Source organism: Equus przewalskii, chromosome 8 (genome assembly GCF_037783145.1).
Source record: "Equus przewalskii isolate Varuska chromosome 8, EquPr2, whole genome shotgun sequence".
Taxonomy (NCBI): domain Eukaryota; kingdom Metazoa; phylum Chordata; class Mammalia; order Perissodactyla; family Equidae; genus Equus; species Equus przewalskii.
The window spans coordinates 56,645,197-56,933,554 of record NC_091838.1 but is presented as its reverse complement, the minus strand read 5'-3'; the positions used below and the strand labels follow the sequence as shown (position 1 = coordinate 56,933,554).

Below are 288,358 nucleotides of genomic sequence, written 5' to 3'. Positions count from 1 at the left end.
AGATTAAGATGGTGTCAGGATCCTAATATGATTTTCCTTAATTCCAGAGGATATAAATGGTTATGATTTTAGTTTCTTCCCAGTGAGGGTAAGTGCATATTCACCTATTCAGGCATTCTTCACAAACTTAGAAAATGTGTCTGTCATGCCCCCAGGGGAAATCTCATTAAAAGTTCGTGGACAAAAAGGTAGACAATATATTGAACATTCCTTCTGGTAATTGCTCTTATTTTAGATTATCTGGTAGCTTATATTTAAATATAGATTTCTGCTATGAATTTAACGTATGCAATTGCATCTTACAAAAGGAATGGAAATACCATTGTGATAACACAGCTCAGTGTTACATATCCAGTAACAGTAATTTCTCTTCTACAGTTCAAAGTTATCAGGGTATTTCTTGTTATATTTGTATTCAAGCTAATAAACTGTTTGCATTTGCTCGCTTAACCATTATCTCTTAATAACTGAAAGGGACACTTTTAATAAAAAAATTAACAAATCATTTGCTTTTCAAATTTTTTTTTAGTATTTATTGTGTCACATTAAAACACACAGTGCATTTTATTCCAAAAGAAACAATTTGACATAATTAAGAAACTTATTTTATTATCACTATAATAAATATAATAAAAAGATATTTTCACCTTAAACAATAATTTATTTAGTTTCATATATGTGCCAGGCATGATAGTATGTTCATCTCTCAGATTATACAAAATTAAATTTGTAAAGAAATTCGGTTATTTAGTCTTTATAATCATCTTCACTTAAGATGAAGAAACTCAGATTTAGCCTAGTTTGAGTGACGAATCCTTGGCTAAGGCAGGATATAGGTACGATTTATTCTTGCTCTCTTTTTGTTTTTCTCTGATTGTCTTGTTTTTACCCTTTCTAAATGTTGACTTTATCATTAGTTTGGTATCAAGATGATTGGAGGTATGCCAGACAACCGATACAATGTGCAAAAATGGGGAAAAAATGTCCAAGTTATTCAGTGGAGTGAAGAAATTTCACCAGATTACTCCCAGGTGATAGTGCCTCATGTCTGATTAGCAAACTGAGATTAGAAGCACATTCTCCAACCACTCACCAGCATAGGCTTGTGAGCACCCTGATACGCTTGAACTAATCAGAATTTATAAGTGGAACTGTGAGCAGAGTCAGCCTACTGAGTCACCTAAATGGTGCAGAGATTCTGTTAGGAAGAAAGAACCAAGGAATTTATATTTTAAGTAAACCACTAACAGTGTCTGCGACATTTGTCTTCTGGAGTGAGAAAATGGCTAAAGAGATTGAGATATGTATTCGGAAAAAAAAGATGTGAGAACATTTGTTTGTTAGTTGAGTGTGTGCATTCGCTGAAAACAAATATGCAAGCAAAATAGGCAAAATAGAAATCTGAATAAAATATAAGATGCTACTCATTAAAAACAACTATAAATGAGAACATGAATTACATACACTTAGACACATATTTTGTTTTAATTTTCTATTACGAAAAAGGAGAGGATATTTTTTATTATGTTTTAATTTCTCTGTGGACACAAGGACTTTAGTTGATAATTCAAGGGAAGTTTTACTATTAAGCCATTGAAGGAGCAGAAAGTTTCAGACATTTTACTGTTGTTTATGTTGTTTACTTAGGCTGTGAAGTCTCTTGTACCCTTTGTGCAACTTAGGTAAGCTTGATTAGGAAAAGAAGAATAAATCCAAATGAGAGATAGAGCTCTATGTGTCCTTGTAGCACAGTGCAATTAACACCAAAGTAAAATACGTATTCATTGCTGATTTTTGAGATAAGCTTCAGTGATGAAAGTTCACAGTAGAGGGCAGTTGAATTAGTCATTCAATTTAAGCCAGGCTGTGTGGCGGTAACCAATAAATCTCGAAATCACAGTGTTGTAGGGCAAGAAAGGTTGATTTCTTATTCACAGAAAATCTGTTATAGGTGAGAGGAGTGACTCAAATAAAGTGAGTTAGGTCTCCACACTCTACCCTTCCTATGATGCCACCATGTCAACATGTGAAACTCAGAAGGTGGAGATGAAAGAAGAGGTGAAATGGCTTTTAATTGCCTCAGCTGGATACATATCACCTCAATCCAACCCAACTGAAAAAATTCTGTGCTATAAAAGAGAATATATGGATAGTCAATGTTAATAACTCTGTGACAGAAGCTTTGGCTGGATGAGTGGGTGTTGGGTTTAAAAGGTTAAAGAAGGAAGACAGGAGGTAAGAGGTAGTATTAGATTTTATAAATGTACCCTGATATTTATATCTTATCTCTTGAGTAATTATTCTTCCATACTCTGGCTGCATGACTTACTTTGACCAATGGAATGATATGAGAAGAGAAGATTCACTCCTGAATAAGAGCATCAAGACCCAGTGAGTAGTATTTCCTATAATCTCTTTTGCCCCTGCCTTGATGACTGAACATGCTCCAGATAGAGTCTGCTTAATCAACACTACAGGGGACAAGTAAGGCCAATCGAGCCTTTGGGCTTTCTTTTTATGGCTTCAGGTTTTTCATCATTTTCTCAGCAACCTCAGAGGCACTCTTTTCCTTCATTGCTCAAAGAACGCTAACTCATATGAAATTCCAGAGGTGATACCTAAGGGCCACAAGGCTGACACCCACAACTTCTGAGGAGGAAAGCTGAACTGAGGGAGCTATTAGAGACTCCAATTTGTTCCAGCTCCTACCGAAGCTGAGGATCTTAGAGATTACCAGAGGATTCTGGGCAACGCCTGTGCTAAAGAGCGCTTGGTTCATTTATGGACTCGCTGTGTGAGAGGAGGCTGATCACTTCACATCCCTGAGGTTCAGTTTCTTCAGCCGTCAGATAGAGAAAATAATAGTATCTAATTCAAAGATTTTTTTGTTAGACTATACCTTAATTATGCTATTTAAATTGGCACCTCAGCAAAGTTAAATGTTCTTGACATAGAACTAACTATATATGTTGTCAAGGAAAACAATTATTTGATGAGTTTAACATTTAAAATATAGGTTGATTAGAAATACCACTTACATATTTCTAGGATGAATGTCTTAAAAATATCTTTATAATACAAGGATTACCAAGGTGACCTAGATTTCTATAACTGGATGCCACTTTCCTAATATATATATCCTTTTTTAAAAAATGTCCTTCTTTTCCCGTTTTTTCCCTTTTTAATCTAAAATTTTTCTTTTTTTTTGAGGAAGATTAGCCCTGAGCTAACATCTGCCACCAATTCTCCTCTTTTTGCTGAGGAAAAGTGGCCCTGAGCTAACATCTGTGCTCATCTTCCTCTACTTTATATGTAGGACGCCTGCCACAGCATGGTTTGATAAGCAGTGCACATGTCCTCACCTGGGATCCGAACTGGCAAACCCTGGGCCGCCGAAGTGGAACATGTGAACTTAACCACTGAGCCACTGGGCTAGCCCCAAAGATTTTCTTTTCTTACCTTCAAAGCAACAATGTGGGAAGAGGGAAAAAAGTTCAAACACTGACAATTTTTTGGTAAGGGGTCTGTGTGCATACGTGCATTCAGACATGTAAGAGTTTAGTACTTGACTGTGTTGGTGGTTTTAGATGTATATTTCTGTCTATATTTACCAATTACAAGACATAACATGTGACTTGAACAAGTTTAAAAACCCCTTCAAAATACATAATGTTAGAGTATTGAAGTAAAGAAAGAAAAACTAATTCAATTCCCTGTTGTGCCTTCAAAGCTCATTTATACATAGAACAGATTGGAGATTGATTTTTTAGACCCAGGGTAAAGGAATCACAAGACATATTTTCACAAGGGCAACTAAACCAGTTGAAGTTTATAGCATAATAAAATAGAAATTACTGAGTGTTTTGGGGGCAGCAAATGGCAGTGATCTCACTATGCTACCACAGAGGTTTGAATGTTAGAGGAATCTTGGTGTGTAAGCTACAATTGATAACGGCAAAATACCCAGTGGAGACATGAAAGAACAAAAATGATGCTTTGAGGACCAACAATGATTCAGAAGACTCTCTAGATAGTAGGCCCAGAGTAGTCATTTGTTTTGAATTATATTTCTTACACCAGTCAGAGAAAAAAATCACTTATTTGAAAAGCTAATCACAAATATATTTGTTAGAAATTAAAAAAAAAATCACTGGTCAGCAAGCTTCATCAAGAGTGCTGTCTTTTAAAAGTATTCATTTTAAATTTTAAAGAAAATAAAATAAGACCATTCTGTTCAAGATTTTTCATAAGCTAAATTTGAAATCCAATTAGTAGTGTTTTAAAAAGATGAGTCAATTTCAAAAGTAGATTCTCATTCTATTTTCTTCCAAAAAGCTTTGAGTAGTTCTGAAGTATATTCAAATTAATTTTTAAAAAAACAATCTTTATTACATAGTTGTAAATGAACCTTAATATCTAATGGAAACTATATACATATAACATGACAGTAATAGATATCTTAGACATATAGAGTGGCATTTTAGAAATCTTAAATTACACTAAAATTGTCCTAAATTTTTAAACTCATGTGAATCATTTTCCCTTGCATTTTTGTTCTCAAAGTGTGTATTTGCTAGCTAAGTAACATAGATTCAAATCCTGAGTAGCAATTGTGTTTCATAGGAAATAACTACAAGTTTTAATTGAGTTGGGACTGACTATTATTGGCTAAATCAGACGGTATATCCATTCAAACCTTTTCAGTGTAGCTTAAAACATAAGTTCATGTATTTGACTATTCAAATAAACAGACCAGACAACTCAGATATTTGACAATTTTGTGGAAGCCGTTTCTGATTTAAAAAAAGAAACAAACAAAAATCATAAAGATAATTGTGGATAAGGGTACCAAACCTTTTTTACAGAAAACAGATGATATGGCCACATTTTCAGAGGAAAGTTGGTTTGAGCATTATTCCTTCCTAAACTAAACAATATTTATTCATTGGTTAGTTAGTGGCTGTAAACTAACAATTTAAAATTTCCTTGGAGGTTGACTGCAAAGCAGATTGTGTGTTTATATAATAGAAAATAGCAGTTGCAGAGTCCACAAACAGATATTAATCATGTAAACCGACCATAAATATCCAAAAGGATCTTCCTATAGTAGGATACAAAGGCAGGAAAACAGTAGTTTTAGGAATAGACAATTCAATCAAAGGCATCATGTGCCTAAAGAAAATACAATTTTATAGCTGGCACCTTTCTTTTTTTTTCTCATCAAGAAAGCATTGAAGGTTTTATCTTTTAGAGACAGCTGGGATTCAAGTCAGTATATCTTAACTCAAAAATCAGTTATGGCTGTACATTACCGCTAATTCATTGTCCAGGCTTTTCCTAGCCACAATCCATATTTCTTAGTGTTATAATGCTTTATATTATAGTATAAGTTAATATTGTGTATAAAACAGAATAAAACATTTTAAACACTATCTTGGAACTATTTTCTTGTTAAACTTCAGTTTTGTTTGACTAAAGTAAATATGTTTAGTTCATAAATGCAAGCATCCATCAAAATTGTACTAAACTGTTACCAAAAATAAAGGATTAATATACTTATGCATTGAAATTTTTAACTTTCTAAACTGTCATATTTGTGGAATTTTTTTTTCTTTTTCTAATAGCACAATAGTCACTCCATGCATTCTTCAATTAAATAAACAAATCAGCTAATTAAAATTCCTTTATATTTTCTTGTTTACTCGTTCACCCCTTACAAAATGTCATTACCCATATAATACTATTAAGATACACTGCTGAGCTTTATTACTGAGAAAATCAAATCTATCATTAAGCCATAGAATGAAAATATTAATTAAAATTTAAAAAGCCATATAATCAAATATAGCTAGAAGAATTGAAAGGTGCTACCAGAAAAAAAAATAGAAAGGAAAAGAAAGTGCTAAAAAATATGGATTTTTTCACATGCTCACATATTTTGCAGGAGCAAACCTGTCTTCTTCTTCAGCTTAGCCGAATAGTGCTGACAGAATATCCCACAAAGCCTCATAGTTAGGAATCACAGACAGTGGTAGATGGATTGGGGATTTAGAGGGCAAGGGAGATGCTCTAAGTGAAAGCAGCCATTTATCAGCCTCTGACAATCCTGAGTCTGCAGGAAACACCAGGGAGGTGGGCAGAGAGCAAATGACTCTAAAACAAGGAGTGGAAAACTGAAAGTTTATCTTCTGATTTTTTGGCTAGTTCGTTGAGGAAGGAGAAAAATTCCTGTTAAGATTTTTTAAATATTGGATAAATTGTATACTATATACTCGGACTTCACTCTAACGTATTCAAGGTTATAAAACAAATTCTTATTGAATTTCATATACAATTTCACGTAGTTTTTCTTTAATGAAGTGTGTTTCACCTCTAAAAGTCATTCAGTAATATTATTGGCTTTAATTACAAATAATCTTATGTGACTTAGCCTATCTCAAATGCCCTCATAATTGGAAAATATGCATCAAATTTATGTGAAGGGAAAATAGGCAAACATTTGAATCTACTTAACATTATTCAACTAACATAACTGACTGACAATATTTGCTAATGTAGATCCGCTCTAATACATTTTAACATAATCCAACAGTTTCCAAAGTCAGGCTACAAATTCCTGCCAAATATATGATTCTTTACCATGAAAATATTGCTTCAATGTTGACCTATATGTGTTAAATACTAACTAATTTTGGAGATGTCCCATAATTCACACATGCCCATGTTTTGCACATATAATTGCACTGCAGGTTCTTTAAAGATATAAGCATATTTTGTTCCTAGATATCACATGGTAAGAATTCAGAACTATCAATTTCAGCAAGTCCAGATTTTTTTTAATATTCTAGTTTTACTACTAATACCACTACCATCACCACTGTCAACTACTACTTACTATTACTCCTACTACTAGTGCTACTCATGCAACATTCAATGATGAAATGTGTCACATCCACCACATATTTTTAGGGCTGCAATATATTTTTCTTTCTTTATTTCATGATGTAGAGGTATGTCTACTGTTTTTCCACTGAGCTCCACTGTGATTGGTACCTAGTAGTCATTTAACACCTATGTGTTTACAACACAATGCTTTGGCTAAAGCTTCAAGAAAAATGTTACCTTTCAGTTAAAACTTTCATCCTTGAAATATTTTTGATGTCGATTTTTAATTGTGGGATTATATTCCTGGGATATGATGTGCGGATATCCTTTGAAGACTGTGTAGAATATTCTTCCTAAAAGAACGTATTTTTTTAAATAGATAAATGAGATACTGTCAACCGATGATTGTTAAAAAAAAGAATCAGTGTAGGTTTCTTTGAACCAAGCATTTAAATGTATGTATATTACTCTCAATAGAGTTTTATCACTGTTCTTTATATATATATGAATAGTGTGTATATATATATATATATGAATATACATATAATACTATTCTTTTTCTACAGATAGACAAATACAGATATGAATGAGTTATTTTTCCCAAATATTTAAGGTAAAATATTTATTTGTTCTTTTTTTTTTCTGAGGAAAATTCTCTCTGAGTTGACATCTGTTGCCAATCTTCCTCTTTTTTTCACTTGAGGATGATTAGCCCTGAGCTAACATCCTATTTGTTCTTTTTAATTTGGCATTTTGCTGTTAATTTTTACTTATATTGTTTTTATGTACAGAAACTTGGCCTGAACAATTCTGCGTTTTGACTTCATGATGGTTTTCTTTGTGGACAAACATATGAACAGTTTTGAAAAGTTGCCATAACAACTGGCAACGAATGTTCATTTTATATTTGTAAGATTCCCTTCATGAATAAATATGACACATATATTCAAATATGTTAATTATCTTTAAATTCATATAAGCTTATTTATACTTACACTGAGGAAGGTATTTAAGTTTCATTATATGTATATTTTTACTTTTTCCATGATTTGTAGACAAAAACATTTTTGTTTTTATACTAAAATCTTATATTACTTGATACGGAAATATTAATCATAGATTTTTACCTATGATTCATATAAAATTTACATTGTTACTTTTATAATTTTTCATTTAATTATTGTTATAATGATTATCCTGGCTTTTTAATTTTCTTATTATCTCATTATTATATCCTTGTACATTCTTCGATTTTTCTGGGTCATTTAGACTTAGATTAATCTTTCTTAAAACATTCTAACTGAAAGTTTTCTGTTAATTTAATACAAAATTTCCAAAAAAGAAAATTAATGCTATGTGGAAAATTTGTCTTAATTCATTTGTTAAAATAAATATGAGGATCTTCTCAGATAATACAAGATACACTTTGAGAAGGAATTAAAAGACAACCTGATGATGAGAGAAGCTTTACCATTAATAGACATAGATATTCATGCTGTGGAGCACAAATAAGGTCAATCCTGACAAGTAAATGATGTCTGGCTTTCTCTTCTACATTCCAACTCTTGTCACATTTTCCATTGTCCCACCTTGAATTACAGCAAGAGATGATAGCCTCTGCACTCCTGATGCCTCAGGAGTTAAGACATACCAAGCTTTCCCATCGCTGTAATCAATTCTAGCTCTTTTAGGAGCTTTGAGCTTCACAAACAATGCCTGCTAAACAAAGAATTGACAGACCAAGTAATCTTCAATAGGTGTCTACCATGAAAGGCCTTCCTCCTCTATCATGTCAATCCTTAAACCAGTGGACGTAAAAATTACTGTCCTTGCTTCACATCTGCCTTAGCTGGATCAGAAAGACTTTACTTTGGTATGTATTTCAAAAACAAAATAAAGCACACTTTGTTTCATTCCTCATAAGACAGTATGTTGCCTAGGACCTCATTAAATCAATTTACCTGTTTGTTCCCACTCCCTGACATACCCATGCCTCTCCTCTAGAAGAACAGCATGTCTAAGCTGAGCAGTAAGAGAATGAAAGAGCTGAAAGTCTGCTAAACTTGGCCTGCATGCCCATAAAGGTGAATCTCTGCTGTATTTCAGACAAAAATCACTAGTCTTCTTCAAATTGGATCATTTCTCTATCTTCTTTTGTCTCCAGTGACCTGACATTTTTGGAGAATACAGGCTATTCATTTTGTAGAAGCACCTCTATTTGGGATTATCTGATGCTTCTGTTCTAATCATGTTTTCTTAAATTATATATTTGTTTATTTGGCATCCATTCATCACAGACCAAATTATATTAACTGCATTTTCTTAATTTTTGTATTCTTGATGCTCTGGCATTTGTGGCCTCACTGACTAGGGAGAGACTGCCCCTCACAGGGCTACCCAATTGTTAGATATCAAAGGGCTTGCCTGGGAGCACCCCTATCACATGCAAACTAACCAATCCTGAGCCCACAGCACCAACAATCTTCTTCTCAAACTCACACACCCAGCCAACATTGCCCATGCCCTAAATCATCCAGGGCCGGGTGCTAGGCAACTAGAGACCAGTCCCATGGCCCAAAGCTTGCTGGAATTACTCAGACTAGCCACTCCTAAATTCTTTACTCTACTCTGCTGTATTTTTCTTGGGAAACCACATTAAAGGCTCTGGCCTGGGTGTTCCTCTCGCTCCTGCTTCTGTCTGCTAACCAATATGCTCTCCCTGTGGCCCTGCATGGTGAGGCATGCTCCTCCTCTCAGAAAGTCAATAATAAAAATCTTTCAATGGCATTGTCCTTCCTGTGTCATCAGTCAGTCACCTCCATAAATTAAAACCCCTCGGGCACAAATGAGACAGCTTCCTTATAAATAGATTCAGATTATGCATTTTGAGCAGGAATTGCATAGAGGTGAGGTTTCCTTCTCAGAATGCCCCATCAGGAAGCACATGATATCTACCCCTCTAATTATTTGTGACATTAATTTGACTACTCGGTTAAGATGGTGTCTGCCAGGTTTTTCAAATATAATGTTATTATTTTCTCTTTAAAATTAATAAGCATCTTGTGTGGAGTAAATGTGAAATGCACATATTCTCTTTCCTATCAGCTCTCACCCACCAGGTTTACCATTCATCAATGACTTTTGCCTGAAACAATTATTACTGTGATGATCACCCATGGTGATCAAGTATGCTTCTTCATCTAGTCTAACTACGGAGATCGATTTTACTCTGCAACGTCTGGCAACGTATGGCTACATATATAAATCTTTCCTCTGTCCCACATGGATGATATTAATTCTTTTTATTTATGCAATCATAATTTTAATTTACAACTTCAGCACAGGTCATATTAATTGGACTTAATTGCCTAAGCATTTTAAATTTTCACATGTTGGATTATGATCTTGACCTGAACACATTTTTCTTTCCTTAAGCAAATATCTGATATAATTTATAGTAGGTAATAATAGTGGTTTCAAAATATATGCAAATTCTTTGATACTCCTGCCTTCAAGAGTTCTAGTCAATAACATGTGAATCGAAGTTATGTGAGCCATTTTTTTTTTGAGGTTATGATAGTTTACAACAATGTGAAATTTCAGTTGTACATTTTTATTTGTCAGTCACCATATAGGTGAGCCCCTTCACCCCTTGTGCCCCCCTAACCCCCTTCCCCCTGGTAACCATGTGTTTGTCCATGTGTTTTTGTATCTCCCACCCATGAGTGAAATCATACAGTGTTTGTCTTTGTCTGTCTGTGTGAGCCATTTTTAATACTGATTCATAAACACTTGCCAGGTACAATCCTCTACGTTTTTTCTCCTTCTACTGGTTTGTTGTACATGATAACAGTGACCTTGGAATTCAAGTCTGGAAAATGGCAGAGCCAGACATTTGAAGAATCTCGTGTTCCTAAATCATCGCTTAAGGTAAGTTGCCCACCAAATAGGAGTAACAGTGGTGGATTTTATGTAAGTGGGATAAAAATTTCTCATGTCTGTTTCAACCATTGTACATTTTAATTATTGTTTTTTGTTACAGCAATGGATAGCATCTTATTGGATATACTTCATTTACTTCAACTGGGAATGGACTATTACTTCAAATATGTGACAGTTGAAAAGGGTCCATATTGGACAATATAAGGGATAACACAGATAAAATATTTTATATTTAGTTAAGCAAAATGGTGTTTTGGGGGAAGTTTTTCATATTAGGTTGCACTGAGATAGGGCTTGTGTTCCAAAAGAGGTGAAAAGTTAGAAAAGGACAAGGCAGCGATAAAGATTCAGACTGCACATTATTTGTGACTTACAAGAGGACTATTCTACTGTGTATAAAAATATGTCTTGAATTTCTACTTTTGACTAAAGTGACAGACAAGTTAGTTACAAAGTATCTGTCTGAATGAAAACAAACTAGAGAAAACTATACTATTCAGTATATCTAGTTAAATGCCAACCTATTGATGTGCCAAATTGCATCTGAAAGCTAATACTCAAACTAAAACTTTTGCCAGGCATATTTTAGTGGAGATTACCAGAGAATGCAATAGTAGTTGAGTTTAGCAGTACTGGCTTCTTGAAAACAGATCCGAAATGGTAAGATCTCAGCATGTGTTCAGATAATGTGATAAACAGAATCATGTTGACAAATTTGGAGAAATCAACTGATTAGTCATGTCATATTTTTTAAGATACATAAATTCATTATTACTCTGGCAGTAAGATAAATAGGAAATATAGGCTCTTTCTCTCAGGAGCATTTCTATGGTTTTGTGAAAAGTGAAACAAAACAGTCATTTATGTCTAAGAAATGTCTTTGAAATGGAGCCAGGAAGCCATTAAGGAAATGGATTTTATGTATGTCCTCCCTCATTAGGCAGAGCATAAACTTTTGTGTGTGTGTGAGGAAGATTGGCCCTGAGCTAACATCTGTTCCCAATCTTCCTCTTTTTGCTTGAGGAAGACTTGCTGAACTAACATCTGTGCCACACTTCCTCTATTTTATGTGGGATGCCACCACAGCATGGCTCAATGAGCAGTGCTAGGTCCATGCTAGGGATCTGAACTGGCGGACCCCAGGCCACTGAAGCGGAGCATGCGAGCTTAACCAATATGCCACTGGGCAGGCCCCAGAACATAAATTTTGAAACTGAGTCAAGACACAAATATTCTGAGACTGCTGCACAAAACCTGCAACTCATCACTGTAACAAACTTTTACTTCCATTTAACTACAGTTTTAACAATATTTTATGTTTATGCTTTTATGTTTGTATCTTATGTTTATATTTTTATATTTAGACAAGATTAGCTTTCTGCCCCGACTTCAATTAACATTCTTTGTAATGCAAATCTCCCTCTTCTGTCTTTCAAAGCCCTGGCCTCTTACTCTCTAGCAGGACAATATTTGGGTTGCTACCCAAATCTGTGTGCTCAGAATTGCAATTCTTTGATCCCAAAATAAATATTTCTCTGCCTCTCATTGTGGCTGTTTATTTTTAAGTTAACAGTTGGAATATTCATGTCCCCCTAAAAGTCGTATACTGAAATCCTAGTGCACCATGTAACTGTATTAGGAGGTGGGGCCTTTGGGAGATGATTAGGACATGAGGGTGGAGCCTTCATGAATGAGATCAGTGCTTTTAAAAAAGAAGCTGCAGGGGCCAGCCCCAGCAGTCTAGTGGTTAAGTTCAATGTGCTTGGCTTGGGCAGCCAGAGTTCAATTCCCAGACATGGACCTACACTTCTCTGTTAGCAGCCAGGCTGTGCTGGCAGCCCACATACTAAAATATGGAGGAATATTGGCATTGATTTTAGCTCAGGGTGAATCTTCCTCAGCCAAAAAGAAAGTAGAGGCTCCAGAGAGACCCTTAGCCCCTTCTACCATGTGCTGACACAGTAGGAAGGCACCAGCTATGATCAAGGAAGAGCGTCCTCACCAAAACACTACCTTGCTGATGCCTTGATCTTGGACCTCTCAGACTCTGGAACCGTGAGAAATAAATTTTGTTGTTTATAAGCTACCAAATCTATGATTTTTTTTTTTGTTATAGCTGCCACTATAGACTAAGACATGCATGACACCATAATAAGCTTGTGTCTTGAAAAATAGACCTCAATAAATCAATAAAAGGAATGAACAAATGAGTGAATGAATCACTAACATTTACATAAATAGGATTGGAGAGGAAGGTAGTGATCTTGAAATCAATGGTTAGTGCTGTGGTAGGCAGCCTCAAAAATGGGCCCCAATGATCCCTGCATTTTGGTATTCACATCCTTGTGTAATCCACTCCTCTTGAATGTAGGCTGGGCATATCAACTCACTCCAATAAAGTAAAGTTATGAGATGTCATTTCTGAAATTAGGTTACAGAAAAATTGTAGCTTATGACTTGGGCCTCTCTCTTGTTTTCTTACTTGCTTACTCTGCAGAGAGTCAGTCAGCATGTGAGCTGAACTATGGAGAGGCCCATCTGGCAAGGAATTGATGTCTCCAGTCAACAATCAATGGGGACCTGAGGCCTGACAACATCCATACATGTGAGTTTGGGAGGAGATATTCCCAAAGTTGGGCTTTGATATGGCCAACATCTTGACTGAAGCCTTGTGAGAGATCCTGAGCCAATGATATCTGGGTTCTTGACCTTTAGAAAATGTAAAATGATAAATGTTTGTTGTATTAAGCCTCTAAATCTTCTTGTAATTTGTTCCACAGCATTAGTTAACTACTATAAATAACTTCCTCATTTTTATCCAGAGGTAACTCCATGTTTTTGAGGGCCTGATGACCAGGACGTGAAAGCCTGGACCTCACAGACATTTAAAGTTATCACTTTATCCATTATTGTGAATATTATAAAAGTATAATTTTCTTCATTTATATAAATATGTTAGAAGGATTGCTATCAAAGTATAGTACAAAACTTTGCTCTATTAAATAACTAAGCATCACTTAAAAACTCAGTCTTGGGGTTGGCCTGGTGGTGCAGCGGTTAAGTTTGCACATTCTGCTTCCATGGCCCAGGGTTCCCTAGTTTGGATCCTGGGTGCAAACCTACACACTGCTTGTCAAGCCATGCTGTGGCAGGGGTCTCACATAAAATAGAGGAAGTTGGGCATGGATGTTAGCTCAGGGCCAGTCTTCCTCAGCAAAAAGAGGAGGATTGGCGGCAGATGTTAGCTCAGGGCTAATCTTCCTCAAAAAAGACGCCAGAAAAACTCAATCTTATCAGGTTCTGATTAAGTTCATCTGAGGTAGTTTCCAAAAATCTAGATACTATAAAATATTTTACAATGATTATGGTGTAGAGCCAGGTTTAAAATACAATGCTAAATTAACGTTTTATATTATTGTAATGCACATAACACATGAAAACATTATAATATACTCACTGGAACATAACTACTATAAAGTGAAATGCAATATATGATGGTTTGTTAATATAGCTTTTCATATAAAACAAAGAATATAAAAAGTGTAGTCAGTTATCTTCAATATAATGCCTAAGTTTGTAGCAAAACAATGTTTGTCTACCAATCGATAAAGTAATATAAACTGAACATCTGTCAGCTTCTTTATTTGATCCCAGAAAATCCCTCTCTCCCCCCAAAAATCCTTGTGTTAGGTATTTTATATTAAATTGGGATTTGGAGAAATAAATTTCACTCCAGGTTCTGTAGACAGAAAATGGCAAAAGTATGATTTGTATTTGGGCACATCTAACCCCAAACGTACATCCTGGGAACTATAGAGTGCTGTGCTTAGTGGTGTTAGGTACATAATAGAACTATAAGTATCACGAAGTGAGGCAACTCAGATTTCTATTGTTTTGATTGTGTCTTGAGGCAGAACTTACTGGGTGGATCTATTATGAATCAAATTTATATTCACCTGGAGAGCTACTGGACTTCCCCTTCTCAGGAAATCAGATTGTTCCTTACCTTAAGGTTATCTATCATTTCAAAATAAGGAAGAGAGGGCAAGAGGAAAATGCAATGCTCAAACGAGAACTTGAAATACTTTAGACAATTATTATTTGCTCATTTATCCACATATTTGGGGAGCATGCATTCTGTGATGACAATGAAATAATATGGCAGCAATGAAAATGTGCCACTCAGATCACCTGCTGTGGGAAAGGATGTTGAGAAAAGGCCCCAGTTACTGTGTTCTGAATTTACCATCATGTTAGTGCTAAAGCCACACTCCACACAGGCTGCTGGAAGCTAACCACTGAGAGCAGCAGGATACATTAATGCAGACCCATACATACAAAATAGAAGTTCCCTTTGATGGGAGACTTTGGCTCCCGGACTCTTCGTTAGCCTGGTTGAATCTTTTTTAGGTCTGCAGTTTGCCTGCCTTCCTAAGCAGCCCTTCTTCTCTCCCACTCTTCTCCACAGAGGTAATATATGCACTATGGTCTGAAGGCTCCTCTCACCTCCTTTGGCTTCCTCCATTTCTTTAGTCAGAGAAATTTTACTCAATAAATCTTTTGTCCTTCTAATCCAGCTTGGTCGTCTGCTTCTCAGAAGATCCTAACTAATGCAAGTGATGCCAAAAATGTCCTGGTGGAGGGGAGTGCCAAAGAAGTGCAATGCTTCAGGCATTTGAAAGATGTGTGGGGGACTACATCAATGCAGGCAGTGGAGTTAGCTTGTTTCTGTTAAACTGCACCAATACCCTGCTGAGGGACAATAAGAAACCTAAATAGCAGTTAAAGATTTAGTGCGAGCCCCACAGGGGCTCTTTTGTAGTTTACCAAGAGGCTATTTTTCTCCTGCAGTTGAAAAGCAAATGCAACTAATCAACAGGCTGAAGATCTGATAGAGTTAACATTTCAGAAACATTTAAATGTTTGGCCAAGGCAAGTCTGTTACAGTAAGATCATGACCTGGGTTTGGACAACCCGAGATCTTCTAAGCATGGGATAGAGAACATTTGGATAGATACTCCGGAGGATGTTGACTCCGAGCTTGTAGATGTGGCCTACCCTTCCCTAATAGGACACAAAACGCCTGCTGTGGTGGAAGATGCAGAAGCCATCCTTCCCCTGTAGGCAACAAGTGCCATATCGAGGAATTTTCCCCACCTCTTCTGGCTGCCAGAACAATAAGTAGGGTCAAATTTCAGCATATAAAAGACCTGCCAAGGGAGGAAAAAGGCTAGACACTGAAGATGTTGCAAGAATTAGATAGCAAATACTGAAAGGACCAGAGAAATGCCCTGGGGTTAAATTTTGAGGATGCTTGATCAAGGAGGCCAGAATGTAAGACTGGCTAAGCAAGAATGTGTTGATTTGGCGTTCTCTTGGGCTACTGAATTTAACAGCCTTGCAAGGATCCCAGCCAGGCAGTAGAGCAAATTCACTGCTAGCATGGCTTATTAAAGATTGGAAAAATAAATGACCACTGCTTAGTAAAGTGAGGATGACTGGGTTACTCCAACAGCCAGTTAAGAAGGAATAAAAAGGCCAAGAGAAGCGGGCAAGCAGAAATGCATATTTTAGGAAAGACTAGAAGACTTACCAGAGGATTACTATCTCAGTTCCACTGAGGGTCCAGAGGACACTTCAGTCACCAAGGCTCTCAGGAAAAGTGTAAGTGAGAGGGACACCAGCATCACTGACAGCAGAAGAGTCTGGCCTCATTAATACCCAAGGGAGTGTTGTCCCTCCAAAGACACGCCAGAGGATAGTGCTCACCTAGCATAAGCCAGGAGAAAGCAATTACCATAACAAAGCCTAGGTGGCTTCTCATGCTGAGCATAGGTTAAGGAGGGGTAAAATTGACAGCAGCAACAAAAAACTGCTTAATATATGCAAACAAAAAAGAAGAAAAATGTGAAAGAATAGAAGAGCAGGATGAAGAGGGAAATTTCTCCAATAAAAAGTCACAATCCCTTATTTAGTTAGACCTAAACCAATTTTCAGACCTAGAGCCCGTTGACTAAAGAGGTGCCCAGATCTCTAGAAGAAAGAACCTGCAACGATATGGCAAGTATATACCATGATGATTCTTCCCCAAAGGGGACCTATGGCCATTTACCTGAGTGACTGTGAACTGGAGAGTGGGAAAAGCCCAGACATTTTGAAGACTCTTAGTTGTAGAGACTGTGTTGACATTGATACCTGGAAACATGAAGCATCATAATAACTCTCCTTCTTAGGGTGGGACCTTACAGCGTTCCAGTAATAAGTAGAAACCTGGCTAAAATACAGTTTAAAGTAGGCACAACGGTTCTAAAGACCTGCCCAGTGGTCATTCCCCTGGTCCATGTGTGTATAATTAGAATAGATTCACTTGGCATTTGGAATGGCCTGGTATGAGGTTGTCTGGCTTGTGGAATAAGCCCAGTGGCAACCTCTGAAACTGCCCCTCACTCAAGCCAAGGTAACATATAAAAAGTAGTATTCCCTCCCCAGCAGGATGATAGATTAGTGTCATCATCAGAGATATAAACACCTAAAACACGTAGCGGTCTTGATTTCGACTGTATCTTGATTTAATTAACTAGTCTGACCCTTCTAGAAACTGAATGGAACCTGTATAATGATTATAGACTACTGCAACCTTGCAAATTGTATCTCAGTCACAGCTACACGGCTGAGTATGTTATCTTTGTTAGAGCAGATTAGTAAGACCTCATATATACATGATATGCAGCCATTAGTTTGGCAAATGTATTCTTCTCCATCTCAGTGAGAAAAAGAGTATAAGAAACAGCTTGCATGTGAGATAGTCGACAATATTCATTTACATTTTGCATCAGGGCTATGTTAATGTTCCCACTCTCTGCGTTATATACTCCAAAGAGATCTGGACCACCTGGACATCCTCCAGAACATCATACTGATCCATTACATCAATGACATCAAGCTGATTGGACAGCATGAACAAGAGGTGACTGTACACTAAAGATGTTTAAACACATGCTCTTTGGATGGCGGCACATATAGCCTGTGAAGACCTATGGACCATGGAAGATTCACGAATCTAAACCTTTTCAGTATAGGAACACTGCTCTGGTCCATGCCTAGGTGACACAATATTTAGCTTTGTGCAGGGCCAGGTTTAGGATTAAACTCTACAGAAGATTCAGACAGTGACTCAAGTAACCTTGCCACCTGGGACATATATTCCGGCCGATCCCATGGTTTGGAGGTTTCAGTGGTAGGAAAAGATGCAATATGGAGCTTATGGCAAGTCCTAGATGTGGAATTCAAATGCAGACCCCTTGGATTCTGGAACAAGGCCATTCCACCCACAAAAGAATATTACACTATTTGTAAAATAGCTCTTGTCAAGATACTGAGCTCTTCCGGAAGAGATTAAACCTTTGACCATGGGAGATCAAGTGTTATTGTTTCTGAAACTACTTGTTTTGAGTTGGGTTCTGCTAATCTGCTAAATCAAAGTAGAATGAGCTCAGAAACAGTCTATCATGTCATGAAAATGGTACATTGAGCCCAAGCAGAACCAGAAGGCACAAATTAGCTTCATGAGTATATAGCCCAGAAAACTCTGTCATCCCTCACAATTGCAGCAGTGTCCCTCCCCCAGTTCACATCTACAGCTGTTGGGGTGTGTATGGAGGCTGAAGGAGGAAGAAATTGCCTGAGCTTGGATTATGCTTGGTTCACACAGTACTTCTGTAGAAGCTGAAAAATCACCAGTAATTTCATTATAGCTACATTCAGAACTTTTCTTAAAAGAGAATGGAGAGGAAAAATCTGAATGAGAAGAGCTATGAATAGTTCATTTGGTCATTCATGTTATTTGAAAAGAAGTTGGCCCAAAGCAAGAATATAGAGATTCTTAGGTATTGACTAGTGCCCTGGGGTTTTGGTCAGGAGTTCGTAAAGAAAAAGTCTTGAAGATCAGACAAAAGGAGGCCTTGGTAGAAAGAACCACAGGGATGGAGGGATGACAACAACAACAATGACAATGAAGTGTTAGGATTATTGTATCACACATTAATACTCACCAGGCAGCAATTACCAATGAAGAAGCACTGAACAATCCAGTCCATATGGAAATGAGTTAGTCAGTTGATATTATTCACTTCATTATTAGCCACTCTCGAACGGGCATGATGAACATATAAAGTGAGAGGCCACAGTGGCAGTGACAGAGGCTATGTATATGTCCAATAGCATAGATTCTCACTTTCCAAAGCCAGTTTTGGTACTGCTGCCTCTGAATGTCCAAATTCACAGCAGAGACAGTAAGGGAATGGGCCTATGAACTTGGGATATACCAGCTGTATCACATACCCATATATCCAGAAATAGCTTCACAGAATGCTGGAGTTTCTTTCTAAAAGTACACCTGGAATTCCATCTCAGAGGCAACACTCTGAAAGCATAAGGTACTATTCTTCCAGATGCAATATATGCATTAAACTAGAGACTTGCATATGATTCTGTGATCCTAATAGAAAGAATAGCTGAGCCTGGGAAAAAAAGGGTCTTTCTTACCATCGCTCCAAATGACCCGCTGGGATTTGTGGGGTTTCTGTCCCCTCAGGGCTCTGTGGATTTGGAAGTCCTAGCCCTTAAAGAAGGCATTCAGTCACCTGAATATTTAGCAAGGTTTCTACTGAACTTCAAGGTGTAGCTGCTGCTGGGCCCCCTTTGGAATTCTCATGTATATGAAAGAGAAGAGGAGTCTCCATCCTAACAGGTATAACTGACTGATCAGCAGGATATGAGAGACCTTTTTAAATACTAGGGCAGAAATATATGTGAGACCCAGGTTAACTAAACAAACATACTTCTTTGTCCTGTTAAAACTATGAATGGACATGTGCACCAATTCTAGACTAAGAAGGTCATAATAAACAATGGTTTAATGATCTAAGAATGAGGCTCGAGTCACACCATCAGTTAAGCCACCAATATTTGCAAGTTAATAATTAAAAGTGAGAGGAACTTAAAAACGGAAGAGAGAATGAGTACTACTGTCAACTCTGAAATCAAGTGCAGTGACAGGGTATATAGTTCTTCCCACTCACTTTTCTCTGCGGAGTTTTCTCTCAGGGAGAGAGGCCCACAAGAATCATGGAGGAGCTGCTCTCCAAATCCATGTGCAGAAACAGACCAGTGCACAAGTTATGGACAATGGTAGGAATAAAATACATTCTTCACATCTGCTCATGAAATGTCATTGACTGCTGGTCCCAGCTGCTGCTGCTCTCTGAATCTAACCATGCATTTGCACTAGGCCAAATATCCCAGGGGCTGGCCCCAGCCAGTGACTGAATGCAGCAAAGATACGGGTGCAGGTCCATTTCTGCAAGATGCGGGACTTTTCTGATGGGTTGTTTTGGCTCAAAGACTCCCCAGTGACCTGACAGAAACTTTCTTATAACCACACTGCAGTCTGACACTCTTCCTACCAATCTTCCAGTCTTGTCTCTCCTACACAGTGGGCCAAAGCTGCATTGCAGTCTGAATCTCTTCCAGCCTCCCCTGCTCACCCCAACAGTCCCTACAAGTATTTCTCCAAATAAATTTTCCCCTTGTCTAACCCTGTCTTGGCATCTGCTTCCCCAAGAACCCAAACTACACAGATGAAAGTCTTGCTCTAAAGATATCACAATTATTGTCATAATTTCCATCCTGTTCTCCTATAGAGTGCTAGTCATTGGGGGAAGTACTTTAATTTATCAAATAGGGAATATTGCATTGTGACTTTTTTCTGCTTTCTTCTTTGCCTTAATGTAAACTGCTGTTTTGTTAAGAACGGGTGTATGATGGTAGAAAACAATTTGTTTCTTGGTTGTATTTCTGAAATTGCTTTTAGTATATTGAGTTGCTGTTTACTTGATCTGAATGCCATTGACTATCATCATTTAAACTTTAAAGTATTGAATTAAATATCACGTGCTTGTATTAACCTCAAGGTCACAAGCCTATTATATTTAAATCAACACAATTTGTTTGACATAATCCAAATATTATCAGAGAAAAGTATTATTACCCCAGAAGATGAGAAAACAAAATGGTGTGTTGCGTGTGGATGAGTGTGTACCAGATTTTAGCATTATTCTCCAAAATATGGCATCTTAAAATATATTCTCTCGGTGTTTTATGTCTATGCATTATTCAACACTCTTTGGATTGAAGGTAATATTTTTGTTACTTGAATTGGCTTAAATAAAATTGACAGAATAAAAGACAAAAGCTGTCAAATCAAAAAGTTTAGCAATGCAATTGGACTCATTAATATTTGTAATCATGGGCTTAGATGCTTCTAGATATTTCTGTCTCCCTTCTCTTTAATTCTCTGAATAGTTGGTGCATTTTTTTCCTCACTTAATATTGTCTTTAATCTTATACTGCCAAAATCTTGAGATGTATATTTTAATATTTCTACCACTTAAGAGTTTTGAAGAATTGAGGTCTTTTTTTTTTTTTATACTCACAGTTGTGATTTCTTGTAGTGAAAGGATGCAGATTAACATCAGCCAAGGGGAAAAGTGCATAAGGAAAAGCCCAGAAGAAGTTCAAAACGTTGAGTTTCTCTCCCCATGGAGTCAGGATGCTTTATTCTCCTGGTCCCAACATGTCACAGTACATACAGAGTATTGCCAACCAAGAAAGTTCTCTTCAGCCTCAGTGTTCAGAGTTGGGGCTTCATTATGTAGATTTGATTGATTGCCCACATTATTTTTTTTGTAGCTCTTAAAAGCAATAATTACTTACAGTATTTTTTTATTAATTTACTTTTTTATTGCTGTAACATTGCTTTATAACATTATACAACTTTCAGGTGTACATCATAACATATTTACCACCCAAAGACTAATTACAGTCCATCTCAACACACATGTGCCTAATCACCCCTTTTGCCCTCCTCCCTCCCTCCCATCCCCCGCCCCGGGTAACCACCAATCCAATCTCTGTTGCTATGTGTTTGTCAGTCATTGTTTTTATCTTCTACTTATGAGTGAGATCATATGGTATTTGACTTTCTCCCTCTGACTAATTTCACTCAGCATGATACCCTCAAGGACGATCTATGTTGTCACAAATGGCTGGATTTCGTCATTTCTTATGGCTGAGTAGTAGTCCATCCTGTGTATATACCACATCTTCTTTATCCATTTGTCCCTTGATGGGCACCTAGGTTGCTTCCAAGTCTTGGCTATTGTGTATAATGCTGCAATGAACATAGTGGTGCATATATCTTTACGCATTGGTGTTTTCAAGTTCTTTGGAGAAATGCCCAGCAGTGGAACAGCGGGATCATATGGTAGATCTGTTCTTAATTTTCTGAGGATACTCCATACTGTTTTCCATAGTGGCTGCACCAGTTTGCACTCCCACCAGCAGTGTACAAGGGTTTCCTTCTCTCCACATCCTTTCCAGCGCTTGTTGTTTCCTGTCTAATTAATTATACCCATTCTGACAGGAGTGAGGTGATGGCTCATTGTAGTTTTGATTTGCATTTCCCTGATAGTTAATGATGTTGAACATGAATAATTAAGTTTGAACAGCTGGGGAAATGTGCTCTGATTTTTTTATCTTCTATTAGGCTCCTCTCCTGGACCAAGAACTTGCAGCTAAAGGTACTATAGCAAAATACGAAAGGTTTTTCTAGAACCACACAGTTAAAGTAAAGATAGGAGTAGTACCCAGTAGAAAGGACTATTCCAAGAAAAAAGGAAGAGGCTATTTGTAAACAAAAAAGAAAAAAAGCAGAGAAAATATCGCCTGCTATATTCTGAAATTTATGTCATTATTCCAGAGTTTTTGATGCAATATATAGATGTTAGATCATGACCTGTAGGATCAGTAGGATAAACTAGATTGGGAAAATATAGTGAAAATTAACTGTTAATTATGAGAGCAAGTTCAGGGATGGTTTAATCGAGAAAGTTTGTACTCAACAGCAATTTGTAAAAATGTTTAGTTGAGTATTTTGTTGTAAAGAAGGGCAGAATAATAATATAATTATGAGCCAGGCTCATTAGTCATTCCATTATAAGTCATAAATAATTTTAAGTTGCAAAATATTGATCAAATACAGTTTAGAAGCTTCCATTGATGAAGATCTAAGCACAGAAAGATCATACACAATTTTAATAACTTGACGTCCCAACAGATTGATCACATCTTTCTCTACTATTCTGAACATTGTTTATGTCATTTCACTCATCACATCATGCTGAAGTTATTTTGCTTACATATTTGCCTCAGCTGCTTGACAGTGAGCTTTTTGAAATTAGCGACACTTTTTTAGTTTATGTCTATATCCTTTGTATTCTCTCAAATGCCTAATATAATATGCATTGTGTAAAAATTTATTTTTTTAATAAAAAAAGAAATAAACCAAAACAGAGATTTATTATCAGACATTCAGGATTCATCATTGTGAAAAGAATGGAATTTGAAAACAGGGAACACAATCTATCTAAAGGTTTTTAGGTCCTAGACAAGAGAAATTTACAGAGAAAGGCAAAGAAGGAAAACGCTTATTGGAAGCATTGCTTACAGAGAACAAGTTCAGATCCGCTCAATACTGAGTCATTGAACTACTGACCACAACTAAGGTCAAGTGTGATTCAGGGCCTAAAGCATGCTTAAGCATTTAGGTGAAAGTCAAGAGGGTGCAACTTCAAAGCTGACAGATAGCAGATATACAAGAGCTGAAACTATTTCCTATTTGTACTAGCAAATATGAATTTCCTGCACTATAAGAAAACCAGATTATATATTGTGATGATAGAATAGCTAAATTGTGTTTTCTAAACTGTTTAAGACACAATCTTGGGGCCAGCCCCATGGGCCAGTGGTTAAGTTTGCATGCTCTGCATTGGCCACCCAGGGTTTTGCTGGTTCAGATCCCGGGCATGGACATGGACATGGCACCGCTCATCAAGCCATTCTGAGGCGGCATCCCACATAGCACAACCAGAAGGACCCACAACTAAAATACACAACTATGTACTGGGGGCCTTTGGGGAGAAGAAGGAAAAACAAAAATAAAAATAAAATCTTAAAAAAAAGACATAGTATCAGGTATAAATGTGTTTTAAATATAAAACAAGGAAATCATAGACTAGTAGGAAGCACTGATATAGATAGAATAGCTCAGTTTTTAAAATGTGTGCTTTTTAAATACAAATAAAATCAAATAATAGGTAGGACAAAAACAATTGGCAAGTCTTTAGATGATTTTCACTTTTCCTATACTTGGTGCCAATAGAGATAACTAGAGGATTAAAATGTCTTTAATAACTTGGGTTAAAATCAACTATCGAAAACAATATGAAATGCAGAACAATATAAGAGGGAGGTGAGTTTTTCACCTGAAATATAAAAAGAAAATGTAAGAAAGAAATAATGACAATGGTACACTGAAGCATAAAGCGATAATTATGTTTCACTTTTTTAATACTAGGCATAATTCTATGATAAATGATGATGAAAAAATCTTCTAGGGATATAGTGTTTATCCTCACGGGATACGGAAGTCTTAAGGCATCAGGTATTAGTCCTGTATTAGTCAGTAAATTACTTCTTTCTAGACACTAAATGGCAGCCTCCTGCTCAGGAAGAATTAATTTAGTGTGTTATGTCTTTAGAACACACAAGCTAATGTCAAATCATGAAATAATTATCACATAATTAGTTTTATTAATAATAGTAATATATTCATATTATACTCCACAATCAGCAAAATTCTTTCAATAAGTCACTCAGTAAAAATAAGTTAAATACTTTGGAAGCTATTAATTTTGTCAGGCTACTAACTGCCATTTATCATACTGAAGTTGCAATTTACTAGGTGGCAGAAGTGACCTAAATGAGACATATTCAGCTCTGCAATTCAAAATTATTAAGATTTTGTGGCCTCTGAAACTCACCAGAGAAATACTCTTTTTTTTTTTTTTATTGAGTTAATGATAGGGTACAATCTTGTGAAATTTCAGTTGTACATTAATGTTTGTCATTTGTGTTGTAGGTGCACCACTTCACCCTTTGTGCCCACCCCCCACCCCACCTTTCCCCTGGTAGCCACTAATCTGTTCTCTTAGTCCACATTTTTAAATTCCTCATATGAGTGGAGTCATACACAGATTATCTTTCTCTCGCTGGCTTATTTCACTTAACATAATTCCCTCAAGGTCCATCCATGTCATTGCAAATGAAATGATTTTGTTCTGTTTTGCTGCTGAGTAGTATTCCATTGTATATATGTACCACATCTTCTTTATCCATTCATCTGTTGATGGGCACTTAGGTTGCTTCCACGTCTTGGCTATTGTAAATATTGCTGCAATGAACATTGGGGTGCATAGGACTTTTGGGATTGCTGACTTCAAGCTCTTTGGATAGATACCCAGTAGTGGGATGGCTGGATCATATGGTAGTTCTATTTTTAGTTTTTTGAGGAATCTCCATACTGTTTTCCATAGTGGCTGCACCAGTTTGCATTCCCACCAGCAGTGTATGAGGGTTCCTTTTTCTCCGCAACCTCTCCAACATTTGTTGCTATTAGTTTTAGATATTTTTGTCATTCTAACGGGTGTAAGGTGATATCTTAGTGTAGTTTTGATTTGCATTTCCCTGATGATCAGCGATGATGAGCATCTTTTCATGTGCCTATTGGCCATCCGTATATCTTCTTTGGAGAAACGTCTGTTCATGTCTCCAGCCCATTTTTTGATCTGGTTGTTTGATTTTTTGTGGTTGAGTTGTGAGAGTTCTTTATATATTATAGATATTAAGCCTTTGTCAGATATATGACTTGCAAATATTTTTTCCCAGTTAGTGGGTTGTTTTTTTGTTTCTATCCTGTTTTCATTTGCCTTGAAGAAGCTCTTTAGTCTGATGAAGTCCCATTTGTTTATTCTTTCTATTGTTTCCCTTCTCTGAGAAGACATGGTGTCTGAAAAGATCCTTTTAATACTGATGTCAAAGAGTGTACTGCCTACGTTTTCTTCTAGAAGCCTTATGGTTTCAGGTCTCACCTTTAGGTCTTTAATCCATTTTGAGTTATTTTGGTGAATGGTGAAAAAGAATGGTCAATTTTCATTCATTTACATATGGCTTTCCAGTTTTCCCAGCACCATTTGTTGAAAAGACTTTCTTTTCTCCATTGTATGCCCTCAGCTCCTTTGTCGAAGATAAGCTGTCCATAGATGTGTGGTTTTATTTCTGGGCTTTCAATTCTGTTCCATTGATCTGTACACCTGTTTTTGTACCAGTACCATGCTGTTTTGATTACTGTAGCTTTGTAGTATGTTTTGAAGTCAGGGATTGTGATGCCTCCCGTTTTGTTCTTTTTTCTCAGGACTGCTTTAGCAATTCGGGGTCTTTTGTTGTCCCATATGAATTTTAGGATTCTTTGTTCTCATTCTGTAAAGAATGTCATTGGGATTCTGATTGGGATAGCTTTGAATCTGTAGATTGCTTTAGGTAGAATGGACATTTTAACTATGTTTATTCTTCCAATCCATGTACATAGAATGTCTTTCTATCTCCTTATGTCGTCATCCAATTCTCTCAGAAAGGACTTGTAATTTTCATTATATAGGTCCTTCACTTCCTTAGTTAAATTTACCCTGAGGTACTTTATTCTTTTTGTTGCAATTGTGAATGGTATTGAGTTCTTGAGTTCTTTTTCTGTTAGATCGTTATTAGAATATAGAAATGCTACTGATTCATGCAAATTGATTTTGTACCCTGCAACTTTGCTGTAGTTATTGATTACTTCTAAGAGTTTTCCAATGGATTCTTTAGGGTTTTCTATATGTAAGATCATGTCCTCTGCAAACAGCGAGAGTTTCACTTCTTCCCTCCCTATTTGGATTCCTTTTATTCCTTTTTCTTGCCTGATTACTCTGGCCAGGACCTCCAGTACTATGTTAAATAAGAGTGGTGATAGAGGGCATCTTTGTCTCATTCCTGTTTTCATGGGGATGGCGCTCAGTTTTTGCCCATTGAGTATGATGTTGGCTGTGGGTTTGTCATATATGGCCTTTATTTTGTTGAGGTAGTTCCCTTCTATGCCCATTTTGTTCAGAGTTTTTATCATAAATGGCTGTTGAATCTTGTCAAATGCTTTCTCTGCATCTATTGAGATAATCATGTGGTTTTTATTCCTCAGTTTGTTGATGTGGTGTATCACATTGATTGATTTACGGATGTTGAACCATCCCTGTGTCCCTGGTATGAATCCCACTTGATCATTATGTATGATCCTTTTGATGAATTGTTGAATTCTGGTGGCCAAAATTTTGTTTAGAATGTTTGCATCTATGTTCATCAGTGATATTGGCCTGTAGTTCTCTTTTTTCATGGTGTCCTTGTCAGGCTTTGGTATCAGCGTGATGTTGGCCTCATAGAATGTGTTACGAAGTGTTCCATCCTCCCTAATTTTTTGGAATAGCTTGAAAAGGATAGATATTAAATCCTCTCTGTAAGTTTGGTACAATTCCCCAGGAAAGCCATCTGGTCCTGGGGTTTTATTCTTTGGGATGTTTTTGATTGCTGTTTCAATCTCTTTCCTTGTGATTGGTCTGTTCAAATTGTCTGCCTCTTTTTGAGTGAGCTTTGGGAGATTGTAGGAGTCCAAGAATTTATCCATTTCCTCTAGGTTATCCATTCTGTTGGCATATAGTTTTTCATAGTATTCTCTTATAATCCGTTGTATTTCTGCAGAGTCTGTTATTTCTCCTCTTTCATTTCTGATTTTGTTTATTTGAGCTTTCTCCCTTTTTTTCTTTGTAAGTCTGGCTAGGGGTTTGTCAATTTTATTTATCTTCTCAAAGAATTAGCTCTTTGTTTCGTTGATCCTTTCTACTGCCTTTTTCATTTCAATAGTATTTATTTCTGCTCTGATTTTTATTATTTCTCTCCTTCTGCTGACTTTGGGCTTTATTTGCTCTTTTTTCTCTAGTTCAGTTAGGTGTAGTTTAAGATTGCTTACTTGGGATTTTTCTTGTTTGTTAAGATGTGCCTGCATTGCGATGAATTTTCCTCTTAATACAGCTTTTGCTGTATCCCATATGAGTTGGTATGTCATGTTATCATTTTCATTTGTTTCCAGGTATTTTTTGATTTCTTTTTTAATTTATTCAATGATCCATTGCTTGTTCACTAGTGTATTGTTTAGTCTCCACATCTTTGTGCCTTTCTCAGCTTTTTTCTTGTAATTAATTTCTAGCCTTATAGCATTATGAACGGAGAAGATGCTTGTTATTATTTCAATTTTTTTTAATTTGTAGAGGCTTGCCTTGTTTCCCAACATATGGTCTATCCTTGGGAATGTTCCATGTGCACTCGAGAAGAATGTGTATTCTGCTGTTTTAGGGTGAAGTGATCTATATATGTCTATTAAGTCTAATTGTTTTAGTTTTTCATTTAGCTCCACTATTTCCTTGTTGATTTTCTGTCTGGATGATCTGTCCATTGATGTGAGTGGGGTGTTGAGGTCCCCTACTATTATTGTGTTGTCTTTAACATCTTCCTTTAGGTCTGTTAATAGTTGTTTTATGAATCTTGATGCTCCTATGTTGGGTGCATAGATATTTATAAGCATTATTTCTTCTTGATGAAATGTCCCTTTGATCATTATATATTGTCCCTCTGTGTCTCTCTTGACCTGTCTTATTTTGAAATCCGCTTTGTCTGATATAAGAATTTCAACACCTGCCTTCTTCTGCTTGCTATTAGCTTGAAGTATTGTCCTCCACCCCTCACTCTGAGCCTGTGTTTGTCTTTGGGGCTGAGGTGTGTTTCCTGGAGGCAACAAATTGTTGGATCTTGTTCTTTAATCCATTTTGCCACTCTGTGTCTTTTTATTGGAGAGTTCAATCCATTTACATTGAGAGTGATTATTGATGCACGTGGACTTAATGCTGTCAATCTGTCGCTCATTATCTTGTTTTCCTGCATTTCTTTTCCTGTGTGCTTTAGCCTACCCATTTAATACTGCAATTTCTTATGCTGGGTTTCTTAGATTTTTCCTTATTTATGTTTTGCTGCTCTGTTCTGTTTTTTAGTGTAGTGGCTACCCTGAAGTTTGTATTTAGAATCTCGTGTATAATATAGTCTATTCTCTGGTGGTCTCTTACTTACTTTTCCTAGACTGATTTAGACGCTTTGCTCTTCCCCTCCTAAATAATTATTTTCATTTCTTATTCCAACTCGTGTTATGAATTTGTAGTTAGAGTGATAAGATCATCTTTGCTTTGGTAGTTTCCTTACCCTTACCCTAATGCTATAGTTGAATTTTGCTATCCTGTTCTGGTTCTATCCATCTGTCTCCCTACTCTGTGGTTTGTGACCCCTTTCTCCCTTTTTTCTTTTTTCAGGTATGAGAGCCTTCTTGAGGATTTCTTGTAGTGGAGGACTTTTAGTTACTAATTCCCTTAACTTTTGTTTGTCTGCAAAAGATTTAATTTCTCCCTCATATCTGAAGGATATTCTTGCTGGATAGAGTATTCTTGGCTGAAGAGTTTTATCTTTTAAAGCTTTGAATATGTTACTCCATTCTCTCCTAGCTTGTAAGGTTTCTGTAGAGAAATCTGCTGAAAGTCTGATAGGAGTACCTTTGTAGATTATTCTCTTCTGTCTTGCTACCCTGAGTATTCTTTGTCTGTCTTTCATTTTTGTCATTTGTCCTACTATGTGCCTTGCAGTAGGTCTTTTCACATTGACAAATCTAGGAGATCTGAAAACTTCCTCTACACACATTTCTCCATCAATCCCTAGATTTGGGAAGTTCTCTTCTATAATTTCATTAAGCACACTTTCTGCTCCATTTTCCTTTTCCACGTTCTTGGGAATTCCCATGATCCTTAAATTCTTTCTCCTCATTGAATCCACTATCGCTCAGAGATTTTCCTGATTTTTTTAAATTCTTAGTTCTCTTTCTTCCTCTGTCTGGAGCCATTCAGCCTGTCTATCTTCAATTATGTTAATTTGCTCTTCTACGGTGTCTACATGGGCATTCCGGGAATCCATATTCTGTTTTATCTGGTCCATTGTGTTTTTTATCTCTAGTAATTCTGTTTGATTCTTCTTTATAATTTCACTCTCGTTTGTGAAGTAACTCCAGAACTCATTGGCTTGTTTCTCTATCTTTCTCTCTACCTCATTGAGTTTTTTGATTATAGCTGCTCTGAACTCATTTTCACTTAGTTCACCTAATTCCAAGTCCTCAGGACTTAATTCTATGTTTTTATTGTTTTCCCTCTGGTCTGGGGCTTTTATAAATTGCTGGATAGCAGAGGAGTGTTATTTTTTGCAAGGTGGTAGACTTTGGTTGCAGTTACAGCCTGTCGCCACTAGATGGTGGTCGAGAGCCATGTGTTCTGAGCTCTCCGCCTTCGGGAAAGATGGCAGCCCCCAGTGCGCTTTGCCAGGAGGGAGGGGCTGCTTTTCTCGTGCACCAATCTGGATTCGGATCAGTTCTGTTCTCTGGTCTCCCGGGACCCTGGGTTTATGGGGTCCCTGCACACGGAAGCTTTCCCCCATCAGCAGGTTTCCACTGTACCAGTGGCGAGAGTCCTGGATAATCCCCCAGTCGCACGGCCCCTCCCCTGCTTCTTCCCGTACCCCCGACAGCGATCCCGGTCTCTACGGGAGGGAGTAAAGTTCTCTCCTTCCCCATCCCAGCTCCTCCGAGGCCAGTAGCAAGGTCTCCGTCCTCTATCTTCTTGGTACTGTATGTCTCTCACGTGTTGGCCTTAGATTCATTATCTGAAATTCAGTTTTTCTAATCCTTTGTGGTAGTTTGGAGGGGAGAGAGTCCCGGGTCAGCTCACCCTGCCATTTTGCTCCGCCCCTTCTCCAGAGAAATACTCTTAAAATATTTAAGGAAAATACATTTCTTTGGATTGTTATACCTATTATCATACTATTGTGACCAAGACTATGCACCATTCACTTCTGGGTGCTGAGCACAGGCTCCATTGGGTGGCTTCTAATGACACATTCAAAGAAATATTCAGAACTATGCCAGTGACAAAATTAATACAGGAGAAACTTCTAAGTACAAAAGCATATTTTCTTTTTCTTTTTCTTTTTGCTGAGGAAGATTCACTCTGAGTTCACGTCTGTGCCAATCTTCCTCTACTTTTTAGTATGTGGGCCACCAGCACAGCATGGTTACTAACAGAGCGGTGCAGCTCCATGCCCAGGAATCAAATTCAGTCTGCCAAAGTGGAGCACACTGAACTTAACCACTAGGCCACCGGGGGCCAGCCCTCAATACAGTATTTCTGAATGTTGAAATTAATGAACATAGGTTCTTAAGCACTACAGTACAAACAATGGACATTTTGATTGATTGCAAATAATTATTTGTTATGAAAATATAGTGATAGAGTAAAATATGTTCACAATATAATATATAAATTTGTAAGATTGAAAATGATTTAAATTTCAATAAACATTTTTGTCAACTGACAAATGCATGTTAAGACAATGGAGAGGTTATAATTTGGAAAATTAGTAGAAAATGATATTTTTAAGTAATAATATAACAAATATGTAAAGGATTGATTATGAAAATCTGAAATATGTTTAGTGAATTTTTTGGAAACCTTCTTAGCATCAACATTTCCACATCTTTGGAAATAATAGATTTATTCTGCCTTTCTGACAATAAAAGCTTTGCTTATTTTCGAAACCAAACTATCTCTGCATTACTCAAATGCTATGGCCAATACTATTACCCGATGACCAATTGGGAATAAAAGGATTTGCAGCGGTGTGAAATCCACATTTCCTTCCCTTAACTCACCTGGGGAGAAATGGTCTGGTCAAATCTCTTTCTAAACATGCTAATTGGATCCCTTGATGGCATTTATTAACAGACGTTTACTGCTATGGAATGCTTTTAGCAAGATATACCTGATCTGTCGAGGTTACTTATGGCAAACACACCTGGAATTTATGGATTTGTGGGATATGGTACTCTGGAAAATGTTAGATATGTAATTATCAGTGTAAAAACTTAGTATTTCTTGATTTTGCCGGTTATAAATTTACTGCCTCTCAGCTACAAATTCACCTTTATTAGACTGCTCTGTGAAAATGGATCTGGGTCCCCTTAAACATTTATGTTTCCTATGCCAGTGGGCGTAAAGTTTTGTCAGAAGAGCACACTGCCAGAGAAAAGAGAGTTTTGTTTCCTATTTCTGATGTTCTAGCTTTACCTGTTCCTGTAGTGTTCTCAGCTTCTCTACAGCATAACTCTCCCAGCACGTGGCAGGCAGCAATATCTGGCAGCCAGCAGCTTCCTTTGACACCTTCCAGCATCTGAAAGTTTCGTAGAAGAGTGACTCTTTCCCAGTGCCCAGCTCATGCGATGCATGGCAGCCAGCAGCATTCAGCAGACAACCGATTCCTCCAGCATTTCTGGACCATCGGCTTTTGCATAATACTTGGTTGCTGCAGTGAACAGTGGCAAGCAGAACCCCACAGTCAAGCTTTGCCCAGTACCAAGTACCAAGGTGGGTCTCTGGCAGGTTCCAGAGGGCATATTTCCAGCAAGTTCTGCTGGCATGGCATCACAGAACTTCTGTCATCCAGTGAGCCATGGCTATGCCTTCTCCAATAGAGTTGGGATCTCATCTCTGCGAGATGCAGGTTCTTCCTTGGGTAATCTATCTCAGCCACAGGGTTAGTGATTGCTCCTTAAATCTGTTATTTCTACATCTTGCTTTCGCTTTACTTTTTTACTAGCCAATACCTCCATAATCTAATCACTTCTTATGGTTCATGATTCTTAATATTAAACTTACCTTGTTCAAACAACCACATGGCTTCGTCTCCTAATTGGACCCAGAATAATACAATGATCTAAAAAGCTCCCTTTGTGAAAGTGATACTCTGATTACGTCGTGTAGAAGCTTACATGTTAAATTTGGACCAGTGTGTATCTTAACATGACCAGGATCTGAGGAGACAGATTGGTGGTCTCAGACTCTTCCATGGTCTGCCTGTGTTTTGCAATTACCCATAATTTTTTATCTATTGGTTGAGTTTGATTCTGAGTAAGATAACTGATTTTTGTGAATTTGATTTTACAATCCACCCATTTGTGTTATCTATACTATAAAGAAAGGACAAATTATTGTAAAAATTACATTGCTAATTACTATAAATAAGACAAAAGAACAAACACTATCACAATATATTACAAAAGTATTAATGCAAGAGTACTGGTATGTTCCAAATAAAATATATTTTATGGCTTAAACAAAGGAAAAGATAAATTTACAGTATTTAGATAGATATTTTGTGATATGAATATATTATATCTTCACTTAGCTTTAGAAGATCCTTAAAGTTTGGATGCTGGATAATGTACTAACATCTATTCCCCATTCAGGAACTCATACAAATATACTATCGAAAAACATGCTATTTTATTATAAACTTGGTCCTTTCAGCACTCTTCGACCAATGAAAGTGAAGACAGGCAAACTAACAATTGCATAAGGAAGAATTAATAGTTAAATGTGATTAATCATAGTATTTAAGAAAAAGTAAGAAATAAGACACAAGCTTAAAATAAGAAATGTGTATTCTGAAATCTTCCCTTATTTTTTCACCCACAATTAGGAGTAGTAAAAACTTACTAATTATCTTGGGAAGAGTCAATGAAATAATTAATGTAAAAATGCTCAATAATTTATTATTCATTTATTATGACAACTCGTCTACAGTAACAACCAACTCTAAAATGATGATGTCTTAAGAAAACAAAGGTTTAGTTATTGTTCATACTACACGTCTATTATCAGGCAACTCTCTCACTTCTTACTCTAGGGACTTAGGCTGAAAGAGCAGTCACCAGACTAAATATTGGCATTCTCCTTGGCAGAAAAAGAGAAATCTCTGGACAATATTATCTGCCTGCTTAAATGCCAAAATTCAGAAGTGGGACTTGTTATGTTCACTAACAATTCATTGAATATAACTAGTTATGTATCCCCATTGCTGAAAGGAAGCCAGAAAGTATAATATCATCATCGTCCTGAAACAGAGAAGCAGAACTACTTATAAAATCAGAGTAATAAATACTGTAGTCCACCCTCTGGTGACAAATCATTTGGTTAGAGTTTGAACCCAAAATGAAATAAACTAACTGTTTTCTGTTTTCACTGAGAGGTACCTCAAGTCCAAGATCTCTGCACGATGTGCAGGAACCTCTATTTCAGGGAGAGTTGATCCAGACATTTATAAAATAAAAAGACAAGTTACCTCCCCTCTAAACACCCAATATACCACAGTAAACACTCCCATTTGAAAAGAAAAGGAAGAGTGGAAGACAGGAAGTCACTGGTTTACAGCAAACTGATATCCTGCTGGGCAGTTATTATGAAGGCCCCCTGCATGGCTCCTGGTGGATGAGGGGCCCACATGATTTTCCTCCATGGCCCTCATCTCTGCCTTCTAAGATTCTTTTTTCTCTTCTCCATTTTACTTGGCTAAATTTGAAGTGGGCATTGGAGAATATGTCAGTTTTGGGGGCTGAGCAGTTTTCTCATATCCTTTGCCAAGAGTTATATCCACAGTTCATTCTGAGAACACTTTTTAGATTCACTATATTTCTATGCCTTTTTTTTTTGCTCCCATGAATGTCTCTTTTGAATTAGTTGCTGATAATGTAAGCATATCAATCTTTGGTGGATAAAGTGCACAGTTATCTTTTCTCTGAGCCAGTTTATCCAATTTTAAGTTTATAGTTGGCATAGCAACTTTTAAAAGTATAGGTTATTTTCACTATAAAATATATAAGAAAATATGGTAAGTAATTTGAAGTTTCTCTATGGAGAATAAATTCTGTTCTCAATTTTTTGGTCATCTCAATAAAAGTTTATCAAACAGTTTAAGAAAAGATTGTGAGCAGTCTCAACCATGAGACATTATATTTGTTCTTATTCTCCTCCGTACCTCATTCTTTCTAACTATAAATCCTCACCCAGAATATTACTTTTGATATTTTATTGTAGATTTTATGAAAGCTCTCCATAATAATTGGTCAGCTCTGTGATATAAATGCCATTATCAATATAATGCAAAGTGATTGGAAGCCAGGAAATAGTTTCTGACAAAACATGTGTAACTCCTAATTATTGGTTAGTGGTGATTCATACCCAATTGAGTAGAAATTAAATAAATATACCATTTTTAAGTGCAAAATAATTATTCTCACTTGAATTCATTATATAAAACTTAATTTTATAATTTATATTACAATGGCTCTAAGGCTCTGATGAAATTTTTCATCAAGATAAATACACCCTGGAAGGTTATCTGTTACTGAGAGAGAAGAGGTTATGTGAGGGCACTGATGATCCATTCTCTACTAAGAGATGCCGATGCTGCTAAGGCCTTGAGCTAGTTAACCATTGTAGAGACGACACTTAACCAGAGCTTACCATTATTACAGGTCCCCCAAATATAAACACAAATATATATGATAAGTATATCTATGTGAGTATATATACACACACACACGTGCAAAGACAAAGAGAGAGATTTCTGATAGAATTACTGTAGTCTGTATTATAATCCCAAATTTCTATTTTATCTTATAAACTAGTAAGATAGACTGTATGATTTGCCCCATTCAGTTTTTGTTCACTTTCAAATTTGCACTCAAACCCTGTCTTTGCTTCAGCTTCTAATAATACCTCTTTGCAAGACTAAAGAAGTAGAGCCAGGTCTATCTTTCTATACCAGTTGCATGGGAGAAGCAATCCAAATAAAATACTTCAGTACAAGAGAACAAGCCACAGAGAATAATTATTTAAAGGGGGCAATCCCTGTTGAACAGCTTTGGTTTGTCCTCTTTAAGAAAATGTTCCAAAATGATGATGATAATAATAATAATAGAGGAAAAAATAATTGCATTGCTTAATTTTGGATTACATTAAAATTTTTCTTTGATAAAATATATACTTGAGGCAGCCAGCCTGGTGGCATAGTGGTTAAGTTCGCACACTCCACTTCTGCAGCCTGGGGTTTGCAGGCTCAGATCCTTGGTGTGGACCTACACACTGCTCATCAAGCCATGTTGTGGCAGCATCCCACATACAAAATAGAGGAAGACTGGCACAGATGTTAGCTCAGGGACAATCTTCCTCAAGCGAAAAGAAAAGAGGAAGATTGGCAACAGATGCTAGCTCAGGGCCAGTCTTCCTCAGCAAAAACAATACATATGTATACTTGCTTTCAAATTATAACATTACAATACTGATAAACTCAAAATAAATATAGAGTTCTTGGTAATCTCCTGTTAAGTAATATCTACTCATGGGAATATTCAAATGTTTCTCTGCATATTCATCATTTTCACTTGAATATCTTATAGGAAACTCAAACACTGCATGTCTCAATTAAAACTCTTCATTCTGTTTTCCAACTTCACTTAGTCAAATAAACTAAGGTTTCCCATATTTATAAATGTCACCAGTGTTCACCTAATCACTGAAGGAGAAAACCTGGGAGTAAAAATTCAAAGTTTCTCTGATTCCCTTGAAATTTTGAGGTGGGAGAGCAGGTGAAGTGAGAATAGAAGGCTAGAGACTTTCAACGACTTTTTCCCTTTTTATAAGTCTCTGAAAACTCTTGGTAAATTGTAGGGAATTAACGTTCCCCAAAGCATGTACCCCTACTCTACCTTGCGTTTATTCAGTTGTATAATTGGAGAGGGTTCAGAGACCAGACAGTGAAGACAAATTGCCTGCAAACCAGAGAAAAACCCAAAATAACCTCTAGAAAAGGAAGCTCTCTGTTAAATCGATAGTATCCAGGCTTTTCTGAGTGAGACGAGGTATCTGAATTGGGACATGCCTGTCTCCAGGCGGATCAGCACAAATGTAGACACACAAAACAACAACAAAATGAAGCATAGCAGATACTGGAGAGTTGTATAGGAGTAAGAAATTGTACCCCAAGAAGAAAAGAAAGGAGGGAGGGGAGGAAGGAAGGAGGGAAAGGAGGAAAGAAGGAGGGAAGGAAGGAGGAAAGGAAGAAAGGGAGGAAGAAATGGAGGAAGGAAGGAAAGGACAGTTTTTTAAAATGGTACAAATTCATAGAGAGTGTCCTGAACTTATTTAGCTGAGCAAGAGGAATTGAATAGTGCAAAGATTTTGCCAGGTCAGAGTTGAAAGGACTCACCAGACTTTACAGAGCACACTCATTATGGCTGCTATTTAAGGCAAAGGATATGGGCAGCAAAAGAAAGGGAATGCAGGTGAGCATTGTAGGTCTGTGAGACAGCCCAGGTGCACACTCCTCATGGGGTTTTATTTGTACTCATGTACTGCTCTGTGTCTCTGGTTTGAACCATCAAGATCTGTGCAAAAAATCATGTAAACAAGTCAGGCTTATTAAATTGGCTAAGCCAGTTGCCCACCATTGTTAAATGCACTTACCCTGAGGGTCCTCCAAGGAGTTTCAGACTTTAAGAGAACATCAGAAATCCCCTGTCCTTATTTTGATCCAGGGCTGAAGACAGAGCTTTTCCAGTCCAACTGCAAATCAACTCTATTTCTCCAAATAACTGGGTAAATGTTTGTTTTCTTTTTAATATTAAGTGACTGAATATTCGTATTGGACATAAATTAAATGAGATACTTTGTTTGAATATGTGTGTACATACTGATCCTTTTTTTTGGCCAGTTTGGAAATTGCCTAGTAAAGATCTGTGAATTAAACCTCCAATGATTTATGCATTATCAACTGAATTAACATTGATATGAAGGAATTTCAAATTTCAACAAAAAAAAGTTAATTTCAAAAGTTGTCCTTGCAGTAAATGCTAGTTAATGGCAATATTTTTTAGACACTTAAAAAGGGCAATGCATTCTTCTTTTTCTTTCTTTTTAATTGGGAGATTTCTTCTGGAAATGTGTGTGTGTGTGTGTAGAGAGAGAGAGAGAGAATGTGTGTGTGTGTGTCTAGCAATGATTGATATACATTTGGAAATTTTCATTATAGCATTCAAATTTTTAAAATTTTATTATTTTTAAATAAACTGTTTTTTAGAGCAGTTTTAGGTTCACAGAAAAATTGAGTGGAAAATACAGAGAATTCCCCCACGTCTTCTCATGCCTTCATAGCTCATTTCTTTTTAGCACTGTATGATATTCCGCTGTCTGGATGTACCACAGTTTATTTATCCATTCACTACTGAAGGGCCTATTGGTTGCTTCCAAGTTTGGCAATGAAGAATAAAGCTGTTATGAACATTTTTTTCAGGATTTTGTGTGGACATAAGTTTTCAACTCATTTGGGTAAATACCAGAGTGTGATTCCTGGATTGTATGGTAAGAGTATGTTTAATTTTCGAAGGAATTGCCAAACTGTCTTCCAGTACTGTTTTGTTCCCCACCAGCAATGAATTGGGATCATTATGGCTTTTTTTCCTTTCAGTTACAGCTGGAGCTATTAGGAACCTCAGTGACAACATCCTCCTAATAATAGCTTAAAATAACATGTTCACATGTAGCTGGAAATCTTTTCTCTTCTCTTTTCTTTTCCTTCCTTTCTCCTTCCTTCCATGGACATTGTGGTGGCCGCAATTTGGGGTATAAACTAACCTTATCCATTGAAAATGTCAAAGTATGGGATTGAAAATGTAGAAAGGAGGATACCATACCTTAATGTACCCCTCACATCATCCAGAGGCTGCTGTTTTGAACTGCTTGAATAATTTCCTTCTTGAATTGCACAGAAGTTGGTATCTTAAATTTGCTTCCTGAGATTCATATTCTCAATTAAAACAGTTTTTAACAGAGACAGAGTTAATGTGGGAGAAATTCCTAGAGGAGTGACTGAGAAAAACTTTGAGTAGCTAATTTCTTGCTCTGTTTATGATACATTATGTAGTTTGGACAAATTGCCTGATCATAGTATTTTTCTTTAGAAAACCAGTTAAAATCCATAAAAACTCAAGTAGAGAATTAATAAAATTTAAAAAGATTGAGTCAATGGTAGAAAGAGTTAAATTCTCAGAATCCATCATATCCAGGTCAAAAACCTTGCCAGACTATCAATTTGGACAGTAAAAAGTTCTGGGAAAGGAGCCAAGACAGATAGCACCAATAGAAAGAACTGTAAATCTTAAGAATGAAGTTCTCTCTGCTCTAAAGGACCACTTATCCTTTTCTTTTTAAGTTTAAGAATATTTAAGAATATTATAAACTCTGAGGTGGATGGTAGGGACTTCTCAAAGGTAAGGGCAACAAGCCTTAATCTTTCTCTCTAGATTCACTAAAATATCAGAACTGTCTGCAAGGACCCTAAACTGTAGGCCAGAGTCCAGGTATTCTGCATAAGTTTAAAAAAGAAATGGTGGGATTACACTAAAAAAGAAACTCATTTTTAGAGGGAATAGGAGCATAAATCTGAATTTGCTAGCTTGAGGCAAATGAGAATGTTTTCATGTTTCCCTGGCTGTGTTTTGGAATTAATTTATGCAGCTGTTGCAAAAAGACCATTCTTGACTACAGTACATACAGTACAGGACACTGATAACTGAGTATCCTAAATGGGACCTTTCAGAGACTAATTCTCACCAGAATAGTAAAAAAGAAAGCGAGACTGAATGCTAGTGTTAGTGAGTAAAATTACAATTATAATCCAGAATTTGGAGGAACAAGGAGTGACCTAAACCACTACTTATGATTTACTTGTCTAGATGGCACCAGGAAATAACCTCCGGGTATTAAAAAACTAAATGAAGACAAGCCATCTGTATGGGTTCTGGTACCCATATTTCCAACGTAGTGGGGGGTTTCCCCACACCAGCAATTCTCCAAGACACAAAATGGGTATCCAAGAATTCAACTCAGTTATGATACTGCCTACTCAGAGATAGCATCAGATCTCACAGTTTAAGGGCTCAGCACAAGACTGCCTCCATTGCCATTTGAAACGTTAGTTGCAAGCCCAGTTCATCACCTGTGCTTCTTATCAACTGGCTATAAATTGCAGGTTCCAACCATTCCCTCTTAGGGTTTGACTAATCTGCTAGAGTGGCTCACAGAACTCAGAGAAGCACTTACTTATGTTTACTAGTTCATGAAAGGATATGATAAAGGATACAGATGAACAGCCATTTGAAGAGATTCATAGGGCAAGTTATGGGAGGGTCCTGAGTGCAGGAGCTTCTGTCCCTGTGTAGTTTGGGTGCATCACTCTCCCCATGTGTGTGTGTTCACCAACCTGGAAGTTCTCCCAACTCTGTACTTTTGCTATTTTCTGGAGGCTTCATCACGTAGGTATGATCAATTTTTAACTCCATTTCCAGCTCCTCTCCCCTCTCAGGAGGATGGGGAGGTCGAACTGAAAATGCTACGCTTCTAATCATGGCTTGGTCTTTCTGGTGACCAGTCCTCATCCAAGAGTCATCCAGGAGCCCACCCAGAGTCACCTCAATAGAACAAAAGATGCTCCTAGTGCTATTACCACTGAGGAAGATACAAGGGTTTTAGGAAGGCCTGTGTCAGGGACAGGATCAAACACAAATATCAGAGCATTAGCATCTCCTAGTATTCTCATGATTTAGGAAATTACAAGGGTTTCAGAAGCTCTGTGCCAGGAACTGGGGACAAAGATCAATATATATCTATTTTCTTTTATCTCACATATCTATCGATAGCAGGATATTTACTACAACATTTATTTTGAAAAATATCTCTACATTTCAATTTCTTTGATCTGAGAAATGCATTAACTTCAAAACAAGTATATGTTGACTACCAACAATTGTTTCACATTGTTTTGAAAAGGCAAAAAATTCATATTTCCTGTTTTGTTACCAGAATGTCTAAATCTATCAACAGTTGCATAATCTTAAAAATCAGAATATAAACAAGCAGATTTTGAAGTTGGGTTCTCTAGGAAATAGAATCTGAGACAGACATGTATGTCCAGGAGATTAATTGACAAGTGCTTTTTGGATGAACATTGTGGAGGGTGAAAAAAGCAGAGTTGGCAGAACAAGAATTTGAACCGAGATTCAGTTACAACAACTGTCTCAGCTAATCAAACTGAGAGCTCTGGGATGGGGATGACCCTGCAGATTTGCCCCATATTGAAGGAAGGGAAGTTGGCATTTAAATCCATTGAATTGACCAGTCACTGGATGATGACTTCTTGGTTAAGAGGGATAACTTTGGGCAAGAATACTTTCTTCAAATGAGAATGATTCCAGAGGGGGCTTAGTTGATAACTGTCAGCTGCCAACACTCCGAACACCTGAGGAATAAATATTTTTTCTAGTAGCAAGGTAACTCTAGGAAGCCCCAACAGCATCCAAAACAGACCCTCTCCTCATGTCTCTTGGAACCACTTGTATAATATGTTAGGGAAGTATACCCTCCATAATTATGGTCAGCTGCTGTTTCTGGAGTATTTGCAAGTTGATGTTTAGTGGGATGAACTAGTTCTCACTGCTATGCCTGGTCAGTATCACACTCCTACAGTTGTATTCCTGTAAATGCTATTGATGGTATCTTTAGTCTACTGTAAAGTCTAGATTCCTCTCATGTTTGGCTCAAACTTCTACTCTTTCAGGGATTTACCTGATGGCCTGACTAATAAACTCATCCCTGAGTGATCTGAGTTCCTGGTCATCAAGCACTTCTTAGATCCTGGTTACCAACTTTTCCACTTACTGACAAAATTGGTCAAGGGAGAGATGCACATGTGGGTCACTGGAGAGTCTCACTGTGTAATATTAGTCCTATCATGTCCTGATGATCAATGTTAATTACCCCTGGGGGAAAGTGACTCCTTTTCTTGCCTATTGTTCTCTTGGAATGGGGAGTCTGAAATGACCAAGTGGTAAGTACAATTTTAAAGTTCAGTTGGACTCTTGTTCCCTAAAGGAAGCATTTTCCTCCTGGGAGCTAAGGCTTCTAAACAGAGCCCACAGTTGTATGGCTGGGAGGGCCAAATTCCCCAAATGTGTCAAGAAATGCTGATAAATGAGGCCATTCATACTTATGTATCTTGGGATTGCACACTCATGTTTTCTACTTATTAGAGGCACAGAACCTCCTAATTGTCACTGATTTAATGTACACAGTATCCTGGCAGATGTTTCCCAGGCTCACAGGATATCATATCCAAATGGCACTTCAGCTGTACCTTCAAAAGCCCATCCTTTTGCCTAAGCCCAGTATCTTCTGAGTGCCAATTGGTACAACAGGTGATAGAACTCTTAGATCGTAAGTCATGCGTGGCAATTTTTTTAGTATAAAATGGGTCCCTTAATCCAATTCAGTATTATTTAGACTGTTGGTGAAGCAAATACTCTGTAACTCTTACTGGTTCAGCCAAGAACCTGAGTGAAGAAAAGATGCTATGGTCTGAATGTTTATGTCCTCCCAAAATTCATATGTTGAAATCCTAATAGGTAATGTGATGGTATTAGGAGATAAGGATTTGGGCAGGTACTTAGGTCATGAGGGTGGAGCCCTCATGAATGCAATTAGTGTTTTTATAAAAGAGATCCCCAAAAGATCCCTTGTCCCTTCCACCTTGTGAAGACACAGCAAGAAGGTGCCATCTAAGAACCAGGAAGTGGGACCCTGCCAGCCACCACAAAGAATCTGTTGGCACCATGATCTTGGACTTCCCAGCCTCCAGAAATGTAAGAAATAAACTTCTGTTTTTGTAAGGCCACCCAATCTGTGGTATTGTTACAGCAGCCTGACAGACTAAGACAAAAGGGAATCACATAGGTGCTGATTGTGGTCAGTGTGAATTGTTACCCCTTTTGGGGTTGAAGAAGTCCAATGTAATCTCTTTGCCACAATGAAGTGGCTGGTTAATACGTTTAAAGGCCAGTGACACATCGAGAGTTCATCATTGTTCCTTGTTGGTGGCGGGTTGGATAGATGGCATTTACAGTAGCTAAATCACTCTTGACACTTCATGTTCTCCATTATAATTCCATTCACATGACTCCTTGTCTTGATCTTCTAATACATCTCATTTTAGGCCTGGACCAACCAGTCAAGTCAAACAATTCATCTCGTTTGCATGCACATATGCGTGTGTGTGCGTGTATATATGTACATATATTACATACTTTCCTTGGGCTTCTGTTTCTTTGCAGAATAGAGGTCCAGACGCAATTAAAATATTGCCCATCAGGAAGATTTCCCCTCTTCACTGCCTTTCAAGGTCACCTCAAGCAAGGCTGTAGTATACCCAAAATATATTTTCAGCTTGCACTGACATACCAAGCCAATCTACATGCCATACTAAGCCAACCAATGTGTGAAACAAGTAAGGTCTTTTTCCTTCTTCATCTTCTGGTCATACTGGAACCCCCAAAAGGACACAAGTGTGAGCTGATGGAGGCACTGGTATATCACGGTAGAAGACATAGGGTCTGGCTACCTACTCGCATTGTTTACTCGCATCCTCCAATCTTGTTTGTGAACTGGATTTGCCACATTTACCTTACCATGAAATGCTGCCTGGCCCACCCAATATTATTACTTAAAGGGTGTAACAGAGTTTAGTTCATGATTGGCAGTTGTGGCCACATGGTTATTTGATGTTCCTTGGTCAGGCATTTCATCTCTACCACGTCTACTTCATCTCTACCAGGTGTATAATTTTCCTTTGCAGATGGCATGTTTTTTATCAGTAGACTAGGGAACCACCTTGTGATTCTCCTATTGGGACTTGCTATAGACTTGACACCATGTCTTCCTGTAATTCTAATACTTCTAACACACAGGATCTGCTGGACTGTATAGCAAAAAATAGCATGGACTTGCATTGCACACTGACCTTCTGCAGCACTCTTTTCTGTTCAGGTCACCACTCAGAGCTGGAGGGATTTTGGGTCATCTGGTATTTGGGTTAAAACAGTATTATCAATTGTGCACCACGGTAATTCTAGAACCTAAAGAGGTCTACCAAAGTTCTTTGCTTACTTTTCTTGTTATAGAAGGTGTAAGATGTAATAATTCATCTATTACTTTGGGGGAGTCATCTGGATACATCCATATCCAAAACCACTGGAAGCCTCATATTCTTACTGATGTGGAATGCTCCTGAATCTTTTTAAGCTTTACTCCCCACCCTCTGAAGTGCATGTGTCTTACCAACACTTTCAACCTTCTGGTCACTTGTTCTTTGGAAGAATTAACACAATGTCATGAATATAGGAGATCAATGTCCGTGAAATGGCCATATCTCTTCATAGCGTTTTATAGCAGAGGGAAGGAGAGTGGGGCAAGACCAGAAACGTAGATCGCCTAGGATCCCATCTATATGCAAACTGTTTCTGTGTCAGTTCAGTTCTGCTGAGAAGCAGATACCACAACATAATTATACAATGAATAGATTTATTGGGCAGGAAAATGTGGGCAGAGCCTTCATATCATGATACAGGTATTATTATAACTGCAAAAGCAAAAGAGGAAGAAAGGAGGATTGGGTAGGAAGAGTCTGTACTGCAATGAAGTTCTGAGAAATTCTTGGCCAGTTAGATGGAAACTCCCAGATGAAAGAATGCCCATTAGTAGAGTACCACATTGGGCTGGAATGACACAACTCCAGTCCCCTGTCACACTCACTCCTTGTCTGTGAGCAGACCTGGGAGAGTTCAGCCTTGTCATGAGCATTGCCCGGGGTCCAACCGTGTGGCAGCTAGAGAGTATCTACCAACCATGCTGCTCACAATAGGTTCTCTTCAAAGTAAACACAAACAACAAGATACACAATACCCCAAAATAAAGGGACACAAGGAAGCTTTGGGAGGTGTTGGATATGTCTATTCCCTTGATTGTGATGATGGTCATGTGTGTTTGCCTGTGTCCAAATTCATCTAACTGTACACCTTAAATATGTGCAGTTCTTAGCACATGAATTATACCTCAATAAAGCTTTTCTTTTTATAACAGTAAGTACATCTGAGTGGCACAACTCTATGGTTGACAAAGTCTACCCTTGATAAGTTTTTAATATATATTTATTGATTTCCTTCCTAAAAAACATGCAGTTTCTGGATGAGAGATCAGAATTATTTACAGCAATAGCACTATATTTCCCCTTACCCCAATCTCCCTGGGGCAATGCAATGAGGGCAGTTGTCAGCTGCACATATAGGGCACTGTACTACTGATGAGGAGCCCTGATGTGACAAATCTGGGAGCTTACAGAGGAATTGCTGCACAGCTGCCAGCCTCCTCTGCTGAGACAGGGAGAAACCTCATTTCCCTAATGTAAGCAAATCTCTGAGAGAGGTCCCCAGGTTTTTACAACCCTTTGGAATATAAACTAATGGCTTGGGGTTTTATCCTTCTTTGAAATGTAAACACATAGCTCAGAAGAGATAAACCTATAAATCTCTCAGAAGTATTTTACTCTTAGGGTTACTACTGAACCATCCTTTAGCCTAGATTGCCTGTATTTTTTTGTTCTGAAAGCCCTGAACATTCAGAAGCATGAAAATATCTTCTCTACAATTGCATAGTTCCATGTGCTGCACAAATACACTTCTCCACATATATATGGGAAACAGATCCTCTACGGCTCTCATGGGCCTCACTTTCTCAGTTGAAATTTAGAAGAAGGAGGTTAGGGATATGCAAGCCCAGCTCTGCAGTCGTTTTCGGAGCCACAACTGGTTTCCATCATCTTCCTTCTTGTTATTTATTCTAAATTCTCACTCTTAGTTATCACCTCTGTGGGTTTTGGTGATTTGTATAGTGATGGTACTCAAACCCTCATTCCTGAGTGATCTGAGCTCATTGTAACCATTCTCTTCTTAGGCTAGGAACGCTGTTCATGTACATTCACAATTACAATTAGGCAACAAAAATACTAAAGGATGCTGAAGTGGAGCACCAGGGTTACATATTTATTCCTTCCTGTCCCCACCATATAAAAGCATCCCTACCTCTTTCTGCTGGTCAGAAGTAATCACTCTTGCTGCAACAATGACTTCTTTTCTCAATGTCTCTGGATACAAAAAATCTAAATACTCAGGGAGCAGCCCAAAACTTGTAGTTCAGTGGGATGCTTGCTACATCATGGGAGAGTGCTCTTATATAGTAGATGTGGGGGAGCAGGATTTGCCACCCAAAAATGTGTCTCTTTGGCTTGATTATTTCTAAGAACAAAAGACTCAGAAAGAAACTTTGACCTTCTCCCCAACCGCCTAAAAGAACCTAAGATAGAAGGCCTGTTTCAGGAAGGAGCTAATACCATAGATAACTGTAGTGTGATAAACTAGGTGTGGTAGACAGGGAGGAACATAGCAAGGCCCATTTGATCAAAGTCCTCCCAACATCCCATTGTCTTTGCAAGGTATGGCAAACATTTGTTTACCAAACATTTACATTGCCATCTCCATGTGAATTGCCTTCCGCCCCTTTGAAGTCCCAAAGTGCTACCTCCAACATCCTCTTTTTGTCTTTAGCTGAAGATAGTATGTAAGGTGGTGGCTTCAGCCATTGTGGTGAGTTACTCAGTTTTCCTTGGTTTCTCCCATGTATATATGTTATTAAATTTGTTTGATTTTCTCCTGTTATTCTGTGTTGTATCAATTTAATTCTTAGACAAGCCAGAAGAACCCAGAGGGTAGAGGAATATTTCTTCCTCCCCTACACAGATAATTCTCCTTAATCCAGTCTTGTATGTCACCACCCTTGATTCAGCATCTTCAGGATCCAATTATATACCTATTCTCCTATCTCCTGGCAGTACTCGTTGATTAAATTCTGCAATTCATTCATGGTATATTCTGTTCCTTTTTTTACTACTGTAAGCAGGAGGGGAATGGCGGAGGGCTGGACCCCAGGGCTCAGGGAGCTGAAGAAAGGGTTCACAGAGCCAATGGCAAGGCAGACATACTCTTTAATCACTTTGGCCAACAGACCCTGGGAGTGAAGTGCAACAGCTCCCCTTGTGGCTGCTTTTATATGACCACTAGACAAAAGTGGCAAACAGCCAGACAATGTTTACATTATTCAGGTTACATAAGATGTTTATATACATGGTCAGCACATGCGCTGCCTGCAGTGGACATGCTGAGTCACAACTGCCTGGAAGCTGCTCTGGTCTGATTGTCCACAGTACCTCCATCCCCCTTCACTCTACCCCCATTAGACTTCTGCAGTGAGCGGAGCCTGAAGGAGCTAAAGCCATACAGCCCAGTACCTTGGACCCACATTTTACAACAACAGTACAGAGAACAGCAAAGAACCGCTAAGAGACAGGTTATACCTCCTAATGTGGCGAGAGTCGACCGGCACGAGAAAGACAACTTAGACCACCATTTTTTCAGGGGATCTCTTGTCACTGTCTGGATCCATGAGATTTCCTTGGCCTGTTGCAAGGCATGTGATATGTTCCTTGCATTATCTGGTATAAACGTGCAACATTGCACCTCAATAACTGCACAGGTCCCCTCCTGTGCTGCAGTAAGAATGTCTAAGGCCATGCGGTTCTGCAACACAACCTTCCGGGTCTGGTCTACCGCATCAGTTAAGAGAGACAGGGCTCGGGTAGTATGATTGAGGGCTCGGGTGGTATACTCTGCTAAGGCAGTAACCTGCCACTCCACAGCAATAGTCTCCACGGATGGACTAAGAACAGTCAGGGGGTAAAACCACCAGGGCGTTTGTTTCTCCCGATGATAGCAGCCTTTGACCCTCTCCCAATTGCTAGGGAGCACATCCAAGGTGCTCCGAACAGTAGCCGGGAGGTAGGGCCACCCCCAGGTACAGCGCCCTGTCCAGTTGGCCGGGAGATAAGGCCATCCATAATGACCACAGACCCAGAGACTGCCCGCGGGCACTCTGTCAATGGGGACTGTCCCCACATACGGACGGGCATTCCACCAATATTTGGGCCGGGTCACTCGCTGGATCTTCTGACACAGTTCCTCGGGTACCCACCCTGCTATCGCATTCCCCTTCTGTTGCTCTATGCACAGGGGCACAGATGTGCGAAGCACAACAGCCTCCCCAGGTAACCACCCATAGCCATCCCAGAGGCTCGGGGTCACCCAAGGCCATGTATGTCCACGTTGTCGATGAAACTGCTGGTCCACCTGGCGCCTTCTTTGGTCCCACTGAGCATTGGCGGGTCCCCAGGAACGCAGCCAGTTCCAGTTCCCTTCTGAAGCAGGGTGGATGTGCCATGGCAAGCCTTCTGCTGCACTGCTAGGCAGTTCTGTGCACACCCAGCAGTTAGACACATTGGCCACCTCAGCATAGGTGTGAGCCCAGTCCACAACATTATTCGCCACACTCCATCTATGGGCGAAGGGACAAAGCAGTGATAGAAACTAGGTGAGGAAATCACATCCTTCAGGCAGAATGCAGGCTAGCCGCTTATCTTGAGACAAGAGGGTGACTGCCAACGGGGGCCTTCCCAGCCATTGATACCACACCTTTTCTGCCTGCAGAGGTGCTGCAAGCGCTGGCTCCACGTGGAGCAGTACAGGGGATCTCATTATTGGCCACATAGAGATCACATATGTCCCCTTTAGGATAGAACTGGCATTAGTCTGTAGCAGCCTGACAGTCACCCAAGGGATCCAAGTACTAGTCACCGACGGGGTGACATGTAAGTCTTGTTGTACTCCAAGGCCCCAGGGCACTAAAAGTGCCAACCACCTGCAGTGAGGAGCTTTTATCTTCCAAGGCCATTCCCATTCTTGTACCTCCCCCACATTGAGGCATGTTGGGGCTGGCAAAAGAATGTTTCCATTTCGGCCACAGTCAGGCTTTAGTAACTCATCAGTAGTTACTACTTGCAGCTGTAAGGGGGCTGCAGTGCCATGCAGCAAAGCCTCCACTGGGGCTGGTCCTCCCTTCTGAGGCTTTTCATTTAATGCCATCAGTACCTGCCACAAGTGAGTTGCCCAGCCTCGCAACCAGGGAGGCTGTACGGTTGTACATACACCCTGCTTTAAAAGCCCATTATACCTTTATATTACCCCGGCAGCAGCCAGGTTGTAAGGAATATGGAAAAGCCATTGAATGTCCATGGGACTGACCCCTGTTGGACTTCTTGTCCTGTGAAGTGTGTCCCCCTGTTGCTCTCCATGACCAAGGCCCATCATAAAGGGCACAGAGTACCTGCAGAGCCTGAATTGTCCACGTCTGATCTGCAGCAGCACAGGGCCATGCAAAGAGTAAACCAGTGGCTGTATCAACAACCGTAAAAGCATGCACAGCGCCTTTAGTCTTTGGTAATGGTCCAATGTAGTCCATCTGCCACTGGACCAAGGGCACACGCCCTCTAGCTACTTGCTGCTGTGTGGACACTAGTTTCCTTCTATTAGGAAAGGCCTGGGCACATACTGTGCATTCTTGACATGCTGTCATTATTTCGCCCCATGTGAGGGGTAGCCCCCAGCGCTTACCCACCATTCCCATGGTCTTGCTCCCTGCATGATTTAGGCATCAATGCAGCCAGTGTGCCACGTCTGCAGACGGGGCCCTTTCTAGCCACCTCACATGGGCCAGAGCATCAGCCTCATAATTCCCAGGAGCAGTCAGAGGCATGCGGCTGGGAACATGATACATTGTCACCTCTTTTTCATGGCCCAAGGCCCACAGTTCCTGCCACATGGCCCCTCCCAACATGGGGTGGTTTTCGGCCAACCACTGCTGAGTCTGCCACATGGATAACCACAGGGTTAATCCCCAGTACACGGCCCAGCTGTCTGTAGAAATAGCTAAGGGCCCTGGTTCACAGGCAACAACCATCCAAACAGCCCACAGCTCTGCCCACTGGCTGCTTCGGCCGGTACCAATATCAAACCAAATAGTGTCAGTGGTTGGCTGCACAGCTATGGCTGTCTACGTGGCAGCTTGAGCTCTATTAGGGACATCAGTATACTAAGCATCCTCCAGGATAGGGGGCTTCCCCTCAGCATAGGGCGTAGGCTCTATCTCTAGAGGAACTGTTGGAATCTGTTACCCTCACAGTGAGGAACTCAAATGGCCCTAACACCTGCCGTAACTTCAAACTCAGGGGGCTGCAGCTCACTGAGCTCCTTTGTTCCGCATAGGCTCCCAACTTTGACGAGGTTGGGGTCTGGGCCGTGCCAGACCGTGGATGGGTAACCCATGACTGGAGCCATCCCTGAATAGGGTATGTGGTTCTCAGCTGGACAAGGGCCATTCAAGTGATAGCCTCACATGCTATCAGGGCGGCATAGGCGGCTGCCAACTGTTTCTCCACTAGTGAATAGCGTATCTCCACTCCTTTCCACAGTTGGGACCAGAACCCCACAAGGGTTCATACCCCACTGTGCCACTGCCACAAGCCCCAACCAAAACCCTCTTGGGTAACATGGATGTCCAATTCCTATGGCTGTCCTGGATCAGCCACCTGTAAAGCTTGTGCCTGCTGCACAGCACGCTTGGCGGCTTTGAACACTTGGTCTGCAGTGTCTGTCCAGTTCCACAGGGCTCCCTTCTTTACCAAGCCATATAGGGGTCTCACCACCTGGGCTAAATGAGGGATAAACACTCGCCAGTACCCCAACAGGCCCAGAAATGTTTGCAGTTGAGCTACAGTTGTTGGCAGGGGGTATGCCTGTATTTTGTCAATGACTGCCTCAGGTATCACTCTTGTCTTACCCGACCAGACAACCCTCAAGAATTTGACAGATAAGCCAGGTCCCTGGACTTTGGCATCGTTGGCTGCCCAACCACATGATGTCAGACGCTTCTGCAGGGAATTAGCAGCCTGCTCTAGATCTGCAAGAGAGTCAGAGGTTAACATAACATCATTAATGTAGTGAAATACAAGCACTGTATCACTATGAGCCCAAGCAGCCAAGTCCTGGGTGATAAACCCATGACAAATAGTGGGGCTGCGTGGGTATCCTTGGGACAAAATACAAAAAGTCCATTGTCTGCCATCCCAAGTGAAGGCTAACTGATCTTGACTCTCAGCAGGAATGCCAATGGAAAAAAAGGCATTAGCAAGGTCCACAACATAGTGGTATCGTCCCAGCCAGACTGTCAGTTGATATATCATATCACGCACTGAGGACACAGCAGCATGCAATGGAGGAGTCACTTTATTTTAATTCCCAGTAGTCTACAGTCATAGCCCCAAGCCATCAGGCTTCCTTGCGGGCCAAACAGGGGAATTATAAGGGCAGTGGGTGGATCGCACGACCCCAACGACTTCCAACTTTGCAACAGTCTGTGTGATCTCCTCATGTCCACCCATACACCCAGGAGGTGATAATATTGGGTGGTCACCACACGCCATGGCACTGGCAACACTGTGGCAGGTGATGTGTATTTCCCCAGACAACAGCCTTAACCACACGCATCCGCAGGCAGCACTCCCCCATGGTCGTCTGCAGGCGCAGTCATTGCAAGATGTCCACCCCCAGAACATACTCGGGATGGGAGACACATACACTGTGTACACTCTGGGCGGCAAATGGCCAATGCCAAAGGACAGACATGCTAGTTTCACTTTCACAGTATGACCTCCATAGCTGTCAACATATGCTGGCTTCCCCGGAAACTTATCCACGTTGCCGTAAATCAAACTGCAATCAGCTCCAGTATCTACCAATGCCAGTACACGGTGTACATTGGTGGGGGACCACTAAATCACAAGTTCCACATGTGGCCTGCGGCCCTCCTGGGATCCCCCAAGCCGGACTCCTTGGCCTTCCCCCTAGTCAAAGAGCTACACACACGGGCTCCTCACCTGAGGGCTGCATAAAGTCCTGAAGACTTACCTGGCAACTCTTGCCAGGATTTTTCCCTGTCTTGCCAGAATTTCTTAACTGTCTTTTGGAACTGCTACTCAGACTTCAACTGGCACCACCAGGACAGTGTTCAGCTGCCGGCCTATTTTCGCCTGATCCAGGCCTGCAGCTAGCAGATTTACTTACATCTGGATGCAGGGGACTCGCTTGGGCCCCTTCTCCGCCAAGCGTGCTCTCGGCTTGGGCGCCACCAGCCGTGCGACACGCATGTTTTTCTCCTTCCGTCAGCCTTCTACATCGCCCAAAGTGGCCATCACAGTGGTCACTTCAGGTATCTGGCGCCTCACATAGGGTGCCAAAACGGCCACCAAGGACCCAAAAGCATTAGACCTGGCCAAGTTAAGAACTGAGTCCTCCATCCCAGACGTAAAGTGCTCGTCATCGGCCCTGGGTATGAAGGTTAAAAATGGCCTGCCGCATTCCCAACTCGCGGATAACTTGCACCAGTTCCGCATATCTGCCATTGGCTTAGAGCCTCCAGGAGCTCCCCGGCGTTATGCCACACAGTCCGGGTGGCAGCCGTCACCCACACTGTAAAGAAGTGATTTCCCCTGCCCTTGACCCAGCCGGCGGCTATTCTGCAGCTGCTGCCGAAGGGCGGGGTGCAGTGTGATTGCGGCCAGTTTATCCATCTCGTCAGGGACACAGATTATACTATTATACTATCTGCCCCCTTATTCCACAGCCTCAGGAGCCAGGCCGGTATGGGCTCACCCGGCCGCTGCCTGTATTGTTGACACAAGTCCTGCAGTTCCGGCGCGTTTAGAGACTGTACGTCGTGAACTCTGTCACATTTGGGGCTCCTTGGGCAACATTGCCTGGACCTAGGGCTGCTTACGCTTTACCTTTGAGTGGATTACTGGCTGAGCATGGAGAGGGCGTGAGTCCTCCACGTCCCCGTCCTCAGCATCCTCGGGCTCGCGGCAAGGCGCCATTTCCATCTCCTGTTTTAACTGCCTCACTCGCGCCTCCAGGGCATTCTCCTTGGCTTGGAGTTTCCGTATGCGAGCTGTATCCCCGCAGGACAGAATCCATGTTGCAACGGTAAGGCTATCAAACACAGCCAGCCTGCCTGGCCCACGGGGAGCTGGGCCTTCTCAGGCACCTGTTCTCCTAGGTTAAGCAGAGCTGTCTCAGTGCTGACCGGGGTACCATCCACGGACTCCCACCCTTCCACAGGGGCCCAGTTCAACAGGACCTCTGCCACTGGGAACCACATACAAGTGGGTGGACACACGTCCGTTGCATCAGCCTCAGGAGCTGTAGGTCCACCCATCTCGGAATCCTGCCGACTATGCCAAGCGTAAGCAAGAGGGGAATGGCCAGCTGAGGGCTGGGCCACAGGCTCCGGGAGCTGAAGGGTGCATGGAGCCAATGGAAAGGCAGACATACTCTTTAATCACTTTGGCCGACAGACCATGGGAGAGGAGTGAAACAGCTCCCCTTGTGGCTGTTTTTATATGACCACTAGACAAAAGTGGCAAACAGCCAGACAATGTTTACATTATTCAGTTTACATAAGATGTTTACATACATGGTCAGCACATGCGCTGCCTGCTGTGGACATGCTGAGTCACAACTGCCCAGAAGCTGCTCCGGTGTAATTATCCAAAGTGCCTCCATATTTTCCCTTCAACTACACTTCGCTTTTTCCACATCAGATAGTGTTATGAATTAATACTTGTGGTGGGCTAAATAATGGCCCTGCAAAGATATCAAGTAATTCCTGAAACTTGTAAATGTTACCTTATGAGGAAAAAGGTCTTTGAGATGAGATTAATGTAAGGATCGAGATGGGAAGATTATTCTGGATTATCAGGGTGGGCACTACATACAATCACATGCATCCTTACATGAGTGAGGAGGAGGGAGACGACATACGCAGGAGAGAGAGCAAGGTGAAGACGGAGGCAGAGATTGGAGTGTTAAGACCACAAACCAAGGAATGCTGTTAGCCCTCAGAGGCTGGAAGAAGCTTGGATTGGATTCTTCTCTAGAGTCCCCTGAGAGAGCACATCTCTGACAACACTTGACTTTGACCAGATAATACTGATTTTGGACTTTGAAGAACAAATGTGTGTTTTTACAAGGACCATCGTTGTGGTAATTAGTTACAGCAGCCATAGGAAAGCAGTAAAATAATAATGATTAAAATTGTGGCCAGAAGAGGATATGGAGTTAATGATGAGGGGAGCACGTTTCCTACAAGGAAGAGACTTCTGTTTTTTCTGCAACCAGGAGTTCTTTTGCTTTGACAGAGACACAGAGGGACAATTTTGCAAATGCAAAGGTTCCATGAGAATCTGAGATTTGAAGACTTCTGGGTGCACACACAGAGATAACGCCACAGAAGTCTCAAAGTCCCAAACCTTCCTATCATAGCCCTGACCTTAGTGTAACATATTGCTGGGATTGAGAATACAACCTTCTCTGCAGCTCTGCTTCTGTCATAATTGAGTCTTAGCCCTGATCCTATGTATTTTCTATGTTCCAGCTGCAGGAAATTAGAGTCCTACATGCTGCCAAGGAGGCCATCTGGCTTTCACACTTAGGTTTTATTTGGAGATTAATCATCCTCAGCCTTTCTAAGGCATCACTTAAACTCAGTAGCATCTACTGGATTTCATAAAGCTATTCTTACTAATTCCTGTGTAACACTTAAAATCCTGAGCCATTGAACTTTCCAGTATATTCCTTTCCACTAGTCTTTTATCTCAGTTCAACAGCAATGGAATTTTAATAATTATACCACTCCCACAAGACATGAGCTATTAGTGATCCAACTACCATTAATAATGGGGTCTTCACTGCCAACCAGCCAACAAGCAGCCCAACTCCAAACTCTCATTTTTGATTCAGCTACTTTGGATGAGTCCTAGCTTGGACTGTCTATGGTCAGGTTCTCTGGGAAGCTGACTCTGAGACAGAAATTTACATAGAGGATTTTTTTTTTGAGGGGGGGCTACTCTCAGGATCTACCTCTATGTTTTTTTGTTTGTTTTTCAGACCACGTAACAGAATTAACCTAGCTTCTTTTCACCTGCTCTCCTGCCCCATTCTCTATGGCTCCCCTCTCTGAAGAAATCCCTCTTCCCCCACCAGAGGACCTGTCCCTGGTGGAAAGGCTGCTGGGAAGTTTAGTCCAAGGCCCTAATGGGCCTCCTCTGAGTCCTCTTCCAGCTGCCAGGTTAGCTCAAACCTTATAAATGTAGGATTTATAATGGTTGCAAGGTCTCTTCCATTTGGTTCTGCAATTAGTCCTTACCCAGGACACTCTGTAAAACTGAGAACCCTGGGCTGTTCACTCCTTCTGCTCCCTCTCTGCCCTCCCTCACAGCATGATGTGGTAATGGGATTGTGACTATACCATCATAGGCCGTTCAGTTCATTCAGCTGCTCACTTGGTGGGGGAGGAGGGAGAAGAGAAGAGTGCAGTGGTCACAGCCAGACCACTTTCCCTAGGGCAGAGAGGCAGGAAGGAAACAGGCAATAGGCATACGGGGAGACGATGTTGAGGGCACTGTATTTCCCCTTCACAAGGACAAAACCACCTTTTCTTAAGTCTCCATCACAACCACCACCTGCCACCTCAGCCACACTTTTAAATCCTTTTTAAAAGAAAGTGAATTAGATTAGAAGGTGAAGAGGCTGGGAAACAGCTAGACGGTTTCTGGCTCTTATGTAAATTTGAGTCAAAGCTGGCATCAGAGATAGTTTAGAGAGACTGACAAAATGTTGGGAAAAGAAATTTTAAGCAATGTCTTTATGTTGTGATCTCTTTGTAGGACAGAGCTTTAGATTTCTTTCTTGATTGGAAAGTAATAGCTATGCAAGTAAAAAGTGTCACTATTACACTTAGCAACAAATCCCCTGACAGACATCTGGTTTCTCTAAATATTCGGTGTCCCACTTAAGTCTGAGTAGGTAAATAGCTAGAAAGTGGAGCTGGCGGTGGGGATCTTCCTCCCTGAGCCAGGGAAGGGAGGAGGCAGGAGCAACTAGGTTTATAAACTGGGGTAGGAATGGCATTGGTCTGTTTCAGGAAAGGGATTTTTGTCCCGCACTAAGTTTGTTTTAATGGGCTTCAAAATTCTGTGAAAGACTTTTGGTTAAGTTGTTATTTAAAAAGCACTGATTTTAAAAACTAATGGCTTAAAATTGACACACACACAAAACAAATAGTCTACAAAATATTGTCCTTTCTTTTCGAAGGTTTTACTAAGTACTGGAAATTAATCAGTCTGTTACTATTAACCCAAATGGCCAATTGAGAGAGATCCTTCTGAGACCATTTTTTCTACCACTGATTAAGACTGGGGTGGCAGGTGTTATGGATAATATTCATTTCACCTTCTGAGTTTTCTGGGCAGATCTGGTGACTTGCCAGCTCCAGCAGCCTTCTTGCCCACTGTTTTGATGATACCCACAACAACTGTCTACCTTATATCACAAATAGCAAAACAACCCAAAGCAGGATAGAGAAGCTCTGAACATACACAGGCTTTCCAGTAACCATATCAGTAATGGCAGCATCACCAGAGTTTCAAGAACTTGGACCTATCATCCACGTTCTTACCAGAATAGTGAACAATCTTCTCCTTCACTTCAGCAAACTTGCAAGCAATGTGAGCTGTGTGACAATCAGCACAGGTGGATAGAGAGCACTGATTTGGCCTAGATGACTGAGGATAATCATCTAAGCAGTGAAGCCAGCTGCTTCCATCGGTGGGTCATTTTCGCTGTCACTAGCCATGTTGCCATGATGAATATCTTAGACGCATTGTTAACAGTGAAGCCCATATTGTCCCCAGGAAGAGCTTCATCAGAGCTTTATGGTGCATTTCAACAGACTTTACTTCAGCTGTATCATTGGCTAGAGCAAAGGTGACCATCAGGCCAGGGTTAAGAATACCAATCTCCACTGGACCCACAGAAACAGTACCAACACCACCAACTTTCAAAATATCCTGGAAAAGCAGATGCAAAGGCTTGTCATTTGGATGAGTTGGTGGCAAGAGTTAGGCAGAGTGAGGCTGAACTGAGATCCAGTGACAGCAAAGGCTTTACTTGATGCTTTTAAGTCTAAAGCTAATTGTCCTGCAGAGTTGCCCTACATTGAGAGAAGGATACAGGCATTTACACTCTTGTATTGACCAGTCATTAGATATAGGATGCCCAGGGAAGGTATATGACCCTGTGCAAGATCTATCTTCACAGAGTGATTATTCTTAGGGAAGGAGTCAGCTGACCACTCTCAGCCACCAATACTCCCAACATGAGGGTGGGGAGAGGAGTATTTTATTTCTGAAAGAGGTAGAGATGATATCTAAACAATATACTAGAGTATTCACTATAGTTGCCTAGATAAATATTAAAATCATGATGTTAATTATAATCACACATATGGCATTCAAACTAAACATCCACATACATCTTGATAACAATTTACAAAAGCAATTTGATTGATACATGATAGTATACCAAGAATATTAAAGTTCAAATGAAAATCCCCTTTGACCAAGTAGAAGACTGTGTGTGGATAAAACAACTCAAAAGCTAAATTACAAAGGGGAGAAGCAATGCTCAAAGGCCTAGGGAAGTAATGAATATTTTTATGAAGGTGAACATGGGAAATATAAAAACCATATAATCATTTGAAATTAAGATATATTACATTTTTTAATAAAGTTTTAAATGTTTTGATGTTTTCTAATAAAGTATAAAATATTTTGATCAAAATATTGTTCTTCCTCTCTATCAGATTAATTTTATGCATATATTTTTATTGTTATATGTTTAAGTTTTGTTTCAAGCATAAAGAAAATCAAATTATTTTTAATGGTTCTTTTAAAAAGCAAATGTACTTAACTCCCTTATCATTTCATTTTCCTGAAAGTTTATCCTTTTGATGGTTGTATCTTTCATTCAATGAATAGCCACATATTTTGAATCTGAAGTATAAGATTGTACCCGATGAATACTGTAACTCAAACTATGACAAATCCAGCAGCTGCCTGATATCATAATGTTATTATTGTCTTCCAAGCAGGGTGTGTCTTATATAGTGTCCCACCATAATCTCTTAGGTCTCTTTCTCTTGTTCAAACAAATCATATATTTTAATTGACATATTTGTTTGAATGATCAATGTTTACAACTTTTTCCACGGAGGATGTATTTTACTGAATCAACCTATAAAGACTAGGAATTCCATTAGTATTGTATCTGTAAAATACCTTTGATCTATTGAATCTCCCCAGAAAGTGAAAAAAAAAATAGACGTCCTAAAATTAATTTGGAGATTATATTTCTGTTAATTAAACTCACTAAGGTTACTCTTCACGCTTCTGTGAGAGTTAAAGCCAAAAATGCTATGGGGACCTTAATTCATACTCTTCCATGTTGACTGAAGGACAAAATTGCTGACCAGAAGAAGTTTACAGCATTTGTACAATGGTCAGGGACAAAATAGACTGGAGTAAACTGAAATCTACCTCACTTGTAAATTATCTTATTCTAGATTAAATTAAATTGATCAATCTTATTCTGGCAAAATATAACAATTGAAAACATTAGATGGGCTAGAGAGTTGGAAACAAACCCCCAAACAAAGCCAGATATATTGCATAAACTTGTGACTAATTAGAAACTTTGAATGGTGGATTCTTAGGTGATGGATAAAAACACTTAGAAACTGACAACCTGGGTCTTTGTCATTATTGGAATGAGCCTATTTCCAGGCTTTTAATTTGTTGGATAAACAGCCCATTAAATGAGTAATAAAGTATAACCTCTGCTTCTATCCTCTGAAAGAGGTTGTAGAGAATTGGTATAGTTTCTTCTTTAAATGTTTGGTGGAATTCACAAGTGAATCATCTGTGTAAATTGCTTTGGAAGATCATTAATTATTGCTTCAATTTCTTTAATCAATATAGACCTATTCGTATTGTCTATTTCTTCATGTGTGAGTTTTGGCAGTTCGTGTCTTTCAAGGAATTGGTCTATTTTATCTAGGTTATCAAATTTGTGGGCATAGATTTGTTCATAGTATTCCTCTATTATCTTTTAAATTTTTATGGGATCTGTAGTGATGTCCCCTTTTTCATTTCTGATATGAGTAATTTCTGTCCTCCCTTTTTTCTTGGTTAGCCTGGTAGAAGTTTATCAATTTTATTGATCTGTTTAAAAAAACACCTTTTAGTTATTTTCATATACTTGAAAATATTTTTTAATATCTCTTGAGATTTCCTTTTTACTCATGTGTTATTTAGAAGTGTGCTATTTAATCTTCATTGATTTGGGGATTTTCTACTTATATTTCTGTTATTGACTTCTAGTTTAATTCCATTGTGGTCTGAGAGCAGACATTGTATGATTTCTATTCTTTTAAATTTGTTAAAGTGTGTTTTATGGCTCAGAATATGGTCTATCTTGTTGAATGTCTATGTGAAATTGAGAACAATGTGTATTCAGTTTTTGTTGAATGAACTAAACTACAGATGTCAATTATATTCAGCTGATTGATGATATTGTTGAATTCAATTATGCCTTTACTGATATCCTGCCTGCTGGATCTTTCCATTTCTGATAGAATGATACTGAAGTCTCAAATTATGCTAGTGGACTCTTCTATTTGTCCTTGCAGTTCTATCAGTTTTTGCCTCATGTAGTTTGCTGCTGTATTGTTAGGCATATCTATGTAAACGATTGTTATGTCTTTCCAGAAAAATGACACCTTTATCATTATGTAATACCCTTCTTTATCCCTGATAACTTTTCTTACTTTGACGTTTGCTCTGTCTGAAATTAACGTAGCTAATCCTGCTTTTGACTAAAGTTAACATGGTATATTTTTCTCCAAACATTTACTTTTAATCTATTTATATCTTCATATTTAAAATGGATTTCTTGCAGATAACATATAGTTGTGTTGTTTTTTGATCCACTATGACAACCTCTTCTTTTAATTGCTGCATTTAGATATTGGCATTCAAAATGATTTTTGATATAGTTCCATAAATACCATATTACTGGTTTTTGTCCTTACAGTTTGTTCCTATTTTTGTCTTCCACTCTTTTTTGGCCTTTTGTAGTTTTAATTGAACATTTCATATAATTCCTTTTTCTTTCCTTAAGCATTTCATATAATTGTATTTTATTTCCTTTCTTAGTAAATCAGTAACACTACTTTTTAAACTTTTTTAGTGGTTACTCTAGAGTTTGCTATATTTACAATTAATCCATGTCCACTTACAAATGGTAAGATGGTAACAGTTTCACAGGTAGTGTGAAATCATTATAATAACAAAATAATCTTAATTACTCATTCCTTTCTCTTATATCACTACTGTCATTCATTTCATTTATATATAAGTGCACATAATCATATATATGTGTGTGTATATGTATATATACACATAAGGTATATACATAAGCATACAAAACCAAATATCTTATTATTTGACAAACTGTTATCTGGCAGATCAATTAAGAATAAGAAAAATAAGTTTTTATATTACCTTCATTTATTTATTCTTCAATAAGCTTCTTTTATTTAGATCCGAGTTGCTGACCTATATTATTTTCCTTCTCTCTAAAAACTTATTTTAACATTTCTTACAAGGTAGGTACTAGCAGCAGATTCTCTTGCTCTTTATTTGTCTGAAAAAGCCTTTATTTCTCCTTCACTTTTGAAGGATAATTTCAGTGGGTACAGAATTTTAGGTTGCTGGTTTTTTTCTTTCTCAGCATTTTAAATATTTCACTTCACTCTCTTCTTGCTGCATTGCTTCTGAGGAGAAGTTGGATGTAATTCTTATTTTTGTTCCCCTACATGTGAGGTACCTTTTTCCTTGGCTTCTTTCAGGAGTTTTTCTTTATCTTTGATCTTTGTAGTTTGAAAATGATGTGGCTAGTTGTAGGATTTTTGGCATTTATCCTGCTTGAGCTTCCTGGATCTGTGGTTTGGTGTCTGACATTAATTTTGGGTAATTATCTGTCATTATTGTTTGAAATATTTTTTTCTGTTTCTTTCTTTCTTTTCCTTCTGGTATTCCCATTATCTGTATGTTACACCTTTTGTAGTTATTACACAGTCCTTGGATATTCTGTAATTTTTTTTTCCATCTGTGTTCTCTTTGCTTTCCTGTTTGGGAAGTTTCAAGATAACCTCAAGCTCAGAGCTTCTTCCCTCAGCCATGTCCAGTCTACTAATAATTCCTCAAAGGCATTTTTCATTTCTGTTACAATTTTTCTTATCTCTATTATTTCTCTTTGGTTCATTTTTAGTATTTCCAACTCTCTGCTTACATTACCCATCTGTTCTTGCATGCTGACTACTTTATCAATTATAGTTGTTAGTATTTTAATCATAATGGTTTTAAATTCCTGATCTAATAATCCTAACATCCCTGCCATGTCTGGTTCTGACGCTTGCTCTGCCTCTTCAAATTCTCTTTTTTGCCTTTTATTATGCCTTTTAATTTTTCTTGATAACCAGACATGATGTATTGGGTAAAAGGAACTGCTGTAAATAGGCCTTTATTAATGCAGTGGAGAGGTATGGGGAGAGGGCAAGCATTCTAAAATCCTATGATTATGTCTCAGTCTTTTAGTGAGACTATGCTTCTGGAAAGTGAACTTCATAGTTGTTTCTCAGTTTTTTTCTCCCCCTTAGGTGGGACTGGGTAGTTAGAATCAGGTAGAGTTGAGTATTTTCCTTCTCCCAAGTGGAAGGCTAGAGCTGACTGGAATTGTGTATTTTCCTCCCCTATATCAGTCATATCCTGGTAATACCCCAGTACATTAGGCTCTTGTTAACTGGTTTCTCCTGAGTACAAGCCAGGGGTTGTTAAGAAGAACATAGCGCTCTGGCATATTTAAAAGTGATTCCTTTTGCCCCTCCCTCTACTAGAAGCATGAGGAAATGTTTTTTTTTTCTCTGATATTTATTGTGAAAACCTAGTTGATCTCCTGGAATTAAAATTCACAAGAGCAAGGGCTCCCCTTTGTGACTGTCTCCCTGGAGATTTTAATGTTCACTCTCGTCCACAGTGAACATCTAGCAATTTGTCACAGTTCAGGTTTTCCTGTCTAAGCACTGGTTCCCAGAGTGGTTTCCTCTCAGGAGTTTCTTCTCTGGAAACCAAGACTTCCTATATTTGCCTGTGTGTCTCCATTATTTGGGGCAGTTTACCTTGTGTCCTCTTCTCTCTAAGGGATCCAAGAAGAGTTGTTCATTTTCAGTCTGTTCAGCTTTTTATTTGTTGTTAAGACTTAGTGGAGATTTCTAAGCTCTTTACATGTGGAACTGGTGGAAGTGGCTCTTGTTTTTGTATCCATCCAGCCACTCTATTCCTTTTGTTTGGTGAGTTTCATCCACTCATATTAAGATAATTATCAATAGGTTAGAACTTCCTATTGCCATTTTGTCAATTGTTTCTGTTTGTCTTGCCATTCGTTTGTCCATCTCTTCTTCTCCTGCTTTCTTCCTGTTTCTTTTTATGTTGTGTAACCATTATAAAATTTTTATCTGTTAACTTTTATATTAGGATTTAAAGTAATTTACACATCACCTTTACCATATTATCTTACTCTGTACATGTCTATATATTTAGCTTCACCTGTTAGATTAATGCTTTTATATGCTTTTGTGTTAACGTGTTTTCATTTCAATTTGAAGAAGTCTCTTAAGTATTTCTTGAAAGGCAGGAATGGTGATGGTGTACTCCCTGAGTTTTTGTTTGGGAAAGATTTTATGTCTTCATTTTTTTTCAGGTGTACATCATCATATTTCGATTTCTGTATACACTACATCATGTTCACCACCAAAAGTCTAGTTTCCATCCATCACCATACAAATGTCTCCCTTTACCCCTTTCAACCCCTTACCCTCTGGTAACCACCAATTTGTGCTCTGTATCTATGTTTGTTTGTTTTCTGTTCCACATTTGAATGAAATCATATGATATTTGTTGTTCTCTATCTGACTTATTTCACTTAGCATAATACCCTCAAGGTCCATCCACGTTGTCACAAATGGCAAAATTTCATCCTTTTTTATGGCTAAGTAGATCCTCTACTCATTTTTTAACTAGGTTGTTTGTTTACTTGTTGTTGAGTTGTATGTGTCCTTTATATATTTTGGATATTAACCCCTCATCAGATGTACCATATGCAAATATTTTCTCCCAATCAGGAGGTTGTCTTTTTGTTTTGTTGATGGTTTCCTTCACCGTGCAGAAGCTTTTTTGATGTAGTCCCATTTCTTTATTTTTTCTTCTGTTTCCCTTGCTTTAGGAGACATGATATTCAAAACAATACAGCTAAGACTGATGTCAAAGAGTGTACTGCCTATGTTTTCTTCCAGTTTTATGGTTTCAGGTCTTACATTTAAGTTTTTAATCCACTTTGAGTTAATTTTTGTGTTCGGTGCAAGATAATGATCAGCTTTCATTCTTTTGCATGTGGTTGTGCAGTTTTCCCAACACCATTTATTGAAGAGACTTTCCTTTCTCCATTGTATGTTCTTGGCACCTTGTCAAAAATTAGCTCTCCACAGATGTGTTTATTTTGGGGTTCTGAATTTCTTTTCCATCGATTTGTGTGTCTGTTTTTGTGCCAATACCATCCTGTTTTGATTACTATAGCTTTGTAGGATAATTTGAAATCAGGTAGTATGATTCCTCCAGTTTTGTTATTTTTTTCTCAGGATTGCTCTGTCTATTTGGAGTCTTATGTTGTTTCATATAAATTTTAGGATTCTTATATTTTTATTAAAAAATGTCATTGAGATTTGGATAGTGACTGCATTGGCTCTGTAGATTGCTTTAGATAATGTGTACATTTTAACTATGTTTATTCTTCCAATCCATGAGCATGGAATATCTTTCCATTCCTTTATGTCTTCTTCAATTTCTTTCAACAATGTCTTATAGTTATCAGTGTATAGGTCTTTCACCTCCTTGGTTAAATTTATTCATAGGTATTTTATTCTATTTCTTGCAATTGTAAATGGGATTGTTTTCTTGATTTCACTTTCTACTAGTTCATCATTCATGTGTAGAAATGCAACTGTTTTTGTACGTTGATTTTGTTCCTTGCAATTTTACTGTATTTGTTTATTATCTCTAATAGTTTCTTGGTGGGTCCTTTAGGGTTTCCTATATATAAAATCATGTCATCCACAATAGTGACAGCTTACTTCTTTCTTTCCAATTTGCATAACTTTTCTTTCTTCTTCTTGTGTAATTGCTCTGGCTAAAACTTCCAACACTATGTTGAATAGGAGTAGTGAGAGTGGGCATCCTTGTCTTGTTCCTGTTCTTAGTAGGATAGCTTTCAGGTTTTAATAGAGTATGATGTTAGCTGGGGGTTTATCATATATGGCCTTTATTATTTTGAGGTAGTTCTATGCTCATTTTGACTTTTTATCATAAATCGATGTTGAATCTTCTCAAATGCTTTCTCTGCAACTATTGAGATGATCATATGATTTTTATCTTTTATTTTGTTAATGTGGTGTATCACATTGATTGATTTGCAAATGTTGAACCACCCTTTCATCCATGGCATAAATTCCACATGATCATGGTGTATGATCCTATTTATGTATTGTTGTATTGATTTGCTAATATTTGTTGAGGATGTTTGCATCAATGTTCATCAGTGATATTGGCCTGTAGTTTTCCTTTCTTGTGTTGTCCTTTTCTGATTTTGGTATCAAGGTAATGCTGGCCTCATAAAATGAGTTGGAGAGTGTTCCATTCCTCTTCAATTTTTTGGAAGAATTTAGGAAGGATTGATATTAAGTTTCTTTGAATGTTTGGTACTATTCAACAGAGAAGGCATCTGGTCCTGGACTTTTGTTTTGAGGAAGCTTTTTGATTACTGTTTCAATGTCTTGTTAATGGCCTATTCAGATCCTCTATTTCTTCTTGATTCAGTTTTGAAAGGTTATACGATTGTAAGTATCTATTTTTCTAGGTTATCCAATTTTTTGGCATATAGCTTTTCATGGTATTCTCTTATAATCCTTTGTATTTCTGTGGTATCCATTGTAGTTTCTCCACTTCTGCTTCTAATTTTATTTATTTGAGGCTTATTTTTCTCTTACTGAGTCTAGATAAAGCTTTGTCAATTTTGGTTATCTTTTCAAAAATCCAGCTCTTAGTGTTATTGATCTTTTCTATTGTCATTTTAGTCTTCATTTTATTGCTGCACTGATTTTTATTCTTTCCTTGCTTCTACTGACTTTGGACTCTATTTTTTCCTCTTTTTCTAGTTTCTTTACATGTAATGTTAGATTGTTTGAGATTCTTCTTGTTTCTTGATGTATGCCTATACTGCTATAAACTTCCTTCATAGTACCAGTTTTGCTGCACCCCATAGATTTTGGTATGTTGTGCATTAATTTTCATTTGTCTTCAGGTATTTTTTGATTTCTCTGTTGATCCAATAGTTGGTCTGTAGCATGTTATTTAATCTCCACATATTTGTGACTTTTCCAGCTTTCTTTTTACAGTTAATTTCTAGTTCTATACCATTGTGGTTGGAGAAGATGCTTGATAGGATTTCAACCTTTGTAAATTTATTTAGACTTGTTTTGTTTCCTCATATATGGTCTGTCCTTGAGAATATTCCATAAGCACTTGAGAAGAATGTGTATTCTGCTGCTTTTGGGTGGAATTTCTATATTTATCTATTAAGTCCGTGTGATCTAATGTTTCATTTAAGGTCACTGTTTCCTTGTTGACTCTCTGTCTGAATGATCTAGCCATTGATGTAAGTGGAGTATTAAATTCCCTACTATTATTGTGTTGCTGTCAATTTCTCCTTTTAGGTCCATTAATAATTTCTTTATATATTTTGGTTCTCCTATGTTAGATGCATATACATTAATAAATGTCATGCCTTCTTGATGGATTCTCCCCCTTATCATTATATAATATCTATCTTTATCTCCTGTTATCTTTTTTGGATGAAGTCTTTTTTGTTTGATATAAGTATGGCTGCACCCATTTTCTTTTGGTTACCATTTGCTTAGAGTATCATCTTCCATTTCTTCACTTTGAACTTATGTTTGTCTTTAGAGCTGAGATGGGTCTCTTGGAGGAAGTGCATTGTTGTGTCTTATTTTTTAATCCATCCAGCTACTCCATGTCTTTTGATTGGTGGATTCAATCCATTTACATTTAGGGTGATTATTGATATATGAGAGCTTAATACTTCCAATTTATCTTCTGTTTTCTGGTTGTTATATATTTCCATTGTTTCTTTTTCTTTATTTTTCTGTCTGCCATTTCAGTTTGGTGGTTTTCCGTGATGTTTTTCTCAGTTTCCTTTTTTTTTGTTTCATGTCTCTGCTCTGAATTTTTGTTTTGTGGTTACCATGAGGTTTGCATAAAAGGTCTCATAGATAAGATAGTCCTTTTTCCGCTCATAGCATCTTATCTTCATTTGCCTATACAGGGTCCATCCTTTCCTCTTTGCCTTCTATGTTTCTGTTGTCCAAATAATCCATTTTAATGTGGTGAGTTTATTACTAAATTGAAGTGGTTATAGTTATTTTTAATGCTTCCTTTCCCTTTAAACTTTATGTTATAATTTTTTACCAACCTATTCTGATGGACAGCTGAAATTTTCTGATTTTATCTGTCTATTTACCACCTTGTTCAAAGTGTTTCACCTTTGCCTTTTCACTTTAGGTAGGAGAGCTCCTTTCAACATTTCTTTTAAGGAAGATCAATTTTTGATAAACTCCATCAGCTTTTGTTTGTCTGGGAAAGCCTTTATTTCTCCTTTGTATCTGAAGGATAACTTCACTGGATAGAATATTCATGGATGTCAGTTTTTATTCTTCAATGAATATATCATTCCACTCTCTCTTGGCCTATAGAGCTTCTAGTGAGAAATCTGCTGATAACATAATGGGGATTCCTTTGTAGGTTATTGGTTTTTTACCCTGACTGCCTTTAATAATCTTTCTTTGTCATTGACTTTGGACAGTTTCATTGTCATGTGTTTGGAGAACGTCTTTTTGCATTGAGATAATTAGGTGTTCTATGAGCTTTGTGGATTTGTATATCCGGTTTCCTCCTCAAGTTTGGGAAGTTCTCAGCTATTATTTCTTTAAATAAGCTCTCTGCTCTCTTCTCTCTCTCTTCTCCTTCTAGGATACACATTATCCTAATGTTGCTCTTTTTATGGAGTCAAATATTTCTTGCACAATTTCTACATTTTTAAAAAGTCTCAGTTCTCTCTCCAATTCTAACTGCATTATTTCTAGGTTTCTATCTTTGAGCTCACTAATTCTCTCTTGCATAATGTCTGCTCTATTTCCAAAGCTTTCTAATGCATTCTTCATCTCATTTATTGAGTTCATCAGCTCTAAATTTCTGTGTGTGTTTTTTTTTAAGAGCTTCAATCTCTTTGGTAAAGTATTCCTTCTGTTCATTAATTTTATTCCTGAGCTCACTGAACTACCTTTTTGAGTTTTCTTGTAACTCATTGAGTTTCTTCACGACAGCTATTTTGAATTCTTTATTAGTTAGATCACAGTCTTCCTTACCTTTGTGTTTGGTTCCTGGGGAATTGTTATTTCTTTTTTATAATGCTATTTTACCATGGCCTTTGTTGTATTTGATGAGTCACTCCTCTGTTGGTGCATTTGTCATAGCAAACATTTTCTTATCTAGGCATAGCTTTGTTTGTTTGATTCTAACTATTCAATTGGTTGCACATAAGAGACCTTTCTTCTGTTTTTCAGTAGGTGGTGCTATAGCACTAGTTTTTGGGTTCTTTTACCTGAGCTGGCTCTGGCTATATTTGAGGATTGGAATGTTCTACCCTCCACCACTTCTATTAGGGGCATCACCAGTACTCTTATCATTGCTGCCTGCACTCCAAGGGTCACTGTTGCTGGTGTTGCTTTGGTCACTGGCTTTGCCACCAGAGGTACAGGGATAGCTGATGCCTCTGCCATGTTTGGGATCATCTGGGTTGGAAGATCCACTGCTGTGGCAAGGGAGATGGAAAGGGAACCTGGTTCATTGGGCATTGCCTCCACTGTTTCTCATTTCCTTGTGGCTGCAGGCACCACTCTGGTTGGGATGCCAGAGTACTGTGCACGCCTCCACTGCTGCTACCAAGCTCTGAGCCATAGGGAGGAGGCCTGAGATCATGGGACTCTGCCTCACCTGTTGCCTGTTTCCTTGTGATCACAGGCATTGCTGCAATTGGGAGTCACATGTGCATCTCCACTGCTGCTACCAGGCTCTGAGCTGTGGCCAGGGTCCCAGGATCATGGGGCTCCAGTTCCCCTGTTGCTCTGCTCCCTGAGCCATAGGTGCTGCTGTGGCTGGGAGGTCACAGTCCTATACCTGCCTCAGCTGCTGTTCATCAGGTCTTGGGGGCTGGAAGTGGCTAGCTCAGCTGCTGCAGCTGAGAGGCCAGGATTTTGGGTACTGACTCCACTGTCTCCCTGGTTCACCTCCTCCAATCCACCCACTTTCATAGGTACCAATGTGTGGATCTCTCTTGCATCCTGGTGTGTTGGGAATGTAACTTTTGTTGGGTTATGGACGTTTTATTCACTGTAGACTGAAGGGCAGAGACCAAGGGGTTTTGTCTTACACCATCAAGATGATGACATCACTTGTCTCCTTCCTTTGTAAGAGGTAATTTTCCTAGGTATATATTTCTTGTTTGGTAGTTGTTTTCTTTCATTACTTTCAGTATATCATTCCATTCTCTCCTCGCCTGCAAGGTTTTACTGAGAATTATAGTCTTATGGGAGTTCCCTTATATATGACAAATCACTTTTCTCTTGCTACATTCAAAATCCTCTCTTTGTGCTTGATTTTTAACAATTTGATTATAAATGTGTCTTTAGTGTAGGCTTCTTTGTGTTGAAAGTATGTGACTATGCTCCATATCATGGAGAGAGAGGGCTAGGGTATGTGGGGGAATGGTGGATGAGTTTGTAACTCTTTTACCTCAAGCTTACTTGGGATAGTTACTTCCATACAGATGACGACAGTTTTAAATGTGTTTATAGCAATTGGACACCCTTAGACCTGGTGCCTACCATACATCTGAAAATTAAATTGAACCGGATGGAGGGAATTGTCTCGGAGGCAAATACATTTTCTCTGATGGTAGGAGTCATTGCAAGATGGACACATTTTTATTTACCTGAACTTCAAGAGTTTATTGTTACAACACTATATATGTTAAAGAAATTTCACTTTATCTAACATTTCTAGGTGTCATACATTTTCCATTTTGCTGGAAATTGAAGTTTTATGCTATTTTATCAACATGCTTGCAACTAATCTCTAGCTTAAGCCACATCAAATTAGTGTATATTTAATATAGCTTACCATCTTTTAACCAAATTTTACAAAATAATTATTTAATGTGATGCACCCTCCCCTTTATTGTTGGTATATTTATCTTAGAAAACAGGAAAAAGATTTAGAAAAGCAGAGAAAAATAAAAACAATAGACATTGAAGTTTCCAAAGCTTGAGAAATCTTGTACAATGATTTATTCAGATGCTTAATTGATAACTCCTGATTTCTTGCTGATATGCTACCCAGAGAACTGGAACTATTTACCAAAAAATTTGAACAGTGAAAAACTGTGTCCACAAAATTTATTTTATTGGTTTATTTTATAATTATTCATTTATCAGAAAAAATTTTCTCAGTAACAAAGGATCTGTAGATAAGGAATTACAGCCATTAAGTAATAGACTCTTCTTTTAAACTTAAATTGTGGAGATTAATTCCTTTCTTGCCATTACCTGTTTAGTTTTTGACCTAGACAAATGCTACTTGCATTAACGTTTTAAAAGAAAAAATAATTATTGATTCAGTTAAATATTTGCTTTGTCCTTGAATGCTTATACAGAATAATGTAGTTTGTAATAACAGTTAAATATCAGATGTATATTATAATTGAACCATTTCGATTAATATAAAGATACATAAATTTGTAAATGATAACAACAGTGATGTTTAACCCAATAATCTTTAATAGCTCATTTATTTTTGATGCATTTTGTTATATGAATTAAAAATTGTTGTACTAAAAAAATTGCCTTTGGAAACAAGAATTCATCAGCTTTTATTAGAAGCCCTTGGATAATAAGTAATTTTTCAGATGGTATATGTTTCCTTCATTTTATAGTTTGTTAAGGCAATTCCCTCAGAAGATACTAAAACATTTTAGGAAATAATGTGAAAATAGTGAAAGTACATCTAATGCTTTTATTGTAACCTAAAGCTATTCTCTCAATATATAAGTTGTCATTATTCTTTAGTGTTCTGTGATCAGAGGAGAAAAGTGACTAAAGAATAAAGCCTCTATATTGCTTCATAATCTCTAGTTGCCATTGACATACACTGATAAAAAAGGATCAGCCTAACCTGAAATGAACTTAATGTTATAAGAAATTATATCTCTTTATTCCCAACAGTTTATCATAAAAATAGACAGATCTTCACTTCCAAGAATTTCCATTCTCAAAGTTATTCAAAGGACATTTTGTATAGGTAACCTTTAAAGTCACATTTGTATTAATCTTACTTGGAAATAATTGTATTAACATTATCAATTGAATACCAATCAAGGCACCTTTTTTCTCAAAGCTGAGCATAATTTTATTTTTATAGCTAAAAAAACTAATTTAAGAATCTGTTTAACTGCTTAACATAAAGAAATCCTCAAACAGTATGTCTATTTACAAAAAATTTCCTTTTTTGTTTTCTTAATGATGTCTTTTTTTTTGTTGAGGAAGATTGGCCCTGAGCTAACATGTGCAATCTTCCTCCATTTTATATGTGGGTCATCACCACAGCATGGCTGACGAGTGGTGTAGGTCCATGCCTGGGATCCAAACCCACAAACCTGGCCTGCCAAAGTGGAGCACACTGAACTGAACCACTAGGCCACGGGACTGGCCCATTAATGAATTCTTGTGATGAACAGAAGTTTTAAATTCTGATGAAACCCAAATTATCTTTTTTTTTTTTTTTGCTTTATGGTTGTTCTTTTGACCTCGCTAAGAAACATTTCCTACCAACAGCTACGATAATCATCATTTTTTAAAGTTTTAGGACTTCACAGTTTTTATGTTTAAGAATATTTCAATTTATTATTCTTTTCCAACATGATTTGGTTGTTTAAAGACCTTTGCACTTACATATAAAATTTGGAATCTTTGGAATCAGCTTGTTAATTTGCAAGCCTGGTGGGATTTTGATCAGGATAGAGTTGCAACTACCCATCATTTATGGAGAATTGGCATCATAATGAGAGAGTCTTCTAATCCATGACTACAATATGTCTCTACATTTTTAAAGCCTTTTTTCTCAGCAAAGTGTGATAGTTTTCAGTGTAGTGGTCTGTCACTTCATCAATAAAAGGTATTCCAAAATAGTTGATGTTTTAAAAATGTTAATGTAAACAGGATTTTTAATAAAATATCATTTTTCAATTTTTTTCTAATTTGCTAGCTCATAGAAACAAAATTGGTATTTTATTCTTAGACTTTGATAAATTCATTTTTTAGATTTCTTTAGGACTTTCTAAACACAGACATATGATCTGCATGTAAAAGAGTTTTACTTCTTCTTTCTCTATCTTTATGCTTTTTATTTCATTTGTTTAGATTATTCCACTATTTATGCCCTCCAGTGCAACAACGAATAGGAATGTTAAGATAAAACACTCTTGGGGGCATCCGCATTGCTAAGTGGTTAAGTTCACACGCTCCACTTTGTTGGTCCGGTGTTTCTCCTGTTCGGATCCTGGGCACCTACCTAGCACCACTCATCAAGACATGCTGAGGTGGCATCCCACACAGCATAGCCAGAAAGACCTAAAACTAGAATATACAGCTACATACTAGGGGTCGTTGGAGAGGAGAAGGAAAAATACATTGGCAACAGATCTTAGTTCATGTGCCAATCTTTAAAAAAAAAAGTCTTAGATCCCAAATTAGAAAAAAACCATTGAATATTTCAACATCAAGAATATTAACTGTAGATAGTTTGTACACAATCTATACTAATTTTATAAAGTTAACTTCTACTCCTATTTTATGAAAGATTCTTTTAATTAAAATTAGTTTTCGGGGGCCGGCCCCATGGCAGAGTGGTTAAGTTCGCACACTCTGCTTCAGTGGCCAGGGATTTTGCTGGTTCAGATTCTGGGTGTGGACATGGCACCATTCATCAGGTCATGCTGAGGCTGCATCCCACATAGCACAACCAGAGGCACTCACAACTAGAATATACAACTATGTACTGGGGGGCTTTGGAGAGAAGCAGAAACAAAAAGGGAAACTGGCAACAGACATTAGCTCAGGTGCCAATCTTAAAAAAAAAATAGTTTTGGATTTTATTAATGCTTTTCCTGTATATTTTGAGATGATTAAGTTTTAATATCCTTTTCCCTGATAATGCGAAATATTACATTGCTTGGTTCAAGACATTAAAACAACCTTCAATAATTGGGATAAAATAATGCCAAAGTTTGTTAAACATTTTATGTTTCATAATTTGATTTGCTAATATTTTATTAAGAAATTAGGTTTTTATGTTCATGAATTATTTAAATTGAATAAATAAAATAAATTGGGAAGTGTTCCATTGTCCTCTATTATCTGAAAGAATTAGTGTAAGACTGTTATGACTTCATTATTAAATGTTTGATAAAACTTACCGATTAAGCCACCTGGGACTTTTGACTTCTTGGCAGAAAATTTTTAAATTGCAATTTGAAAAAAAAATAGATGTAGCTCTCTTCAGAGTTTCTAATTCTTCATGTGTCAACTTTGATAAACTGTATTTTGAGATTTATGTTCATTTTATCATGTTGTTACATTTATGAACATAGTGTTTTCTTCATATTGACTTACTAGGCATTTAAGGTCTATATGATGTTTAATGGTGTCTCCTGCTACACTTCTAATATTGGTAGTTTATATTTTCTTTCATTTTTTTATCTTTATCAGTCCTATCGAAGATTTATCAATATAACTAATATTTCCATCAGTAAGCTTGTCAAATTTATTTTTCCTACTTTGTTGATTTCTACTTCATTTTTAGTATTTCCTTCCTTCTGCTCTCTGTTTATAAAATTTAGCATGGATTTATAGCTTCTTGATGTGCTATATTACATAATTAATATACAATTGTTTGTTCAAGTATTATATTTTTATTTTTTGAATTTGCATTTTTTAATAGTTTCTGTTTCCTGCAGTTTCATTATTCAATCAATAAGATGATATTGTTCTTTATGTCCTTATTCAGTTTATAATAGCAGCATCAAAGTCCTTGTCAACTAATTCCAACATCTGGGTCAACTCTCATGTATTCCTATTTACTGCAGTTTATCCTCTAGTTTATGGTCCATATTTATACTTTATATCTATATATGTACATCTATATACAGGGAGAGAGGTATATAGAGCTATTCATACTGGATATAGATATATATATATAGACAGAGAGATGTACATGAATATATATATGGAGATATATATGTATATAGAGATATACATGTATATGAAGATAGATACATACCTACATATATACATATACAGAAAGATAGATACATGTACCTATAGGTATATGTATACATATCCATTTACATATGAATCTGCCTAACAGATACAAGAGCATCCACCAGTCATTTAATTGCCTACCAGAACAATTTTTGATTGAAAAATCAAAAACCTTTGCTGGAAAATAAAATTATTGAGACTCTTTACAATGTATCATTTGCCAAACCTAGAATGCAATAGTAAATTAGTAGGCTTCCAAAGAAGCCTTTGTAGTTGTTCTGGCAGGCAATTAAACTGCTGATAGATACTCTTGAACTTATCAAGCAGATGTGCTTTTTTAAGGATAGGTTTATTTTAGTTTTGCCTTTAGTTCTAGTTCATGTACCTTAGTAGAGAATTGTCCTTATTCCCAAGTGTGACCTTTGTAGGGTTCACTGAATAATCTAAATGCTCAGTGAGGTCACTTCACACAGGCTGGGGTTTAACTTTAACATTTCCAGAAATGCATAATCTCTGATATTTGTGTTTATCCATAGCAAGCACTTGCTGCTAGGCTTCACAGAAGCCTTCATGAAAGTGCAGCCAAGATCTTGGCCAATGATTCGAGGAGAAGCCCTTCATGGATTTCCGTGTTCCTTCCTCTATGCAACTTTACCTTTTCCAATAGCCTGCCCTACAAATTCCAGCCACCTAAGTATGTCTGACCTTCCATTTTCTGCATCTCAGATCAGCTTTGGATCCATTTCCTTGATTAGAAATACGTTCAAGGGATGAAATTAGGGTAAATGTGGAATTCACACCATGGTTCCAACTTCTCTCACTCTGCTGTTTATTGTTCAATGCCAGAAAATAATTGCCATATGTATGTGCCCAGTGTTTCCACTGTTTAAGGTGGGAGTTTACTCCACTTTAGCTACAGGTAGAAGAACAATTATATTTTTAACGCTACATGAAAACAACAGAAAATAGATTTTGTTAATTTAGAAAAGTTACCCAACCAAGCCTCTACCTAAAAATGAAAGAAACTTATTTCACACACACACATACACAAAATCCATAGAAAAGGTCTAATATGACCTAAAATTATCTTTAGAAACCAGAGAATTAGAAACACTACTAAAGATGGTATATTCACACTAAAAATTCACTAGAAACCAAAGCTTAATGTACTTTTTCAACATAATTAAAAGACGTTAATACATTTATACAAGATATGAAAATACATGTGAAAATTGAGGCATTATCTAAAATGAGGTAGCAGAACCAAAGAAAGAAAATAAAAAAATCATTATGAAAGTAAGATTAAACAAATAAGAACCTGAGTGCATTAAAGCAACGATAATACTTTAAGAAACAAAAAGATAAAAAAGAAAAATTTTAAAGTCAAACATAAAAAAGTGATATAAATTATTCAAGAGGAAGTAATGAATATTAAATATAGACAAGGAAACTCCCAATTAATATGAATTCCTGAAGGAGATAACAAGCAAGAGAGCAGAACATATACTGAAATTTATTATTGAGGAAAATTTTATTGATTTAAAATAAATGAAAACTACATCATGACCTAGAATTATCAACACACATTCTAACAAAACTACTAGACTTTAAGACAAAGAATAAGTCCTTTGGGCATCTAGAGAGAAAAAGAGCACATGGAGTATAAGGAAAAAGTGTTGTAGTGTTTGACAGCATCAATTTATGACAGAAGAATATATCGAGAAAAGTATATTTAAAATTCTCAAGGAAAAAATATTACCTTGTACTTAAACCATTGCTGGTCAGATGAATCTTTAAGTTCTAAGGGTTCATAACTCTTCCTTCTGTAAGGAAGAGAACAGATGAGTCAAACGATGCCTTTCACTTGTAATAAGCATTCTTTAGAGGTAATGATACTATAAAGAGTAAGCTTCTCTTCTGAAGTAGTTGCCTTAGGAGACAAGTGCCAGAGAAGAGCACAATTGCTCATGATTAAAGGCCTGGTAATAGGATAAGACAGTTGTAATATTCAAACTTCATCTTTGAATAGTATTTTGTGAATTAAATGGACATGAGAGCTTCCCCAAAATGAATAAACTATTTAATTAGAAGCCTAAATTGCAGATGACAGCGACTGAAAAGTCAATTCCATCAGAAGCAACAAATGCTTAACCACAAAGACAATACTGTCTGTGGACCAAGGATGGAAGCCTAGAAGGGTATGGAGTTGTTTTCAGTTCTTTCTCTTTGGTCCACTGCTGGTCATCATGGCAAGCGAAGAGAGATTGGAGAATCATACATAAGTATTCCACTGTTTCAGTAAAATAAAATTAGAGAAATAAATCACATCATATTTTTATTTGCCAGAACAAGTCACTTTGCCTTGAAGTTTCTTCCAGGGGACTGGGGAATGAGGAAGGAGTTGATGGAACATTTGGTGAGTACGATAGCGACACAATTAAATATTATTTCCATTATACAGATGAGGAAATTGAAGCTGGAAGTATTGAAGCCACTTATTAAGGTGACATAGCTATTGAGTGGTATAGAAAAAAATCCACTTCAAGGAATCTGGCCCAAGAACTCACTTGCTAAAACACTATGCTATGGCATCTCTCTTCATTCCACAGACTATACTACTGAATCCATGTTGAGTTATATTAACAGATACTATTTTGGTTTTATGCAGCATAATTGTGCTTTCTAGTTGTAGTATTCCTTTAAGAAGGTCTTATGTTATCTACATTTCCAAATACAAACCACATATGGCTGCCCTGACACAGCTGTCCTATTCTTAGGCTTAGACAACAACTGCAATGGACTTCTCATATAATTCAGCTTTGAACTCAATGCTAAGAGGGGAAGCAAAGCATCACAGGTCTTCTGACTGCCTCAATTCCTTGGCAGTTCACTGTGAAGCTTGCCATTGTCCTGTTTCCTGAGAAATAGTGAGAATACATATACTAAAGCTCAACGTGAAGGAACCAACTGGTTTACATGCTATTAAGGCCTGTAAGTGGTACACATATTTACAGAAAATTCCACTGAATCAAATTAACAACAATTTAATTAGCTTGGCAGGTTACTCATTTAGTGGAAAGATATGATCTATCTCAACAACACTAAAGCTATTCTGCATTTGTAACACTGACAATTATAAGGAACACCACAACCAGCTGCAGAAAATGTGACTCTGAGTATAATTGTCACTATTAGAATTTCCTGACATTTCACTCTGTCAATCCTTAAACTCTTGAGCAAGAGGGAAGACTAACAAGGTTAGGTAGAATAATTTATATATAGCTTTCCTGTGTAGTCTGTACATTTGAAATGCATGCACATAGTTTTAACAAGATGTGTGTGTGTGTTTAAGCAAAGGGCCAGCGGTGTTGACATCACTTCTGTAAAGTAAATAATATAGAGAGAAGACCTTAAGTTACGATACCAGCTAAAATTAAATAGACACAAACATACTGAGGGAAGGATTATTTTATACATACTATAAATAAGGACTTTTAGACTTAAAGAGTGAATAATTAGTTCTTGACCACACAGCTACTAAGTGACTAAATGAATATTTGAACCCAGCTTATTTCTAAAGCCTGCATACTTAACATTGTGTGATTTTTCATTTTGAAAAAGACAACAATAAATGCTACAACAGCTGACTGAGTGCAAGCCAAAATGCGTACCTCATAAATAAAAGTCAATATTCAGTGCATTAGTTTCTTACAGTGCCCACAACAAAATACCACAAACTAAGTGGTTTAAAATAACAGAAATCTATTCTCTCACAGTTCTAGAATCTAGAAGTCTGATATCAAGGTGTTGGCAGAGTTGCTTCTTTATGAGGACTCTGAAGGAGAATCTGTTCTTTGCTTTTCTGCTAGCACCCGGTGACAGACAGAAATCCTTGGTGTCCCTTGGTTTGTAGATACATCACACTAACCTCTGGCTCTGTCTTTACATGACTTTCTCCCTGTCTCTGTCTTCTTAAGGACTTAAGTCATATTGGATAAAGGGCCCAGCCTATTCCAGTATGACCAAATCTGAAATTAACTAATTCTTTCTTCGATGATGCTTTTCCAGATAAAGTCACATTTTGAGGTACTGGGAGTCAGGAGACTTCAAGATACTTTTTGAGGGACACATTTCAACCCAGAATATCCACTACAGACTGAGTTGCTGTATGATAATTAACATATCTTCAGCATGTCTTATCAGTGACACAGGGAGAAACCACACACCCCTCCTCATCTTCCGTCCAACTGAGAACTTAAATTCAACCTATGGGTTCATTAAATAGGGTAAGATTTAAAAACTTTTTCTTATGAAAAAAATTCAAAAGAAAGGGTAAGATCTAGTAAATAATTAAGGTATTTCTAACAGCTGTAATTTTAACTTTTAAACATCTAACCAGAGGATGATTGGAGTCAAATGGAGTCACTGCTTTACACTAGCCATTCACTGTTATGAATTGATAGTCATTACTACCTGATACTAGGGATCACTAGAGCTAACTTACTTTATTCATTACATATATTGTACATATACAATCTATTGTATATGTAATTATACAATAGATTGTATATGTAATTATATTTTGTATATATGTAATGTACATATATATAATGTATATATATGTCAAGATCATCATAGAATAACTGTAGCATATTAATCTGACCTGTTCCTAGAAAATATTGCCATACATAATGTTGATGATTAGAAAGAGGCTAAGGTTCAAACAGGTATGAGTGTTGTGTTAAACATAAAATTTATGAGTTTTGAAATATATTTTTACTTGCTGAACACATTAAGGATCCCAATAAAGTAGTAATGTTTTGTTCAGACAATTATATCAAAAGCTCTTGGAGAGCAGAGGCCAATTTTATATTTCTTTGATATGCTTCATGTCATTTTATGTTATAAGAAGGGAGCTAATTTACCACTTTGCATATATTTTTTCTTCATATTTATGGTTATATTTTGATAAAATATTTTTGGTTCATGAAATCAGTGTTTTCTTATGCATGTATGTTTTTATTTTATACAGCATTAAATATATGCCCTAGATATGAAAAGAAATAAAATAAAAACATATTAGATTTCCTACCTCATATCTGTAGTTAATGGCAAACCACAATTTGGACCAGGTTTTCCTAAATACAAATCCATGGTTAATTTTGCCAAAACTTTCCCATATAAAGATAAGTAAAACTAAAATTGAAAATATTATTAAATCAAAACATCAAAAGAACAATTTCAGGACATTATCAAGAAAACTTCCACATAGGAAACACCACCTTATTGACTGACTGAATTTTACTTGGTGATTTGAATGCACTGAGAATGTTTATAGAGACATCTACTAATTGTGATAGTTAAGAAGGTATCCCATGTGTTTTTAAACGCTCCAGATGAAATTATTACCATTGCAATTGATTTTAAAAACTTAACAGTTTCAATCTTCTAACTCCCATAGTGAACACATACTTTACTGAGTTTATTGCCTTTATGGATTAAGTGACATTGTAAAAAAAAAAAAAAGGTCTGAGACATTACACAATAAAATAGTCATTATTTTAGTTGTAAATAAACATATCTCAGAGTTAATTAATGTCTGAAATGGCAGTGAGAAATTCATATTAAAAACACTGCTAGAAATGAGGTAAATATTATGACAATACTAGCTTAATGAACTGGACAAATGAAGTAGCTGTACAAATGAAAAATATAACAGAGCACTATAACTATACTGACCAGGTGTGGAAAATAAATGGTACCAGAAGCAATATAGATACTGCATATGTCTTCTGAACAATGAGTCCAGTGATGTCCTATGACAACTGAAAGACACTGCAGACTAAACTAATTCTGTCTGCAGAGCTGAGCGAGGAGGAAGCACATTTTAGCAATAATTCAGATAGATTCCAAAGTTAGGAGTAAAGGTGTGCAGACATTAGTTTTTGAGGTTACAAATTAAAGGGCAGTGATTATGCAGTTTTATGCTGAATGTTTACCGCTCACCATTATACTTATGCATAATAATTAATGTTTAAAATTAATGTTATTTTATCAAAGAATAGCTTATTATAATTACATGCGTCAGCCCACATTGTTGAAGGTTAAATTCATTTGTATATTAGTGAAAATGCTTAACAGCATTGAATTAATCAAAACTTTATTTATTTTCCTCTCACCTAAAAGAGGTCTGGAGGTAAGAAATCCAGAGTTGGGCATTTTTATACAGTTCTCTATACAATACTCCACCACCCTTACATGTGGTTTCTATCCCCGAGTCAATTAACGTTTCCCTTTGACTTCTTGAATGCCAATCAGGACAATACGGGCCAGCATGAAAAGGAAAGAGAGAAGGGCATGCCCTTTCCTCATGAATTAGCTCGCTGAGGTAGCACTGGCAATCTCACCCAACACTTGGCATTTATAATTCACTAGCCAGGAATTAACAATGTAGCAAAAAATGTGCTGCAATTGAAATTTGAAAACATATTCCTTTTTTTTTCCTCCCAGGGAATATTGTACCCAGATTTTTAAAAAAGTGGTTTGTATTTCTAAAGAAAAAGGATAGCATAGATGCTGTAATCTCTGCCAGAGAGCCCGAATATGAAATGGCCCACTTTTAAACCAAACAGTTGTAGAAGTATTAAACTCAGTCTTCAGCTTTTCAATTATGTAGACAGGGTGAATTAAGCCCATAAAAGTTAAATCACTTTCCCAAAGCCACATCAATACTTAATGAAACTACAAGAGTAAGAATCTTGATCTCCTGGCCACAGTTCATGACTGCTTTGAACATAATGTGTCACCTTCAAATTCAGTTGTTTCTAACCAAAGAACATCTTAAACAAACAAAAAAGTGACCTTTAAAGCTTTTTATTTACTTTTTTGGGTAATTTTTTAAAGGCAGTGTAACACGTGGATATGAGTACCAAATCATGTGTTAATTTCAATAAGTTATCACAAAACGAAAAAATCTATAACCACTGGCCAATTAAAAAAAAATTACTAGAACTCTAGATGCCCCTGACCTGCCACCTGTGAATCAGTAGTTCCTCCCTCTACCCAAGGTTAAGTACAAGCCTGACTTTTAACACTATAAATTAATTTTGCCTGACTTTGCATTTTACATTTATGGAATCATATATTTGTATGTATTAGGTTTGTGAAATTTATCCTTTTATGTAGCAGTAACTGGTTCATTTTCATTTTTTTACAATCATTTTGTACAGATTACTTAATATTCTATTGATGATGCACATTTGACTCATTTCAGTGTTCTGAATACTGCCTCTGTGAATATTCTTGTACGTGGGTTTTGGAGCATGCATATAGGCATCCCAATTTACTATCTAGCCTAAGAGAAGAATTGCTGGGTTATATTCTATGTGTGTACTCAATTTTGATAAACTCTCCAAAGCGTCTGCACCAATTTCACTTCCACCATTAGCAACTGAGAGTTCTGCTGTGCTCCATATTCTTACCAAGACACAGTACTGTTTTTATAAATAAATCAATAGCTCTTCATAGTTATGCCGCGTCACAGAGAGGGGCCCCAGTCTTTCTATTCCTACATTGATATTCTTGGGTGATGGAAGCACTTTCTAACACAGAACAGCAGCAGAGCGAACAGCAGCACCCCAGCAGCTGGAGGAATAAGTCATTTAGTGGTGAAGGAGCATATGCCTGATGTTCACCAACATTACGCTAGTCCAGGTCACATTACGCAGTGATGGTAGTTTTAGAAATAGAGTAATTAAATGGTTAAAATACTGGAGCTATTTAAAGGTGAATTTCAACAACAATACTGACTTGATGAGGTGTTCTAATATCCTACTAAAAAGAACTATGGACATTACCATAGCTGTTCCATTAGCTTTTTGGAAGAATGTATGTTGTTTTTAACGTATCTTGATTTTGGTCTTTTAAATTTTAATTCAAAATCAAGTCACAGTTTCAATAATTAGAAATAACTTTATCTTAAAAAGTGATTCAGGCCATTGTTAATCTAAAATCAATTAGGCGTAACACTCCTTAAATCTTTGAAAAGGAGCTAGTTATTACTGTTATTGCCCTGAGCTGTGGTTAGAAACATGCTTTATATATGACTTTATTTGAGTAAGATGTCTTTTCCAAAGCTTACAAACACAGTACTACTAAACCCATTCTAAGATATGCTATGTGGTGGTAGAAAAGTTATCATTTATCACACTATATTTTAACTAAATATTTTCATTGTTAATACATCTTTCTATCCATCCTAAATATGTATTTATTTTTTGAGCATATAGATTGAATATATATCATACCAGTAATTTTGTTTTAAAATTATTTTAATCCTAAGATGCCAAAAACAACTTTAAAAGAAAAAAACCAACATTCACCAAGGTAGTAAGTTCTTCAAATATTAATATTGTTATTATCAGAATCACAAAAATGGGGGAAACTTTACAAATGCAAAAACAGACTACTAGATATAAGAAAATACAATTTCTTAATATTTCATAGAAAATTAACAGATGGAGAAAACAGGTAAGGGGGTAGCCTTTGTTGGTTATCTCTTTTTTTTTAAAGATTGCCACTTCAGCTAACAACTGTTGCCAATCTTTTTTTTTTTCCATGCTTTTTCTCCCCAAATCCCCCCCAGTACATAGTTGTATATTTTAGTTGTGGATCCTTCTAGTTGTGGCATATGGGATGCTGCCTCAGTGTGGCCTGACGAGTTGTGCCATGTCTGCACCCAGGATCCGAACCCGCGAAACCCTGGGCTGCCAAAGCAGGGTGCTTGAACTTAACCACTCGGACCACTCAGCCACGGGGCCAGACCCCCCCCCCGCCTTTTTTTTTTTTGAGGAAGATAGATTAGCCCTGAGAACATCCGCCGCCAATCTTCCTCTTTTTGCTGAGGAAGATTGGCCCTGAGCTAATATCTGTGCCTATCTTCCTCCACTTTATATGTGGGACGCCAGCCACACCGTGGCTTGATAAGAGGTGCATAGGCCCCCACCCAAGATCTGGGCCTGTGAATGCCAAGTCTCCAAAGCGGAACTCGTGAACTTAATCTCTATGCCACAGGGGCGGCCACAGGTTATCTTTTTATGGAAGATATATTGACCTATACAAGTGGAATCCCACAAAGTAATACAAAATGTGCATAGTAAAGTCATATAAAAATAGTCCTTTTCCCACAACTCCCACCTATAAATACTTTATCCATCATTCGTGGATCATGTCGAATACGAACTTTTAAGAAATCATACCTGAATCATTCAACCGGATTTTTCATTCTTTCCTCACTATGTCTCTTGTGTTGTTACATTATATGTTTTCACATTCACTTTGGAAGATTTCTTACTACAGGTAAAAATTCATGGGTTTAGAACATTTAGCTTTGGTTTCTTAAATCCAGGGATTCTTGAACATTGTCTTGCATTTAATTGGGGTATAATATTTCTTTTAATAAATATTGATTTCTGTCTCTGAGCAATTATAATACAATTTTAATTGTTTTAAATTATCAACCTAACTTAAAATTGGGAGTTACAATGAACATAGATGTGCCTCAGTGATTGTGATCATATCCTATATTATCCACAAAGATAAGAAAATATATATTTTCACTATTTGCATAGATAATCTACGGAAATGCGTCAGTCTGCTCCCTCTTTAAGTGTGTGTATGTGTGTGTATTATTTCTCCCCAAATTTCATATGAAATTTGATGGAACAAAAAGACTTCAGCAATGTTTATACATTGTGGCTCAGCCATAAAACAGGAATTTAGATTATCACATAACTTGGTACATCGCCTTCATGAGTTCATATGTGTGTGTGTGCACGCGTATGTGTGTGTGTGCATGGGCACATGTGTGTGTGAAGATTCATTCTCATTTTATAAATGAAGAAACAAGTCCCAAGGGCCTTAAGTGACTTATAGAAAATGACAGAAATAGTGGATGAAGAAGGGCATTTGCACTCAGGCAGTCTTTGTATTTATATTATCGCTTCTATTGTTTTTCTTTTAATTCCTTTCTATTACCACTAAATAGTTTGGTTTTTTTTCATTTCCTATTTTTATTCATTATGATAGCTACATGAATTATTTTTTATGCTTGTAATCTTATTTCAAGTTGTTAAATACAATCTTATTTATTGATAATATACATTTAAATATTTACTTATCATCAGTAATAAAAGTTAATAAGTGTATATTTCCAACATATTTTAGAGATTATCTAGCCTAAAACCTGAGCCATTATTATTTATTTCATATTTCGTTGCAACATTGGACATTATAATGACCATGAGTCATTATTGGCAAATGGTTGTAAAACTTTTGCATCAAACAAAATTTCAATCATTTTCTTTTAACTCGTTAGAAACATTTTGAAAGACTGTATTTAGATGTATATTTTATATGTTTAGTATAAAGATTTCCAGGTAAAGTAGAAGAATTGGTGTATAGTTTTTAATTAATTGTGTGCTTTACATTTTACTTTAATATACTTTGGAACTCTTTTTATATACAAAACTGCTTTCATGGTGCTCTTTAACAAAATCATGTAATGATTAATTAGAAGAATGAGAATATACATACTCATCAGAGCTGGCCCTTCTGGGCTGAGTCAGCCCATAGGAAAAGAAGTTCATATGAGCTGCTGAACTTGGGAGGTTCCCACTTTGTGTCTGGGATTTTCCTCAACCAGGAGCAATTCTCATTCTTATACCTTCACTTAGAAGTTCCCTGACTCACTGGCCCTATTATGCATAAATCACTCAGGACATCCTTTATTGGAGGACAGGCATTTTGAGTTCAGTCCAGCACGGCCCGACGGGCACAGCTCTCTCTGAGACTATGGGAGGGAGCCTGGGGATCTTGTGCGCTCCACTCCTTCCCTGCTTGTAAGCCCTTCTCGACACACCCCCTCCAAAAAAGGTATATTTTATACAATCTATGTGCCCTTGTGACCTAATAAATCATGATTAAATAAATGACTGGGGAACAAATAAATCTTTTTTTTGAGTAATTATTTTAAAATATATTTAAAAAGAGAAAGAAACATCTAGCATATTTGAGGAATCAGTTTTATTTTTTTCCTTATATTTTCTCCAATGAGAAATTTGCAATGTCTGAAAAACATACCTTTTTGAAAGAGCAATACTATATGAAATAAAATACAGGCCCAACTTGAGGTAATCTCTCTGAAGCCCAATAACTGTTTTAAGGAACTCTTCAGGCAAAAACAGAAAATCTCATTAATATCACTAGCTTATTTGGAAAGAAGACAAAAGGGTTCTAAAATGTAATGGCTACAATTCTTCAGAAGCACCCGTCTGGAAAGACTCTAATATTCATGCTAATATAATTCTGTTTTTAAGCACATTGTGGTCTGTGTTTTTGTGTGTGTAGCTTAGAATTACTGTTATGATAATGTAGCATGGAAATATGAAACTATTTTTAATTTAACAAGTTAAAATTTGAGTTAGAATTTATATAATTTCAGGTTCTTTCCATTTATAAGTGAAAATACAATTTTATTCATTCTCCCAGTTTGAATGGTTTTCTACATGAATTTTAAAAAACAAAAAATATATGTCTGTTGTGAAGTTTTCAGTTTTACCTCAGAAACAGTGGTCATTAATTTTTCAGAAATAAAATACTCAAATGATTAAATTAATAATTATTATAATTGTACTAATGAAGGTTATGCCTTAAGCTGCGAATTAATTTGCTGAGTGTAGCAGTCGCACCATATCAGTGAATTAAAAACTCAACAAACCTGTTTTCAATTTTCTGCCTGTTTTTCAAACCTTCTCTGCAGCCAGTGGAGAAAGCTTCCCGTCTGTGAAGGGGTTGCTCCTTTTAGTCCATGACGCAGCAGCCCAGCATCATCTGTGAGTGCTTTCAGAGGTGCAGACTCGGAGAAGCCTCCCCAGAACTACCCAGAGTCTGGATTTTGCCTTGAACCCCATGTTGATCAATTTCCAATTGAAGTTTGAGAACCCTTGCTGCAGGCCTATAATTCTTGAAGTTGGTTGGCTGTATTTAGAATCACCTGGGCAGACAGTAAAACTACCGATACCTGGATCCCATCTCTAGTTATTCTGATTTAATTAATAAGGGTTTCACTGGACATTCAGGCTTTAAAGTTTCCCCAGGCTATTCCAATGTAGTGCCAAGTTTGAAAACTTACTTAGGCTCTTTAAGAATAATTTTATCTCATGTAATTCTAAAGACAATCCTGCAAGCAAGACATTATTGTCTCCTTCTCACAGATGAAAAGGGAGAGCACAGAGAACTGAAGACTTCATATAGCAGAGCTAGTATTTAAATTACACTCACCATTCTGGGTGACAAATAAAAATGGCAAGCAATAGGATATATTGGAGAATATGAGGAAGCCATTTGGTGTAAACCTAATTAGGCCTGACCTTGTCTTTCCAAAAGGGCCTGACCAAGGCCATTGAGCATGCATTGTACATCTGCTTTAGATATTCCTTATGGCAAGAGCAAAGGCTCTTGAGATAAAGGTGCAACTTCCCTCCCCCTCCCAACATTGGCATTCCCTTAAGGATTAAGCATCTTTCCTTAGGCTAGGAACTGATTGCTGCACTCACCTGTGACCACCCAGCTCCAGACAATAGGCTTGCCTCCTGCTACGCCCTCTGAGATAGCAGACGCACTACCTGCTGTGTCTATCAAGCGCTGTGCCAACAAGGCAATATTGTGACTATTGTGGGAGGGACATTTCAATCATATGTGAAATATCCTGTTTGGGGGTATATAACCACTCTGTATACCTCACTTCTTTGGTGCCCTTTCTTCCTTTAGGAAGAAAGGCCCTGGGCCATGGTCCTCAGATTTTAGCTCAGAAAAAACTCACCCAAATTTTCATTTATAGATTGGTTATGGATTATTTTCATGGACATAGGGAAGATCTCGTCAAGACGGCCGAGTAGGCAGACTTTGAACTCATCTCCTCCCAGGAACACAACCAGGATACAACAGTTTTTGGAAAAATTACCCTGGATTGAGAACTGAAAACTGGATAAAAAGAACCCCCACAGCAAGGGAAAGTCCTTACTAAGGCAGAAGAGGTCGAGGTTCCTGCTGGAGAGGAAAAAAGCCACCTTTGAGAGCTTCTCAGCTGACCAGGTGGGAGTCACCTAAGGTACACAGCCCTCACCAGAGGAGTGAGGTCCAGAGTTGGGGCGATATTGCTGTAAGCGTACTTCAGTCTCAGCCCAACTGACATGGGGGTCTTACTGTCTGGCTTTGCGGGCTATTAACTGCAGCGAGGATAGCCCCAGAAAAGCTATCGGCGGAAAGCCGAAAAGACCCGGGTCTTAAAGGGCCCACGCACAAACTCACTCATTGCAGCAACCAGAAATCACCACAGAGAGGGCTGACGGTCCTTTGGTGAAGCGAGATTCACCCGGTGGGCCCTGGGGGCATCTTGGTGAGAGGAGGGACCTCTCTGGAGACTGAGACATTGGTGGGGCCGTTGTTCTGACCTGGTCCAGGCGTGCTGACACTGACCCCTGTGGGCACCACTGCGGTTCATCCCTTGGGCTGTTAGCCCAGGGGTCTGCCACGCCCACTAGAGCACAGATTTAATCCTGTTCAGCCAGGGCAGGCAACCCGCCCTAGGGACTGGCCCCACCTAACAGCAAACCCTCAAGGTACTTTTCAGCCTGCATTGACTGGGTACCTTGATCCTCTACAGGCAGGCAAGAGTGTCTGCCTCTACAGGGCAGGGTCTGTGTGAGGTCCAGGTGAACTGTAGGGGGCATTGGTGGAGAGGTGGGGGCCTCTGCAGTGTGGTGTTGGGGTATGCTCCGGGGTTGAGAAGTTTGCAGGGACCAGGACTGTGTTGATGCTATATGAAGTCCTGTGGGGGGTGAGGCTTATTACCACAGAAGACCTTTGGTCCACAAATAGCCATCAAAAGGATCAGCACCACCTTCCAAAGCCTGAAACAAGTGAATGCCCCCAGGCCAAGGGCCAGCCCCACTCACCTGCACTCCTAAGAGAACTGACAACAGCCTTGTTGGCCTGAGGCCTATCACAACTCTAAGCCCCTGAGCCTAGCAACCAGCTACCCTGGGTACCAACCCAATTAAGAGGAAAACTGCAATAGGAGTGTGCTGATAGACTTTGTAGCCAGTGGTGCTGAGAATCCCCAAACTAGATTTACAAACAGCTGGCCGGGGAAGGAAAGACTAGACTCCCTGGGTACCTGTGGTGGGAGCAGCCCTGCCACAGCAGAAGGACACAAGTAGCCCACAAAGGGGTCTCCTGGATCTTCTGGACTGGGGACAAGAGGGAAGCACACTGCTTGGCCTCAAAAGGCAACTCATGCATAAGGCCACTTCTCCAAGATCAGGAGACATAGCCGACTCACCTAATACATAGAAATAAGCACAGAGAAAGAGGTATAATGAGGAGGCAAAGGAATACTTTCCAAGCAAGGGAACAGTACAAAACCCCAGAAAAAGGATTAAATGAAACAGAAACAAGTGACCTACTTGACAAAAGATCAAACAAAATATCATCAGGATGCTCACAGATATTGGGAGAAGACTGGATGAACGCAGTGAGTTCATCAGCAAAGAACTGGAAGATATAAAAAAAAAAATCAGAAATGAACTATACAATAATGGAAATGAAAAATTCACTAGAGGGACTCAATAGCAGAGCAGAGGATGCAGAACAGATCAGCAAGCTAGACAAAAGACTAGAGGAAATCAACCAAGCAGAACAGAAAAAAGAATTAGACAGAATGAGAACAGTCTAAGGGAACTCTGGGACAATATCAAGTGTACTAACATTCAGATTATAGGTGCCCCACAAGGAGAAGAGAGAGACAAAGGGGCAGAAAATTTATCTGAAGAAATAATAGATGAAAATTTTCCTAACCTGAGGAAGGAAAGAGACATCCAAGTTCAGGAAGCAGAGAGAGCTCCAAACAAGATACGCCCAAAGAGGCCAACACCAAGACATATTATAATCAAAACGTCCAAAATTAATGACAAAGAGAGAATCATAAAAGCAGAAAGATAAAGGCTACAAGTGACATAAAAAGGGAAGCCAAGCCCATCAGGTTATCAGTGGACTTCTTAGCTGAGACCCTATAGGCAAGAAGAGAATGGCACAATGTATTTAAAGTGCTAAAAGGAAAAAACCTACAGCCAAGAATACTCTATCCATCAAGATTGTCATTCAGAATGGAAGGAGAGATAAAGAGCTTCCCAGACAAGCAAAAACTGAAGGAGTTTATCACCAAGAAACCAGTCCTACAAGAAATGCTGAAGAGACTTATTTAAGTGGGAAAGCAATGACCACAAATAGAGATTAAAAAAAAAAAAAACTTATCATCAAAAAACCAAAACAACAACAACAAAAAACCAGGCAATAAAATCACTTGTAAAGGTAAAATTATAGTAAAGGTAGCAGATCAACTACCTGTGAAGATAATATGAAGGTTAAAAGACAAATGTACTAAAATCACCTATTTCAATGATAAGCGGGTAATGGATGGACACACACTAAACAAGAGACCATATATGATTTGAAAAATATAAAATGTGGGAGGAGGGGAGTGAAAAAGTAGAGCTTTTAGAAAGAGGTCAAGCTAAAGAGTCTATCAACTCAATATAGACTGTTATATACAAAGAATATTAAATAGAATCCTCATGGTAATCACAAACCAGAAACCTATAATAAGCAAGAAAAAAAGTAAGACAAAAGAAATCAAACATATGACTAAAGAGAGCCATCAAACCACAAGGGAAGAGAGCAAGAGAAAAAGAAAGGAACAGAGAAGAACTACTAAAACACCCAGAAAAAAAAAAGGTAACAAAATGGCAATAAATACTTATTTATCAATAGCTACTTTAAACGTCAATGGACTAAATGCTCCAATCAAATGTGATAGGGTGGCCAATTGGATAAAAAAACAAGACCCATGCATATGCTGCATACAAGAGACACACTTCAAACCTAAAGACACTCACAAACAAAGTGAAAGGATGGAAAAAGGTATTCCATGCTAACGGCAAAGAAAAGAAAGCGGGGGTAGCAATACTTATATCAGATAAAATAGACTTTAAAACAAAAACTGTAACAAGAGATAAAGACGGGCACTACATAATGATAAAGGGAATAATCAAACAAGAAAACCTAACACTTGTAAATATCTATGCACCCAACATAGGAGCACCTAAATATATAAAGCAATTATTAAGAGACATAAAAGGAGAAACAGACAGTAACACAATAATAGTAGGGGACTCTAACACTCCACTTACACCAATGGATAGATCATCCAAACAGAATATCAATAAGGAAACACTGGCCTTAAAGGACACCTTAGACCAGATGGACTTAGTAGATATATACAGAACATTCCATCCAAAAACCACAGAATACATGTTCTTTTCAAATGCACATGGAACATTCTCCAGGATTGATCATGTATTAGGCCACAAAACAAGTCTCAATAAATTTAAGAAGATCAAAATAATACCATGCATCTTTTCTGACCACAAAGGTGTGAAACTAGAAATCAACTACAGGAAGAAAACCAGAAAAGCCACAAAAATGTGGAGATTGAACAAAATGCTCCTGAACAACGATTGGGTCAATGAAGAAATCAAAGAAGAAATCAAAAAATTCCTGGAGACAAATGAAAATGACAACATGACATGCCAAAATCTGTGGGATACAGCAAAAGCAGTTCTAAGAGGGAAGTTTATAGCAATTCAGGCCTACCTCAACAAAGAAGAAAAATCCCAAATAGACAATCTAAAAGTGCCTGTAAAGGTACTGGAAAAAGAACAACAAACAACGCCCAAAATCAGCAGAAGGAAGGAAATAATAAAAACCAAACCAGAAATAAATGAAGTAGAGACTAAAAACACAATAGAAAAAATTAATGAAACCAAGAGCTGGTTTTTTGAAAAGATAAACAAAATTGACAAACCATTAGCTAGACTCACCAAGAAAAAGAGAGAGAAGGCTCAAATAAAGAAGATCAGAAATGAAAGAGGAGAGATTATAATGGACACCTCAGAAATACAAAAGATAATAAGAGAATACCATGAAAAGCTATATGCCAACAAATTGGATAATCTAGAAGAAATGGATAAATTCTTAGAAACATACAACTTTCCAAAACTGGACCAAGAAAAAGTATAAAATTTGAATAGACTGATCACCAGTAAGGAGATCTAAAGGGCAATCAAAAACCTCCCAAAAAATAAAAGTCCAGGACCAGATGGCTTCCCTGGTGAATTCTACCAACCATTCAAAGACTTAATACCTATCCTTCTCAAACTCTTCCAAAAAGTTGAAGAGGAGGGGAGGCTTCCTACCTCATTCTTTGAAGCCAATATTATCCCGATACCAAAACTAGACAAGGACAACACAAAAAAGAATATCACAGGCCAATATCACTGATGAACATTGATGGAAAAATCCTCAACAAAATACTAGCAAACTGAATACAACAATACATGAAAAAGATCCTACATCATGATCAACTGGGTTTCATTCCAGGGATGCAGGGATGGTTCAACATCCGGCAAATCTATCAATGTGATACACCACATTAACAAAATGAAGAATACAAATCACATGATCAACTCAATAGATGCAGAGAAAGCATTTGAAAAGATATAGCACCCATTTATGACAAAAACTCCAAATAAAATGGGTATAGAAGGAAAATACCTCAACATAATAGAGGCCATATATGACAAACCCACAGCGAATATCATTCTCAAAGGAGAAAAACTGAAAGCTATCCCTCTAAGAACAGGAACCAGACAAGGATGCCCACTGTCACCACTCTTACTTAACATAGCATTGGAAGTTCTAGCCAGAGCAATCATGCAAGAAAAAGAAATAAAAGGGATCCACATTGGAAAAGAAGAAGTGAAACTGTCACTCTTTGCAGATGACATGATTTTATATGTAGAAAACCCTAAAGAATCCACTAAAAAACTTTTAGAAACAATAAAGGAATACAGTCAAGTCGCGGGATACAAAATAAACGTACAAAAATCGGTTGCGTTTCTATACACTAACAACGAAGTAGGAGAAAGAGAAATTAAGAATACAATCCCCTTTACAATTGCAACAAAAAGAATAAAATACCTAGGAATAAACTTAACCAAAGAAGTGAAAGATCTATACACCGAAAACTATAAAACATTGTTGAAAGAAATCGAAGAAGACACAAAGAAATGGAAAGATATTCCGTGATCTTGGATTGGAAGAATTAACATCATTAAAATGTCCATACTTTCTAAAGCAATCTATAGATTCAACGCAATCCCTATCAAAGTTCCAACAACATTTTTTACAGAAATAGAACAAAGAATCCTAAAATTTATATGGAACAACAAAAGACCCTGAATAGCCAAAGGATTCCTGAGAAAAAAGAACAAAGCTGGAGGTATCACACTCCCTGATTTCAAAATATACTACAAAGCCACAGTAACCAAAACAGCATGGTACTGGCACAAAAACAAGACACACAGATCAATGGAACAGAATCGAGAGCCCAGAAGTAAACCCACACATTTATGGACAGCTAATATTCGACAAGTGAGCCAACAGCATACGATGGAGAAAGGAGAGTCTCTTCAATAAATGGTGTTGGGAAAACTGGACAGCCACATGCAAAAGAATGAAAGTAGACCATTCCCTTACACCATGCACAAAGATCAACTCAAAATGGATTAAAGACTTGAATCTAAGACCCGAAACCATGAGACATCTAGAAGAAAACATAGGCAGTATGCTCTTTGACATCAGTCTCAGCAGCATATTTTCAAGTACCATGTCTGACCGGGCAAGGGAAACAAAAGAAAAAATGAACACATGGGACTACATCAAACTAAAAAGCTTCTGCACAGCAAAGGGAACCATCAACAAAACAAAAAGACAACCTAAAAACTGGGAGAAGACATTTGCATCCCATATATCAGATAAGGGGTTAATATCCAAAATACACAAGGAACTCATACAGCTCAAGAACAAAAAACCAACAATCCAATTAAAAAATGGGCAAAGGATCTGAACAGAGATTTCTCCAAAGAAGATATACAGATGGCCAATAGGCATATGAAAAGATGCTCAACATCATTAGCTATCAGGGAAATGCAAATCAAAACTACAATGAGGTATCACCTCACTCCGGTCAGAATGGCTATAATTAACAAGACAGGAAACAACAAATGTTGGAGAGGATGTGGAGAGAGGGGAACCCTTGTTCACTGCTGGTGGGAGTGCAAACTGGTGAAGCCACTGTGGAAAGTAGTATGGAGTATCCTCAGAAAATTAAGGATAGATCTACCATACGATCCAGCTATCCCACTGCTGGATATTTATCCAAAGCACTTGAAAATGCAAAGGCATAAAGATACTTGCACCCCTATGTTCATTGCAGCATTAAACACAATAGCCAAGACTTGGAAGTAAACTAGGTGCCCATCAAGGGACGAATGGATAAAGAAGATGTGGTATTTATATAGGATAGAATACTACTCAGCCATAAGAAATGATGAAATCCAGCCATTTGCGACAACATGGGTGGACCTTGAGGGTATCACACTGAGTGAAATATGTCAGAGGGAGAAAGTCAGATACCATATGATCTCATTCATAAGCAGAAGATAAAAACAATGACAAACAAACATAGCATTGGAGATTGGACTGGTGGTTACCATAGGGGTGGGGGGGGGAGGGGGGAGGGCAAAAGGGGTGATTAGGCTCACATGTGAGAGGATGGACTATAATTAGTTTTTGGGTGGTGAACATGATGTAATCTACACAGAATTTGAAATGTATTATGATGTACATCCAAAGAAATAAATAAAATTAAAAAAAATTACACTCACCATTTGTTTGTAAATCATACTGTCTCCAGTATATGGTCATAGGTGTGAGAGAAACTCAAGAGTACGTATACTGAGCCCAATATAGATATCATCTAAAAAGAGAATTCTTGGGCTATTCTCTTCATTAAAGAATCATTGAGACTAAGAGACTTACTAGGCTATTTCAATTGAAACCTTGCTTTTACTCATTACACTTCTTTTCTATGAAATATCACTCAGAGTACTAGCAAAGTTAAGAAGTGTCTTTAAGTGTATGGTATTTATTTGTTAGTTTTTTTCTTGTGCGATTAGGTATAAACTGGCTTATTAGAAAAAGCATTTAAATTAATGGATACATGTAAATTAGTAAAATTAAAATTTCTAAATTTGATGCCACACTGAAAGAATAAAGGAAGGTTTGGTTAGGAGCAAAACACATAGATCTTGAGTTTATATGCCTACTTGACAGTCATATTAATTGCCTTATGCAGGCATACACTCATTGCTACATTGTGACAACAAATATGAAAATGGGAATTTGAGCAGTCTCAAAAGTCACACTTTTCATTAGACAAAAATAAAATGCACAAAAATAGGAAAAAACCTAGATATTAAGCCCTGAGGGATTCTACTGAGGCAGCTTCTTCGTAAAGAAAAAGAAAAAATAATCTCCAAACAGACAAAAATCATTAGCTGGATATCTTTAGTTTTTTAATAATTTTGAAACTTTTAAAATAATTGTAAAATAAAAATGAAGACATCTTAGTCTATAATTTTAAATTATGTGTTAACAGTAGACTATTGTGTGGAAGCATTACATGTATTTGTAAAATACCAAAAAGGCAATAACTATAAATTTGGCTAAGCACTTATATGATAGTAGGTAATTGATAAATTTTATTTTACGTATACATAGTAACAACTTCTTAAATAGATGTAATTCTCATTATATTTTATAGATGAGGAAAGTAGACATTAGTGTAGATTTTTAAAGTAGATTAAGTTTAATGGTTTGTGAAAAGTAACAGCTATTAGACTAAGCAGGTGTAAGCGAAATTGAGACCATCTTGGCCTACTTATTCTCCCTTATTTTCCGTAAAGCACGTCCCTTAAATGAGGCCTTGTAAACCACAGTTTGAGAATGGGTGATATAGACCAGGAATCAGCCAACAAATAGGCAAATCCAGCCTTCCTTAGGTTGTTGTAAATGAAGTTTTATTGGAATATGGTCATACTCATTTGTTTCTGATTGTTTAGGGTGGCTGTCACACTACAACAGTTGTGGTGATAGAAGATTTACCATATGGTCCTTTACTGAAAAAGTTTGCCATGATATGGAACAATGCTTTCTTAAATGCAAGTTTGGAATATTAAGATTATAATCAGTGTGCCTTAAAAAAAGTTTTTCATTATCTAATATCTCTGGGAAATGATGTTAAAGAAACTAAAGAGTTTTCTTACTGTTTCTTTGAATTTTAAGTAAGTTAATATCTTTTATGAATCTTAAAGGGGAGATTATAAGGTATAGCTCTAATAAACTTTTTTTTTTAACTATAGGATTTTTTTTTTTTAAGATAATTAGTTCGTGATTGCTAGGATTTCAAGAGAGCACAGCATTGTTAGCATTGCGCTAGATAATTATAAGTTAATTTCTCATTTCAATAAACATACTATTGTACATTTCACTAAGAATAAAGTTAGATAAAATGATAACATGTTCGTATAATTATTTATAAATAACCTCTTTTAAACGTTAAATAAATAACAATTAGCTTGAAAGCTAGGAAACTATTGCTTTCTTATATTCATTTTAAACTGGTTGAAGATCTAAGTTTATTTTCTTTTACCTAATTATGTTAGAATACATCAGCTCTTTCCATAAAATCTTTATAGGAAATACAAAAATGCTTTCATTGGGCATTTTCTTATATTGTCTTTGCAAAAGCATAAGCAAGTGAAAGCAATAATAGAGAGAGTGTCATTAAGATTCTGTCCTAGTTTCCAGCCCCTCTGGTGGCTATAGTTAGTCTAGGAGGTGATTTTATAGTAATGAAAGGTGGGTTGGAGGAAATAATAGTGTAATACTCCAAGAAACATCTGTTTCTCTGTTTAGATGCTGGCAGCTGTTTGGTAGCACTAAGTTTGAGGTCACAGGCTCCAGAAAGAATCACTGAAAGGTTGCTATTTTACCACCTCAAATAAATTCAAAAGTGCATGCTTTAAGAGCATCCAGGTCCTTGGTAGGACTGACATTGAAGATCCAGGCAAGGCTACTGTGTATGGTAGAAGGCCATACAATCTGAGTCAGTAGCATTTCCAAGAGCCAAGTCTGCTTTAGAAAAAAATATTTTTAAACATATGTTTGCAAAGTCAAATTGGTGGTTGAGGTCCACACATTACTTCATATTGTCAGAAAACAAAGGTGTTAATGTGAAAAAATTTAGAGAGGACTGTATCTAAAACTCCATGTCTCTAAACCAAATAAAGTAAATATGAAAAAGGGAATAAAAATGTAAAGAAACTAATATCGGTTAAAATATCAATAGTTATCTACCTGACAGAGTTTATGCCATACGATGTTTCTCAATCATTTTGTCAGTTTTGTTTAGTTTTTAAATATTTTGGCAAAGATGTTAATGTCTTTAAAATATCCTCAAATGCACTGTGGACCATTAAATGTGAAATCTCTTTAAATAGGGTTAATGATTTCTAGTTTACTTTTAGGAATTTGCTACAAAAGTAAACAGGGCTGCAATTAGCAAGATATATATTATAAAATAGATATAATATATACATTTATATATATAGGTAAATCTGCCTTTTTCATGGTAGAAGATAAAAATGTTACAAAAATAAAAATGTTACAAAATCTATCAGTATATCTAGCTATAAAGGTCAAAGTCATTTACAAAACCTCAACCAAAATGTGTTTTATCTTATACATTGCCATGTTATACTCTTGAGAGAAAAATAAGAACCATAGTATCAACTCTCTTTAGTGAAAGAGAAAAGAAACTTAAAAAAAATTCAAATTAAAACCCAAAGTAATTTAGTTTGTGTGTTTAATTGTGTGTGTGTTTTCTGACTTTGGTATAACGCCATGACACATGCGATTCAAAAACAAAAGAATAAAATAAGAAAAGAAAAAGAAAGTCATATAGGATAAGAAAAATGCATAGGCAAGTACATTCTGCTGAGAAATATGGGAAAATGAAAGTAACTGACCCTATGCAGGCTATTGAGTCAGGAAGAACTGAACAGAGTTGCCATAAAAAAAGTATGTCTGTTACTCAATTTTCCATCAAATGTTCAGAAATGACTGTGGTATTGACTGCTGTATTCAGGCCACATCGGTTCTCAGGAGCACTGCAATAACCAGTGTGGTTGCAATGACAGTCAGGGCATTCCACAATAGCCAAGGCATTTTTACTCGGAATTTGCAGTGGGGAAGAAGGAGCTTGAAGGGAGACACACAGACTCAGACATTTAGCAATATGCTGTTCCAAAAACAAGAACAAAAACAGAGGAAATGTATTTTATTGATTGTTTTCTACTCTATTTTGTGCATGATTTTTAGAAGAAACTCAAGTTTGACAGTCTCCACACATACTCCGAACATATTATATCTGATTTTCTTAGGAGTAAATGCTTAAAAGGTAAGATATGTGCCTTTTTAGTAAAAGAAGATCCCTTCCTATTCCCCTAAATTCTGTGGACTCAAACTTCATAAGGGTTGAAGCTAAAATTAGCTTATTTTGGTGAAAGCATGAAAAAGAATATGGGTAAAGTTGTCTATATCTCTAGTCTAATGAGGGAAATGTAAAGTTTATCTTCTCAGAAGGTATAGCATATTTAGTGAAAGTCAGTATGTTCAAAATAAGCAAACATGAAATAATTTGCCCCAGCCTACGGAAGTTTGATCATTACCCTTGTCAATGTTTTATCAAATGTACACTCTAATTGCTGATTTTATAGTCATTGCTTAATTAGAAGATAACTTTTTATATTTATCATTTTATTGCTGTTTAAAATGAAGACTCACTGTGTGTGTGTGTGTGTGTATGTACAGAAAACTAATTAAACTGCAAGGCATGCACAGGTACTGCATTCAGAATTAACCATGCATATATTTTTTGTGTGCATTTGTTTGTATTTTCTTTCATATTTACTGCCCCTCCTTTGTATACAAAATCATTTAAATGTAATTTATACAATATGGAAATAGAAACATTTATTGAAGTCATTTTGGGGTGAAATATATATAATATTTAAGGCTTTTTAATGCATACCCACCAAACATGTTTGAGAAAAACAAAATATGCTACACTGGTTATTTCATTTAATTTGACTAGAAAAATATAAAAAAACACTATGATTATTTCAAATGTAAAATTACAACATATTAAATCATTTATTGAAGATTTATGTGCATGAGAAATAGCTTAGTATTAGAGAAAAAACAATTATTGCTATGCTTACGTGTTCAGCAGCTAACTATTAAGTGAGCAGATTTCTATACAAATAACTACAAAAACATTGTCATAAAATATAAGAGAGATAAATTAATATAATCACATAGTAACAAAGGAACTAAAGGCTAACCTTCCCTGGAAAAGGTAAAGAAGCTTTTACAGAGTAAGAAATAGTGGAGGTGAATAATTATTGTTGTTTTCTTTTTATAATTATAATTTTGCCATTTGGGAATGGAGTACAAGACAATTCTGGAGCACAAGGAGAAAATGATGTGCCAAAATACAGTTTAAGGAAGAGTCTAGCAGGGCCCATCTGGTGGCATAGTGGTTAAGTTTGCATGCTCCGCTTTGGCAGCCTGGGGTTCGTGGGTTCACATCCCAGGTGTGGACCTACACACTGCTCATCAAGCCATGCTGTGGCAGCATCCCCCATACAAAATAGAGGAAGACTGGCACAGATGTTAGCTCAGCGACAATCTTCTTCAAACAAAAAGAGGAAGACTGACAACAGATGTTAGCTCAGGGCCAATCTTCTTCACCAAAAAGAAAAAGGACAGGTCTTGCATATTTTGAGAACAAGACAATTTCTTTAACCAGAGTACATAGTACTGGTCAAAGTAATGAGAAGTGAATCAGAAGAGGTATATTGTGGGGCAGGCCCGATGGCTGAGTGGTTAAGTTCTTGCACTCCACTTCAGCAGCCCAGGGTTTTGCTGGTTTGGATCCTGGGCACAGATATGGCACCGCTTATCAGGCCATGCTGAGGTGGCGTCCCACATAGCACAACCAGAAGCACTCACAGCTAGAATATACAACTAGGTACTGGGGGCCTTTGGGGAGAAGAAGAAGAAGAAAAAGAAGATTGACAACAGATGTTAGCTCAGGTGCCAATCTTTAAAAACAAAAAAAAGGAAGAGGTATATTGTGATTAATGCTTTTGGCAATCAAACGAACAAAAAAAAACTAATATTCACTGAAAAAACAGATTGTACTATGTAAGTTTTTGGAGTTAGGAGGTGATATTTTAAAGCAGTAAATGACATGATTATATATATATATATATATATATATATATATATAGCACATATTGTTTAAAGGAAGTTAAGTGTTGACTTTATTGGGGAATCCAATTGCTGGTAAAGAAGTTAAAAATAGTAAGCAAAAAGTGAAAAATTAGTAAGCATACACTGTGAAAACATATGTAACTGGTAGCTTGTTCTGAACGATATCAGGAGGTCTCAAGCAGATGGGTTAACTATAGACGATTGGAAAAATGGCTCACTCTCACAGAAGATGTAACAGATCGAACCAAGCTCAGAAAACGAAAGTTATTCAGGTCTTAGGCATTGTTATGTTAATGTTATAAAATATAAGCATTGGACATAGAAAATACATTTGACTTCACTGTGTCCCAAACCTTAACGATTCCTATTAACCCCTTTTAGTAAAAAAAATTAATATTACTTATCACCAAATAGCCACTTATTGATGATTTTTAATATAAGCTCCATGGCAGCAGAGGTTTATGAGGATCTCTTTGTACCTGTCTCTATATCTATCTTTCTTATCACCTATCTTTTATCTATCTATATATTTCAATCTTTATCTTTTATTAAACTGGTAATTAGCATATTAAATAATATACAAGAAATTATCAAATTAATGAAAACAATGGGTGGACAAATATTTTGGAAACTAAAAGATGATGGATAATTAAAAACTGATTGAGAGACCAGAAAAATCTGAAACATAATTCTTCAAAGAGTTGGGGAAGAGAAAGTAAGAGCTAATAAGCAAAACGATTTGCTTGGCAAGAATTCAGAAATTCTTGGACATGGAGGTACGATATACCTCAGAAGCCAGGGTTGCAGAGCGCAGCTCAAAACAAGGATTGTCTGAAAGATTTATGAGGAACTATTAAATATTTAGGTCTCCTTTTGTACATCACATTGCATGTGACTGACCCACCTGTACACATTTTAACATTGTTTTAAATTACATGGTGAAACAGAGGGTCAGGAAACAGTAGAAACAAAGCCGCTAAATGAAAGAGAAAAATATTAAAAGAAAAAGAGAGACACTACAGTGACCAAAAACAATTGTAAAAAACGATAATTGATATCTTATAAAAATGCTAATACTAGAATAAGAACATACCTATAAATACAAATGTATATTTATTCATATTACTACAATAATATTATATATATTTTATCTAATATATATAATAGAAATAGAAAGTGATCAGGAACAGTCGAAGATGAAGTTGATGAAATCTTCAAGAAAGTAGTACTAAAAAGCAAAGAGATAAAATATGGGAGGAAAAAATGATAAAGGTTCAGAATTAATCCAGAGGAGTGATGTATGCTCACGAAAGACAAGATAGAAAAACAGAGCAGGGGAAGAAATAAGAATTATTAAGAGAACAGTTCAATAAAAATGCCCAAGATTGAGGGCCAGCCCCATGGCATAGTGGTTAAGTTCAGTGTGCTCTGCTTCAGAAGTCCAGATCCGTGGGTTTGGATCCCAGGTGTGGACCTATAGCACTCATCAGCCATGCTGTGATGGTGACCCACATATAAAGTGGGAGGAAGACTGGCACAAATGTTAGCTCAGGGCTAATCTTCCTCACGGAAAAAAAAAAAAGTCCAAGATTAAAAATGAATAGTTTTCACAGTGGAAGGGCCTAGCCAGCCAGATGAATAAAGATTGACACCAATGTATGTGATAATGAATGTTCAGAGCACCAAAGATAAACCGAAGTATATAAAGGGTTCAGAGAGAAACAAACCAACTAAAAATCAACAAATAATAAAAATAGCATCATCGAAAAGGATAAGGGGTAAAAATGCCATTGAGCATCTTGATAGTAATGCTAGAAGTCAGAAGCAACGTGAACAAGGTCTTCAAAATTGTGAAAGAAAATTATTTTTAGCTAGAATTCTATCTTGAGTCAAATTCTAAATCTAAAATGAGGGTAGAATAAAGCCATATTCAGATATGCAGCATTTTAATAAATTGATCTTCCATCCATTTATACTGGAAAGCCACTGGGAAATGTTACATACCAAATGTGCTGTAAATAAGAAAAAAAAAGGACATAAATATCATGAAACAATGGAAATTTGTGAGAGCCAGGAAATATTTAAAGAAGGGGCTTTAGAGAATTCCATGGATTAAGGGGTGTGCCAAGATGCTTGATGTACAGAAGACAGAGTGGGCAAACATTCCAAACTCCGAAGGACAGAGGGTTCCACAGCGGATGCAGAGGCAACAGAGGTAGGGAGAGGGCCAATGGCTGATGATGATGCGATGTGCTCAACCCATGCTGAAGTTTCAGAGCTGCGGTAAGTAATTGAGAAGAGTCAGCAAAAGGTACATATAAAAGTAAGTCTAAGAAAAACAAACAGGCATCTATTATCTCCAGGGAAATCACATAAACAAACAAAAACAAATTAGCCCAGATGTGAACAATTTACTCTCATCTCCTCTTTATCTGGTCATTTTCGATCTAATATTTATTTTAGAAATAGCTATTCCTGTTTTCGTTATCACTATTAGCATTTTAAATTTAAGATATAATTATTAATTGATATTATTACTCATTTGTTTAAAAATGTAATATTTCTTGGGATATTCTCTGTGCCTCATATATGATCAAGTTTGGAAAATATCCTGTAGGTGATACATGCACATTATCTTGTCAGCAGTTTATTGATTGATGTATAATTGACATCAAATAAAGTTGACATATTTAAGTGTACAATTTGGTGTGTGTTTTTACATATATATACTTTCATGAACATTGTTAATCAATATAAAATTTCTTATGCATCTATTAAATAAGCCTTATGTGCTTTAATAATTCAGATCGTATATGCACACATGTATATTTTGCCTACTACATCTCCCAATGACAGCAGTAGTAGAAGAACTGGCAGCACTCCTTTTAGGAAATAGTAAAAGAAAAAACAGATGCTAGGAACTGCTCTATGTGATAAATTCATTTAATTCTCATGAGCACTAGTACTATTGCCATTTAACAGATGAAGAACAAAGATGCAAAGTTTAAGTAACATTATCAAAGTTATACAGTGTCAGTCAAGAATCCTAACCCAAGAAATCTAGTTGCACAGTTCATGCTCTTAAGCACATGTTTTTCCCCTGAAATATACAGCTTGGCTCTCTAGATTGACCAATAATTTGTACTTAGACAAATTCCAGTATTCACTCGCTATCTGTAGAAAAATGACTAACTCCAGTGCAAGATTATTCCCCAAAATGGCATTATAAGTGGTTTATTTTCATTACTATCTTCCTTTTATCTAGAACATAGTGCTTTTTAAATTAAATATGTTTTCTTGACCTTCCACACACAAATAACTCTCCACATTTAATGTTAATAAGGCCTCATGCTACAAATATAAAAGTTGTTTTTAATAGAACATCTTATTGAGATATAATTCACATATATTCACTCATTTGAAATGTATAATTCAATGGTTTTTAGTATATTCACAAATACGTGCAACCATCATCACAACAAATTTTAGGATATTTTCCTTGTCTCACAGAGAGACTCCATGCACATTAACAGGAATGTCTTACTTCCCCCCAACCCCTCTGGCCTTAGGCAAGGGCCAATCTATTTTATGTCTCTACAAATTTGCCAAGTTTGGGCGTTTCATATAAATGTAATCATACAATATATGGTCTTCTGTGACTAGCTTTTTTCCCTTAGCATGATGTTCTCTTTATTCATTCAGGTGGCAGAATGTATCAGTACTTCATTTATTTTAGTAGCTGAATAACATTGCGCTGTATGGATACACCACATTTTACTTAGTTACTTTTTGAATGATGATACACCATCATTCATCAATTGATGGGCATTTGAGTTGTTACCACTTTTATGCCTATTATGAATAATGCTGCTGTGAACATTTCATATTCAAGTTTTTGTGTGGACGTATTTTTTTTTTTTTCTCTTGGGTAGACACCAACGCGTGGAATTGCTGAATCATATGGTAATTCATTGTTTAAAATTTTGAGGAAATGCCAGACTTTTTTTCAAAGCAATGCACCATTTTATATTCCTCACAACAGTGTTATGAGGGTTCCAACTTACACGTTTCCTTTCAAACACTTTATTATCCATCTTTTTGATTATAATCATCCTAGTGGCTCCAAAGTAGTATCCTACTGTGGATTTGATTTACACTTAATTGATAGCTAATGATACTAGCTTTGTAGTAAACTTTGACACCAGGAAGCGTGAGTTCTCTAACTTTGTTATTATTTTTCCAGATTGTCACTATTTTTCAAGATTGCTTTGTTTATTCTGGGTCCATTAGATTTTCATATAAATTTTAGAATCTGCTTGTCAATTTCTGCAAAGAAGACAGCTGGGATTTTGATGGGATGGCCTCCTGTGCCTGGGGTAGAGCCTCCATCCTAAGAGTGGGGGTTGGGTGGTGGAAGGGAGGTTGGTGGAGGAACATATTCGCCCACCTCTCACCTGAAATATAGTCTTTGCAATAAAGAGCTGGGAGAATTGAAGTTGGGGCAGGTGAAGTCCCAACTTCTTGCGCACATCCACCTGGAGTGAACCTTCCATCATGTTGTGCTGAGGAAGGAGGAGAAAGGCAGCAGGTTGTGGCTCAAGTGCCATAGACTCACGGGTTTATGTAGAAGTGTTTTTTGTGGTGTGCCTTTAGGACGAACTTCAGACACTTTAAATGTGCGTGTGCGTGTGTGTACCAGTTAATGCTGCTTCTATGCAAAGTGTGGGCGGAGCTCTCTGCGCCCTCATTCCAGAAGCGGATCCTCACCATTGTTTTTTTTAATTGAAGTGTAACCTCACTGTGTTTTAAACCGTCATATTCAAATGTGATATTTTAAAATCGAAGCCACATCAAATCTTCCAACTAGTAAATGGCTACTGGCTTGTATGTCCAAAGGGAAAACTGTTGTTATGTAAATGTTCATTTGATACTAATGGAATTTTACATTTATATGACAGCAATTTTTTAATTTGAAAAGATTTGATATCACTCTCCCTATGATTACTTATTAGAAATAATTTAACTAGTTAATTATTAAAAAATATATCATAAATCAATTTGAAAGCAATAAAATATAGGTTTAAAAAGTTTCTGAATATAAATGACGGTATAAATGTATGAAATAAATTGATGGAGAGTATAGAATGAGAAATGTCATGGCAATAAGATGGAAAGGACAGGAAACAGAGCAAGGTCATGACAGTAGTTAACCTTCATTTTCTGATTTCATTGTTTCACAAGTGATAACTATAGTCTTTTTAAGTATAAATAAAATCAATTGAAAAAATCAATAGAAATAACAGAATGATCACTAACTAGCCAGTTCAATAGTCACCTCCTGGATACAAATTATTTAAAGTCAAATTGAATACACAAGGAATATGATGAATCTTTACAGAAACAACAACAAAAACAATCACCTCATTATTTTGCCTTTGAATATTTATCCATTAAAAAAAGTAGTATTATTTTAAACAATAAATAGAGAGAGCAGGAGGAAATGCTTGGAGGTGACGGATATGTTTATGGCAAACATCATGGTAATGGTTTCACAAGTGTATACTTATCTCCAAACTCATCAAGTTGGATACATTATGTATGCAGAGCTTTTTGTATGCCAATCATACCTCAATGAAGTGGGTTAAAAATTATTCTCATGCTTATCTCATCAAGACTGCTTGTTCCTTGGAATATGCATTATCTTAGTCAAGTCCGTATCAACAGCTGCTACATAGAGCTGTATAGGAAGTGCCCATTATGTACTTGTTAATTATAAGTTTAAGTTTGCCTAATATAATGATCTATTCTCAAATAACTATGCAATCATCCATTGGTAGGCAGAATTTTTAACATATAGAAGGAAATGTCATTCTATGAGGGAAGCATTATTCCCAAGTGAGAAAGGAAAATGTTCAGAGGGAAATGAAGGAATAACCTGCTTCATCTTTGTCCTTTCATCATTACCCAGTCTCATTCTTATTAAAGCACCATAGCATGATGAGTGAGTGTAGTCTGGAATCACAGAATGTGGAGTCAAATTTTCGGTCCAGCACCTTCTAGCTATACGATTTTAATCTATAAGAGCCTGTGTTTATTCCTCAGTAAAATTACCTCCTACAGGATTGCTTTTGTTAATTAAATGGATACAATGTTTGACATATGGAGACAGTATTCACTAAGAGGTAGACATTATCATTGTTCAGTCTAAATGCCATATTATATTTGTAAACCATATTTTTGAAACATTAATATTAATTTATAAATTGCGTAATTAGCTGCCTCAAGTATATTCTATATGGCTGTTCTCATATTTAATAGGAAAATCTCAAAACTCTAAATGAATGGTTTATTAGCACATATCAGAATGACTCTGAGGGATTCTTAAAATAGATTTCTGCCCCACTCCTTGAGTTTGTGATTTAGTAGTTCTGGTTGTGGCGTGAATATTAAAATAAAGTTCCCAAGTAATACTGATTTGGCTGGTCCAGGAACCATACTTTGAGAACCACTACTCTAAATCATATAATAAATAAATTGCTATATGTATAATTTTCCTTAATCTCCCAAATCCAAGGTTGAACAGTATCTCATTTTGTCTTATGCAACTAGATTTGTGTCTATCATCATACAGCAAAAGTTTGCTCAGACTTCCTCTAGCTTTTTATGCTCACTTTATAATCATCTCTGGAAGTTCTGAAGGTCACCATCTCTCTTTCTTTCTTTCCTTTTTTAAGGTATGCTTTTTGGTGAGGAAGATTGGCCCTGAGCTAAAATCTGTTGACAATCTTCCTCCTTTTTTTTCTACCCAAAGCCCCAGTACATAGTTGTATATCTTAGTTGTAAGTCCTTCTAGTTCTTCTATATGAGATGCCACCACAGCATGGCTTGATGAGCATTACGTAGGTCTGTGCTCAGGATCTGAACTGGTGAACCCTGGGCCACCAAAGCAGAACGTGTGAACTTAACTGTTATGCCACTGGGCCAGCCCCACTATCTCTATTTCATCGCAATATCTGTCTGAGAACATCCTCAACATATCAACATATCATTTATCCTGCAAGTGATAATAACCAATAATTATATAGTATTTATAGTATTTACCATATGCCAAGAACTCTTCTGGACACTTTACATAATTCACTACTTTAAGTCTCAAATTTATGTGGTAAACACTAATATTATAGATGTGGAAACAGAGACAAATGTCATTAAATGAATTGCTCAAGTTCACACAGTTAATAAACAGCAGAAAATAGATTTGAATTCAGGCAGTCAGTTTGCAGGGCGCTTTTCCTTAGTTACTATTACAAACTGTCTCACTTTATAATGTTGATCTGGATTTTTTTCTATGGCACCTATTCTTTCATATCTTCTTCACTATCGATATAATAATTGAGTTAGGAAATGACCCAACAAAACGGCAAATTTATTTGAAACATACCTACTGACTTTATAGAGTGCAGACTTTCCTTTTTCAACATCTTCTGTTTTCAAGAGTTTCAACACACACAAGTTATGTATATACGCACATGTGTATGTATGGATGGATATGTATTTTGATGTTTGTATATATTTGCCCCAAAATAACAAAGCCTAACAGATTAAATTTATATTCTTACAGGATGAAGGAATATTGTAACATTTCTTACTGTGGCTATGGTTAGTAAATTTTAAAAAATTATGTCAAAGTGTGTGTTACATATCTCAAAGTGACATCCAGTGACATTCCCATCTTCCTATCAGCAAAATATATGAGAAGGTAAACAGAGAAAGATATAAACTTTATTTATGATTAAGTCTAACGTGAAGGTTATAATTATGCTTGTCAACCAAACTGACCTACTATCTGAATCTCTGAATCAAGCAGATTACCCACTCAGTCATAGTCTAACTAAATGAGGGTGGCTCTCATCCTCTTCAGGATCAGAGCCTACCCCTGTGGGAATCTCATGCCCAAAGGGAAGAAAGGCATAGCAATGTTAATTAAGCATTGCTTTTTAATTATTTCCAAGTTTCTTTTGGTGAAATTAGCTAGAGGAGGTTGGAGTGAGAAGAGTTATAAAAAGAGAATTCTTACAGTTGGAAAGAACCATCAGGAAGAGAAACTAAATAATGCCCCCATGATCATTCCCCAGCTGTTTTTCCTTAACCCTTTGGGCTTAATCATTAAGACCATGCTCTAATGAAGATGAGGTTATTCATCTTGTTATAGGTGATTAACAGTTGGACAGCACAAGCCTGCTTCCACCTTCCAGATACTGCCCCTCCCAAAACAACCCCTCCTCCTTTGAGATCACTGGAGAATGGTTAATATTTTGCTATCTGGGGCTCTGAAATAGATCTGAATGACACACTAATTAAATTTCATGCCAAACCTACTCTGCTCCAAGGCTGAAAATCTATTCTCCATTTCATTTCTCATTCCAAATTAGGTTTAGCCAGATTATAACATAGCCTATCAGGAATTATCCAATGAGTTTAAATGACTTCATTAAGAAATCTCATAATAAAATTCATAAAGGCATTCAACAATAAATGCCAGCATCATAGACATGCCATAAATTTTAATAGAAGCCCCTTAGCAGTATGAACTTTCCAAGGAAATATTAAAGTTCAAAGATTAAATCCTCTCACTAGTTAAATTTCAAAGGAATTCAAGTCTGAAATAAAAATATCCTGCCTCAGTATGTTAAAAATCCACAGGAATTAAAAGCTCTCCCAATATCTATTGTCCTTTGTTTTAGCCAAAGTGGTTCTTCAACCTCAGGTGGTGTTAGATTTCTTTCAGCTGCTTGAGTATGAGATTTCTTTCACTGAATTATTGCGGTTCTTTTAGAGGCCCAAGAGTCGAATTAGCTTTAGGCCAAGTCTAGAGATATCTCATATTGTTATTTAATAGGCCAAAAAAATTATAGAACTCAAAATCACCAAAGTTAATAAGCTCATTCCTACTCCTAGAGGAATAAAGTGTAGGTAAAAACTATGTTTTCAGAATCAATTTCTTACTGATGCCCAAGAGCAGAGCAAAGATTCCGTGATATTTGAAGAAGTATCTATGCAGATTTTTGCTTTCAACTGTATCTGAGTATCAATCAGTTAATGATTTTTGTTCAGAATGAACAATGTGTGAACTTGAATTCACCTAGGAATAATATCCTAGATAGAGTTCTGTTAGCTCTATGTGTTTACTACATCTGGACTAGAAATATGCTTAAGTCTCTTAGGTCCAAGAAACCTGCCTCCTAGCAAAGGCTTTCAGCTGGTGTTCATACATCTTGAGCTGGTAAATAGTATTTAGGAGAATCCTAATTGAAGCTAATATCTTAAATCTGAATTGTAAGCCTATTCAATCTACGGAGAAGCAAAAGTTTTCCTTCAGGTACTGCCTTTCTTCTCTTTAGATTTTCATATTTTTAGAGGCAAACTTGCCAGCCTAAGTACATAAATGTCAGCAGCTTGAAATTAATCACTTTCCCCCTACTCTCGATCCCATGGACACACTATTTAAGCTTGTCTTGATCCCATGGACTTAAGGTTAGTCCCTCTAAAGATTTCCTTGTCTATTTATGCCTATTTGAATTTAAAGAAGTAGATGTAAAGTTACCTAACTAAACCCCATACTAATAATTTCTCAGTAGTGATCTCTAAGGCAAGCAAAATTCATCAATTCAGTAGGTCTAGAAAGACTACATTATTCCAAAAATAAAATCATTGCCTATTAGAAAACTGTGTGCTTGTTTAGAGAGAAATAGCAACCTTGCATTCTGAAGCTGTGTGCCTCTGTTGGCCCTCCAGGCTGGCTCTTTATTGAAGTTTGTGTGGTTAGTATATGCTTGTTGGACACTGCAGCAGAATACTGAAATTACCTACAAATTTGCCAAGACTTGCCATGCAGCTCTCACTTCTGCAGAGGCCTAAAATGTACTACCTATCTTCCAAGGGACTCATCGGTGGATAGTCCCACTATAAGCTGGAGTCAAAATACTATGTGGTTCTTCTTTAGGTCAGAGCAGTTTAAAGTCAATTAATTACTGCAACAACCTGGCAACCACCTAGAAGTCTCTACAAACCAGCAAGTTCAAAATGCCTTGTCCACATATTAACCAAGGTCTCTGTACTCTACCTCTCCACATGACTTTGTCATGCTATTTTGGGCTGAAATTCTATTCCCTGCTTTGTTTCTCTCCAGCTCTGACCAATGTCCAATTTGGGGGTACTTCATAGCACCTCTCAAAATATCCTTCAGTTCTCTAACAAAGTTGAGAAATTAAGGAATAAGATATGGTGATTCAAATGTTATTCTTGTTGTTAATAATAGTTTACTTGGCAATGTTGCTTTGCAGAAGATCGAAACGGGCCTGCCAACTGAACCCCAGAGTGGGAAGGGTTTATCCACCTAGACACACAGAGGCAATAAACCCTGTAGTGGCAGGGATCCCTATATGGTGGAGGAGAGCCTGTCCTCTGGAGGACAGAGGAGAGCTGTCTTCCAATAGCCACAAAGATGTAGCTGAACTGAAGATGAAGATGTCCAGTTGATTCTTCTGACATTTTACAAAGGCAAATGATCCCACCTTCTCTTGAGTAGACTGAGTACAGTGAGGTGGAGAGTGAAGAGGGAAGCAGCAGTACAGGATAAGTGCGTTACTTATATGTGAATAGAGTCATGAAGAGCATCTCCTCCGAAAAGCTCATCAACTAGCGAATTTAGGATGTGCTATAACTTCAAGTTTAGACAATATTTAATGTAAAAGTAACTACTAAATACATAATGTACTACATTACTAAATACATAAATTATTAAACATATAACACTTACTAAAAATGTGCACTATATTTTTAAAGAAAATGTATTAAAACAAGTCATGAGAATTTATTTTGCATTGATTACATTTATAAGTCAATGCAAGTATTAGATAAAATTCAATCTTATATCTTTAGTTCTACATGTGGAGCCCAACATAGCTAGGATGATGAGTTTAATTTCTAGGGGATGGAAGGAGGATCTTTTTGGAGAAATAGTGATTACTACTCATAATTTAAATAGAAAAAAGAAGCATAATTTTATGATAGTTAATTCCATTTGGGCAGAAATGTTCAGTCACTTATGAGTCTTTCAAAATCTAAAGATTTTTATATTGATATTTATAAAAGTTGAAAAATCAAAAGAATCCATTTTCCTTCTTACTTCTGTTAGTAGAATAAATAGATTATTCTGTTACTAAGGTCTAATTTAAAATTAAAAGACATGTTAGGTCTGCCTAAACAGCAGAAAAGCTAATTTAGATGGTTGGTCATTGGAGCTGAAGGGACTTTCAGAAATCATCCACGCCAATCCTCTTGACTGGCAAATGACTTAAGTCCCACAGCAAAGTGTGCGGCAACAATGAGATGATACTCAGTTCTTTTGATTTCTGTTTCAGTACCCTTTATCTATACCAAATTGCTTCTCATTATTGTACTGCTATTGCCACATTCAAGATCATTTCAACGAGCTCTGGGAAAATTTCACATTAAATGATTCGTTTGTGCATACTGATGTCCTGAAATAGAATCAGCCTAGGGACAATCCTTGAGTACTTAGGAGTATTAGGAGTCTGGCCGGCAGCAACCTCTATCCTATTTTTCGGTTACAGAGGGTGCACTGAACCTTGTTATCTCTAAGTCCCGCTGCTCAGGAAGTGGTGATAGCCCGAGTCACTCAAAGACTGAGCATTAACTCAACACTAGTTTCAATACAGGTATAGTTCGTGTTGTGTTGAGAAAGGAAACTACTGCAATTATTTCAAGCTTGTTGACCTAACAGAATAGTTTATTTTATGAAATAAGATGCTACTATGATAGTAAGACTAATGTTCATACATTTAAGATATTATAGAAGGTTGAAAGTTAGCAATTTGGCCACAAACAAAATAAGCCTTCTATGTAAAATGTGTAGAGAGTTTCTTACTTCATGTGACTTCAGGAGTGCCAGAAAAGCTCCTATCTCTAAACTACTTTTCTCATGAGAATGCTCCTCTATCTGAAATTCCACTGTTATAAATTACTGCTTTACTTTTAACTTACTATTCGCTGTTAAAATGGAATTTATCTTTACAAGATGGCTCCTGAATAATAGAAGAGAAAAACAAGTCTGGAGGTAAGGAAGTGTAGCTTATTCTCAAGCTCTCTCACTCACACAAAGGGGCTCAGCCAAAAAGGCACACTCTAGGAAGTAGGGCATTCATTATTACTGGAACACTGAACAAAAATAAAACAAAAAGGAACTTCACTATATCCCTGATGTCCTTCGTTAGCCTCACAGTTTATTCATCCTCCACTTGGCTGGATGTGCTGGTGGCCACTCTTCCTGAAACATGGCTTTACTTGTATTGAGTTCATAGTCCTCCTCCTCCTCCTCCTTCTCCTTCTTTTTTTTTTTTTTTTTTAAGAGCTAATAGATCTAGGCAAGTCTCAAAGTATACAAACGTGCAAGATTTGTGCCATAACAACTCTGGTCTGGAATGAGGGATTGATCTTCTTATCCCTTTTTTAATTTCAGTCTCTAGAAAGAGAAGCTGATTTCTCTCCATCTCATTACTGCCAAAATTACAATGTTATGAAGAAAGCCTCATTTCTAAGACAGCTTTCCTTTAAAGATTGCCACATTGAAGTATGACTTCCTCTTCAATGGCTGAACATGTCACAACGTCAGGAATCAGAATGTATCATGTGGTAATATGTAACTGCTGCTTTCTTTATTAACTCATTTGAACAACATTTCTTCTTTTCTTTTCTTTCTTTCTTTTTTTTTTTGAGGAAGATTAGCCCCAGGCTAACATTGTTGCCAATCCCACACTTTTCGTTGAGGAAGATTGGCCCTGAGCTAATGTGTGCCCATCTTCCTCTATTTTATATGTGGGACACTGCCACAGCATGGTTTGACAAGTGGTATGCAGGTCTGTGCCAGGGATCCGAACTGGCAAACCCCAGGCCACTGAAGCAGAGCACGCAAACTTAACCGCTATGCCACCAACCCAGCCCCTAACATTTATTTCTTGAGCAATGTATCAGTAAGTGTCTTGCAAGGAAACAAGAAATAGTCTAGGTATTATATTCAGAGATAATTTTATACAAGGAATTGTAGAGATAATACAAAAGCTGAGATGATAAATAGATGGTGAAGTGACATAAAGAACAGCAATCGGGTGCTGGCCCTGTGCCCTAGTGGTTAAGTTCAGTTCACTCCACTTCAGCCACCCAGGTTTTGTTCCCAGGTGCAGACCTACACCTACAGCAGCCATGCTGTGGCAGTGACCCAAACAAAAAGTAGAGGAAGACTGGCACAAATGTTAGATCAGGGCGAATCTTCCTCAAGTAAAAAGAGGAAGATTGGCAAGAGATGCTAGCTCAGAGTAACTCTTCCTCAGCAAAAAAAAAAGAAAAAAAAAGAACAGCAATCAAGAGGACAGTTATCAGCCAAGATAGGATGGGCACAAGAACGAAGTAGTATTACTGGAATTCAGAAGCCAGTACCATCTGTAACTACATGGGGACTCCCTGGAAGGAGCTGGACAAGGAACTAGCAGCAAAGAAGAGAGGCACCCATTGGAGAAAAATAAACCTGAGAGGGAGCTAGAAAAGGAGGAACACCCTCGCTTCTCCCCTTCTTCCTCACTCATTTGCCAAGAGTGCTTCCCCACGGCTGAACCTACCTAGGAGCCATCAAGCAAAAGACCTAGAAAATACAGTTTTCAGGAAAACAGCAAGGAATTAATTAGAATTCAAATAATAAAAACTGGCACAAGTGCCAACATGTACCAGGCACTCTTTTCGGTAATAGGAATTCAGTAATCAAGAAAACTGACCAATTCCCTGGTTTGGGGAGGTTAATATGTAGTACTCAATATGTATCACTTACTCAAAGTTACTGTAAATATCCCCATGTACTTTAAATTCACTAATCTATTAAATCTTATAAAACTCTATGGAGTGAGTATTACCATTGTCTCTCCCACTCAGATGAGAAATTGAAAAACAGGAAGGTTAAATCCCTTAGGCCACAATGCTTACAAGTGACAGAGCCAAGATTCAAACCAAGCATTCTGGCTCAGAGTATGTTCTCTTTAATCCTATTCCATTCCATTTTTCATGCCTTATAGCTTCTATCTTTTCTCCATTTTACAAATAAAGATTATCATAAGCATAACATTGAGAAATTTAAAAAACTCTTAAAGGGTTTACATACTAAGATTTAGAATGTTTCAAACACAGCATAAATTTGTTCACCACCCTCCCAAATATAAAAATTATTTCTCTGCCTCTTGATTAATTCAAACATAAGTAGATGGGCATGCATTATTCATGTTGCATAAAAGCATACTGAATTTTATGAGTGATAAAAAAAAAAGAGAGAGAACTTCTAGAAAATGCTCCCATATTTCAGTTTTTAGGTTTTCAGATGGGGAGAACAAAGAATCAGAACCAGAAAATAATGTTGTACATTAAATGTCACATGGAGCTAGGGGGCAGCCTAAGGGCTATGGGTACTTCTGTGTATGGAATATGAACTTAGCCTACTTCACAATTTCTCCATGGCTACACAAAATCAAAGAAAGCTAATAGAAGGATTTCCTAAATAAATGAGTGTAGCATTCCCAGTGGTTGCTACAAAGTACCAACAGAATTCTTTTCTGAGTCTATGCTGTGATTTCCTTTGTAAATGTGTCAATGTGAAAGCATTTTGATGGAAAGTAAGTTTCACCTCTTTCCCCTTTACTGTATTCAGCAGATCAGAGGTAACATTTGTGAAACCATCATTATTGTCTCCTCATGAAAGACTGAGGCACTGTGACAGTAGTTTCTTTCCTCTATCGATGGTTCTTGCAAGAAAACTTACTATGCCTCACCCCAGTGGCACAACTCCTGGTTTAAAATTATATGGATGCAGCTTATAATGACTGTCTGATCTTTGATTCTTTTTAACTTCAAAACAACTCCTAGAGTTTAAAACAATTGAAATGCGAACTGATGACTGTGGAATTCCTGCTGTCTTTTGTGAATGATGTAGGAAATGAAAACCCCTGCCTAGTGCATAGAATACTGACCATGTAATTACAGCCATGCCAGCCGGCAGTCCTCTTAGTCAGAATGCCATTAGAGAAAGCATCTTGTTCTACAAGTCATTCAGCCTGCATGAAGAATACGACGTGACGTGACGGGAGGCTTTGGTTTGTAGTCAGAACTTTTATTTTCCTATTCCCATTTCTCAGCTAAACGTTTTACCTTTAAAAGTCAGTCACACCTCAAATTCTTTCTTACCATAATTTCGAACTAGGTATAAAAGTTTAATTTCTTAAAAACATTGAAATCCTAATTATTCATCTACAGATTGTTACATAAAAGCCATTTTCTAAAACCTATTCATGTGTTTGTGGAACTCTCCTTTTGTTAATATTAAGTAGAAGTTGAAGAGTAAAAATAAGAAAAGAGGATTGACCATGATAGCTGTCTTGAAATGAATGTGAGGCTTCAGTTGAATTCTAAAGGTAAATAGGAAGTTGGCTGGGCTATCCACTACCAGGAGCTATTTATTATAAAAGTTCTATAAATGTATGTTTATGTTTTAAGTGTTTGAGCATATCTAATTTGCTTTTAAATAAAGTATGTATAAGTAAAATATTTCTTATAATTTTGCAGCAGAATTGAACTTTTTATATTGGCACACTCTATGTGGCATAAAAGAAAGTAATGATACTAATAAGAAAAGAAACAAAAACAAATATTAGACCTTAAATACACAAATACATGTTATCTTCATAGGTAGCCATCCTTAGAGTCTATGGATTTATTAAAATAACGTGATCACTGAACTTAATTTTGAAACTGTCCTGAGAAACTATTTGTAAGACTCATGGAACTTAATGCATTTTTTAATACAGGGAAAATATAACTTTTTTAATAATATGATATTTAGTTAAGGGTCACTAGCCATTGGAAACATTATGAAAGTCAGTATCAGGGAACATGTCTTTTATCACCTTTAAAATTTCATTGTGCAAATTAATTTATGGCACGTTTCTCCTTTAATTATCAACTAAGGTACAGGGATGTACATTTCTATTCTTTATTTTTTACATACAGAAGTGGATACTGTGCTCAGATCTAAACCCACCAAGACCACACTGGGCTTTGTAATGCACAGGCAGAGTCTACAAACCACATTCCTGCTCTGCCAGCTGGCTCTTTGGCTCACCAGTAGGGGTGCTACAGGGAAAGAAAAGGCTGGAGGGAGAAGAGACCTGCTCCCGTCTGTTTTCTTCCTGTTGATTTCTAATTTTTGCCTATTTGCTTCCTATTTATTCACCACAGTGACGAAGTGGTGGATGACTCAGTACAGTGACACACAGTGGAAAATGTGTTCCAGAAAGAGCATGATTCCACTTAAAAAAAAATCCAGTACTTTTAAAACCATCCTCAGAGCCGGCCCTGTGGCCGAGTGGTTAAGTTCACGCGCTCTGCTTTGGTGGCCTAGAGTTTCACCAGTTCGGATCCTGGGCACGGACATGGCACTGCTCATCAGGCCATATTGAGACAGCGTCCCACATGCCACAATAGAAGGACCCACAACAACAACAAAAACTATACAACTATATACTGGGGGGATTTGGGGAGAAAAAGCAGACAGGAAAAAAAAAAAAGATTGGCAACAGTTGTTAGCTCAGGTGCCAATCTTCGGAAGAAAAATCCTCATCATATACCTTCAGAGATGCCACATGCATGAAAGAATGAGTAAGATTAAATAAAGGTTTAATATGCTAATATTTAAAATGTCTGGTGCCATTACATGGGGTTCGTCTGCTGAGCTTTGAGAAAATAGTACCAGCTGAGTAGTGCCTTCTTATCAGGATTCTGAGTTCCAGCCTCATGTGGCTTCTCCTCCAACCTTTTAGGTTTTAATTATCCCAATTTCTTCACTTGGTTCCACCAGCCCTAGGTGGGTAACTGCCTCTTGCAGTTGCTACCTCCGTGTACCTAGCATTCTTTTTCACGCTTTGTCTTCAATGAAAATTGTCAACTATTCTCCCATCCTTGTAGATTTTTGTGACTCCTCTTTTAAGGGGAGTTTACTTCTCTTCCTCTTGAATCTGAGCTGGCACTGCAACTTGCTTTGACCAACAGCATGAGGCAGAACTGAGGCCTGGCAACTTTATATTTGTTCTCTTGGAGTTTTGTGCCACCATGTAAAAAGTCCAGCTATGCTGCTTTGAGAGAACTCTGCCAGACCCAGGCATTTCAGTACCCTAACTGAGGTGCCAGACATGTGGATGAGCCGTTTGGATTTTCCTGCCCCAGCTGAGCTCCCAGTTGTATGGAGCTGCATGAGTTATCCCAGTTGGACTCTTGGAATAGAAGGATTGCACAGATGATCTGAACCAACCCACTGAATCATGAGAAAAAACAAATCATGATTGTCTTAAGCCACTAACAAATGGAATAGTTGGTTATGTAGTAGTATACAACTGATAAAGCCTTTTTAATTTCTGACTAGTTAAACTTTATAATAAATGTGCTCTGTTAAAATAACTTGTTGTGTTATTTCTCTCTCCTGACTGGACCTTGACAGATCCAAACATAAATACTGAAACCAAAAAAATAATTTGCTCAAAATGAGATTTTATGTTCTCAGTATTTTCCACATGCTAAACTCTTTAATATGTTTAAAAAATAAACTTAATTTCAAGCCATCAAGAAAATAATTATATAACAAGAATCTGATTATCAGAAAAATTTAAAGAATTCATTAAACAAGATAATGATGTAATAGCCTAATAGCTATTATTGAAGAAACAGAAAATTTTATTAAAGGAAGTGCTTAGTATTTAACTATACAACTACTATAGTTTAGTCCTCTTAACTCTATTATACAGGTCGCTGATAATATTAAATAGAATCAGATTCAGGTCATTTTATATATTGTCTTTATATGAAGACAATGATGTTAATATTACGTTACTAATGAAAGTAACTATTACAGGTTACCAGCAGCATTTGTGGTTGTAAGGTAAAATATTAATTATGTCAGTGTGAGGTACTATGAATGGACAGTGATTATGACAGTGAGTAAAATATGAGTTAGTGGACAAATTGTAAGTATAATGAGTTTTAAATTGTAAGTATAATGAGTTTTAAATTTTGAGTTTTAAATTTGGTTTATGTGAAGAGATCAATGAGAAATGATATCAGAGAATCTTTAATTGTAGGAGGTTATAAGACTGGGACATTTTACATTTCAAAGCATTTCAACAGAGGGGCTTATGATATTAAAGGAGATTGTCTTCCACAGACAGATTTGAGCAGGATTTAGCATAATTTCTCTGGGATTAGGTACTCCTGAAACTATCAAGGCATAGGCGGAAAAGATGTTCCCAGGAACCACATAATATTAATTTGTATAACATCAGGACATTCTATCAAGGCAGGATTTTGGAACATTGTGGTAGATAGCTGACCAAATCTGAAAGGATAAGGAGTATTTGAGCATGCAAAAATATGGAAGGATGCATCTCCAAATTTTACCCTCACGGGTCTTTACTAATAACGAATCCTCAATCCAGGGGCAGGGGGGTGCACAAGGCCTATAATGACAATATTATAACCACATTGCTTTCCTTCTTTTTCTTTTCAGTAAGGCTTCCCTAATATCCTCGGGTGAAATAGTTGAAATAGCTTCTTCCTACTACGTTCTTAACCTGTCCATCTTACAGAAAACCAATTTATCCTCTTGTTTAAATATATATAATACTTGAAATAAAGTTTCATGCCTATTTGTCTTTGTAAAATCTTTAAAAATTAGGAATACTGTGATTTTCCTTCAAAGAGTACATCCACTGAATTTCTGAAGAGCAAAGGAGGGGTCCTTAGAAATAAACAGTTGATAATTAGAGGAAGGAAGTAACTTCCACTTCTGCAAAATAGTATTGAAAAAAATGTGTTGTGGGTAGGCAATTGGATAAGACACATAGTGGTCAATAAAGCTAATAAAATTATAGTTCTCTGTACCCGTTTGATTTAAAATTCCACATCTGAAAAAGGTTGCAATCACATATTTTTGTAGAAGTCACTTAGTTAACATTTATATGATACCTACTCTCTGTCAGGCATTGTTCTAAATTTTTTATATATATTAAGTGAATCAGCCCTCACAACAACATTATTACTTAACTACAATTATTACTACCACCTTACAGGTGAAGAAATTGAAACAAATATGTAGTAGGTAAAACCACTACAGTACCACTCATGGAATCAAGATTTAAAACCCAGTTATGTATCTCCTGCTGTGATTATGCTAAAAATTATGGTGTTTTTCTAAAACATACATGACTGAGAAAGTTTGCAACTAAAACAGTAAAAATCAAATTAGATAGAAAACTAAATGTTTCGCAATTTTTAACTTGTAATAACAAGCCAATAAAAATCTATTTGCTTGAATTCATCGTGAAAGGGGGAGAAGAATCCTGATCATCAGAGGAAGAACTGTCGTTTCATGTTTTTTAAAAAAGAACACAGAAAACAGACATTTTACAGTGAACGCATATTATTTGTGCCCAACATTGTGGGGCATCCTGTTCATAATGTAGCCATTTTCTACATCATGAGCCTGGGTTTCCTAAGGTAAAAGCTAGGCAGTAAACATTCCCAGACTCCCTTGATTCTGGGGTACATGCATGTTTCCCAGATGCTGCCAGTTCGAAGGAACCCCATGAGGCTTTAATTCAAAAGTGGGCCACAGGAAGTTGTAGCTGCTTATTCTAGCCAGCATTTGGAGAAATGCCACTATCTTTGATGGTGGCACAGGTGGTATAATTTATTAACCATTTCACTATAGTTTAAAATTTAAGTTGTTCCTAAATGTGTGGCATTTGCATAAATGTTTTGGCATATGTATACAATTTTGGTTAATGTCTTTTAATCCTTCTCTCATGACTTAGATTCTCATGAGTATCTACCATGGACATGCTAATGTACATAGGCTATTTAAATATTTTCATAAATGTTTTACTAACTTATATAACTCCGACGAGCTCTGAATCTGTCTTGAATATTCCCTTACCTTCCAAAGCACTGATTATCATTTAAAAAATGTCAATTTAATGGGTTAAAATGCTATCTTGTATTTGGTGCTTTTTAATTTGTTTGTTCATATTTTATTTGCTATGTGTTCATATTTTATTATCCATGCATATTTTATATTTTCAGTTTTCTGTTTATGTCCTTTAAGCATTTTATTTGGATTTTTAATTTCTTCTTTTATTTTGTAAGCTAGAAACAGATAAATTACCTGCTCTTTCATATTGGTTAAAAATAGTCATTCTTTTATTTTTAAAAAAAGAAATTATAAGCACAGGTGTTGGTTATAATGGTAATAATTAGTATAATTTTGATTATTGTTTTACTTTTCATGTACAACATCCCCTGCCAGGTGGAGCAATAGTTTTGGTTATTCATGTTTTTTTAAAGTTGTTTTTAAAAAGTGGCTATTTGTTCAAGCAATAACTATGGTTTTAGAATTCAAAGATCTAAAACAGTGCTAGAATAAGTAAAGAAAAATAATGTAGGTATTGCAAACTTATTGTTATATAAATATAGGTGTAAATAAAGTATGTTAAAGTATAAAAACATGTCTTCATTGATTAATTCTTTCACAAATATGAATGAAATCATATCTTTCACAAATCAGAATGAAATCTTTCTTAAGGCAATTGTAATTGGTAAATGAATAATAGCTTAAAAATTACTTAAACAATAATTTTAAAAACATATTTGAAAACATTTGTATTGTTTTATCACCATAAAATATGTAATTAGGTGAAACAATGTCAGTGTTTTTAGAGGACTTCTTTTTTTATTTTTCCAGAAATGTTGCTACGCTTTTTTCCAAACAACAAATATAATGACTGAGCACTCCTAACAAGGGAATATTAAGGAAGTTTCTGAAAGAGAGGAATAACAAGTAAAAAAAAAAAAAGAGCTATGGAAAAATAATCAAGCTTCCTGTGCAGAAGGAAAAAAGTCTACTCAGAGGAAGTACTGAGTAGTAAATTATAAAACAATTGTCATAGCATACTCTGGCTTGATGTGGGCTGGTGTTAAATACAATGACCCACTTAAAAGAGACAGGTATGTGATGTTGGGTCTTCCATGGGAAATTGTTCATCAGCCTCAGATGGATATCTGAGGAATACCACACTGCAGTCTGTCAAAGGTGATGTGGGAAATCTTGGAGCCTAAAGGTTAGTTAATGGAACCAATGACCCTTACTTTCTTCCCAGAACTGAGACAAACTAATTTGCTATCTTGCTTATAACCTTCAAATTTCACTAGTTAGAATGTATAAACTAAAAATAGCTAAAGCTGAAATTTTGAGCAGGGTATGGATTGTGTCAGAGATGTGGAGTGTGAAAGAACTTTGTGGTTGGTAAGCATTTTAAATGTAGGCCAATGTTATAAGTGTGTGTGTTATTTTCCTTTTGTAAGTTAGAATAATAAATGTTCAATTCTTTGTCCTTCTCTTTCACTGTGAGAAACAGGAAAGGGCATTTCCCTCAAATTGCCTATTTAAAGACATAACTGTGAGCATAAATTTTACAGTGGCTAGAGTAGGTGAGTTGAAGTGTTTTGTTCATTTTCATGAAAACCTCAAGGTCTTTATGGTTATCCTGCTTAGAAGGATTTTTAAAACCTATACGGTAATTTGGAGAGCTTGCACTTTTGTATGTGCAAGGGAAAATAGGAAAAGGATCATGTACAATTTTGCATGTTTATCAGGAGAAGGCCAATGTGAAATTGATGTTACAGGGACCTAATAATGCAAACTAATAAGCAACAATGTTGAAGAAAAATAGTGAGTATATTATATGCCTGTTTCTTTATAAGAAAGGAATGAAATGGCCTTGTCACTGAATACTTAAGAAACAGACATTCAAGCAAAAATTCCAAATGAGGACTTGTGAACTGAGTTTTGTTTAGCTGTCCACCGAGTTAACACACATCAATATAAAGACAGAATAGAACTAATAATTCTGAACTTCACTTACAATAAAGATATTTTAAATATTTTATACATTTCCTCTTAGAATCAACATCCACATTTTTATTTCTATTTATATATATATTCTCTGATTAAGATTATATAAAATATATATACACATATATATCTCCAATGTTTTGCCATGCAACGAAAAATTTGGATACCTAATGATGCAATAAATTATAGATTTCAATTTTTCTGACTATTTGTATCTACACCAAAAACACATACAGAAGATCAGTGACAAATCAATTTTTTAAAAGTTTACCAATCAATATGTATCTTCTAAACTCTCAAATCATAACATTCACTTGACACCTAATCACCTTATCTCCAGTCAACTGGCAAATATTTTGATTAGTTACTCTATGAAAATGACTATGTGGATAAATTGTTTCCCATTTTTACCCCTTATTCTTAGCTGTGTGCACCTTATTTTTTTGAGATCACTTTCTCTATGAAAGTAAGTACTGTAAACATTTTATCGTTTTTTCCCCACATAACTACTAAGCAAATGAGGAGTCACAGGGTTTTAGGTACAAACGCTGGCACGTGTGTGGGCTCGAAGGTTTTGTGAGCTAAAATGATGGCTTTCAGCAAGGTAAAATTTAAGAACTAATTGTTCTATAATTTATGTGTGGCAGGTTGGAATTCAAAGACATAATCTATTTGATCAACTAGAATAAATTTAAACTAAAACATATAACGCTACTTTTTATTCACAGAATTAGTAATTATTCACTTTTTAACACACTTTTGTGTATTATTATCTGAGAAATCAGGTAAAAAATATTACCTTCTAGATACTTTTATTTTGCTTTAAAAACGTAACGAAATTATATCATTCTCTCTGTCTATACGTTCTTAAATATACTGTTAATTTCCCTCTTATGATTTACATATAATTATTTATTGTTTTGGTTACATGCTGCTCCATAACAAACCAGCTGAAGATTTAATGGCTTAAAATAGGCGTTGACAAAGTATTGCTTACAGCCTGTGGCCTGGTTTTGTATGACCTGTCAGCTAAGCATGTTTTTCACGCTTTTAAAGGGTTGTAAGAATAGTGATCATATGAGGACCACAAATCCTAAAATATTTAATATACGTCCCTTTGCCAAAAATGGTTGCCAACACCTGGCTTAAAATAACCACCATTTTATTACATATCACAATTTGGATGGGGCTCAGCTGATCGGTTTCTTTACTGGTCTTGCTTCAGTTCCCTCACGTTTGCAGTGAGACGGTAACTGGGCTTACAGCTAAAGCTGGTTGTGTGTAACCTTGTACTTCTCCATGTGGCTTTTCTCTCCAGTTGGTATCTCATCATCCAGGACCTGTCCACATGGACCTCTCCATTTACAGAGTAGTCTGGATTTCCTGCATGACGTTTCAAAGCTCCAAGAGTGAAGAAAAGGAAGCTACTTTAATGCTTTCCTTAATGCCTGGACTCAGAACTTCTAAAACACCACTTCTTCTGCATTCTATTTGTCCAGTTAGTCACAATTCTAGCCTGGATTAAAGTGGAAAGATATATGTTCCACCTCCTGTATCACTGGCAAACTGCAGGGGGCAGAAGTTTTGAGACTCTCCACCCTCTGGCTGTAATAATTTATTTCCTTTCATGCACCGAAAAATACCCATTCCCTTACTAGACTCCCAAAAGTATCACCCCTTTACATTATCAGCTTGAATTGTACCATTCTCTGCTCTAAATCAGGACCATTGCGGATGAGCCTCCTCTGGTGTGATTTCTCAGGTTCATCTCCTTGGAAATTACTCCTTTTGAGCTGAGGACCTTTGAAATAGAGACAAGTTTTCTGTACTCCATTAACCCAACATACAATAGTGATCAAGGACAGAGAATCTGTAGTTGGTTCTCATTCAAATAAGGGGAAGAGAGGAATAAATAGCTCATAGCAATTTTAATATCCAGCTGGGTGCACATATCTAGTTTCTGGATTGCAGCTTCCAGATCCATTGAAGTGGCTCCCCATAGATGTTAGCTCCACTCTCCCGGATGTTAATTAGCCCTCTGAGTTAATCTCACTTTTGTATAAGAAACGACTCATGATTGTAGCTTGGTAGCTTTTTCAGCCTGCATCCTTCTTATGGATTTTGAGGACCCAGGGAGATTCCTTTTATTATGAATTACATTTGTTTCTTTCAGTCCATTGTGACACAATTCCTTTAATAAAATTTATGGCTTTTTATGTATCAAATCATAACAAAATCTTTTAGATTAAAAAAAAATACCATTCATATTTCTTTTAAAGGTATTATCTTCTCTACCTTGGACCTTCTGTGAGGCTGTTGAGGTAATGTGTCATTAAGAGTCTTAGAAATCTTATTTTGGCCCAGAGCCCTTTTTGTCTAGGTGAAAGTGTCTAGAGATAACAAATTAGATTTTTCTGAGGTTTAACAAAGAGGTTTACTTTAATCCTCGATCTAAAATTTACCCTGAGGTCAGGTTTTACTGGCAGGGGCCTAGATTTGACCTTTACTCTGAGGCTATTTCCTTTTTTGCCCTCTAGAAAAAACTGAGAATAAGACAAAATTTTATTGTTGCAGCCAGAACAGTCTTGCTTCTTTATGTTTCCTCTAAATTATTCTGCCAAATTGAGCAATTCCCTTTTTAGTTCATCTGGCTTCTCCTATGCTTTATGATCAACAGTTTTTTGCCTTTTTTTCTTAATCAAACAAAAACAAAAAATCAGTTCAGGGCCAGCCCCCATGGCCTAGTGGTTAAGTTCAGTGCTCTCTTCTACCTCGGCCTGGGTTCCGTTCCGGGGTGCGGACCATCACCACTCATCTGTGAGTGGCCATGCTGTGGCAGCAGCTCACATACAAAAAGAGGAAGATTGGCAACAGATGGTTGCTCAGGTGACGCTTCCTCAGCAAAAAAAAAAAAAAAAACGAAAAACCAAAACAGTTCACACTTTCAACATTCTGCCTAGAAATCTCATTAGCCAAATCAACAAGTTCTTTAGGTACCTTTGCAACCTTTCTGGCTTGGTTAACTATTTTGTTAATTATTTTCTTCTTATGTAACTTAGGTCCCTTTTTTCTCAGCTCAAAGAATAATTTCCTCCTTTTCCTTTAAGCCTAACGATCTTCTCAAGGCATTTCCAGCTTCTACCCACCATGTTGTCCCAAAATGAATGTCACACACTTTAAGTTTTTTGTGACAGCAATACACCACTCCTATCTAATAAAGTGCATTTCACTTCAATGTTGTCAAATAACAAATAACTCCAAAATTTGGTGACTTACACAACCACCATTTCACTTTATCTGATGATTCTGTGTATTGGCCAGAACAGAACTGGCAGATTGCTTTACAGATCTAGCTTGAGGTCTCTTATGTGGGTCCAGTCAGATGGTGGCTGGGCCTGGATGTCTGCTGCCTCTGTACTTCTTTCTCTATGTGGCCTCTCTATACTGTGTCTCAATTTCCAAGTTCTCTTCATGTGGCGCTCTCTCCAGCAGGATAACTTTGACTTCTTGGTCTTGGATAGAGACCACAGGCTGCTAGGTCTTCTTAATGCTTGTGCTCAGAAGAACCCGAAAACCCACTCTGTCACATTCTATTGACAAAGCAGTCACAGGACTAACTCAGATTCAAGGGAAGGAGCATTCCCATTCTTGATGGTAGGTAGTGAGTGCACCTGTAGGGAGTGGTGCATGGATTTCACACTACCTTTGGAAACTAGCTAACATGTATAAGAGGGGTGTGTGTGTGTGTGTGTGTGTGTGTGTGAGATTCTTTAGCTTTGAAACCAAAATGAATTGTTAAAAAGCAGGCTTGAAATCTATTTTATTATTCTTTTTTCCATTTCAAAAAATAAAACAGATGCTGGTTTACCCATCTCTTTTTCTCTCCCCTAACCCCAAAATGAAATGGTTACTAGAAATAAAGTGAGGGAACGTATAAACTAGAATGCTTTTTGTCAGTCTGCACCATTTTAGGAGATCACTTCTTTTAGTGATTAAATAAAAACATTTAACTGCCATTTAGAAATCTGTGACAACACTGGAGTTTATAACAGGATTTGTAATACATTCTATTCCTGTTCTAGGGGAGGAGTGTGGGCTGAATGAATGACATCATAACTTTGCCTTGAAAAGATGAAACCCAAAAAGCTGGAAAACAGGCAAGAGCACTCAATATCACAAATGATATAAACAATAGAGCTGATATTTCTGGAGGATTTACTGTCCCAGAATTAGCAACATCTTAATATGTACACTCTCAGATCCTGGCCCCTCATGCTGACAGTTACACAAATTAGACACTGAATATGTGCTGTATACTACTAAAATTTTAACATTGTGTAAATGGGGCAATATGGCTCATATAGATAACAATCACAGCTATCCTTTTTAGCAAATCATAATTTGGTTAACTGTTCAACTTAGAGAAGAATCCTGGCAGCAGAATTTAACGTTCAGTTACTTCATCTCTCTGACTGATACTGAAAACAGCACTTTGCTTCTCTTTGCAAGGTGACTTTTGCATTATTTTGTGGAAGTTTTGAGAAAGAGTAGACAAACTGTTGAAAGAGCATAGTTTTTTCTATGCCTTTTAAGGGAAAGAAGTTCAGTTTCCTTTTAATATATTTTTAGCCATGTTGATATCTCACATACAAATGTTACTCAGATAATATTGCCATATCATATGTTATTACGGAGGTGCTTGTTTCAATAGAAAGTAAATTATAAGTTCTCAGAATTTGAGTTGATGCCCAGAATAAGAAAGTTTCATGCAACTGTATATGAAATTTATGCATGATAAGTGCCATCTCCAGGTTACCGTAACATCTTTGAAACTTGAATTACTGAGTTGAATATTCTCTCTTCAACATCTTCTCACTGTGGTGAAAAAACCTGTACAATAATTTTATACTTAGGCAATATTCCACATATGTTGCCATTTTTAAGGTAAAAATGTGTGAATTTACTTCAGAAATTGAGCAAGTATCTATTTTAATATAATCTCCACTTGGGTGATTACCTTGTGAAGAGTGTGCATATTTTTTTCAGTTCTTCTCATTTATCATAGCTGCATATTTGTATAGGTCCTGGAAGACACAGAAACTCTTTCATTAGAATCCTTACAATCTGTTAGTGTTAGTCTATGTGAAATTTATACTCTTTGCATGGAATTACTATTTATATGAAATCTCTTTAAACTGGGATAGATTCATTGTAGAACAGTGATCATTCTGTACTTTCCAAATAACTGCATTGGATTGAATACATCAATTGAGCTTCAGAGACATATTTCTCTGAACTCCAACATGCAGTAGTGCAGCCGCATGGTAAGCCTTGGAATATCATACCAGCAAATTGGCTTCTGAGTAACAAGAGAGCAAATGGTGACTTTTGCACTCAAAGGAGATAAACAGATGGTGAATAATTCAGAGAGAGACTTAAAATATTCCAAACTTTGAAAATACTAGGAATACATCACAAGCACAATATAATGGGGGGATGCACGCTGGTATGAACCCTTACACCAGAGTTCAAACAGCCTTGTATGTGAGGAAACCAACTTTAAACCAGATGGCTGCCAGAATCACTAAAATAATTACAGTTAATTTAAATACCTCCTTAGTCTTGTAGAACATCAATATATTTTCCAACATGCTGACAAATACCCAATGGCTTATAATTTCAGCTTTATCTCTGGTTTCAGTTCTATTGCTACTAAATTCTCTCTCTTACTCATTATTGCCATGTCTTGTTTCCCTGCCCAGCATAACTCAAATATGGAACATAACTTTCCCTTGGTGTCTCTTATAAACCCATTAGAAAATATAAGTGTATTTAGATAGCAAAAGATACTCAAGAGCTATGGGGAAATCATTAATGTTGCAATACAAATGGCAAATAAGGTAAAGCTAAATGTTTAACTTTTCTTAAGCTTCCCTTCTTTACACATCTCCAAAAATTCTCCTAGAAGTCACTATGATGCCTTATGTCTCTCTTATGATACACTCCATATGTATCGCTTTTTCATTGGCTCCTAACACTTGATATTCCTAAGCAATTTAGATGTGTAAAAGGAGAGGTACAGCTTTAAAAAAATGAGTAAAAACTCTGACATCTCTTATTCATAGGAGGATGATAGCCTGGGGGAAAAGTTGCACTACTGTTCTCTGTTCAAATAAAGATGACTTATTTTATCTATTTAAAATATGAAAATGTTTAAACAGTAAAATTGAAAATACATATGTAAAAAGATACTAAAACTTAACCATAATGCAACGTTTCATATATAACTACTGTTAAATTTTTAGTGTATTCCTTCCTAGTCATTTGATATATACTGAATGTCTATCCTCCCAGAGGTTACCTCATTGAACATCACACCTTATTTCTTTATAATGATTTTTATTTGCATATTTAACACTATGGAGGCCAAGATCAATATATCAATCTGTAAAGAGAATAACATTTAGTGGACCTAAATGCAAGAGGATATGAAAAGAGACTTGGTGAAAGATGTATGCTCACAGTAGACGTTTATTATTCAGACATTAAATAAATAAAATCCAATAATTCAAGTAATTCATTATGAGGTTTAGAATCAGGGAATAATTACTGATATTTCTTAGCAATTAAGGTGACACTTATGCTATACATTTTGTAGATTAATAAGTAAATTATTAATATCCATATTCCCTAAATGCAAATATGTTAATTATTTTTGGCTGGTGATAGAACCAAAAAGCATTTGTTTGTTTCTTAAATGATCATCAGACACACGAAAATGTGTCATTTGTAGTGTATTAATAAGGAAATGGCTTAAGAAAAACTTGCCATTTTACCAGAAACTAAGAATAGAAGTGAACTTCCTCAACTGAAAAAGCGTATCTATAAAAAGCTACAACTAGTATCAGACGCAATGGTGAATGAATGAATGAATGCTTTCTCCCTAAAATTGGGAATCAGGAAAAATGTCCTCTCGCACCACTTCTATTCAGTATGGTACAGGAGGTTCTGGCCGGTGGAATCAGCCAACCAGGCAAGAGAAAGATACAAAAAGACATCTGGTTTTAAAATTGTTTTATTCACAGGCAATCTGAACATGTATTAAAAAAATCTTAAGAATTCCACAAATCTATGAAAACTAATGAGCTGAGAAGAAAGATCAATGACAAATAAAAATGGCAAGTAATAGGATATATTGGAGTATATGAGGAAGCCATTTTGTGTAAACCTAATTTGGCCTGACCTTGTCTTTCCAAAAGGGCCTGACTGCAGCCAGCTATTGAGCATGCATTGTATATCTGCTTTAGATATACCCTATGGCAAGAACAAAGGCCCTTGAGATAAAGGTGCAACTTCCCTCCCCCTCCCAAAGCTGGCATTCCTTTAAGGATTAAGCATCTTTCCTTAGGCTAGGAACTGATTGCTGCACTCACTTGTGACCACCCAGCTCCAGACAATAGACTTGCCTCCTGCTACGCCCACCAAGATAGCAGACCCACTACCTGCTGTGTCCATCAAGCGCTGTGCCCACAGGGCAATCTTGTGACTATTGTGGGAGGCACAATTCAATCATATGTGAAACATCCTGTATGGGGGTATATAACCACTCTGTACACCTCACTTCTTTGGTGCCCTTTCTTCCTTCGCAAAGAAAGGCCCTGGGCCATGGTCCTCAGATTTTAGCTCAGACTAAACTCTCCCAAATTTTCATTTATAGATTGGTTACGGGTTATTTTCATTAACATCAATAAACAAAAATCAAATGTATTTCCACATACTACCAATAAGTAATCCAAAGTGAAATTAAGAAAAGAAGTATATACATACAGCATCAAAAAGAATAAAATATTAATAAATATATTTGACAAAAGAAGTGCAAAAGAGGTACATACAAAACTACAAAATTTTCCTGATGGAAATTTAAAAAGATCTAATTAAGGAAGAATAGTACATCCATGTATTCAAAAGCTCATTATTATTAAGATTCCTGGTCTATAGATTTAATGCAGGCACTATCAAAGTCTAAGCAGATTTTTTCAAAAGTTCCAAGCAATTCCTAACGTATACACAGAAAAACAAAAGACATTGGGGAAAAAAAAATTGGAGAACTTATACTGCCTGACTTCAAAAGTTAGCATAAAGTGGAACGATATTAGCAAGAAAGGCAAAGTAGCTTCAAGGGCCCATCTCTCACAAACACATGGAATAAATGAGCAGAAAGTGTCTGAATCAACTTGTTGGAACTTTGGAAAACAGTGAGAGGTTTAACAGGAACCAAGTGAAAGCTAAATCAAGGAAAAAGCAGCTTAAAAATGGTAGAGGCTGGCCTGTGGCTGAGTGGTTAAGTGCACATGCTCCGGTTGCCCAGGGTTAACCAGTTCGGATCCTGGTTGGGGACATACACACTGCTCAACAAGGCTGCTGTGGTCGCATCCCACATAGAAGAACTAGAAGGACTTACAACTACAATATATAAGAAGGTACTGGGGCTTTGGGGAGAAAAAAAAAAGAGGGGGAAGGGGCCAGTGGCAGAGTGGTTAAGTTCCTGCCCTCCGCTTTGGTGGCCCAGGGTTTTGCCGGTTCAGATCCTGAGCAGGGACGTGGCACCTCTCACCAAGCCATGCTGAGGCGGTGTCCCACTTAGCACAACCAGAAGGACCTGCAAGTGGAAAATACAACTATGTACTAGGGGGCTTTCGGAAGAAGAAAAAACAGGAAGAAGATTGACAACAGACATTAGGTCAGGTGCCAATCTTTAAATAATAAATAAGAAAATAAATAAAAAAGAGGAAGAATGGGCAACAGAAGTTAGCTCAGGGCCAATCTTCCTCACTGCCAACAGAAAAAGAAATCCCACAAGTGATTCAGATATGCTTTCCCTCTAAAAAAAAAAAAAGGTCAAGCTCTGCAGCATTTTCCCCTGTCCCGCACCACCCGACTCCCTGACTCACCAGCAGTCTTGAAAGTGGCAGGCCAGTGTGGGGGACCTTGGCTCTGGCGGGAGCGGAGCAGACTTTCTTCGCAAAAAGTTGTCTGTTTTCACCTGTCTGGAGGCTGCCTGAAGACAGGATGCACGGTACTTCGCTTTGTAAGGACTAAATTGGAACTCTCTCAGGAAGGAAGAGGCACAACGCTGAGAGCAGTCCTCAAAAACACTGACAGACAAAAAGAAAACCGTCTCTGCCACAAGGGGTAAACGATTCCAGCTGAAGCAAACAGTAAACATGACGAAGCCGGGGAGGAAAAGCTGAGCAAAGACACTCTTCAGGAGAAGTAGGACATCGAAAAGCTCCAGCATCTCCTGGAGAACGCGACCGTGTAGCCGGGAGTTTAAAAGCCATGCACATGCCCAGGGCAGGGCGCATGCTCAGAAACGACCTGAGCCCACCTCAGTGCTCTTCGCCTGGGCTGATCTTGAGCGCTGCCGTGGAGTGGCCAGCTGCCTAGCTAAGGGTCAGAAGAGCAACCCAACACAGGGCCAATCTGCAAAGCCAGGAAGGGTATGTGTTTTCTTATTTATTCTTTTGCTCCAAGCATTTAAGGAAATCTCTGTCAACATGGCGATGTTTGCCTGTTCCAGAGCTTTCTTTTTTTCTTGGCTCCACTCAAAATTGGCTGCTTTTTGGGTCAATCAGTAAATAGCCCAGAGTCGCACACCCAAATGAGTAATAATTGCCTCTAAAATTCTAAGAGCCCCGCCAGGCGTTGTGCCTCTTTTTTTTTTGTAGTCCGTCCGAAGGGCCAGGTACAGCAACTCATCCATCACCTTGCAAGGGAGAGCTTCACATGCTCACACCACTGGACCTCTAGAAATTTCTCTGAGGCGAAAGACCGCTGAATTGTTGTGGGATTTATTTCCCACCTTTTGACAAAGAAATGTTGTATTAGTGTGGCTAGACTAGTTACTACTTCCTAATCATTAGGTTTGATCAGCATAATATCCATGTAATGGACCAGTGCGATATCTTGTGGAAGGGAACGGGGATCAAGGTTACTGCTGACTGAATTATGACGTAAGTCTGGAGAGTTGATATACCTCTGAGGCAACAGTGAAGATATTTCACTTTCTTTGCCAGCTGAAAGCAAAGTGCTCTGGTAGTCTTTATGACAGGTTTAGAGCAAAAAGCATTTGCCAAATCAGTAGCTGCATAGGAGGTCCTAGGGGATCAGGTAATAAAACCACGTCTGCAACAGCAACTGCAGTTTGAGACATCATATGATGAAGTTTTCAGTAATACACTGTCACTCTCCAAGATTCATTTGTTTTCTGAATAGGCCAAATAATTGACTTGAATCAGGGTGTGTGGAAATCACCACCTCTGCGTCTTTCAAGTCCTTGATGGTGGTACCAATCTCTGCAATCCTTCCAGAAATGTGTTATTGCCTTCGGTATGTTATATTTTTAGACAGAGGGAATTCTAGTGGCTTGCACTTGACCTTTCCTCCCATAATAGCTCCCGATCTACAGGTCCCAGAACGAATGTGGGCCTTCTATGGCAGTATCTGGTAATCCCTATTCTCTTTGCACAGTTACCTGGATACGTGACCCCAGGTATCTCTGGGGAAGGCTGGTAGAAACATAAACATTACAAGTTTTTGTCAATGTAACAGGGGTCTTCCGCAAAGGGACCCTAACTCTTCCCTTCATTTGTGAGATTCTGAGTCTGAAACTTTGCTCAAGTCCTGGAATTGGCTGAGGGGCTGTGACTGTCTTTTTTGGTGATTCAAGTTAGACTTCTGTTTACCAGATCTAGAACTCTTCCACTTACACAGATCAAGCAAGAATTTAATAGTACCCATCTGTTTATTTTCTAGGTACACTGTGGTAAACTAGCCAACACCATAAGTCTCTGCAAGTCAGAGTGTTCTGATTACTGCCTTGGTTGTGTAGACTGTTAGAATAACTATACCCACTTTATCTTTGGCAATTAAGTGTAGTCACTAGGCCACTTCTATACAGGCTCCCAGTATTCCCATTTTTGGGTCACAGTTTAATGGTAGCAGTTCCCACTCTAATTTCTGGCCTACAAAGTAGAGCTACCATAGAGCTTTTGAAGGATGCTGAGGCCTCTCTCATAGATTCATTTCTCATAGTCAAGGTGAAAGGTGTGTCCTTTGGACCGTCCAGGGGAAGCTGAGTGGATCTACATGGTAAGTACTCTCTAACATTACAATATCCCTCGTCTCTGGGTACCTTCCTCTCTATTATACCAAGGTGGTTTTAGCATTTTAACTTTAGTTAGTATGGGCCATGTTTGCCCTTTCAAACACCTGAAGCTAAAACATCAAACCCAGAATCTCTCTTTAGTGGCCAATATCAATAAATTTGACCCAAGTCAATTTTATATTCTTTCCACCATGATTCAAAACATTTATGATTTAGTCTCGTACATATTCCGCAGATTTTATTCTGTATAAATTGTTTTAAAAAAAAGTTATTTGGATGTGTAGTACCCTTTGGATATGTAGTACAAAGTAGGTCAAACTTTGTACCTCATTCTTTGGGCCCTGCTGAGATTTGAGTCTAAAAGCAAAGAGAGGTGGTAGGCGTTGATTTAAGAATCAGCATTTGCTTGCTAGGCAGCTACCACAGGAGATGTCATAGGTTCTTCAAGCAAAAGAGGGTTAACCTACTCAGGCAGAGGAAGAATGGCTGCTTCTACTAGCAAAGAGGATTCCGGTGACTTGATGGGTTCAAGGTCCCCAGCTTCATCAGGCTCTGCCCATATTTCCTATTCCAGTTTTCAGCACCCCATTCTTTCCTAATCAATAACTTCACCTTAGCAGAAGATACTCTATGGGATTGAGAATTCATTTTTTTTTGTAGTTCAGCCACTCACAGGATGAGATTTTGGGTTTGGTTTTCAGATATTTTGACCCAACAGTTACAGGAGATAAGGGTTTCTTTCAGGGTAAATAGAGAAGATTTTAAGCCATTAATGCAGAGTTTGAGCTAGGATTTTGGAGTCCTGAGCACATATTTTTCATTACCCACTTTCTCCAGCACAGTTAGGAGCAACCAGCAATCCTGTTCTGCTCCTTAGTTTGAATAAAATGTTCTGAGCTAGTAAATACATGATCATGCAGAATCTTGCTTTCCATGAGTATTTGATTAGGAATATCCAATGGCAATATTTTCATATCTCTATTGTCACATCTTGCCATGGACTATCAGTGCCCTCTTTACCACTAGAAAGAGTCATTAGTGTTTTCAATCGAATCGGATAAGAGAACCAATTCCATCCCAGAACCAATTCAGAAAACTTTAACATTTTGTTCCTTGAGAACGATTTCAAGTACCAAAATTTTTATTAATCAGGGTTAAGTCAGAGAATTCGAACAAGTAGGGATTGCATTAAGATGTTTATTGTAATAGATTGATTTATGTGATTGTGAATCCTGCTAGGCAAGAGTGAAATTCCTAGTGCAGAATGTCAAGGACTCTTGGGCAGAAGCTAAGGCTGCTGTGCACAGGCAGATGCCTTCTTCAGTAAAACCCCTCAACTAATTGAATCAGGCCAACCAAGATTATCTAGGATAATGCCCCTTACTTAAAGTCAACTGATTATGGACTTTAATCACATCTACAATATACCTAGATTAGTGTCTGGTTGAATAAGTAGGGACCATAGACTAGGTAAAATGACATATACATTAAAAAAAAGACCATCTCATGTATAAATGTATATATGTATATTATTTGTAGAATCTTAAAGGAGCAATCAGCAATTTTTATTATTAAAAAAACCTTGCCATCTGTATGTCAAATTTATTTGTAAAATAATGGCTGCTTTATCTTTCAAATTAGGGGCAAGACAACGCTGTATACTATCTTTATTTAAATTTGGCCTTGCTGTTAAAGTTTTAATTGACGGAATAAATTTGAAACAGCAAAATTAGGAATGATTATAACTAATTTGAAGCTTTATTATTATTTTCCCAATATAAAGAAGAGCAACAGACAAGATAAAAAATTATCGACTGAGAGGCTGCTCCACTGGTGCAGCAGTTAAGTTTGTGTGTTCTGCTTCAGCGGCCCAGGGTTTGCTGGTTCAAATCCTGGGTGTGGACCTACACACCGCTTGTCAAGTCATGCTGTGGCAGGTGTCCCACATATAAAGTAGAGGAAGAGGGGCATGAATGTTAGCTCAGGGCCAGTTTTCCTCAGCAAAAAGAGGAGGATTGGCAGCAGATATTAGCTCAGGGCTAATCTTCCTCAAAAAAAAAAGAAAAAAAATTATCAACTGAAATAAAGAGTGTTAGCGTGAATATATCAGTCTCTCTAATGCATTGCTCTGAGAATGTATTAGTAGAGACTTTAAAAAGGTATTCCATTGATCCAGCAAGTCATTTGGCCTAATTAAATAAACAAGATATACACAAAACGTATTTAAAAGAGAGTTGTAGCACTAGTTATGAAAATAAACTTAGTCAGAAAAATGTAATTTTTCCACTAGTGGAAATATTTACAGACTCTTTTTTTAAGTAAGTGATCAAGCAATTAATTTCTTAAGCTTTTGGAATTTAAAGATGAGACCTCCATGTAATTTCTAAAATCTTAATTTTTATATAATTAAATTTATTATTTTAAAATTAAAGTATTTTATATATAAAATCTAATGAAATACTATTAAAAAGCTCATCAAAGAGAATACAATTCACAGGAATTGTTCGTGAACCACGATATTAAATAATGTTAATTCTTTTTTTAATAATCTCAATTTGTTATCATCTCAAATCATAATCCCCTCTACTTTCTATTTCTTTTTTGCTTTCTCTTTAAATGGTGCTTCTCTTCTGAAATAAATGTTAAATAATATTGAGGCAACTGAGGTGTCAAAAAATCTTGCATGACATAGACAATTTATATAACTGATTCCAGTTTATTTGGAAAGTTATTAAATAATTCAAAACATTCCTAAAACTGGCTTATTTCCAAAAGACTGCATTGTCAACCATGGAGATTCACTGGACTACTAGCTGATCAAGAATTCTGCAATTAATAATTGCATGATCTTGAAATAGTTTGCTTATTAAAAATGGGAGAGAGGCATAGAGAGAAAGACTGTCAGTGACCATTTTGTTTGAAAATTTTCTCAGTTTCCTTGAAATCTACAGATTTAAAGGGCTCTGTCAAAAATTTAAAAACATTCTAAAATAAATACCATACCTAAAACAAATATTTAGCCTTACCTAAATGAATTTATTGTAAAGGTGTCAAATTAACCGAGTAATCTAACCTTTACTGAGTCCCATCTTTTTCTTTTTAAAATATCACTTCACTACGCTACTTAGAAATTATTGTAGCCGCCATTTTATAATGAATATAATTTTACTTTATAAACTGAACAAATGGCTGAAGATTTTAAAATTAACATCTTTGTTGGTCTCTATTGCCCGTAATTTTGAGGAATTGAAGGTGGCAGAAGTATAATGGGTAATAACACATCAAATGAAAGCTCCATGGCTGTTATGAATATTTAGCACTAAAGTCTGGAACACCTTTTCAGGAATATTTGTTAGCTACAGAGTTCATAATGAAGAATATATATATATTCTTTACAGGTGGGAGAATATGATAGTACTAATAAGAGTAAGTTAGGATAAAGAAGAAGAAATCTTCTGCAGTAATTTGACACATAGATAAAGCACATCTAGAAAAATGTATAAGATTTAATAAAAATGAGATCCCAATGTCACATTCTGATAATATAAAAAATCATAATGCTAAAGTTTGCAATTTGGATGTATAATGTATACCTGAAGTTATACAAATATTACATCAAAATATTACATCATTTGAAAAGTTTGTTGTTAGTGCTATTGAGTTGATTCTGACTTCTAGCATCCCTGTGTACAGCAGAACAGAACCCTGTCTGCTCTTTTTGTGCCATCCTCTTACCTTCTGGCACTATAACAGGCAGTGCTCCACTGCTATTTATAGGGTTTTCATGGCCAATTTTTACGAAAGTGGGTAGACAGGTTCTTCTTTGTTCTGGAAGCTCTGCTGAAACCTGTGCACCATGAGTAGCGATGCTGGACATGTTTGAAATAGCAGTGGCATAGCTTTCAGGATCACAGAAGCATGCAGGTACCACAGTAAGACAACTGACAAACGGGTAGTGTGGTACCAGGATACAAACCTGGGCCATGGCAGTGTAGGGGGTGGGGAGTGCTGAATCTTAACCACTAGACCACCAGGGCTGGCTCCTTTTAAGGGTAATTTGATAAAAACTTATGAAAGAATAACATGAAGTTACCCCGAGGGTTATCTTTAAAACTATGTTATTGTGGTTTATATTTTGAGTTCTTAAGTGAACAGTGTATATCTTAGCATAATAACATTTTAAATACTAAATTTTCCAAGAAGAAAAACTACAAAGAAGCTTAATATGAAAAGCTAAAAACCAAACAGTGGCCTTCTGAAGTATTGACTAATAGAGTTATGAAAACAATGAATGTATACTAAATATTTTAGCATAATCCACTGCAGGATCAACAACTAGCACACCATAGGTTTTAATAATGATTTGCAAAGTGTGTGAATTAAAACACTGACTCAGAGAGAATTGTTTCCAAATCAGATTTGAAGCAAATGACACTAAATAATTTTAGAAGCCCGATTCATGTATGCTTTAATTATGTTATTCAAAATTTACTTATTAAGCACAAAATGTGGACTCTGTTTTAACCCAGGATATTAGGATTAAAAATTGAATAGCATATGATGGTTTACTCTCAAAAATAATGGAAATGTTAGTGTGGATGCAGATTCATTAGTTGTGTACAGCTGCTGAAACAAATTGCCACAAAGTTAAAGGACAAATTTATGGCGGCTTAAAGAACAGAAATTTATTTTCTCCCAAATCTGGAGGCCAGAGTTTAAAATTAAGGGGTCCACAGGGCCACACTTTTCTCTAGAGGTTCTAAGAGAATATTTGCTGCTTGCCTCGTCCAGCTTCTGGTTGATGCCAACAATCTTGCTTTATGGCTCCATCACTCCAATCTCTGCCTCCCTCTTTACATCTCCTTTGCTGTGGGTGGCTGATCTCCCTCTACCTGTCTCTTATAAGGACACTTGAGATGGCATGTGGAGTACAGTCTGATAACATAGGAAACTCTGCTCATCTCAAGATGCTAACACAATCATATGTATAAAGATCCTTCTTCCAAATAGAGTAATATTTACAGGTTCTAATACAGTAGATGATATGTAATAGGCAACTACAAATATAGATATGAGGAAAAAGTTTTGTGATAGCACAATGAGATGATGAAAATGTAGAATGACATGATTTTACATGAATTGGTAAGATCATGGTTTTAAAAGTCAGAATTGGGTTAAAATTCCAGTTCATATTGCCTGTGAAATTTTGGGCATGTTATATGATACCTGTGAATCTTGCTTTCTCAATTAAAATAACAATCTATGGGAAGATTAAGAACACATAGATGAGTAATGGTGATATTTTCTAATACAGAGAATACTGGAAGTAGATTACTTTTAGGGGAAAATATTAAGTTCCATTTGCTTATGTTGAATTATAATTTATTTATGACATCCAAGAAGTTACTTTAGGTATATAGTTAGATATTTTAGCCAAGAGGCAGAGGTATCAATGTATGGGTCTTCTGCGTATAGATATTAATTTAAATCACAGGCATTTTGGAATTGTATATTAACATGAGATAGTGAAAGTGAAGTGGCCCCAGGGCCACACCTCCAGGATCAGTTAATGGTCGATAACAGAGCATGAGGTTAAAAAGGAGAGAGAGGATTGTCAAGTGAATTAAGAGAAAAACAGAGAAAGTTACATGTTAGAGGAGAGAATGGGATATATTATTTCAAGGAGGAGTGCTAAGGATTGTCTAATGATGCTGAGAGGTCAAGTAAAATTAGTCATTAAAGTCGGCATTGGATTTGGCAATATGTATGTCGTTGCCATGATCATGACAAGCTACACCTATGGGTGATGGGTGAGGAAATCCATCTGAGTAACGAATGGGAGATTAAGAAATAAGGATTGGTAATGAAAACTCTGAAATAATTTTATAGGGGGCCAAAAAGGGTGTAACTGAAGGGATGTGTGAGTTTGTTTTGTACTTTATTGTTTTATTTGTTTAATAACAAAGACTAGAATGTGAAGAAAGTTAAAAGGATGAATCAAAATGAGAGCTAGCGGCTTGGTATACATAAAAAAGAAAGGGAAATTAACAGTTTCTGGGAAGGAAGAATGGAAGTCTCAGGAGAGGATGTTATCTTGTCCTCAAATAGGATGATAGACAGTTCCTTTATTAAAACTAGAGGGTAACACAACTAAACAACAACAAAAAAAACAACCCGATCAAAAAATGGGCAAAGGATATTAACAGACATTTCTCCAAAGAAGATATACAGATAGCCAATTGGCACATGAAAAGATGCTCAACATCACTAATCATCAGAGAAATGCAAATCAAAAATACACTAAGATACCACTTTACACCTGTTAAAATGGCTGTCATCACTAAGACTAAAAATAACAAACGTTGGAGAAATTGTGGAGAAAAGGGAACCCTCATACACTGCTAGTCAGAATGCAAACTGGTGCAGCCACTATGGGAAACATTATGGAGATTTCTCAAAAAACTACAACTAGAAATATCATATGACCCAGCTATCCCACTACTGGGTATCTATCCAAGGAACATGAAATAAACAATTCAGAGTGACTTATGCACCCTGATGTTTATTGCAGCGTTATTCACAATAGCCAAGATGTGGAAGCAACCTATGTGCCCATCAGCTGATGATTGGGTAAAGAAGATGTGGTATATATATACAATAGAATACTACTCAACCATAAAAAAGACAAAATCATCCCATTTGCAACAATATGGATGGAGCTAGAAAGTATTATGTTAAGCAAAATAAGCCAGACAGAGAAAGACAAACACCAGATGATTTCACCCATATGTGGAAAATAAACACACAGAGGCAAAGATAACACTTCAGTGGTTACCAGAGAAAGGGGGCTTGGGAGAGGGCACAGGGGGTGAAGGGGAGTATTTATATGGTGACAGACAAGAAATAATGTACAACTGAAATTCACAATGATGTAAACTATTATGAACTCAATAAAAAATAAACACAAACAAAAAAACTAGAGACTAATATAATAATATACAGGCAGATGCATGTACTTTTGCAGTTTGGCACTGAGAATGCAAGGGGTTTCTGACAGTCTCTTTTGTTTATTTATTTGCTTGTTTGTTATTTTTATCTACTGAAAGTATACAGAAGGGATGGGAAAGGATTAAGAAAATAAGTGGTAAGCAGTGATAAAAATAGGAAATGTGTGAAGTAGTAATTTTTAAATAATATAAATTACATATTATAAGATTTCAAGATATTCTTGAGGACCAGTTGTGTAAGTAGGCTTCTGTGTGTGGTGTGACTTTTCCATTAGTGCACACTGCTCCAATACATATGACAATATAAGGATGTTTAGATTTACGTGAGATGGGAGTTCATCCAAACAGATGGGACAAAGGCCTCTGGGCAAGAGTGTTATTAAAAATGATTATATATCAAATCTATGATGGCATAAAGAGAAATGAAGAAAGGTGAGTTCTGATGGAATGAGGAAGAAAAACACAGAAGGTGAACAAGTGTGGTTTACATACCTAAAGAATACCTAGAAATATATAGCTATATTTCTCATAGGATTGAATTGTGGATGGTTTGGAAATGGCGAAGACCTGATTCTGGATTCCTTTGGAAGCATGTTAGGGGCTTTATGACCTAACAACCTGTGAGGCATCTTAACCAAACTTGATTCAGAAAATTCTAGTAGGTGATGTCCTATTCAGAATACAGTTCAGTATAACTGAGAGGAAGATACAAATGTAGTTCAGGCATTTCAAAAAATTGTCTAAGTAATTAGCAATGAAAGAGCCTGGTGAGAGATTCCACTTATAGTAATTTGGATGAATTAAGTTAACTGACAAGCATCCAACTATAGAACAACAAAAATAGTAGGCAAAGTAAAACACATCACTTTTAACTAAACTTAAAGTAAGTGAAATGATCAGAGATCAAAATCAAAGCAGACTCAGGATTTCAAAATGGAAACATAATTTTGAGACCCTAGAGGATATAAGATTCTTTCCAGAACAGTACCTTGGCATTGTGTTTTAATATTCATACAGAAAAGACAACATCTCGTACTAAAGGTGGAGACTCTTTTATAAGCATGAACCTTGAATGGACAAAGCATCCATGAAAGAGTGGATGTGAAAATCTTGGTACCCTGGGAAAGGGAGACAGTCTTGTCAAACTCAGGTCTATATAGGAAAAAAAATGAAAATAGAAGTTTCCTCTATAAATCTGTAATTTTTATGCTGCATTCGCACTGGTGTAAGATTTAATGTTATGTTACCTGAGTAGTCTGGCTGTGAAACTAAATTAAAGTGGTCTCAGGTTGGTAGTAAATACATGCGCCTAAATAATGCAAAAGCAAATCCTCTTTGGGAGAACACAGAGCTATTCAAACCCTCATGATTCCTGACAATGACATCAAATATGGGTTCACAATAAAACAGTTTAAAACATGAGGAAACAAGTTAATATAAAGAGGAACACAGAATCCAATGTGCAAGGCCTTTAGACAGTAGACTTTCCACAGACTGATGATAGAATACAAGTAAAAGAGTGGAAAAAATATACAAAGCAAACATTAATAAGAAAGCTAATATAGCTATATTAGTGTGGGGTAAAATAGATATTGTAGTTAAAGGCATTAAAAGGGATTCAGAGAGTACTTATTTAACGACAAAGAGTTTAATGCTGTAAGAAACTACATTTAAAGCTTTACAAAAACAATTTAAAACTTTTGTAAAGCATAAAAAATAACTTCAAATTATATAAGACAAAACTTTGCAAAAGAGTGGAAAAATGGACAAATCTGCCTTCACATGGGGAGATCAAAAACTTTCTCTGGAATAATTGATAGATTAAACAGTTTAGTAAGAATCAAAGGATTTTAAGAATATATAATTAATGAGGTTGAGCTAAAGACATACACATGCATATTTACACAATAAATTTTAAAAACTTGTTTTCAAGCACAGTATATGATTAAAAACTGATCACAAATTGAAAGGATACACAAAATGTTATAACTATAATAAAATTAGTTGGGAAATTAATTTAAAATTTAATGGAACCTTTCTAAATGAGAAGGTTTCAGCTAAAGCACTATTTAAAGTAAATAATTTAAACTTACATTTATATATATGAGAATCAAAGGGCTAAAAATTAGTGATCAAAGGATCCAACCTAATATTTTAGAAAGAAAGGCCACGATACTAAATGAAAGAAATTAGAAGGAAGAAAAAGATAAAAATAAGACCAGAATTATATAGCCAAATATAGCTTCTTTGTTAATTTTTTTGATGAATTTGATTTATACAAAAGTAAGGTATATTAGAAAGCGGTAGAGGGACATAACTACAAATGAAGAACAGATTAAGTGGCATTGAAAAAATAGAAACGCAATTTTGTCTATAAATTTAAATATTTAAATTCACAACCTATTTTTTAAATATAAATTATCAAACATATTCAAGAAGAAATGAAAAAATATTTTTAGAATTTAAAATTTTATGGAATTGCAAAATTGATGCTCATATACAAATTGAATCACTATTTAAAAATTGTCATGGATAATATGCAAACAAAACTAAGTGACAATGTATACATGAGAATCTTGGAACAGGAATAGGTGGGGGTCAGATTCTCGACAGCAAGGTGACCCATTGATGTATCAGCAACTGGGAGGAAGAAGAAGTGGGAAGGCAGAAACTTCGAGGGGCTTTATATCTGGAGAACTGCAGATTTCCAATAGATTCTCACCTCCAAAGTGAAGGATCATAAATGCTTATGGAAATCTCAGCAGGCCAATCTGATAAGAGCAGCCCAAACTTGGAGGGGCTTTGCAGGCTACAATTCTCTAAAAAACTAGTTATACTAAGAACAAACTCCTTGGAGTAAAATTCAAATAGAAAAGGAAAGTAACATTAAGGGCAATTGAAAGAGAAAGTACAGATAAAAGCACATAAGGGAGGGGGCTGGCCCAGTGGTGTAGTGGTTAAGTTCCCATGCTCCACTTTGGTGGCCTGGGGTTTGCGGTTTGCATCCTGGGGGCGTGGACCTACACGCTGCTCAGCAAGCCATGCTGTGCTGGGGTCCCACGTACAAAATAGAGGAAGATTGGCACATGTGTTTAGCTCAGGGACAATCTTCCTCAAGTGAAAAGAGGAAGATTGGCAACAGATGTCAGCTCAGGGCCAAGCTTCCTTTTCAACCGCACACACACACACACACATAAGGGAAAGAAACAAGGCACATTTCAGAAATTATAAAGACACTTCTGAATAATTAGTGATTACATCAGGAGAAGGAACATGAGAGCCATGAAGCTCAGGAAAACTGTCTTCTCTCCAACCCAGATTATTCCCTTCTAAAAGTACGAGTCCTGGCTTCTCAGCCTAGACACTACTGACGTTTTGGTCCAGATAATTCTTTATGGAGAGAGGCTGTCCTATGCACTGTAGGATTTTGAGCAATATTCTTGGTCTTGCCTACTAGATGTAAATGGCAGCCCACCAGTTATGATAACCCAAAATGTCCCCAGACATTTTCAGATGTCCCTAGGTCATCAAATCATCCCTGTTTGAGGGCTCATCTCACCTAAGCATGAGCAATAGAAAAGAATTGTGATTGAATTTACACAAATTGTTGCCAGAACAAAAAGAGAGAAAGAGCAAGTAATAGATAATAAATAATGTCCTTATTCATGGTGAAGGCACATGTAGACAAAAAACATATACGCAAAAGAAGCAAAAAGTAATTACAAAAAAGAGCTATGAAAAAATAACAATTAGGAAAATATCAGAAATGAGATGGTATGAGAAAAGGGTGAGCTGAAAAGGAAGTTGACAAAATCAGATAAAACTTTCTGTGAAAACTTAAAATATATATTTAATTTCATAATTGAAGGTTAAACTAGAATGAATACAATGAGAAACACTATGGGGTTGGGAGAGGACCCATGACCAGGAGCTCCACTGATGTATCACGTATCACTCCATCCAGAAGACTAGGGGATTTGTCCAGAGAGTTAATATTGCCACCCTGAGAAGACTAAGGGAAAACCCATTAGAGCATTAAATGCAAAGAGGGGATGCAATATCCATTGCATTAGTTTGCAAACCTAACATTCCAAATTTAATGATAAAATTGAGGATTATTTCAAGGCAAAGTTGTCAAGCTAAAGGAAAAATCTTCCTTCCTTTAGCTCTTCCATCTATATTTACATTGATTGTTTCTGGAATTCTTATCATTTCAACTCAGCTCCGATATGTACTTTATACTCTTACTTTCTTTTAAGAGATTACCAGTTATAAATTAATCTGAATGATGTTCATTATTATCTGATTGCTGAGGGGCAAAACTTGATAGGATGATGTTGTGTGCCTTTAATATTTACATTTAATATATATGACTTTAATAAAACTATTCCAAACCTATTGGTTAGGCAAATAATTTTCTGGGTTGAGAAATTCTAATACTATGGCTGGTTGAGTGGGGATGTGTGTTGGGTTAGACATACTTGATGAACTTATAAATTATACAGTAGATGTTTCTTTTAAGCTTTTCCTTCCAACAATGGTCAGACTAAACACATAATGAATTATTAAATATTCATAAATATAAAAAGTGGAAGATATTCCAATAATTAGAGGAATTTATGCTGGGTTGTAATGAAGGCCTTTATTCTGAGAAAATTCTACTTACCATTATGTGATAAAAGAATGCCATGATTTTGGAAAAAATATATATGCTGTCAGTAAAAAATATTCTTATGAAACTAGAAGGTATGTTATAGTAAAAATTGCATTATGGCGATAGGAAAAGGAGGATCATCTTTGGGAATTAAAATAGAATGTACAAAATGTCAAAGTTTAGGAAGATGTATCACAACATTTAGTTAAAAAAAAAGTTAGATATGAAAAAGCAAAAAATGTGACATAAAAGCTGCACATGTATATGGACCTAGTTCACCAAGCTTACTCAGTTAATATGTTAACTGTTTTATTAATCTCTATTGATTTCTGAATACTTTAAATGAAATTTTAAGAAATATTTTGTGTGAAAACAGCATTACAAACTTGTCGTCTGTCAGTGGAGGATCCTGTTGAAGCATATACTACTGTGGTGGTAAAGGTCAGCTGCACATCCCCGTGCAACTGGCTGCAGTTTCAGAATCCATCTGCACCGGTGAATAACTCGAGAGATCTGTGCACCACAGGGAGCCGTCTTTCTAGGAGTGAGATCGAGGAGTGACAGAGCAGAATAAAATCATGTTATTCTTTATTTAAAGAGAAAATCAATAATCTTCTAATAGATATTTTCTTCCTGGGACAATATGATATTTTGTGGAATATTTTCACTTGTTTCCTTTGAATCAGCATTTTTTTAATGAAACAATAGTCATAGTACACACAGGATATTTTCATTTTTTAATGTTTCACCTTTTTATATTATAAAATTCACACTAGCGTTTTTAAACATACTTGGTAAGCAAAATAAACGTTGAAAAAAATATGCATTCATAGCAAATTTTGGATATAATATAAATTTCTATATGCAGTTCCTGTTAAAGAAATTTATCTGAATTTGAAAAGATGATTGTTTTGAAGTCAACGAAAGATGGCAGATTAGAGTTTGTTATTACACATACTTCAACATAGTCATAAGTTATGAATGTTTAAAATCACCCAGTTATTCACAGCTTGTGAAATTGTTGGTTTTATGTTGGAAAAAAATTCCTCTGAACTATGCTTTGGTTGATTTTATATGAAAGAATAAAATTTGAAAAAAATTAAATATTTATTAATTATTTACTTGCTGGTACATGATACCAAGACTTCCTGGAAAATTAATACAAATATGAGATTTTCCCTACATAACATTATAGGAACTTTATTTAAAAATTGCTGAAGAGGAAATTTGGTTATAATCTGTGAGAAAGATCTTTATTAAAGATTCAGCTTGGACAGCTTTATGTGAACCTCACAGAGGGCACTTGGCCCTTAATAAGTCCTCAGATACTGTCACTGGCTTTGTCTGTTCTCTGTGACTGACACGTCAACTTCCATTTCTGAATCTCAAAATCCCTGATGAATCTGTGTTCTGATTCCTGATATCTCAATCTCACTGAAAGATGAAACAGAATATTTTGGACAACTTTTGGCTCACTGCATTTTGAAAATGGAAGAGATCAACTAAACTTTCTTATTTATAAATCTACAGACAGGAAATAAGTCCAGAGGTTTTAAATGGCTACATTATTCCAAATTCAAATAAACTTAAAAAAAAATTAGGATATACTTAACCATTAGTTTCTACTTTTACATTTACATTTTCTTTCTTTTTTTCTCCCTGAGAGCTAAGAAAAGAAAGGAAGGCAGTCAGGCGAACAGCGGTATATATTTTTAAACACCACCACCTACACGTTTCTCTGTTCACCGGTCTCTCTGCACTACTAGTAGTGGGATTCAGCATCAGAAGTGAGGCCAAAAATAGGCTGGCCATAGAACTAGAGCTGTGCTCTCCTCTGCCTTGGGAAAGACACTTCAACAAAGCCAATAAAGCAGCTCTCGGCTCCTAAGTGTCTATAGCAAGCAAGCCAAAGTAAAGTTATCTGGGCTAAACAAAAAGTACTACGAGGCAACATCCGTGGGTTTGAAGAACTAATGTATTTGGCTGTAAAAATTAAAAAGAAACAACTAAAATATAAATGAACAAAGATATTTGAATGTTTGTGTGGATGTGTCCAGAAAGTAATGGCGCTTGAGGAATGGTGAGGACGTGTTAAAACACTGTAGAAGAAAGCTTGCATGGGACGTGTTTACCAAGTATGGGATCATTTAAATATATGTATATGTAATAATAGTGGCCCTGTGACCATAACATCACCAGTAATAGAAGAAATCCAAATCTTGTACCACCTGATAAAATAGAATGAAAACCACAGTTCTGATAAGATATAATGCTAAGAGCATATTTCTGTGATGTTCTTGCCCCAAATTCATAACTAGATCTAAGCAGAGGGAGGGGGAAGAGAGACATCAGAAAAACCTAAACTAAAATGCTCAACAAAATGGCAAGCTGTAATCTTCAAAATGTTAAGCTTATGAAAGATATGAAAAGACTGAGGAATTGTTCCAGATTGAAGGTGACTAAGGGCACACTACGGATAAATATTAGGTGTGATGCTGGATGGATCCTTTTACTATAAAGCTCATAACTGAATAGGAGGTAAAGCTTGAATGGAGGTTATCGAGTACACAGTAGTAGTATTATTAATATTAAATTCTGATTTTTATGGTTACACTATATATTTTAAGACTTTATGTTTTAGAGAACTTTTACATTCACAGAAAAATTGAGAGGAAGGTACAGAGATATCTCATATACCCACCCCACACTTAGGTGGCCTTCCCCATTAACAACATCCCCCACCAGAGTGATATATTTGTTACAATGGATGAACCTACATTGAAATGTCATAATCAACCAAAGTCCATAGTTTACATTACAGATCACTTTTACTGTTGTACATTCTATGAGTTTTGTTTTTTTTTTTTGAGGAAGATTAACCCTGAGCTAACTGCTGCCAATCCTCCTCTTTTTGCTGAGGAGGACTGGCCCTGAGCTAACATTCATGCCCATCTTCCTCTACTTTATGTGTGGGACGCCTACCACAGTATGGCTTGACAAGTGGTGCCATGTGTGCACCTGGGATCCGAACCAGAGAACCCTGGGCCGCTGAAGTGGAATGTACTCGCTTATCCACTGCACTACCGGGCTGGCCCCTCATTCAAAGAGTTTTAACAAAGATATAATGACATTTACCTACCACTGTAATATCATGCAGTGTATTTTCACTATCCTAAAACTCCTCTGTATGTATCTATCCCTCCCTCCCCCCAATTCCTGGCAATCATGTACCATTTTATTGCCTCCATAGTTCTACCTTTTCTAGAATGTCATATAGTTGGAATCATATAATATGTAGCCTTCCAGATGTAGGCTTCTTTCACCAAGTAATATGCATTTAAGACTCCATGTCTTTTCATGCCTTGATAGCTCATTTCTTTCCAACACTGAATAAAATTTCGTTTCTGGATATCCCACAGTTTATGTATCCATTTCTCTACTGAAGGACGTCTTGGTTGCTTCAGATCCTTGGCAATTGTGAATAATGCTGCTATAAACATCAGTGTGTAGATTTTTGTGTGAACATAAGTTTTCAGCTTCTTTGGGTAAATACTAATGAGAGTGATTGCTGGATGGTGTGGTAGGAGTATGTTTAGTTTCCTAAGAACTTCCCAAACAGTCTTCCAAAGTGGCTGCACAAATTTGCATTCCCACTAGCAATTAATAAGAGCCCCTCTTGTTCCGCAACCTCAACAGCATTTTGTGTTTTCAGTGTTCAAGATATTGGCCATTCTAATAGGTGTGTCATGGTATCTCATTGTTGTTTTAATTTGCATTTCTCAGATGACAAAGAATATGCAACATCTTTTTGTATGCTTATTTGTCATCTCATATGTCTTTTTTGGTAAGGTATCTCTTAAGATGTTTGGCCAGTTTTTAATTGTTTTTTTTCCTTATTGTTGAGTTTAAAGAGTTCTTCGTATATTTTAGTTAACAGTCATTTATCAGATGTGTTTTTTGAAAATATTTTCTCTCATTCTGTGGCTTGTCTTTTCATTCTCTTGACAATGTCTTTCACAGAGAAGAAATTTTTTTTAATTTAATGAGGTCCAGCTTACCAATTCCTTCTTTCATGGATTCTGCCTTTGGTGTTGTATCTAAAAAGCCATTGTCAAACCCAAGGTCATCTGTACTTTCTCCCATTATTTTATAGCTTTGCATGCTACATTTGGTTCTACAATCCATTTCAAGTTAATTTTTCTGAAGTGTGTAGGGCCTTTGTCTAGTTTTTTGGTTTTTGTTTTGTTTTGTTTTTTTGTTTGTCTTTTCCATGTAGAGGTCTAGTTGTTCCAGCACCATTTGTTGAAAAGACTGTCTTTTGCTCCATTTTATTGCCTTTGGTCATTTGTGAAAGATCAGGAGACTATATTTATGTGCATCTATTTCTGAGCTCTGCTGTGTTCCATTGATCTATTTGTCTGTTCTTTTACCCATGCCACCCTGTCTTAATTACTGTAGCTTTATGGAAAGTCTTAAAGTTGGGTTGTGTCAGTCCTTCAACTTTGTTCTTCTCCTTCAATATTGCATTGGCTTTTCTGGGTCTTTTGTCTCTCCATGTAAACTTTAGAACCAGTTTATCAATATTCACAAAATAACTTGCTGGGATTTTTATTGGGACTGCATTGAATCTTTAGATCAAGTTGAGAAGAACTGACTTCTGAAAATATTGAGTCTTCCTCTCCATGAATGTGGAAATCTATCTTTTTATTCAGTCTTTTATTTCTTTCATCAGAGTTTTATAGTTTTCCTCGTATAGCTCTTGTATGCATTTTCTTGGATTTATATCTAAGTATGTCGTTTTTGTGGGTGCTAATGTATATGGTACTATGTTTTTAATGTCAAATTCCACTTATTTGTTGCTGGTATTTAGGAACGTGATTGACTTTTGTATGTTAACTTTGTATCCTGCAACCTTGCTATAATCACCTATTAGTTGCAGGAGTTTTTTGGTTGATTTAGATCTTCTACATAGACAATCATTTCATCTGTGAAAAAAGACAGCTTTATTTCTTCCTTTCAAATTAGTGTAACGTTTTTCTCCTTTTCTTGTCTTATTGCATTAGCTAGGACTTCAAATGCAATGTTGAAAAGGAGTGATGAGGGGGCATTCTTGTCTTTTTCCCAGTCTTAGTGGGAAAGCTTTAAGTTTCTCATCTTTGATTATGATCTTAACCATAGGTTTTTTAAAGATGTTCTTTATCAAGTTGATGAATTTCCCCTCTATTCCTAGTTTGCTGAGAGTTTTTGTTATGAATGGGTATTGGATTTTATCAAATACTTTTTCTGCATCTATTGATATGCTATTTCTGCATCTGTATGATTTTTCTTTCTTAGAATGTTGATGTGATGGATTTCATGAATTAATTTTTGAATGTTGTATCAACCTTGTATACTTAGGATAAATGCCACTTGGTTGTTGTGTATAATTCTTTTCATACATTGCTCAGTTTGATTTGGTAATATTTTGTTGAGGATTTTTGCATTTATGTTCATCAGAGATATTGGTATGTAGTTTTAGTTTCTTGTAATGTCTTTGTTTTTTGCATTAGGGCAAAGTTGGCCTCAGAGAATGAGTTAGGAAGTATTTCCTCTACTTCGGTATTCTGAAAGAGTTTGTGAAGAATTTGTATAATTTGTTTCTTAAATGTTTAGTAGAAAGCTATAGTGTATTTTTGGCAATATTCTAGCTAGCTGTAATAAACTACTCCAAAATTTAGGCACCAAAATGAACACAATAAAACAAAAACATTTAAAAGTATTTTCCAGAATTCTGTGGTTGAGTGGACTCAGATGGAGAATTCACATGTGATTGAAGTCAGAAGCAAGGGCTGCAGTAATCTAAAGCTATACTAGCCTGGGTTGGAAGTCTGAGGGACCTCAACGTGGGTGGCAGTTGATATTTGATGTCAGTTGGATGCTCAGCTAGTGCTATTGACCATAATGTTTTCATGTATCTTGGCCTTTTTATGATGCCAGAGTTCCTGGAAGAGTGTCTATGCCTTTGCCACTAAAGTCCCAGAAGATCACTTCTGCCCTATTCTACTGGTCGAATAAGTTAGTAATCCTGAACTAGATTCAATGTTCCTTTGATATGTGCACCTTCAGCTGCCAAGAGGATAGACAGATAAAGGATAATGTTGAAGCTTTTCATTTGGTTATGTTGGGAATTATAATTCAAAACAAATTCTTCTCCCAACCCAGAAATCTTCTCCACAAAGGTAGTAGAGAAAGAAAATACTTTTATGATTGAGTAAGCATTAAACTATAATGAGATGCACATCACAGGCAATCCACAAAGAAATTGCCAAGACAGAAAGGAATCTCACTCCTTTATAAAATCAAGCAGATACAACTCATTGCATACATATTTTCCTGATAAAAAATAGCTATTTCTCAAGTAAGAGGACCTGACAGTATGATCTGTCACACATAATTCATGCAAATTTTACATGATAATAGGGGTGACCATCCATGTTACCCTGTTGATTCTATCCAGAAAAAAACTAAACTTCTTGTATCTTTGTGATAGGAGGTAGTTTTGCAACTTGGAGCAATGTGCCCATTGAAGTTGAGCTTTAATCTCCTAACTGCCCGCCAAACTGGGAAATAGGGGTGTTTTCTTCTTTCATGTTTACATTTCAAAGAGATAGCTCCTAGGTCCTTGAGGAAGCTCAGAGTTCACAACTTATAGGTCTTGGTTCACAAAGGTCACAAAAGGTCTATTTTGTTTTCAAATTATATGCCTTTCAAAGAGAAGAGAAATTACTTACAATGTTGTTTTCTTATGTAAACTTTCTAAGAAAAAGAAGGGGAGGGGAATATCTTCCCTTATTTTCAAAAGACAACTAAGTGTCTTACTTTTAATTTACAATTGTCCTTACAGTTAATAGTTGGCACAATGTAACCAGAAACTTTCTAATCCATCCAGTGGATTAGAAACTAATCCAACAGTCCAGTCTACAACATTTCTGGGAAGGGACATTCACTGTATGATTGTATTACTTCACATCTCTGCAACTCATGAGCCCTGAGTTTAAATATGTACTCTTTGAATAGTTTATACTCTTTGAAAGTCTACCTCCAACTGATTCATATTTTCTGTCAATTGTGGCTATAGAGACTTCATTTTCTTTCATTCTCAAGTATATGTTTTTGGTATTCTGTCTCTTATCTCAGAATTTTCTCTTGTACATGACAAATATGTCTGGGGTTTTTAATTATCCACATATGATCTATTGCCAAGTCTCTTAACTGCCTTGTTTGTTCCTCTAAATTTACCCAAGCTTGTGTGCATTGCTGAAATCCAGAAATATCTCTTGATTCTGTAGATATTAGATGGGCTTAATTCTTTCTTTATAGACTAAAGCCTTCATGATTATTCATTCTCTAACTCAAAAATATTTACATTAGTGTTTTTATGAAGTATTTCAATCAAAGGCAAGGGAAACAACTATTATCTATTGATGAGCTATTGAAAGCAATAGTGAATAAAACAAATAGACAAATTAAGGGAAAATAATAAAATAAAAGTGAACTCCTCAAAAATTTAACGTTTACTGTTATACAGTTGGTCTTCTTTTACTTTAAGGTTAAAGAGATTTATTGAGAAACTGCCGAATATATATGGACATATCCAGTTTTGTGAAATATAGAAAGGTTTTAATAGAAACTATGTAGTAATGCTTCAATTAGTGTGTTCTCTGTAGAAAATGTCTTTTCACAGTAACTCAGCTGAATTTTTAAAAAATCTTCATAACTCTCGTGAAGCAGACCGTCTAGTTTGCAGCCGCCTGAGAAAAACCTGCCCTAATCAGGTGCATCTGTTTGTTCTGGGCCAACTGAAGCAAACATAGTCAACCCAAGGAAATCTTATGAAGTCTGTCAAGTTTATTGTCCATGTGCAGTCTCCTTTTTCTTTCCTGCTATGAAATTACTAACCTCAATTTCACACAGAATGCCCTATGCTTTCCTCATTTTACACTTATCTATCAAATGGCGAAGACACTGATAAGTATTATTTATAGGTTTATGTTATACAGTTATTTAAACATCTTCACATTGAATAGATCTTCAAATATTAAACAGTTAATGGATTAAAGGATCTTGCTTTGTTTCCTTCTCTTCTCCCTCTCCCTTCCTCTTCCTCTCCCCTCTTTCTCCTCCCCCTTCTCCTCCACCTCCTCACCCCTCCTTCTTGAAAGTATAATAATGCTAGGAGATGAGATGTTAGGATGCTGGATAGAGGGAAATCATGAAGTTTTAGTTGATCTTAATTATAAAATACACACACATACATACAGACTCAAAGAAAATGACGTAAGCCTATCTGGTCACTCAAGTCAACCAGTTATTGTGTATGTGTGAATGTGTATGAAAAATTTACTTTGTGTGGTTTATAATTGTGCATAAAGGTTTACATATATTTTTGTATTAGTTATCTATTCGTTCTGTAACAACTTACCACAATTTTTTTTTATTAAATCAACATAAATTTATGTAAAATGTAAATGTATAGTTCTGGAAGTTAGAAATCTAAAATGAGTCAGCAGACAGCCTTCCTTCTGGAGGTTCTAAGGGAGAATCAACTCTGTCTCCTTGCCTTTTCCGGCTCTTAGAGGCCGGCTACATTTCTTGCTTCATAGCCCTGCATCACTGACTTCTGACTTCTATTTCCATCATTCTATCTTCTTTTCTCCTGCTTCCCTCATCACATCACCTTTTCTAACTCTGACCCTCCTGACTCTCTCCTGTAAGGACCCTTTTAATTACATCGGGCCCGCCTGGAAACTTCTGGATTATTGCCCTATCTCCAATTCCTTAGCTTCATCAAATCAGCAGAGTTTTTTTTGCCACGTGAAGCAGAATATTAACAGGTTCTGGGGCTTAGGACTTGAACACTTTTTGGGGGCAAATCCAATTTTAAATAATTTAAAATCATTTAAGTTTTAAATAAAAATTGCAAATAATAATATAAAAACTATACATCAAACAATAATGAATAGATAGTACTATTTTATCATAACCTATTCAGGATATGAATATATATGTATAATGGAATATTATAGATAAAGATCCATGGAGCGCCTCTTCGCTTTCATTCCTTCTCCTTCCCAGAGTCATTCTCCAAACTGAATTTCACAAGTAAATTTCTAGTTTGTAGTTAATGGACCTTTTCAACATGATGTTGATCTTTAATTTTGATTTGGATGTAATAGAGGTATATAAAGCTGAAGATTAAAGGGTGTCTATCAAAGACAATTATTTACTTTTTCAGCATAATTGAAATTGAGCTTTTTTCCCTTCCCTGAAAGTAATTAAATGGTAACATTAGTTTAATATAATTTTATTATATTGGTAACATCAGTATGGATATAGAAAAAATTTGAAATATTATTTTTTTGAATTTTTAATGAAAAACGTGACAAGTGAAATTCTTTTTTAAAGATTTTTTTATTTTTTTCCTTTTTCTCCCCAAAGTCCCCCAGTACATAGTTGTATATTCTTCGTTGTGGGTCCTTCTAGTTGTGGCATGTGGGATGCTGCCTCAGCATGGTTTGATGAGCAGTGCCATGTCCACGCCTGGGATTCAAACCAACGAATCACTGGGCCCCCTGCAGTGGAGCGCACGAACTTAACCACTCAGCCACGGGGCCAGCCCTGACAAGTGAAATATTTAAAACAATTCTGCACAATCACTTCCTTTATATAATACTTAGATTTTACATATACCACTCTCTATGAATAACTATTCTAATTTAAGATTATAATTGTCTTTTTAAAGGCAAATACTTTATGTTGATTAATATTATAGATCGCATGTTGTAATGTTATTTTATTTTAAAGTAGTTTCTTATTGTCGCATTTTATTGTTTATATCATAGTTTGTTTTTAAGAGCATCTTCTCCTTTCTTCTAGGTTAATATAAGAAACATTATCATTTTTGAAAGTAAACACTAAACTATCCATTTGACATTTACAGTGGATTACATCAAAATAAGAATTTGCCTTCTGAAGTATTAATGTAACAACATATACAGAAAAATCTTCTGTCCCTATGTTTTCAAGTAATTTTCTTCCTTGAAAAAAGTCATGTTGTTGTTATTTGCTTGTTTTACTTTCATATGACATGATATATTAATAGTTTAGAGAAATATTGGCAAAGGAGATTCAACATAATCGTGGTTGCATATAAAAAGAACTAAAATAATAGATGAGAAATGTAATTAACTTACAATTCAGGAAAAAAAATGAGCTGAATCTATATATTAAAATATCACATTGTGACCTAGAAAAATCAACGCAGTGCTTTACACAGAGGGATATGCTACTAAATTTAGGCAACGGAATAAAAAGGTAACCTGAAAAGCTGGAAAAAAGTATTTGCAAACCACATATCTGATGAGGTATTATTGCCTAAAATATATGAGGTACACCAACAGCTCAAAAGCAAAAATTCCCAAATAACATGATTAAAAGATGGGCAAAGGTCTTGAATAGATATTTATCCAAAGAAGACATAGAATGGCCAACAGATATATGAAAAGGAGCTCAACATCACTAATCATCAGGGAAGTGAGAATCAAAACCACAATAAGATATTACCTCATATTTGTTAGGGTGGCTATTAATCAAAAAAACAAAATCAAAATACAGTAAAGATGTGGAAAAATTGGAACTCATATACTACTGGTGGTAATATAAAATGGTTCATCCTGTAAGGAGAATACCATGGAGGTTCCTCAAAAAGTAAAAAGTAGAAATACCATGTGATCTAGCATTCTCACTTCTGGATATTTGTCTAAAAGAATTGAAATCAGGATCTCAAAGAGATATTAGCACCTCCATATTCATTGAAGCATTATTCGTAATAGCCGAGTTGCAGAAGAAAGGTAAATGTGCATTGAGGGATGAATTGATGAAGTGATGTGTTATACACATACAATGGAATATTATTCAGCTTTAAGAAAAAGAAGGAAATCCTGTCATTTGCAACAACATAGGTGAACCTGGAGATTATTATTTTAAATTAAACAAGCCAATCACAAAAGGACAAATACTGCATGATTCCACTTTTATGAGGTATCTAAGGTAGTCAAAGTCTTAGGAGCAGAAGATAGAGTAGTAGTTGACAGGGGCTAGAGGGAGAGGGAAATGGAGAGCAGCTGTTAAATGATTATAAATGTTACAGCACAAAATTTGGGTTCTCTTACCCAATGTGCATAAAACAGCCAATTATTATGGTATCAGCTTTTGGGAAAAGAATACAGCTTTATTGCTAGATCAATCTGCAAAGAGACAGGAGACGTATGCTCTCAGATCTGTCTCCCTGATCCAGGGCTTGGGGCAAAATTTATGGGGTGAAGGGCAGGGTGGTCCAAAGTGTGAAGAAAGGTGATTGGAGTAAGGAGAAGTGAGGTAACTGATGGTCTGCATAAGCATAGTCAAGCTTCATGGCTCTTCAGGGATGCACATTCACAAAATGGTGGTGTTAGCATGACTGAGGGTAGAGTTTTCATCCCTTTGAGGTCAAAAAGGTCATTTTTGGGGCATTTGCACAGGCCCAGTTGACCAGTTGGTGGGTTGGTGGTCTCAACTGGCCTGAGCTGGACAAGGGAGGACTCTCAGTTCCTGAAAGACAACTGTTAATTACTCTGTTGATAAGGTGGGGTCAGTTGGACTGGTCCTAGTAGCACGTAGTTACATAAAGTTTCATTATGCAAGATGAAAAAGTTCCAGAGATCCACTGTACAAGATTGTGCTTACAGTTAACAATACTGTACTGTACAAAATTTTTTAAGAGGGTAGATCTCATGTTATGTTTTTTACTACAATAAAGAGGAGTGTCATATAACTTACTTATTACAAGTGTTATTTCAGATAGTGAAAATTTTTCACACTGTGAATGACACACATAATAGAGTGTAAAATAGTAATAGAAATATCTCCAACATCGTCTCCATAATTAGGTCTATAGAATTATCAGGATCATAGTGCATTAAGGATAAGTGATTATGTGTATATTTTACATATTTATATATATATGTCTGTATATATATGTACATAATTTGAAGTAAATTGTTGCAATGTGTTAGGGTGTTTACACTACCTAACATTTTTCTTATTTTTTCTAATATATGGACATTTTATAGTCTATATTTTAATGTTGAAATATTGTAAATTTCAAACTGTTACAGAAAAAATATATAAAAATATCTTTACTCACACAAAGAAACAATGATAGAAATTTGATTGGAGGCACTGAATTATGATGTCAAAAATAAGCAGTCAAATCTAAAATGATTATCATAAGATCACAATTTTAGTATGTAATTTCACCCAGTTATAACTGTTCAAAATGATGTATTTGGAAAATAAAATAATAGAAAATATTTATCAGACCAGTGAAATGACTATGTGTCTAAATGAATTTAGAAGATAGGAGTTTGAATATATTTATTTTCATTTATAAAACTGAAGATAATGTATGATTGGAATCCTTAAACAGTGGTGATAAAAAGAATCCAAAAGAATCCCTTACAATTGAAAGCAGTATATATTTATACATTCTGCAACTACCTTATTTTATAGCCACAAACCTTTTAATCTTAAAGGAAATTTTCAAGAGAAGAACTCTTGCTCTTAGCCTCTAGAAAAAAACCAAATATGTGGGCTTTTGGCTGTCTAATCTTAAATATTTAAAATTGAAGTAACACATATCAACTCCTTCGAAGACAGAGACCCATGTCAAATTCACATTTTCAAAACACATTGATATTTTTAACAATGGAAATGTACTTAGTACAATTTCCCTGAAACACTATACTTGTAGCTGCAAATGACATGTGAAGATTAACAGTTCATGATGGTGTGCATTGTGTTATAATACTGAAGTAATTATGTGAAAGATAATTAAGTTGTAATGTCTCCATTTCTGATTTTGAGTTGTCTCTTTTTTCTTATCCAGCTAATTTATTGATTTTATCAAAAAACCAAGTCTTAGTTTTGTTGATTTTTTTCGATTGTCTATTCTTTATTTCCTTTGTTTCTGCAGTGATTTTTATCATTTCCTGTATTCTGCTAATTTGGGGCTTAGTTTGTTCTTTTTCTGGGTACTTTAGGAGTAGAGTTACATTAGGCATAGAAATACTTTAGGAGTAGAGTTATTTCCTGCCACAAATTTTCCTACCGGATTCTATATAGCTAGTTTTACACTCACTCAGGATACAGGAGCCTCTCAACTGGTCCCTGGTCTTCTCACAAATGGAATTGGTCCATGTATTGTTGGGTCAGTGTTTCCATGGGACAAAAGGGTTCACGGTTTCTTATTCTGCCATCTTGCTGATGTCACTGTCACCTACATTTTACTGGTGAAGAAACTAAGCTTCAGAACAGCCAATATACTTTACCAGTACTACACAGCTACAAATTGTCTGAGACTTAATAAAACACAAGGTTTCTCCCTGTTTTCCACTGAATCTCTTGTGGTGTTGAGCTGGGCACAACTATCTCATTCTTTTGCCTGCTCTATATGAGACTATAAGATGAAAGACCAATGTTAATTGTTCATCCTTTAGCCATATGAAAATAAATTTAATTGACTCAGGTAGAATTTGAGCCCACGATGTGTAATTATCTTAATATTCTAAGAAATAATAGTTCTTAAGTTTAGATCTTGAGAAATAAGGCCAATTCCTATTTACTATGAAGTTTTCTGTCATTCTCCTTAGATACACTCAAAACCAAGATTTAGCGAGGTCTTTTTATCCATGGAGCTATAATTACAACTTTAAAAAATCATATTTATTTAAATTTTAGCACTGGTATCTCCAGAAGTTTGGAGAAGAATGCTGCTCTGGCAAGTAAAAGGAATAATTTCCTTTCTAACTTCACGCCCTTAAATTTAAAATTACATATACATGCTTTTCACCATTTGCTTCATTAATTGCACATATTTTGTTCAATTTTACTTTTTGTCCAAATACTTTGCATCTTCTCTTGTGACTTCTTTGCATTCATCTCCAAGCGCACATGGTAATTAGTGCCTAGGATAGAATTTGGAATCAAGTCCATGCATTTAGGCACCTATCGGATAAACAAAATTGCCTCTTGGCTTGAAAACAGACCCTTTCTCATGGCTTAATGAACGTTTGTGAATTTTACAGATGCAAGTGTATCTGTTTAGTTTGATAAATGCTTTATTCCAATGAGGCACGTAGAAAAAATAGAAATTAACAAGGTCATGCATGTGTAAAATATGATGACCCTGATTAAATGTGACAGGCATCTTAAAGAATATATGTATGGATCATGGGTTATCCCTAATGATTTCCAGAATGCTGCAAATTTGTATGGAACTCCATTAATTTTAACAGAAGTAATGTGGTTACAAATATGAAATGGGAGATCTCCAAATGTATTATACAAGTCAAGGATTGTCTAAGTTGCCACAGCATTGAATATGTAATATGCTGTTTGTGCATATTAAAAGATAATAAGCAAACCTGCCATCATAGCCAAAAATAAACTGAAGAATAAGGTGTCATTATTTTTCCTTTGCTTACCATTATACTGTTTCACCCTTTACATGTGCATTAGTTTTTGAGGTTATTATCTTTTAAAAAAATATATAGAGCATGAGAGACACCTACTGGTTTTTGTAAACTATTGAATATTTTAAGCAGCTATTAAAATTCTGTTCAATTAACAACTTTTTGAAGTGCTTCGATTTGTTTTCATATGCCGTGCATTTAAAAATATTTTAATAGACTATTTTTTAGAGCTGTTTTAGGTTCACAACAAAATTGAGCAGAAAGTACAGAATTCCCACACACCTCCTGCACCCCTCACCCACTGCCTTCCCCATTATCTACATCCCTCACCAGAGTGGTACATTTGTTACAACTGATGAGCCCACATACACACATCATTATCACGCAAAGCCTACAGTTTGCATTAGAGTTCACTCTTGGTGATGTTCTGTGGGTTTTGACAGATTTATAATGGCATGTATCCATCATTATGCGTACAGAATTGTTTCACTGCCATAAAAATCCTCTGTGCTCTGCCCATTCATCCCTCCTTCCCCTGGCATCCACTGATCTTTTTACTGTATCCGTAGTTTTGCCTTTTCCAGAATATCATATAGTTGGAATCATACAGTATGTAACCTTTCAAGATTGACTGGCCATGCATTTTTTACATTAAAGATGGGATACAACACTTCACTTGATTAATGTATACCTAGCATGGTTTACATATAGCTCCCCCCTGAATCCCGACCACCACCATGAATTTGCAGTGTTTTAGTTATTGTTGTTGTGTTCACCTCCAGACTGATACAGGTGTTGGTGTAAGGTTTAGGGTTAATTTTTTTCTGCCAGATTACATCGAAATTGTCAACAATATGAGGAGTGGGGACAAAACTAGATGTTTCATATATTAGTAGTTTAAACAATTCTTAAGATGCAAACAAATTTATTAAAAAGCTACTTACACTTGTAGAATAAATCCTTAAAGTTGTGATTGTTTGAGTAATAATTTTCATTTCAGTCTACTTCAGCAGGATGAATAAAATAAAATTATCCAGCCTAAGTTATATTCCCTGTTCTTGGACTCTCTTTTCTCTGTACCCTTTTGCTCTTTGCTCTTCCTATATCTGAGATAAGGTGTCCATTTCCTTTCTCAATATTAATCTATGTTTTCTGTCTCATCCATTACCACCAAAATAGTTAATGGAATTCTGCTTTATGTTCATGTCAATCCACTGGTAGTAATTGTCTGAAGTGTTGTATTGAAAAGAACTCTGTATTGCTTAGAATAATAGCTGTTTAACAAGCTTCCAAATGTATCATGTCTCTAAAACAAGTAGAAGATTCTAATTAACCTACAGCTCCAAACATGAGTTTTACTTCTCATCATTTATTCATAACTCATGCTAATTCAGTCTACTGGATCTGCCATATTAACGTTAGACTTTCAAAAAAACTCAAGCCACCAAACGGGAAAGAACACGGAGAATAGCACATAGGAGATTTTTGTGGGCCAGTTCTGGATGGTCGTATCATTTATTTTCTCAGTCCATCAGTACTAGACCTCAAGCCTACAGAATTCCAAAGGAGACTTGGAAAAGTAGTACTAAGGAAAAATAGAAATTTTGGTTGCCGGTTAGCTGCTCACTGACACATTAAATCTGAGCTTTGCAGGAAACTGTTGTGTTATATTAGAAGAGAGGACCATATGGACTGGGTTGCCTGGACAATCTGGGTTCATGCCTTATTGTAATAATTAATAGTCCCACTTCACTCTCAAAAATCTCCTTGTATATATAATAAATGATGCAGTCATTTTATGTATTGTATATACTCTCCATGGGGAATGTCTTTCCAAAGCTTTCCCTGAGGCTTTAAATATTCAATGCTACTCCGTCTTAAGACATATATTTTAGACATTTGCCTCCACCACTCCTTCCTTCTTGACTACCACGTTTCGGTAGACTTTCGTCTTGTTATAAATACAATATTTATATAATTCTGTCACCCCATCAGACTATCATCCAGACTTTCTTTGTTTTATTGCCAGATTTTTCATATATGTAGATGGTAAACACAGCTTCTTACTTCTTTGTAATTACTTTATCTTTAACTTCTTTGTAAATAGAATCTGTGGCCATCACTGAACAAAAGAACGCTTTAAATGAACACCAATGATTTCCAAAGACCAAGGTGAATATCTTTTAGAGGTTTTCTTCTTCGTCAATCCGCACAGCACTTGGCATTATCAATTCTTCCCTCTACTTTGAAATCTCCTCCTTCTTCCTATAATTGTAAACTGTTTTGGCCCTATACCTACTTTTCTGCCTCCTTTTCTCTTTCCTTTTTAAATTCTGCTATTACTATATTTTTTAATGAGCATTTCCTCAAGGTTAGCCATGTCTCTTCTTTAGTTAGGAATATTTTGTTGTTACTTTTGTTCTGAGAAGTGGAATTTGTTGTTCTTCCGAGGAGCTGTTGTAAAAGCGATTTCATAAATCCTTTGGTGTTTTGATGTTATATAGAGATTCTATAATCCGACAACCCCTTGTGCGTAGGTCTTAGACTTTTCTCTCTTAAAAACACTGGCAGCAGTGGGCAAGTGCCAGGTGTTCATACAATCAGAGGTCAATATGAAGCAAATCAGTAGACTTCCAAGGAAGGATGAAAATAAGACACAAAAAAGCAACATCAACAGCAATAACAAGAAAAGTCTTAATAAATGAGATGCCAAGACATTAAAATGAGTGTGATTAATATAACAAGAGAAATAAGGTGATATTATTCTAGAAACAAGAACAATCACATTTTTGAAAAGGGCTGACCAGGAATTTAAGTGTTGATTATTTAACCATCACTCATTTGTGCTATTTTACCTGCTGATAGTAAAATGTACTTGTTCAGCTATTTCCGCATGTGACTAAGCAGAAGACAAACTCACTCCTTTTTCTAGTATGAGCCTGTCATTCATCTATGCTGATTATTTCATTCTAATTTCTAGTAAACTGGCTTAATTCTTTGCAATCCGGTTTAGTGGGAGGCTTTATAGTTTATACCCCAGGGATATTGGGGTGACTTTTTCGTTCACGTCTGTTTTGTCTTACTGATTTGTTTTCCTTTCTCATTCCTCCTGAACTTGAAAGTGTTTAGTTTCAAACTCGACTGGCTGCCATTTTAAAACCTTGAGGGAAAACAGGCTGAAAATCATGCAAACGTCTAAGAGAAGAGTAAAACAAAACAAAACAAAGAAGCAGAAAAGCAAAACAAACAATGCGACGAAGGGGAAGTTGGAGGCAAAACTGAGCCAATTTCTATTTCTCAAAGCTGAAAGTACCCTAACCGGTACAGAAATGGAAACAATGCTTGTTATGATAAATCCTAGCTGTGATGGATATAAATGAAAAGTAAACCATTGAAGCAGGAGATGGAGCAAAGCAGTGCTCCCAGAACATAGCATGAATATGTAAAGATTTGTAAAGGTTTACCTATGTAATATTTAAATTGCAAAAATGTAAGTTTTTATATAATATTTTGTTATGTTACAGAGAATTGGGGAAAGGGAAAGTTTTTGTAACTATGTTGCCATCATGTGTAGAATAACCCTTGGTCTTTTTGTACTAAACCATATTATGTAAGCAAACAATGTTTCCGAAATATTTTACCATAAACATAGAAGATCCAAAGTACATAAAGACACAGTTTGTGGGGAAAAAATTAATTTCCTTTTAAGGGCCTTGATCTTTTCATTCTGTGCCTCCTACTGAGTTGGCTTTGTCCATTTTATTTTCTGCAAAAAATAGAATTCTTTGAGATTTGAATTTAATTACCATAGATTTGAGTAAATATTTAATCTCATCTTTGGAATTATATAACATATTTCATTCTTAACAATGTATACTTGAATAGTTGTGTTTTCTATTTTGCTTTTTTTCAAAAAAACAGATTTTTTTCAGATCTTTATACAGAATAAGATGTTTGAAAAATTCTGTTTTCTAATTTATGTTTCTATTATGATTTTCAATTTTTCCATCAGACGTTTTTTAGATTTGTTTCACTAATTTTCTTTCTGTCTTCACTTAAAGATCAATTTCCTTTATTTTTATTTCTCTCTCTGTATATGATATGTAACGATATATGTATAATATATGTAATAAGCATATATATGCTTAATAACAATTTAGTTATTGAATCTGCATAGAGTTGTTTTATAATTTCATACTTGCCTTTTTTCTTTATCATATATGCCAATAAAATTATTCTATACAAAGATCAAGAAATATGTTGGTAGTCTCATTCAAAACTATTTTAAAAATATATATTTGGTTACTTGGAAATAAATATTTCACATTAATTTCTATGTTTTGCTTTTCATTAAATGTAAAACTTACTAGGTTTTTGTGTTCATGTTTAAACCAAGCCAAATAAAAGTATATCTTTGGGGGGCTTTTGCTAATTGGTAGTATCATCTTCACTTGTGCAGTGCAATTTATATTAGTTTAGATTCTATCTGCAGCTTTTGAATGTAGAGTAGAAATGTGTGATAGGTGCTACTTGCACACGTGCGCACACATACACACACACGCACATACATGCACTCACATACCATCATACTCTCACAGTCTCACAGATCTGTTAATGGACTAATTGAATAATTGGTTGAATAAATTAATAAAGAAAATATTGCATCATTAATAATTAAAATCAATTTGTGTATTATACTTATTGCAGTCTAAATATATAGCAATTACTTGATCAATAATATGCTGATTTTGATATTATGCAATTCAAACTTTTTCCTGATTTCCTGAAAGTACTTTCTGTATGAAAAGCTCCAAATGATGCTTTTCTTATAAAATTTATTCCATTAGTCTATCATATATTCTGCAAAACATTATTTGCATACATCTGTTTATTTGGGAGACCAAGAGCAAAATCGTATTTCTCTCTGACTCAGTCATATGGCTGATATTTAATTAAAAACAAAAACTGATTATAAACTAATGATTCAGAACATCCCCCTAGGGGATCAGAGAGGAAAAGCTGACATAATGTGACAGATGCTTCCTTTGAACCACTGGTCACAGGAAACACATTCTAAATATGAAAAGTCAATTTATTCTCAGAAAACATATTACTGGTGTAGTAAAAACAAAATTAAACAAATAATCTTTGAAGGAGGGCAACATCAGGGTTATGAATAGTAAATCACTGATATTTGAACTGGAAAAAATAAATGAATAGTATGCTTCATCAATTGTTCATTTCTCTTTGACAGTGGCTTACAACAGGAGAAAATCAGAAGTCTTTGCAACGGAGGCTGATGCATTTTTAGAAGCCAGAAGGTAAGCAGAAGCCTCAGTCAGTGGATGTTCTTAATGCTTTCTGTCCATGCAACGTATTTCAATTAAGTCCAGGTACTTGTGATGTAGTAAGATAATTTAAAAGAAAAACTGCCATTTATATTTCATGTCAAAATTTTTCTGTATGTAATCATTCACATTGAATTTATATATGTCAGAAATGCAAAAATGGGGGAAAATAGAGAAGATAAATTTTTTTTTTATCAACAAATGATAGAATGTTGGACTTTAGGACAAATTAAGTGTTATTAATAGTTGCATAGACAAGACATATCTGTGCACAGAACCAAAAGATATTAAAATCTATTCTAAAATTTGACATGCAAAAAAAGCAAATTACTAAGGAAGGAGAAGCTGATGGAGAACAATGGAGATAAAACAAATTATATGATCTATATGAATGAGTCTTGAGTGTATTTGTGCTTTCTTGATCAATAGGATAAGAATAAATTTCTACAGGATATAATTTGTAGATGTGTCAAAAGCCACTGTTGTTAGACCCTAATCTAACCTGTTTTCAAGTCCTTTTTTCTTGCCTTCCAGCAAGAGATACCCAAGTACCAAGATTTTGGCTGACATAAGTTCTGATATACTTTTCCTGGAATGTATTTTAACCTTCCTGATATAGTCACATCCCTTTCTTTTCTTCTTTCTTTCTACTGGAATACAGATACTGCAGCAGAGATATAGGATTCATATCGAGGCTACGTAATAATAAAATTGAGAACAGGAAAAGAGAATCATATAGATACAGGCCTGGTATAGTTCATCCACTGAACTGACAGTCTTAACAATGCTTGTCCTCATCTTCCAGAATCTCATCCTTTAACATTAGCTTATTCCATTATCTTCAGACTAAACCATACAAGATAACCAGAACGAGGTTTTGTTTTTTCTTTTGGCTCAGTTTCACTAGTTATAAGTAGATAATATAATTGTAGAATTGTTCAAGGAACAGTTGATAACGCAAGGGCAAATGATAGTGTAAGGAAATATTGAAGCTAAATAATGTAAGGAGAAATTTGCTAAGCAATATTAGGGGGCAAGATCTCTGGGAGCAGACAGCCAGGCTTGGATTCAACGCAGCCAAAAATAGCCCCTTATCCGGGAAGTACACTGCTGAATTCTCACCTCTGCCACTACTCAGCACCAATTTAACAACTTATAAAGTATGGCAGCCTGGGGCACTGATGACTCCTGCACCCAGAGGCCAGGAACTTTGTCTCTACAGCTCTTGATTTGATGAACATTTCCAGTGCCTGGAATAGGCGGAAGATAAATTCCTCAAATCAAATTCTTTTTTATGTTCATTTTTTGTATCGACAGCTCACCTGGATGTATCAAATAAGTGAAACTTATGTCACCCATTAGTACCTTAGCAGAAATGATAACTAAGAGAGTAAATTTTCTAGTTTCCACCTTGTAAATCAGGACTTATAAGAGAAGTCATCCTCTAAAGATTACAATAGTATTCGAAAGATTCTTGGGAGTCAGAAAACAACAAATTACTACTTTCATGGCAGAGAAATTCTAATTCTCCCTTTTCTACTTTATAAAATATTTGTTCAAAGTTCCATGGAAATATTTATTATGAATATGGATATTAAAATTATCTTAGAGAAGTTTCTTTATACATTTAAGCATATGTGGATATGTGTATGTGTATATCAGTATATGTGTGTATATATATATAAAATAGATATATAACATATATTCGCCTAAACTAACTAGCTTTGCTGAAAAAAAAAGAATGACATTGACATAATAACCTACAAATTAATATTGACAGAAGTTTTGCTAAGAGAAAAATATATTCTGTAATACAAGTGAAAATGCTTTGTTTAGACTGGAGGCCCAGACTACAGATAAAAAAGCACCCCCTTCCCCAGAAAGATGTGGTGCCTGATAATAGTGTGAAAGCTAAGAGTTACGGACTCAAATTCTGGTTATCAGTTTTATTTCAGATGACATCCAAGTAAGTAATTAAAAATATCACATAGTTAAAGATTTCATTTAAATTTTATTTTAACATTCCAGGAGAAGAACATGCTTGCTTATGAGCCCCAGAGGGCTACTGAATACTGCCATATTATCAGTTGAGATCTCTATCTTAAGGGGAACAAATAACAAGGGCAAATGATCAAATCATTTTCCCCTTTTCATTTCCCTTTAACAGTATTATTCTCTGTGAATATAGAAGTTGGTTCTGTGTTTGTGTCACTATAGTCCTTAAGTTGTCCTTGGGGGAAAACTGGGTAGTACAAGTTATTATAAATTTAACTGTAAAATTGTGTTCAAACCCAACATAAGCACATGCATACTGTTGTGTATGTTTCTTGTTGTGTTCCATAGTGAATACTTCCCATTCATGTGTCTTATAGACCTCAGACTTTGTTTTTTGACTTCTTTAATCTGCTGTTATACCTATATGGCATTTTTATTTTATTTTAAATACTATTCTTTTTAGTTACAGAATTTTCATTTAGTACTTTTTGTGGTTTTTATTTATATTTATGCCAAGGTAGACTATCTATTTACAGATTGTGCCCACTTTTTTCCTTTAAATCTATCTATCTGGCTGTTTTAAACTCCATTCTTGCCAATTTTAATATCTGCGTTGTCTTGATGCCTGATTCTATGGCAACATTTTTTTTTAAGGGTCAGTTTTCCTACTTATTTGCTTCTGCAGGACGTTGTGGATCATAGTTTGTAGGAGTCCAAGTTATGTTTTCTTCTTTTAAAAGGAGCAAAGTTTTGTTCTGGCAGGCAGGTACGTTACTAGTGGATCCATTTTATCCTGCCAGGTTTAGTATTATTTTCTCGTAGAGAATGTCATTTCACTTTTGTCCTCAATATTGGGGTGTGGCTTTTAGGTCTACGTCTTTTCTCATTTTTTATGGCTTTTCTGGGTCCCAATTGAATAACCAAGGTTTTCAGGAGGTTCCCTCCATTGCAGGTAGATCTGAATTCCCAGGTCTCTTAGTCCTAGGTGAATTCGTAGTATTTAGGTCTATCTCACAGGCTCAGACTACAGTGAATGACCATGCAGACTGCTGGTACCCCCCACTCTGTGCAACTCCCTGCTCGCTAATGCTCTGCCTGCAAATTCAGCCACTTCAGGAAATGAAAATTCTGATCTGCTTTCATGGTCAGAAGTAGATGTCTTTTTGCCATAAATATGGTTCCTTAATCTTAATTCCACCGCCTAACGTTTCAGGGTAAAATGATAGTCTGGTTGAAAATCTTTAGGTTATGTGGAGTATCAGTGTTCATTGGTAGGAGTTTTCTGACCCAAGAATCTCTTGTGTCTTGGGACCCATTGTTACTGAACAATCAGAACAAAACCAAATGAAACGTTATCTTAGTCTGGCTTTTATTTTTTCTTTTATGTCATCCAACCTAAGCTAGTCCCAGTGTAAAACAACAAAGCTGTCCACAATAACAATGGTAGAATAATGTTTTATTTAAATTTTATAGTGTTAAAAATACGTATCTAGAGTCATATTCCTTTTTATGATCTCCTAAGACCATAAGAACTGGGTTGTCTACTTCATATCTTTTATCACTATATCCTCCCACTTACTCACTAGATTGTGACTCTGTCGTCTGTTGCTCAAAGCAGCACTCTAAGTGTATTTGTACGTGGTAGGAATAACCCATGTGCATGGTAAATTTCCTCTGTGACCTATTCTCCCTTATCTTACTGTGGTTACTGCTTGAGGCGCTGACCTGAGTGCAGTGTCACCTCCAGAGAGAGGCTTCTGTGAGCCTTAGTCCACATCAGCCCATCCCATCATTCGCCATCTTGGTAACCTATCTAATTCCCTGAATTGCACATTTTTCTGTGTGATATTTTACTGCGTAGACTTTAATTAATTTATTTAGTGTTGTCTCTTTCCAATAATGATGATGATGATGACTCTCTTGAATGCCTACCCTGTGCCAGGCATTTTTTAAAATTACTTCACAAACAAAAACTAAGGCAAACCTCCCAGCTCCCTTCTAAAGCTGGTACTAATCTTTTCCATGTTTCAGAGGAAAACCTGAGGCATACTGAAGTTATATAATAAGCTCCAGTTCTCTCTGCCATTAATAGGTGAGGTTGGGGTTTAACCTGGCAAGTCTAGCTTCAGAGCTCATGTTCTACCACTGTGCTAGTCAGTGTCTCAAGTGAAAATAGCTCACACGTACAGAAAACCCACTGTGTGCCAGATGGTCTTCATGGGCTTCTTACATCTTGAGTAGTTTAGTCCCACAACAACCCTGTGAGGGAGTCATGTCACTCCCAGCATTACTGCTGGAGAAACTGAGGCACGGAGAGTTTAAATCATTTGCCCAAGTCAAAAGACCAGTGAGAAGCCGAGCCTAATTCGGACCTAGGAGATCTGAACCTTGACTTTATTCTTTTTACCAGCGTGCCCTGTCACCTCTACGAGGAGGAGTCATGTTCATGCTTTAAGAGTAAACTTAAAAATTATATGAAGGAATTATATCTATATAATTCCTAAACACAAATATTTTTTGGTATATGTAACTTAAAATTCATAAATAAAATTTAATAATGGAAAGAACTTTTGATTCTTTACTAAATCCATTGTATTGATATAATATGTCTTGCTAGGTTTTACAGTTTTATCATCACTTTAATGTAAATTATTTTAAAAATCCCTGTGTTTCTCATATCTTCAATAGCATGGAAAATTAAACCTGTATCTTTAAATTATTAATATTATTTCTTTGCAGTTGTGTGGACACATGGCTATTTTGCTTTAAATTTTAATATTCTGATATTGTGCTAACATTTTGGTTCTATAATTAGATTGATGTTGATTTATTATGATGATTTTTCCTTTATAATTTGAACAAAATGCCATGTTTAAAACGTTTTGTAACAGTCAGATTTTTCTGTACTGTGGTACATTTTCTCCTTTTCTAAAGCTATTGCATGAACTAAAATAAAAATATTTATAACAATAACCCGAAATTATTTACTAATTAGTTAAGAGAATTTTTTGACAATTCCTTAACATTTACATCCTTATTTGATATTTATAACATTCTTTAAAATTAGTTATTGTTCCTTTTAGAGCAAAATATTGAGTCTCAAAGAGTTTAAGTAACTTGCTAAATTTCACATCATGAATAGGGAGGAAAACTAGAATTCATAAACATAGTTTCCACAGTTTGTATAAATTTATCTTAGTTGGTGAGCTTTATCAGATTCAGGTCAGGGAGTTGTTTCTGTATGTTCAGAACTAAAGAGCCAACAGAAATTAACTCTAGAAAATATTAAAGCATATATTGTGAATCTTATATATGTATATTTTTTACTTTCCCCTTCAGTGTCAGATATCACTCCAGTTTTCCTCCCATAGTAACTTTTACAGTTAGAACAAACAGTTCAAAATCTATTACTCATCTAATTCAGTTTAGACAGTGAGTTCTTTGAGGACAGAGATGTTACCATTTTTCTTCTGTGTACTCATTAATTAGGAAAATCAAACCAAGCTGACTGATTTTATGTATGATGCAAATAATATTAATGTGAACTGTGATTATTAATTCATATCACTATTATGTCTCTCTAAATTCTGGGCTTTTAATGTAAATCTTAAAAAGAGCATATCAAACACCTCTACCTTATGTCCACAATAACATGAAAACTCTTTATATATTTATGCAACACTTGTTTGTACTAAGGATAAGGTTTTTGTTTGTTTGTTTGTTTTTGGGTTTTTTTATTGCCAGCTATCCCAAACCTCTTGTGGAAACAAGTGAGAGCATCAACTATTAATTAATAAATAAATATTTTAAATGTTGCGCATTGCAAAATGAATGATGACAGAAAAATCTATCTGGTATTTAAGCCTAAAATTTTATAATAAAATAAGAAAAATTTATATAAAATACTTTTCAGACACTTTAGTACATATGCTATTCACTTTTTATTTTAATACTGTATATTTTTAAGTAAAGGAAAAGCAAATGTATATTATCAGAATTAAAATGAAAAAAATCATTTATTTCCAGTGTCGAAATGAGATTGGTTTTGGAGATAGAACAAATTTACTACTGTTGTAGGTGTTAGGTTCCAACTACAGCATTCCTTCATTTCTTTACACATTCATTCAACACACATGCATATGGCAGGCAGGTATTATGTTAAGTGATATGACTAATTGGGAAACAGAGAAAACCATTTTAGTAAGTTGAAATTTGCAGCATTACTGTTATTTTGACTCAGTTCGTAATTATGGAAGGGTAAGAACTTTGAGAAATCATATATACTTTCAACATATATCTTAGGACTTTTTTATATTTGATGTTTACAATAACTTATAATGTATACTATGCTGTCCTTTCCTTTCTGAATAATATCTGTATAATTATTCTTCTCAATTCACTTTAGGGTGAGAAGATGGAATTAAAAATCTTTCTTTATTCTTGTCCTATTCTTGGGCTTCTACAAACCTGTTACTTATTCATCAGTCTATTTGAAAATAATATTATACTGCTTCCTATGTAGTTTAAGCTTCTTGCAACACTATATCTCCAATCCCTTTTGCATGTCCTCATGTTATTTTTGTCATGCATTTTGCCTTTGCATATACTATGCGCACAAAATAAATAGTTATTTTCTCCTTGGACAGTCAGTTACCTTTTAAAGCTATTAAAAATATAATTTATAATTTAGGGCTGGCCTGGTCTCATGTCCTGCTTTGGTGGCCTGGGATTTGCTGGTTTGGTTCCCAGGTGCGGACCTACGCACCACTTGTCAAGCCATGCTGTGGCAGGCGTCCCACATATAAAGTACAGGAAGATGGCATGGATGTTAGCTCAGGGTCAGTCCTCAGCAAAAAGAGGAGGATTGGCAGCAGGTGTTAGCTCAGGGCTAAGCTTCTTCTTCAAAAAAATATATATATATAATTTTAAGAAAAAAAATTATTTTACCTTCACTTAATTGATTCCCAGCACTCTCTATTTCTTTGTGTTAATCCAGGTATTCTAGCAATGAATGCTTTTATTTTGTTAATGTGAAAGTCTTTATTTCTCAATATCTCCATAGTATGTATGGTCTCCATTTGTATCTGTGTACTCAAAGAGAAGGAAATTGCATATTTTCTTCGAGTGAAAGGAAAATTGGAAGTCTTTAATATATGGCAAATCTCTGATTTTGATTCTATCTGTCTGAAGCTGGGGTTGACAGTAGGTGGAGTCTTAAAGTCTAGTCTAGGTATGAAAGTAGACAATTTGTATTTGTTTGAGATAACAGGTAAATAAAGAAGTAAATGAAATTTTTTTCAAAAATGAGATAAAGAAGGAATATTCAAACAAGGTCCAAAAATTGTGATTGAGTGTAGAAGCAAAGTTTGGAGTGAATTCCAAAGAAAATTGCTTAATGATAACATAATAGTAACACACAACAAAATCATGTTATAGGTATTATAGTAAACATATTCTGAGCATTTACTATTGAGCCTGCTTAAATATTCTTAGAACAATGGAAACACATGATGAGATTTTTGCCTTGCATTATAATGGCTGCATAAGTTCAACAGTTAAAAAGGTGGGCATGATGCATATTATCTCAGGATTTAACAGAGCTTGATGCTGTATCTAAATCACATAGAACTTGGACCATGTAAATGGAACAAAAACATAAAAAGAAGATGCTGGAGGGCCAGGAATTCCTGTAATAATCATCAGCATATAGAGAAACATCAACATATGGTTATTTTAAATAATTAGATAAAATAAAAGAATCAAATATTGGGTCATGGTTAGATGTAGGATGAAGAACACATAAATTTGGAATACAAATTCATGTTTACGAAATGAATATGCATAATACTAATGCTATTGAGACCTGGAAGAAATGAGAAATATTAAGAAGTCACCATTTATTGAGTTTGCAGTATAAGTCTGTCACCTGGCATTGTACTTAACATATATCATCTCTAATTTTCAGAAAACCCTCTATAGTGGCTACAGGAAGGGATCAGAGCAGAATAGTGTACATCAGAAAACCAGGAAAGTACAAATGTATAGATATCGTGAATTTGTTTTTGTTTCTGTTTTCAATGAGAAGTCCTGAGTATATTTAGGTTCCTAGATTTACTACCATTAAAGGGATTTTAAAAATATAATTCTATGGAGTTCAGATAAAGCCCTAAGAATCCATGAAACTGTCTGACCTGGCACATAACAACCCTAATAATAATATTACTAATAATAATATTTCATATTTATTGACAGCTTACTGTTTTTCAAGTAGTAGTCTACTCTTTATATGTCATTATTTCATTTAATTCTCATCAAAACCCTGAGACCTAAAACACCTCTGTACCATTATATAATCTCTAGCTTGAAACAGAGGACAGAAGAATTTGTGGGAGAGAAGAGAACACCATAAGACTTAAGCTGGCTTATTCCCTAGAGATAACTTATATAATTTAAACAACAGCAAAAGATAAAAGGAAGGAATTTCTTCAGTTTTACATCGTGCTTTATGGCATGACAATCTTTGCAGACTTGCTGTTTTGTCATATGTTTACTGAAATCAAAGGAGGCTCACTAATTGGAATAACATACCAAATACATGCCAAAATAACATTAGTAAAAGTTATACTTGGATGGCATTACTGCCCATAATGTTAGAGATTAAAAGGAAGAAAAGTCACCTTATGAGAAGTAGAACATGTGACCAGGTCATGAGCAGGAAAACAGACCAAAAGTGAGTTGTCTTACAAACCTACGTTTGGAACAAGTACAAATTTTTAGTTTCTGATTGGATATTTGAAATAATTTGATTATTTTTAACGTAATTGTAACCAGCTTATTGAAAAAGCTGGGCTTGGTAGTGTAAGCAGAAAACCAGCGTTATTATTCCCTCACTCCTCCTTTAGATTTGTTCTTTAATGAATTCTTTCCTGTCTGTTGTATGAAATCTTGATTAGATAATCTTCTTCCTTTATTTTTTATTCTTTCAGGTAATACGAAATAATTATATCTGAGCAAAATATCAGGTCTATCAAAATCTCAGTGTTTTCCATTAAGATTCTCCATTCTAATAGTTTAGGAGAGCTTCATGTTTGAAAATCTTCAGTGACAGAGGGGTTAAGGGGAAGCCACTTATCTTACTTTCTATCCTATGTTGTATAGGCCACTTTTTTCTCCATATAGAGTACCGCTTTGAGCTTTACCAGACTCAAGGAAAGGGAGGAGAGATAAGAGATAAGAAAGATCTTATTTTATTTAAGTTTAACCCAATTAAACTCTGGATTTGATTACCTTTAATGTGGAGGATGCTCACTTTGGGCTCTTTCTCTTCATGGCATAGTTTTGTATGTCATTTTAAAGATTTCCCACCTGAGTGCTACATCTGTATTTTCCTACAACAGCTGATGCCTTCTCAAGCTGGCTGATTTGACTCCCTCTTGGCCTCTGGGGTTCTATTGTTCTATCCATTTGTTAAGGTCCACATCTGCCTCCAGTTAGATCTCTTGAGTGGAGACCCTAAACCTTGAGTTCTTGGCCAGCTCCATTCAAGCAGGGCCTATATATGGTTCACTGGAAACATTTAATCCTGCCCACTATAGTCACAAGTGCAACTCTTTAATGTTGTAGGTCTCACCGTCATTTGTCTACCAGCTAAAGCCATCTTCTTACCTCTAGATTATTTTTGGAAAGTAGGCAAAAACATCTGGCCTCATTCCCTGTGACACTGACATGCATGAGGTGTAGAACAATTAGTTTAAGTAGGTCTCTTGAGGAGCCTTCACTCATTTGCCTAAAGTAAAGAGAAAGCATTGTCTTCTACACCTCTATGTGGACTTCCTTAAAGACGGTGGGCTAGGAGAGAGCTAATAAGGATTCATTCTGCTTCACAGCAAAGGCATAGCTTGCTGAAGTTGGATATGTAGCAATAAATCCTGGCAGTCCTCTTGGTTCTGTTTCCCTGGATAAACTGGAATTCCTAGACTCCAAGATACACAGAGGAAGAAAGTGATTCTGAGATTGTGCCTTTTGTGATCAACTCATTTCTCTCCACTTGGGAGAGGGGAAAAAAAAAAGCATGCTACAGTGAAAAAGGTCTAGATTGACCACTCAAGAAGTTTAAATGTAAAAAAGAAGACTATAGTGAAGAAGTGGGTAGCAGATTTGGTTGTGATGATCAGTGTATTATTCAGTACAAGAGTTAGTAATGCACATGCGGACACGGAGAAGGAAATTAGAGAGTAAAAGTAGTTATAACCAACACATCCTCTGTACTTTCCTCATGTTGAGCAAGGAAGCTAACTGTGGTGGTCTGTTACTGTTCTTTAAATAAAATAGCCAGTTGTTGTTTTGGCAATTTATCATGCTATTTGTTAAAGTACTTTATTTTTTGTAAGAAAATTAGCTTGATAGGTAGAGATGAGCTTTTCTTACTTAGATGTTCACTTTTGTGACAACTTTAAAATACATTTTTATCACTTTGCATTTCTCAAGTTCAGTCCCTGTGGGAAGCAACATATTATGAGGGAGATTTGTTCAAAAGGTCCTGCAGAGCCTCACAAATTCCTCCCTCCAGGGTTGTTATTTTTGGTCACGTGAATATAAAGAAAACCACTAAATAAAAATTAGAAATAGATATAAAACATACACAGGAGAAGTAATATATGCCTTTATTTCATATATTTAGAAACATGGAGATGTACCCCAAAGAAAACTCATCCATTGCTTACCAAAATTTAGAATTAGCTTGATCAGAATTAATACTTTAAAGGCATATACTCTTTTTGCATTTTAGGTAATGTCTCTCCATTAAGCAATTAAATGACAATAGTTTTTCGAAAACTATTTTTGTCTTTTTATAATTTTTTAATAAAAATTCTCATATGGAGTCCATAGGAGAATACAATACTAGTATATTAAGGTCATTCCTAGATCATACACCTATTAAGGTAAAATAATTCTAAATAAGCCTCAATTTCTTCACAGTCATTACTCAACAAATCAACTTTATGAGTAAACAGAATTTGGTCATAAATATGAAGTCAAATAACCAACAAAAATTATTATCATATATTAAGCTGTCTCAACTTCAGTATTTATGTTGTGTCTTTAAAAGTATACTGCATTTCCAGTTTAATCAACAACATTTTAAGGAAAGAAATGTCTTTTGGTTCACAGAGTGGCAGTGTAATTCAGTGGTCGTGTGGAGACTCTGAAGTCAAAATGCCTGGGTTCAAAGTCCAACCTTGTCACTTATCAGCAGTGAGACTTGTAGGCAAATTACTTTGTTTTTCTGTGCCACAGTTTAGTTTCCCCTTGTACAGAATTGGTACAATAATATTTCCTTTATTATGAAGTTTTTGTGAGAGTTCAATTTACAAATCCATACAATGAGCTCCAAACAGTTTATGACACAGAGTAGGCAGTTTATATAAGTCATGACTGTTAATATAATTAGCATCCTCTTTGAGAAAACAAGATTGCACCGTGGGGAAATTACTTCATTTCAAGTTTCTGGCCCTTAGTGCTACTATCCATAAATCATGTTATTTGCTGACAAGTAGTTCTCTTTTCCATTCACCTCTGTACCACTAACCACTCCAACACTTTTTTCTCCTACTTCTTGCTTCACTGAGAATATTGAGTTGCCCCTTTTAAACAAATTTCCTTCAGTTTTAAAGGATGGAGTATCCTACTGTTGACGGAACAGTCATTCACCTGTGCCCTGGGTACAGTTCCACATACTTTTTTCTAGTCCTCACTTCTCAGTCATTTGCCTTTTCTATTTTCCATGCCTTTATACTATTTCTCTCATTCACTGTATATCCTTAACCCATATGCATATTCGTCACCATACCTAACCATATCCCTCCAACCTCCTGTGTTCCCACATCACTTTTCAATGTTATTCAATCTCTTATTTCCTGCTCCTAACCCATCTTTCTAAAGATTGTACCTTAAATTGCACTCTCTACCACTTACTTCCAATTCTTATATTTATCTCTGGTATTTCTCTGGAAAAATTGCCATTGACAACAGCCACGACTTACAAATGGCTATATGCAATCAGCAAGTATCAGCTGTCCTTATTGTACATCACTGCCAAATTACAAAATGTCACACACTTTTTCCTGCACTTCTACTCTCTGAATTCCATGACTCCACATGCTTCTGGTTCTTATGCCTTTGTGCATAATAATTTTCTGATGTCTCCTTTAAGAGTTCTTATTCCTTTTCCCATCACTTAAATGTTGATCTTTCTTAGGATTCTGATACAAACACTACTTTTCTCCTACTCTTTATCTCATAGGGTAAAATTCTTCCTTCTCTTGAGTTTTACCTACGAATTCCATATATTTACGTTTTTCATAATCAGTATAACACTGACGTACAATAAAATGCACAGATCTAATGTATAGTGTTCAATGAGCTTCGACAATGTCACCCTAATCTACATATAAAATATTGAAGCTGGCCCTGTGCCTGAGTGGATAAGTTCACGCACTTCGCTTCAGCGGTTGGGGGTTTCACTGGTTCAGATCCCGGGTGCAGACATGGCACCACTCATCAGGCCATGCTGAGGTAGCATCCCACATAGCACAACCAGAGGGACCTACAACTAGAATATACAACTATGTCCTGGCGGGGGGCTTTGGGGAGCAGAAGAAGAAAAAAGAAGATTGGCAACAGATGTTAGCTCAGGTGACAATCTTCAAAAAAAAAAAATTTATTTCTCCAGTAAGTTACCTTGGGGTCCCTTTAAAAGGTATGATATATTGAAATATTGAATTTAATTTAAATATTTCAAATGAATAAAAATAAAAATAAAATATATCAAAATTTGTGGAGTTAGCTAAATCAGTATTTAGAAGGATATTTTTCACATTAACTGCTTATATTAAAAAAGAAGAATGGTGTCAAAAATCTTAATATTCTTCATACAAAAAACAAACAGCAAATTAAACTCAAAGCAAGCAGAAGGAAGAAAATAATAAAGAGCAGAAATCAATGAAATTGAAAACAAAATAATAGAGACAAATCGATTACACCAAAATACTGGTGTTCTGAACATAAGAATAAAATTGATAAAACTTTAACAACACTGATAAGAAAGAGAAATTGATGTGTTTAGCTACACAGATAAGATAGGAGATATATATATAGAGAGAGAGAGAGAGAGAAATTATCATTATTAGGAATGAAAGATAAAACATTATTATAGATTGTATAGATATTAAGGGGATTATAAAGGAATATTACTTATGACTTCATGCCAATAAATCTAATAAAATTGCTATCTTAGATGAAATGAATAAATTCCTTGAAACACACAAACTTCCAAAGTTTACTCAAGAAAAAAACCTAACTAAACCGCTTTATACATATTAAGAAATTGAAATTTTTAATTTAAAAAATCTTCACAGCAATACATATGCACACAGATGCACACCCACAAACACATACACACACAAACTGTCAGGACCAGATGGCTTCACTGGTGAATCTTAGAAACATTTCAAGAAGAAGTAATACCAATTCTACACAAACATTCCAGGAAATGGAAAAGAAACATCACCCAACTAATTTTATACAGTATTACCCTTTTCCTTTCTCTTCTTCAGATTTTAGAATTTCTGTTAATGTAGCTTCAAGTTCACCGATTTCTTTGCTATTTCTAATCTGCTGCTGAATCCTTCTACCAAATTTTTATTTCACTTAGTACATTTTTCAGCTCTAGGATTTCCTTAAAAAATAGCATCTAAATTTCTGTTGAGATTCTTTACCCTTGGAATTATCCTTCAATTCTTTAAAAATATTTTCACTTAATACTTGAACATATTTATGTTAGCTGCTTTGAAGTCATCATTTGCTTAATCCAACATCTAACCCACTATGATTCAATTTCTATTGACAGAACATTTCCTGAGTTTGGGTGACACTTTGCCGTGTCATTGCATGTCTAGTAATATTTGGTGGGAAACTGGACGTTGTAGACAATGTGTTATAGCAACCCTATATTCTGTCACGTTCCTCTCTGAATTATTATCTTTTATTTCTAGTACACGAATAACTTGCATGACTTCAAACTGCAAACAGTGTCTCCCCTGTGGTTTGCAGCTGCTGCTATCTCTGCTTTAATTTTTAGCATTTTTTTAGTATGGTCTTTGTGTGTTTCCCTTGAACTTGAAATAATTGGTGCTCAGCTAAAGAACTATGCAGAGATGGGACTTACCCTCTCTGTGGTTTCTTTCTGGTATTGCACCCTTATTTTCAGATGCTCTCCTTCCTTTGGAATTTGTACTTCACACTTCGAGGCCATTCCACATCACATTTCTGCTGCCTGAGCTGTGAACCTTTGAGAATGCAGTCAGTTAAGGGAAGCAACAATCTGACAGACTGGCTCCATGAAGCTCTTATTTTCAACAGTAGGACTCTCTTTTGTCTCTCTCCTTTTTTTTTTTTTTTTTTTATGATAAGGAGACAGGGATCTCCCTTGTGCATGCATAATTTAGCTTTCAATAAGATATTTTGGGAAGATTGTACTCTGATTTGGTTTTCACTGTTTCTGAGGTTCTCTCACAGTCAAGATTTTTGCATAATCTTTCATACTGCTTTCCAAACCCTGAATTCTGAACTGTGGTCCCTTTAGCAGGTCAGGCTGTGGCTTTTCCTGCCACTGCTTTTTGTTGTCATTGGAGATTGAGTGATGCCCTCAAGCTACTAAAGCATAAATGCTCAGTAAATACGCCATCCAGTTACATTTGTTTTTCACAACTAAACTATTCTCCAGCTTCTGTTGTATTTTGACACTTTCCAATGTTTATCTTTTTTTCCCCGTTTTTGTATTTGTTTTTACAGGGGGATCACATTACCATTTATTGCCTTTCTCATTACTAAGTTTTTTTCTTTTGAACAATGTTCATAACTTTTTAAAGGCACATGGACATAAACTAATCTCACATAATCAAAGTTTACTTCTTAATGAGTTGTGACATATGTATACATCCAGAAAATTATCACCAAAATCAAGCTAATGAATGTAAAATTCACCTCAAAATTTCTTTTTGGGGGCCAGCCTGATGGCGCAGAAGTTAAGTGCGCATGTTCTGCTTCGGCAGCCTGGGGTTCGAGATTTGGATCCCTGGTGCGGACATGGCACCACTTGGCAAAAGCCATGCTGTGGTAGGTGTCCCACATATAAAGTAGAGGAGGGTGGGCATGGATGTTAGCTCAGGGCCAGTCTTCCTCAGCAAAAGGAGGAGGATTGGCCGCAGTTAGCTCAGGGCTAATCTTCCTCAAAAAAAAAAATTTCTTTTTGTTCCTTGTAAGTACCTTACCCCTGCCCTTTGCCCTCCTATCCCTGACAACCTCTGCCCTGATTTCTATCACTAGAGATTAATTTGTATTTTCTGGAATTTTATAAAAATTTAATCACATAATATGTATGCTTTTTTGTCTGGCTTCTTTCAGTTGGCATATTAATTTTATGAGGTGTCCATGTGGCTGTCTGTCTCAGTAGTTTGCTCCTTTTTATACAGAGTAGTTTTCCAGCTTATGAATATAATATTATTTATCCATTTACCTGTTGATTGACATTTGGTTTCTTTCCAGTTTGGGGTTATTACAAATAAATCTTCCAAGAGCATTATACATAAGTAGTTTATTGTTTTGTTTTGTTTTGTTTTGTTTGACTAATGGACATACACTTTCATTTATCTTGGGTAAATAGCTAGGAATGGAATAGCTTGGTCATGTGGTGGTTTAGTGTGTGTTTAATATTTTAAGAATCACCAAAATGTTTTCCAAAGTGATTGTGCCATTATGAACTCCTCACTGCACTGCAGAAGAGCTCCAGTTGCTCTACATCCTGGCCAATACTCTTTTTATTTATCTTGGTTAATTGGTGGTGATGGTTTCATAGGAGTATATACATCAAATTTTATCAAAATGTACATATTAAAAGCAATGTCAATATTTTAATAATTAAAAATGTGATGACCACTTTTTTCTATTAACTATGGTCTTTTATTTTTTAAATATAAATAGGCATTTATTAAATTTCTGCAGTGTGTATATTTTTTCCCCCAGCCTGTACTTCAGTAGTTGTTATAAGCTGTACCAGATTTTAAAATATTACCCTTACCTGACATGTTCTGCATTTGATTTTTTTTACCACAATAAGATTGCATATGTAATGAGGACAAGAGAAAGAGAATAATTTCAGACCTGCCCAAGCCTTTAATCTCTAACAGAAACCTCCTTCTGTGCTGTGCCGCACTGCTGATTAACAAATTGTTTACAGGTGTGGTGAGATTTTATTTCCTTTTTTTTCTTTCTTTGTGGTGCCTGAACAGAGCCTGGGATTGCTGAAGCTTCTAGATAGTTTACTTCCAGCCTGTACCAGCATTTTGTGCAGCTGCTCGGTGGGTTGCCTGAACAACAAAGGCTAAGAGCATATCTTGCAATCCCCACAGGCAACCAGACAACAAGAATGATGAACAGCATCTGATGCTCCCTACTTGGTTTTGAAATGTAAAATGTAGCCACTTGAACATCTGTCTTAGCAACCAGCTGGAGAGTATACTACTGCTTGTCCACTGCTAGTGGACAAAGGACTTGTTGCAGTGCTTTAGGGTTTCTTGTTCCAAGTGCCCAAGAAACGTAGTACACTGCCCAGGACTTTGGATTTGGGAGTCGGGGGGCTAGCCCAAGATGTTGGATTTAGAAGCACAGGGGTTAGGCTGGACATCTGGCAGGTGAATTGCAAGCAGAAATTTACATACTGCTGTCACTTATATGGGCTATTTCTCGCTATTTGCAACTGACAGGCTATTTCTTGCTATTTGCAACTGATATGCTTTTAGTGGCATCCAAACTGCAGCATGAGATTCTAACCAATGCATGTGCGTTCTAAAAATTAGAGCTTCACCATTGTTTTCAAGTGTTTCATATTATAGCCCTTATAATTATTATAAGAAATACCAATATCACATTTGCCAATGAAAGAAAAGGACTGTAAGAGTCTTTATATGCAAATTGTATCACACATATTAGAATGGCTATAAAAATGGCTTTAAACCTTTTATAACCTATTATGAAACAAAAAATATCTCATCAATGGTGATTCTCAAGGTATTCAAGAAACTATTAATAATAAGTCTAGGGTCTTGGAGAGAGGATCCAAGATGGTGCCGTGAGTAGTCCTCTTTGTCTCTCCCCCTTCGAGTCTACAATTATTTGGACACTCATCGCTTAACAAAGGATATCCAGACAGCATCTCAGGACGTCTGAGAGACCCACGCGACTATACATTGGAAGGCGGACGGACTTCCCTCCGGGAGAATGTGGAGATAGGTGAAAACTCTCCGACCCCGACCGGACAGCCTAGTACCTGCAAGCGGCTTTCTTCCAACGGACGCCCCCAGATGATCAACACACACCTAGGGCAGGAGCGAGCACACACCAGAGGAGCGACGGTGGAAACAGGTGACCAGAACCCTACCTAAACCCCCCGCAATTACTCCTAAACACAGAGGGAAACTCTAGAGTTACACACCTGAGCCCCCAGGGAGAGTCTCGCCCCGCCATTGGCGGGGAGATCCCGCCTAGTGTTCACAGCGCTGGGAGGGTCCCAGAGAGAATCACTGATGGTACAGTGACCCCCCAGCTACCACTGCCTGCACGGTGGGGAAAGGGATTGCCGGAGATCTCAGAGAGGACTGGGGCTGGGTGAAGCTCCAGAGGCCGGCTCCATGCCCCGGAGGGGAAGCTCCAGAGTTCTGCCCGGGCAGCAGACAAAACTCTCTGTCTGCCGTTAGCAGAGGGGCCATTCCCAGCATTCACAACTCCGGGAAAGTCCCGGAGAGAATCCCAGAGGGCAAGGTGACCCCCAGCTACCATTGCCTGCCCCGTGGGGTAAGGGATTGCCATAGATCTCGGAGAGGACTGGGGCTGGGGGGAGCTCCAGAGGCCGGCTCTGCGGTCTGGAAGGGGAGCTCCAGAGTTCTGCCTGGGCAGCAGACAAAACTCTCTGTCTGCTATTAGCGGAGGGGCCACACTCAGCATCCACAACACCGGGAGGGTCCCAGAGAGGAGAATATCAGGCAGGGCAGCAGCTGACCAGCTACCACTGAAATCAGGATCTCCGGCTATCCCCCAGACAGGGCAAAGAGCTCCCCGAGTTCCTGGGGAACAGGACTGGGGCTGGGTGGAGTTCCAGCGACCCAGCTCCGTAGCCTAGGGGGAAACCCTACAGGCTCACAGCAGCCTCAGGAAAAGCCTCTGCACAGCTCTAGTAGAGAGCACCCATCTGGGAGCCACAAGGCTGGAAGACCCCGGGACAAAAGTAGCATAGCTAGGTGAGCTAACCACAGACTGTAGAAGATGCCAATAGCTCTGCTGCGACCCATAGTGGACAAGTGAGATTTTGTGGGTGCCAACAGTGACGGAGCGGCAAATATAAGTGATCCTACCCCTGGCCACTGGAAAAGCCCATAACACCGTTGCAGACCCCAAGGAGGGAGCACGTCTAGGTGGGCTGCAACAGTAGGCACCAGCAGCCTGAAGCACCCCCGTGACAGCCCCCACAGCAGAAGAGGGAATCCAAAGGACCACTGTGACTACAAGGAGGGGCCCAGGCCCAGTTAGCAACTGCGGATAGGGTTCCTGGTTGGTGCAGTATAAACAGCTGCTGCCCCACCACAGCAGCAGAAACAAGTGGAAGGAGCAACTAAACTCTATCTCTATGCAGAGGCACAAATCTACAACATCAAGCAATATGAAAAAATACATTAAATCTCCAGAACAGAAGGAAAATAACAAATACACAGAAAACAATCCCAAAGAAAATGAGATATATAACCTAAATGATGATGACTTCAAAACAGCCATCATTAAAATACTCAATGAGTTAAGAGAGAATTCAGATAGACAACTCAACGAGTTCAGGAGCTATGTCACAAAAGAGTTTGATACGATAAAGAAGAACCAAACAGAAATACTGGAAATGAAGAACACAATAGAGGAGATTGAGAAAAATCTAGATGCACTGAACAGTAGGGCCGATAATATGGAGGAAATAATTAGCAATTTGGAAGATGGGAATATAGAAATGCTGCAGGCAGAGGAGGAGAGAGAAGTAAGACTAAAAAGAAATGAAGAAACTCTCCGAGAATTATCAGACACAATTAGGAGATGCAACGTAAGGATTATAGGTATACCAGAGGGAGAAGAGAAGGAGAAGGGGGCAGAAAGCCTATTCAAAGAAATAATGGCTGAGAACTTCCCAAATCTGGTGAGAGAGATGGATCTTCAGGTGACAGAAGCCAATAGATCTCCAAACTTTATCAATGCAAGAAGACCAACCCCACGGCATATAGTAGTGAAGCTAGCAAAAGTCAACGACAAGGAGAAAATATTAAGGACAGCCAGGCAAAAGAAACTAACCTACAAAGGAACCCCCATCAGGCTATCAGCAGATTTCTCAGCAGAAACTTTACAGGCTAGAAGAGAGTGGAATGATATATTCAAAAATCTGAAGGACAAAAACCTACAGCTGAGAATTCTCTACCCAGCGAAAATATCCTTCAAATACAATGGAGAAATAAAAACTTTCCCAGATAAACAAAAATTAAGGGAGTTCATTGCCACAAAACCTCCTCTTCAGGAAATCCTCAGGAAAACCCTCATTCCTGAAAAATCAAAAAAAGGAAAGGGGCTACAAAACCAAGAGCAGAGGAGATAAGTAGAAGGACAACAACAGAGAGTAGCAGCTCTTCATCAGAACAGATTAAACCATGGGACGAGAAACAAAGGAAATTGAAGAAAACCGGAAAACAAGACATAAAATGGTAGTGGTAGGTCCCCACATTTCAATAATCACTGTAAATGTAAATGGATTGAACTCCCCAATCAAAAGACACAGAGTGGCAGGATGGATCAAAGAATAAGACCCAACAATATGCTGCCTCCAGGAAACACACCTCAACCCCAAAGACAAACACAGACTCAGAGTGAAGGGATGGAGAACAATACTCCAAGCTAATAATGAACAAAAGAAAGCAGGTGTCGCTATACTAATATCAGACAAGGTAGACTTCAAAGCAAAACAGATAAAGAAAGACAAAGAGGGACAGTATATAATGATAAAAGGGACTCTCCACCAAGAAGACATAACACTTATAAATATATACGCACCCAACACAGGAGCACCAAAATTTGTAAAGCAACTCTTAATAGAACTAAAAGAAGACATCAACAACAATACAATAATAGTAGGGGACCTCAACACACCATTAAGACCAATGGACAGAACATCCAGACAGAAAATCAACAAGGAAACAATAGAATTAAATGAAAAATTAGACCAGATGGACTTAATAGATATATATAGAACACTTCATCCAAAAACAGCAGGATACACATTCTTCTCAAGTGCACATGGAACATTCTCAAGGATTGACCATATTTTGGGAAACAAAGCAAAGATCAATAAATACAAGAGAGTTGAAATAATATCAAGCATCTTTTCTGATCATAATGCTATGAAACTAGAAATCAACTACAAGAAAAAAGCAGAGAAAGGTGCAAAAATGTGGAGACTAAACAACACGCTTCCGAACAAACAATGGATCATTGAAGAAATTAAAGAAGAAATCAAATATTATCTGGAGACAAATGAAAATGAGAACACGACATACCAAATCATTTGGGATGCAGCAAAAGCAGTCCTAAGAGGGAAATTCATCGCAATACAGGCTCACCTCACTAAACAAGAAAAAGCTCACATAAGCAACCTCAAACGACACCTAACAGAACTAGAAAAAGAAGAACAAACAAAGCCCAGAGTCAGTAGAAGGAGGGAAATAATTAAAAAAAGAGCAGAAATAAAGATATTGAAACAAAAAAGACAATAGAAAGGATCAATGAAACAGAGTTGGTTCTTCGAAAAAATTAACAAAATCAACAAACCTTTAGCCAGACTCACCAAGAAAAGAAGAGAGAAATCGCAAATAAATAAAATTAGGAATGAGAGAGGAGAAATCACAACAGATACCAATGAAATACAAGGGATCATAAGAGAATACTATGAAAAACTATATGCCAACAAATTGAACAACCTGGAAGAAATGGACAAATTCCTAGACTCCTACAATCTCCCCAAACTGAATCAGGAAGAAATGGAGAATCTGAATAGGCCAATCACAAGTAAGGAAATAGAAACGGTAATCAAAAACCTCCCCAAAAATAAGAGTCCAGGACCAGACGGCTTCTCTGGAGAATTCTACCAAGCATTCAAAGAAGACTTAATACCTATTCTTCTCAAACTATTCCAGAAAATTGAGGAAGATGGAGTACTCCCTAACACATTCTATGAAACCAACATCACTCTGATCCCCAAACCTGACAAGGACAACACAAAGAAGGAGAACTACAGGCCGATATCACTGATGAACATAGATGCAAAAATCCTCAACAAAATTCTGGCAAACCGAATACAGCAATACATCAAAAAGATTATACACCATGATCAAGTGGGATTTATACCAGGGACACAGGGATGGTTCAACATCCGCAAGTCAATCAACGTGATACACTACATCAACAAAATGAAAAACAAAAACCACATGATCATCTCAATAGATGCAGAGAAAGCATTCGACAAGATCCAACACCCATTTATGATAAAACCCCTCAGTAAAATGGGTATAGAAGGAAAGTACCTCAACATAATAAAGGCCATATATGACAGACCCACAGCCAACATCATACTCAATGGACAAAAACTGAAAGCCATCCCTCTGAGGACAGGAACAAGACAAGGGTGCCCACTTTCACCACTCCTATTCAACATAGTACTGGAGGTGTTGGCCAGAGCAATTTGGCTGGAAAAAGAAATAAAAGGAATCCAAATAGGCAATGAAGAAGTAAAACTCTCGCTGTTTGCAGACGACATGATCTTATATATAGAAAACCCCAAAGAATCCATAGAAAAACTGTTAGAAATAATCAACAACTACAGCAAAGTAGCAGGGTATAAAATTAACGTGCATAAATCAGTAGCATTTCTATACACTAACAATGAACTAACAGAAAAAGAACTCAAGAACTCAATCCCATTCACAATTGCAACGAAAAGAATAAAATACCTTGGGATAAACTTAACCAAGGAAGTGAAGGATCTCTACAATGAAAACTACAAGACTTTCTTGAAAGAAATTGATGACGACATAAAGAGGTGGAACGACATTCCATGCACATGGATTGGAAGAATAAACATAGTTAAAATGTCCATACTACCTAAAGCAATCTACAGATTCAATGCTATCCCAATCAGAATCCCAAGAACATTCTTCACAGAAATTGAACAAAGAATCCTAAAATTCATATGGGGCAACAAAAGACTGCGAATTGCTAAAGCAATCCTGAGCAAGAAAAACAAAGCCGGCGGAATCACAATCCCCGATTTCAAAACATACTACAAAGCTACAGTGATCAAAACAGCATGGTACTGGTACAAAAATAGGTCCACAGATCAATGGAACAGAATTGAAAGCCCAGAGATAAAACCACACATCTATGGGCAGCTAATCTTCGACAAAGGAGCAGAGGGCCTACAATGGAGAAAAGAAAGTCTCTTCAACAAATGGTGCTGGGAAAACTGGACAGCCACATGCAAAAGATTGAAAATTGACCATTCTTTTTCACCACACACCAAAATAAACTCAAAATGGATCAAAGACCTAAAGATTAGGCCTGAAACAATAAGTCTTCTGGAAGAGAATATATGCAGTACACTCTTTGACATCAGTTTCAAAAGAATCTTTTCGGACACCATAACTCCCCAGTTGAGGGAAACAATAGAAAGAATAAACAAATGGGACTTCATCAGACTAAAGAGCTTCTTTAAGGCAAGGGAAAACAGGATTGAAACAAAAAAACAGCTCACTAATTGGGAAAAAATATTTACAAGCCACTTATCCGACAAAGGGTTAATCTCCATAATATACAAAGAACTCACATGGCTTAACAACAAAAAAACAAACAACCCGATCAAAAAATGGTCAGAGGACATGAACAGACATTTCTCAAAAGAAGATATGAATATGGCCAATAGACACATGAAAAGATGTTCATCATCGCTAATCATCAGGGAAATGCAAATCAAAACTTCACTAAGATATCACCTTACACCCGTTAGATTGGCAAAAACATCCAAAACCAAGAGTGACAAATGTTGGAGAGGTTGTGGAGAAAAAGGAACCCTCATACACTGTTGGTGGGAATGCAAACTGGTACAGCCACTATGGAAAACAGTATGGAGATTTCTCAAAAAGTTAAAAATAGAAATACCCTATGACCCAGCCATCCCATTACTGGGTATCTATCGTAAGAACCTGAAATCAGAAATCCCAAGAGTCCCTTGCACCCCTATGTTCATCGCAGCATTATTTACAATAGCCAAGACGTGGAACCAAACTCCATGCCCAGAAACTGATGATTGGATAAAGATGTGGTATATATACACAATGGAATACTACTCAGCCATAAAAAAAGACAAAATTGGCCCATTCGCAGCAACGTGGTTGGACCTCGAGGGTATTATGTTAAGTGAAATAAGCCAGTCAGAGAAAGACAAACTCTATATGACTCCACTCATAGGTGGAAGTTAATATATTGACAAGGAGATCTGATCGGTGGTTACCAGGGAAAAGGGGGGGTGGGGGGAGGGCACAAAGGGGGACATGGTGCACCCACAACATGACTAACAAAAATGTACAACTGAAATCTCACAAGGGTGTAATCTATCATAACATTAATTAAAAAAAATAAAAAGTCTAGGGTCTTGCCTTCTGGCATAGTGTTTAAGTTCGTGCACTCCACTTTGGCAACCCAGGGTTCACAAGTTAGGATCCCGGGCATGGATGTACATACCACTCATCAAGCCATGCTGTGGCGGGGTCTCATATAGAAAAGAGAGGAAGATCAGCAAGGATGTTAGCTCAGGGACAATCTTCATCAAGCAAAAAGACTGTCAACAGACGTTAGCTCAGAGCCAATCTTCCTCACACACACACACACACACACACACAATTGCAGTAAATATGTTTATTATAAATTTGAAAAGGTTTCATTTGGATTTTTATACATGTTTTATTTTAATATCTATTCTAACACTTTACATTTATCATAGTCATATAGTATAAAGAAAATTTAATTGTGTTACTTACCAAGTTCCATATAGATTCCCCCATATTCTCTATAATTTATTACAATGTGCAATGCCTGTAGCATCATTTCATATGGATGGATTGTTGTGAAATTTGGAGAATACTACCCAAGCAAATATAATATCAAGTAATATCTAGTGATTACTCATTGCTTCCAGCCACCTGAGCAAAGATGATAATCTGAATACTCCATTTAGCAGGTGTTGCTTACTTAAAAAAATTAGGACTCCTCACAGAAAGGTTAGAAAGGTTATGTCCATTGCCAATACCCTATAGGAATTATAAGAAGATCTATATAGAAAAGTAGGGAAGTGATCTGAAATCTTGAGATATTTTCCTCCAGTCTGAAATTGTGGGAAGTTCAATGGATTAATTTTTACCTTTTTTTCCCTAAGCCATGGAAACATATATAGCCAAGGGGCAAGATGGATTTCTAAAAGAGTGATAAGGAAAGAATTTTCAGGTATTAATATTTTTCTTCCCTAAAAGTACACATGCAGCTTACATATAAAAAAAGAGCACAGTTACATACAGCTGGATGAGCTACTGTATTCCTAGTCTTTTAATTCCATCTTCCTTCCCCATCTCTGTAAGAGGTTAATTCATTCCCTCTAGTTACTCAAACTAAGATACTCAGTATCATACTGACTCGCCTTTTTCTCTTACACTTAACATGCAGCATCTTATCAGAAAATGCTAATGGCTCCACCTTTGGAATATATCCCAAATCATATCTTGTCTACTCCATCACTAACATCCAGCTGTCACACACAATTCTCTCTCTCTTGAATTACTGCAGTAATCTCCCAAAAGTCTTTCTGATTCTCTCCTTGTTCCCTTACAGTCCATTCTTAAAAAAAAAAAGATTCTTTGTGAATTTAATTCATATCATGTCATTCTCTGCTCAAAATCCCAGTGTCTTCCATTTTACTTACAATAAAAGCAAATGTCAAAGTTCTAATAATAGTCTTCAAGATCCAGGAATGATATGCCTCTGTATTAGAGTTCTCTAGAGAAACAGAACCAATACGAGATATATATATATATATATATATATATATATATATATATATATAGGAAATGTTTATTATAAGCAATTGGCTCACGCAATTATGGAGCCTAAGATGTCCCATGATCTGATGATCTACTGTCAGCTAAAGAGCCAGGAAAGCTGGTGGTATAATTCAGAGTCCAAAGGCCTGAGAAGCAGGAGGGCTGATGATGTAGATCTCAGTCCAGGTTGAAGGCCTAAGAACCAGAAGTACAGAGGACAGGAGAAAATCAATGTCCAGCTCAAGTAGTCAGGCAGGAAGAATAGAATTCTTCCTTCCGCTGCCTTTTTGTTCTATTCAGGTCCTCAGTGGATTACATGATGCCCACGTAATTGGTCAGGGCAAATCGCTTTACTGAGTATCCCAATTCAAAAGCTAATTTCATTTGGAAACATTCTCGCAGACACGCTTAAAAATAACATTTAGCCAAATATCTGGGAAATCTGTGATCCAGTCAAGTTGACACATAAAATTAACCATCACAATCCACTTCCATGAACCCTGGGACATCTTAATGAATATACCGTTTTGCGTACAATGTTTCAACTTCTCTGTACTCTTGAAGTTGCCTGAAAATACAAATAACACAACCACATTAGGGATTTTGCTTAGTTATTTCTCTTTGCCTAGAATATTCTTTTCCTAGATATGCACTTAGCTTAACAACCTTACCTCTTTCAAATCTTTGTTGAAATGTCACCTTCTTACGAAGACATATTTAATACTCAACTGTAAGTCTCTAACATTTCAGTTATTTTTTGTGGCTCTTATTACCTCTATCACACTAAATAATTTATTAAAAACACAATTTATTTGAGCCAGCCCTGATGGCCTAGTAGTTTGGCTCACTCCACTTCGGCAGCCGAGGTTCACTTTCAGGCATGGCACCACACCACTTGTCTGTCTGTAGCCATGCTGTGGTGGCAGCTCACACAGAAGAACCAGAAGAACTTACAACTATGTACTGGGACTTTGAGGGGGGAAAGAAGAAAAAGGAGAAATATTGGCTTAGGATGAATCTTCCCCTGAAAAAAAGAAACAACAAAAAAATCCCAATTTATTTTACAGATAGATTTACTGTTTAATACTTCTCCCTTCTACTAGGGGGTAAGTACCATGAAGAGAGGAATTTTTTTTTTTTTCTGGTGAGGAAGATTGGCCCTGAGCTAAAATCTGTTCCCAGTCTTCCTCTTTTTGCTTGAAGAAGATTGTCGCTGAGCTAACATCTGTGTCAGTCTTCCTCTGTTTTCTATGTGGGACACTGCCACAGCATGGCTTGATGAGCAGTGTGTAGGTTTGTGCCCGTGATCCAAACCCACTAACCCTAGACCACTGAAGCAGAGTGCACAAACTTAACCACTGTGCTACCAGGCCGGCCCCAAAGAGAGCGACTTTATTTGATGTCTTACTCATTAGTTAATTCCAAGCATGTAGAAAAGCCTCTAGTATAGAGTAGCTATTTGTAAATTTTTACTGAATAAATGAATAAATGTATGCGGAAATTATGCCTTTTAGAAGGAAATGTGTCTTTCCGGCTTATGCAATGATTTACCCAATGTTCTGCAAATTTGATTGTATCTAAGAATCAGAGGAGAAATGTGGAGGTAGCGTTTCTGAAGTAGGTCTCTGGAGAGTGCATTTTTCTTCCATGACTTAAGTTTTCTCTGAAGAAACATAGTTGGAAATAAAAATTCACATGTATTTTAGTCTTATAAACAAATCCTTAGCAGAGTTTAGAGGCGAAGGATGATCTTCGGTTCTGATTTAAGTAAACCCCATGGCCCAGGGCAGAAGAAAAATCTTTCAACTGTTAATTCAATTTCTTTCCCCTCAGTGAAAGTTACCTTGCTAAAAAATTTTGAGGGTAATTATTCAAAACTATTAATTCTCTATAAGTGAACAATATTTAGGCAGAAGTAGACTTCTACAGCTGTAAATTTTACTTTACAAGAGACAGTTTTATATGATGAGTTATCAGGACGAACAATTACATTTAATGGGGCTACTTCGGTACTCGCTTTTATTCACATCCATCTGTGCTACCATTACTACTTCCCTCAGCAAGGTTAGCTCCCTCTGAAACAGGCGCTGTTGAAATGGGCTCTTTAGAGGAACTGGGGATTCCTTCAGTTGCTGCTTCTACAATTTTAGTCACTTCCTTGCTATGATTCTTCAGTCACAAATAGTTGAAGACTCTTGGAAATTTGATGTCTTTGCATTCATAGAAGGCAAAAAAAGCAGCAACCTCTCAGTTTATTACTTTCCTCAAACTGTGGTGTAGTCACATCACATTTGACCATGGTGCAAAATCTTTTTCCCTGGGGCCAGCCCAGCGGTGCAGCGGTTAAGTTTGCATGTTCTGCTTTGGCGGCCCAGGGTTCACTGGTTCGGACCCTGGGTGCAGACCTACACACTGCTTATCAAGCCATGCTGTGGCAGGCATCCCACATATAAAGTAGAGGAAGATGGGCACAGATGTTAGCTCAGGGCCAGTCTTCCTCAGCAAAAAGAGGAGGATTGGCAGAGGTTGTTAGCTCAGGGCTAATCTTCCTCAAACAAACAAAGAAAAATTCTTTTTCCCTAATGGTACTGAGTGAGAATTGATGAAAGGGAGTATCCTACATTTAATCATTTAAGACATCACTTGCCTAGAGGTGTATATTATTATCCACTATTTAGCAGTAAAGAGGTCTGGAGAGATTATGTAGATTGATGAAGCCTGTATAGTTAAGATGGGCAAGCCAATGTTTGAGCCCAGGTCTTCCTGACTCCAGACCAGGGGATTCTTACCCTTCAGATTGCATTATCTCCATGCTGGGACAATGAATGAATGTGTAGTCCTACCATGCTATTGCTTCTAACTTGTCTTTACATTCAAAGCTTATGCTGTCAATGTGCCCAATGACAAGTCAGGTTTGCAGAAAAATAAGAGAACTTCATCTTCAAAAACTGCATAAGGCTATTAATGAGCCCTAGGTATTATAATAGATTTGAGACTTTCTTCTTAAGACCAAGTCGAATATTTTACATTTTAAGCAAATTAATTGAGATAGCAGTGTTGGAATTTCTGAAATCTAAGATTCTGATTAAAATTCTAGACAGAAGAGACAGTGTCTATGGATAATTACATTAATATGTTATGAAAATAATTATTTTATATAGTTAACTGGGATTCTAAGCAATTAAACAAAATTTAGAAATAGATAAACTCCAGGGAGATACTGGTGAGGGAGGGCTGCCACAAAATCTACCCATCCCAGCATGCAGTCTGCGTCCAACAAAGCCAGAGCAGAGCTGACCAATACAATTGTCCAGCCCTGGAAGGCTCTTCATCTCTGCAATTCTGAGCCTCCCCTCCTTCACTGGAAGACACACTGATGCCTGGCCCAGGTACACCCTTTCTGTCAGGTAAGGTGGCACCTCTAAGAATTGAATAGTGAAATCCCCAGAGGCACCAGATGAGCCAAGCAGACCAAAAATAATATGCAAAAGTCCTGAAGTTTAAATGTTCATTGAAACACAGCAAACAAAAGTAGGCTGGAAAATGCATGCTAAACCCAAACATGATGACTTCCTTCTATAATAAAAGATTTAAATAGGGCCAAGAGTCTTCTGACAAATGTCCAGGATGTAATCAAAAATCCTCCATCATACCAAGAACCAAGATAATCACAACTTGTTTAAGAAAGGACACGTGATAGACAACACTGAAATGAATGAGATGTTTGATTTATCTGACAAGAATTTTGAAGTTTTCGTAAAAGTGCTTCAAAAATCAATATTCTTGAAACAAATAAATGGGAAAGCCTCAATAAAAGTTATAGAAATAGACAAAAAAGATGGAACTAAAGATTAAATGACAGCAAAACAATTTGCTAGATGGGCTTGATAGTAGGGTACAGACAACCGGATAAAATCCGTGAACTGGAGGACAGATGGACAGAATTCATTCAATCTGAATAACAGAGAAATGTAGAATGAAAACAGAAATGAACAGAGACTCAGAGATCTGTGGGAAAATAACAAAAGATCAGCATTTGTGTCATCAAAGACAAAGAATGGTAGGAGAAAGAAAATGGAGCTGAAAGAGTATTCACAGAAGTAATGGTTGGACATTTCAGAAATTTGATGAAAGGCACAAACATACAGACTCAAAATGTTGAACATATTCCAAACAGTAAACACCCCAAAAATTCCAAGAGACATACTAATTATATTTTTAACAATAAAGGACAAAGGAAAAGTCTGAATGCAGTGAAGGAGAGATGAAGTATCACCTGTAAGGGAATACTAATTCTAATGAGAGCAGTTTTGTCACCTGAAGCCATAGAGGCCACAAGAAAGCACTACAAAATTTTCAAGTGTTGAAAGAATTGAACTGTCAATTGTGAGTTCTATAACCATCGAAACTATTCTTCAGGAATAAAAAGTATATAAAAACACACTTAGACAATGGAAAACTAAGTGGATTTGTCACTAGCACACCTTTCCCTAAAGATTGGCTAAAGGAAGTTAGTGAAAAAGCAAGGAAATGATAAAAACGTTTTGGAGCATCAGGAAGGAAAAAAGAACAGAAAGAGCAGAAATTCATGCACATGCAATTAGTAGTCTTTTCCTCCTGGGTTTTATAAATGATATTTAATGATTGGAAAAAATTATAACACTAGATGATAATCATGACAATGATATTTTAAAGTGGGGACAGTAAAGGGACCTAAATGATGCTTTCATACTTTACTCAAATGTTGATTCCAGTAGACTGTAATAAGTCAATTATGTATATTGCAATACCCAGAGCAACCAGTAAGGAAAATATACGAAAAATATATTCAAAAAACACAAAAAGTGTTAAGTAACTCGGGAATGCAAGAAGAGAGGAACAGAAGAAAAAGCAGCAGAGGAAACACACACAGAAAAACAGTAAAATGACAGATTTAAGAGCTAACATGTCAATGATTATATATAAATGGTCCAAATAGCCAATCAAAGAGAGACTGAGAGAGTGGAGAAAAAATATGACCAAACTATGTGCCATGTACAAGAGACACTTCAAATTCAGTAACAAAGGTAGATTCAAAGCAAAAGGACGGAAAAAGGTATATCATGCAAATATTAAGCAAACAATGTAAGGGTGGGTATACTACTATCCAAAGAAGTAGACCTAAGAACGGATAAAAGACTAGAAACAAAAAGGGACAATGTACACTGATAAATTAATCAATTCACCATGAAGACATAAAGATCCTAATTGTGTATTCACCAAACAACAGAGACTCAATGCATGAAGCAAAACCTAATGAGCTAGAAGGAGAAGTACACAAATACACAACTGTAGTTGGAGAATTCAACACATCCTTTTCTTGTTCTGTTCTCAAGCTCTACTAAAGTTTGTTAGGATTCTCATATTGGCATGGCTTTAGTTCATGAAGGGGATATCAATAACCCTGAACACAAACACTCAAAATTTGTGTATAGCTTAAGTGTGTATGAATTACTTCTTCTAAACAAGATTAATTGGATAATAGTTTGTCCATGAGTATTGTGTCCAGAATTCACATAATAAAGATTTGGGATTATCACTTACATTCATAATTCGTTGGTTTTAATAATTAAATAATAATTGAAAATCAATGATAGACTGTAATGGGCTTCATAGATGCCAAACAGTGATTGTGATGATAAATTTGAAATCGTTGAGCAATACGAACAGTGGTATAATAAAAAGGTATCTACTTTTTTATACATAGGTGGTAGGAAGCATGTATTTTTGATAAGAAAATTTTAATTATATTCTTCATAACAAAAATAATCATCCTCCAACATTTGAAATCTAAAATACAAAATTAAACAAAAGAATAAAATAATATTTAGCCAAAATACTCCAAGACAAACTTAAAGTTTTTAAACTATAAACAAACTCTAAAACAAATGTAGAAAATGTGCTGAATTATTCCCAGTTTTAGGCAACCATTAATCTACTTTATCTCTATATGTAGATTTGCCTATTCTGGACATTTTATACAGATTGACTCATTCAGTATGTGATTTTTTTGTGACTGACTTCTTTAATTTAGCATAGTGTTTTTGAAGTGCATCCATGTTGTACCATGTATTAATATTCTGTTCTGTTTATTGCCAATAATATCCCATGTATGAATATATGACATTTCGTTTATTCATTTATCATGGATGGATATTTGGGTGGTTCTACTTTTGTATATTATGAATAATACTGCTATGAACATTTGTGTAAAAGTTTTTGTGTGGGCATATGTTTTCCTTTCTCTTAAGTATATAGCTAGGAGTAGACTATATATTTAACATTTTGAGGAATTGCCAATTTATCTTCCAAAAGAGTTGCCCCATTTTACAATCCCATCAGCAATGTCTGAGGGTTCCAGTTTCTCTACAGTCTCTCCAAAACTTTTTGTCTGTCTTTTTGGATTATAGACATCCTAGTGGGTGTGAAATGGTGTCTCATTGTGATTTTGATTTGCATTTCCCTAATGACTATTTTCATATTGCTCCAATGTGCTTACTCTACTTATAAGACTGACATTTTGAGAGAAGACGTTTTTTAGCATGTTTATATAAACATGAAAGAGTGACTATGATGACAAGGAAAAAGAGCTCTTTGTTTAATAATAATTTACTGTTTCAGGCTTGGGGAAATCCAATTATCCACCTACTAAAGATATTACATTTGCTTTTTTTCAGCCAGTTATGATTTTCAGCCAGGGGAAAACAGTATTTTTTTCATAATATGAACTGAAACATGTAGATTGCAAGGTACATTATTTATAGATGATAAACTAAAAGTCTAAAATAATTTTAAAATGGCAAAATAACACTGGAGTTAATTCACAATGGAAACTATTCATCTAAAGCAGACCCTCTACAATTTATGTATTTCCAGAACACTTTTCTATATCTTTATTAAATGTAACTTTATTTCCCCATTATTCTAGACCCTGCCCCAAAACACTAAGAAAAATATTCTGAAAACATCATGCAGTATGTTAAATATTTTATTATTTTCTTGAATAAATAAGTTGCTAATACATTAACACTTTATTATTTCAAATCTATGGAGGAGTTAGGTTAGCAGAATTTTAATAGGCACACTCAACAAATATTATAGTACCAAAAAAAGCCCATGTCTCTTTTTATCTACCTGACTCCCCCTAATCTAAATGTATTTTCCAAAGTTCCTGAGGCAATTCTTCAAATTTTAGAGATATTATCAGGAGCCTAGTACCTTTGTGTGGCAGTTTGGGTTCTTTAAGAAACAGATGCTGAGACAAAATTGGAAATATAGGAGATTTGTTAGAGGAAATACTTGTTCAGGTTTAAGGGGAGAGGGAGCAGGAATCAGTGGGGAAAGCTTTCAGACTGTGATACAAGTCTGACACTTGTAAAAGGAGAGGGGTAAGGAGGAAGGATTGGGTAGAAAAAGCCCTAAAGGGCAGTGTGGCTCTGAAAGAACATTAGCGAGGCCCCTGAAGAGCTCTAAAGCAAAGACTGTTCATTAGAGTGGTCCATGATGTACATGAGTTAACCAGCTCTAGTACCCTCATTCAGTCATTGACTAGGAACATCCTGGAAATAGTTTGACTTTGGCAGGAGGATTAATGGTAGATTTCAATGGTGCAGAAGCAAAAGACTATCTGTTTACTACATTACTCACAGCAGTTTCCCTCTGAAATAGAAATCTGAAGGAGAAACATGCACCTCTTGCATATAACAAATTGCATCTATATTTATGGAGCAGTTTTTTCATGGCTTCCACGTGAAACTTAGAAAAAGGAGTTTAAGTGGATAAACTATAGCCCCCACCACTGCAGTTGGTCTCAGGACCACAACTGGTACTCACTTTCTTTTCCTCCACTACCCATTTTCTTCACCCTTGTTTTCATTTCTATGATTTTGTTAATCTGGCGCTGTGACCCAAAAGCTTATTCCTATGGAGTCTAACACCCTGATGCTGAAAATCTCATGAGGAAGGGGGTTGCTGCACAGGCTCATTGAGCTTCACAATTTGGCAAGGTAACACAAAGTGCTATCCAAACAGGATCTCACCAATATTCCTCTCTGCTCCTATTGTGGAAAAAAAAAATTCCGCTGTCTCTTGTAATCTGGATAAGATATATGTGCCAGAATAATTGTTTTGCTACTCCCTTCCTGGTCTCTGGAAACCAGGCATTCAAAATGCCCAAGTGGCAGCTATAGTAGGTAGCTCATTAGGACCTTACTGTGTCTCCTGGCAAGAATGGCACCCACTTTGGGACCAGATCTTTAACCCTATAGAGCATAGAATTGAAGGATTAGAAACACAAAGTCCCCCAGTGGGTCATTGGAACTAATGGCAATTGGGGCCACGCTTGCTTCCACACCTTGGTTCCTGGACCATATATTCTACCTGCTTTGATCCTCAATTATCATCTACATCTTGAAGCTGGGTTATGGTAGCCTACCTGCAATTTAAGACACCCAGTTAATCTTTCATGAGCCTTCTAGATGTCACATGATGTTACAAAGGCTTCCAATTTCTATCGTAATGTTTCTGGATACAGGTATCTTGCCTAGCACTCACTTGCATATCTAGGGTAAACTGAGGAAAGTGGTAGCCTGCTAAACCTTTAGTGAAGTATAGGTTCTTGGGAGCTAGACTACATGCTCAGAGCATGTGAATGCAGCACAGCCACAGGAGGAACCTGAACTGTAGTAAACCAGAGAAGAAAGATATGGAAACTGGAAAATGCTGTTGAAAACTGCTGTATGATGTAAAGTAAGACCATAAAAATAAATGTGAAATACATCAGTGAAATTCTTATCTACTCTAACTTCTAAATGGCCATTATCAAGTCTCGTTTAGATTAGGATTACATCCTCTCAACTTGAATATTTGCCTTTCGTCTTGCCTTGTTCATTTTCCAAAGTCAGCTTTTTCTATAGCAAATATTATTGTTACTCCAATATTAAAACCATCTGCTGCCTCCAATCCACTTTTCAACTTTATTGGCTATGGCAGGCATTCATTATGTGAGTTGCAAATGATGCAGTATTTTAAAATCTTTGTGGGTCAAAGACTCTGCATGACCTTGCCAGTGTTTACTTCTCCAGTTTCAAACTCTTCCTTCCAGCCATTTTGAAATAACTTTAGATCATCAACTCACAATCTTTACCCAGAAATTGCATGGAGATTAGAGTCGGAAGGACCAATTCTACTTCTTCCACCTCTAATAAACAAGTAGTTTTTCTTGACCTTCACTTTCCTCATCTTAATAATGGAAAATTTTTACCTGTCTTGTAGGCAATGCCCTGTACCAATATAACTTGTTTATTTTTTAAAGTAATTTATAATATATGCTCAAGTAAGGGACTGCAATTTAAATAACACTATTTTAAAAGGGGATTTTGAATTTTTTTCCTACATTGTGGGTATTAGTAAACTTTCCATTCTTTATATTTTGATATACTTTGTTTCAGGTGTGAATGTATAGTTGCATGTATTCTGAGAATGTATTAACCACTGCAAATTTGATATAAAGTATTTCTGTTTTCAAAAATCTTTTGAGGCAGTCCAGGAAATGGTGGCACTCTATAAAGATGATCAAACATTTTATTATTTTTAAAGATATTGCAGAAATAAGTGTAGCAACTGGATACTTGCCAAATGTTGATTACTATAAAAGCATGGTTTTCTGAATGATTTGCTTGCTGTGAGAAAAGAACAGTTATGAAGTGACTGATGATTTCTTATATATGATAACTTATTTAAAATATGAGCTTGAAGACCTATTAAACTACAAGCATATTAATATGCCCTAATTAATTAATTAATTAATGCTTTTAGATCCATGTATATATGATAATATATAATAATGAAATAATCTTTAGTTTTGTTGTTTATTTTGTGAATTTTCTGTCCTGAAGCTATATTCCTCAGGCTACGGGGAGAGGGTATTTTCAGTAAATGGAAACTTTCAGTATCTTTTTAATCATACTAAGTATCTAAGTGTCTACTATATCCTGTTTCCATTTTCCAAGCAACATAGGAGGGAAAAGCTCTCTTTTATTAGAGTGAAATGCTCTTATTAGGAGATCTGTACTATGAACAAATAATTAGTGAATCTCTCTGGGCTTAATTGCCAAGAAGAAATGGATGTACCATACCTCTGAAATTCTGACAAGTTCTAAACATTTCATCATTAGAGAACAGAAAGCATTGATAATATTACTCTAAATACATAATTCTGAATAAAAACAGGATTATGGGAAATAATGTAAGCATCTTAATTATACACAAAGTCTTTTACACATTGATAAAACAAAAAATATGCTAAATAATTTACAAGGTTTAGAAGCAATGTAAAATATATGAAATCCATGTCAGCATTATATCTTATGATCAGCTTGTAAGTATAAATGTCAAAAAAGAGGTGATTGGTAATTTGATCAAGTTTTAAAACATTACCTTTCTTAAATTATGGTTAACAATATGGCACCTAGCATGTCTTTGTCACATCATAAATTTTAATGGTAGAGGATTTATAATTCTATAATAAAATGTACTAAAGCATTTTTTCTTTAAATGCCGTATCAAACTGCATTTGAATGCCTTCCCAGTGCTTTAGTCATAACAATAAATTGATGGCATTACTGTCATTCTCTTGGCAACAAATCATCAAAGAAAGGCTGAGATACAAGGGAAAAGCTTTTATTCAAATTTACAACTTCAGTAATACAAGGGGAGTGTACCCAATTACCAGTAAACAAGTTGGTTTTTGTAGACATGTTCTGTCTTTGTCAAGCTTTCTCCAGTGTGAAAATTCCAACCAAATACATCAAATATAGACATGCACACATAGTATCATTCTCTAATCAATTCCGTAGGATTTGGAAACAGGTGAGAAACGTCTCTGCTACATAAAAGGAGGAACTAAATTCCTTTCCACTATAACTTTGCATATACCTTTGATTTTTAGTAATGCAATCTTTCGTGCAGTTTCCCAAGACTTTTAGAAATCAGTGAGAGGTAACATTTAACCTTTAAAGTGAATTACCATTGAATTACATTAATATTAAGAATACTGTGTGTGTGTGTGTGCATGTGTGTTTAAGTAGCTACAAAGAATTCATATGGGAAAGAATGCAAAATGTCCAAAAGGACTAAAAATTAAGACTTTATACAGGTAAATTAAAAGGAAGAGAATTATCTAGCTCTAAATCCAGATGTCAGTTTAGATCTAAATATAAACTTATAGAGAGTTATAGAATGGTGTTTTATTATTCAGCAATATGTATTTCACCCTCTTTTTTTTAAAACAACTTTTAGAACAATCATACTAAAGAAACCATATACCATTAGTAACGTTTCATAAAGAAATGCTTAAGAGTAGTCCACAGTTTTCGTCTTAGAATTTTATGTCTTTTGTGATAATACTACAAACATTCTAATTATCAAGTAAATTATAGTTTTCTCATTTTTCTTCAGAGTGAGTGCATTAAAGAGTCCGACTCCACTTTTTTGTTTGCCTCAGACATCCTTTAAGCTTCATCCCTTTTTCTTCCCCCTCTGCCCCACGTCTGAGAAAGCTAATGGGAAGGAGCGATGCTGACTGCTGTGCTACCAGTGGGAAGGTCAAACCACGTAAGCCCTGAGTTGCACAGAAACCCTTACCTAGGTCCCTAAACTCATAAAAACCCAAAGCCTGTCTCCTTTTCCTACTCTCTTGCCTGGAAGCCATTGTTTGGAGCAGTTTGGGAAGTCTGCCCTACTTTCTCCAGAAACCCTCATCATGTTAATAATAAACCTTTTCAAACCCTCTTGGGGGGGGGAGTGTGTGTGTGTGTCTCATCATCAGTCTCAACATCTGAACTAAATTTTGGGTGGAAGTCCACCATGACACTGAAGAGTGGCTACAATAGGGAGAACAATATATTCACTAGTATTTTTTTAAACGTAGGAATTATTAAAATATATATTGTCATAATTTGATTTGAATATTAATTCTTACATTATAATTAAAATATTACAACTGTGTGAAAGAAAATATAACCTAAAAATGGAAAACATAAAATAGGCTTACTTAATGTATATTTATATTTAAAGAAGATCTTTTACAAAGGATTATAATTGCAATGGAATAACACATTTTCATATAATAAAATTTATTCTATTGTACTAAGAAAAAAATATCTGAAATGAGTATTCAATTTTAAATGTTTTCATTTAGCAACATGGTAAAATAAACATGTTAAGGAGTCATGCACTGTAAAATAATAAATTGATTTCCACAATATGACATGGTGGAATTTATAATATGTCAAAGGAAATTACCTGTATCACAGTTCCTGAGTCTAGTTTGTTTCATTAAATTAACTTATTAATGTCTTAAAGAGGTGGCTGTAGTAAAATTATAAAATCTATAACTGGTGATAAAATGTCAATGTTAATTCCTATCTGTAATAATTAGTTTCAGTCAGATAATAGTTTTTTCGTAAACCTGGAGTACATTAGGAAATGCTGGCGTTTTACATCAACTGAGTTTTTTCTTTTTAAGCAAAATTTCAAGACAAAAATCAATGTCATTTCTAATAGAAATGAAAAAAATTGGGTTGTACTAGTGTTATCATCAACATCATTTAATTTATTTTATTTTATTTTATTTTATTTTATTGAGGTCATAATAGTTTATAACATTGTGAAATTTCAGGTGTACATTATTATTTGTCAGTCACCATATATATGTGCCCCTTTACCCATTATGCCCACCCACCAACCCTCTTCCCCTCTGATAACCACTAATGTGTTCTCTTTGTCCGTGTATTTGTCAACATCATTTTTATTAACATCTATTTGTTTATATCTAGTCTTTTCCACAAATGACTGTTTTTTACATTATACAATATATTAACATATTGTGCTCTCTTGGTAATTTCAGTCTTTTTCATGGCTATAAATGTCTGCTGTTGACACCCAAATCCCCCATCCTTATTATTAGACTCATATCCAACTACCCATTGCAACAAACTTTTTCAACTTATCATGTCCAAAGCTGAACTTCTAACGTAACCTGCGTTTTCTCAGTAATTACAGCTCTTATTTTTTTTAGTTGTTTAAGCAAAATAGTGGCTATCATACTTGTTTAATTTTTCACCTCATTTGTCATATCAAATCCCCCAAATGTATTCAGAATCTGATCATTTCTCAAAACCTAGACTTTTGCACACTCTGGGCCAAGCCATCGCTATTGCTTACCTCCATTATTGCAATTGATTCCAAGTTAATCTACCTTTTTATAACCTTGACTTCTTCAATCTATAGTCAACAAGCAGCAAAAGTGATTGTGTTAGATATTAAATCAGTCACATCGTTCCTTTACTGAAATCCATCCAATGACACTCTGTCTCATCCAAGAGAAAAACAAGACCCTAAAATGACCTACAGGTTCTTTAGGATCTGGCGTTATTTCCCTGATCTTCTGCTGTTACATTCCGTACTCTTTATGAAATGCGCTAATAAGTTTCCACCTGAGGGCCTTCAATCTGACCATTTTCTCTGCTTTGAATGTTCTTTCCCTAAATATCTGAAAATCCCCTCAGTTCCTAATCTCCTCTGTTTCTGACCTCCTCCTAATAGTTTTTATGTAAGAATCTATTTTCAGTTACTTCCAGCTAATGACTAGCTAATGCATATTTTAAAAATCTATTTGTGGGTACTTCTAACTAATAACCAGTTTTCCTCATATTCCTGGGTACACAAATAGACTACATACTACAGTCTCTTTGACATAAAAACTTCCCATGCAATATTCCCCAGGCCCTCCCCATCTCTGTGGTTGATACAGATGTTCAAATCACCAGAACCTCAAGATACAAAAACACAGGGTTCCTAAATCATCATTTAGAGGAATATTACCACTGACCAGGAAGACTAATTTGGACTCCGTACGAACAAACAAAACTTTCATCTCATTTTTGCCACATACTTTATCGTTTATTTCTTAGAACAATCAGTGTTCCTTTAATTAATACACCACTCTACATAAAGTTTCAGTTTTCTCCAACAATCCTAAGGCCTTTCTCTACTTCATTTTTCTCCTTGACACTTATCAATTCTAACTATATACAATATTTTATTTATTTGCCTCTTCATTGTGCCATCCTTTATATTATAATACTCCTGATTTGGTCATCATTTTTAGAATCTGCTCCAGAAATCTGCTAGGTTTTGTGTCCAACTTTGAGGCTTTCTCTTCTTCGTTTTTGGGAGTACTGAAAATTCCAAAAATCCTTCCTATGCAAGAGTTTCATTTTCATCTGTTTATAGACTTTTCAAGCAATAAAACCCAAGTCTACCTCTTTTTCTAAGCTCATTCATTTGGATTGCTCATCTATGATGAGAACCACTAAGTTATTATCAGACTCTCACTGCCATTTCTTTGACTTCAGGACAAAAATTATTTATTCTTTATTCTTCCTACTTAGTTGAATGAAATAACACATATGATTACAAAATTATACGACCAAACTTTTACTCTTCTTGTTGCTAGCTAATTGCCTACCATGGTGATAAAAAAGGAAATTCTATAGAAATAATATCCCTTTGCCTCCAGTAGAATATAAGTTTTGTAAGGACACAGTATCTTGTCGGGTTTGTTCAGTGCCATAACACAGTTCCTAGATTTGTATCTGGGCAGTGGTACATACTCATTTAATATTTGTAGATTGAAAGAAAGAAGGAATATTTTCCACCTAACAATTGATAAACACAACATAGTCAGTGTTGAGAGAGTATGGTCTCTAGAGTTGAGCTGACTGGTCTCTAAACCTGAAAATTATGTACTAGATACATGAAGTAAGCAGCCACTGCACCACTCCATATATTAATTTCTCATCAATAAAATGAGGATAATAATCAAACTAATCTCATAGCGCTTTTTTGGAGAATTCAATGAGAAACTCCAGGCAAAATTCTGTGAGCAGAACCTATGACATTTTAAACACATAACATATTATCAATTTTTATTCCAACATTTTGGAATGTTTTTCTTTTGCTTCAAATGTGTTTTATATTATTAAGCCAATGTAGTTCAGAATAAACTTAGGCTTAAATATTTTGTTTACGGTTGTTTTCATAAACTCATAATAAAGGGACTCAGGCTCAAACACCAATTTAATCTCTGAAACATATTTTTTTTAAGTTCCCATTGTACTCATTCTTTGCACCATCTGCTAAAACCTACAATGTGAGAAAACAAAGATAGTTTCCTTTTTTTTTCCTTACCACGTGGTTGCACTGCTAAGCTGCTTCAAAAATTGTGGAAAATATTGCTACCTAAAGTCTTGGCTTCCTGACTGTGTTTTTTAGTTGTTTGTTTGTTTGTTTTTAATTCTAGAGAGAAGACTTACTAGATGGTTTTCATTTTTGATCATTGATCCTGACATAATAGAATGTGACCTACGTAGAGAAGACAAAAGGCAGAAATACAACACAACCAAAGAATACACGCTGGAAAAGGAATCACTGAAGAAAAACGGATAGGAAGCATATCTCATGTTTTTGTGTGTGCAGGCATACCTCGGAGATGTTGTGGGTTTGGTACCTGACTGCTGTAATAAAGCTAATATCACAATAAACCAAGTCACATCAATTTTTTGGTTTCTCAGTACATATAAAAGTTATGTTTACACTATACTATAAAGTGTGCAATAGCATTATGTCTAAAAACACAATGTACATGCCTTAATTAAAAAATCCTTAATTGCTAAAAAATATTAACCATCATCTGAGCCTTCAGCAAGTCATAATCTTTTTGCTTTTGGAGGCTCTTGTGAAAATGCGCTATCTGCAAAGCATAATAAAGAGAAGCACAATAAAATGAGAAATGCTCGTACTGATACCTAATCAGCCCAATTTAGACATATATTAATTTCAAGATTTAAGTTAAAATGCAGTACTAGATTATTCTAAAGATGCAATAGCTATTCCTGGAATATGATTACCAGGACTGAGTTTTCTTAGAACTTTGAATCTTTCTGGGAAATACGTGTCTGAAATAAATGAAGCATTACATAGAGAACATTCCCACAATGTTTCAGGTTTTAATTATATTATTTTTCATAATGAAAAGGATTTGTCACCCCAGTACTATCTTCCCCATTGATAAAGAAAGAACGACACAAAAACGCAACATTTTCCACTGGTCTAAATTCAATAGATTCCTAGTGCTTATAGATCTCTCTTTGCTTCATAACAGCTAAAGGAACATTTTGCTTTCAGCAAGCACCATGCTTAATCCATTCTTCACCTTTCATGACTTTACCTAATCAAACAAACAAAGCAAACAAAATTAAAACTCTCGATCTATCAAATATATCAAAGAGCCGAACTCAGATAAAGAAAGACAGCACGTTAGAAATGCCTTCATAGCTAGCTAGCTATCTCTATCTATCTAGATTTAGATATCAGTATATGCATACATATATATTGCTATCTATATCTATAGACATACATATTAGCAGACCACATAGTAATTTCATTCATGATGTTCTAATGTTTAGAGCAAAACATTTGTTATTAAATCTATTCTGGCTAATGCTACTAATAATATCTGCTTTTATTTAGGAATTCCATCAGTTTTTAATCATATTAATGTATAATAAAATGTAAGTGAATATGCTTAGTTTCTAGTCTCTGCTATTCCTTATTAAAAATAAACTCATTAATATATCAGCTGTATTATTCACTATACAAAATTGTTAAAAATTTCACAGAGTTATGAACTCCAGATAACATCATAGTCGATAAACTGGCATAACATGAAGTACAGTTGATAGTTTGCCTCCAAACTCATTCTTAACAACACAAGCACACACAAACAACCATACCCTAAGCACCAATTATCTTTCAGATCTTAGTGTCCCCTGCCTGGACTCCCCTTCATGCTGCTCTCAATTTGTTTACATCTGTTCAAGTCATAACAGCCCTGAAGATACATTTTGGTAGCCCCCTTTTCATAACTGTTTTGCATTTCTTGACTCTTCAGCACAACTGATTGCTTCCTACTCTGTGGTGTTATAGTGCTTAACACATTTTTCACCACGTTATTAGTTTCCTAGGGCTATTGTAACAAATTACCATAAACTCGGTGGCTTAAAAATGAGAAAATTATACTCCCACAGTTCTGGAGGCTCACACTCTATCCAATGGCTGTGAGGAAGAATCCTTCCTTGCCTCTTCCAGCTTCTCATGGGTCTGTGTGTTGCATGACACCAACTCTGTCTCTATTTCTCCATGGCCTCCTCCTCTTCTCCCTATGTGTATCTTCTCTGTGTGTATCATATAAAGATGCCTGTCATTGGATTTAGGGCTCATGTGGATAAACCATGATGATTTCAGCTCATGATCCTTAACTTAATTACATCTGCAAAGACTTTTTTCCAAATAAGGTCACATTCACAGGTTCCAGGATGATGTGAACATATCTTTTGGGGCCACAATTCAACCCACTACAACCACTATCCTTATATTTCATCTGGACTTTTTCTCCATTCCTCTCTTTCTCCATTCCTTCCTTTCTGGTACTAATGTGAGATGAATGAGGCAGTTGCATCAAAAACTTTAAGGGAATACACACGTACACACAATACCAGTAATTGAGATAAATTTTATTTAATCAAATATTTGAGAAAAAACAAAATTAATTTAAAAATCCATGATAAACCAAATATCAACATTTTTAATATTGACAGAATCAGTATTATTAATTTTTCCTTTCAAGTACTCTAAAGCAATGGAGTTTTAGATGCCTCTGATTCATTCTCTTTCTCTCTCCATAAATCCCTGACTACATTCTTAACTTATTGATAAAGAAAAATAATTCTCCTTATCTGTTTTTCATGCTAACACAGTATATGGTAAAAAGGATCCATTAAGAAATTGTTATATATGTGGGATGAAGAAATGAAGGAACAAATAAGTGAATGAGTTATCTCAAGGAAATTATTCTCCATTCTATCAAAAGTCAACTGAATATGATGAAAAAAACACTCTCTAGTATTAATTTTTATGTGATATTTTCTGTTTACTTTTGTTTTTGTTTCAGTCATGTTTAAAAGTAAATCAAATTCATGTTTAGATGCAAAAAATTACAGAATATTTGCAAAACAAACCCATAAAGTAAAAATAAATCCTACCTATAAATGGAGAAAGAATTCTATGAGTCAAAAATAAACTGTCAATTGGAAGAAATCCCTCAGGAGACTTCTGTTTGACTCCTGATTTGATTCTTCTGTTTATACTTCATATAATAAATCTCTTTCTAGAAATAGCATTGCCACAATTTTTGAGCACCCAAGATATATCAGGTCTTGGATAACCTTAAGTTTGAATCAATGAGAGTAGTGTCTCTCTGGAAGTATTGTTTGTCACTGTATTTATGGGTTCAAGCACAGAAGCACAGTGTTTAGGAACTAGTGATCTCACAAGTAATGTTTGCTGAATGGTAAGTTAAGCCTGGAATGTTCACATAAGCACTTTTTGCTCCCTAGTAATTATTTTAATATCTAATTGTTTAATTCATTTCTTTTCCCATTACCTGTATATCCCCTTTCCCATATCCCTAGAAGACTGACTCTTCAGTTTGCTTACATTACATATATATAATTACATATATATATATATAAAATTAATATATATATATATATATATAAATATATATATATTTTAGTCATGGTTTTTGGTGAGAAAGATTGGCCCAGAGCTAACATCAGTTGCCAAGCAATCCTCCTCTTATTTTGTTTTTCTTCCCAAAGCCCCTGTACATAGTTGTATATCCTAGTTGTAAGTCCTTCTAGTTCTATGTAGGATGCTGCCACAGCATGGCTTGATGAGCTGTGTGTAGGTCCGTGCCCAGGATCCAAACTGGTGAACCCCAGGCCACCAAAGCAGACCATGCAAACTTAACCACTATGCCAGTGGGCCAGCCCCAGACTCTTCCAAAACCATGTAAAACTTCAGTCAGGTTGAGATTGTAGATGTAGAGGCAAAAATCTCCCATGATCAGAGACTTAATCTCAATATGTTTCATGGGTTTTCTTCCCATTAATTATTAAATCACCCAAGATTTATTGTACTGATGTACACATGTACCACATACTATGCTGTTTGATAGGGCTTTAATAGAGAACATGACAGAGAGTGACTCTGCTCTTATTGAGAGCACACTCTCTTGAGGAGAGAAGGCAATCATTTAAAGAAATAAATACTTTAAATAAATAAGAATTGTCATTGGTGCCATGAAGGAAAGAAATTAGGGGTTTTGATGAAGAAAACCAAAGGGTAAGTCCCTTAGAGTGTCTAGATAAAGCTTCTCTGTGAAAGATTATATTCATGCCATGTATGCAGAGACCTGGAAGGCATGAGAAGACCTGAAGGGCCAGTCTTCCTGGATGATAACCATAGGGCTTTGAAAGGGGAAGAGCTTAGCAGTTCCTGGGACTGAGAGAAAACCAATGTGACTGGAGTACAGTGAGCTCGGTAAACAGTGGTAATACACAAAATCACGTATGTGTGCAGGACAACATGAGGCTGGACCTCATAGGACATAGGAAATGTTTTTTTAAGTTTATTAACATTTCAAAGCCCACTAGGAAACCAAATCGGTTTTTTTCTAGTAGATTTATTTTGTAAATATTTAGACATGTTTTCTGATAAATATACACACACATATATAACCTATAATATATATGGATGTGTGTATAATAAAACAGAATAATTATTTAAGTTATAGTTGTAAAACCTAGTAAAGATGCTTCAGTTGGGTCACCCGAAGATCTGTGTTTGTGTGTGAGGGGGATTGGCCCTGAGCAAACCTCTGTTTCCAATCTTCCTCTTTTTGCATTTATATTAAATAAATATAATTATGAGAAAAAACTTATGTTTCAGAGATATTAATTAAATATTAATATTAATTATTAATATTGATATTAATATTGATGTTCCAAAGGGAAACTGGCTAGTAAGGAAGCAAAATGAAAATGACCAACTTTCCCATTTTGTAGAAACATAAGTGAGAGTAAAAGCCCTGTCAACAAAGAAATATATTAACTTTGTGGCTTAAAAACATGTAGGGTTTTTAAAAAGACTTGGGTCACTAAACAAATAAAACAAATCTAATGTCTGAATGGATTTCTGCCAAGAAAAAGTCTGGCTCTTGTTTCTTGAAATAATATCTAGTTTATTACACACATCTTTCTTTAAAATAGTGAAGTTACAGGGGTTGGCCTGGTGGCATAGTTGTTAGTTTGTGTGCTCCACTTCGGCAGCCTGGGTTCTCCAGTTGAGATCCTGGGCGTGGACCAACGGACCATTCATCAAGCCATGCTAGAGCAGGCGTCCCACATATAAAATAAATGAAGATGGGCACAGATGTTAGTTAAGGGCCAATCTTCCTCAGCAAAAAGGGAAGGATTGGTGGTGGATGTTAGCTCAGGGCTAATCTTCCTCCAGAAAAAAATAGTGAAGTTACAGGTATGCAAATATCTCATAAGTATCAAGTCAATGACAATGTTATATAACTTGTGAAAGGTTGAAAATTCCTCAGAGTAATGTAATTTAAGATTTTTTGCTTTCCTAAGACACAAGAACTATTTCTGCCAGATAGGGTATTTGAACAAAATGGAAGAGCGGTCAAGAGGCAGTGTATATGGCTCAAATAGTGCATTTGTGAGGTTAAATATATCTAGTAGGTGGTTCTGTGATGTGGTTAATTATAAGTGGGAATAATCAGTGACTTCATAGTGGATAAAATACACAGGCACTCCAACTTTAATCTTTTCATCACAAATGAACAGTAAATATTTATTGAGCACACCAACAGGCATTGTAGCAGATGCTATATATATATAAAACTAAGTAATTATTATCTCTGCCGATAGATACTTAGAGTTTAATGGAGACAAGGAAACAGTCAATTGTGATAGAATGTGGTAAATTTTGCTACAGCAGTAAAGCAGAAATGTTTGAGAATGCTGGGTTAGAATGTAACCTAGTTTAGACAAGATGACAGGTTTCTAAAGGATGTGACATAAGTTGAGTTCTGAAGGAATGGTACCACAAGCTATGATAATATCGTGTATTAGCAGATCCCAGGTATCTGTATGTGTGTATGTACACACACACACTCACAAAACACACTCACAATGCCAACAATTTTCCAGACATCAAGCAATTGAACAAAGCCCTATAATATAATGGAGAAGAAGAGACACAGAAACCCTCTTCTGGGAGACAACTCCATGGAAAACAATACCTCCCTATTAAGTTTCAGCTTCTCATCCTACCATAGTTTCTTTCCTACTACCAATATTACTAGGCATTAAATTGTTATTAATTTGTGTACTTGTTTTTTTCTGACTTCCCCTAAAGCCCCCAACTAGAATGCAATCTCCTTGAGGAGTGGTTTACAGAAAAAAAGTTATTAAAAATAATAGTTATTGTTATTATAAAGTATAATATAAATGGAGAAAACGTGAATTATAAGAAAGAAAAAAGGCATAAATAAAAAGGATGATCAGAAGAGACATTTATAAAGAACTGAGATTTGAGTGCAGACAAAATCAGGTTTACACGAAATCTTAGAGAAACTTTTCCAGGCATGCTTCATTGTAGGAAAAATTAAGATAAATGCACTATTAACATTTTTTGTGCTAATTCATTCTAAAATCGAGCTGTTCCGAATGACTTTGATTGCCAGGTACAGTGATTCATCTAGCTAGCTCAAGTAAAAGAAGGGAGGAACAGGTAGGAACACAAAAGAAAATCTCCCTGAGGTCAGTTTCTGCTTTCTCAGAGTGTGGGTGCTTTTTCTTTTCCTGCTGTCTCTCAGGTCCTTATGGTCACTCTCATTTCTTTTATTCAATGACTCCTTGTTCTCTTGGAGGATCATTTTGCTTGCATGTAGGCCAACATGAATGCTGGCTCTAAGTAAATACTTTTTTCTGGCTGAGCACAAGGCCAACCTATTCAATGTGGTAAATAGCATTTCATTAAACAACAAAGAACTTTCGAATTTCCGAGCTTCCAAATTCCATAAATTCACAGTATCTTTGTTGAGATCTTGCTAGGTAGCAGACATCGTTCTAAGTTTTGGAGGTGCATCAAGTGAAGACACAGAAAGAAATTTCTGTTCTAGTAAGAGAAGAAAGAAAAGTAGTAAAAGTAAAATAAAAGAAAGTCAATTTTATAGTGTGTTAGAGAAGAATAGATAGAATAAAAGTAAAGAGATTGCTAGGGGCTAGGTTTGGAGATTTTAAATTAAGTGACATTACTAAGAAGGTGGCATTTGCCTAAATACTCGGAATGGTACATGCCTAGAAAAATGTTCAGGCAGAGAGAACACCAGTGAGAAATCCCTGTGGCACATAAATGGCGGCTCTGAGAAGCAGAGTAGGGGTAGATAGCCTGACCATTGTGATTAAGAGAGAGATGGGAAGATAAGGTCAAAGGAATTGCGGATGTGCACAAGAAATTGTATCCATGTTTCAGATGCTAACAAGGCCATGAAGATCCCTACAAAGTTTTTAAAGCCCATGTTTGCCCTTGATTTTATTTCTTCCAGCAGCCTTTACTCCTTTGGTTTCTCTCAATGATTCTCATTCACTTCGATGCTAAAATCGCTTCTTTTACTGTCTGCCTCTTTGCATTACGTGTGTGAGTTTAAATGTTGCCATTGACCAAAACAATGAAACAAAATAACGAATATTCCTTGATCAACTTGCTGTCTTTAATATCAGAAACTATTCCCCAGCCAATCCAGGGATCATTTTATTTTTAAATACACAGAATACAGGAGCTTATGTTTAGGCCAAGTTAATATCAAAGGCTTTTCCTTTTTAAGAAAAGGCAGAGGTTAGTATTTCATCGTCATTCTATCTTTAACTCAGCTCAATTCTGGACTTTAGAATCGATTTCTTAATTATTCTCCATTATTACCACTATTTAAATTATTCATGAATGTACTTTGTAGTCCTAATTCTTTTCCAATATTCCTACCATTATGTTTCAGTGCCTATTAAACATGCCCATAAAGGCATCCTAGATGATTTAGTGATCCAGCACATCCAAAATCTAAATCATCTTCTCTTCTTTCAAGTGCAATTCAAACTATGCCCTTCTATTTACCCATTAATGTCTCAGGCAGGAAGCTGACCATTGAGCGAGCAAAGGTATTTGGGCCTAGACAACCTGAAGACATCTTTATACCTTGTCTCTCTTCACTCTTTATATCTTGAACACCACTGAGTCTTCTCAATTTCCTCACATTTTTTCTTCTTCCATTACCCCTACTTCCAGTAGACAAATCCAGGTATTTATCATTTCTCACCTGAATTCTCATAGTCACTTTAAAAACAAGTTTCTTTCTGCTCCCTAATCTTCCACCTGTGCAGTGAGTGGCAAATTTTACTATCAAAGTTGATGTGGGGTCAGTGAGCCGAGGAGTTGAAAGAAAGAGTTCTTAGACTCTTAAGATCTGGCAGTAGTGCTCTTTTATTTAGAGACTAGAATAGCATGGGGACAGGACCCATGGGCAGTCAGAGCTGCTCCTGCCAGCATGGGGACAAGACCCATGGGCAGTCAGAGCTGCTGCTGCCCCAAGTTGAGGGTTAGAGCTAAATTTAAGGCATAGGTATGTGAGTTATCTCTTTACAAGACAAAGGAAAGAATATGTAAACAGTTAAAATGGTATCAGTGCCTGTAGGGTCCAGCCATTTGGCAGTCCCACAATTTTTAGATAAGAATCAAACCGGATTGAGTAAAGGGCAGAAGTCACTGCTTAAATATTATCTTCAGCTAAAGACAAAGGAGGATTGTGGGGGGGGGGGGGGTCAGTTACATGAGCTTGCCAGACAGTAAACAACTTAAGTTCTTGCCTTCCCCATTAAGAGTTTCCATAGATAAGGCCATCCCCTCTTCCTCCTGGCCCAGAGAGGGAGGCATGGAGATTTCCTTCCCAAATGCAACTGTCTCTCATCAAAGGGAGAGCAAATTCCACTCCTCAGTCTGCTTCTCATCTGCACTTTTAAAATTAACCAGCCTAAATCCTCATCAAAAGTCATGTTCCCTGTTGAAGACAAAGTATGATTGTGTTTCTTCTCTGTTCAAACATCTTAAAGAATTCCCCCATTGACTACAGAAGAGTCAATATAATTGCTTCCGATCAGACCTCATCTGACTCATGGTTTCAGCAGCTCTCTTTCCTGAAAAACATTTTTTAAACATTTGGCTGTATTCTCAGTGTATACCATGAATTTACTTACTTTGAGGGGCTTTTTACTTTGCCTTTTCTCCCAGTATGCTATTGTTGATTTGTGCTTTGTTTTATTTTGGTGTTTATTTGTTTTACCATGTCCACTTGACAAAACATCTACCCTCCTTTTGAGGCTGAGTTTTGAACCACCTTTAACATCACCTGCTTATCAACCCTTTTTCCAATCTTTCCTTCCAGAATAACATTTTGTTTCCGCAGTGACTTCTTACGGCTATGTTTACACCTGTTCTGAAAATATGTTGTCTTGTATTCTGGTTATGTGTGAATAGTTCACGCTCTTACTAAACTTTCAATTTCTTTAGGACTCATACTATATCTTGTCCATTTAAAAATTTTTATCACATTTTTCATTGGTTAGTCATTAAATAAAATGTTTTTATGTTACATTTCTGAATCATTCGCATTTTTTCTTTTGATTAAATGGCTTAAAAATTTTATTTCACTGTATTTCAGAGGGAAGAACTTCATCCAGGTTATACAAAAAGCAGGTCAAAGATAAAACGCCTACTTGATATGGAAATAGCACTGAAGTCTTTGAAGAGATGCCAGTGTGCTAGCACAGCTCATTGCGTAATGGATATGGGTACAGTCAAGATAAAGATGGTATAGAAGGAACATAACGAAGACTGTAGTATTATAATTAGAAACAAAATTTGCATGTCTATGTATTTGCCTGATTTCAAGATTCAGTAGTCATCTAAAGCAAGACATCAAAAAATATACCATTTATTTAAAAAGAGGGAAGGAGGGAAAGGATTAAATGTAAATATCTAAGGTTTTACCAGAAATAACAATGATATTTTAACTTTGATGAGTTTTAAAGCAGTCTGTGGTCCTTAAGAATTACCTGCCAAATTGGTGGCATCCAAATTCAGGTCATACCAATAGCTCAATTTTTAGAGAAACTTTGCAAAGAGGAATAGAATAGTGTATCAATTATCACTTATGTCCTTTTGGACTAACATGAGATTCTAGAGGCACCCTGAAATAGTGATGATGATTATTATCTTTGAAAATAAAATGAAGTCTATCTTCAATTATACATATACTTAACCTTTACATTAGTCTTTCCTATTATCAATAATCATGTCTTTTGATTATATTAAATCTTTCAACCAAGACTAATTCAGAGAATTTGCTGCCCCAATTTTTTCAGTTTCTCCTTTTTACATGCACAATTTGTTTAAACTTATCCTTGGGATATTTTCACACAGGTTTATATCCTATTTTCTCTTTAATGCAAGATTCTGCCCATTCTCCATAGCATGCAGTAACAACACTGGTACAATGCATGCTTATTAACTTTGTGGCTAAAGTAAGATGTTTGTAGATTTGGGGCGAGAGGTTAGAAAGAGAGCAGTGATAGATTATGATTGCTCATGGACAGAAAGACACTTCTACTTGCTACCATGTGTGCAGTGAGGGAAGCAATTAGAAATACTTCTGGTGAATCTGATAAGAAACATGGCTTACCAGTATATAAGTGAAGTGTAATAAGAGAGTAGGTGTCAGAAGCAGTAGATTCCAAATGGAGACGCACGTCAGAATAACCTAGGAAATATTTTTAAATAACAATCATTTCTCAGTTCCATCTTTTTTTTTTTTTTTTTTAAGGAAGATTAGCCCTGAGCTAACTGCTGCCAATCCTCCTCTTTTTGCTGAGGAAGATTGGCGCTGAGCTAACATCCATGCCCATCTTCCTCCACTTTATAGATGGGACACCCGCCACAGCATGGCTTGTCTTGTGGTGCCCTTTCTGCACCCAGGATCTGAGCCAGTGAACCCCGGGCCACCAAAGTGGAACGTGCGCACTTAACTGCTGTGCCACTGGGCCGGCCCTTCAGTTCCATCTTTAATATAAGAATCACTGGAAGTGAGAATGTGGAATGTGCATTAACAACTGCCCCTCGTCCCCAAATAATAAGTGTTCCCATAGGATTCTGAAGCAGCTATCCAACTGACAACTATTTTGAAGCTATGATTCTCAGAATGTTTGGACCCACTAAGACCAATAGGAACTATAGAAGGAAGATTTTATTTTTAATAAGCTCACCTGAAAATTTCAGAAGAAAATGCCATCCTAATATTATTAATAGTCCTATTCTGGGGTGTCTAAAATACAGTAGGTATTTTGCATACATATTTCATTCTGTCTTACGAGAATTGTGCATAATTACGAAGTGAAAACCATGGAGTTTAAATAACCAGTTCATGGCTTGAGCACCAATCTATATAACTTTCCAGAATCACGCTTGGCTTCCAAAGGTGTATTTCAGACGCTGAAGGGCTGGGTAAATTTCAGAGATCCTAGAGCAAACGGGAGGCTATCGAAAGTGCCCTCTCATCCTCCATATCACCAGGAGATTCTAAGTAAGGTGAAGAGAACTATTTTTTCACTTGTATTTTGAATGCTTGTATTTCATATATGAGCACTTCATGGAGAAGATAGCAACTGCCATAAAGCCAGATTTGCTTTCTTAATTGTGGCTGCCCTTTTTCTTGCTCCTAGTTAGGCATAATTGGAGCTGGTGTTTGTGACTGCGGTGGTATTTGTCAGTCAATTTAGATTTTCTTTTTGCTACTTGAAAAATGTCACATCTGAAATTGCCACTAATTAGGATATCCAGAGCCTGAAAAGACTTCTAACTACCATGATAAACTTAAATTAAAAGAGTGTAGATTAACCATGTTATTAAAATAAAGAGTTTTAGAAGTATCTTTTTATGGATATATCTTTTTATAAGAAAACAACAGAAGGAAAGCACACGCTGTATTTCCACAAAGTAATAGGAAAAGTTTATCTATTTATCCTTCCATGTTACATCATTTGTAAAGCATCAAGTAGTTGACTTAATTTTATACGTACACACACACACACATACACTTAAACACATACATAAATGAACATCATATTAGGTTTGCCCATATAAAATCGGTTTCTGTATTTCAAAAATTAGCAATTTCATGTAGTTCAAAAAATGTATATAAAAAGATATTCTTGCAACTTTTCAAACGTATGAGACTGGTTTCAAAAAATTCCTTGATGGAATAATACAGTGACAGTAATTTAAAATAAAGGCTAGTTATTCTTTCTTATTAACTTTTACAAAGTAGATGGCATTTAGAATTCAATCTAGAAATAAGGGGCAAAGATAACTATTTTAAAGGCCTCTATATCTCTTTTACTCTGGACCTAAAATAAATTTTTTTTTCTTTACAGTACAAAAGTAAGAAATAAAAAAAAGTTTTTGTTTTTTTTCAGAAGTTTGAAATCAAGAAGGGAGTACCCTAAAAAGTAAAAGAACCCAGTGGTTGAGTGGTTAAAGTTCTGCATGCTCAGCATCGGTGGCCTGGGTTTTCGGGTTTGGATCCTGGGCACAGACGTGCTCCACTCATCAGCCATGTTGTGGAGGTATCCCACATACAAAATAGAGGAGGATTGGCACGGATGTTAGCTCACAGCTAATCTTCCTCAACAAAAATCAACAACAAAAAGTAAAAAGAACATTTGATTCCTGCATTAACATTAATTGGAATAGCTCAATCATCTTACTAAACAGTTGTCTTAAGTCAAAATTCGGTCTTAAATTTTTTTCAGAATGACATTTGGCTTCACTTTTATTTAGAAAACGTATCCTATTTGAGTGGTATGAAGTATTTGCATTTTCCTAGAACTTTCCACATTCCAAATAGCTCATGGTGCTTCTTATAGGGATTTTTACTTTAACTGAAATATACAAATATATTTAATCAGCACTTCAGACTGACCATGATAATTTATCTAAGTGAAATAATAAAAAAGTCAAATTATATTGCTTGATACTTCACAACTGTGATGGACAGACCCTAAAATGACCCCTAACTTATCTTGCCTTCTGGTGCTTATACCTCTGTATAATCTCCTTTCTTTGAGTGTGGACATGGACTGTTTTTTGTTTCAAATATGGCAAACATTATGCAAGATTACTCTCATGATTATGTCATATTTTATAAGCTTCCATTTCACTAGCAGATTCAAGCTAAAAACTTTCTACCTTTGCTAGCTTTGAAGAAGTAAGCTGCCATGGTGGGAGAGGGCCAATGGAGAGGACGACATGGTGAAGGAAGTACGGGAAACCTCTAGGAGTTTATAGAAAGCCCTGGACTATAGCCAACAGGAAGTTGGGGCCTCAGTCCTACAACTGAAAGGGGAACTCTGCTAACTGCCTGAGTAAGTTTAGAGAAAGCTCCAAGCTCCTGCAAGAGAACCCAGTCCTGGCCAACACATTGGTTGTAGCTTTGCAGAGGACCCACTTAAGTTGTATAGAGACTCCTGATCCACAGATATTGTGAGATAATAAATGTTATTTGATTTAAGATGCTAAGATCATGGTAATGTGCTGCACAGCAATAAAAACCACATAAACACTTAAACGAAAACAAAAATAACATCAATGATATAGTTAGCTAGTCTTAGAAATCATTTTGTATAGCACTATAACACTGCAGGGAAAGAACTTTCGGCAAAATATTGTAAATATATCACTACATAATATTTAAAACAACAAACTTCTATTTTCAGTTACTTGTTCATTGTTAAGAGTTTTGAATATATCCTATTGATACCTTTTCTAAGTTAATAAAATAAAATAAAATACTTATGTATTTTAATATAAATAATTCGTTTAATTTCGGAAGTTACATACTTCTTGTTACTTTCTGTTGAATATAATTTTGTCATATTAATGTAAATTATAAAATGTTAAATTGTCACTCAACTATAAAGTATTTTATACTTCTCAGACTTATCTTCTACATAATTCATTAATTTTAGTAATTTCTGGTGGAGTGGCACTCAGCTCACACATGATCAGAGATGCTGCACTGATATTCTCTGCTCTTGGCATCCTTTTACTGGAGGAATCCTACTGCTCACCAGTCTCTACTCTTGCAATATCTAGTCCCTGAAGTTATGGCTTGTCTCAATGCTAGAATACCCCTTCAATTGTGTAACTTTATTTCTCTATCTTATTTTTTTATCCCATAAGTTATCATGCCCATAATTAACCTTCAGTCCCTCAGATAAATCTGCATATATCTGAACCCCATTTGTGACCTGGGTGTAAGCTCTGTTCCATGGGGTTAGTGGTCACATGAAATAGAGTGGCATGCCAGAGTTTCTAATTACATCTATAAACATCCCTGAGAATTAAGAAATCCCCCCAAGTTCAAGGCACTCTGGAGTCTATTTGCTCCAGTCACACAAAATTCATCTAGAATATATCATGACATCAGATAACAGTCTAAAAAAAAACTTGTTTAGTTTTAACTCTGACAAAACAGTTTTTATTGTTATTATTATAAAAGTCAATACAACATAAAAAAAGAAAGATAAATTTAGAGAACAAATTTAAAAACTCCACCATTTATGTATACCACTCTCTTTACATTAAAGCAAATATTTTAAATTATATTATAAATCTATTAATATTACTTGAAGCCTGGATGATTTAATGAAAAAATAAGAATACAAACAGGATTTTATTAGGCTAACTCACTTAAAATTTTTAAGCATCCCTTTATTGCAATCTTGTGCTTTCTATGAAAATACCTAAGAAGATGGTGAGGAGTTGTGGTTATACTTGAAACTTATAATATCTTTGAGAACTGAAAGTAATTTTTAACACATTGACAACAACTAGGGGTGGGGATTTCACTAATTGAAAGAAGGGTGACCTGCATTGAATTAATAAAAGAAAGTTATTTGTGAAATATACATTCTATAATATCATAAAACAAAATAATCTTGCCTTATTTAAAGTAGAAAGGGTGGCACTTTGTTCTTCCCCCAGCCTTTGTCTCTTGACATAGAGATCCAGTTATATCTCAGCCATAAAATGCGGGCCACTATCCAACTCAAGCATAGGTGAAACAGTCTGCATTTCTTTCCCTTTCTTCATCCTAAACCATTTAGGTGTCTACTCTGCTAACCAGCAAGGCTTGTGGATAGGAAAGCTGTCCATTGAAAGGATGTATGTGTGGGTCAGGAACTATCAGTGAAATTTAAAATGAATAGATTAGATGAAATAAAATTTTGTCTTTCGTATCACTTGCAATTCATATGAATAGCTTATAAAATTAGCTTACAAAAAATAGCTTACAAAAAAGTTTATAATTAAAATACTAACTGTATCCAAGTTGAGTTTCATAAACGATCACTTTTTTGTGTGTATGTGTGTGCATGTGTAACAGTGTATATATATATGCTTATGCCTGTATATATGTATCACAATTGAGATTATACTGCATAAAACAATATGTAGCGCTTTATTGAAGTACAATTTATATACCATAAAATTCACTTGTTTTAAGTATAAACTTCAATGATTTTTGTAAATTGACAGAATTTTTCAACGATCAATACAATACAATTTTAGAAAATTTCCAGCACCCCAGATTCTTTCTGCTTATTTGAAATCCTTCTATGTCCTTACCTATTCATCTAGGCACTGATAATCTATTTTCTATGTCCATGCATTTACCTCTTCTAGATAGCTCATATATATGTAATCTAGATTTTTTTCACTTAGCATAATGTTTTTGAGGTTCAAATATGTCTCACTATGTATCAGTAGCTTATTCCTTTTTATTGTTGAATAGTATTCCACTGTGTTGACATAATACAGTTTTTTGGGTGTTTTTGCTGAGAAAGATTGGCCCCGAGCCAGCATCTGTTGCCAATCTTCTTCTTTTTGCTTGAGGAATATTGTTGCAGAGCTAACGCCTGTGCCAATCTTCCTCTATTTTGTATGTGGGATGCCACCACAGCATGGCTTGATGAGAGGTGTATAAGTCCACCTCTGGGATCCGAACCTGTGAAACCTGGGCCTCCAAAATGTAGCACACAAACTTAACCAGTACGCCACTGGGCTGACCCCCAGTTTTTGTTTTTTAAATAACCAATGATGGTGAAGATGATCGTTTTGTACGGTGTAAGATTAGAGTCTTAATTAGTCTTTTTGTATGTGACGTCCGATTTTCCAAGCACCATTTTTTGTGCAGAAGACAGTCTTTTCCTTATTGAATTGTCACAGCATCCTTGACAAAACTCAAATATCTTTAAATGTAAAGATTTATTTCTAAATTCGCAATTTAGTTCCTTTTATTTATATGGGTATCCTTATGCCATTACCACACTTTATCAATTACTGAAGCATTGTAATAAATCTTGAAATCTGGAAGTATAAGTCTTCTAAATTTGTTCTTATTTTCAAGATTATTTTGGCTATTCTAGGTCCTTTGCATTTGCGTATAAATTTTAGCAAGAGCTTGTCGATTTCTCTGAAAGATTCTGCTGGTATTTTGATAGAGATTGCCTTGAACCGAGACGGCAATTTGTGGAGAAATTTCATCTTAATAATATGGAGTCTTCAAATGAAGAGGGGATGCCATTTAATTTACTTATTTCTTTAATTGTTTTCAGCAATGTGTGTACTTTTTAGTGTACAAGACTTGTACTGCTGTTAAATTTATTCCAAAGGATGTTATTCTCTTGATGCTATTGTAAATAGAATTGTCTCAATTTTGATTTTTGGATTTTTATTGTTAATATATAGAAATATGATTATCATGCTTTAATATTTTATAGTGTTGTAATAGTCGTACAGTACTTATGAATACATCATGTTTTTGAGACAAACTCCCTGGTTTTGACAGTAGTGAACACCAGAATATGGGTTTGTTTTATTTTTTTGGCAGTCAGCCTAAGCAGTTGGTTGAGTTTTCTGAAATCAGACACTGAACTATAGATGAAAATTTTGTTAGAATTAGCACCAGTGGAAAGAAGAAGGAGGAAGCAGAATTGGGCATGGAATAATTTGGACAGCAATACTTGCCACACAAAGGCTTGGCCAATCCAATGAGGAGTTCCGTAGTCAATATTGTCTACAAAAGTGTTCTGTGTTGTCAGCCCAGAATGTCAGGCCTTAGTGCTCTCACTTTGCCCAGTCCCAGCTTGCGGGCTTCCCAGGGAAGGACACAACCTTATTCTCAGAGCTGGAGAATCAGTCATTCATTGAAAAGGGATATAGACAGCATATTTCCATATCCACCGACATAGTTTTATACAATTATTTGCTGAAATTTCGGGGGAAGAAATGAAGTCACTTTCTGTCTGGGAATGAGAGCCATGTTTATAATACCAGCCTTGAGTTACACATTTTTAGTACCACAGTGTGTAATGACTTATTGCTTCTTTAGAATCAGAGCTAACCATCTGTGTCCAGTTCCAGGGTAATAATGCAGCATGAATTGTGCCCTGCTTCTAGGGTCTTTCAGTCTTTGGCCTAGTTCTAGCCTCTGTAAGCCAAGAATTTTGTTTAAATGATAAACAATGTAATTAATTTAATTACTTTGGGAAATGTTTTTCTTTTTTGTTTCAACAAAAACTTACTCTTTGACTGTTTTCTTCTTGAATGTTCTAACTTTACCAAGGGGAGACTGTGAAATGGAGAAAGATTATTACTTATAAAAGGAAATTTCCATTGGATAAACTGTTTTCTGAAAGTGAGGGAATTATTTCAGAAAGTCCCTTTATGTCTTCTAGTCTAATCTTGCTATTTTTACTGTACTGAGGAAATAACCTTCTCTGGTGGATGGAATGAGTTCTTGCGAGTACCACAAAGTGTGCAATAAGACCCTGCCCATGTTTTATTTATGAAGAAAATCTGGCCCTCTATGCTTTATTCTTCAAGACTTTCATTCTATTTCAACCCCGACTTGCTTAAGATATCTTTTTTATTCCCCTCTTTGAAAATTGTTGTTAAAATCCAATGAAACACAAGAAGAAAACAGTTAAAATTTATATTTTTGTATGACCATCAATCTTTAGAACTTTCATGACAAGTAAATCTATAACAAAAGATATTAAACCAAGCATGTATGAGATGTAAGGTGCCTTTGAAAAGCTAATGAGAAAAGAGAAATATTTTGATCTAGATATTTGTAGTATAAATGTCCCTGACATGATTGAAAATCAACTTTTGTCTGTTTCCTACCTCATCAGGAAATGAGCAAAGGAAATAGCCCCATACAACAGCTGGCCAATAAGAAGAAATACATTTTAAAAGTCCTGTAAATATGGGTTGTGTCATTTCATTAATACTGAACTTCAGGACAGAGGCTGCTTACCAAGTCTAGTTTAAGCTTAATATTTAGCTCATTATTCCTACAAAATTGGCATTTTCAAATCAATAAATTGAGTCAAAGACATCTAGGAAATGTCTACTTTTTATTCAGACATTTAATATTCTTTAAGCCTATAAAAACATGAACTACAAGAATGTAACAGTGTGTAAAGCAGACTGTTAAATCTAAAGATTTCCATGTCCAAGGGAAATTTGAAGTAGAGCTTTTTGTTGTTCAGCTAGTGGGTTCTAAAGATGTTTGCTATTATTTTAAGAAAATCAATATTAAAACTCCATTATAAACAGTTACAGTTACCTAAAACTAACCTCACTTAAGAATTATATTTATCTATCCCATTAAATTCCATTAATTTCTCATCAAAATACAAAAAGAGGTTTTCAGTACTAAGCTAAAAATTCTAAATGAAAGTGTAATCGAAGTCAACCAAAGGGAATTTTGAAAACTTCTCTATCAAAAAAAGGCCCTAACCTTTTTTAATATAGTGATTCAAAATTTTCTGCAACTAACATTTTGGATTAGAAAGAAGAGATTTGATGTGGCCAGCTTTCCACTTGTATTACTCATGATTTTTGTAAAATTAGGGAAAATGAAGGGTAGTTAGTATTTGATAGAACAGCTTGTTTATGAAAAGAAGGCATTCACATCCCCAAATTATAAAGAAAGGATAATTCACTGTAAGGCTATTATTTATTTTTATGTGTGTGTATTCCAGAACAAACTACTTGATACAATTGGGAGATCATAATATCATGCATGAACATGACGAACTCAAGAATCTCACAGAAGTCCAGGATGAACCATAGGGCTAGAGTCCCAGAATAAGGCAGAGCCCAGGATCAAGAGATGTTTTAGGATCCAGGAAGCAATAGCAAATGAGCTATCCTCCTGCCTTATCAATAGTTGATTATTCCTGCTCCAGTAAGACAAAACAAAATTCTCTGAATCTGACTGTCTCTACTGAGTCTGTCAAAAAGTGAGCTATGATTTTTTTGCGTATACACACATACGCAAACAGTCTAATTAAATGTACATATATAGAAAATTTCACACTTTACAAGTATGCAGCTTTATGAAACCTCACAAAATCAACACACCTATGGAATCAGCAGCCAGAGCAAGAAACAGACCACTCCTCCTCTGCATATATTTTGGATTTATGCTTACTCAAACTCTCTGTCTTCCCCTACCCTCTAAAACTTTAGGTACTTATTGCTTTATGTGCTCTTCCTATTTCAAAATCTTCTTTTAGTTTCTATTCCTGATACTACCTACCTGACCATGTCTATATATCATTAGTGAATGTCTAGTAGAGAGACCTTGCTGGGTACCGTGATTCATCACCATCCCTCTTAGCAGAGTTATTATATATTATTTTATTCATTTAAAATTCTAGCCATTGCCAGAGACTATGCTAGATGCTGGAATTACAGTTCATTTAATCGCAAAGCGTGCAGTATGGTTTCAAATATTCCTTAAAACATAACTACATAAATCTTTAATATTTACTATTCGTGTAAGTGCTTTGAAGAAGTGCAAAGTTGCAAAGGAGTTTGAAATAGAGTATTTAACCTACTCTAGGGAGTCAAGAAAAGACACAAGAAGCAAGTAACATTTAAGCAGAGACCTGAAGGGTCAATAGATTTCAGCTACCAAAATCTGAGTGCGTGTCTGTGTTTATGTGTCCGTGTGTCTGTGCATGTTTGGGGGCTGTGGGAGTGGGGATGCAATCATAGCCTGTTACCAAAAAAAAAAAGTCTAGTGTGGTTAAAACACATAAAGAAAGAGGTAGGGGTAAAATATGAGGGCTACAAAGCAGAAAGAGATAGATGACGCAGGTCTAAGTCAACCCCTTAAGGACTTGGGACTGAGAGTACCGAGAATGCAATTGCAGAATTTAATCAGGATAGTGAAGTGTTCATTTGTCACTTTTTTATAACACTTATCAAAATTTCAACCTCTATTATATTCAGAAACAATTGCATATATGTGTAATCATTTGGTTATTACATGCTATCTTTTATAGACTTTAAATTTAATGGGAGTTAAGGACATTTGCATCTTGTTTACTGTTGGATATCCAGTTTCAGTAATGGGATTTGAGAGAGAGAAAATGGTCAATGAATGATGCTTTGGAAAAAAAATGAATGATAACAATAAAAATATTCTCCTGACTGCATGCTAGTGAAGTAACTGTAGCTTTTCCCCCAGAATCATTAACTAGCATCTGTTTGGAGGTCAGGCTTGGATTCATGTTTACAATTTTCCTTGCAGAATCTGATTGAGAAAATGTCAATTCTCTTATGGAGTAAGAGTGATTTAAAAGGATCTTTGGAGCATATTTCAGCTGCCCCCCCCCCAATATTCCTAAAAATATTAAAACTATGGAATTTAGAATAAATCCAAATTACTTACAATAATTAACAAGGGCTTACATAAGGGATTGCAAAATCTAGTGCCCCATGGGCTGAATTTGGCAGACAGCTACTTTTGTCTCTGGGTTTTGTTTTTTTTGTGGGGGGGTTAGGAGGGGGGTGGAGTGTTTGACTCTTTCAGTCAGCCTAGTATTTTTTGTTTTTCATTGAATTTAAATGCCTAATTTAGGTAAAACATGAATTCCTCACTTTACAAGAAAAATCTTATTTACTCTCACAGAATAGATTATTTCTGGCACATAGTGGGTACTCAACAAATAATTGTTTAATTACTCAATAAATAAAATAAAAGTAGCTTAGATTTGGATTGTAATAGAGGAAAATAGAAAGATTAAACCAACTGTATTTTTTGACTGATTAGATATGGTCAGTAAAAGAAGGAGATATCTATTATTAATTCTTGTGCCAACCTGCTCCAAAGCACATTTGCTATGGTGTAGACTCTATTTTCTAAAAAGATGTTTATTTCTGCACAAATCAACTGGATCCAGAATAAAGATCCCATAGGAGAGAAGTCATAGATATCCTCTCCAAAGGGCAGAGAAGATTCCAATACAAGAGCCTAGAAGAGTGGCAGGCATGAAGATTTTCCTGTCCAATGCAAACTGATACCTTTTATCAGTGAGGAGTTGTGACTTACAAGGTAAACTATGATAAACCTCTTAAACTGCAGAGAATTCTTTGGGGGTAATTAAACTGCCTCATTGGCCATAATTAGGCTGTCAATCTAGGGATAGGCTATCGGTATGATCATGGTTGTCATTCATGGTGTTTTACTTAAGGAAAATTAATAAGATAAAAAGTAACCTAATGTGAATTGAGCTGTAGTATGTGTACATCATTGTAGAAGTCCAGAAAAGTATAAAAAATGATGAATTGGATCCCTTACTCTTAAAGGAGCTTGTACATCTTTATTGAGGTTATCTATAAAAATGAGAAGGAGCTTGTACATCTTTATTGAGGTTATCTATAAAAATGAGACCTTAGCAGTACGCATGTATTTAGGCACCTGCATTTCAGAAGACAAATGTTATGGAAGTTTAGAAGGACCTGTGATATCTAGCTTTGAAAATTGAAATGAGGATGATTTTTTTTAAGTTAGCATTTAAATGAGCTAATAGATGTAACTTTGAATAGTTCTGGGACACACATGCTTTGTCAGAGTTAGCTCTTATGATTATTAGTGTTAGCAACAGAATATGCTGAGCACTTTCTATAGATTAGTTCCTTTGATTTGCTTCCCCTTGTTAAAACACTAAGTGTATTATTATCATTTTCAGAGATGAATAAACAGTGGTCTGCTGTTTACTAAGTGGAGGAAGCAGAATTTGACATGAAGGAACTTAGACTCAAGGGACCCACACTCTTTACCACAAAACATTTCTGACAGAACAATATATGACAAATCAATTCATTCTTAATTTGATCTTTTAATGATAGGTAGCTTTTAAATTAAAGGACGGCAAGGAAATTCAGATTCAGGCTTTCCAAGAAGACAAACTGATACAAGATCAAGCAGTATAAATATTTTAAAGCCCGTTTAGGAGACATTGAGTAATTTGTTCTTATTAGAGGATATGGTTTATATTGAATAAAGGTAGAAAATTAAGCAGGGGCCAATTTGTGGAAGCCTCGGAAACAAAGCAAGAAATTATAATGATGCCTTCGTGTATTTTGTATATAAAACTCTTTAAACATGATTTTTCTTTCAAACTTTATTTTTGTTAATAATCCTATCTTTACAAAGGGATATTAGGTATTTTTAATATTTGGGAATTTTACACAATACTTTTGTTAAGTCAGAAGCTGTGAAGTGTCTGCAAACTTCGCTTCCTTGCAAACTAACAACTTAGCTTGCCACAGTTTCACATACACATACTAACAGAAGAATACAAGAATCCTGGGTCAGAAAAACAATTTATTACTCAGAATACAGGAGCAGCCAGACCACTACATTGTGTTGGTTTCCAACACTCAAATCACACAGGGCATCAGGAGGAGGGCCAAATATTTAACTGCACATGTACTGGGTTGCACCACGAGAGAGAAATGCCAAAATTAGGAGACTGAGCTTTTATGGGGCTGCTGATACATCTGTCTGCCCTGCTCTATGGAGAAAAAGCTTATTTGTTATCCTGAAATGTAAACAAATTTTCTCCAGGGGAGCGTTGGAAATTATTTCTCGGTTTATGGCTCTAGAATATGTCTGGGAAGGTACCTGGAGTTACCCAGACTGTCAGGTTAAGGGCTCAGTCCTCCATCTGCTAAGTCTGCTCAAGAATTCTGAGATTTCAGCTGAGAAATATATAAGGAACAAATATCGAAACTATAATCAATGAAGAGTACATTTAAATTTGTTGAAGGTTATCATGCATAGGAATTAGTAAAATTTATGGGAAGTTTTGAAATAAGTAAACTTTACAGTATTTTCCTGCAATATTATGACATGTAATAGAGATTTTGGAAAAGTTAGAGAATGAGCAGAAATAAATGAGAGTGTTACAAAAGAAAGTGAAAATTCTGACGTCAACGGCATGTTCAGGGTTTTCGCGCAGGCACCTCCATGTTTATTAATTTGCTAGGAACGCTCACAGAACTCACTGATGGCTATTATACTCAAAGTTATATGTGTTATAGGGAAAGGATATGTGTTAAAACCAGCCAAAGGAAGAGATACATAGGGAAGAGTCTGGGAGGGTTCTGAAGGGATTTTCCTGTCATCCTCAGCATGTGTTACCCTCCTGGCATAATGTGTGACAGTACAATCAGGGCACTGTCAACTGGTAGAGCTGACCTGAGCTTCAGTTGCCAGAGTTTTATTTATTTATTTTATTAACAAGCTTTCACTAAAATATCATCAAATGTATACCTGTAATTAATGAAGGTGGAAAAATATTTCCAATTAAATATGTATTCAACTATACCTACATATCACATACATATGTTTTAATAGTGCGTTCTCAATACAAGGCCAGTTAAAATCGATAGCTGACTCTATGTATGAATAATCAATGAGTTTAGAGTAGAGACCAGTGAGATTAGCAGCTCAGTAAGAAGAGTAGCATTATGTACAATATGCCAAATTCTGGAAGGAGACGGGAAACAGGCCATTCTCTTGATGCAACAGAGAGCTACACTGAAAAAAATATGTGTGTGTGTGAGAGGTGGAACTTAATGGTTTTTATGGAGAATCAAATGTAAGCGAAACATACTTAAAGTAAATTTATGGGTTCGGGGCAGAAATATAAAAGATTTTCTGGGAAAATAAATACACAAAAACTAATGATGAAAATGTAAATTCTCTACAAAGAAAATTCAAAAATAAATAATAATTGTTCTATATTACATAGTCAAGATTATAACTGGCAGGATTTTACTGTCCGTTGGCAATTCACTTCATCTGAATATGCACTTTTTAAATTTCTGAATATGTTCAAGACTCTATGCTAGTTATTGAAGGGTTTTTAAAGGTCAAGAAGATGTTTAAACAATTGAGTATTATGCAAGGCAGACGGAAGTTAATACTAAGTAAGAGAAAAATGTGCTCTTGTATAGAGGAAATGATGTAGTTCTTATATAAATACAGCTAAAATAATTCAAAAGAGCAATTCACATTCGAAATGACAAAAGTACAGCCAATAGAAAAGTGCATGCTTTAATCAAACAACTATGCTCACTATTTATGTAATGCTAAACGAATTTTTCTTGCATTTAAAATAAAATAGGGGCCAGCTCCAAGGCCCAGTGGTTAAGTTCGTGCGCTCCGTTGCGGCAGCCCAGGGTTGGGATCCTGGGCGCGGACATGTCACCGCTTGTCAGGCCACTTGAGGCTGCGTCCCACATCCCACAACTAGAAGAACCTGCAACTAGGATATACAACTATGTACCATGGGGGTTTGGGAAATGAAGCAGAAAAAAAAGAAAAAAGATTGGCAACAGTAGTTAGCCCAGGTGCCAATCCTTTAAAAAAAAAAAGGAAGATTGGCAACAGTTGTTAGCCTAGGTGCCAGTCTTTAAAAAAAAGTTAAAAAACAATAAAATAAAATAAAATAGACTTAATAAACTATTTTTTTTCTTTTCAAATGTTTTTTGAGCACAAAATGTTACCACTCTTCTATAATAGTGTATAGGAAATTCTGGAAAGATAGCAGTGTGTGATTTGTAGCCTAAAAGTTTGAAGCTGTAAAATACAATGATAAAGCAATACAAGTGAAAATCAAGCCAAGTAGAAGAAGAGCACCTACAAAAGTTCATTGAATATACCTTTAAAAACCATCATTTTCCAAGTCTTGGCTATTGTGTATAATGCTGCAATGAACGTAGGAGTGCAAGCATCTTTATGCCTTTGTGTTTTCAAGTTCTTTGGATAAATACCCAGCAGTGGAACAGCTGGATCATATGGCAGATCTATTCTTAATTTTCTGAGGATACTTCATACTGCTTTCCATAGTGGCTGCACCAGTTTGCACTCCCACCAGCAGTGCACAAGGGTTCCCTTCTCTCCACATCTTCTCCAACATTTCTTGTTCCCTGTCTTGTTAATTATAGCCATTCTGACCAGAGTGAGGTGATATCTCATCGTAGTTTTGATTTGCATTTCCCTGATAGCTAATGATGTTGAGCATCTTTTCATATGCCTGTTGGCCATCCGTATATCTTCTTTGGAGAAATCTCTGTTCAGATCTTTTGCCCATTTTTTAATTGGGTTGTTGGTTTTTTTGTTGTTGAGCTGTTAGAGTTCTTTGTATATTTTGGATATTAACCCTTTATCTGACATATGGTTTGCAAATATCTTCTCCCAATTGTCAGGTTGTCTTTTCGTTTCATTGATGGTTTCCTTTGCTGTGCAGAAGCTTTTTAGTTTGATGTAGTCACATTTGTTCATTTTTTCTTTTGGTGCCCATCAAGGGACGAATGGTTAAAGAAGATGTGGTATTTATACAGAATGGAATACTACTCAGCCATAAGAAATGATGAAATCCCAGCATTTGTGATAACATGGATTGTCCTTGAGGGTATCATGCTAAGTAAAATTAGCCAGAGGGAGAAAGTCAAATACTGTATGATCTCACTCCTAAGTAGGAGATAAAAACAATGACAAACAAACACACAGCAATGGAGATTGGATTGGTGATTACCATAGGGGAAGGGGGGGGAGGGCAAAAGGGGTGATTAGGCTCACATGTGAGGGGATGGACTATAATTAGTTTTTGGGTGGTGAACATGATGTAACATACACAGAATTTGAAATATATTACTATATACATCTGAAAGCTATATAATGTTATAATCCAATGTTACTGCAATTTAAAAAATTAAATAAATAAATAAATAAATACAAAAAAAAGAAAAAGATGTCATGACAAATACAAATTAGACACAGATGTCTAATTCCCTCTAATAAATGTTATTTGAACTTTTAGTGTGAAGCCCACAAAGCAATATAAATATTATATCTGTATATAAAATTTTATATGTAGATATAAAATAAATAAAAACAATTTCTATAATAAAAAAGCCCCTTTATTTTCTAAATGTGTTTTATTATTTTTCTCAGATGAATTTTTCAAGTCCAGTAGTAGCTGCCTATATAAATAAACAAATAGAAAAGACAGTATTTTGCCTAAATAATATGCAGCCACTCCTTTATAAAATCCACAATGAACTCACAGATACTAGGGAATAACTTTTTTCCCCCCGATGTAATCTACAATTGTAGATTTAATTTTGTCTTATTGACCTAATTTTTCTTGCTCTATTGTTACAAATCCAACTGATTTCCTCATCTCCTCTATAAAGACACTGTCTTCTCTATTGAATGGGATAAGATGGCCATAATCTTAATTGTAATCAATGGGTAAAGTTGTTGAAATTACTTACGTTTCTTCTACCTATGTTAACTCTAGAAATTATGATAAAATGAGCAATATTTTCCTTCAATGTTTTCATCTATCATATTCTTCTTATCCTCTCTTGATGAAGACTCTTGAATGTTGACCAATTTTGTGCCTCTATCATGCTTGGGTCAACTTAGGTTCACAAGTAGGTTTCTCAAAAGTGGTCTATTCCTGCATCCCTCAATTACTCATTTTGCGTTTGCTTCACCAGTCAGGTGATCAGTGTTCCTCTGAGACACATCGTTCATGTCTCCAATCCCAAAGGGAAGTCTGATTTATTAACTGCACAAATTCTTTAGCAGAATTTATACTATTCTTCCTTAAAACATCTTCCTTTTTGAAAACATTTTCTTTCTTAGATTCTATAATATTGTTAATTCAGCATTTTTTCATTTATTCATCCATTATTCATTCAACAAAAATATTTTTCAGGATCAGTACATATTTCCTGCTCTCACATAGTAGAGACAGATAGAAGTGAATTATTATAACTAAACACTTTACTTCAATGATAGAGATAAGCATCTAATACTAATAGGGCAGAGAGATGACACTTATTACAGCTGGTGGTTGCAGTCATGGTTATGGGTGTAAGTAAAGATTTCCTGGAGGGGGTAGTATATGAGTTAAGCATTAAAAATGAGTAGGCATTGGCTGGAATAAATGAAGGTAGAAGAAAAGGCCATGTAAGATGGAAAAGACAGTTTTATCAAAAGAATGGATATTATTTAAAAATATAGTCCAGGGGCCAGCCCTGTGGCCAAGTGGTTAAGTTCATGTGCTCTGCTTTGGCAGCCCAAGGTTCACCAGTTCAGATCCTGGGCACGGACCTACACACTGCTTATCAAGCCATGCTGTGGTGGCATCTCACGTAGAAGACCTACCATGACTTACAACTATGTAGTGGGGCTTTGGGGAGAAAAAAATAGAGGAAGATTGGCAACAGATGTTAGCTCAGTGCCAATCTTCCTCACCAAAAGGATACCTGGAGAACAAATAGTAATAATTAAAAATATTTATATAGTCCAGTGTATATGGGGAGTCACAGGAATTGTTAATTGCTTGGGAATGAATATGAAACAAAAAGTGGAAAGTAGACATGCTCAACAATGTTATCAGAAGGAAATACTTCTCCTCAGACATTTCCTGATTCCTACAGTTTTTATAGTCTCAGAATATCTATGTGCCACCTAATCTTAAAAGTCCATGAATGAGGGTACACATGAGGTCTATGGTGTGAGTTAAATCATACTTCTACACCTATATTAAAGGATACCACAATTCAAAAAACATAGCTTTTTATTTCATTTTGGTTTCTTTTTTTATTGAGACAATATAGTGCAATGAAATTTTCAAGCAAAAGGAAAGAGGAAGCTTGGCATAGATGTTAGCTCAGCGACAATCTTCCCCAAGCAAAAAAAAAGGAGGTAGACTGGCGATAGATGTTAGCTCAGAGCCAGTCTTCCTCACACACTACATATACATATTATTTGAAGGAAACTTTTCCTTTCACTCTGAATCTATTATAAAATTGACTTATTTCTAGGAGTGGAAGGCTATGTCACTTAGACTCATTTGCTGGCAGATAATTAAAATGAGGACTTTTGATTCAATATAAAAAAGATCTTGGAGGGGCCGACCCCATGGCCAAGTGGTTAAGTTTGTGTGCTCTGCTTTGGCGGCTCAGGGTTTTGCTGGTTCAGATCCTGGGCACGGATGTGGCACCGCTCGTCAGACCACGTTGAGGCAGCGTCTCACACGCCACAACTAGAAGGACCTGCAACTAAGATATACAACTGTGTACAGGGGGGATTTGAGGAGATAAAGCAGAAAAAAAAAAAGATTGGCAACAGTTGTTAGCTCAGCTGCCAATCTTTAAAAAAATTAAAACAATAAAAAAGATCTTATGGAAAGCATTGTTAATTTAACAGATCTTTGAGAAAGAACAAGGACAAGATACAGGATAAGAGTAAATGTTTGCTTGAAATGAATTGAGACCATGATTTGGGGAAATTTTCTCTTAGAGAAGTCTGTCAATTGTAAAATGGTGGCTGATAATCTTGGAAGATCTTTGATTCTTTTGGGGTGAGGCAGATAAAACTTGGAGCTCATAGTCCACCAAGCACCTTGAGCCTAGTGCCTACTATTACCTCTTTTTTAATGGGATTCTAAAAGGCTACAGCCTTGGAGTAAAGTGAAGTAGTGATAGCCAGTCTCCAAAGGAACTAAAACCGTTTCAATTATCTCAGTCCTTGTAATAACTTAAAATGATCTGGTTGTGTTACTGCCCTTAGTCTCCGGAAAACATAAATACATTCCATATGCAGCTATTATCCAAGATCTGAAATAATCTCCATACTTTCCTCACATAATATTCAGACCTCAACTAAAAATAACCAGGTTTTTTGAGATATGAGAAAACAAAAGAAACAATTAAAATTGAAATAGTTACATAGAGTCTCCTAATAACTGAGGTACTGGGAAAAATTAATATTACTGTAACTACGCTTGCTATGTTCCAACAGACAAGACAGATCATTTTTCAGAAAACTTGAAACTATGAAAAAGAACAGCACTTCCGGGTTTCCAGTGCCGCATGTAAGGAGCTTAGAAGTCACTACTCCATTCTAACAAATAAAAAGATGGACAGACTGAAAAATCAACAACTCTTCTCAGACCAAGAAGAGAGGGGAGGACACGGGGCGGGGCAAATTGCTGCCATGAAGTTTGGAGAGACAGACAGGAAAAATACAGGAAGTCAAGGCTTATCTGAACAGACTCACCAGCGGAAACTGCCATGGGAACTAGTGGCTAGGTAGGGAAAACTGCACTGCAATTGACTAATTGCTGGAGGCTCAGTGTGGACAACACTGAGAGTTAAGACTCCAAGGGGACCGAGTGAGATGGAGGGAGCAATACTGTGAGATTTACCTCCAGGAGCTCCACCAGGTTCCCATAGTAAATATTGGAGAAAAATCCCCTTGAGCTTCCTGCTGGGGGAGAGGAAAAGGAAGCATTTTGAAATACATGAGAACACTCTGTTGTTAAGAAGCCCTGCCCTCGGGGGAAACTAGTTAACCAGAGCCTAACCAGCTGGGGAATTATCAGACCCTAACCAATCTGGAGAAGGGAAATACCCAATTCCAGCTCATTCCAGCCACATATAGATTAAAAGTAATGGATGGAGAAAAAATATACAATGTTAATACTAATCAAAAGAAAAAGGAGTAGCTATATTAATTTCAGACAGAGCAGACTTCAAAGTAAGGAAAGTTATCAGGGATAAGCAAGTACATTACATAATGGTAAAGTGGTCAATTCTCCAAGAAGACATAATAATTCTTAACCTGTGTGTGCTTAACAACAGAACATCAAACTACACGAGACAAAAATTGATAGAATTGTAAGGAAAAATAGATTAATTCAATTTCAGAGCTGGAGATTTCAACACTTCTCTCTCAGAAATGAACAGATCCAGCAGGCAGAAAATCAGTCTTCTGTGGTAAAGGGCTTGAGCTGGGAAGTACGGCTTTCCGTTTAGTGTGTAAATTTTGAGTCTTGCTTTCTCAGTAGCTTCCATTTCTTGGCCCCATGTTCATCTCGTCTTAAAAGCCCTGGGTTTGGAACAACCTGTCTTGGCTGACATGTGGGGTTTCCAAGTGTGTGAGCTCGGTCTCTGGAAGCTAGGGGACATCACGTCTGCATTGTGACCAGGCCTATAGAGTGTTCAGCCTTATTTACGTTACGTTTGTAACTGCATGTGGTGTTTTCAATTTGTGCAGAATAGTTAGAATAGTCTATTAAAGTTGTGAAACATGAAAAAAAGATTGTTTTAATTTGCGTTTCCCTGGAGACATATGATGTGATGATATGAAAATATGCTTCTGTATATCTTCTTTGGTGAGGAGATTCTGATAAAGGGGGGAACCTATGCATGTGTTGGAAGAGGGGTATATGAGAAATCTCTGTACTTCCCTCTCAATTTTGTGGCAAACTTAAAACTGCTCAAAAAAAAAAAAGTTTTCTTAAAAAAAAAAGAACAATTCAAACGATGCAAAACATACAAGAGAAAAAAAATTAAGAATCAAGTGGATGATTTTTACAGTATACTTACCACAACTAAAGATCAACTGGAGAAGTAAAAGAATGCAATGGAGCACAGAGGGACAAGAATTGAAATGTAAAAATTAAGGAAAGATAATGTGTATTAGTCTGGTAGGTCTGCGGCAATAAAACACCACAAACTGGGTGGCTTAAATACCGGAAATTTATTTCTCACAGTTCTGGGGTCTGGGAGTCCAAGATCAAGATGTTGGCAGGTTTGGTTTCTCGTGAGGTCTCTCTTCTTGGCTTGCAGATGGCCACCTTCTAGCTGCGTCCTCACATGGCCTTTCCTCTGGTGTCTCTTCCTCTTCTTTTAACGATGCAGGTCCGTCAGGTCATATTCGATAGGGCCCCACCCTCATGACCTCTTTTAGCTGTAATTATCTCTTTAAAGGCCCTATCTCCAAATATACTCACATTGGAGATTAAGGCTTCAGCATATGAATTTGAGGGGAACACCATTCAGTTCATAACAATATGAAAAGGTCAAGAAGATATATAATTAGAGTTTGAGGAAAAGACAAGAAACAAAATGTAGAAGAAAATGTTGGAAGAAATACAGTTAACGATTTTCCCAAACTGAAAAATGGCATCAGGTAGGAATTTCAAGAAGCATTAAAAGACCCAAGCAAGATAAATTAAAGAAAATACTTGCTTGGTATATCATAGTAAAATGCCTGAAAATTGGGGCTGGCCCAGTGGCATAGTAGTTAGCTTCAGTGTGCTCTGTTTCAGAAGTCTGGGTTCGTAGGTTCGGATCCTGGGCTCGGACCTACACCACTCATCCAGCCATGCTGTGGCAGTGTCCCACACAAAATAGAGGAAGATGTTAGCTCAGGGCCATTCTTCCTCAAGTGAAAAAAGGTAATTACAGCTAAATGACGTCATAAGAGTGGGGCCCTATCCAATATGACTCATATAAATGAATACATACAAACCCTAACAGAAGGAATATAGATCCATAAAAAAAAATCAATCAATTAAAAGGGAAAAATAGCCAAGCTTTACGATAAAGACTAAAGCATAGAATAACTTTAAATTAATGGAAAACAATAGCTAGATGAAACGTTTAAACTAATATATCAGGTTTTACATTCAACGAAAATGAACTAAATACTCCAATTAAAGAATAACATTTTGCCATCTGTAAAAAAAATTTCTATGTAAATCCTCCTTAAATAAATATAAATCTAAATATAATGACAGTTATTTTGAAAGTAAAGGGAAGGAAAAAGCAATACCACACAAATACATATAGAAGTAGGGTTTTGGAGGTTTAAGGAGAACTGCCACAGAATTAGGAGCAATCTAAAGTATTATGGTATGTTTACATCCATGATAAAAAACGCATTTTTCTATACCAGAATTTGCAAAAGCTGCTAAGAGGAAAAATAGATGTCAAATTAGCCACTCCTTTTAGCAGTGAGACAGTCATTAGCAATTTGAAGGATAGCAGCTTTGGTGGAATTTTGGATTGGAATACAAATTGGTGTGAGATGTGGAGTAAGCACGATGGAAGTAGAAATGGGAATAGAGGAGGGTCACATGTGCACTAATTGAGGTCATGTGTGGCCTCAAGTGGGCTATCATTAGAATGATTGGAAGGATATGGACTAGGTGAGTTTGATGATTGGTTTGTAGGAAGATGAGGGTACTCCTATGGTATTTTTTCAATTTTCTCTGAGAGAGATCTCAGCATAGTAAGATTTTATATTGAAGATTTAACGTCATTTAAATGAGGAGCACATCATTGAAATGTGTAATTTTAATACATATTTTAATGGTATGTTACTCCTTGAAGTATTTATTTTCAAATTTTCTTTACATCTAATTTTGTATGTATCATTTAGATAGTTTTGTTCCGAACTATTATATGTCTACAAGAGTGTCTATTAGCAAATGAAAACATTGCACTCACTGTCTTGACATGAGTGGCACAGAACTGATTTTCCACTGGACCCCAGAAAGGACCCTAGCAGAAGTCAATGTAAAAGAAGAAACACATGAAAAATGGACCCGGAATGAAAAGCAAGAATGAATGTGAAGAAGAAAAATCCACCCATCATTATTGGGAGAAAGCACAGCAAAATCAGAAATTCAAAGGGAATATATATGCCTTTCTCAAAACATTATTTTGAGAAAAGAAAATCTTAGATCATCATGGTTATTAAATAATGTGATGAATCCCTTCACAGTCATTGTAGTGTAGGTAGCCAGGATTGCTCAATATTTCATGCACAGTATTCTAAGACTGAATTGTCTCATAAGACCACACATGTTAAAATGTGTGGCCAATTTGGGCTTACATATCCTGCATTATATTTTAAAATGCCAACGTACATCTAGGTATTCTTCATCTTGGTGAAGATAAAAACTGCTTTAACAAGTTACAGTAAAATTATGTAAGCATTAATGATATATATGGATATGCAATATGTAAACATATTACACTTACATATGCATATGTAAATATGTCTCTATATAATGAGTGTATGTGTATATATTAAATATATATGTATGTACAGTCATCTGTCTCATTTATTGACAAAGATACATTCTGAGAAACGCGTCATTAGATGATTTCTTCATTGTTCAAACATCGTAGAGTGTACTTATACAAACCCTAGATAGTATAGCCTACTACACACTTAGGCTATATGGTACTAATCTTATGGCACCACCATTATATATGCAGTACATGATTGACTGAAACATCATTATGCAGCACATGACTGTATTATATATATGCATATGTGTTGGGGGTGTGTGTGTTTATATATATGTGTATATGTATGTATATATGCAATTCTGAAAGAGTGAGAAAACTTTCACAAAAGAACAAACCTCATATATTACCAATCGAAACAATATTTTGAAGATGAAATTATCATGCCAGGAAAAAATATAAATATCTTGATCAAGTAATCATCATCTATTTTTTTCATTTTTTGAGAGTTAATGAGAGTACAAATGCATATCATTTAGCTTATTGTTAGGAAGAGAAAATGTGATAATTTCTAATTTATAGTACCCAGAGTTTTATACAAAAAGTTCTTGATTTCACATTGCTCCCTTATTTTTTTATTTTTAACTATAGGCTTCTTAATTCACTTATTTTGTTGCATTTGGCTTTGAATTATTACCTGGTAGAGTTTACCACCTACGCAGACACCCTGTGAAGAAAGCCTGCATCTTACAGCTCTTCTATGTTTACCTAGAATTTTTTTCTTCAAATGTCTTCCAGTTGTGTCTCTCTTTTTTTTAAGATTCACCCTATGCTAACATCTATTGCTAATCTTTCTCTCTCTCTTTTTTGTTTTTCCTCCCCTAAGCCCCAGTACATAGTTATATGTCCTGTTAGTTCTTCTATGTGAGCCACCACCACAGCATGGCTACTGGCAGACAAGTGGGGTGGTTCCACACCCTGGAACTGAACCCGGGTCACTAAAGTAGAGTGCACTGAACTTTAACCACTAAGGCCATCAGGGCTGGCTCCCCATTGTGTCTTTAACGCATTCAGCAAAATGTGATTGATTATTTTGACAGTTTATTTTCTTGTACTTATAAAAAGTTACTTTCTGAGAATTCCAATTTGTAGTTGTATTTCTATTTTATGATTTGATATACAACAACTCTCTTTGACCCATGGCTAAAACTTACTTTTCCACTAATTCTCAGTTGAGCTTTCAATATGTCAAGCATTGGCCTTAAGAGGTTTCCTTACTTTACATTTCTCTATTCACAGAATCTAAGGCAAGGGCTTCCAATAAAATAATTTATTTTAGGAAGTAATCCCAAGGAAGAGGATTAGTGGAACTGGGGGAAGGGAAATGGCTAAAGCAAAAGCAAATTCTAGGTTGTACTGTTAATCTAGTTAGCACTAGGGGCAATTGGAACTCAGCGCTCCCTAGGAGTATCTTAGAACTAGGCTAAATGCATCTCAGAATTGTATTCCTGATACAGGAGAGTATTTGCTACTGACTCTCATCTCCCAACGATTAATAGTCACTCCCAGGATTTTAATACCCTTGCATTTCCAGATCTGATAAAGGTAGCTCCTTCAAGTCATATGCACATGATTCACGCAGTGGCAGTGGCAAAATATATTCATTACAAAAAACTAGATACCCATTACAGTTGAAGCAAAGTTCTATCAGGCCACGTCTAGTCTAATTGAAGCCTGTTGCAATTGCAATGGTTGGACCAAAATGGGGTAAAAAAGATATGAGGTAGGTTATTAATTATCTGCTTTTTTTGTCATTCAGATATACTCATTTCCTACATTAAATCCAGTCTATTAAAGAGACTTCCAGGTGGATATTTGTGGCAATCTCTAAAAATATACTTAATACAGAACAGTTAATAGTTAAAGCTACGTTTTACTCTGCTGTTGATATTTATCAGTTCCCTACTCCACCATCCATTCTAGATATCTTCAACCTTTATTAGACTCAAATAGATTTAGGTTTCTTCCTTGATGGGATTCTCTAAAACTTCATTTCAAAAAGGTGAACCACTCAGTTGCTTTACCTTTGTCACACTGTGGTTGCAGTAATTGCGCATCCATGGTTATCACTGGACATGAATCATTAAGAGCTATCCTTTTTTATCATCTGGCTTTCAGAATACTCTTTCCTTCCACCACGTGTAGCAGCACAACGGTAATAACAGTTGATTAACACTTCCCATATGGTAACATCTTTCTTTACCTGCTAGTTCACGATCAGGAGAAGCTTCTTCAGATTAAGTGGAAAAATTACTAGTAACCATCAGGAAGAAACCCTAAACTCCAGAAACCAGATTTTTTATCCATCACATCAACTCCCCAATGTTGTGGGGAGGGGAAGCACAAATTCCAAAGTGTTTTACTGGAAATAATACTGACAGTGCCAATCCTGTGTCCACCCATTAGTTCCTGGACCTATGGTTTCTGGATATTAGAGACTCAGCACTAAATATTAGTCCTCATTTCAGTACATATAACATAAGCTTGAAAATACTAACTGAACTCTCACATTATTGTTGTTAAGCTAGCACCATACCAAAAGCCCATGCCAACATTTTATTAGACTGGCAGCTTATGAATGTGAAAGATATATATATATATATATCTATATATTCATATTCTATATATATCTAGTTATACCTATATATAATATATATACACAGATATACATGTGTAACATCTCATATGTAATTATATATAGTATATATTATATACTGTGTGTGTGTGTGTTTGGAGCTGCAGCCGCTGTTTTATTTGTAGTTCTCTGCAGAACCGAGTAATCAGGTACATCTAACAAGCCAGGTATGCTGTTTTGTTTTGTGAGTCAGTGTTTATCCACTTTATCACTTTATGTTCCATCACATCACTGCCACTCCGAGGACCAATAAATCTGATACAGACTGTAGACAAAACTTTAGAATCTGGATCTTAACTCCATTTTTTGTAAAGAGCCACCCCAGTGAGCTTTTGTTTTTTATGACTCCCATTTGTGATTAAGGTTTATGAAAGGTTGGTTGGAAAATATGTCTTATGTCTGCATGTACAGAGCTCTCATGATGTGTTAGAGTTACATTTATATCTGTATCTAATGCATATATACTAGGAATGGTTATTGTCCCAATTCTTTATCCATTGTAGCATCTCTTTGCTATAAATTTGGTCCTTAGATCTGAAGGACTGTTACGTAAAATCCCATATCAGTAAATCAGACCTTCCTTAGGATTGCAATGATGATGATGGCAGTGGTACCTCAGACAGAGGGGGCAAAATGATTTTTGGAATAGATAACAATTCCTAGAAGGATGAAGCTCTGTCCTTTTCAGGATGAATGTATTCCACTATAATTAACCTAAGTACTGATTATTGGCTTTTCTCATTAAGGAATAGCACCACATTGAGTACACCAAGTTATTTAGCTGCTGACAGTTTGGAGAATCAGAAGCGGCAATTATTACTCAATTATTGGATTAGCCAAGGATAGAGACTAGTTCACGTCTACAGGACAAGTTTTTCTATCTACATGGCAGTTGAGTGGTTCTTCTGAATTGAATATTCTCTGTTGGCATTGAAGTACATGCTTTCTGCCAAATAAATAGGTCCCTCTGTATGCCTCTTTTCCAAATATCCTTATCTCTGATCTAATCTTCATTCTTCCAGCTTCCAACCAACCAGCCAAGCCATTTGCCACTGCCCTCAAGTCTATCTGTGTTTGTACTTTAGGCAACTTCTCTCCATACACACAGTAAATGGCTAAGTGCATTCGTTGAAGACTTTGGGGAGGTTTTCCCTTCACCACTTTTCTTCCAGGTTACCCCTGAGTGTGGTTGCAGTGTGAAAGTAGTCTATTTTAGCAGGGCAAACGTATGGAGCCAACCTATCTGTAAGCCAGGCTCAAGAATTTTCTTTCTCTTCTGCTTGTTCATATGGAAGCTTACATGAGTAAATAGCTATGAACTTAGAAAGAAATATTGAGGCATTTGAGATTGGTGACTTGGAAGCCTGGCATACAAGTTAACACAACATACTTGAGCCCTCTGAACATTCTCAAGACCAACACCAGAAGTAACACCTGCATTATCTGAGAGATTGCTGCTAAGCCTACTTGACCCTATGAGTGAGTAGTTCATACTTGGAATTCCACAGCCATCAAAAGTTAAGGTATTTCTCTTTCCCAGCATATATGTGAAAAATGGCTAGAAGTTACTTCAGGGAAAGTTTTTGGGAAATGTTTATTTTTTACCTTTACATTCAGTATTATTCCTCTTGACACCTAAACTTTATTTTAATTAACAGCCTCCATATCTGATAATTGATTTAGAAATGGATGAGGATTACAATTTTTGATTAGAGGTTATACTTAGCCTCTATTCCCCAGCCCTCATTTTTATTTGGTTGATAAACATCACAAGTAAACCTCTAGTTAGCTGCTCATCCATTTCAGTGTCTAGAAAAACCATGGTCTACTAATTAAACCTCTGCTAATCAAAGTGTGACATACCAGCAGCATCAGCAACATATGGGAACTTTCTAGAAATGCAGAATCTTGGGCTCCATCACAGATGTGTTGAATCAGAGTGTATATATTTTCAAAAGATCCTCCTGTAATTCATATATTTATTAAAGTTTAAGAACCATTGTAGTAGCTAACATTACAGATTCCTATGGTTCAAGTCACCTGAACTGCTATTCCGAGCTTGCTGCCCATTAGAGTAACTACCATTACCTTTCTCGAAGGGTAAGTTCTCGAAAGAAGGGTAGAATCTAGTGGTTTGAAATTCTATCATCCTTTCTATTTCTGAGAAGCCAAATTCCATGGCATTGTTTTCTACTGGTCTAAAGAGGAGAGCCACCACTGAGCTTTTCAATAAAGTGGATCTGGTCTGACATTATAAATCCATTATATTATTTTCATTTCTGTGAGTCTTCTGACTATTCTCTCGTCATTTAGGCAAGATAACTTCAGCATCTACTGTAGGACATTGCCATGTGCCATACTTCAAAGAATTTTTCCTGGAGTGTATTCAAATGACTTCAAGGTATTCTTGTTGGTATTTTAACCTGACTTGCAATATTTCTCACATACAAATAAATTGGGCATTGCCCAATGCCCTCAAGAGCCATTCCTGAATATGTTACCCCTGTATTTTTCAGTACATACTAAACATATCTTAACATTATTTGTGTATTCCCAGAGGCAGAGGCTGTATTTCTCTAGCACTCTGCTAAAATTAGGGTTTTTCTGTCTTCTTGTAGAGTTGAACTTATCATTACACAATGCCCTCTTTATCTCTACTAATCTTCCCAATTCTGAAGTTGAGTTTTTCTATAATTAATATACTCCTTCAGCTTTTGTCTTGATCTTAGACTTTCAGTTTTTCACCATTGAGTATGATGTTAACTGTGCATTTTTTCTAAATGCCTTTTATCAGGATGAGGAAATTACATTCTATGCCTAGTTTTGTTAGTTTTTTAATCATGATAGAGTCTTGGTTCTGTCAAATTGGTTAGTTTTATGCATCAGTTGAGATGATCATGTGGTTTTATCATTCATTCTATTAATGTGGTGTATCATATTGATTAATTTTGGGGTATAAAGCCCTCTAAATCTTATGCTTGCTCTTTTGTGATTTGGCAAGAAAGTATCAATATACATGAGATAGAAACTGATCAAACAATGAGACAAAATAATCAAATCCACTATTATAGTATTATATTATATTATTATAGTATTTTGAGAGTTTATTGTGTACTTTGTATCACTCTATATAATTTATACCACAGTAGTCTCACTAATTTCTTAAAATGATCCTGTGAGTTACATGTTATTGATATCCTCATTTTTTAGAAAATTAAAGAAAGCCCCTGGGAGCTTAGCTAGTATGTCCATATCAAGTAGCTAGCAAGGCAGGCAGGATGTGTTAGCATCAAACTGCTATGAAAGCAATTATTTAGAAAACTTTTGATAAAATAATACAACTAAAAGAGCACCTGATCTGAATCAGTGGCTTTCCAGTTTTAGAGAGAGATGATTCAATAATTTTATAGGAAATAAGAGTGACTTGAGGAGCAAGTGTTACACATATGTTAAATCTAAATCCATCCCTCACATTTTGGACATGCGCAAATTTTGGAACATGACATGAAGACTGTTAGAGAATTCATGAAAAAGTGTTCATTTGGGCACGTGTACATGCAGAGATTACTTCAGTCGTAGCACATTGGCTGTTAAAGGCTCTGGTAGCATTTAGGAATGTTGGGTAGGTAATGGAAATACAGAGCTAAGGTGTGTGGTCAGGACTGGAAATCATGTTTTGAATTTTCCTCACATGGTACTAAATTCATGGGAGTAGATTAACTTTTCCAGAAGAGAAAAATAAAAGTAGACGGCCATAGTCAGCATCTTGTAGGAATCACAACACTTGAGGGTAGAAGGAAGGCATATGTAAACAGTATGGCAAAAGAAATGGAGGACGGCTGTAATGTTTAGAATAAGAAGCCACAGAAAGACAGACTTTTAGGGTGGAATGAAAGAGGGCTTATATTCAATGCTGCAGAGACGGAGAATGCAAGAACAGAAAACTACTGTTATGGACAGCTTTTAGCACTCTCAACTGTTCTAACTGAAGGAGAGAATGAAGGCAGAGGGCTGTGAAAAAGTAGAGAGTCCTTGTAAGCTATTCTTTTGAGAAAACAGACTGAAAAGAAAGAGAAAATTCAGTAGCTGAAAGGAGGTGCCAATTACAGCAACTTCAGCCTGATTAGTTTATAACTGAAGGTTTGTGATTGTTGTTATATAACGTAGTCTTAGGCCCCATGTCTTAATTTATATAAACATTATCGACTTGGGGAGAGAAAACCTCATATTCAGTGCAATGCCGGCGATATGAAAAGACTACAAATTAGCCACAGTTGAGTGTTAAAGAAATATTTAACTTGGCTGTTCTGTGAGAAAGAAACCTCCCTCATGTCCTTGCCAAGTGGAAAGCTGGAGCTTTTATGATACTTATAAGGGTCTCTTTGGCCAGAAACAATGACATCGCTTAAATGACTGGGTCTATTCAGTGAATTCCTAAGGCTTCCTTACATAGGCACGTTGAGGGAAAACATGTAAAATTACATTATGCCACTACAGAATTGTAATCTTTGTAGAACTACAAAAGAAAAATAAATGTTTATATTGCAAATTGGTTCCATCTTTTTGAGCTTTAAGAACTGGTGTAAAGTGCCTTATTTACAAACATTTCAAATTTGTATTCTTAATCTTCTAGGAATTCAGTGGCTAGAAATGTCACTACATTTAGATTCTGATGTTTATTGTCACATTACATTTTGTATTTTCCAAACATACCAACATTAATTATTTCTGCTTGCATGTTGATATAATAGTTTTAAATAATATTTACTTCTGGAAGGTAATGTTAAATATGTCTGTACACTACTAGACACTGGACATACTAAAGTACCCAGTCAGAGAAGAATATTTTAAATTTTTTCTGTATTAGTGAAAACTCTAATATTTCTGGGTGTTTTTCTAAAAACTTTGAAAGCAGGATCTCATAGAGATATTAGCATCCCCATGTTCATTGCGGCACTGTTCACAACAGCCAAAATGTAGAAATAATCTAAATGTCCATTGATGGGTAAATGGATTTTAAAAAGTAATGTATATATAAAATGAAATATTATTCAGTCTTGAAAAAGAAGGAAATTCTGCAGTATGTGACAATATGGATGAACCTTGAGGACATTATGTTAAGTGAAATAAACCAGTCACAGGAGGACAATCACTGCATGATTCCACTTGTACTAGGTACCTAAAGTTGTAACACTCATGAAACAGAGAGTAGAGTGGTGGTTGCCAGGGGCTGGGGGTGGGAGAAATGAGAAGTTGCTAATCAATAGGTATAAAATTTCCATTATGCAATATGAATAATTCTAGAGATCTGCTGTACGACATTGTGCATAGAGATGACAATAGTGGATTGTACACTTAAAAATCTAGTAAGAGGGTATTTATACTGATAAAACAAAATATGATAATCATCATGGTATATATCTTTCATTATTAAGTGTTAAATCTAATTAACGTATCTCTTTAAATTTATAAATTTGCCTTTGATTTAATAGCTTGACATTTACATCAATTTATTTGCTTCTTTATAAAACCTTTATTATGTGTAAGATATAGTGCTAGTTACTGTAAAGGACACAATCAATTCAAGTAAAGATATTTTTCTTTATCTAGTAATGAGTAGAAGATCTTTACATAAGTAAGTTTTAAGGGATACATAATTTACTAAGGAGATGTTCAGAACACATTCAATGAAGAATCAGAAGTATGCAAAATGACATCTCCCCAAAACACCCTTGATGGTGCCACCGGTGATCTCCACATTGCTAAACCCCTGGTCAGTACCTATTTCTCTTCATAATGAACGGAACAGCAAGCAGCACTTGGCATCTTCAAGAACTTCTTTTGTGGTACTGTTCTGTCTTGATTCTTTTCCTAATATGCTCCTTCTTAGTGTGCTTTGCTGTTTTGTTGTCTTCACAAACTTTGCATTTTGGAGGTTCTCTAGCCTCTGTCCTAGAATATATTTTCTGCACTGTCTCATATCTTTAAAACTATATGTGTGCTGAGTACTTCCAAAGTTATAACTCCAGAAAGGACCTCTTGCCTGAACTCTAGTTTTGTATATTCAACTGTCTTGAAGTTATTTCTACTTGTATATCTAAAGGCATCTTAAATTTAGCATGTACAGAACTGCTGTCATGATTGCAGCCTCCTCCCAAAACCTGTTCCTCTTTCAGTATTTCCAAATCATAAGAGTAAATGTTAACTTCAACCCTCTAGTTGCTCAAACCACAACCTCAGAAGCACATTTGATTTCTCTTGCTCTTCTTTCCCTATCAAATTCAATCTATTGGCTCTTCATTCAATGTATGTTTAAAAAATTATCTTATGTCTTTTTACCATGTTTATAGTTATACTTCAATCTAAGCTACCATCAATTCTTGATGAAATTACCGCAATAGCCTTTTTATGAAAACAAAACAAAATATTTTAGCCAGTAAATGAGGCAAGAAAAATAAACTGAAAGTATAAAAATGAAAGAAAAACAATAAGTAAGATAGTTCTCATTTAAGATGACATGCCCCTGTTGTATTAAATCTTAAGGAATCTATTAAACATCTTCTCCAAAAACAAAACAAAACAAAACAAAAACCCAGAGCTATTAAACAAGTTAGTATAGTTACAGTATACATATTAAGGGGCAGAATCAATTATATTTTTATATTCTTGCAAGAAACAATCCATTACTTTAAAAAGCAATTCAATTTAGAACTCTTCAAGAATTATAAAACACTTTGAAATAAATTGAAAAAAAATGAAGATCTATAACGCTTCAAATTACAACACATTACCAAAAGATTTTAAAGAAGATGTGAATACTTGGAAAATCATAGTATGTTCATGGATTGAAGTTCTCAATAATTTAAAGGTAGCAATTCTTCCTATACATATGTAGAGATTTAATGCAATTCCTATCAAAATCCTTGGAGCCTTTTTTGTAGAAATTGACAAACTGATTTAAAATGCAAGGAACTTAGAATAATCAAAAATAATCTGAAAAGAAGAACTTATAATATCTGTCTTCAAAAATTACAATAAAGCTAAATAATCAAGACATGATATTGGCATTAGGGTAGACATATAAAACAAAGGAGCAGCCTAGATACTCCATAAATAAATATGATATAAGCTCATGAAAAGATGCTCAACATCATTAGCCATTAGGAAAATGCAAAATAAAACAAAATCAGATACACCTAGACACCAACTAGAGGGGCTAAAATTAAAAATGATGACAAAATCAGGTGTTGCAGAGGGTGTGTAGAAACAGGAAGCCTCATAGATCACTGGTTGGAACACAATATAATCAGACATTACAGCAAACATTGTGATAAATTCTATTACCATGATAAGAAAAACATTTTCAAAATCCCGTATATAAGGATAGTAGGAGAGCAGTACACAATTATTCTCTTTCCCCAGGGATATGCTAACTTTTCAACTCTCTATCATGTTATAATCTGTACAGACCTTTAACATGCTGATGTTCCACAGAGCATCACACAATTTTACTGCATCAATGATGGCATGCTAATCAGAAATGGTTAACCAGAAGTGACAATTTTGATGACTGTCCTGGTAAGACCCATGCTTGCAAGGAGGTAATAGTAAACTCTCCAAAAAGAGATCTTCCCAATTTGTGAAGATTTTAGGAGTTCAGTGATCTGACTCCTACTGAAATATTCCTTCTATGATGAAAAAGAAAACAAACAGGGTACTTCACCGTGTGCTCCCTCACCACTAAGAACAAGCGCGAAGACAGCCCAGTGTTGTCTTTTCCACTTAAGGTATTGCTTTGCGCCCTTAGTTTAGCTTTAATTGGCATTTATTAATGATATATTTCTTCTCTCAACCACTATTCATTTCTTTTTTCCTATAGAAGATGACAAAAATCCTGTGGAAAAATAGTTTAAATTCTAATCTCTACTTCCCAAATTTCACAATCTCAGAAGTGTAACTCTAAATTTGAAACACTAATACAAACTTAACTAAGGCCTAACCTTACAGGTAACTCCTTATTATATGTAACTATTATAACAATGGATATAGTTATGTATAATATGGCTATTAAACAGCTAACTTATCATTATAATGTACTCATTTACTGGGTTTCTACACTCCACTTCATCTTCATCCTTATCATGAATAGAATTATTAGAGTCACATGACTTTATTAAAGTGCATATGCTCTGTAGTTTAAAAATACATAACTTTCTAAAAAATAATGCTCTTACTATTCCTCTTTATCTTTAAGACATTTTAAACATTACAAAAAGTACAATTTTTAAGAGGTTTTCATGTGAATTTTCCATATTCTTCCACTTTCCTCTATGGGTCTTGCAAATTCTGGGCTTCTCGAAATCTCTGTTTTTCTGGATTTCTGTATTTTGGAAATACGTGTCCCTAGAATACATGAGCACATGCCCACTTTTCCTGCAGTACCAACTTTTACTGAAAGTTTGGGAAAAATACATTACTTTAATATTAAAAATCCAGATGTATTATTTAAGGTAATTGCATTAATATTAAAATAAAATATGAGTCTTCAAATACATTTTACACTTACCAATATTACTTTGAGCTACAGCGTCAGACCTCAGAGGAACAAGTTCACTCATCTCATTATACATATGAAATCAAAGTTTCTGAAGCAAACTTTAGATGGCTAATTCTGTAGTAGGTATAAAAATCCAGTACCTCATATGTTATTTCTCCTTTTGGGGAAAAAAAAGTATTACATTGTGACTCCATAAGCTTGCAGTGTCTATTTCTTGGATCTTTACCATATCCAGTGTTAAAAAAGTAAATTTCCACAAAGTTGCTAATGTCTGTGAAGACAGCTGTTGAAATGCCTCCTAGTGTGTACACCCATGTGTAATCCTCTCCCCATTGAGTGTGGGAATTGTGACTCTTCTGAAGAGAAAATAGAGCAAAAATAGTGGAATATACATACAGTCATCCCTCGGTATCCGTGGGGCATTGGTTCCAGCATCCCCGTTGATACCCAAATCCACAGATGCTCAAGTCCCTTAAACAAAACGGTGTAATAGCTGCATATAACCTATGCACATCCTCCCGTGTACTTTAAATCATCTCTAGATTATTTATAATAGTTAATGCAATGTAAACGATATATAAAAAGCTGTTATACTGTATTGTTTAGGGAATAATGATGAGAAAACAAAGTGTGCGTGTTCAATACAGACACAACTACCTTAGGCGTTTCCATCCTTGGTTAGTTGAATTCACAAGATGTGGAACCCACGCATACGGAGGGCTGACTGTACACACTTGTGTGTATAGTGGAGTTAGTGTGAAAAACTATTGAAGTGTTGGAGTGTGATAGTGGTAGTAACAAAAGCTGCAAAATGTTATATTCATTTTATACAAAAAGCCAGAATATCCAAGCTTCTATTTTCAAACTTTGTCTTCTTGAAATGTTGATACATATGCATTGCTACATCTCTTAGGTAACTTGCAAGCATTTGCCTTTCATTGTTCTATGAATCTTCTCTTGCCAAAGGGATCAATCGGAATTAGAAGTTTATCCCACAGCTAAAATACAAAGCAAAAAGGCCAAGAGAAGAGTAATCTCACCTTTCAGGGAAATATACTTCAGCAGCAGGAACGCGTGTCTCTCCTTTGTAAGCTTTCCTCTCCCTGATGTGGTTCTAGTGTTGAAAGAAAGAGTGTTTACTTTTCAACATAACATAGCCCTTATGCAAGCTACCTACCTATGGTGTGCTCTTGCAAAGAGATATTGATCCACTTTCCTGTTGTATAAAAAGTGGCTATATTTTAGACTTATTGAGAGATCGTATGTGGATGTCCAGCTTGATGCCTTCCGAAGGGATTTAAGTGGTGGTTTTTGCTATAAAGAAGAACAATACTATTTTGTAAACAGAACATTTATCACTGGCTCAGTCATAGATAATTTATCACTTGGTGATACTATCAGTTTTCCTTTTTATTATAAAAGTTCTTAAATGCGTAGTTATTTTAATTGTTCAAAAATATATGATAAAGCATAGGATGCTTTTGAAATCATTCAATGGTTTAGGGAAAGAAGTTTTCTTACACAGTAGTTGAACAGCGGACTTAGATTTTCTATGTGAGTTTTCATAGGTACATGCTAATTTTATTATGAGCTTGTCGTAAATGAACTTTGTTGTGCTCATTGAATTCACAGACTCTAATGATTATGTAACCCAATAATAAAGACTCAGTAAACCCATTTTTAAACATGCGTTAATATGCCTAAAATCACATACTATCCTTTAATAATGTCTAAGATTTAAAATATTTTATTAAAATTCAGAGCATCAAAATATTTTTATTTATTCAACAGTCTATTTTGATTCTGATATGAGAAAGTCAAAACAGTGATAGTCCTAGGCAAAATGTATATTAAACTAAATCTTTGCTGATTAGCATTCTAATGTAGTATCTCTAACCTAGGCTTTCTTAGAACTCACGACTTAGCAGGATTTATGCCCCCAAATTTCTCTAGATATGCTGTTTCTAGACTATGTTCAGGATTTTACTCTTGTCGTTTCCACCATCAATTTTCACATTCATTCTGAATCTGTTTAGGTGCCCCGATTGTCAGTGCTCATATGTGCATGCTAACTAATGATATGGGAAGATGTACTATTTTAACTCCAAGTGATGTACTTCTGCTATGGAAGAATATTCTATCCCCTGAAAAGTTAATGTATTTTTATTAATCACTTAAGATATTAAACATGTTTTTTCCCAAAGTAGCAGTATCGAAAATTTGTTTAGCACCTTATATCTCACTATGCAGTTTCACATATATTATTTCCTTTAATCCTCACAGCAACTCTCTAAAGTAGGCAGAGGCACTAAAATTCTATTTTTATAAATGAGGAAATGAGTACAGAGAATTTTATTGACTTGCTAAGGTTCACATGTCTAGTGTGTGAAAAATCTAGAATTCACATATGGATTTTCTGATTCTTTGCCCGGTGTGCTTTTCACTGTAACAAGCAATCATTCAAATGAAATAGCAGTGTGTGGTTAATGCTTAAGATTAAATATGCATGAGAAGTAAAAATTAGCATAGAGGGTGAGGATGACAATTTACAAGTAAGTAAAATAGTTTTGATTTCTAATAAACTGAAGATGGAATGCTATAAAAATGACATTAGTAATGGATATAGTACTTAATATGTAGGTATTTTATCTTGAGTATGTACTTTATAAAAGTTATATTTGCAAAACTTACTTGGAACAAAATTTAAACCTATTAGAATATGTTCATGTTTTATATTGCTGTTGAAGATAGTGCTTTTGGTGTGCTGTTCAAAACCTTTCTCAACTCCTTTCTCTAGCTTCCTCCTGCAATACAAATTGGAAAGCCAAAAGCTCACTTTCTCAGTTTTCCTTGCTTTGCATGGAAACCAATCCATGAGAAGTGAATGGAAGCTGGCTAGGAGAAATTGAGAATTTTTAATGTCCTTATAAAAAGAGACAAATGTGGGGGCTGGCTCCGTGGCCGAGTGGTTGGGTTCGCGCGCTCTGCTGCGGGCGGCCCAGTGTTTCGTTGGTTTGAGTCCTGGGCGAGGACATGGCACTGCTTGTCGGGCCACGCTGAGGCGGCGTCCCACATGCCATGACTGGAGGGACCCACAACGAAGAATATACAGCTATGTACCGGGGGGCTTTGGGGAGAAAAAGGAAAAAATAAAATCTTTTAAAAAAAAAAAAAAAAAGAGACAAATGTGGCTGGAGCAGCCCTTCCCAGTTTTTCCATGTCCCTTTCTTGAAGGTTAATGGGTGGCTCACTCTACAACAGCCATCTTGCAACTATGTGAGAAATATTAAAAGAATTATAGACACCAGTTTTAATACTGTTGAATTATGAAACCAACACAAGCAGTACTAATACTGTCAAACTTCTTGTTACACCAGAAAAATAAAATCCTATCTCTATAAAGTACTTTAGTTGGGTTTTCTACATCAGTTATACCTCCATAAAGCTGAAAAAAGGTTGAGTTTTCCTTTACTTACCAGTGAATGCATTCTTTATTGTTACAATTTTTCTTAAAACTTCCACTTGAAAAATAGTAAATGCAACTTACAATCTTTGAAAGGAAAGTGACTATCACGTGTGAGTTTTTATATCATTATCAAATGTGAAGGTGAATATCAGTGAAGTCCATATTTTGGTAAATGCTTTGAGTTTTAAATTTTAATGGGGCCAATTGATGTCATCTGATGCAATTTCCCCCTCCTTTTAACTTTGTTGACTGAAGGACCAAATAACTGGCAGGTTGACATGAGCAACTGTACTTTGGTTAATAACTGGGAGAAATTCAAGATATCTCATTTTGACCCTTTTGGCAAACATACGCATGGGCAAACTGCGATCTTCTCTATTGCAATTGTAGTGATGAAAATAGAACAATTCTTTAGTAGTTAAAATATTACTTAATTATTATGAGTAAAGCCTAAATAATATGCATAGAAACTTATTTTTAGAGGGAACAAAAGATGATGTAGACAAATAATATATTCCTGAAGCTTTTTCTGTTTTCCAACAGACTCTTTCTCTGGACAATATCTGTCTTGAAATACTTTGTGCTGGGGATTCAAATAGGTATCAGCTGCTCCAAATCACATACCTAACTACTTAGTGTAAGTCTTGCAACTTGTCTTAACTTTCCTCAAAACCTATTTTACTGTAGCGTTCCACAAAATTATTTGTCTCCTGCATTCTCTACTACATTTTAAGGCACTTTTAGCTCCACACTAGTCACCAGCTCCAATCATTTTCTACACTACTTGCAATCTTTCCATTTTATGTACTGCCTCTCTCCTTAATCATATGTCTTCTTTTGTTTTTTTTAGTTAAAAATATTTCAGTAGCTTCACAGTGGCAAGCAAACCCCTTACAGCCAGCAAAGCCATTCACAATCTGGTTCTATCTATATTCAGCCTTAAGGCCTGTTCTTTCCCTAAGCAAAACTACACTTTGCTCAGAGGAAACTACATGCCATTCAATGAACACATGACTATCTTTCCTGCCTCTCTTGATTTGCTCATATTTAAGTGCTCTTTCACTTGCTTCCACCTGTTTAAGCCCCATTCACCACGTAAGACATAGTCCAAAGTGTGACATGTTATGAGAGAAATTCTTGATTTTATAATATACAAACTGCCCCATCAGACTCTGCCATAATGCCATTGGAAGAAATATCTGAGTCAGTGAGCTCGCTGCAAAGGACAAGAGCCAAGAGCCATTGTGCTATATCTGAATGCATTTTATTGTGAGATTTCACTGCAGTGATTTCTTCTGCCCTTATAAAAATTCGAGCATGGTTGTAACATGATACTTCACATAGAGTATTTTATTTACCATCAATTATGTTTATCACCTCTGAGAGCCTCTTTGAAGAAAGGGAGTCTCATATACTTTTTATTTAAACACTTCACATGGTGTCAGACAAAATGCAGATCCACAATGTATTAAATGGCCAAAAAAAGTCAATGAGACTAAAATTGAGAGTGTATAGTTGATATTATGATACTTATCACACTAAGCAATTCTTGTTGTTTTAACTTTACTGCAGTTAAGACTGTTGAGTATAAAAATACAAGATATAAGTCATCTCAAGAGATTATTTATGATATTTCCTTTATCATGGTTCTTCTCTCTTAACACTGACTCAACTTATTATAGTATACATCATTTTTTGCACAAAAAGCAATAAAGATAGGACTAGAGTACTACCTGACGCTAAATTTTGTGATGTGAGGTATATGGCAATGAAAAAATTACATTAGTTCCAGAGACACATACCTAACAGAACTTTACTGAAAATATTTTCCCCAAACTATTTTTCTATAAGCTTTAATATATGTCATTTTAAAAAACTGAAAACGTAAGTTTGAGAAAAGATGGATCTGACCAGAAAGTTGTGGGAAGAAATGACATACGCCTCCTGATGCCTGGAAGATCAGAATTTGAACATTTGCTTGGCCCTGGAAATGAAAGCCGCACGTGAACACCATACAACCCTGGATTGCTAGTTTTAGGTAATTTGAGTCAAAGTATCTTTCTCCTAAAATTGTAAGTATGGATCGCCCTCTTAACTTCTAGCATCTACTGAACACAGAACAATTCTGGATAACATTATGAATTTGGTTCCTTTGAAGGTATCTATGTTTTGTTTTAGGTTTCTTTGCTTAATGATTTTTGTTTGTGTGGTTGGTTTTGACTCTTTGGCTAGAGACTTGTAAGATATTTTTTCTTTATCTCTGTTGTTCTAAAACTTTGCCTGTGGCCATTGGATACTTTTCATGAAGTTAACATATATTTTCCTGGTGATCGAACTTTTTTGATGAATTTAATGTATATTGCACCAGACTCTTTATCCTCTATAACAACGTTTTCCACTCTGACTGTCTCTTATTTTGAGGGCCAGTATTTATTTGGGGATTTAATAGATTTGATGTAAAATATATTCTGTAGTCAAATATATTTGAGGAAACTTTGATTATAAAAATAAGTGAATTTACTATGGAATATTTGTAAATATGTAAGAGGCCTATGTTCTTGAGTTTCGAGAAGGCATATTATGAAGAATTTTCAAACTTATTTAAATATCACTTTTTTCCTCATGATCTCGCTCACCTTTCATACACAATTTTGGAAAATGTAATCTATGTTTAGCTTTATTTTTATTCATTTTCATTTAATCTCATGGTTGTTGTTCAGTTTTCTTCCAGCTTTGGTCATTGGGAGCTCTTACACCTGGCTCCTGCATCTCTTGGACATATGCCCATCATCATGTTTTCATCTGAGCTCTTCCTTGCTTCCTGACATTACAAAATGTTCCAAGCTCATCTTATGTATTTCCTGCCTTGGTGCCTAAGATCAGCAGTACTTTTTCCAAGGTGTCCTGGTTGCTTTTAGGGGAGAATAGTATTTGAAACCAAGATCTGAACATAGAGTCCTTGTTTCTAGGCCCTCTTAGCTGACAGAGCAAAGAAATATATATGTGTATGCTAACCTATATTTTGATACATATCTATAAACTTTCCTATGTGTAACCATTATATCATTATTAAGCTACACATGAGTTCATACTGATGTCTTGAAATCTCAAGAACATAAGCCTCTTACATATTTACAAATATTCCATAGTAAATTCACTTATTTTTATAATCAAAGTTTCCTCAAATATATTTGACTACAGAATATATTTTACATCAAATCTATTAAATCCCCATATAAATACTGGCCCTCAAAACAAGAGACAGTCAGAGTGGAAAATGTTGTTATAGAGGATAAAGAGTCTGGTGCAATATACATTAAATTCATCAAAAAAGTTCAATTACCAAGAAAATATATGTTCACTTCATGAAAAGTATACAACGATCCACGTTACCATGTGGATCACTCTACATCCTTCCTTTTCTTATCCATAACCTCACATTCCAACTGTGAGCAACCTTGCTCACATCACCCACCATCCATTTCCTTAACGTTCACTTCCAACATACATGTGTGTTTTCAGAATTGTTAACTCATACTCCAATAAGAAACAACTTTATTGAATAGAGTATGTGGCTTATGACAGTTCCTTTTTCCTTTTTTCTTTCATAAGCTACTCGTCTCCAAAGTTATGTAAGTCATCACCTTTCCCCACACATACACCTCAGTAAGGTTGTGCTCTACATTTGTAATACAGGTAAATCATTTTGTCACATTTTGCATTCCATCCTGGGAGTCCCTCAACCTCCTAAAAATTATTTATTTGGACTTGCATATGTTAGGTTTCACTATGTTGTAATTCACTATTGTGTGGTAAATTTGTATTGATGTTGACAAATGTATAGTGTCATCATCTACCATTGCAGCATCATAAGGAGTAGTTTCACGACCCTCTAACGTTTCCTGTGCTTTATCTATCCAACCTCACTCTTCTTTGAAACTGTCGATCATTGATCTCTTACTGTCTCTATAGCTTTCTTTTCCTGGATTTCATACAAATGATCTACGTAACCCTTTCAAAGAGGCTTCTTTAACCTACCTATATGAATTTAATATTCATCCATGTCTTTGTGTGGGTTGATAGCACATACTTTTCTATTCCTGTATAGACCCCATTGAATGATGTAACAATGTTGCATACACTATTGAAGGACATCTTGCTTGCTTGTTTTGGGTAATTATGAATAAAACTACCATAAATGTTTATGTGAACATTTTGGTGTGGATGTATGGTTTCAAAGTTGGCTAACTACCTAAGAGCACAACTATTGGATCTTTCAGTAAGACTGTGTTCACCTATGTAAGGAATTGTCAAACTGTCTTCCAAAGTGGCTGTACCATGAATGAGAGCTCTATTGTTCTTCATCCTCACAAGCAATTTGTACTGCCAGTTTGTTAGATTTTTGTCATTATAAAAGTTGAGTAGTGGTACCTCATTTTTATTTTAATTTGCATTTCCCTAGTTACAAATGGTGTTGAATACCTTTTATATGTTTATTTTCCCTATGTAAATGTTCTTTGATGAAGTGTGTGGTCAGATGTTAGTCTGTTTTTAAATTGGTTTGTTTGTTGTCTTATAATTGAATTTTAAGAGCTCTTTGTATATTTTGGATACAAGTCTTTTATCAAGGATATGTTTTGCAAATATTTTCTCCCAGTTTCTGACTTGTTTTATTATTCTTTTTTTTTTAAATAGACTTTATTTTATTTATTTATTTTTTTAAAGATTGGCACCTGGGCTAACAACTGTTGCCAATCTTTTTTTTTTTTTCTGCTTTATCTCCCCAAAACCCCCTGTACACAGTTGTATATCTTAATTGCCGGTCCTTCTAGTTGTGGGATGTGGGACGTCAGTGCTATTGAAATAGTGATGAAAGTGTCCATCTGAACTGTTTGGTCTGACACTATTAAGGACCCACATATGTTTAGTTCCTGTAAATTATAGACAGATGGGCCAAATATGAACTACATCATTAAAAAGTTTATCACATAGGAGTGGATTAAGACCTATATATAAAAAAGTAAAAGTATTATGAAAGTTTATAGGACAAAAGGGAAAATTCTAATTTGATTAGATTAAGAATCTCTCTCCTTGTTTTAACATAGCCTATTTTTTTCCTGAATACAAAGGTAATGGATACTAGTAGATAGCTTTTCAAGATGTTGAACAGAAGAAATAACATAAAATTATTGAAAATCCCAACACAATGGCAAAGCACAATTATATACTGGTGAAACATATATGTGTGCATACAAGTATACAAATACACATATACAAATATAAATACTTATATTTATTACAAATATATACATATCATCAATTTTGTGTACTTATATGCACATATATGCATGTAAATGATATTGCATATGTATATGCACATATATGTCACACACATACATGCATGCATGTACTTTTACTTAAGGGGAATTGTACACACATCATTTATACTGTTTTTCTATTAACATTGCATAAAATTTATTATATTGGGTCAATTCTTCCTACAAGGTTTCTCTCTTAGCAATGTAGTAGACTAGACACCTTGAAATTCTCCTGTCACTTAAATTAAATGCATAAATATCAAACCCAACAATAACAGATATATATTCAAAAACTCCGTATTTTAAAATGAAGGATGAACTGGAAAGAAAGTCAGGCAAATCCTTTGCTGTTAGGAAAAGACATAGCTTTGAAGTAGCTCGCTATCCTATTATCATTACCAATACAAGCAGACTGAGAGTTTTGGTTTTACAGGCAGTTTGGCAAGGGGTGTGATATGGCAGTGTGTAGGGAGGCGTTAGACCCATGCAGTGTGAAAAAAAAAATTCGCTGCATAAATTCCTTACTGTCAGAAACATTAAGGGCTATGCTTAAGAAAGTATACGCTAGCTTTGAAGTCTGCTCAGCATAAACAAAGGTCAAGGAGACATCCTATGATGTCATTGTTATTTAGAGCAAGAAAACATTCTCTGCTGAGAATTTGAAGCTATTGCTAGACTCATTTTGTAGTGGACCTGAAGTGACACTATTTGCATGGTCAAACTAGGTATTACGTATTAATATTAATTTAAAGTAGTCCCCAGCTTTCTGATGTGAACAAATAGAAAATTTCTCAGGGAAAAAAAAGGGACCTCTAACTCAAACCTCCAAGAACCTTTAAAAGTAGAATTTAAACAAATACAAGCTCAAAGACTCAGTAAAATTTCCCTGTAAACTGAATGTTGGCACTGGAACATGACTTCAAACCAATAGTGGCACCCAGAATGGAAACTCTAATCAGAATATAATTTGATCCCCCTTCTTCAGGCCTTCTCTAAGTCTTGCTTCAGTAGCAGTCAATTCTGTTTCAAGAGAAAATTTGTTAATGATGCTCCTTGGAGGGTCTTTGTTCCCCCGAGCAGTCTTTGTCCCTATCTAGTGGTCCCTTAGTGCTTCACCTATTGACTCATCTCTGTGATTTCTTAATAAAATTCCTCAGTTCTCTAGATCTGGGATGGCATTCTTACATAGTATTTATTGGTGTGTTTTCCCCTACATATTATTTATTATAAGGGTATTTGAACAAAAGTCTCAGTCAGTCTATGAAACATTAAATCCACGTGCAAAATAAATTAAATAATAATAGAATTTATTTTCTCATATACTAGATATTTAAAAGTAAGGCAACTTCAATCATAGTAGGATTAGCAGTTTAATAAAGCTACTAAGGACCCACATTCTTTCCTTCCTTCCAATCTCCTAACCCCACTGATGAGTAAATTTTGCTCTTGGAAGGCTTCCTTTTGTATCCTTTGCTAGTTTGGGTGACATGCTTACCTTTAAGCCCATCATGGTTCTACTAAGAGCAAATGAATCATGATTCAAATGTAAGCTGTGGATGCAATCATCTGCCTGTAAATAATGAAGTGGCAGCATGATAGCTAAGTAAATAAAATCAGTTTATATTTTTAGCAAAAATGTTGGTTAGGTAACCAAACTTCTAGAGGATGCATAGTTAAAGCAACCCACCTAATTGTTATTATAGGTCAAATGAAACTTAAATATGCTTTTATTGAATTTAAAATAGTCAAATACATGAATATGCTATAATTTACTGAATAATTCTAACTATTGTTATAACTTTCATCAGTTTTGGCACAACACAAATAATACTGTGATGAGAATCTTTGTATTTAAAATTTTACTTGTATCTCTGGTTATTTCCTTAGATCTATTCCTAGAAGGCTAACTGCTATTTCAGATAGAATTTAAATGTTCTGTCCTAGATATTGTGTGAAATTATTTTTCCAGTGACATTGAAATAATTTGTTTTTCCGCCAACAATGTAAAATACTTAACATCTCATAGCTCTTGAGTAGGAAATGAATATTTTTGATTACTTTATTGACCAATTCAACTCAATAGATTTTATAGGGGAATTTTATTACTATTTAATTTACATATTTTGAGTATTAAATAGCTTGGTTTTATATATATTCATGTGTATATGAGCTAATATGTATGCATATTCATTCTATGAATATCTTATACACTGTATTTTTCTTTCATTGGCTTGACTTTGAAAATGAGCACTCTACAATATGTACTGTAAACATTTTTCAGTTTATTTTTTTTGAATTTTAACTTTGTTTATGGTATTCAGGGTTTTTTTTTTTTTTTTAAATCTCTGCTGTCTTTGGCTTTCTTCTTCTTCTTCTTTTTCTTTTGGTGAGGAAGATTGGCCCTGAGCTAACATCTGTTGCCAGTCTTCCTCTTTTTTTTCTTTCCCACAAAGCCCCAGTACATAGTTGCATACTCTAGTTGCAAGTCACTCTAGTGCCTCCATATGGGATGCTGCCATTGCATGACCTGATGAGTGGTGCATAGGTCCATGTCTGGCATCTGAAGCAGTGAACCCTGGGCAGCCCAAGCAGAACATGTGAACCCAGCCACTCAGTCAAGGGGCTGGCCCCCGGTATTCAGGATTTTACAGTTTAAGATTATTTGTACACAAATTCACTTTTTGTTTTCCAATTACATGATGATGTGTTCCCTGGTCACCCAATATGAGCCATATTCTACCACTTACCATCTCTGTGACCTTGAGCAAGACTATTAATGTCTCACAGTTTCCTAATATATAAACTGGAGTGATAAATTATATCTACTCCATAGAATATCTGTGAGAATTATTTGAACATGACCATGCTTCACTTAAAATCACTTTTAATACATTTACTATTATCTTGCCAGATGGGTAAAATATTGAAATATCAGCTTGTTTAAGTGTTTTAATTGTTTATGTTAATTATGTTAGGCTACTTATATTAATTTTACTAATATATTATGTTTATATTTAGTTTAAAAAGCTAAACAAAATGAATATCCACCAGAGCTGAAAATTGGTAGTTGATAAGATCATCTTGGTGAACACTGTGCCGAGTTATTCTACGTGTTAATCTTAAGTTATGTCAGTTATCAATGTGTTGTTATGTAGCTGGTTCTTGATCAAATCTTGCTGTAGCTTCTAGATATAAAATAACCCCTGAGTTTATAATATGCTAAAAATGTTTATTTTCTAACTTTGGCTTCTTTGATTGGATAGAAAATAAGTATAACTGTTCAGTTCAGCCTGTTCTCTTTCTATATTTTGAAATGAGGTTTAAAAATCAGCAAATGCCACAAAACCTTTGTTCTTATTTGAAATATTGAGGTTGGACACTTTAATTATTGCTCAGATTTCATCCTCCCTCTTATAAATTTAGCAACCTTTTACACAATAAGGAAATTGTCAGAGATGTCAGAACTTTCTCCTCTACTCCTCGATTTTTTGTCCAGAATAGGATGGGAAGGGGCTGTGTCGGAGAGTTTCCCTATTTAGATTTTCCACCTCTTCTTCACTTCTTTGCTTTATTTGAATACCAGCCCTCTTTCACCATTATTTTTTCAATTACAGGTCCTCTTTTATTTTACTTGGGATGATTCTTCCTCATCCTTACAAGGATGAAGAGAGTGCTCAATAACTATTTGTTAAATAAATAAATTAACCTATTAAATAAAATGACTACTTTGACAATTTTTACTGATGTGACTTTATTTGGCTGAAACAAAGATTACGAGTTTACAAAATTAGAATCAAATCTACATGTAAATAGACTTAATGTCCTGCAGTATCGAGTGAATTGATCTTTACATGTTAATCAATAATTTCCTCTGACTTTTAAAAAAATCTGTTTGTTTGTTTTTGCTGATGAAGATTTGCCCAGAGCTAACATCTGTGCCAATCTTCCTCTATTTTTTTTAGTGTGTGGGCTACCAGTACAGCATGGCTGCTAACAGAGAGGTGCAGGTCCATGCCTGGGAACAGAACCCGGGCCACCAAAATGGAGCTCACTGAGCTTAATCACTTGGCCACCAGGGCTGGTCCTCCTCTGACTTTTTAATTCATTACAAAAAGCTTAAATATTAGCGAAGTCATTATATCATGGATTAGAAAATCTAAATGCCATGAATAATTCCATAAATTTCAGAAAGACTTCCAACTCAGAAAATACTTGTTTATGAAATATGTTAGGCAATCTGATACATGAAAGAATAATATATTTCTCAAAAACAACATTAAAGTGAAGTTTATCGTTTGGTAATGTATAATCCCATTGCAAGCACACAAATTAAGTCCATCCAAAAATCTGTCTAAAAATTTTGCTTCCTCTCTTTGCACTCCTCACACAGTTAATTTTGTTGATTGTGTTTGTTGGAAGGTGAGAGGGCCGACGTGTGATATGGAGAATTATTTAGGAAGTGAGACAAAAAAGGAAGGTACTTGTCTCTTTATGTGATGCAAGGGAATGGAGAATTTATCCTGTTAGAAGTGCATAGTCACTGAAAATGTCTGGGGCAGATGTTCATGTCTGTGTACAGTAAAGATCACTCTATTGGGAGCGAGTGCTGAGGATGAACGGGAGAGGAATTAGCATAGAGGCACAGCTTTTGGTAGTCTATTTTATAGGTCTGGGACCTGTTAAATGAATCCTGGCAAGAGATGACGAAAGCTTGCAAAATGCCAGTGCATGTGAGAGTGGAGAGGAAGAGACTTATATGGAAGAAGATTAGAAGATGGAATAAAGATAGTGATTGATTTGGATGTTTATTGTGGGTGAAGATTTCAGAATAATTGTCAAATATCAGGCCCTTGGGTTTTTAGAGAGAACCAAGATAATCTCTGATGAACCATGTTCACATGAAGTGGGAGAGAAGGGTCCAGATGAAAGTTTATTTTGCCCTCTGAAGCTACCATAATAATTCATTTTAGAAAATTGTATGGGGCAGCATAAGTGAAAAATAGACAATTGTGAATACCTTTTGCAACACATAAATATTTTCAAACTTTAGGACCTTCCATAAAACTAGGAAATAGTATTACTATTTGCATTTTATAATTAGAGAAGTAATGAATCATGTAGCTATTGGTTTATAACAAACTATTCCCAAACTCAGAGTAATAATACAACAATAATACAGCAATATTTTATAATGATATCCCGTGCATCACAAGGTGAAATTCAGCTGATCTCAGTGGGGCTTAGCTCATCTAAGCCAGCCTGGCCTGAGACAACTGGGACAACGGGGCTCAGTTCTACATGTCTTTCTTCTTCCTCTTGGGAAAAGCAGGTTAGAATAAGCCATGACCTTTGTCTTGAAGATGGCAGAAGTACAACCTCCAATATATAATCGCTTTTCAAAAGTGTACTTGTGTGATGTTTGCTTCCCCCCATCCCAACGTTGGCCAAAGTAGGTCACGTAGCCAAGCTGAGATGCAGAAAATTATACCTCCCTTCCGAAAGGACGTAAACATAAGAAGTGAAAACCTGGAGCTATCAGTGTAACAAATCTACCACAGACAGGACACTCCATTTGTGAAGATTGTAAACTCTGTACACAGATTTCTGGGTGCATGTCCTGCCCCTATCATAGGGTGTGTGACCTTAGACAAATTACTAATACTTCTAAACCTGGTTCCTCATTTTAATAAATGAAGATATCAAGACTATTTACCTCACGTTGTTAACGGATGAGTATTTCTGAGCCCTATATCTACCACAAAATGCATATTCAAAACTTCAACTATTGTTAATAATATTATTCCATAAGTGTAGAAACTGAGGTTAACAGGGGTTAACATATTTAATAATAAAATTTAACATTACTAATATGTATTGAAATTAGTGCTTGAATGCAGAAATGCAGATTACCTGACTTTGAAGTGCAGTTTCCTTGCACACCATCCTTCTGTCACTATATGAAAACCATTAAGCATGATCACCACAGACAATATAAATATACTTAACAAAGTATTATAATCTTAAACTGATATAACTCAAGCTTTCTTAAAAAATTTTTAGGTTAGGAAAAAAATTGATATCTACTTTTGATTGTTTAATTTGCATTGAAAAATACGGTATTTTTCTGTTTCCTTTTTATAAAAAGTGATGTGAAATAAATGACGCATTGACTTTACTAAGTATGATAAATGACCAAAACCTAATTCACATGTATTATATGCAGATTGATGTGGATTAGTGAGCAAAGGTTATAATTACATTTTGAAATGCAAGCTCTCTAATGCTGAATATAAAACTGGGCCACTTGTGAAGGTGGCATTGTAGCAACCATTTATCTTGATGCCACTTTGCTACCTTAATATAGGAATACTGTGTAAAACCATGACGTCAACGCTATTAAGATATCCATGTATGTACTGGAAGTTGACCACTATATACAATTTTTGCTGCAGATATTTAAGATTCTTTTAAGGGATGCATATAGGCAAATAGCACCTTCAAACAGAAAATCATTTTTATAGAAACATGCCAGTCTCAATTTTCCATTATGTCTGACACCATTCCATATGTTCAGAGCTCATACTTCTGAAAAGGAATTCGGCAAATTGTTTGCGGCAGATAGATTTGTCCTGACTTTTGAATAAAATGTCCTTGGCCATGGCCAATTCTAAAAGACAATTTCTCCACACGTGGCAGGTGGGTGACCTAGTCCACAAATTGTCAGGATTCTGGCCTATGCTGCTGAGCTATTTATCCTCCAGGGATCAATCAGCTGTGCCTCCTCCATGGGCCCTTGTGCTCTGACATTTTCTCCTAAAGCAAAAAGAACAAGAAATCTATTTTATTTTTACTCCTTGTGAAAATGTCTCCGTCATCATCACACACAGAATAAATAGTGTCACTTTATTGTTGCTTCTCTATCTGAAAGTGCCTGAATTTAAACAGCAACAGCCATGTACCATGGGGTTTTCTAAAGTTTCCTCATCATGCTCAAATGATTTCAAACTAAAGTTGATTGTGGAACACTTGCTAAATACTGCCAAGATTTATCACTAATGTAGTCTTATGTACATCTCTAAAATTCCCTGAAGTGTCTGGGGCTATGCTTATCTGTAAAACTAATGGTATAATTCAGCTTTAAAGTTCTGTGCAAGTGTGCCTAGAACAAATATTTATCTATTTATTTGTTTATAATTAACTAATCTATTCCACAAGGTGCAGTATTGAAATAAGAGGCAATTTTTAGGCACATATACTCTCGAGGAACTTTATTTAGTTTTTCACATGAAAATACTTTTTTGAATGATGGATCTGGAAAATCAGCCACTGAACATTACTTACTTACTGTATGTATGAAAGAAAAACACAGAGACGGACATAGAAATAGAATGAGAGAGAGAGTGAAAATAATAAATATCACTTTTGTAGCACTTATGTATTATGCGCTGTTCTAAGCACATATTTTAATTCAAGTAAGATGTATACTAATCCTATGACGTAAGTACTAGTATTTTTCCCATTTGCCAAATGAGGAAACTAGTCACACGAGGGTAAGTGACTTGACCAAGATCACACAGGTAGTTAATATCCAAGTCAGGCATTTTGCCTCCAGAGTTTGGCTCTTAACTACAGTGCTGTGTTCAGCGTTCCAAGGTAGGATAAGGGAGAAATAAAGAGCACAACGTAGCAACCCACAAAAGCAGCCCAATTAATGGCTCAGTTATTTAAAATGTAATATCACACTATTAAGTTTCCATATTCTCTTCTAGCATGATTATTAGCCTATCCGATCCCTGACAATAAACTTATAGACTTCCTGCAAACAAGCTCACCAAATTCACCAGACAACATGACAACTTAGAACCAATAAGAGACGTAGAGTAAAAGAACAGACTTATGTCAGCAACCTGACTCTTGTTAGCTGTGTGACTGTTGGAAAGTAGTTTTTGGAATACATATATTTATGATTAAATGAATTAAGGAACATAAAAGCACTGAGTCTCTCACAAAACAAGAGCTCAATTAAAGTCAAATTTAAATAGAAAATTCATGTTCCATCCATTAAAAAACAATTTGATTTGACATAAATGAGAGTGTTGGTGCATACCAGTGACTGCAATGTAAACAGCAGAATCATTTCTGTACATACCATATAGGCTCAGTCACTCCTAAATAACTAGTTTTCTTTATTATAGGGACACTATATCTCCATCTCCCTGCATCTTCTTGTGACCCCTCAACTGAAGAGGAAAACAGGAATTTATTTTCTTCAATCATAAGTTTCTCCCACAAAGAGAAACCAATGAATAATCTGGAAGTTAGGAGGCTTGAAGTTTGTATAACAACAATCTATGTGATTGTGAGCACGACACAGCATCGTTCTGAGCTTTAATTTCTTCATCTTACAGATGAAGAGGAAACTTAATAGTGTGATATTACATTTTAGATAACTGAGCCATTAATTGGGCTGCTTTTGTGGGTTGCAAGAATTTATTTCTGGAATAACTTACATCTTTAATATGCAAAGGCAGGAGTTCATAAAAATAACAATTATTTAAAGAACAATATTCAGACTTACTAATAAATGTATAAAACATTATGGTTATTGAAACTACTGCAAGGCAAAATGTCTCAATATTTATAGAAAATTTATTTTTATTTTCATAAAGTTCGTTTTCCATTATGATTTCCTTTTTTTGAATAAAATAACATATGAAAGAGACCATTTTTGAACTGGGCAAAAAACTCAAGCCATTAGTCAATAGATGAAGTTACACATAATGTTTACCCAATACATTTAAGAAAATGGATTATATAGGAATTGAGAGGAGATAGAACTACAAAGGAACAGGAAGAAGGACTTAAGGCAAAGTCAGGAATATTTTTATAAGCGAGAAATTATGAAATAAGGTGAAATAGTGAAAGGAGAGAAAAATGGACAAGTAAGAAAATAAACATAGTAAAAATAAATTAGATAAAATATTTGGAAGTAAGAATAGATTCGGGGAGTTTGGATTCATTTTCAAGGAGTCTTTCCATGAGAACATGGTACCTTCAAAGAGGAAAATTTCCAGCACTTCACATTTGATATTGGTGTGCCGTTGACTGCTCTAACGAAGTACAAATGTTATCACAATCTTCAATCTCAAAAGAACCTATTGTAATTCATTTTTCTTTGAATTTAGCTCTACATTTCTTTCTAGTCATTCTTTCTTTAATTTGATTTGTTAGAAGAATCTGTTGGCCTTAGATTTCCTTTACTGGTAATGTTTAGATCCTTTCTAAAATTCCATCAGGCCAATGTGAAGACATGAGCCTACGTTATCAGAACAGGCTGAAAGGAATATTTCACTTGTAGCTCTACAGAATTTTATTAAGAAGGTATATGATTAACATTTATAATGCAAATACATCAGTTTTGAAAAACAAGGCTAAATTAAGCTTTTAGATTTTAAATTAAGATTTTTAAAATTAATTGTGCTCAGACTGAACTAAGAATCCTTATTGTGACTGATATGTTAGCACCTCTCTGTGCACCTTGTTTTCACCTTACGGTATTTTTAAACGCTTGTTGTTCCCAACCCATTCTCATTTCCTCCAGGAATTCTTCTGTTCCACAAGCAGTCATTTGTGCATTTCAGGCTCTTTACCAGTGTTCACTTTACCTTCTAATCACCAGCTGCATTTTTCTACTTGTAAAATCTTCCATTTAGTTTCAAATGAAACACTACCAGAAATCCTTGCACTTGGGAATGATGCTGCTACATGTCATGTGTTACTTGCCATCTCTGGTTCCCAGTTGCTGATTGCTATGAATTATATGGGTCATCACAGTCAGAAACAAGCATCCTCCATTTTTCCTACTTAGTAATTCCAGATAGGATACTACCCAGATATTTTCACAAACTCAACTCCAACCATTCAGAGTTGTGTGGGGAGAAAGTTCCATTTAAAGTTTAGGAAAATGGAAGAAGTTTATACTATAAGGAGTTCACTTAGAAGGATTTTGTATCACAATGCTCAAACTAACTTAACTTTCACGTATTAGTTATCCCTTGGTTTGGGTCCTTTGATCCTTGACCACCTCTAATTGCCGAGATTTTTTATTAGACAACTTTCTTCACAGTCTCTCATCATTCAATATTTAGTGCCCCAAGCTAGCCTAACTCCTAGAATTTCTATTAATTTCATATGCAAAAATACATATCTCTGTTTCCAGATAGGAAGGTGCATCTAAAGCAGGTGAAAGAACAAATTTCCACTCTTAGAGAAGCTCTGCTACCAAATGTTTAGAATTTTGCCTTTTTACCTTCTGATTTTGTTTTACACTTCACTCTTTTTATGTGAAGGCTAATCACCTAAGCACTGAGCAGCTACAATCCTCCCATGTAAATGTGATGTGCTCAATACTCAGCACTTTGACTCTTGAGTCATACTTTTTACAAAAGTACATACCTTTTACATGTATATACTTTTTACTTATATAATCGTTAGTCATTTGCCTAAATCAAATTCACTTATATAAATAATTTATGCTTAAATTGATGAAGTGTATAGGCATATGAATTCTGTGTTTGAGATTGATATCTGAAACTTAACATGACATTTTTATCTTTAATCTGTAATAGTATGGCAGTTGTTATACCTTCAAATTCATGTCATTTTATTAAGTGACACTAAAACAATTAAACAGCTAAGAGTAAGGATTGGAAAGATAGTGACAAACACATCTGTGCTCTTTTCCCTGCTAACACGCTGGTAGGACAGCTCAGCAACTAAATTAACCATCACAAAAGTTTGGAGTCTGAAGAAGATCCTTGTTACAGCTAAGAATTTGAGTTCTCAGTGGGAAAAAAATAAATATGAGCGTAGGTTAATATTTTCAGCATTGAGAAAACTTCTGACGCTCAGAAAGAGCCTCGGATGAAGTCCAACCAACACATTGATTTTCTAAGCAGATCAGAGTGACTGGTATTCATAGATCCCTAGCTACTTGTAACTGTAGGAAAGTTGTTTATTACTAACTGCTTTAGCACTGGAGGAGAATCCATTTTATTGAAGGTTACCTATTACAAACTAAACTCGAAGTGGAAGAGGTCAAAACAAACAGACTGCACTAAAACAGACAAGACCTATTTCTCACCTAGTCAACATCAGGCCACTGAGGAAAACCACACATTATCTTTCACTGGCTGTCTAATCTGAAAGCCAAAACAAATGTTGAAAGATCCCACACCCAATGGGCTGGAAGTATCATGATTGACGCAACAGAAGAAGGAGGAAGGTCAATTTGAATGCAAAAGTAGTTTTCTAAAAGGAGAACTTAATGGAAGTAACAGGAGAAAGCTTTATGAAAGAAAGAGGGTTTCAGAAAAATAGTACACAAAAGAAATTAGGAGATTATCAAATAAATGTAGATTTAAAGAAATCATCTCTTCAGGAAGAGGTGAAAACTGAATGAATAATTTAGAGTACCAAATGGAGATAATATAACACACCACAGAACAAAATTAGAAAGATCTGGAAAATATAGAGGTAAAGTTGAGAGACGTGAAGATGAATTCCAGGAAAACCAATCTTTGAATAACAGAAGTTCTAACATAAATAAATATTAACAGATGGAGGAGAAATAACAAGGACAGGAATAAATAAAGAAAACTTGCTAAACTAAAGACATAATTGTTTTTCAGTTTGAAAAGATTTACATAAATCATAAGTAGTAATATTGAAAAATAACAAATGGCATATACTGGTCAAATTTCTAAAATTCAGAAAAGACAGATTTTGAAGAGATCCTAGACAGAATGAAAGGGAACACAAAGTGACATAATATTTTTCATTTGTATCACCTGAATCCAGAAAAACGATTTAGAGTTCTATTTTTAAATTTAAATAATTAATTAAAATAATGCTTTTAGGAGAGAAATATGTATAGTCTGAGTCCAAGCTAAAAATGATACCTATCTATAGATACATGTAAGGAAAGATATATAACAAGATATTAATCTTAATTTCTTCAAAGAATGTGATATGAAAAAAGGTGCAAAAGATTATTAAAAGTAGAGAAATTCTGTTTCTGACCATGTAGGAGTAATTTCTACTGGACTTGCCCTACTTCTGTAAATCATTAAAACCTAAGTAAAATATATGAACTTATTATTTTCAGGGACCAGAAAACATGCAGCATAAGACTCGGATTTCTAAGTTATGGGAAGCAGACAAGGTAAGCCCTACCATCGTCTTGGATATTGCCTGCTGTTATTTCCTCACCATGGTGCAAGGAGGAAGCCAGAAAGAGCGCGATGACCTCAATGAGTTGTGGAAACATAAATTTACATTCTGTAAGAATTATGCTGCTAGAATTTGTGAGCCAGAGTATTGGAGAAGGTGGTGTTACACTGAGAAAAAGCTCCCACTATCTCTAGAGATGTATCTTTAATTCTGCTTTTGAATACTAAACTTCACGTTCACCAAACCACAAGCAAGGAAGAACTACTGGAGAGCAGTAAGATGAGCAATTCTCAGAGCTCACAGAGGGCTTGGAGATGTTTATGTTAGGACCTGAAAACATAGAAAGATCATGTGGAAAATGCAGGTTTTTCAGTGGGAACTTAATGCCTTAGTAGCAAGACTAAACTAGATAAGTCAATAGGCTACTCAAGACTTGTACTAAAGAGCTTTAATAAAACTTAAAAAATATTCACGCAACTGACAAGTTAACTGCCAATCAAAATATAGCAAACCTCGGGGCTGGCCCCGTGGCCGAGTGGTTAAGTTCGCACGCTCCGCTGCAGGCGGCCCAGTGTTTCGTTAGTTCGAATCCTGGGCGCGGACATGGCACTGCTCATCAAACCACGCTGAGGCAGTCTCCCACATGCCACACTAGAAGGACCCACAACGAAGAACATACAACTATGTACTGGGGGGCTGTGGGGAGAAAAAGGAAAAGAAAAAATATATAGCAAACCTTACACTAAATGAAGAAAAAAATCCAGACCCTCGAAATCATGATATTTATAACATCCAACATCCATCAAAGTTACTATACATAAAAAGATGCATGGAAATTGTGACCCATAAGAAGAAAATTTAAGTTAAAAACAGACCCAGAAATGACGGAGATAGTAAAAAATATAAAGGTAGAAGTAAAAGACATTCAGAGTTCCAGGAGAGATATTACTTAAATAATAGAAGTTAAAAGATAAGGAAATATAAACAGATAGAAGAGAAATAGTAAGGACAAGAATGATAGAAAATGATGAAGAATGATAGAGATGATGAAAGAAGACGACGAAGACGTTACAGTAGCTATTATAAATATGCTCAAGGATTTAAAGTAAAACATGAAAATAATGAGGAAAAAGTGGAAAATATAAAAATAGAACTAATGGAATGGACCCACATGGGATGAAAAATACAATAACTGAAATGAAAATGACACAGAATGAAATTAAAAGCAATTTAGACAAAGTGGAAGAAAAAATTGGTGTACTCGAAAGTCAGCAATCGAAGTAATCTAAACTAACGCAAAAAGAGGGTAAAAAAATAAAAAGAACAGAGACTTAGTGACTTGGGACAACGTAGGACAGTCTAACATGCATGTAATTTGAGATGAAGAAAAGTGAGGTGGAGGGGTCAGAAATATATTTTATGAAAAAAATGGAACAAGTGTTAAAAATTTGATATAGCACTAAGTACAAAAACTTTATCCAAGCAGGATAATCACAAATAAAACCACAGTAAGGTACAATATAGAGAAACTTCCAAAAACCAGCAAAAATGAGAAAATCTTAAAATAAGCCAAAAAAAAAGACACATTGCATACAAGAGAACAAAGTTAAGAATATTCTAACAGCAGACATCTTATGAAAAACAATGAAGACAGATCCAGGCACAGAACAGCAGATTACCATAGTATTGATCAAGTGCTAGTGCTAATATTTCTTCTGGGCCAGTCTAGTATCAATTGCAGAAGCAGATTAACATGGCGCCAAGTACATGGGATGTAGCCATGAATCTGAAAAGTGTGTATTTTCCATTCCTATATGGAAAGAGGAAGAGAAGAGGTTCACATTCACTTAGTAGGGATAACAGTATAACTTTTAATTTGTAAGTCTATATTAGCTCTCTCACTCTCTGTCACAGTTTGAAATGACCTGGACAGTCTGAGCACTTCTTAGAACATAATATAAGTCCACCATACTGCTGACATCAGGCTAAACAGATTGAAAGAGCAAGGCATAGCAAGAACTTTGATAAGAAACATGTATCCCAGAAGATGGGAGATAAACTCTATGAAAATTCAAGGACCTTTTACATCAGTAGTCCAGAGTATGCAGACATCTCTTGTCCAAAATGAAAATTAAACTATTTTGCAATTCCCATCAAAGGAAAACAGGATACACAGTAGACTTTAACAGGTTCTGGAGGATGCTCTGCCAAATGGGCCATACAAACCAGCAGACACTTTATAGCTTACTTATTTCCCTGCTTATACTTACTTATAATCTATATTATTAGATCTGCCTTAGGTCAGAAAAGAGACCATCTATAGTTTCTAGCAATATTCAGTATCTTCTGGTGCAAAGCTATGCCATTTTCAGCAGAAAATTACACATAATTCCACAAACAGTTCATATCATGCAAGTAGGAGCTGGTGTCAATATATTGTCTGATAATGATATATCAAGCCAAATTGCTCGTCATGAACTAGGTTCAATTATATCCCAACACTTACAAGGTTGGGTGAGTCCAGCAGCAATACGTTGTGAGGACGAAGTGGTACACCAGGAATCAAATGCATACAGTGCCAGGCAACATAGTGAGTTGCATGAGTAGTGATCTAGGTTCCTAATTTATCTATCGCATTGCAACTCTCTCCAAGGCCACATCTGTGGCCATGTGGAGGGTTTCTTACAACAAAGAGAAGGAGGAGAAAAATGCCACACTTGATCATCTCAGCATAAGAGTGCAAGCTGAAAATGAACCTCTGCTACGTTAAAGTCCCCTCAGGGATGGGCTTTAAAGACATCTATCAGGGGAAAATACTCTCATTAGGAAAAACTTCAAAGAGTCGAACTGGGAACGTACTTCGTGGAGAAATATAAGGGATCGAATATAAGAATATATGCAGATTTGTGGGCCTCAAGGAATGAATTAGCTGGTATTAGAGATACTTGGAATGAAAGATTGAAATATTGGGAAGAAAGGAACTTAGGGAAGAAACATGTTAATGGATAGATTGAAATATGAAGATCTTTGTGTTCCATGTAAACACCCAGCAGACAACATCTACCACTGAAGGGCACTAAACAATCAAATAAACTGAATGATTTGGCCTGTTAATGTCAGCCAGCTTCTACCATCAGAATCACCAGTTCTGGCAAAATGGACTTGTGAACACAATACCCATAAGGCTATGGATGTAGCCTATGCATTGAACTTATAACATGGGCTTCCGCTCCCCAAGGCTGTCTTATTTACTGCCTCTGCCAAACGTATATATTGTCAGTAGCAAGACTGATGCTGAACTCCAAATACGGCACCATCCGTTGTAGAAAAAAATGATTATTAGATAGGAAATTGACTACATTGAATTTTTTCCAACTGCAGAAGGGGCAACGGTTCATCTTGACTGGAATTTTATATGTTTTGGGTGTAGATTGCATTGCTTGTCCATATGGTTTAGGCAGTATCACTTAAGAGCAGTATAAGAGCTCATGAGTTGTTTGAACCATTAACATAGTATTCTACATAAGGCTACAGGGGAACTTTATAGAGGAGGAAGTGCAGCAAGGAGCACGTGACCATGGGATCCTCTGGCTCTATCATCTGAGACACCTTCCCAAAGCTTTTGGCCTGTTAAAGGAATAGCTTTTGATATTACACTTTAGCAACCATCTTGAGGATGAAACTTGGCAAGGAAGAGGCACCACACTTTAGGATGCAATATATACTCTAAATCAAAGATCAATATGCACTGCTGTGTTACCTGGGCATGGAAACCAAGGGGAGGAATTAGGAATAACCCCACTCAGCATTAATTCTGATTACCAGTTAGGGAGTGTGTACTTCCAGTCTTTGAAACAGCAGTCTCAGTGTTTTGTACATAGGGAAGTAATTCCACCGTGGGACACTGTTAGAATCACAACACGGTTAAGTTTTAGCTGCTGCCTGGTCACTTTGGGTTCCTCTTCCCAGAAGTCCATTAAGCAAAAAAAGAAGTTAACTACCATACTAGCAGGGGTAATTGATCGTCACAAAGAAGCAATCATTTTGCTTTATGAGTGAGCAGGGAGACAAATGACTGGCACTCAGGTAATCCACTGACACATGTCTTGATAACTCTATTCACAGTTTTAACTGTAAATGAGCAAGTGCAGCAACCACAGCCTGATAGGTTCCTGTTAACCAGTTCAGACTCCTAAGCAGATCTGGGTCACTCCACTGGACAAGACACCCAGGACCTACAGAAGTGCAATCTAGGGCAGGGGGACTCCACAATAGGTGAGCGAGAATGGAAATGATGAGTTACCAGTTCTGGTTTGAAATTCACTAAAGCAGGAGTGGCAGAATAGTTCACACCATCTTTCTTCTCCCTGAATATTTCCCCAGCAAAAGTGACAAACCAGAACCCTGCAGGTCCTGTCCCAGGTGGAATGATCTTTCTATATAAGGCAAGTAAATCCAAGCAATTCAAGGAGGGGGATGTTGTGGACACAGTGATGCTTCATACAGATACTGTTTGCAAGATCAAGGAGCTCACTTCCTCAACCTCCAGAAGTGTGTGCTGCCAATGAATCACAGGAATTTCTCTAGCCTAAAGGGAGTTGCCTTGCTGACATTTGCCTCCCTCCCCAGAGAGGATTCTGGGCTACAAAGACCCAGCTCCCTTTTCTCGATTGGCAATATATGTGAGGGGCCATTCTAGCTTCAAAACTCACTGTGGGATTGGCTTGAAGTATTGGTCCCATTCTGCTATGTTTACTCCCTTCAAGTTGTTATTGTCTAGAGCATGTTGCATTTAAACACCTGTGTGCAAACATCTGTATTAAAGTCAGTTTTCCTGAAAACCTAACCAATGACAAATTATTTCAAGGAATTACATTCCTTTATTAATTAAAAACAACATACAATAGAAGGAAACCCAATAAAGCTACTATCGGCTTACTTACATAGGAATTACGACTTTTAATGGAATCCTTTTATTGTGCCAGGCAGGGTATCAGAAGCTGGAAATACCAAGTCATGTAGCCTGGTATACCCACCCTTGAGAAGTACTTTCATTAATTTTATTTGCCTGACTTTTCATAACTGTAAACTGTGATTAGATGACCTCTGTATTATTCCCTATATTTAAAAAAGTTGTAATTGATTTTTCTTTTGTGTATTAAACCATATTTCTTTAACACTGTAGCATCCTCTCTGTAGTTTTCACTCTGGAATACAATTTGATAATCTGAAGAATTGAAGGAGTAATAAGCATGTGGCATGCTTGCAAAACAAAAGTCTGTCACGCAGACAAGTATTGAGATTGCCTTCTTCTTTTTTTTGGAGATTTCAATACTTAGAGACAGATTTTATTCTTCAGAAACTTAGCGATAGTGGTTAGTTCATTACGCATCCTTGTCTAATTAAAATTGTAATAGCCAACATATAAAATGTCCATAAAGATTCTGATTTATTTTAAAATAAACACTTGAAGGTTTTATTGTTTTTATTCCTAACAGTTCGTGTTTTCTGTTGATTATTTTTCTTAGTGAATGATTTGTCATCACAGGAAATGGTTGTATTCATGGTAATGTAGCAATTTTCTTTAACTGTTTAGTGTTTAACTTTCTAATGTTTCTAATTTTGTTAAATTATCTTGTTATAAAACTGTACTTTGCTTAGTAATTACTTAGTTATAATTGGTAAGAGGGAAAATTGAGAGATCTACAAAAATAAGCAGGAACAAATTATAAAGAATAATTAGAAACTGGAAAACAGTGAGCCCAGAAGTGCTACATACATTCTAGATACCAATTTTCTTTTTTTAAAAAAAAGGTTTCCAATGAGTTTGTCTATGAAGAATAAAATACAGAAGAAAACAGATTGGCTAGTTTTTCCACGGCAAAAGGTAAAAGTAAACAACGATTTTAATTGTCACATCTTAACAATTTATGTACGTTACTTTTGTTGACTTAAGAAATTATAACCGGCTAGTGAATGATATGCATGTCTGGGAAAAGCAGGATTAAATGAATTTAAAATATTTTAACTCTGAATCGATCGAACTAGTCTGAGTCGTTATTCTCATTCTAAAATATCCTTGAAATTGCTTTTATAAAATTTACAGATCCTAGTAAATTATACTTAGGTTATATTTGACAATGTCTATATTTCTGAGCTATTTAATTAACATCTTAATTCATCTATATTATTTATTTTATCCCAGACCATATTCATGGTTAACCTCGCTTATGTTGCCTTATTTTAGAGGAGAAAATCTGAGTTGCATAGAATTTTGGCAGAAACATGAAAAGGGACTTTTTCTTGTGAAAGATATGTTACATACTAACTTCTCTTATAAGTAACACAAGGATAGCTGTAATCAAAAACATATACTAGCTAGAAGCGTTGAATATGAAGCAGTTGGGGGACATTTCTGATTTAGCCTATTGTCCCAGCTCAATTATTAATAGAGGTCTTTTTTTCATTCCTAGAAGTGTTTCATTTGGGGTAATAAATTACATTGTCATCCTGTGTTTAGATAATCAAGTTTGTGCTTCTGCATGGTCCCCCTTGGCTTATTTCTCCCATCTAGTCTTACAAAAAATATAGCTTTGTGTACTGCTTTTGTGACTCTCTGAAACCAGGGACCAGTTTCTGAGACATAGCAAGTGTTTGATTTGATCCATTGATTTAAAAATAAATTTATTGAGAGCACCATGCTACCACAGTGCTACCATGTATTATGTGAACCTTGTGAATCAGACCTTAATCTCATGTAACAAATTAAGACAATTCACAGTAATTGCCTTGTTCTAAGCCATGCAAATACTACATATTGGTACCTGGATTATTTACTTATTTTATACATTCATTTATTTGTGAAATATGAGTACCAACTACGTATATACAAAAATCACAAAGAGATGTAACATATAATCCAGATCCTCAGAAAATTTAGCATAACCTAATAAATAGTGGTGGTATGAATTGAATTCAAGCTTCTGATTTTTTTTAAGCTTTATTAAGATATAATTAATATTCAAAAATTCATATATTTAATGTATATTAAATATATGATGAGTTTGGACATAGACATATCACTGTGATACCATCACGATAATCGAGTTATTAAACGTATCCATCCAAAAATTTCCTTGTAATCTTTTTTGTTTTCTTTTTTTGTAGTAAGAACGTTTAACATGAGAACTATCCTCTTAATATGTTTTAAAGTGCACAATACCATATTGTTAAATATGTGTGCTATGTCGTACAACAGATCTCTAGAACTTACTCATTTTGCATAACTGAAACTTTATATCCACCGAGCAATGATTCCCATTTCCCCTTCCACCCAGGCCCTGGCAACCACCATTCTATTTTCTGCTTCTGTGAGTTTAACTACTTTAGCTACCTCACTTAAGTGAAATCATGCAGCACTTGTCCTGTGACAGGTTAATTTCATTTAGCATAATATCCTCTAGATTCATCCATGTTGTTGCAGATGGTGGGGTTTCCTTCTTTTCTAAGCTGAATATTAGTCTGTTATACATACATACCATATTTTCTTTATTCATTCATCTGTTGATGAACACTTGGCTTTTTTCTGTATCTTGGATGTTGAGAATAATGCTGCATTGAACATGGGAGTTCAGCATCTCTTCAAGATTCTGATTTCAATTTCTTTGGATAAATACCCAGTAGTGGGATTGCTGGATCACGTGATAGTTCTATTTTTAATTTTTTTGAGAACCTACATAGTGTTTTTCATAGTGGCTATACCATTCTACATTCCCACCAACAGTGTATGAGGGTTACAATTTCTCCACATCCTCACCAACACTTTTTATCTTTTAGTTTTTTTGTTAATAACTATCCTAATAAGTGTGAGCTGATATCCCATTGTGGTTTTGATCCACATTTTCGTCATGATTCGTAATGTTGAGCATCCTTTCATATACCTGGTGGCCACTTGTACATTGTCTTTCACATGCAAAGAAATATCTATTCAAGTCCTTTGCCTATTTTTTGACCAGGTTTTCTTTTTGTTTATTTGTTTTTTGCTACTTAATTGTAGGAGAGTCACATATTTTAGATATTAACCCCTTATCACATAGATAGTGATCAAGACAGAAAATAAATAAGAAAACAGCAGATTTGAACAATACAATAGACCAAAAGGACCTAATAGACCTATCTAGAATATTCCATCCAATAGAAGCAGAATACAAGTTCTGCTCCAGTGAACATGGGACATTCTCTAGGATAGATCATATTAGGCCACAAAACAAGTGTTAACAAATTTAAGAAAATGAAAATCATATCATGTATCTTTTCTTGCTACAATAGTATGAAACCGGAAATCAGGGACAGGAGGAAGATTGAAAAAGTCAAGCTTCTGAGTCTGTATTTAGCACTCTTACTATCATAAATATTGCTTCTCTTACACTTTTCAACATTAATACAACACACACCACGTGTTTTCATGAGCTATCATGTATCTCCTCAGGTTTATAAAGTAAAATATCACAAGTTTCTTTCCTCGTATGGTGTACTAATTTTTTCAAATCAGTGTATGTCCCAGAAGTATTTTTAGAGGCATATTCATTAGACCTATATGTACTGTATTTAAAATATAAAAATATATATTTTACCATATTCATAAGCACTCTCTGATGGACACCCACCTCCCCCCCACACACACTGCATACATCTTCTCTTCCTTTTACAGGAAGAGTAATGTTGATCATATATAGAGAGAGAGAGACAAAAAATGGTTACAATTACCACAAAAAAAGAACAGTATAAGATTTTGAATATGTAATGTGTTTAATTTTATTTATTTTTTGTCTAAAAAGGTAAATCACTGACAGTATAAACATATACAATTATTTTTAAATAAAAACCAATTAGACTCTGAGGGATATGGAATTTTTTAATTTTATCTTTTCAAAAGAAATACTTGCCTCCAAAATTTACTCTTACATTGCACTTGCACTTTTGTTAAGATAATAAATTATATTTAATGCATATATAGTGCCATTTTTTCCAGAGAATATAGTTAAAATTGCTTTAACCAAGACTGGAAATTTGAAATAATGAGAGTCAATAATTTTTAAGATACAATTCTTTGCCTTACATTGCATTTGATGGCAAAGGCAATTAACAGCTCCATGTAAAAACTAGTCCCATAACTAAAATTGGGCTCAAGCTAGAATTTCAAAGGGAAAGCTTGCATTATTCATAATTAAATGCCATATTGTAATACATTCATAAAGTTATTATGGAGAACAGTCCACAAAAAGAATGCGTATTATGCTGCTATTGGATGGAATGTTCCGTTTATATCTGTTAGGTCCATTTGGTCTAAAGCATTGTTCAAATTTAGTGTTTCCTTTTTGATATAGTGTCCGGACAATCTATCCATTGTTGAACACTGGGCTACTGAAGTCTCCTACTATTACTGTATCATTGCCAATTACTCCTTCAGATCTGTTAGCATTTGCTTAATCTATTTAGAGGCTCCAATGTTGGGTGCATATATATTTATAATTGTTGTATCCTCTTTATTAATTGACCCTTTTTCATAATATGATGGCTTTCTGTGTCTCTTATTACCGTTTTTATTTATTTTGCAATATTTTTATTTATTTATTTCTTTGAGGAAGATTAGCCCTTAGCTAACATCTGCCACCAATCCTCCTCTTTTTTGCTGAGGAAGACTTTCCTGAGCTAACATCTGTGCTCATCTTCCTCTACTGTCTATGTGGGACACCTACAATAGCATGGCTTGACAAGCAGTGTGTAAGTCTGCACCCGGGATCCGAGCTGACGTGGGAACTTAACCACTGCGCCACTGGGCCGGCCCCTCTTATTGCCATTTTTTAATTAAAGTCTATTTTGTCTAATATAAATATAGCTATGTCTGCTTTTTTTGGTTTCCATTTGCATGAAATATCTTTTTCCTTCCCTTCACTTTAAGCCTATTGTGTTCTTGAAGCTTTAGGGAATCTCTTATAAACAGCATATAGTTGGGTCTTGGCTTTTTTTGTTTATTTTTTTAATCCACTTACCCACTCTATACCTTTTGATTGGATAATCCAAGCCCACAAGCAGCCTTGGGCCTTTGGCTATTGGTATGTATTTCAGATGCTGTAAGATCTTGTCACAGGTCTGCACATGGCAGTGGAGGCCAGTGACAGGTTTCAGGCTAGCAGTGTGCAAGTGCACAGCTGGAGGGGTTGGCCCTACACATGCTCATTACAGTGAGGTTTAGCTGTTGGGGTGTAAACTGGCATTTTGCACTGTGCAGAGGCCTGGGCTGGCTGCTGGTGCAGGTCCAGGGCTCTGGTGGGGCTCAGGGAGGAAGCTGGGAAGGTCTTGGTTGACTGGCGTGAATGCAGATACCTGTGGAGTGAAAACCCCGGTGAAATCTGAAGGGTTCTGGGGTGGCTGTGCTGGCCTTTGGTTCTTTAGTGGTGAAAGTTGCTATTGTTGTCTGCAGTGCAGGTGACCAGGGAACTGTGGTTGCTCATCCTGTGTGGCTGCTATTGGCAGGCCCGGCTTTTCTTCATTGTTCCTAGCCGTCTCTATATGTGTCAGTTTTGCTGGTCTCTAGGAGGAGTGAAACTGAAGTGCGTCCTTCATGTGGTGCCCCAGCAGCCTGGAAAAGCTGGTCCTTCACCCTGCACTTCCTTTCCTGGCGAGGGGAGCTCTTTATACATGGGGCATTCCCTCTTAGAGCCCAGCAGTGCCGGCTTGGGGGATGGGATGACGCAGGCAAAATGAAGCTGTTCTTCCTTCCCTTTCTGTGTGGTTGTTCTCAAGTTTTTGGTTCTACTGGGTTGCTGAAACTTCTTAAGTGGACTCCAGAGCTCTCCAGGGCTGTTTTTGTTAATCGATAGCTGCCTAATTGTTCAACTTTGTGGGCAGATGGAGGCTGGGGCGTCCTACCTACTCTGTCATCTTGGTGACATCATTCCCCAGACATTTATTTAACAACATCATAACTTTTGGAAGAGAAACATCAGATTCTTCCTTAACTCTCATAGAAAATGAAATGGCTATAGGTTAGATTTCCTTATTATAGAGATACTGATATAACATGTTAATAGAAAAAGAAAAATAGAAATATATTTTGTCATCCATTAATCTTTATCCTGTAAGCTCAAGTTATCATAGAAAAGATAATTAATCAAAAAATTTGGATGACAAGCAATGCTGCCAATTTTACCATGGTATTTTTAAATTTTATTTATTTATTTTGGTGAGGAAGATTGGCTCTGAAATAACATCTGTTGCCCATCTTCCTCTTTTTGCTTGGGGAAGATTGTCACTGAGCTAACATCTGTGCCAATCTTCCCTTTATTTCATATGTGGGATGCCACCACAACATGGCTTGATGAGCAGTGTGTAGGTCCAAGCCCAGGATCTAAACGCGCGAACCTGGGCTGCTGAAGCAGAGTGCACAGACTTTACCACTATGCTACTGGGCCAGCCCCACTATGGTATTTTTTTAACCAGCAAAGTTGACTGTAAGTTGTGAATGTCTTTGAGTAAGCCAGCCTTCTGTGATCACCACTCTTGTGTAATATTGAGACTGTACAAAAATGTTGTATCCTATTCTTGATTCTCTAAATGTTATAATTCTTTGAAGACACAGCTAATATCACATTATATTCTGTATCTCCCCTACACCCAGTGCAGTGTTGAAACCACCAACTCGACCATGGTTTTCTAATTGATCATATAAAAGTGGTATGTAGTTAATTCTAGAGAACTGCTTTGTGAAATACTGCAGAGTATTAACCAGTTAGGCAATTCTTGGCAAAGAAACTCTGAAATCCTTAAAGATAGTATAGAATAAGTTGTAGAAGTATATGAATAAAACTGGCTCTTTAACTTAACATCGATTCTAAGAAAGATTGAGGTCTCCCTTCTTTAATATTTTCATTTTAAAAATAATATCATTAGTTTCTAATATAGTACATGATATTTATGAAGAATATTAAAGATAATCAATCAGAAAGAGCAAAAAAAACCCCATTCAAATAATTGCCTGATTATGACCACAAGATGTTAAATATTTTAATTACAAATAATTAAAATTGAATCCATTTAGTCATATTTTTTAGAAAATATATCTATTGGTTATCTGTTTTACATGTATATACATATTATCAATCAACTCTTACAATGCTTTCTCCTAATATATCAATTAGAGATAATTTTGATTAGAAATAATAGAAAAGGATTAAAGGTGTCTAAAATAAATCATAATTTTTAATCTGACAATAAAATTCTAAAGAGAAGAGATTTCATAGTTACTTATTCAAATAAATCATTCTTTTCCATCTTTTCAGCTCTGAATCAGTACCTTTGGTGATTCTTATGAATTTTCCTTCGTGACTGAGCAAGTCATGTTGCAGCTCAACGTGCTTTATCCTCGTGCTGCAGCTTTCAAAGCACGGAGAATGTGCTGTACAACGTGCTGTACATGGCTACTCTCCATGACATTTTTCTTTCTTTCTTTTTTTAAGAAGCAGTACTATGTTTTTACAGATGTTCCTCCCCCTAATGACCCTTGTAATTTTCACTGTAAGAAATTATTTCAAGTATAAATGGATGGGAGTTGAGGCTCTGGGTATGGACAAAGAAAACACTAGTAAATGCCTGCATATTAAAAGTAATCAAACCGTACTCTCTCTATATAGGGATGGAAAGCTCATAACTGGATGACAATTGTGGTTAGGAGGAAAGTGTAAAGAAAATTATAAAATTATTAAAACTGAATTAAAATGAAAACATCACGTTAAAATTTGTGATACTTAGTGTACGACAATAGAGAAATGTGTACTTTAAAAAAATTGGTGGCAAAATATGTATAATGTAAAATTTACCATATTGGGTATTTTTATGTGTGAAGTTCAGAGGTGTTAAGTATATTCACATTGTTTTGCAACCTAGCTCCGGAACTCTTTTCATCTTAAAAAACTGAACCAAATCCTTCTCCCCTTCCCCAGCCCCTGGAAACCACCATTCTATTTTCTATCTTTGTGAATTCTGCTATTCTATGTACCTTAAACATGTGGAATCATACAGTATTTGTCTTTTTGTGACTGGTGTATTTCAAACTGTGGGCACTTGAGTACATAAAATTACAGATTTATGTTTATAGAAAGTGTGGTTAGTAGGCAGATGACAGAATAGCAGAAATTATTTGTAATATCTAAAACTAACAATAGAGTTAGATCTTGGATATAGGAGTCCTGTAAATTGAAAGAGAAGGGGAACTCAATAGAAATATGGTCAAAAAAACACACAATTAATAGAGAAGAGAAACAAATACCTAGCAAATGTATGAAAATATTCTCAATCTTGCAGATAATTAAAGAGATTCTATAGAAAGACAATGAGATAACACTTTAATCCCTTCAAAACAGCAAAAATTAAAAGTTAAATAATGCCAACTGTGGGCAAGACTATGGGGCAAGAGCAAACTTCATACTTTGCTGGTAGGTGACTCAACTGGTCTAGTCATTATAAAAATATTTGATCCGTACATATTAAACTTTAATATGCATGTAACCTGTGATACAGCAAGTGCACTATGATTCTTCAAGGTTTAATAGGGTGTATGTATATGAATACTCATCCAAACACTGCTCTTGGGAACAGTGAACTAGAAGTATTCTAATTTTTCATCAATAGGATAATGGATAAATTAAATATGATGGATGTATAATATGAAATATTCTTCATCAGTTGGCAGCAATAACATGTATATATACATAGCAAAGTAATTAAATCTACAAATCATAGATATAACAAATGTAATATGGAGAAGTCTAAAAAATGCAATCAGCAAATTAAAGGCATCTGAATATACAGAATAATATTGCATATTTTACTTCAAGACACACATGTACAAAGACACACTAAGTGGGTATTCAGGTGAGAGAAAAAAGAATGAGAAAGAGAGGAGAAATTTTCTGCATAATTTAATTACATCAAACAAGACAGAGACCCACCTAAGATGAATATTGTTCCTTCAAATGAGTAGTATAATTATCCACATTCTTTACATCTTAATTCTAAAAATTCTTCCAAAATGACAATTGCATATGTGTGCAAATAAAAAAAACAAATATATGCATCTAATTTATTAAATCAACTGTCAACATGTATTAGCATCCATTATGCACTCAGGGCATTGTCTTCTATGTCTGGGGATAGAACTATAGGTACAAATATTTTTTCTTTCATGGATTTTACATTCTACCTCAAGGAAGCAGAGAAGAAGCACATAAACAGGTGAATCAATAACTGATAGTGGGTAAAGAGTGAGATGTGAAAAAATATAATCATCAGAGAAGCTTTCATAAAGTAACATTTGAACAGAGACGTGCATGAAGCATGGAACAGAGCCATACATGTTTGTGCAGGAAGATAATTTTAAGAAGAGAAGACCTGAATGCAAACCTCTAAAATGGAAGTGTGCGTTTAGTGTTTAGATGATAGATACAGATAGCACAGGGAAAGTTCTTGTTACAGATGAATATTTCAAGTTTCTGTTCATTTCCCATTTGGGTCTAAACTGACTTATTTTAGGCATAAGTTTTTAATCGGGAATCTCTCATTGGTGACATGACAGAAACCCAAATCAATCTGCTTTAAGCCAAAAGGGAAATCTCTTGATTCATGCAAACTAGGTGTAGAAGTGGAAAGAAAATCTGCCATCCCTGGGATTCGAATATTGCCATTAGGAGTCAATGTCTGCGTTACTTAAGGTTCTTAATCACCAACATCAGAACCCAACTCTTGCTAACTCAAGCAGAAAATAAATGTTTTGAGAGAACATTAGGTCGCTCAAAAAATATGTACGACTTCTAAAGAATCAGACTCAAAAAAGCAGGAAGATAACAAGAAATCTTGTCATCAAAGAACATGGCCAGGAATAAACTAGCATTTCTTACCAGGGACAGTACTACACTGTGAAATCTTTGGAAATTGTTGGGATATTTGTGGTTTGAGGATTTGCTATTGGCATCTAATATGTGGGAACAGAGATTTTAAATGTTCTGTAATGCACTGGGTAGTCTACACAAGAAAGCTGCAGTTACTGAATCTGAACACTACAGAATATTCACCACTACATGTCTGGACCCTCAATTCTGCATTCCAAATAAACCCTATCCCTCTATCTTTACATCATTCCTTCAGTAGTAGACTTCCCAAACGAGATCATTCATTTGGCCATGTACACTTTACATTTCATGTTCTTGCTTCTGTGAGACAGGGAGACAAAATACCTACTTCCTTCTTCTTCCATAGTGGGATTCTCTCATGTAAGAAGCATTTTCAAATGTCAGTTGGCTAAAAATGACAAAAGTCCCCCACAATCTCTCATCATTCCTTACTTCTGCTTAATTTTATTCTCCTGGAGACTTTCTCTACAGATGAACAAGATGTCTGTATGCAACGTCAAGGCTATTTGGAGCCATTCTCTTGTGTATCAAATCACAGACAGGGACTTTGACTGGACCTACCCATATCGTATGCACAATTCTGAACTAAACATTTGCCCCGTGAACAGTTACATACCTACATCCTATGGCCAAGAGTCAAGCTCTATCCCATTTGAGTTTTATGGCATGGGTTCCTCATGAGATATAGGAGTTCCACTTACAAAAGAAGGAAAAGAGACGCTTGAGAGTGACAATAGACATCCAGCCCAGTGGGTATGCACACGTTTCTTATTTTTTGATGTATATAAAGCACGGTAACTCGATTAGGTAACTCACTAATACAGTTTTCAGAAACTTAGACATTTTAAGTACTTTTTCTGAGAAAAAATAGCATTGTGTATACACATAAAAATATACTTAATATGGAAAGTATACTACATAAACAGTTCTTTTCCCATAAAGGCCATTAAAAAATAAAATCCGTTGCTTGTTTAAGGCCAGATAAACTTTTATTTTGTTGTTGATACACGCAGCTACATCTTTACCACTGTCTTTGGCTAAACTTGTATATTTGAATTTTTAAGTGGACTAGGTTCAAAAAGAACAAAAGTGTCCTTTATTTCCCGTTTCAATTATTAATGAAATAAACACTGAATGTAGCAGAGCCAGATTTAAACTGTTTGAAATGTCAGTTACTATTGAAGTAATTCAGTAAAAGCACAAAGGAATATCTCAATGGAATGGGGAAAGTTCTAATAAAAGTAGCTTGTTTCAACATACGTCAACAAAATATAATTTTCTTTTGAGGAGGAGGATTAGCCCTGAGCTAACATCCGCTGCCAAGCCTCCTCTTTTTGTGGAGGAAGATTGGCTCTGAGCTAACATCCATGCCCATCTTTCTCTGATTTATTTCTGGGAAGTCTGTCACAGCGTGGCTTGATAATCAGTGGATAGGTCCACACGCGGGATCTGAACCAGCTAACCCAGACCACTGAAGCAGAGCACGTGAATTTAACCGCTACCCCATCAGGATGGCCCCTATACTGTTTTAACTTTCCCCCCTAAATCATTCTATCTATAAGGTTTTGCACTGGCTTCCAGCAAAAATAAAAATGCCAGGTAATGTCCTTCGTAATCGTACTCTCATTTTGTATCATTCACAGGTATATTAAAAGGGAGCAGGAACTTGAGCAAATATACTTTCAACACAAAGCGGGAACAATATAGGTTCAAATCAGATTCTTTGATGGAGATAGAAATCTCTGGAACAATGTAGAGCTAATTTTAGTTGATCTTTTATGTGTTAATAGCTCTGTGACTTTGTGCAACATTTAGTTAGAATTAATTTTCTCACCTTTAAAATAAGAAAATAAGTATATATTGTAGAATTTATTATTTTGGCAAGTATCTTTTAAAATAATAGTCATTATTCCTCATGCTATAAAAATAGGATCATTTAAATGTGATTTGAATGTTCTCTCTCCTCAGGAATAGTGCATATTGTGGGCAAGATAGAGTAGTAAAATGCCAATTGACAATAATAAGAGAGATAGTAGCATGAATTCAAGGTACTAATGGGAGCACATAACAGGAGTCCCTAACACAGTATAGAGGATCAAGGAAGTTTCCCACAGAAATTCAAAACTAAGATTGTAAAGGTGAGTAATACTTAAGCAGATGAAAAGAAAGGTGGAAAGTATTTCAACAGAAAGTAGGGCTTGTAAAGTCCTAGAAATGAGAGAGAGCCTGCACATTTGAAAGAAACAAACAAAAAAGTACAAAATGGTTAGAATATGGAATGCATGGGAGTGATTAGAAATGAGGCTGGAAAATTATTACAAGACAATTGCTAAGGTTCACTGTAAGCCATAAGATTTTAAGTGGAGATCAATGGAAGAATATTCTGCGCCTAAGAGATAAAACAGAGGATGCTAAAAATTTAGGTGTTTAAGACTGCAAACCAGAGGCCAGGCCATAATTCATATAGAATTTCTAAGCTAATATGTTCTCTGAAAAGTTCACCCAAAGTGTCTACTACTTAGTGGACACTTAGGTTATCTGAGGAATGGTTCCATGAATTTTTAAAGAACTTTCTCCAAATCCTTCTTTAACCTTTTGCTTATTTAGATATCCCCACCACACATATTCTCCAGATTTTGAAATACTACTTATCTTCCAAGGATGGGCTTACATTCTACTTTTCAGAAAAGGCTACTCTGATGCTTCCAAACTTAGGTCATGAAGTTAAATATTTCTGAGAAACCGTTTAAAACAAGATGGTCTTCTTTATCTAATGAGGCATAATAATGTGGAAATAACTTTCTATGGAAGGAATGACATCAAAATTTTCCTTTCATTTCTGTCCCTTGTTCCATGACATTTGGCAGCACAGTTAACATGAGTCTCAACATTCTAGTGCTTTATATTTCTTTAGTGCTTATAGTCTAGGATTGTTATTTTCAAATAACAATAAAATAACATTGTTCACATCTGCAATTGGTTTTTGCAATATAAAATATGTCATGAGTCTGGATCCAATTATAATCAACCATTCCAAGGTCAAACACCTTTCATAACATTGAAAGATGACAATGTTTTAAGTTAACTGTTGAAAGTAAATTAACCTGGACCAAGAATTATGACAGCATATCTTCAGTCTCCTGAGAGGCTATCAAAAGCAGACTAATTTAGTTTACTGCAAAGATGAGGTATATCATCTCTAAGTTAGCCTTTGAAATGACCATGAGGAAAAGCAGCCTTGTTCCTAAAAACATAAGTGACTGAATTTCCAAAAAAGAGGAAGTTGGTATGTAGAAGGAAATAGAAATGTTTAAATTCAACAGTTTGATTAATTCCCAAATCTTAGGCTTACTATGTGCAAACATAAATAGGTCTATATTCAAATATAAATATAACTATAACCTTACAGCTAGACACTAAGACTGTCCAAAGTGAAGAAATCAGCTAACCAGTTCAAATAATCAAGCCTCTTCTTATAAGTCTGTTGTCAACCTTAGCAATATTTGGAAATAAACATTTTTTGTGGTATGTAATCACAATAAAAAATATTTTAAATAAAAATTAAATTAGACTTCCATAGATATATTTGCTTTCATACACAATGTATTTTTTCAATAAAGCTCCCATTTTTTCATATTTCTTTCGAGCTATTACTCACGATTATTATTTACCTACCAAAAATACTAGTTATTACTAGGCGTTGCAGAAATATGCTTTTAAAATGTGATGCCTAGTCACAGGAAAAATAAATAACTTATGAAACAAAACAATGAAAATCCATCACTGAGTGAGTAATAAAGCAAAATTTGTTCTCTGGTTTCTTGGGATCCAAGCTAAATCCTGAAGTGTAAAATATTGAAATGATGTGAGTTAAAAAAAAAAAAGAAAAGAAGAAGTTTCTAACAATTTTGGAAAAGATATAACTGACTTCCATAAAATTGAATGAGCTTTCCAAGAGAAGGAGTGGTAACTTGTCAGACGCACAGAGCAGACTTGTTTAT

At 36.0% G+C, this 288,358-nt stretch overlaps 1 protein-coding gene and 1 long non-coding RNA gene across 3 annotated transcripts; one reads left to right on the top strand and one right to left on the bottom strand.

Annotated features, from left to right (window-relative positions):
- Nucleotides 1-46,746: 46,746 nt before the first annotated feature.
- On the bottom strand, nt 46,747-52,648 carry LOC139085105 (endogenous retrovirus group PABLB member 1 Env polyprotein-like). 2 transcript variants are annotated; one of them, XM_070630867.1, is made up of 3 exons: nt 52,510-52,648; nt 50,508-50,627; nt 46,747-48,167 (listed from the first exon to the last, which is right to left on the bottom strand). In XM_070630867.1, the coding sequence occupies exons 2-3, from the start codon at nt 50,582-50,584 to the stop codon at nt 46,943-46,945; spliced, it is 1,302 nt and encodes a 433-aa protein (XP_070486968.1). In that variant the 5' UTR covers nt 50,585-50,627; nt 52,510-52,648; the 3' UTR covers nt 46,747-46,942. The 2 variants fall into 2 exon arrangements, with proteins under 2 accessions (XP_070486968.1, XP_070486969.1); XM_070630868.1 differs by having other exon boundaries at nt 51,791-52,525.
- Nucleotides 52,649-100,819: 48,171 nt separating this feature from the next.
- LOC139085104 (uncharacterized) lies at nt 100,820-204,380 on the top strand. The gene is made up of 3 exons (XR_011543150.1): nt 100,820-100,940; nt 163,358-163,424; nt 204,126-204,380. It is a non-coding gene; the product is annotated as an uncharacterized lncRNA (long non-coding RNA).
- The last annotated feature ends 83,978 nt before the right edge of the window (nt 204,381-288,358 follow it).

What these genes read in the sequence shown, in the direction of transcription:
- LOC139085105 (XM_070630867.1), bottom strand. Translation starts at nt 50,584, where the DNA reads ATGTGGTTGGGCAGCCAACGATGCCAAAGTCCAGGGACCTGGCTTATC. An exon ending in CTTGAGGGTTGTCTGGTCGG is followed by an intron (nt 48,168 to 50,507) that starts GTAAGACAAGAG and finishes CTTCGCCCATAG; the next exon opens with ATGGAGTGTGGCGAATAATG.